The sequence below is a fragment of the Oryzias latipes genome, chromosome 21 (genome assembly GCF_002234675.1).
Source record: "Oryzias latipes chromosome 21, ASM223467v1".
Taxonomy (NCBI): domain Eukaryota; kingdom Metazoa; phylum Chordata; class Actinopteri; order Beloniformes; family Adrianichthyidae; genus Oryzias; species Oryzias latipes.
This window is the reverse complement of record NC_019879.2, coordinates 13,368,647-13,657,004: the sequence shown is the minus strand read 5'-3', so window position 1 is coordinate 13,657,004 and position 288,358 is coordinate 13,368,647. Positions and strand designations below refer to the sequence as shown.

The 288,358-nt window shown below is 40.7% G+C and overlaps 4 protein-coding genes across 9 annotated transcripts; 3 read left to right on the top strand and 1 right to left on the bottom strand.

Moving 5' to 3' along the window:
- The first annotated feature begins 69,903 nt into the window (after positions 1-69,903).
- Positions 69,904-83,033, top strand: esd (esterase D). 3 transcript variants are annotated; one of them, XR_910869.3, is made up of 10 exons: positions 69,904-70,028; positions 74,640-74,714; positions 74,801-74,889; positions 75,145-75,243; positions 75,330-75,574; positions 76,038-76,136; positions 76,209-76,376; positions 76,500-76,635; positions 76,754-76,805; positions 82,688-83,033. XR_910869.3 is itself a non-coding variant. In XM_023950905.1 (8 exons), exons 2-8 carry the CDS (start codon positions 74,647-74,649, stop codon positions 76,578-76,580), a joined length of 849 nt encoding a protein of 282 aa, XP_023806673.1. In that variant the 5' UTR covers positions 69,904-70,028; positions 74,640-74,646; the 3' UTR covers positions 76,581-76,669. The 3 variants fall into 3 exon arrangements, 1 of the variants encoding a protein (XP_023806673.1); XR_910868.3 differs by lacking the exon at positions 82,688-83,033 and having other exon boundaries at positions 76,754-78,443; XM_023950905.1 differs by lacking the exons at positions 76,754-76,805; positions 82,688-83,033 and having other exon boundaries at positions 76,500-76,669.
- Positions 81,295-200,507, bottom strand: lrch1 (leucine rich repeats and calponin homology domain containing 1). 4 transcript variants are annotated; one of them, XM_011489507.3, is made up of 19 exons: positions 199,914-200,500; positions 145,827-145,971; positions 140,876-141,002; positions 138,467-138,572; positions 134,600-134,736; positions 133,975-134,105; positions 124,173-124,260; positions 123,353-123,458; positions 121,466-121,581; positions 116,968-117,038; positions 114,537-114,623; positions 114,029-114,100; positions 110,205-110,241; positions 106,414-106,486; positions 104,638-104,760; positions 93,351-93,460; positions 91,364-91,501; positions 91,210-91,287; positions 81,295-82,421 (listed from the first exon to the last, which is right to left on the bottom strand). In XM_011489507.3, exons 1-19 carry the CDS (start codon positions 200,137-200,139, stop codon positions 82,308-82,310), a joined length of 2,085 nt encoding a protein of 694 aa, XP_011487809.1. In that variant the 5' UTR covers positions 200,140-200,500; the 3' UTR covers positions 81,295-82,307. The 4 variants fall into 4 exon arrangements, with proteins under 4 accessions (XP_011487809.1, XP_011487810.1, XP_011487807.1 ...); XM_011489505.3 differs by lacking the exon at positions 81,295-82,421 and adding an exon at positions 86,611-87,591 and having other exon boundaries at positions 199,914-200,507; XM_011489508.3 differs by lacking the exon at positions 104,638-104,760 and having other exon boundaries at positions 199,914-200,496.
- Positions 200,508-221,066: 20,559 nt separating this feature from the next.
- On the top strand, positions 221,067-243,901 carry rubcnl (RUN and cysteine rich domain containing beclin 1 interacting protein like). Its single transcript, XM_020713173.2, has 17 exons — positions 221,067-221,322; positions 224,310-224,415; positions 225,370-225,808; positions 230,315-230,625; positions 231,825-231,922; positions 233,142-233,505; positions 233,814-233,859; positions 233,957-234,065; positions 234,590-234,726; positions 234,816-234,880; positions 235,725-235,764; positions 235,888-235,965; positions 238,178-238,298; positions 239,053-239,114; positions 239,564-239,717; positions 242,387-242,477; positions 242,913-243,901. The coding sequence occupies exons 1-17, from the start codon at positions 221,320-221,322 to the stop codon at positions 243,008-243,010; spliced, it is 2,322 nt and encodes a 773-aa protein (XP_020568832.1). The 5' UTR covers positions 221,067-221,319; the 3' UTR covers positions 243,011-243,901.
- Positions 243,902-276,807: 32,906 nt separating this feature from the next.
- Positions 276,808-278,036, top strand: LOC101172616 (trace amine-associated receptor 13c-like). Its single transcript, XM_020713283.2, has 2 exons — positions 276,808-277,017; positions 277,126-278,036. The coding sequence occupies exons 1-2, from the start codon at positions 276,845-276,847 to the stop codon at positions 277,979-277,981; spliced, it is 1,029 nt and encodes a 342-aa protein (XP_020568942.1). The 5' UTR covers positions 276,808-276,844; the 3' UTR covers positions 277,982-278,036.
- The last annotated feature ends 10,322 nt before the right edge of the window (positions 278,037-288,358 follow it).

The following is a 288,358-nucleotide window of genomic DNA, read 5'->3' as shown; positions in this document are numbered from 1 at the left end:
CAAAATCCTTTACCAGCCACACAACTGCAGAAGAAAGCTTTCAGGTTGGCACTTTCTGCATCCAGTGATATCTAGACACAATAAATTATATAGGTTAAAATTAGGACATACTTATGTTGCTACATCAATGTTCAGAATGACATGAAACTATAACTGTCAGTAGGGTGACCAGATTTGAGTTTGTAAAAAAGAGGAGTGAAGTGAGTTTGTGAGATATTTCATCGAGAGTAATTGGTGTTCAGAGCTGCATACATGAAGCAAATATAATTACATTTCATCTATGTTCAATGTTATTTTATTATATAAGTATCAAAAGAGAGGACATGTCCAGGAAAAGAGGACTTCTGCTCACCATACTTTCAGAAAAATAATACTAGTAAGTGAAGAATGTGCCGCAACCGCAGCAAAATGAACACGCATACGGGCAACTTAACATTTCTTATTTACAGCTTCACCAAATTTTTGGGTGTTATGTTAATCTCATGCCTTTTCACTTAAACATAGACACAACATATTCACTGCGATGCCTTATATTACAAATTAATAACACCAGGATTTACAGTTGACGTAAACACACAGAGTTACCGGTGATGCGGCTATGGCTAAAGCTAGCTGAAGCTTACCTTGGTAATGGTGGATAAACTCTTCGTGGACGAATTTATATCCCATGTCCAATTTGTTTCCTTTAGTGGACGATTGCATCTTCACACTCTTCATCACATCGGTGCTGGTGAACTTCGGAACACAACTCAGGCTCTTCGAAAACACTCTAGGCTCTGCCATTCCTCCGCCAGCGAAGCACAAACCGGAACTAGGTTTACACGTTGATGACGTACTTCCGGTTTTTGCGAAAAAGGTCTATTGTCTTGTGTGGTGTGGTGCTACTTAAAGAGGCTCAGTGTGCTCTGCTGCCAACTAGCGGTCGGAGGGTGAAGTGGACAAGAGTCAGACGCTGAAGGACGCTCAGAAATAATTAAATAAATGTCATCCTGGCAGATACAAGTATCGCCAAATGAACTATCGCGATATTTTGCCGAATCGATTTTTTCTTACACCCCTAGTGGCGGTGTGTCACCGAGGCACCAAACTGTGCCATCCCTTTAGCATTGTTGAGAGTGCGGGCTTCAGGGAACTGCTGCAGCTCCTTGAGCCATCGTATGTTTTGCCAACCAGAAAGTTTGCCAAAATATATAAGTAAAACATCAAAGGAGAAACACTTATTGTGTTTGCTCCTTTCCATCAAACCACAGTGGAGTTAATTGGGCATGCATTTCTTTGAAAGTCATGTACTGGTTTGCAACTGACTATTCAAATGAAAGCTTTTGTTTCTTAGACAACCTGTGGCAGCAGCTGGACAAGGAAGTTGGCAGGCAGACGACCAACGCCACAGCAGATTCCATTATTGAGGTCCAGAGAGACCTTGCTGAGGGCAACTTGCCAAGGACCCAGGATCCCTTGCAGTATTGGGCCCATTTCCCAAATCTCTTTATTTAAATGTTTTGAAGCAAAAAAAAAAAAAAGTTTAAACTCTTGATACCTCCAGTGGGGCGCTACAATATGTTACTATTATAATTTTTGTAGATGAACTATAGTTTTTTTTCATGAATAAAACCTTGAAATATAAAGAGAAAGCATATTTTTCCATTAAAAAATATTTTTTTCCTAAGCAAACAAGTTCTTGAAATAAAAACCGTGTCAGACAGTATCATCTGCTGAAGCTGATTAACAATTTATTGTCAAGGATTGCATTTTTAACGGCTGGGAAGCTTAGTTGGTAAGGTGCAGGACACCAGGGTCACGCAGGAAACCATTCCCAGGGGCAAAATGAACAACTAATGGCTATGGGACAATTACCAATTGTTATGGCAATTACCATAACAATGGTGAGCAATTGACATCACCTAGTGAGGGTCCTTGGGCAAGACCCTTAACGCTACAGCCTACCTCACAACATCAGTGACAATGAACCACATGTCATACCGGCCGGCCAAACAGCCGTGCTTGGGGGACCAGAACACCCTGATGGAAAGTTCTACTGGAAGTGGTACAAGACGGAAATGGACTAGATGTGAGAGCAAGGTTCTGTTAGAATCCCTCCCAGAGGGATTGCATGCAGAGTATGTGGAATGGAATGGATGCCATGAATGAACACTAGGCAATCACGACACCAGCTTCAACGGTTAAGTGATGTACCGGCTGAAAGTCTCCTGGAAACTGTGAATGAAGCATTGAGGGCAATTCCTACCACAACAATCACAGAAATCAATGAAATGGTTTATATTTCAGCAGCAGTGATCTTTCAGATGCTTGGCTATAAGAGCCTCCATGGAAGCAACGGTTAGAGGCCAAAATCAAGGCAACCTGGAGGAATGCGAGTAAGTGTGAGTACTGGAAAAGTATATGGGAAGAAAGAGACAGCACATAACAGCAATGCCCAGTGGTTGGTCTCTCTAAGAAAAGAACATTGCAACCTCCCTGAACAGAATCCAGTAACCATCACAGTGGCCAGTAACCATCACAGTGGCAGGCATCCAAGAAAGAGTCTCAGGTATCAAAGACTGGACAGCACCGGGCCCTAACATGATATATGCCTACTGGCTAAAGAAGCTCACCTCACTCCACGAGCGCCTGGCAGCACAAATGAACCAGCTGCATAGAGATGGGACTTACCCCGAAGGGCGAACGATCCTGATCCAGAAGGATGCCTCAAAGGGTGCAGTCCCATCCAACTACCGGCCAATAACCTGTCTCTCCACAACATGGAAGCTCATGTCAGGCATCATTGCAACAAAGTAAAATAGGCACATGGATCAATACATGAGCAACACACAGAAGGGCATTGGTAGAGACTCCAAGGGGCCAAACACAAACTCCTGGTTGACAGAACACACAGAAGACTGCAAGTCATGACACACCAACCTGTGCACAACCTGGATTGAGGCAGAGGACTAGTCAGCGTGGAATGCACTATCCAGGATGCATGAGTACATCAAGCTCAAGGCCCCAACTGACAGTGTGCTCAGTGAATGTCTCAGACAATGGAGAGCAGAGGATGCAGTGCTGGAGGACAGATCCTCATGGGAGGACAAACCCCTGCATGGGATGTACCACCGGACCATAAGTGAAGTGGCTGATATCAAGAAGTCCTACCAATGGCTAGAAAAGGCTGGCCTACAGGACAGCACTGAACAACTCATCCTGGCAGCTCAGGAACAAGCTCTGAGTACCAGAGCGATAAAGGCTCAGATTAACCACATCAGAGAAGACCCAAGGTGTAGGTTGTGCAAAGAGGCGCCTGAAACGATCCAGCACATAACTGCAGGGTGTGAGATGTTGGCAGGTAAAGCATACATGGAACGCCACAATCAAGTGGCTGGAATAATATACAGGAACATGTGTGCAGAATATGAACTGGAAACCCCAAGGTCAAAATGGGAAACACCTCCAAAGGTGGTAGAGAATGAGAGGGCAAAGATCCTGTGGAACTTACAGATCCAGACCGATAGAATGGTAATGGCGAACCAACCAGACATTGTAGTGGTGGACAAAGAACAGAGGAAAGCCGTTGTGGTGGATGTGGCAGTGAGGTATAGAGAGGTATATATGACCTATTCTAATTTTATGCTTACTGGTTTCTTTTGAAAACATATAGCTGGCATGCCTGATGACAATGACTGGATGAAGAGGAAAACGAGGATGAAGCATCACAGGAAGATGTTCCACGCTTACCCCGTTGGAGAACACCCCACAATGCCAACATCACTAATTACCCAGAATGGCAGGCCAGCCTTCCAAAATCAGACGAAATCAACAAACACTTCAAGATGTTTTTTTTCTGAAGACAATCTGGAAGTAGTTGTAGAGCAGTCAAATTTATATGCCATTCAGTGTAACACCAAGAAGCCCCTTAACCTCACAACTAAATAGCTGGAGCAATTCATGGGACAGCAGTGTACATGTCATTGTTTGGATTACCAGGCACCCGGATGTTTTGGAATAAAGCCACCCGAGTTTCCCAGGTAGCTGACACCATGGCACTGAACAGATGGGAGTTCATCAAAAAATCTCTGCACTTCAACAACAATGAAGTCAGACAAGGAGAAAATGTTGATCCTTTCCACAAAATCAGACCACTGGTCACTTAATTCACCTCAAAGCTGCAGAGAATTCCAGTGGGTGAGAAGTTGGCTGTAGATGTGCAGATGGTCCCTTTCAAGGGAAGAAACAGACTCAAGCAATACCTGCCAGCAAAACCAAAAAAATGGGGCTACAAGATACTTGTCTTGGCTGGCTCTGATGGTGTCCCGCACAATTTTGAGATCTATACAGGGAGAGTTGTTCAACCCCCTGAGCTGCCAGATGTAGGAGCAAGTGGCAACGTTGTCCTCCGCCTGGCCAAGCCAATACCTAAACACCAGAAACATAAGCTTTTCTTTGACAACTGGTTCACGAGTGTTCCTCTCATTCTCACACTTTCTCAGCAGGGAATTCACTGTGCTGGCACTGTCTGTAGCAACAGACTACCAGGTGTGAGCATTATGTGTGATGCTGAGTTGAAGAGAACTGAACGTGGATCTTTTGACCAGAAGACGGCCATGGTTGGAGAAACCACCTTGCATGCTGTGAAGTGGTATGATAATTGTTCAGTCAGTCTTCTCAGTGATTATATTGGAGCACACCCGGTCACTGATGTTGATAGGTGGGAAGGCAAGCAAAAAAAAGTCATCAGAGTTCCCTGTTCTGCTGTGCTGAGAGAGTACAACAAGAATATGGGTGGAGTGGATCTGCTAGACTCTCTCATTGCACTGTACCGCACCAAAATCAGGTCAAAGAAGTGTTACCACCGACTGATGTTCCACTTTATTGACATGACCACCGTGACTGCCTGGATGCTCTACAAGAGAGACTGCAGCAGCACTGGGATAAGTAAAGAGGAACAGATCAGGCAAGTCAAATATTGGAGAAAGCTTATGCAAAAGTGGCAAGAATCTGGAGCATAAGAGAGGTCGTCCCAGTTCCACAATTGCTGGGGAGTACAAAGAAAAGAGGAGAAGAGGACCCGCTACACCTATTCCAGTCCCTGATGTGCGTCTGGATGCCACAGCCCACTGGATGGTCATGGATGAAAAGAAAGGCAAATGCAGAGTATCAGGATGCAAAGGTACACCAGAAGCCAAGTGCCAAAAATGTGACATCCACCAGCAACTGCTTCCTGAGGTTCCATATAGAATAATACAGACTGTATTTTGTCAAAAATCAGTACCCCACAGGAACACACGTTCATAAACATAAACACACACTGCAGCTAATCTCTAATGGACTTATTGATAAACCATTTGTGGCTGTTTGTTGAAAGAAAACTTTGAAATTGTTGTTGAAAGAAACTTTTTCAAATTGTTGTTACTGAAAGAAAACTTCTGAAATTGCTGTTGTTGAAAAAAAAACTTCTTGTAATGTATTTAATGCTTGTTTGTTCCTCATTCCACTTATTAAATAGTATAGAAAACCTTGGCGTTTTAGTACCTTCATGGCATCTTGTTGCTCTGAGGCAACAAACCAAAATCTGGTGGGGGGGCACATTTTTCTGATTGATATATTACATGACCCCCCCCCAAGGTCTCAAAACTGTGGTGAAATATTTTTTTCCTCATAAAATAAAAATTCATGCCATAGAAGGGAAGTAAGAGAGGTTGTTTGGCTTCTGAGCCGTGGATTTTAGATACAGATGATGACTTATTTGGATAGAATCTAGACCAGGGGTCTCAAACTCGCGGCCCATAGGCTATTTGCGGCCCCCGCCTTAATATGAAAGTTTAATATTAATCCTTCCTGCCAGTTTGTATGAATGACACTTTTTCAGTGTTGTGCGAGCTGTTGGAGCTGACAAACTAACCAATCACAGTGGGGTATATGACTCTTGGGGGCGTGACATTGAGCGGGGCTTGAAAGCAAGAGAACATTTAGGGAAACCTGACAGCCCCCTCCCCAGAACACATTTAGGAGTTCCTTACTTTCCTTTTCAGAAGGTATTTATTCGCATGTAATTTTCTAAATACATGTGGTCAGTGCTGAGCTTTTTTCTGTGCCGCACGGATCCAGAGGAGGGTTAAGGTTATGGTTACGGTTAGGCGCGCGGTGGTGAATCAACCCCGACCAAACGGTTCTCGTGCGAAGCTGTTACTGCATCTCACCGCTCCCACAGGAAATGGGCCAGCTGAGGAGAATAAATGTCCCACACCTACATGTGTGACAGCTAACGGGGCTTTAACATTAAATACGTGCGAGCAACAACATGTAGTCTTAGACGCACTAAAAATATGTGCGTAAAATGCAATGATTGACATGAACCAGCGCCTCGCCTGGATTGTTAGCAAGACCAGGCCGGGGGGGTGAGATGAAGTCGAAGCTGCAGCGAGACTGAAGGAGAACTGGAAGTTGGAGTTGTCCTTAACATTCAATTAAGTTGTAAAATGCCTCTCCCCCTTGGTATGATCTGTGTTATTATATCTTTTATATTTATTTTAATTTTTTGTGATGTATGTACCGGTAGCCTTTTTTTATCAATTGGTATTAGAAATGATTTTAATTGATCACTCAACTACAAAAACCGTCAGGATACATTTCTCACAATGCATTGTTTTGTAGTCATTTGTGGCTTGCGGTCAGTCAGCATGGTACTAAATTTCCAGCTGCGTTCGCTCAGATTGGGGCCTTACTCCCTCCCCTTTCTGGTGATATTTTTGTGATCATTGACAGGTAATGTTGGAGCAAAAACATATGTCACACACCAGGTGATCTGCGCAGCATTGCGTCCACCTGGGTCATCTCAAACACGCTTATTGTGCATCTTGGTTGCACCTATTTGGTGAGAAGCCGTGTTCAGAAGAACCCATTGTTTGAGGTTACAGAACTGTAGAGTTGGAGTCTTCTTTTGGGTTTAATAGTTATAATTCAACAGTGTTAACTGAACTGTGTTAATAAGGATGTTTAAAATAGAAAACAGTAGATATAGAAGACTAAATAAACAGAAATGTATTACTGATTTATGTATTTGTTGATTTTTTTATTTACATTTTTTATTTTATTTGAATGAAAGTTTTATAAGTACATTTTGTACAGAAAACAGTTAATGAAGTATAGTTAATAGTATAGTAGATGTTCCATACAAATTTATTGGCTCTCAGACACTCACAAGTTGCGTGTGCGTTGAAGTTGCAACCCTCTCTCAGCTAGACCCTGCCTTCAGTGGCCCCCAGGTAAATTGAGTTTGAGACCCCTGATCTAGACCAAGCAGCATGAACTGTCTTGTCTTTGGGTGTTAGGTGGCACAAACATTTCGCTAAACTGAAAATTGTTAACGCAAAATCAAAGATAGGGAGAAAGCGAGATGAGAGACCACGCATCTGTAAACATTTATGTCGCCAACGCAAAAATATAATTTGAAAGCACAGAAAAAGATTTCAAAAGCAAACACTTAATATTTTCATTTGCTACTTGGATAGTTTTGTTTTTATAAGTGAACATTTATTATCAAATCTGGAACAAATATCACTTCATATGTTTTTAGTAAAAAGCTTTTTCATGGTTGTGTCAAATCTACTTTTCAGTAAATGAACTGCGTTTATGAAACTCTCTTGATGGGATCCGTGGTCTAAATCTAGACACAACTAAGCTGCAAATTTGATATAGAAAAAGAACTAAGGTCTGTTCTGACCCCAGTTACCATCTGAAGCTCATCTGCTGCTGCAGGAAAAGATCTGGGTGTTGGTAAAGATTAAACCACTCATCTAAATACACTCTGATTATTTGCTTTAGTCTGCAGGGCGTAATATAATAGCACCACTGTGAGTGTGGAATCAAATCCAAGAGGGAGGAGAAGGAGCAGGGAAGTGTTAGGATGGGATGCAAAGGAGGAGAAAAATAGAGCAGGAACTGAGGAGAACATCACTTCAAAGTCCAGAAACATATGACTGATGGAACAGAAGAAGACAATAAGAAAGAGAAATGAGTAGATGTATCTGTGGGGGTTGATGGGAAGGAATAAAAATTGAAGGATCGTTAGTATGTGAGGGAATTCATGTCCTCTTGTTTTGCCTGCTCATAATCAGAATGTGTTTTGCATAACCTACTTTTTAAAAAGCGGGAACCCAGAGGTTTTGTTTTCTTGTTTATTTTACCAAAAAGCTTTGATAAGGTCTCAGATAATTAGTCAAAAGGTTGCTTGACATCAGAAAGCTCTATGCAGAAAATGTAAATAATGGAGGACGTGTGACATCAATTAATGAGGTTCTTGGTCGAACTTTACAAAATCTGTTATCCTTATTGTTATTTCTGCCTGATTTTCTGAAATAACTTTAGTTTACTTCATTTTTTTAACCTTCCCAAACTGATTGTTCTATATTAGCAAGTTAAAATAAAGGTGTATTTGATCTATTTTTTTGTTGTCATGTTTTAACATACCTATTGATATTTTGCATTGTCTTGGATCTTTTGGTGCTTTTCCTTCACGTTTAGTATAATTAAGCCAATTCCATCCACTTAAATATTAATTTCTCATATACGATACTATGCAAAAAATTAATTATTCATCACTTTTGCCTACAGGAATATTTATAAAAAAACCTTCACCCTTTTCAAATTATTAGCTACAATAACGTCCCTTACATTTTTTACAACAGACTGCTCAAAATTTAAAACATTGATGCAGAAGACTTAAGCACCTGGTTGAAATCTGCTATATTTTTTAAAACAACAATGTTTTCTGGTTTTGTGCATTTATCTTTTTCTTGAAAATTGAAATGTTGTAAAATAGAATGTTCTTCATGTAAAAGGGAATTACATCAATGTTTCAATTTAGACAAGAAGGAACCTTTTTTTAAACTCAATGTATTGTTTGAAACTATTTATTATCAGTTACCTAGTTTTTGTGTTTTTGGTTTGTTACTGCAGGTTGATTGGCAAATAAAGCTGAAAAAGGTCCAAGAAAGCAGCAGGAAGCTTCACTACTACAAACATGGGGATGCTAGCTAGCCTTTTGCTACTGGGAGGATCCGGAATCCATATCCAAAGTTAAATAGTTTTTGAGAGTTTTTTGTTTTTGATATTACCAAAAGCAGTAATAAAGTAGTCGCATTAGTGGTAATGTTTTTTTTCTCTGTTAAGTTCTGGGAATTTCAAATCTTGCTTTTAATGTCTTGCTAAGCTTAATTGCCTTTCAGAGCTACCAGAACTGATTTTCTTTTATTAAATGGCACTTAAAAACAAGGTTTTGTTATTTTAGCGCCATTTCTTTGTCCTTTTCTTTTTTTTTGTTTTTGTTTAGTTAACATAAGCAATTAAGGTCCTCTTGGCTTGGTCTCCTTTCAAGTATGCTTTCCATTCATTTGTGCCAGATTTGGTAGGGAATCAAAAAAGCACATTTTTTTCCTGTTGGAGCTCTGAAAAATATTGTTTTTGATGAATCCTATAAACACAGCTCTGAGGCAAACCAATCCCAACACAGCTGCTGGGGTTAGGAAACATTCTTTCATACTAAAGTATGGACTTACCAGAGTTTTTTAATAAACTCAAACCTGCTCTGTCCAAAGTTTCCCTGTTTTTACCACAGTGACCTGGAGCAAAGCAGTTTGTTTTATTTAAGCTTTCATGTCCAAAAAAAGTTCTTCCTTTCTGTGTGAGTTAATTCTTCAACATGTCTTCATCTGGAAACTCAAGGCCTGGTGTCATATAATTCTTCTTCCTTAGTAAAAGTGACATTTTGAATAGCCTCTCATCTTGTCACAGCCACTGACAGGTATTGGTTTCCTGTCTGCTAATTGGCTAGTCTATGTTTTCCCATTCCCATAAAAATATTCAGTAACAGTTTATATTAAGATTCCTTAACAAGCTCTGTTAACGCATTAACAAGCATTATAAAATAATTTTTAAGGTGTTAGTAAGACATTTGTTAGTACAATAAGTCTAATAAGGTTTATTAAACTTAGTTAACACATTTACAAGCATTATTATTAGGATGTTTTTAAGATGCTAATAATACATTTACTGGCATTATAGATGCCTAACAAATTTGTCAGTGTTAATAAGCTTAATAAGATTTATTAACAACCTTTGTTAACAAATTAAGAAGTATTAATATTGTTTGGGGTTTTAGTAAGACATTAATTAGTTCGGATCTTGTTTGTTTTTGTGGGCAAAACGCAGACACGCTGCTCTAGAGTTGTCATGGTTTAGGTTTCTTTGTTTGGGTTTTTGCTTTCTGTTTTGGTTTCTGTCATGTTTGAGTTCTGTTTCCTGTTTTATTTTGAAAGGTTTCCTGTTTTGTCATGCTTTTGAGTTTTACTTCCCTGGTCCCAATCTCTTCTGATCAAGTTCACCTGTGTCTTGTCATTTCTGTTTGTATTTAAGTCTCGTCTCTGCCTTCCTCTTGTGCTGGTCCATTAACGTCTTAACGTCTCTTCTCTGGTTGCCATGTCCATGTCTGTCTTCCCACAGTTAGTTTTGGTTTTGTTACCCTGCTTGGCAGTGCTTTTTGTTATAATATTAAACCCCTTGCCCTGGAAATGTGTGCCTCCCGTCTCTGCATTTTGGGTCCTTCATGTTCACCAACCCCCCCCACCTGAAAAGAATGACGTCATGAAATGGGCGACACCCACATCGAGCAAAAGCTGGAGCCTCAGAGATCAAGTCGCCCTACTTCCGGGTAGGATTTCACGAAAATAACTCATATTTCATTTAAAACATTGTTTAGTGTAGGTAATACATTATCATATATATGATTATATTTTACTTTGAAAAGCTTAAGAAAAGCATGATATAGGCCAGGGATCAGCAACCTGCGGCTCCGGAGCCGCATATTGCTCTTTCATGCCTGTGCTGCGGCTCTCTGTGGTCTAGTAAAATAACTATCATAACTACCAGGTGAAGCTCCATAACATTAGCTTTGTTGCTCTACAACTGGATGACGTTCTCTGTGTTTCCTTGTATCCTAGTCACAGTATCTATGTAAAGCTGGGTAGAGGGCTGCATTGGGATTGGGTCCCGCGTGACCCAAATCTCGCGGGATTGGGCGGTTTGAGTTGTGCTGCGGGCGGCAAAAAAAAACCCAGCGGGATCAGTGTTGCCATGAATATCTCATGAATATATAATAACGGACTACGTTAGGCTGTGCGGCTGTTGGATTCTTATGTACTGAAGCTCCGTGAAGGCACCAGGTAGAGACGCCCAATGGCCTCTGTCATCTAACCTGTTGTTGGGGGTGTGCAACGCCCCGCCCCGCCTCTTAGAAATTGTGTTCTTTAAAGCCTGACACCGCTGTCGCGTGTCGGCGGAGCTACCAGCTAAAGTTATTGTAACATCCGGTGTTGTTCCACGCACCGACGTAAGTTGATGACGTATGTGACGTGTGACGGAAGTAAAAAATAAAACGAAGAGAGTTGTCTGACAAAGAAGCCTCTTGTAGTCTCTGAATATCCTAAAATAATACGGAAGTATTACATGGTGTCAGAGCGTCAATCGACTTGACGATTGACGATGGAGAGCGTCGGCGTACCGATGCCGCGTATGGATTGGGATTCCACGAATTTACCTGACGCATAGAGAAAATTCCGCCAGCACGTGGAGCTCATGTTTTCAGGCCCGCTGCGTAATAAATCTCAGGAGGAGAAATGCAGCTATCTGTTGTTGTGGATTGGGGAGAAAGGCAGAGATGTGTACAGCACGTGGACCCTCACAGCTGATGAAAGAAAGGTACTGAGAACTTACTTTAATAGAGTTGAGGAATATGTCACGCCCAAAGCAAACCCAATCTTTGCACGCTATAAATTCCATGAGAAGATACAGGGAGAATGTGAAAGTTTTGATCAGTTTTTAACGTATTTAAGGCTCCTGGTCAAAGACTGTAATTACCAAAACAGCGACGAGATGATCAGAGACAGAATTGTGTTTGCAACCAACTCACCACGAGTTCGGGAAAAACTGCTGTGTCAAGGCCCCGACCTTACTCTAGAAAAAGCGATCGACATCGTTAAATCACATGAGCTGTCTCAGCAGCAACTTAAAGCAATGGCAGGTGCCACACCCCAACATTTCTTCTCAGTCTGCTCATGCAATCAGCCAAAAACCACATAAGCCAAGCTCGTGCCATCACAGGTTTAAAAGCCATAATAGCAACATCACGATTCCAAGCACAGAATGAGAGGCATGTGGAAGACAACACAGCCGCATGGAGGACTGTCCAGCAAAGGGACGCCAGTGCAACAATTGTAAGAAATTTAACCACTTCGCTAAGATGTGCAGAACGCAAGGACAGCCTAAAAACACTAAATACAAGCCCAGAAAGGTGCATACTGTCATGGATGATGAGCAGCAACCAGAACTGTTTGTCGATTCTGTTACTTCCTGTTACAAAGACCCAGACAAAGAACAAGCCTATGCTGAAATTGAGCTAGGAAAACAGAGACACAGATTGAGTTTTAAAGTGGACACTGGGGCTCAGGCTAACATCATACCAGCCAAAATATTTCACCAGATGTTCGGGAGTGTCGCTTTACGCCCAGCAGACAGCAACCTCACTGCATTTGGTGGGCATTCACTGAAAACAGAAGGAGTCTGCAGGCTGACATGCAGACAAAGAAAAGATAATTCCTCTGGATTTCACCATAATATGCGAAAAGGCTCCCCCTGTCCTAGGCATGTGTGCTTGTCTGGATCTCGACATAGTCAGACTAACACATGTCGTCTCTGCAGAACCCAAGAGAGGCACAAACATCCTGGAGGAGTTTCCTGATGTTTTTGAGGGCGTTGGTCTATTCCCTGGAGAATGTAAGTTTCAGCTAAAATCCTCAGCTGTTCCAGTGGTGTGCCCCCCTCGCCGGATCCTGCATGCCCTGCGAGACTAACTAAAAGCTGAGCTCGATGCCATGGAAAATACAGATATAATACAGAAGGTGACAGAGCCAACAGAATGGGTAAATGCCCTAGTAGTAGTGGAAAAGCCCAAAACCAAGAAACTCAGGGTGTGTCTAGACCCTCGCCCACTGAACAAAGCCATCCAAAGACCCCATTATCCCCTGCCTACGTTAAGAATCCATAAAAAATTTTAAAAAGTAAAGTGAGAATGGGATCTAAAAGGCAGGTTGCAGTGTTTGCTTGGGAAAAAAACTCTTCAGTGTTTCCTCATGTAAAGACAATGCCACTGACCTGCCAGGATTACTGTTATGTACCGGTTGAAGATTAAATCTAATAGCATTGACTTTACTCCTGAAGTGGTCAACAAAGTCCTCACATTCAATTTGAGAGTGAGGTATGATGGATAAATTAAAAATCTTTGTTTAATAAAAAAAAATCAATTGTCTAAATAAGAAACCGGGGGTTGTGATTATTGTCAGTGATGAGATTTGAAAAATAAAGTGCCCTTGACTGTTTGACAGCATGGTTGTAGATTTTCAGCTGATCCTTTAAAAAGTCATGGTCGACTGTTAAATTAGTTTTTCTAAATTTTCTCTTGGCTCTCCTGCAAATTCTCATCAGATTAAAAATAGCACCGTTTCTCCAAGACTTCTTCAGATTCTGTTTTAGTATTTTTGTTTTCATTGGAGCTCCTGAATCAATGGCAAACTTAAGTCTGTCATTAAAATCATCAGTCAGAGAATTGCAGGAAAAAGGTAAAATCTGAGCAGGAGTTTGTTTTAAAATTTCAATAAAATTTTCTGCCACTTCAGGAGTTACATATTGTTTCTTTCACAGTTCTCACCGAGGCCTCTTACTGGATAAAACCAGTGACCTTAAAAAACACACAATAATGATCTGAAACAGCCAAGTCAACAACAGAGCACACACTAGCACACAGGCCGTAGGTGATGAGCAAGTCCAGAGTGTGTCCTCTGTTGTGAGTAGGCTGTACCACATGCTGGGTAAAATCCATACTATTTAACCCTTGTGCTATCCTAGGCACTTTAACATTGGGAGTTGGGTCATCTAGACCCGCTAGACAGTGCGCTGAACCTTTTTTCTTCAATGATTTGTGATCTTCACTGGTGTCCATGGATTACATGAAATCTCTCCACCTTTATCCACCTTTGTCATGGTAGGGAGAACACGTCAATGTAAGGGTGGGGTCATCTAAGATAGCACAAGGGTTATAGGCTGCAGGATCTTGGTCAAACCAGTACCTTGGACCAGTCCACTGGTTGTCAACAACATGAAGGACTTTGAGAACATCTGAGCTAACAAATAAGATAGCACAAGGGTTAAAAGATTTAAAAACTCAGAGGCAAAAGGACTGTCCAGTTTGTCAACATGAAGATTAAAATCTCCAGGTATTAAAATCCTATTGGGCCTCAGAAGAATAACGGATAAAAACTTACAAGGATTACAGGGATAGAATTTACAATTTTACAGTACAATTTTCCTCGTAATTTTACCACTTTGTTGTCATGTATTTTGTTTCTTTTATGGTAGGCCTGATACTCCATTGCACAAAAGACAACCTATAATGAACATTTTGTTTCCTGAAATTATTGATAGATTTCTTCTGTGGTCTTTTGTTAATTCACTCTTGCAAGGTGTAAATAAACACTCAAATGTAGGCCTGCACAATATATCGCAGATTTATCGTTATCGCGACATCAAGCAGTGCAATACCCATATCACAAAAGACAGCAAAAATTGCAATAACTGGTTGCAATAAATGTGCCAAAACAATCTTATGGCAGTTTGAAGTATTTAACCAATCAAATAAATCCCTTAATACATTTGACCAATTGGATGGACCCCTTGACGTTGTTGACTAATTGGATGGAGCCCTTTTATGTTAGATGTTCTCCTCCAATGTAGAAGAGGGTCATTTGGAGTATAATTTTTAAACTGTTGCAATGAAATGGAAATTGTGTTTTTGGTTATTTTGCTATTTGTTCAAATACCGCAAGTTATCGTCATCGCAATATTGATCACTAATTTCGCAGTTTTCCTCATATTGTGCAGCCCTACTTAAATGGTTCGTACAAAAAGAGACACAGACTTTTATTTAACTTTTTAGTGCATGTCTCACATATTTGGAGTATTGTTTTACTATTCCCTGAGCTCCCCTTTGAGCTCTTATTGGTGAAAGGGATATTTATATGAAGCAGTGCTTACATTACTCAAATTTACGGAGCCAGTGTCCTGACATGGGTAAAAAAAAAAGGAATTCTTTCCCACAAAATAATGTTTTGTTCCCACGAAATAACTCATGTGATAAGTCATTCTTAAACACGGATGTCAACAATACCGTAATTTCATGACCATAAGGCGCACTTAAAAGTCTCAATTTTTCTCCAAAATATAGGGGGTGCCCTATGAGACGGTGCACCTAATGTATTGTTGTGGGACTTCGGTAGAGGACTTAGCAGAAGATGGCATGAGAACGAGGGAGGGAAGTGTGGGCGTGAAAGAAGAAGCTGAAGGTTGAAGCTGGGGTAACTATGGTGCACTGGGGTTCTGTCCTCTTTCCTTTTTTACTTCTACCCTTCCTCTCCTCTATTCTTGATCATAATTTATCATTTAGTTCTCCATGCCTCTGTTTGGTGCAGTGCGATTCATGTATTGTCCCTCTTTTCCTCTCCCCTCCTGGGGAGTGGGAGTGCTTCCAGACTCCAGTTGGCTCATCCGTGCTCCAGTTACTGACCGTTTACCTCGCCTTTGCTCCTGCTCCTACACCTGGCTGTGGATCCTGCCTCTGGCTCATCTCTGGCTCGTCTCTGCTCTGTACCTGACCGAGTACCTCGCCTCTGCTCCTGCTCCTACACCTGGCTGTGGTTCCTGTCTCCGGCTCGACTCGCGCCTTTGACTGTCCCCACAACCACGGCTGGAAGAAGCTTGTCTGCTGGACTTTTATATATGTAGTTGTAGATTTAGATAAGTTCATTCTTCTCTAAGATTTCTGGTAAATCGCCTGTCCGTCCTGGGGGAGGATCCCTCCTTCATGTGGGCACCCCTGAGGTTTCTTCGTTTTTTCCGGAATCCGGTTTTTTTGGGAGTTTTTCCTTACCGCGAAGGGGGGTCTAAGGGCAGGGATGCCAGTATAGCTTAGTCAGTTTGTTAGTTCATTTTAGTATTTTTCTATTGAACTCTTTGTATTCGTGATCCTTTTGATTTCATGTTTTACTTCGAAGCCCATCGAGACGACTGTTGTTGTGATTTTGGGCTATACAAATAAAATTGAATTGAATTGAATTGAATTGAATTGAATTGAAGAGACCAAATGGTTGTCTCCACCCATCACAGTCTCTGTTAATCTGCAACTCCATGCGCGCACATTTCACAGACGCTGTGAAAGAACAAGTGAAGCAAATGAACTTGGAGCTAGCTGTCATTCCAGGTGGCTTGACAAAGGAACTCCAACCGCTGGACATCGGTGTAAACAGGGCGTTCAAAGTAAGGTTGCGAACGGCGTGGGAGCGAAGGATGACGGACGGCGAGGTAGCGCTGGGCGAGTTACACCAGAATCTGGCTACGTTCACACTGCAGAGCTTAATGCTCAATTCGGATTTTTTGAAAAAATCCGAATTTTTTGCAAGACCGTTCACATTTCCAAGTAAATCCGAACTTTTGTGGTCTCCAGTGTGACCGTGAGACGACCCAAAACTGACCCGCATGCGCAGAAGAGTACTCAACGGGGAACGACATCACTCGTTGTTTGCAGAGCCAACGTTAACAATGGATGTCAACAACAGTGTTGTCAACAGCGGAGCTCTTTTTGCAATATTAAATTTATTTTCATGAAGGAGCAGCACAATTACAATCTTTTCATTTTAAGAGTCAGGATCGTCTGTACCCACTGTAGTAGAATAAGGATGTGTATGTTGTGTTTGGGCCGCGCGCGCCGTAGAGACAGCAGAAGAGCGCGTGCAGCGGTGGAGAGTGGGGGGGGGGGGGGCAGTGTGGGCGCACATTTATGTTGTGTGTTACGGAGGAAGGAGAACGGTAATAGAAGAAGGTTTCCCCCAGAATAAATGCTATTTATTCTTTATTAACCCGCTCTGGAGAATCCTGGAGAATCTAAGGGTCAGAACAGGGAGGAGGATCCGCCTTGGGTCCCCCACGCTTCTGATCACGGTCGGAAAGGGGAGAAAGAAAAAAAAGTCATCGCGGGAAAGGTTCAACACCACGCTCAGCCATTTAGCTGGAAATTTTTTCAAAAACCGCCAGGTTGCGATAAGAGCCCTGGAGTTTGGCCTGAATAGAGCTGTCACCCCAAATATTAATCCAATCGGGGACATCGCTTCCCTTCCACTGACTGGTCTCAGCAGCATCATCTGCCATGCTTGTTGTTTATGTTCTCGTTCCCGCCTACTTCAACGCATAATGATGACGTTTGTTGCATATCGATGACGTATGGTTTGGAATCAAGCCGCCTGGCCGGTCAGACGGCGGTCGCAATTGAAAAGATCGGATATGTTTCGTAATCAGGACGGCAAACCCAAGTGGCCTGGGTCGTAATTGAAAAGATCGGATCTGTGTCGTTCAGACTGTCATGAAAAGATCGGAATTGGGTTGCAGAGGGGCAAAAAAATCGGAATTGGGTCGTTTCAGCTTGCAGTGTGAGCGTAGCCTCTGTGAATGGATTGTAAATGGTTGGGCTAACGTGTCTGCTTGCACTGTTCTTTGAGCTTTTGTAAAAACCAGCATCATTCATGAGGAGCCGTACAGCAATGAGACAGACTCTGACAATGACGAAAGGGAACCTGGTGTGTTTGATAGAAATTTAGCCCAGCTGTTAATTTCAGATACAGAAGATGAGGACTTTTGGATTTTTGGGTTCTGATTGATGACAGAAAAAAATTAAAAATGAATCACAACTAACTCAGGTTTTTTGCTCCTACTGCGTTTTTTAAAACACACACTAGCACCCATGTTTTACCGGTATGTTAATGTGCCCACGCCTTAAAACCTGCTGCGGCATTTTGGTGTGTGTCAAATACCAAAAAATCACCCATAACTAAAACTGCACCCTATAATCCAGGGTACTTAGTTTTACAGCAGATACCTTCACATTTCTGTCCGTTTGTATCTCATGACAATGCATGGAAGACACAGAGGATGTTTATATATTTGATTTGTTTATATTTTTTTACTGATGTAGCCACAGCTGCCCTGGGGCAGACTGACAGAGGTGTGGGTGCCAGTTTGTGAGATTACAACAAACTACAAAGCTTTGATGGAAAAAACATGAATCTCACTGCAGATTCACTCAACAATGGATTAAAACAAAAACGTGTACGCAGGCAGACAAAAGCACACAAGCAGCAGAAACTTGTCAAGTGAAGATCCATGACAGACGTTGAAACTTAGTGGTTACTGGAACCGCAGGCTTCATCTGCACAGAGAGATAAGTGTGAGCCATTCTTCTGTCCCCCCAAGGAACCTTTCTCATTCTTCCAAAGCTTGAACCAGCTTCGAGGTCATCTTCCACACTTTCCGTAAGTTTTCTGAAGCACACATTTTTCGTTCATCGTTGCAGCTTTTGACCCAGTTTTTCTGACGTGCAAAACATGCACATTAACAACATGAAAAGATGTCAGGGAGAGGACCTGCTTATTGGCTCACACTTGTCTGTATGTTTTTTTTTTATTGCTGCTGGATCTCACAGCTGTTACAGTGTTACTTTCTTGAACACCTGTTTTGCTTCAGATTCAGCCCTGAAGGCATCACAGAGACAAACCATTGTCTCACTCTGAAGTAGTAATAAAGGGACCCCTTTGCTCGTGGATGTCACACGCATGCAGGTGAAACTTATACCATGTGGCCAAAGAGATGTCACCTTTTCTTGGGTCCCACGCAGGCGAAGCAAATGGGCACGGGAAAGTTGATTGTCTTCCCTCCCCTTCCAGGTCAGGAGGTATTGGGTGTCATTGAAAATACGGACTGTATTGTTTGATGGAGCCTTAAAAGTTTTACTATTTTGGATGGAAAAAGATGAAATCAAGCACAGGTGTCATCTCCATGTGGTCGCACTTTGCTAACCGGCTTTCACTGCATTTAAGGAACTCTCTCTGAGCCCTCAGCGTCGGCTCATTTTGTGTGACAGCAGTTCTTTGTGTTTATGTTCTACAGTTATGTCTTTGGGAATAAAACCTTGACACTTTGTAATGCCTTCGCTTATGGTTCTTCCTGCATTTGGATTCCAACCTGCTTACCTGACATGAAAGTTTACTGCACTTAAAAAATGAGAAGTTCTCTTCGTTTCCTAAAAGATTACATTCAGATTATATTAGATTATAATAGTCTAGTGCCATTTGTACATGTAGAGCAAGTACATTGGAATTTTTTATTCGGCAGCTCTCAAGTCAGGTTGAATCACAGAAGGACAACAAAACAACAAAAACTAACAACGATCAGAAATAAAGATTGGGAACAAAATCTTCTTCCCTTTTATGGTGGTGTTTCCAAACCAAGCTGTTATTCCGCCGGTGAGGATGCTTTCTACAAGCCCTCTGTTGGCTTGGGTGTGGGTCTGGCGCTTCAGTCGGGCCTTCTTCAGCAGCTTGACGAAGTACATGCATGTAAAGTCTGCTGTTTGGACTATAGTACAATGTTTTAGCTCTCACATCTGCATGATACCCTTTTCACAACTAGACACTGATGGTCTTTGTATATACTTTGAGTGTTTGTGAATGCAACTGTAGGCAAGAGGTGCAGTCTTTCTTTTTTAAATTATGACAATAAGTGTATTAACTAAGTAAACTACTGTTTCCTGACAGCATGGCCTGGCTAACCTGGACCCTGTAGGACATTCTTGGAGAGGGATGTCTCGTAAGTTGCCAAAGCAGCCTACGACACACAACGCCATGCCAGAAGGGTTGTTCCTAAATCAAATCTGGCTTTGAAGGGAGTTTTACCTTGTCTTTATAGAGAGCTTTGGCAGGAGAGGGGCATGCCCAACCAGGACCAGGTTTATGTAATTGGCATTTACAATTTTAAATGAGAAGAAAAACTACATTTGAAAGAGCACACACAACCCTTGGTAGGGTTTTTTAATTTGGCTTCCAAAATTTAGAAAATTGTTATCCAATTTTCAATAGAGGTATTAATGTAAAAAAAAAAAAACTAAGTATGAGTGGAGTGGTCTATGGAATTGCAGTTTGAATCATGTGTATCTGTGTTAAGTGATCCAACATGCAGTTGGTCAGAAGTCCTACATAACTTCATCAAATGTCAATTCACTTCAGACTAGTTACAGTAAAGTTGGTCAATTTTGCTCTATTTTTTAGTATATTGACTGAAATTCTGTCAAACTTTTAAAGGTGAGGAAAAACATTTTTTTGTTGGACGTCCTCAGTAAGCCTTGATTGGTTTGTCTACTTTTTTATGGCAACCGCTCTCTCCAATCAAGAGTGAGCACGTTAGAAGGCTACACCCCTACCACTGAAGGTGGGCTCTGGAGAATCTGTCAATCAAACACTTTGAACGTTCAACGCGAGGCCACCTACTTTTGAGGTATCTGATTGGTCATTTTCTAATTCCAGTGATTGGCACTACAGCAAAAATCTGAAAAAAAATTAGGATCATCAAGAACATGTTAAATAAAGGTGGTAGAACAAGAATGGTTATTCTGACCACTAGAATGATTGAGTAGCAGTACTTCCTGTTTGAACATGGTGGTGGTGGTGGGGGGGGGGGGGTATAACTCTACTCAGAGCTGATGTTGGTAATGAACTCCACAATCTTTCCACTTATATATTTTTGCTGTCACTATGTGCTGTACATTATTTCTTATTATGGATGTTAGCAAACAAATGAGAAAAAATAAGGATAAGACCATTTTAGGACTTTACCTTGCAATTGTTCCTGTTTAACATCAGTAAAAACTGAACTGTCAACAGGTAATCAGTGAATTTTTGTGGGAGTTTGCTTTTTAAGTCATGCATATTTTTTAAATGACATGATATGGAAATTAGAATGTGTGAGAATTTTTGTTTATAATTTGTCAAATAAAAATGAGAATGCTTGGTGCACATTACATGGCCTTCTTACAGTTCACTGTTGAACACTTCTGTAATCAGAACACATGAAGTGAGCTTCAGGTGTTTTATTGTTGTATATATTTTTGGTGCATATATATTTTTCTTAAACCCTTCTGTGTTTGCAGAGTACTCCTCTGTCAGCATGGCTTTGGATATGGACTTTTACAGGTTTGTGTGCTGACAGGTTTACACAGATCCTGTGGAGATTTCCACAGAACTCCACTGTGGTGAAAGTTATTCTTTCATGGACTGAAGGGAGTTCACAGCAATTAAACTGAAGCTCTGTGTAATCACAGATTGTTTTCCTTCTTTCTGTCTTGAAGCTGTCACTCAAACAAATGGAAGAGTGTTTGTTTGTTCTTCTGCCGTTAGCATGAGACAGAACAAATAAGACCATCTGACTGTCTGAGCAATAAACCAAACTTAAGGGTTTCTGATGCAGTCAACTGACCATGCCTATTCCTAATGCAACGTTTTGCTGCCATAGCAACAGATGCTGCTGTCTGTTCCTGACTGACACTGATTGGCTAAGATTAGATGTTCAAAGGGTGTCAGAGGAGCAGGAAGCAGCTGTAATTGGCTGTGACACCAAGGCTGAGGGAAGGCGGCTGCTCTCAGTGACCGACGCAAAGGTCAGCCTGCTCATCGTCTGATCTGCTATGTGTCCACCTGTGGGAGAAACAAACTGGCCTTTAGATTGATTGTGGGAGTGTATGATGAAGGTGGGATTGAAGGATGTTTTTATTTTTATTTTTTATAACTTAGAATCTGATGCTGGTACTGCTCTGCTGCCAGAGAGGAGCCTCTATTGCCTCACTGAGATACCAAACAATTCATTTTTTATGAAAAGCCAAAAAGCTTTAAAGGGCAATAAAACCAAAAATAAGAACTAACACGCTAGATAATACAAGAGAAATAATAATCTTATTTACATGCTTGATAAATTGCAATATGAATAAGATACTGCAGAATAAAAGTTATCTCTACAAGTAATATTTGGCATTATTCTAAATTTGCTTTTTCATATTTTAGAATTTATACATGCTACCTTTGTAATAACAACCGTCATCTGAACATGCACAGAGTACTCGTCATTTTATTGAGAGTTTTATGAGAATTGCAAATATGATGGATTCCGCTGATGGATTCATTCCTGATACATCTTGGTCTTTCCCAAAGAGAAGCTCAATATCTTTATCTCTGCCTCCTGTCTTTGCATCAGAGTCTGTAAACCACCGACATGGCTGCTCTCCCTGACACTCTTTGGTCACACATCACACCTGAAACCTTTCTCACCTATTCCCCACTACACTTTCTGTTGTTTTGGACCGCTGACCATAACCCTCTGTGTATTCCATGCATTGTAAATGAGATATACAGTCAATGCGTCCATGTGGCAATGACACTAAAACCTTTGGACAGTGGCTCCTCCCACATCCGGTTTATAAACACTTTTTTGGAGAACCTTCCATTGGCAAATTTACAATGCATGACAGACAAACAGACAGACAGAAAGATGATGTAGAGAGAACAGGTTTATTTAGTTTTGAAGAGTCTAACAAGGGCATCATGTCTCCATGTCTGTGTTCATGAAACCATTCAGAGCAGGGGTGTCAAACTCAAATTCACAGTGGACCAAAATTAAGCAGTGAAGTAAAGTCACGGGCCAACCTTCATATTTATTTAAAAAAAATTAACTTCAACTGATATGTGATGTTTAAGCTGTTAATAAGGAAACAAACTTTAGTTTTGCTTAAACCCAGAATCTGGAACAACCAAAGCTTGATATTAACCCTTGTGCTATCTTAGATGACCCCACCCTTACATTGACGTCTTCTCCCTACCATGACAAAGGTGGATAAAGGTGGAAAGATTTCATGTAATCCATGGACACCAGTGAAGATCACAAATCATTGAAGAAAAAAGGTTCTGTCTAGTGGGTCTAGATGACCCATCTCCCAAAGTTAAAGTGCCTAGGATTGCACAAGGGTTACACACATGAAAAATTAAATTTTAAATAGAAGACATATCAGTGGTATCCATTTCTTATTTAAATAAATAAATAAAGTATGTCCCTCTCCATGTCCTTTCAAGTTCCTTTTTAAAGTAAATCTTTTTCAAAGCCAACAACAAAAGAACCAAAGATTATTAATGTCATTCCATAAAAATCCAACATTGCAACTATTAACAGACCATGCCTTGTGGTAGAAAAATTGCATAAGAAACAGAAATATTTAAGCTCAGTTTGCTACACTTTGATTCACCCTGCACAATTTCTGAGGTCAGGCTCTGAGCTGAGGAAAACCTCAGGAAAGAGTGGAGGTGTTCATCAGTGAGTCGACTTCTGTGAGGTGTTTTGCTTACCTTTATCATAGAGAACAGTTGTTCACATAGATATGTGCTGCCGAACATTGAGAGCACCTGAGCAGCTTGGGAGCGGAATTGAGGCATTCTGTCGGGGAGGAAACATGGAAACCGGGCAGCACCAAGAGAGTCATGTTATGATTTGAGCATGTCATTACATTGGAGTTCAGTTAGCTCCATTTAGAGGCCGGTTAGTGCGCTTTTCACATCAATCGCAAACGGGTTACTGAGCAGTTCAAATCTTCCTTTCTGAGCCTGAAAGTCGGCAAATCGGCAGGAAAACTCGGCGCTGATTTTTTCAGCAAACTGTCCGCTAGGCAGCATGGCAGGAGAATTTGCTCTACTATGGTTTGGCAGCATGGAAAATAACCCAAGTTTGCTCGCAGCATCTGAGTCTTCCATATACGCAACTTAGTTCTAAAGGCCCTCTCGGGTCGCTCTCAAAATCAACCAGAAAAAGTCAAGCTTGAATACTATGTCACAGCCCCCCCATTAAGGTCAATGACCAGAATATACCATTCACCAAAAGCTTTACTTACTTGGGTAGCATCATCACGTCAGAAGTAAAGCGCTTTGGGCCTTCAAGTAAGGTAGAAAAGCACTGTATAAATTAACGCCATATACCATAGAAAATGAATAAGAAAATGAAACGTAGCCATCCCACAATTTAAAGCCTGTTTTTGTAGAACTGAACAGTTCTAAAAAAACTACACGTTTTGGGATGAGACTGGGTTGTCATATCAAAATGTCATATCATATCAAAATGATCCATAATAGGGGCTGCAGAGAACACACAGGTAGATGGTGACCACCTGTCCATTTATTAAAAAAAAAGGTGCATTGCTTTAGAAAGAATACTGTGCATTTAGAAAAATAATAATTTTGGAATTTAATAATTTCATATACATTTAGAAAGGAATTAAAGCTGTGAAAAAAAGTATTTTATACGTTTTACATATTTTTGCAAGGATGATTTAGCAAAATGCTTTGGTATCTGAACAATTCAAAAGGATTTAGTAATGATGTTTTGGTTGCTAGCTAAATGATGCCTTTCTGAAAACCCTGCCGAAGTATTATGGTACCATTTTCATAGTCTCAGTCAGTTAATTCTACCTTTATTTTATTTTTATTTTTTTAAAGAAATCTTTTTAATGATGCAGCAGAGGCCATTAATCAGTGCAACACCTGCCTTGACAAAAATGACCTGCAAACAGTCGATGTGTACTTTAATGGCTTAAAAACCAGTTGTTTGATGAAACCAGTCCCCCGGGGATGGGGTATCCACTACTCAGTTCCTCAAGGAAACAGCTTGTTTCCTTCAGACGGTGAATCAGAGGTAAGAAAACATAAGAGAAATTACAACAGGGAAAGAAAATGGACTGTTTAGATAGCAGCTGTTTCTCCTCTGACGCCCCTACATTTCCGAGAAGCTGGTCTCCTTCTGTGGTCGGCCATGTTTTCTCACCTATGCCTCATAAAATTACAAACCAATCCATCAAGACAAATGACATAAAGGAATGTTAACTGAAGAACTTCCAAGCAGACGCTTGGAACTAAATATGGAACTAAATGTGGACTGAAATTCATTAGTGAAACGGGAGGAAAGCATTCTTTTTAATGTTTGTCTTTTATGATTTTCTCTTCATCCTGACTCACAATAGCCCCCCCCCCCCCCCCCCGCAACAATAACACATTTTTTGCTTGAACTGAAAATGGTTCTGCCTCTGAATCAACCAGTAAAGTAATAACTATCCCACTCCTACCATTGTTTTTTTTTTTTAAGGATTTGATTGATTTGTTTTTATTATTTATGTCCTCTTTATTTGAGCCATGGTATTTATTTTTCTATCCATCCACCCATCCGTCTTCTGAATCTCTGTAGGGGTCACAAGGTTGCTGGAGCCAACCCTGCTACTGTTGGAGAAAGGAGGGGAACCCAGCAGGGATTTGAACCAGAAACTTTTCACTGTAAGGGGAGAGCTTTCCAGACACATGGAAAATGTTACCAGCGTCCAAACAATCATTTTTGACAAAGTTTAAAAAACATCTAGTTTGAGTGATACTTCATTTCTAACAAAGACACTACAAAAGATTTATACAAAAAAAAACATTTATTTGTTAAAATGTAACAAAGAAAAGAAAAACAAGTTTGCCTTCCTGTACCCAAAAATTAAGTCATTTTCCAAGTAAGGAGGCTCTGATTAAAAAAGAAAGCAAAATTTGAAAAATTACCATAAAAGTACATTAACTACTGTTCTTTAATGCAGTAAATGTGTTCTTTCAGGCATAAATTTATTAAACCATAGAAATTTAAATCCAAGAAGTACCCTTTCTTTCTGTAAAACTTCCCTTTTTGGTGATGTTTGGAAAAAAAAAGAGAATCTTTACAATCTTTGGCCTGTTTGTGTTTTCAAAGCCTAAATCATTTAGTGAGAACGCCTCCTTTGGCACGCAGCGGTACCCTGGATGCCTGGGACATCGAAAAGCCCTTACCTGTTTTTTTAACAATGAAAAGTTGAATAAATACAAAATGTAGCTCTTAACCCTTGTGCTATCTTAGATGACCCCACCCTTACATTGGCGTGTTATTCCTACCATGACAAAGGTGGATAAAGGTGGAAGATTTCATGTAATCCATGGACACCAGTGAGGTTCACAAATTATTGAAGAAAAAAGGTTCAGAGCACTGTCTAGTGGGTCTAGATGACCCAACTCCCAATGTTAAAGTGCCTAGGATAGCACAAGGGTTACAGCGCAAAATAGGCTGTCAAACACACCAAATCAGTCCAATTCTCACTAAATCTAATAACTGGTTCGGACACACCCAACAGACATATGCATAAATTTTGTTTCCTTCATCTTTTATTGTAACACTTGTTGTTTTTCTGGGCATTAAGCTTGCATGTGTTTCAGATCATTATCCTGCTGCTTTTCAGCTTGAGGTCACTGCAAATTATTGTTACATCAGCCTGAATTGACCATGTTTCAGTGTCCCTAATGGAATCAGTCAGGCACAGCATGTTGGTTGTTGCAGCAGAAACCTTCTGAGCACCGTGGCCGAGCCTGCATGTGAACAGGTCCACCAACTGCTTAGCTGGCAGCACAGAAACTACCAGAAGTTCAAGATAAAGGCTAGTAGCAACAACATAATTAGCTGAGATTTGGTCAATTTTGTCTGGGCTCCACAAACATACTCTGATCATCCCACAAGTGCAATTTCCCATAAATGTTGTACCATTAAAAAAGGAAATAACCAGTATTTCCTACTACATGGTTTATTACCATAAACAGCAAAGATAGGAAAAAATACAAACACAGATATAATTACTTTGTTAGATTCATATGGCTTTGCAGTTTCAAAGTTATAAATATTTAAACGTCAATATGCCTCCCATCAGTTACTTGCCAGTGTAATGTTTAGGCAGCCATATTCTGCCATATTGTGTGCATTTGTTCTTTTTGAGTACAAAACAGACTAACATGCCTACAGCAAAACAGCTGTACTTAGAGAGCAGCTTCATTACATCAAACATCAGGAGTCAGCTCTGAAAAACTGCTCACGCAAGAGATGGATTCACGATCCCTGTTAAGTTCAAAATATGACAGCTGTCAGCCTTACATCATTTTAAAAATGTCTTTCTGTAAAATACCTGTCTTTGAAAAACAACACAGGAGATCATGTCAGTTAGTCTGCGATAATTTGGGTTGTTTGACAACATCAAAGCATACCTGAACTCTGGGCAGATCAAACAAGCCAATCCTGGTCTGCTGAAAACAGAAAGTTTTGGTTCCTGGATCCGCTGCTTATTGAAAAGCGCGCTCGGCTCAACACCTGTTTTTTGTTTTGTTTTGCACAGTGTCAAGGCTGGAAAAAGAGGAGTGGAACCTCCTGAGTGGAATGGCTTTTGGCCGGACTACAAACCAGCTAACAAACAAAATATAGGTGTTACGTGATCAAAATAGAAACTTGGAGCATTAGACCCAGTCGACCCCATCCACAATCTACAAATAAGATTTTAGAGGTAAATTTCCGTGACAACACCTAGAGGTGTCAAATTATTGCATTAATCGCAATTAATTAATTACAGACAAACTAGAGCGCAATTTAATTTTTTATTTATAAGTGTTGTGGGGTTTTCAAATATAAAAAACAAAGGTCCAACTGTTTACTGGCATGAACGCTTTATTTTAACTCAGCTGCAAACTCCTCTTACATCACTGTCAGTGCACATCTGGGTGTGTGTGAACAGCTGTGTATGCAGCATGCAGAACATTGCTGCTGTGACGTCATCAGTGTGTGACTTTGTAGTTCTTCAGAGAACTAACGCAAACAAACCCACAATGCCACATCTAGTATCTATAGTGCGAGGGATAAGCCCAAAAAGATGTTTGTTATTATACATTAATAGGGAACATGGAGGGCTAATCATATGGGGCGATATACTGTGGAATAATGTATGTCAACCTGTGTTTGGGTATCAAGAAGATTGTGGTCAATATTTATTTGATTGCTCAGAAAAGTGTTTCTACTGTTCTGCGTGTTAAATTAGTGTCATGATCTCGCTACATGTTCTACACTAACTTGGCGACTACCCCAATCCAATAGAACACCTCTGGGATGTGGTGGAACTGGAGATTGGCATCATGGATGTGGAGCTGACAAATCTGCTGTAACTGTGTGATGCTATGATGTCAATATGGACCAAACTCTCTGAGGAATGTTTCCAGTACCTTGTTGATTCTATGGTAACAAGAATTAGGGCAGTTCTGAAGGCTCTGAAAGGGGGTCCAACCCAGTACTAGCAAGGTGGACCTAATAAAGTGTATGAGCGTATAAACAGTGTTGGGTAAATTACATCTAAAAAGTAATTGATTATTTACTTAGTCACTGGATCAAAACTGTAATTAAATAACTTTATTCATTACCTATTTGAAAAAGTAATTCACTGCTCGTTACTTTACTTTAGTCCCTCTCATATACAAATTCTCAAAGGAAAAGCAACATAAACTAGATTTCCACTTGTATTTCTTTTAACTTTGTTTTAAATAACAAGCTTGTTCAAAGTATGAACCTGCTTCAAGACATAACCTGATTTTATCAGAATTCAGACAATAGAGTTAAAAATGACAAAAAATAAGTTACAACACATGCGGTCTATACCACTCAAAGTAGGGTGAACTGTTACGCCTTTATTCATATCTATCAAATCTGAAATTAAGCCACTCTTTTGAAAACACAAATAACTATTTAATGCCTCATTGTTCATTTTCTCTTACTTTAGGTTTTCACTTCCAATTAGTTGTACCTGTGTCTCTCTCCCTATGTCTGTCGTTTGTGGAAAGTTCTGCTCTGCTGCGGATCTACCCCCTCTGGTCAGCGCAATGAGCACTACCTCATATTGACCAGAGACACAGACACGTGCAGCTCCAGGAAGAAGTCGCCTCTTGTCTTTCACTAAAGAGCCGGCTTTAGAGTTGTTTCATTCACATCCGACACATCAGTACTCGCCACTCACCTGCTGCTCCTCGGGAATGAGAAGACTCCTTGTAGCATCTCTTTTCTTCTCATCTTTGAGCTAGTTTGGAAAGCAATGTGACTGCAGTAATGAGGACATGTCTGTGCTGTGACGTCCCCAATTTTGCGTGTACATGTGTGCGTGTATGCGCCAGTAACTCAATTGTTTTCAAATTAACCTCTAATTCGTTTTATTTAATCGAGAGAAAATGTCAGAGGTTGCAAAACCTAAGTAACGAAGTAAGGAGGGTTTTATATAGTCAATAATTGTAATTGATGACTGAAATTTGACCTGTAATTTGTTACATTCCTCCACTACTGACAAAAGTAATTCAATTACAGTAATTTGTAACTTTACAATCCGTTAGCTCCAAAACTGTGTAGAAGGCACATTAAGTAAAGCTTAAGAGTCAGAGACACAGTAAGTCCATCAATCAAACTTTAACTGTGGTCACAGTCACTCAAGAACTTGTTTGTGACACACGTTACACGTTAGACACGTTAGTGTATTATCAACATCCAGTCCAAAATAGCTTACACATTAGCCGTGTCAGCGTACTTACAAAAACACCAAACCTTGTTTGCAGCTCGTAAAATCAGACTGACAATTTGACAGAGTGCTGTGTACCTCTTCAAATCACTTCAACATTAAGAAGCACAACCAGAATTAATCCACATATAAGGCGCCCTTTTTTTTAAAGCAATTTAAAGGGCCGTACACACCGGGACGAATATTGGCGCACGTTATTCGCCAGCGTTTTTCAACACGTTTTTTTGTGTTCACACCCAAGCGAACATGCAAATTCATTCCCTGACATTAGATGGCGCTTAATGTAAAACAGAAATACCCCTGTGCACAGGGTGGCGCTGCGCAACTTTACGCTTCTTAAACTCACTTTTCACTCAGAAGAAGAGAGCAAGTATTTATGCGCTTGTCAGAATCATACAAAGAAAACATGAATATTTCAAGCACCAGTAGCTCCAGCTCCAGTTCCAGCGATGAAGAAATTATTGTTCTGTTGAATGATGAAAGACGCCGAAAAAGACGTCGATTTAGGGTACATCCCATAGTTACGAGGAGAGAAGAAAATGGGGAGTTTAATCGACTGGTACAAGAGCTGAAAATGTATCATGAGCGTTTTGGGGGATATTTTAGAATGTCCGTCAGTGAGTTCGAAAATTTACTTCAACAACTGGCTCCAGACACACTACCGTAAACCAATCGACCCAGAACAGAGTTTGGCCGTGTGTTTACGGTGAGTTTGTTTACATTGTTATTCACTTCAATGAATGCTGTAAAAACATATGTGAAGCGTTGTTAAAAACTAGTATTTGTCTATTACTAATTCAGTTTTCTAAGCACTGTGGACTCGTACCGCACTATTGCGTCCAGCTTTCGACTTGGTGTGTCAACTGTGGCTTCGATAGTGAGTGAAACCTGTGATGCATTGTGGCACTGCCTCAGAGATGAACATTTGCCAGTGCCTACTGAAGAGATGTGGAGGAGTACAGCCAGGAGATTCCATGAAAGATGGAATTTCCCTAACTGCTTGGGAGCCATGGATGGGAAACACATATTCATCCAGGCCCCTGCAAACTCTGGTTCTCTCTACTTTAATTACAAAGGTACATTCTCCGTTGTATTGCTGGCCTTATTTAATGCAGATTACCGCCTTATGGTGGTTGATGTGGGGAGCTATGGCAGCAACAGTGATGGAGGAATCTTTTTCAATTCTGTACTGGGAAAGGCACTCAGAGATGGAACTCTGAATGTTCCCCCACCAAGTGAACTTCCAGGTGCTCCTGAGCTTGGAAAAGTTAACCATGTCATTGTGGCGGATGAAGCTTTTCCGCTGAAACAATATCTCCTCCGGCCATACCCTGGACGCCGCCTCCCCACAGACAAGAGAATTTTTAATTATCGTTTGTCTCGGGCACGGCGCATCTCTGAAAATGTATTTGGCATCCTCAGTCAACGCTTCCGGGTTTTCCAAAGAACTTTACAGGTTCAACCAAGTGTTGTTGACAAAGTTGTCAAAGCTGCTTGTGCATTGTGCAATTATTTGTGCCCGAACAGAAATGACTAGAATCGTGCCACAGAGGATGACCATGATTGTCAGCAACCACTGCAAGACTTTGAACATTGTAGAGGGCAGTGGGCATCTGTGGAGGCCCAAAATGTCCGAGAACTGTACAAAGAGTACTTTTACTCACCAGCAGGAGAAGTTGCTTGGCAGTATGACCATGTGAACCATGCTCTGGGGAACAGATAATATCAACCTATACATTTGAGCCATTTTTTCCATTGTGCTATCCTAGGCACTTTAACATTGGGAGTTGGGTCATCAAGACCCCACTAGACAGTGCTCTGAACCTTTTTTCTTCAATGATTTGTGATCTTCACTGGTGTCCATGGATTACATGAAATCTTTCCACCTTTATCCACCTTTGTCATGGTAGGAAGAACATGTCAAAGTAAGGGTGGGGTCATCTAAGATAGCACAAGGGTTAATTACATTTTCCATTGTGAAAACCGCTAGTGTATGTGTATATATACAATTTCTGTGAACTTGAATACACTATCAAATCTATTGCATCTGATTCTTCATTAATTAATATGGCAGCACTCACCACAGCAAATTAAATATTTTTGATATAACATGTTCTATCAAAGTTAAAGCATAGTTATTTTGCAAAATGTAAAGTAATTGGTCACATCAACATACACATTTTCAAGGTCCAACAAGTCTGGTGTCTCTGGCCGTTTTCTTTTGTTTAAAGTAGACCTTGTCACAGTTGGGCTGGAGAAGGTTGATCCTAGAGACGTGCTTGCTGATGCTTCTTCTCTGTCGCTGACTTCTTTTTGAACGACCACTTGCTCAACCCCTTCATCCATATTTTCAGGAGAAATATTGCTGCGAACACTGTAAAGACAAATTCAGTTTACATCAGAAACAATCACTCACACTGTGGGCCATGCCACACGTCATACCCATTTTGACAAAATACTCCAGAGCTTAAAGTTTAATTACTAATTTAGTTTAGATTCATACTAATTTTAATGTGCCATATGTCAGGCAACAAAATTTCAGCAGAGGTTACCTATACACAGAACATAAACTAATATATTGAACTACAGGTGTGATCACATGGTGAACAGGGAACATGCAATGATATCATGTTGATCAATGTTTAATGTCAATGCATTCCAGCAGAGCTCACACAGCTATGTATTGTAATGTTCTAATGATAATACCTTCGAAATTCAGTTGATGTTGCGAGGAACTCTATCGAATTACATAAATGCCAAAAATTGAAAGGGCGTAAAGGCAACTGAGCGGGCGTATTTAGAAACTGAGTGAGTGAACCTTAAAACTGTGATGGCGCAATTCTAACCAAGCGACCCCGTATTTTACAACTGAACGGCTGAAATCCTAACTGAGCAGTGATCCTGCTCGGTCAGTTCTCTTTTGCGCCCTCACCTGGATTTACGCTCAGTGTTAAGGGGGCGTTTTTGTCACCTAGGGGCAGGAACCTTTCTGGTTGATCTGATTGGCTGAAATTTGCATGCCAAGCAGCGGGGCGGGACTTTAATTTTGGGGCTTTAATAGAAATCGAACAGCGGCTGTAACGTGGATTAAAAGCATTAAAACGGTAACAAATGCAGTGAATTTCACATGAGAAAAACATACAGCACAAAAACCCGTTGCACTTTCTTACCTTAGTTTTGGGTCGTTGGTTAATGTTTTAATCCACGTTACATCCGCGTTTTTTTTCTATGATTGCCTCTAACGGGGGGGGGACAAACAAGTTTGACACAAAGAGTCGACATTTCTAACTGTGATAGTCAAAGAGCCACACCACACACTGACCTGCCAGACACAGACACACAATTAAAGCCATATTATTTCCCATAACCCCCTCCTCTCCTTACAACAGCACTGGATTAAACGGCGCCGTTTCAGTTTAGTGTTTTTTCTGTATTTAACGTTAACAGATATACCAGTGAAACGTGCACGCTGGTGTGTGTTTAAAAAAGGCAGCGAGCGCAAAACTGAGTTGGTTGTGATTTCTTTTTTCAGTCATCAATCAGCATTTCTAATCCATCAAAGTCCTCATCTTCTGCATCTGAAACAGCTGGACTACATTTCTATCAAACACACCGGCTTCCCTTTCCTCATCATCAGAGTCCGTCTCTTTGCTATGCGGCTCCAAAGAACAGTGAAAGCAGACACCTCAGGCCAAGTTTAAGTCCTGCAGTCCCAAAGTAACTTGCCGGTGCTGCGTCCCGGTAAGGCGGGGGGAGGATGGACAGCTTTTCACGGTCATCTGCTGGAAGTAGCAGCGCTGAGCCTCGAGTCGATCTTCCAACACAGACCTTTCCTTTTCCGCGGAAACTCAGCAGCTGCTGCGTCTTCTTGTCTTGTCGGAGTTGGTTTTCCAGCGTTCTCACTTGTGAACCATGGATTCATCATTTTAAATTCTCTGGCAGCTGTTCGATAAGTTAGAAAGATCTCCACAGATTCAGACTTCCTGCTTCAATAACTCTTCTGATCAACGTTCAAATGTGTCAAGCAAGTATCTCAATCCTTTTGTATTAACACAGAGAGTGAACCACAAATACATTTCTGAAGAAAAAAGATCGTTTTTTGCCTTTTAATCAGAATTGTTCGCTTCAAACGGTGAATGCAGACATGCAGCAGCCGGCTGCCAAGGGAGCGTCAACAAAGTGCAACCTCTGTGAACTGTGAAACACCACTGTGTAAAAATGAGTAACCTCACAAAAAAAATCATAAAATTATTATAAAGCATATTATTGTTACAATACATATTTTGTAGGAAAGTCCATCTTTATTTTATCTTGTTTCATATACTTTTTCAAATTTTTATAAATATGAATCATGACTAAAGTTATCAGTAACTTGACATGACCTTATTGTCATACTAAAATAAAGAATGTCAATAGTTCACATTTTTTATTTATAGGAATTTTTTTCATATTTACAAATGGATCAGATTTGGTCAAAAATCCTCAATAGGTCTGAAGATGCCAGAATTTTTTTTTTTTGCATAATCTTTATTTTAGTAGGAAAATATAATATGATAAAATAAGGTCATGATTAGTCAGTACAGGAAGTTTTGTGTCAGTAACTACAGCATCTTCAAAGCCATTGAGCATTTTTGACCAAATCTGATCAATATTTTAATATGAAAAATTCCTAACAATAAACAACGTGAATTATGACATAATCTTTGTTGCAGTAGGACAATAAGGTCATGATTAGTCAGTACAGGAGGTTTGGTGACAGAAGCTTTAGTATCTTCAGAGCTATAGTGCATTTATGTTATGATTCAGAATCAGAATCAGAATCAGAAATACTTTATTGATCCCACACGTGGGAAATTTGTTTGTTACCATAACAACTGACAGGAAAAAAGAGTAAGAATAATATAAATAAAAATAAAAAAGATGTGATTAAAATGTCATATCTCTATTACATTTTAAAAACTATATGCAATAAAATGGAGGTTGACTTTCTAACAAAATTTAGTATAATAAATAATAATGTAGCATGACTATGCTGATGAGTCTTCATTACCAGTTCATATAAATATAGACATTTATTCACTTTTTAAAAGTTCACTGATTTTTACAGAATGGTGTTTCACAGAGGTTGTACTTTTTTGACGCTCCCTTGGCAGCCGGCTCGCTGCTCTGTTTGCATTCACAGCTTGAAACGAACATTTCTGATTAAAAGGCAATAAAAACGAACTTTTTTCTTTAAAAATGCTTTTGTAGTTCACTCTCTGTGTTAATACAAAATGAGTGAGATACTTGCTGACATATTTGAACGTTTATCAGAAGAGTCATTGAAGCAGGAATTCCGAATCTGTGAAGATCTAATTTAACCGAGCGGCAGCTGCTCTATTCCCGTGTTCCTCCGCGTAGCTGATAGCTGCAGTTTAAACCATGCCTCATAATCGTGTCTCTTTGCATTTCCAGGGTTTCCAAACGAAGTTGGTCTGCATTATTCACATATCTGCTCCTTTGTACTATGGGGGGGGTCTTCTTTCACGGCCTTATGGTTGTGAAAGTACTGAATATATAAAATATGATAAAAAAGGCAGAGAGCCGCACGCAGCTCAAGAGCCGCCTGTTAACCCCCCCCCCCCCCCCCCGCACTGAAAAATGAAGGTCCCGCCCCTCTGCCTCGCCGATAGGCCATGCAAATTTCAGCCAATCAGATCAACCAGAAAGGTTCCTGCCCCAAAAGTGACAAAAACGCCCCCTTAACACTGAGCGTAAATCCACATGAGCGCGTAAAAAGGAATTGACCGCGCAAGATCACTTCAGGGTTAGAATTGCGCCTGCGCGGTTTTAAGGTTCACTCACTCAGTTCCTAAATACGCCTGCTTAGTTGTCTTTACGCCCTTTCAGTTTATGGCAGATTTGTAATTCCATAGAACTCCATGAAAATACGGTATATGTATCTCGCAGGCTTTTCCATTTGTGTTTTACCTCCTCCACTACAGCACACAAACGATGGCGATTGTCAAACGTTTGTAGGAACGCACATGAAAGACAATTAAATGAAATGAAACTCACCATCAAGGCCCATTTGCTGTGCAATACCACTCAATAACAGTTCTCTTTTATCAAGATTTTTGTAATCGCTGTCGCGTTTATCATATAGTTCTTTGTGTTCCGACACCGACGAGACCAGCAACTCTACATTCATCTTGCCTTGCATCTTCGTTGTCTTATTTCTTCGCCGCAGTGTAGACACTACTTGGCGTATATCTTCTTCGCCGTTACGTATGTGTGCTCAGCAAGACAGTTTTGTGTTTGAGCGCCCCCAAGTTGTTTTTTACTGTAACTTCAGAAGTTCCAGACACGTGTGCAAAAGCGCCATTCTCATTGGTCGCATAGTTTTTGAAAAAAACGAACCCGAGGCGTTTTTAAAAAAATGACGCTTTTACGCGTGGCGTTTTTCGCGTTGGTGTGCACACTCACATTGGTCCCCTTTGTTAATTCGTCCCGGTGTGAACAGGCCTTAAGGCCTTTAAGTGAGCCTCATAGAAAAGACTAGGAGCAGCCTGGAGTCAACAGTAGCTCCTCTATGATAATCGAGTCATGTCTGAGGTGTTTGAATATCAATGCTGCTTAAAAAATATAAAGTTACCATAGTTAAGACTTATAATAAGTTTTTTTTTTTTTTCTAGCTGTATGTGAAGGACCACAGCGAGCCACAGATGACCTTCAGAAGGAGAGCTTGCTCCCTGTCAGCCAACACAAAGGTCATCACAGCAGCTGCAGGGAGGGTTTGACACTTGCCGCTTTGATCACAGCAATGCGTTTGCTCAGGTTTTATTATTAAGCTAAGCAGTAACAGCCTGTGCTGCATTCATCTCAATATTCTTTTAGTTTTGAGAATGTTCTAATTCAAACTGGTCAGAAACAACAAAACTGAGGAAAGCATTCCATTCAAAGGTTCTGGTTCTGGTTCTGGGGTCAAACTATGAAAACTGAAAAGAGGGTTTTATGTTGTCGGGAACCAGTGGTTTACTATAAAAAGCATCCGTGCAGGCTGGGAAATTCCAGTAAGATCTTTAAATATAGATATTGTCAGCGTGTCATTGAGTTCACTTCCATCAGCCAGTTGATGTTCAAATAAAAAAATGCAATTAAATTGATGTGGAAATGTGTTTTATTCACAGTCTTCCTTTTAGTATAAACTTATGTTCTGGTCTAAGGGGAAAGCAGCACTAAGGTTTGAAACTGACAGTTTTTATAAGTCTACAGCAAAGGGCAGCTTAAATGAACATATCTGGAGGAGAAATTCCACTTTAAAACCTGAAACAGAAAAGGATGTGATGCCTAACAACCAAATAATGTGTAGCTCACCTTGCTGAGAGAGAAAGACGTTATTCAGAGAAAACCTTTCTTTCAGGCAGAAAGATGCATTGTATGACCACTTCTGACATTCACAATGAAGACATAATCCTAGGGCTCCTGACAAACTTTACCCTCTTAAAGATCCACTCCAATAAAATTGAATTTTTAAAGTTTGTTCCTGATTCTTTTTTTTATGACAGAGGACGAGGACATCCCTGCAAATAAAGTCAGATTGACCCTTGTGCTATCTTAGATGACCCCACCCTTACATTGACGTGTTCTCCCTACCATGACAAAGGTGGATAAAGGTGGAAAGATTTCATGTAATCCATGGACACCAGTGAGGTTCACAAATCATTGAAGAAAAAAGGTTAAGCGAACTGTCTAGTGGGTCTAAATGACCCAACTCCCAATGTTAAATTGCCTAGGATAGCACAAGGGTTAAAAGTGTGTTTCTGAGTATTTCTTAATTGAAGTCATGGTGAATCAAGAGCAAATGAAAAAAAATGCTGTTTGAAAAAGCTTGTAGTTGTAAGACTATCGCCGGGCTGCAAGCTCCTTGCTCTGCTGCATTCTGATGCATATACTTGCAGACAGATAGATCCATGAAAAAAATTGTACGGCTGGATAACTCCAATATTGCTCGCCATTTTTGTTGCACCGTTAATGATAAGTTGAGGTTGTGAGGGGATGTAAGCTAGCAGGTAAGAGTGTAAACAAAGGGATGATGAGAAATCAGCAGTTTATTCCCTACCAACAGTCCCGCTCACAACTCAGCGGAAAATTTCAAAAGAACTCCTGCCGCTTTGCAGAAAATTTGTCTAAGAACAACACAGGTTTTTGGATTCTGGCTAAGAACTGCTTAATCTTGATTTAAAGATCACTAGGAACAATTTTATAACAGCTCAATATATTGAGAGCAACTTTAAGACCTGAGCTTTTGTTAGATATGCCTTTTTTTTATTTCCTAGTCACAGGGCCCCAGTTTAGTCGAATTAACTACCGTAGTAATATAATCTCAATGTAGACGCAAGGACTTAACAGGCTAATAAAAAAAATAATTTATAAGAGTCATGATTCATAAGGATTTTCAAATAATAAAAGAAGAAATTAGTAGACATGATCTAAAGAGGTTTGCAGCCCTCCAAGGCTAATAATAAAAATTTTACTATTAGCCTTCGGTGGGAAAGGACAGGGTGTAGTTTTCCTAAAGGTGCCAGTGGAGGTACGGTGGAGGTATACTACGACCGAGTTTTAGGGCCACCAAGACAAAAAAAAAAAAAAAATTATCAGATTTAAAGTTGTAAATTTACAAAGAAAAAAATTAAAATCAAAGTGATCATACAGTTTAGAAAGTGAACGCCACGTAGCAGCAGAGCAGACCGACTAAACTTAGTTGAAAAGGTGAGCTGAATGTTTATTGATAATGTTACTAATGTTTGGAAGCTCATTTGTTTGATTTACGATTTAATGAATGTTTTATATATTGATAGGTGGCTTGAAGGATCTCTGCAGCCTGTTAAAAAAGCCATCAAGATCTTTAAGTCTGTGTGTCGCTTCCATCTGAGGAGGTACACGTTTTGGCATTTTTAACGTTCTTATGCTAAAATAAGAGACTGTTTTCATCTTTGTTGTTTTATGTTGAAACGGGACGTTTCATCTGGAGGAGGCGGCGTATGTAACACTGTTTACCTTCCACATTAGTGTTCTGTGGATGACAGGTTAATGACGCAAGGAGACAAATTGACTTCTTGGTATGTGAATGAAATAGAAAATAAATTGCGGTCCTCTACATCCAAACATGTCTCTGAGCTCCTTATTTTACATATGAAACCTTTTTCTGGCTCAGGGTTATGACTGCCTTCTTTCTTAGTAGAAACTACAGAATCACCCACCCACAGCCTGTCTTCTAGCGGGGGGCTCTAAAGTTTAAACGCAACGGACATTGATTTACTTGGTGACCTTGGTTGCCACAATAAAAGAATGAACCCTCCTCCCTGCGTCTTTGACGCTCTTCTGCGGATAACTTAGAGTGTCCAATCTGCATGGGTTCCTCTGGGATTTTGCTAGGTGTTTCGGGAAAAACTGGAGGACGTGTACTAGAGGCGATAGAGTGCTGAGTATTACTTGAAGGTAGCTTATGGGTTTGATGATTACGTTCGCCTTGGCGTTCCCGGAGGCGAGTGTCGGAGCAAAGGGCTGTGGAGACAAGACCTTAAAAAATGTGGGCTTCAGGTTGTGTGCAAAGGTGGTCGTTAATATTATGGTTTAGAGATTGGTAGAACATGCCTCTTAGAGCTGGGTCGGACCAACCTGCTTCCACTACATGGTCGCGTTGCTTGAGTCTCAGCAGTCGAAGGGTGGCTTCTTCCTGCTTTCGCGGTTGGTCGAAGACCAGTCGAAATTCTCAGATGAACCGATCAAAGGGTAGATGTGACATGGGTTTGGCCACTAGGAACGCTTGAGCCCATTGCAGAGCCCTGTTTCTCAGAGAGTTGACAATTAGCGTGATTACTGTGATCGGAGTGATAATGCATGGGAGCTTGTTGGAATAATAGTTGACATTGTAGAAGAAAACCTCCACATGCTTCGACGTCTCCAAAAACGGGTTCGGGTTGGAGGCGGAAGTTTTCTTGTGCAGTGACAGAAGTGGAAGTAGGTGTGTTGCCGGAAGGTGGAGGCGAAGCTGCTACAGTGGGACTAGTAAACTGTCCAGTTAATTCATTAACCCTCGTGCTATCCTAGGCACTTTAACGTTGGGAGTTGGGTCATCTAGACCCACTAGACAGTGCTTTGAACCTTTCTTCTTCAATGATTTGTGATCTTCACTGGTGTCCAAGGATTACATGAAATCTTTCCACCTTTATCCACCTTTGTCATGGTAGGGAGAACACGTCAATGTAAGGGTGGGGTCAGATAGCACAAGGGTTAAGAGTCTGTGTAATACCGTCAAGGCGTCGAAACAGATCTTGTTGGGTGGAGGCCATTTGTTTTAATGCGTTGGCTTGATGTCCCAGGATGATACCTTGTTGGTTGACTGTGAGGTGGAGACCTTGGGTCAGGAGTTTGGCCAGTTCGTTCTGTCATGACTAGTAGGTGAGACAGACCCAGACGCTGGTACCGGGAAGGAAAGAAATAGGTAAATAAAATGGTAAGTAAATAGATTTATTTTCTGGTGTGGCTTGGAGTCGTGGCGTGATAGATGGTCCTGGCATGATTCAGGTTTGTGGCGTAAACGGAGGTCTTGGCGTGGACAGGATTCTTGGCTTGACTGGATGACTTGGCGTTATCAGGTTACGTGGCGTGGCTGGAGGTCTTGACGCGGTCTTGTGTTCTCAGGATTACCTGGAACACTGAAACTGCTTCTGGCGACATCTGACATAGCGCCAGCATTGCTAGCAGTTCTTCTGAAACGGGGAGCGATGGAGAGTCTCTGAAGCACCAAGTGGAATCATTTCTCACGTCTAAAGGGATTTCCCTAGATCTAAATACCATCAAGATTTGCCACCCGCTCCCCAGGAGAAAGGAGACGGAAAAACCAGCGATCTTCATCAGGTTTGTGAATCAGAAACACAAGCTAGCTCTGATGCACCAAAGGAAAATTCTGAAAGGATCTGCTGTTTATCTAAACGACCATCTGACCAGAAGGAATGCTGAAATTGCCAAACAGGCCAGGCTCCTCAAGAAGCGTAACCAGATTGAGAACACTTGGGTTAACCCTTGTGCTATCCTAGGCACTTTAACGTTGGGAGTTGGGTTATCTAGACCCACTAGACCAGGGGTCAGGAACCTATGGCTCTTTTGATGGTCACATGTGGCTTGCAGACAAATCTTTAATTATACTTTTTTTTTTTTCATTAGACCAGTCCTTCTCGGGTTTGATGCGATGCCGGGAGGGGGGGGCAGTAGTAGCGGTGCTTGGAGAAAAAAAATCTGCACCACTATCAATTTACTATTATCTATTATTTCACAGAGTTTGTACCAGCCTGAAACCTGCGAACTGCCGTCCCTGCAACTGCACACTCCCGTCATTGAGAAAGAGCGCGCAGTTGCAGGGACGGGATGTGTGAGGAAGAAAGCAGGGGGTGGGGGGTTGTGGGCACAGGCAGCAAGGTGAATCGCACATGGATTGTCAAAACTTAAAACACGCTGCCCGTCACATTCTGCAGCGTGTGAGTATATGTTTGGCTCCGCGTCTGCATGTGAGCAGTCTTTCTCACATCTAAAGAACATTCAGACCAACTTACGATCACGTTTAAAGTCGCAACGCCTGCATGAAGCTTAAACTCACCACGTATCAACCAGACTAGACCATCAGCAAAACCACGCAGCACCAGAAGTCGTAATAATGGTAAGAAAAACTCATCATTTATTAGCAACAGCATAACAATGTTGTTCAAAAGAATCAACAGACTTATTGTCCTTTAAAAGTGTTGAAATTACATAAAATGCACACATTCACTTGTATCTTTAGTTCTAAACATATTGTTAAGGACTGACTTGGACTGGGTGGCTGTTGTTGGATCGCGTTCTAAATTCTGGAGTTCATTGAACGCATCAAGCAGAGATGCTGTTTGGCTCTCAGTTCTGTCACTCAGCCTGATGTTAGGTCGTTTGGACCAATGGAGTTCAGCCGTGGGCCGAATAAGGGAAATAGGAGGGCTGTTGCGGCAGTGAGGGAATAAAAAGTTGCGTGAAGTGCTCTCAGCGGGAGAGATTGAGCAGTTGCTGAATAAATTGTACGGGGTTGGTTACGGGCTGCAGTAACCAGAATAAAGAACCTTAAAAGAGGTCAAGTCTCAGTGCCTCAGTGTGGGAAAAGGACGCTTCAATATTGTATGGCTCTTTCGAAATTAAATTTAAAAATATGTGGCGTTTATGGCCCTCTCGGCCAAAAAGGTTCCCGACCCCTGCACTAGACAGTGCGCTGAACCTTTTTTCTTCAATGATTTGTGAACCTCACTGGTGTCCATGGATTACATGAAATCTTTCCACCTCTATCCACCTTTGTCATGGTAGGGAGAACACGTCAATGTAAGGGTGGGGTCATCTAAGATAGCACAAGGGTTATAGGCTGCAGGATCTCGGTCAAACCAGTACCTTGGACCAGTCCACTGGTTGTCAACAACATGAAGGACTTTGAGAACATCTGAGCTAACAAATGCAGTAATAAAGAGTCAAATATAATTTAAAGAAATATGGCGTCTTGGATCTGCGCTATCTCTAAAAGTGATAGCGCACTCCCTTTCCAGCAATCTTTAACTTAATGTCTAATTATATGTTGATACGTCTTTGTATGAAAGTATAAATGCTTATAGTATTGTTTTGTGCATCATTCTTGCTTTGATTGCTTGAAATAAACCATTTCAAATTAAAAATCAAATAAAAAAACTCTGCTTTACCGACACTAGCCAAGACTCTGCTTTACTTCCCTCGAGCAACATTTTGACTTTTTTCTCGAAATTTTATTTCGACTTTATTCCTGACATTTTGACTTTTTTTCCTGTAAGTGAGAAGCAAAAAGAATTTTCCTCCAGAATTTTTTCTCACTGTGGCCTAAAACTGCACGTATACATCAGAGGAAGAGGTAATAATAAGAAGTAGGAAGTCTATAAGACTTCAACCATTCCTGTTTGGACCACAATTCAACCTGCTGGAACTCCAACTTCAACAGAAGGGCCTAGATGGTGGACATAATGGGCAGAAAGCCTGGGAACTCACAATGACTTGATGACATGGACTTGGTGGAGTGACAGGAACATTCATAGGAGCTTGGTAGAGGACAGATTCAAGGTCAGAAATAGGAAGATAACCTAGTTGGAGATGGGAAAGGAAGGTAAAGCCAGAGACATTGTCGAGGTTGTAGCTGCGTCAGAACCAGTGGCAGTTTTGCGTGTTTAAGGCTCATTTCCACTGTCTGCGGTCAGTTTGCGGTGCGTCTCCATTCCGTTGACACAAAAAAATGGACTGTTCATTAATTAATCGCAGTGTTTACATCACCTCTGTCACACAACATAAGCAGATCTAAAATATGGCAAAAATATGGCAAATGGCAAAAAACTGAAACAGGTCAGGATTTCAAAATAAACACGTCCTTTGTACTTTCTAAATGAAACTTAATTTAATATTTAAGGTGAAGGGCTGCCCATAAGATAATGCACATTAACACCACAGATGACACCAGCGTCCATTTTACCCATTGACAACGACAGTTTACTTTTGGAAGTACAAAAACATAATATTAATGACATAAAACATTTATTTTACAAGGACTCAGAGAGAGGAAGGATAATGCCTGATTGCTTAAGTTTTGGATCAGCAAGGAGAACGAGACAAACACGCTCCAGGACCTATCGCACTGAACTGATAAAGAACTGATAAAGCATGGGCTCCTGGTTTTTAGGCAGAGTGACAGAGAGACACTGTGCATTATAAAGAAGGCTACGGTACAGTCTATTGATCTGAATAATAAAAAAATCTATGTGTGTTGAACAATATTCCAATGCTCTTTAATAATTTTTTTACAATCAGAAATGTTTCAGAAGGGTTTTTGATTAGTAAGGATCTGTGATCGACATTCTTCAGACGTGGAGGTGGAATGTGGTTCTCCGTATTTGCAGATTCTGAATATTTGTGGGTGCCTCTTGTCCCTGACCCCCCCAAATACGAGGTAAATACTGAATGAAAAAGTGAACAAAGCAGGAAGTGAAAACGTGAATGCTGATGCTTGCAGCTGACTCCCTCTTCCTGGCACTTCATGTCAGACTTGCTCCTCACCAGAGTTTGAGTTTGCTGGAAAAAGATGTTTCAGTGACAGTAAAACAGATCAAAGTTTGGACTGTAACAGACACCATATTATGACAGATGAAACAATGGGTGAAATGACGAAACATGAAAAGGTCAAACCGTTGAAAGGATTTGGAGAGAGAGAGAGAGACCCCCCCCACACACAGACACACACACAGACACACACATTCTAAACTACACGTATTAGGTGGCTCCAAGAAGCCAAAATCCCACAGACTTCTATATAGGAATAAATAACTATTACTCAACCGTTCTACTGGTCAGAATAAACATTCTTGATCTGATACCTTTTTTTAACATGTTCTTGGTAATTCTGTTTTTTTCATGATATATATTTTTTTTGGTCTCACGTTAAACGTTCTAAATATTTGACAGATTTTGTGTTTCCTGCTTTCGACTGGTATGGGTGTGGACTTCCAATGAGCTAACTGCTGATTGCTGTGAACGGTTGCCATAGAAACAATGACTTTGACCGATTGGAACCAGTCACTGCCTACTGATGGTGTCTGGCTCCAACAAGGCAGTACCTGTATCGCAAAAAAATTGATGAATTAACTTTATTTTGTTCGAGACAGAAGTAAGCAGTTTTCTGTGGGTGACGTCTTGTGCGTTTAGGATGTTTTTTTTCTTCTGGGGGTCCAAAGTGATCGTCCAACCCCCTGTTATGTATAAAGGAGCAGCTCAATGTCAATCTAGAAATGGAAAGGATACCTAGAGGAAAGTGAAAACTTGATGACAAAAGCTTGACAATCAACAGATGCCATCACCTGGATCCCTTCACCGGTCAGATCATTACAGTCCAGAATCGGTCTTTACAGGTATTTTTATAAGTCACATATTTATATTGCTGGTTGATTTAGATTGAAAGTGGCTGGAGTACTAGCCACTATACTATACTTGTTATGATCACATCATAACAAGTATTACAGCTTCAGCCTACAGAAAAAATTCTCAAGATGAGTTTTGCTTCATGAGTTGCCAGACACCATTTAAACAGACAGTGGACTTTTTCACTAAGTGTTTTTAATAACTGTTATCTCTATCAGCATGTAAAACATCCTCCCAGATCATTAAATCAAAATTACAGTAATACAAAGTCTGCTTATCGCTTCATTCTCAGACCCGCTTGTGGCAATGGTGATCACTCCAGAATTCTTCTATTCAGAAGGGTAGACAGATAAACCTCATAACATGTACTGCTCATTGCTGGACTAAAGATAGTGAAACCCAAATACATGGTTGTTTTAATGCCATGGATTGGTAGAAGATTTTGATTAATACTGAGATGCTGTGACTGGTCTCACAGAAGGTCAACAAAACATTCCGGTCAAAAACCTTGAAATAACTCTGAAAAGAAAATGAAATTAAAGTACACGATGTGACTTGGCTGCATGGTGGCACAGTGGTTAGCGCTGTTGCCTCACAGCAAGAAGGCCCCCAGTTCAAGGGCGGCAGTGGCTCAGGCGGTTGAGCAGGTTGTCCAATGGTCGGCGGTTTGATCCCCGCTCCACCCAGTCAATTGTCTTTTGGTCCTTGGGCAAGACACTTCACTCTCCCTGCCTCCAGTGTAGCTCCACTGGTGTGTGAATGCGTATGAAAGTCCTGGTGATGGTCAGAGGGACCGTAGGCGCGAACTGGCAGCCACGCCTCTGTCATCACCGAGTATGAATAAGGAGTGAATGAATAATGAACACATTGTAAGCGCTTTGAGCATCTGGAAAAGTGCAGATAAATATAATCCATTATTATTATTATTAAGTGTCGGCTGGGGAACCTGTAACAGAACACCTTTCTGTGTGGAATTTGCATGTTCTCCCCTTGCATGCGTGGGTTTTCTCTGGGGACTCCCACCATCCAGAAACATGTTTCATAGGTTAATTGGTTGCTCTAAATTGTCCCTAGGTGTGTGAGAGTGTGTGGCTCTGAAACAGACTGGTGATCTGTTCAGGGTGATGGTCTTGGTGAGGATGTAGGGATTTTTTCCAGATGCCAAGAGCACCCCAGCAAACAGATGGGGGTTTACTATTTGCTCCAAGATTAAAATTTTACATTTTTTAAATAATAATAATAAATAAAAATAATTTCATTTCAATTTTAAATTTTAACGGCACAACCTGAAAACACCACAGAAGGATTGGATCTAGTTTGTAAGCTCCAGATAGACTGAACAGCTGAACTGTTCCTGAATCAAGTAATTCAGGCTAAATCAATTCAAATTTGTTCACTCTTTAAACCCTCGTGCTATCCTAGGCACTTTAACATTGGGAGTTGGGTCATCTAGACCAGTGTTTTTCAACCTTTTTTGAGCCACGGCACACTTTAACCTTGACAAAAATCCCGCGGCACACCAGCATCCAAAAAAATAGATAATCAAAAAAAAAAGAAAAAGCTCAGTCTGTATTGATCTACAGCCGCTCTGCAATCTCACATGCATTTTTGTGATAATTGTTGCAGAAAACACTGGAAGCTGCAGCTGTTTTTTCTAAAAGATGTATTAAAAATTCAGTCAAAAGATTCAAAAACTGTTTGATGTGTGTTCGTTGTTTTAAGACGTTGAGAGGAGAGACTCATTGTGCGCTAAGACAGTCACTTTACTGCATCATGGGAGATGTAGTGCCCGTGATCCGCCGACCGCAGAAAGACCAGCGTCTTTGAGCTTCATGGTTTTGTTCACTTGTTCCACTCTGATACCAGATTCTGTGGAAAGCTACACCGCTAAAGACGAGCTTTAGCTGGTATTTTTGTAAGAACAGAGAGACTTTTTTGCCCTAAATCAAAACAAGGAAGTGAATACTTTAACCACTTCTGATTGGTCAGACTGATGACATGTGATTAAGCCTTCAAGAATGATTGGTGGAGACAGTTAAAGGGGCGGGACTTTTCCTTACACAGTTATAGCTGCAGCTAAATCGCGGTATCCCGTTATTCTTATCAAAATGTCTTTAATAGAATCATATAAACACAAAGAAAAAATAATTTTATGATATTTCATATTCTTAACTTCTCAGTGTTTTATCAGGGCCTGTTTGGATGAACAAAGAGCTGTTTTCCTGGAGATGGTAATTGCTTTTTGATCAGTTAATGAGGGCAATTTCTCACGGCACACTTGACCATCTCCCACGGCACACTAGTGTGCCGCGGCACACTGGTTGAAAAACACTGATCTAGACCCACTAGACAGTGCGCTGAACCTTTTTTCTTCAATGATTTGTGATCTTCACTGGTTTCCATGGATTACATGAAATCTTTCCACCTTTATCCACCTTTGTCATGGTAGGGAGAACATGTCAATGTAAGGGTGGGGTCATCTAAGATAGCACAAGGGTTAAATGGGTAAAGCAATTAAAAAGGCCTTAAATCACAGGGTGTGAAGAAAAAGATTATTTTTACTTTACTACTTTTTGATGATTTTTACAAGAAAACCCCATTAAAAAACACAAAAGGATGAATCTTACTAGGACTTGCTAATCTTCTCTTTAAAAAGGAGAGTTAGCATCGTTATTTCAGTTGGTAATGAAAGCTGTCAAACCACAAAAAATGTATTACACTAAATGAAAATATTTCTAGGTTTAAGAATTTGATAATTGAAAAAGCAATAATCTTAAATTATTGCTACCAAAACTTGTTCTTTATGCAAAAAAAAAGTTTTTGCCCCTAAATTTTGACAAACCGTAATTTCCAGACTAAAGAGCGCACCAGATTATAAACCGCACCCATTACATTTTTAAAGGATAAAACATTTTGTACATACATAAGCCGCGCCTGTCTACAAGCGGCATGTGCCCAGATTGAAACATGTGTTGTAGATTAGGATGTGTATGTGCTGCATGTGCCACGCACCACGTATATAAGAAGGAGGGGAGAGCTCATGCAGCGCAAGATGGAGCGCTCTAACTCACTCTTGTTCTGCTGCGCTACTTCCTCTTACACACGCAGCACGCTGACACACATACTCATTCTACAACACCTATATAGTTAGTTCATTAGTTTGATAGTTAGTAGTTAGTTGTTACTGTTATTTGTTAATAAAGAATAGTGCTTTGTAATTATCACTTGTACCGGTATTCATTTGCAACGCGGCTGCCGGTGGATTTTATTCTTTTTTGGGGGGGTAAACCGCGACTCCGCAACTTCTGCTGCTTCATCACCGCGGTGATCAAAAATCCCACACCGTCACAGCTCTATTCCAAACAGTGCCTGTGACGCGGCAGTAACACGGCAGCAATATGGTAGTCACAGCACTAACAGGGCTGGTTAACCCTTGTGCTATCCTAGGCACTTTAACATTGGGAGTTGGGTCATCTAGACCCACTAGACAGGGCGCTGCACCTTTTTTCTTCAATGACACTCTCTCTCAGTGTATCCTTCGTTGTCGCTGTAAGTGTCATTCTCATCCTGAGGCAAATTCACTCCTGAGCTTGAGCTGTCCTCTCCGTCACGCAGCAGACCAGCTTTTCCAAACCCGTTGGTGATGGTGGATTCTTTCAAACAGCTTTTAACGATTGCTTTTAACTTGAAAGCTGCGTCATATGCATTTCTTCTTGCATTTTCCATGATGAGGGTCTATACATGCTATTCATTCACAGAGCAGGAATTTATATTAAACCTGCGTCTTCCTTGACACATATACGTAATCCCCCTGTCTCACTCTTTCCTTTCTGCTCGAGTGGCCATTAGAAAAAATGCATTACATTTTTTTTTTAAAAGGGCATAAATTAGCAGCATCATTGATTAAGCGTGTGACACAAGTAGCATCTTATAATCTGCAAATTACGGTACCTTTTAATCTGTAATACAGCCTGAGTTCATCTGGCCCTTTAAAGAACATAGATTTGAAAGAAAATACTAATAAGAACAAATGAAGACATTCAGTGTGTCCGGTTAAGCTAAACTTCATGGTATGTTTCTGAAAATAAACAGGAAAGAAAACATTCCAGCATCATTGTGAATTAGCAAAAACAACAAAAACAAAAAAAACTACCATATTCTTTGGGAGTATAAATTGCGTTTTCTTTTTAATAGTTTGGCCAGGGGTGGAACTTCTATTCAGGAGCGATATATATGTTTTTTTAAATATAAATAGTCCCATGTATTTGTTATTTTCCCACTAACAACTGGATGTCAGTATTTGCTGCTAACAGCAACGCAGAAGAATGAGCGTCATCCCAAATCAAACAAAACATGGAGGGAGATGGAGCAGCATCTCACCCATGTAGCATAAAACAAATCTTCATTTTACTGCTTAATTTTTAATTACTGGTTTTAATTTTTGCTTTATTTGTTTTTGTATGTTTATACTAGGGGTGTAACAAAACAAAAATCTCAATTCGGTTTGGTTCAGAATTTCACTGGGCTCGGTTTCTATCTGTCTGTCTGTCTGTCAATCTATCACTTACAAAATGCATTTATTGGTTTTACATGACAATATATAAAATTGACCAATGTAGATGATCTGCTTGATCTTCTTTCTCTTTTGGCTTTGCCCATCAGGGGTTGCCACAGCGAACAAGTTGCATGGTAAACTTGGCAATGTTTACGCCGGATGCCCTTCCTGATGCAACCTTCTCAAAGCAACCGGGCTTGGAACTGGCACAGCAGTAGAGAAGGGAACAGGGAGCAGCCCGGAGTTGAACCCTGGTTTCACAGACGGAAGCCGCCGCAAACCAGCACGAGCTAAACCGGCTCCCCAGTTGATCTGCTTAATAAAATAAGAAAAATTATTAGCTGCCGGAACCAAAAACTAACACTGGTCTGAAAAAAAACATTTGAACTTGCACATTTTTTTTCTTGTAGACCAGATTGTTACAGTCGGGCGATGCTGTTTTACGTTTGTTTAACAGATTAGATATGTTACTGTGGCATACGCTATCTTTGTGTAACAATGTCTACACAAAGCATTCAACTTATCCAATTGTCTTTTCCCTTCGTGGATGCTGACAACAAAGCCAAAGTGTTCCCACACAGGAGAGCGTAAGGAGATGGGGGGGGGGGGGGGGGGGGGGGGGTCCTCATCTCGTCTGCATTAGTCCATATTGTCATGGTGCCTCTGCCAGTTACTCTCCCCCTCCCCCGTCTGTTCTGCCTTGGACGCGACCAGCTGTTACTTCATCTTCGCCGGCACTTACCTAAGGAGATCCTGGACCAGCATTCAACGCCAGTTCGTTGTTCCTCCCACGGTGCTTAGTCTGGCCTGCTCATGCTCCTGTGTGTTGTCAAGTTTCTTCTTACTAATTTTGCCTCTCGCTCCGCTCACAGGAAAAACCACCACGGATACTCACCTGGTCGCCGTCCCTCTGTTTCACGAGTCTCGCTCCTCGATTTCTAGTGCCTTCATCCTCCAGCGAGCCGCCACACCGCCTTCTGGAAAAAAAAAACATTCATTTACTGACAGTGAATTAAATCATTCTAACTTACAACCGCTAACCTCCCGTCTCCTAGTCCCCTTCCGGGTTCCAGTATTTGGGTCACTCCTAACTCTTGCGATACCATGTCACATATATTGACATGCCAACTGTCCGTCACCTAATAGGGTCCCGGAGGAAACTCACGGCTAACATTACTTCCGCCTCGGCGCCAAGTTAATACAGTGGCGACCTGGGGGTTAGCCCCGCCTATAGCCAGTAAGACTACTTTGAGTGGCGTAGTAGCTCTTTCTGGGGAATTTTTTTAAAATAGTTAGTCTTAGTCATCCATTTTCCAAATTAATACTCCTCACAAAATTGTTTTTTTTCAAACAATTCCAACTTTCTAATGGAAAAACTATGAGCATCTGTTTCAACCAGTGCATTAACTTGGGCCTACAAGTTTTTTCCCAAAATATTGCAATGTATCTTTTTGCTTGTAAAAAACACATGTTAACCATAATCTGTTCGCTTTTAGTAAATTTGTCATTTGAAGGATGTATACCTAAAAAAAGCTTTGTTTGTATGCCGTATTTTCTGGAACCTTCACCACGATTAACCTGTGTGTGCTGAACAAAGCACGACAGCTGGCAGAGAAGAATATAACAATAGTCGTCTCTTTTTTTTTACCTTTTCCTGTCCAACAGCTGAGCAAACAGATAAGAACTTAAGGCCTATGTCAGACATATTTTACTTTTACAAAAAATCTTCGCACACACCAGATGTATATTTGAATAAACCCCAGAAGGGTGGGGGGAACAGAAGGGTGATTATAGAAGGGGGGGTAAAAAGCGGGGGGTTGTCATGATTCTCAGAGCGTGGCGAACCCAGTTGCTGGAACCCAGAAATACAACAGGTAAGTGGCAGGTAAGAAATGATTTATTTCTTTCCAGGAAGATTTGGTTTTTGTGTTGACGGAGGTCTGAGCAGGACAGAGGCTTGCGGCGTGGCTTGAGCGCTTGGCTGTGGCGTGGCTGGAGCGCTTGGCTGTGGCGTGGCTGGAGCGCTTGGCTGCGGCGTGGCTGGAGGTGTTTAACGCGGTCAGCGTGAGCCAAGAGATCTTCTTGTTCTCCAAGAGCGTGATGGATGATCCAACTGGCGTCACTCGTGGGGTGATTCTCCTGAGGTTGGACAGCAGAATTAATACAAGGCAAAACTTGACTTAGCAAGACCATGAACAAGACTAGACCAGGCGTAGTCACCATAAGGGGCAACGAACTGGCGTCGAATGATTGAGTTGAGTCTCCTTAAGAGCAGAGGAGGTTGATGAGCTGAGAGATGAAAGCTGGTGGAGATCAGGAACAGAGTGGAGAGGAGCTGGAGGGGGAGGAGTCTGACAGAGGCCCCATGAGAGGGCTCAAATCATAAAGCAAAAAGGTGCTGGATGTTTATATCATTACGGTCAGGTTTATATGTATAACATATCTAAAAGAACCCGGGCCTGTCAACACACACACTCAAATGTTACGAACATACCTTTTGGCTCAAATAATAATAATAAGATAATAAGATCATTTTTTTCTGTCTGACTGCTATTGTTTATTGCTAGTTTTACTTTGAAATATCTTGCATGCATAGTTAAAGGTAAACTAAACAGTAAATTTTAGTTTACCTTTAATTTATGTTGGTACTTGGCAATTTTTTTTTAATTTCAATTTAAAATAAACTTGTTTTCCTGACATTTTTCTCTAAAACCGTGTGTTTGTTGCCCCTGGTGGTTCAAACGAGAAATTAAAGTTGAATTTCGTGATTGGTCAACTGTTGTATTTTTTTTTTTTCAACTTTATTGAACAAAGCATAAACATGCAAAATCCAGCATCAATGAATCAGAAAGAACATCAGCAGTGATAGTCAATGTCGTCAATCCAAACTTATTGAATCATCTCAAGTAAAAAAAAAACAATCAGAAAAATATCCAAAATAGAATATGCTGATAGAAAAATAAAGTATCTTAAAATATATAAAAGGGGATTACAAAATAATGATTATAATAATATTTATAATACAAAGTTTTCTTAGAGGAGGGGATTACCTATCAAACAAAAAAGCACAAATTATTTCAGTGTTACTTGCTTTGGGTGTGTTAATTTTTTTAATATATTCATAAAACTGGAGCATCTCGATCTTAATTATGGTGAAGTTGGGAGTTGTTTTTTTTATTCTGCACTTATAATGTAAAATTTGGAATGGAGAAGTAACAAATTAATACTTTTTTCTACTTTTTTATCATCCGAATTAAAATATGCGACTATTTGTTTCAAATTTGAAGCAATTTTACAATTAAATTTGCTCTTTACAAAGCGTTGTAATTGGTTCCAAAATTCACGGGAAAGTTTACAAAAGTAGAAAAGATGAAGAACTGATTCAGGGAAATCAATACAAAAACTACAATTATTTTCTATATTTGAGAATTTGGATATAAACATATTTGTGGGGTAAATATTATGTAGAATTTTTTTGTGTATTTCTTTAACTTTATCTTATACAAAATGTATCTGGCAATAACCAAGCTTTTTTCCAAAATATATCATTTAAAAGGTTGTTCCATAATATTTCTCCTTTTGGTGTGATATTTCTTTTTTCACTTAAGGTATTCCGAATATATTTAATGTCGCATTCTTTATTGAGAATATCCATTTTATAGGCGTCTTGATATTTAAGGTGAGAGGTCATCAGCTGAATTAATCCTGAGGGGAGAGCTTTCATTACACTATTAAATTCTTTGCTGGTTACTGGAAAACACATTTTATTTAGAAATCTGCCATAATACAAAATCGTACGATTCTCGTCAAAAAGATTCGAAACATAAATTATTTTTTTGTCAATCCAGTTTTGTTTAAACAAAGATTTATTTTGTATTGTTATGTCTTCATTGTTCCAAATTATACTTTTGTGTGGTGAGAAATTGTGATTGTAACATAACTTCCAAGCCAGAAGAGCCTGGTGATAAAAATTTGAGAGATTGACGGGAATCTTTTTGATATTATAGTTACATTTTAATAGAAATTGAAGGCCACCAATTTTATTAAAAATATTGAAGGGGATGAAGTACCAAATTGAATTCGAGTGTTGAAGGCATTTTTTAATCCAGTTAATTTTAAATGTATAATTCAAATCAGAAAAATTTATGAGTTCAAACCCTCCTTTACATGAGGGGGCATAAAGTTGTTCTTTCTGGAGATAGTGACGTCTATTTTTCCATGCAAAGTTAACTAAGAGGTTATTTATTTCTTTGGAAGTTGAATCAGGAACAAATAAAGATAAGGCAGGATAAACTACTCTTGAGATCCCTTCTGCTTTAGTCGAGAGGATCCTGCCAAAAATAGATAGATCTTGTTGAAGCCACATATTCATAACATCCTGCATTTTTTTTATTCTCAAGGAGAAGTTTTGCTTTTGTCTAGATTTAATGTCTTTAGTTATACTAATACCTAAATATGTAACTACATCTTTAATCGGGATACTATGAATTTTTTCATATTTTACGTTTTTAATACTTAATATTTCACATTTTCCTAAGTTAAGGTTAATCCGGAAGCATTTGAAAAGGAGTTAATTGTGCTTATAGCAAGGTCAACTTGGTTTTTTGTCTTTTAAGAATAATGCAGTATCATCTGCTAGTTGTGTTATGTTGATTTCTTTCTGAAATAAAGATAAACCTAATAAGTTTGGACAATATTTAATTCTTATTGAAAGTAGTTCTGTAGTTCATCTTTAGTTAAAGGGATTATCACAGATAGATTTGAATGTGTCTGAAATAGAAGGGATGTGTTCTTTTAGGTTACCTAAACATTTTTGACTGTATTTTTCATTAAATTTGGAAATATACAATTCTTCATAGAATCTTTTTACATGGTTTGCGATTTCTGTGGGGTCAGTACAAATATTATTATCAATTTTCAACTTTGTAATTGTATTTCTTTTATAATTTCGTTTTTCTAAAGCAAAAAAGTAGCTGGTATTTTTTTCTCCATTTTCTAGCCATTTTGCTCTAGATCGAATGAAGGCGCCTTTTGCAGCTTCAATGTATAATTTATCTATTTCATTTTGAAGTTGGGTTAAATTTGTCTTTTCATCCTCAGAAAGACACGTTTTGTGTAATAAAGACTATACAGCTTCCATTATCGTATTTTCTTTGGCCTGTTTGTTTATGTTTGGAGTTTTACTACGTTCAATTGCTATTGATCTAGGGCAGTGTTTTTCAACCTTTTTTGAGCCACGGCACACTTTAACCTTGACAAAAATCCCGCGGCACACCAGCATCCAAAAAAATAGATAATCAAAAAAAAAAGAAAAAGCTCAGTCTGTATTGATCTATAGCCGCTCTGCAATCTCACATGCATTTTTGTGATAATTGTTGCAGAAAACACTGGAAGCTGCAGCTGTTTTTTCTAAAAGATGTATTAAAAATTCAGTCAAAAGATTCAAAAACTGTTTGATGTGTGTTCGTTGTTTTAAGACGTTAAGAGGAGAGACTCATTGTGCGCTAGACGGTCACTTTACTGCATCATGGGAGATGTAGTGCCCGTAATCCGCCGACCGCAGAAAGACCAGCGTCTTTGAGCTTCATGGTTTTGTTCACTTGTTCCACTCTGATACCAGATTCTGTGGAAAGCTACACCGCTAAAGACGAGCTTTAGCTGGTATTTTTGTAAGAACAGAGAGACTTTTTTGCCCTAAATCAAAACAAGGAAGTGAATACTTTAACCACTTCTGATTGGTCAGACTGATGACATGTGATTAACCCTTGTGCTATCTTAGATGACCCCACCCTTACATTGACGTGTTCTCCCTACCATGACAAAGGGGGATAAAGGTGGAAAGATTTCATGTAATCATTGGACACCAGTGAAGATCACAAATCATTGAAGAAAAAAGGTTCTTAACTTCTCAGTGTTTTATCAGGGCCTGTTTGGATGAACAAAGAGCTGATTTCCTGGAGATGGTAATTGCTTTTAGATCAGTTAATGAGGGCAATTTCTCACGCACACTTGACCATCTCTCACGGCACACTAGTGTGCCGCGGCACACTGGTTGAAAAACACTGATCTAGGGAGCCGGTTTAGCTCGTGCTGGTTTGCGGCACCTTCCATCCGTGAAACCAGGGTTCGACTTCGGGCTGCTCCCTGTTCCCTTCTCTGCTTCTGTGCCGGTCCCAAGCCCGGTTGCTTTGAGAAGGTTGCGTCTGGAAGGGCATCCGGTGTAAAACATTGCCAAGTTTACCATGTGACTTGTTTGCTGTGGCGACCCCTGATGGGAAGAGACAGAAGAATTGCTATTGATCTAACTTTAAATTTAAAGAACTCCCATTTCTGCTTAGCATTCATGTTTTTATTTCCAAATATATGTTTTGCTTCTTGTCTAATGGAATTTTCAAGATGTTCATCTTCAAGTAATTTGTTATTAAATTTCCAATATCCTCTTAATTTATTGTCAGTTTTGTGTTTTGAACCATTTAGTTGGATAGTTATCATTTTGTGATCAGAAAAGGGGGCATAACAATGTGAAGTATTAGTTATATATTGTAGACAATTACAGGATGTTAACCATAAATCTATTCTTGATTGCAGAGTTTTACAAGAGTTACTCCAGGTAAACTCTTTGCTACTTGGATTGAAAAAACGACATGCATCAATGAGGGAAAGTTTATCAATTAAGAAATCAGTCAATTTAAATTGAGAGTTTAGAGCTCTTACTGGAAATCTATCCACACAATCATTTGGGGCATCATTAAAGTCTCCCCCAATAATCAGAATTGCATCTTTATATTTCTTTATAAAAGTCTGTATAATATTGTAAACATCTGTAGCTAATTGTTTTGCTTGTGCTATTATATTGTGACCATACATATTAAGGATTATGGAAATGGAATTATCCATCTTTAACGCCATTACTATCCATCTGCCATCTTCAGAACTCTTTTTTTTCTGAAATATCCCCAGTAAATTTGTTAAAGAGTATTGAAACACCTGCAGAATGATGAGAAGCATGAGAGAAAAAATACTGATCACCCCACTGAGATTTCCAAAATTTTTCATCCAACTCTCAATAGTGAGTTTCTTGCAACAGAAAAATATTTCCGCCAGTTCTTCTAAGAAAAAGAAATAATGCTTTTCTCTTGGTTGTATCACGTAGTCCCCTAACATTTAAAGAAATTATTTTTAAAGAGTTAAACTTAAAATCAGTCATAGCTTATAAAACACAGAACTTGAAAATAAGAACTAAGAACAAATAACAATTCAATACCAACTCACCTAGCTTTAGGGATAAGTTGGAAACAAAAACTTATCTAAAGTTTGACATGCCTTCATAAGGTAAATTCTAAGTCAACAAATGACTGTTGCAAAGGGAATATTTCTTAATTACTGACCTTTACAGTTACATCAATCAGTCTTTTAGATTTTCAGCTGAAACTCTCTTTCCATCGATGATGGCATCCTGTCCTCTCCAGGTGGCTTTCTTCCCTTCTTTCCGAGCTTTTTCCACCAACGGCCAGATCTTTCCCCTGTTCTGCCTTTCACGAAAGGTCAAATCTTCGGCGATGCGAAGCTTCCTTTTTTTTTTGATTTGATTTGAAATGGTTTATTTCAAGCAATCAAATAGAAATAATACACAAAAACAATATAATCATCAGTTATACATTCATACAGTAACTAATCAAACTTAGGATAATTAGACATAATTCATAAATATTACTTGAAAGGGAGTGGAAGGAAGCGAACTTATATAATCCCACTCCGTTATACTATAACCATTTTATTACATGATTTATCAATATCCGGTTCCTAGGTTTTATCAGACAGAATTAATAATCATAAGGTATCAATAAAGCACATGCCAAAGATGAATTACTTAAGTACTACGTCAAAAATAACTATTTTAGAAATCAACATGGCAAATGCAGCATCTGAAATATATGCAAATTATGTTACTTTTAAAAGTCATGCTTTAAAACATAATACTATATCAGTAAAATAGACACAACACTGTTTCAGGAATTTTCATAGCAAAAATTTCATCAAGTATCAAAAGTTAAAAACATGTGCAAAGTTATGCTACATTAGGAAAGATTTTTAAATCAATTTATCAATTTTAGGAGCTAGTGAAGTACTATCATCAAAAGTCAATCAATTTAACAATTTTCAAAGGTGATTAATCATTTGTTTTACTCTTTTTGTATTTTTTATTTGTATTTTTCTTTTTTTCTTTTTTCTTCTTTTTTTATATAATAAAGTAATGCTGTGGGGGAAAAATAAAAAGGGTCCATAAACTGTCGAATTGTCCAAGGTTGGCATTTCTTCTTTTACTGATAACAGCCGATTCTCTTGGTTTAAACAGTTAATAGTTTTCTTCCATGTTATGTCTGCAGACATTAGATTCAGGTCCATATCCTTCTTCAGCTGATATCAGCTGCGGTGAAAGTTGAGGTCAAGTTGTCTGCAGGTCAGAACTCTGCTGTTATTCAGGTTACGTCAGACATACAGAGAAAGTGATGATTCCAGGTGTCATATTTCTTGAAATTATTTGGCTCTTTGATTTATTACTCCACGTTGTTTCAGACAACCGTAATCAAGCACTTCTCAAAGTCCTTCATGGTGTTCACGACCAGAACCTTGGACCGGTCCTCTGGACCGAGCGGTTTGACGTAAATCCTGCAGCCTTTAACCCAAGTGTTCTCAATCTGCTTACGCTTCCAAGCCGTGCATGTTTTGAGATTTCAGCATTCCTTCTGGTCAGATGGTCGTTCAGATAAACAGCCGAACCTTTCAGTTGTTTCCTTTGGTTCATCAAAGCTAGCTTGTGTTTGTGATTCACAAACCTGATGAGGATCGCTGGTTTATCCGTCTCCTTTCTCCTGGGGAGCAGGTGGCAGGTCTCGATGGTATTGAGATCCAGGGAAATCCCTTTAGATGTGAGAAATGAAAGTATTTGCTGTTCCAGCGACGCTGCACCGAACTCCGTATTAGAACTGCTAGCTACGCTAGCGCTAGCATTAGCAGTGCTAGCTCCTGCTGCATTCAGCTTCGCTCGAGGCTTGATTGGTACTCCAGTGAGAATGACATTATTCATCCTTACTTGCTGTTCCACATCGTCCAGTCTTTTCTCCAGAATCTCGACCCAGTTTTCTCGCTGCTCGTTTTGAGCCCGAAATCTTCGGAACTCTTCCATCATCTCCCAGAGCGGTGTTAGCTTAGCCGACACTTGATCCATAAAACTTTTCAGCGTTTCTTGAATAATGTCAAGAGACTTTTTGAGCTCTTCATATTCCTGGGGTTTCTTCGGGGGCATGGTCAGCTCTCTTTTTTGGAGAAAAATCAACTTTTTAAGTAATTTGAAGATAGTTGTATTCGCAGAGAGGCACGCCACGCGTCCTGCTGTATAACCCGGAACCCTTTCCTTCATGACTGCAGCATCCTTTGACGCCCTCCAGATTTTCTGCCTGAAGACTCGCATTGTGAATTGAATGATGACTGGTCGAGGCCTGCTTTCATCTATACGCTGTCCCACGCGATGCACTGTGTCAATGAGAAAGCCAAATTTCTGCCTTTCTTCTAGAGCTATCTGGACAAAAACCTCAAAAACTTTTCCTCTTGTTTCCTCCGTTGTTTCATTTGTGGATTCAGGAAGGTTGAACATCTTCAGATTCCACCTGCGACTGTACCATTCCATCTCATCGGTCTTCATCTCCAGATCTGAAAATCTGTGATTCACCTCTTGCATCCTTTTCTCGCTTTTTTTAACCTGGTGATCCAAGCCTTCCACCACGTCTTTGATGGTTACAATATCTGTAGTGTTTCTGCAGATCTTTTCTTCAAGGGAAGCAAATCTGCCCGTTAATTTGCGAATTGCATGTAAAATATCAGCATTTGACACATGTTCTTCTTTTTTTCCTGAACACTCTTTCTTTGACAGAGGACTTGAAGCAGGAGATTCAAGCAGCAGTGCACAAGCAGAACCTGCGCCCTCTTCATCTGTGTCCATTAACATGTTCCCTTTGATTTTATCTCGTTTCTGCATGGCGTTAGCAATAGCTAGCTAGCAGTCGCTAATAGTGGTGGATTGAAAGATCTTCCCCAGAGCGAGTAAGTAATGTTGAGTTCGTTTTTGTTTTTTTCCTTTTCTTTTTTTTAAGCAAGTTCTCTTACCGGTAGTCAGACAGTAGCCGCGTTTACATGGGCAAAAGTAATCGGAATGAACGCCTGATCGGAAAGAAAATGCGTCATGTAAACGCGCCGTTCGGAATACTCTGCCCCGGTCAGACTCATTCGGATCAGAATTTCTTTCCGATCGAGATAGGTGGGTTATACCGATCGTTTATCCGATCGTGGAGCATGTAAACGGTCATTCCGATCGTGTGTCACTGCTGCTCTGGTTTACGTCACGCATAGACGGTGTTTCGCTGAGAGAAAGCTTTGGAGCGCATACGGGACCGACCAGCTCTGCGGACGCCCCGTGAAAAGCGCCGCTCCGCTCTCGCCCCGCTGGCTCTCCCCTCTCTTACACCCCTCACGGGGGAGATTCGGAGGAGGAGCGCTCACTCGGTCCACTGGCACCCGAGTGAGCAGAGCAGCTGGATTAATAATGTTGTGTCCGGGGGGGGGGTTACGTGTGCGTTTTGTTGTTTTGTTATGTGTGGGAGAATTCAGACTGCGAGCCGTCCCGCCGCTCTGGGTTAGCGGCTGCAGGACTCAGGAGGAACCGTGTTTGAACAGAGCTCGGGCCGCTAGCTCACAGAGTGGCTTGGGGCGGTCTGTCTGTGTGAACTTTCAGAGCAGAAATAAATGTCGCTCAGTCCTTAGAAAGCTGCAGATTGCTGCGTTTCTCGCACGGTCCTGGATTTTGTGTCCATCCATCAGGCTAATGATGTTAGCCCGTGTTAGTCTGTCCTAAGCTTTCGTCCAGCTTAATTCTTCCACAAAAAAAGCACTGACCACACAGATTAAATATAACGATGAGCGAACAGGCAATTCATAATATTCATGACATTAATAAAAGCACGTTTGGAAGATCGTCTCGTATGTTACCGAGCTGCTGCATAAATGTCTGTGGAAGCGGTTTGTTTACAACGGGACCTATATCCGCATCCGGGTGATTTTTACACTACTGCGCATGCCCAAATGATTCATTCCGAACGAGAGTATGAGCCATGGGAACGTTTGTTCTAATCGGAAAAAGGTTTTCTGTGCCCATGTGCACTGGTGAATTTTAACCCGACCATTGATCCGATCAAGATATTCTGCCCATGTAACCGCGGCTATTGTATTCATTTGTTGTCTTGTTACTAATAGACAGGGTTTGGCACGCAAACTTCTGCAGAGTTTAGAACACTGTCTGCTCGCGGTCCGCCATCTTGCCGAACCTCATCAACTCCAGTGTCATTTCAGAAGTTTCACGTCATGCCCTGCTGCACCAGTACAAAAGCCCTGCCCTTTTCGGGTTTGCACAGACTGGTCACATTTTTCTTATTTTCATCGAGACAATAATTTAAAAAAATCCTCTTTTCACCTCAAGCTAACCTCACTGTTAATCACAGATCTAGACCACACACACCCTGTTCAGTCCGCCTCCCCTAGCTCCGCCCCCTTTTCCTTTTTCAAATCTGGGCTGAGAGTGGAGTCAGTCTCCAACTGTCCTGTTGTTGTACCCTTTAAGGTTTCAAGAACAATGAACAATAAAAGAAAAATACATTTTTTTAAATAATTTGAAATAAAAATGACTTGTCCAGTGAAAAACACTTGTACTTCCTTGAATGGAAGGGGATCTATGGATTATTATTCGCAAAATGGTAATATATATTGATACAAACATACAGGTACTTCAAGAAATACCGACATATTTTATGAAACTTGAATTACTTATTTTTAGTTTATTCAGGCTGCTAAAAGACAGATTGGTTAGTGTTTGCCTGCAGGGGCTCCATCAAATATTACTTTCACCCCTGAGTTTCACAGGCTTCCTGCAGTTCCTCCTCCTCCTCAGAATGGGTATGTTTTGTGATAAAGTATGAAGAACAAATGAAAACTTCCCACCTGAACTGAACCACAAATCTTTCCAGTAAAGTATGACATTGCAGGAAAGAATGTCATTTCCAAGGATAGTTCTCATTTCACGGCATATTAATTCAGCAATCTCCTGTGGCAGGTGATCAGAAGCTGTTGGAACTGAAATGTAAGCAGGTTTCAATGAAGGAGATGAGCCACTTCACTGTCTGATCAAAGAGGTTGTACATTTGAATAGATCCTCTCTTGAAGGCAGTTAGGAGATTCAGTAACCTGTAAGTGACGCTCTGAGCCCAGCGTCTCCCCTGCTGGTAAAACAATAGAGCATCATTTGATTAACCAGGTGGAACATGTCATTAACTGGCCGAGCTGAGCGCTCAGACTGGACCCTCAATGCATTTGCCATTTGCTCTAATCTGATTAACTATGCACGCTGCATCAAAGGCTTCATGGCTTTGATCATGTATTGACAGAACACATCCGGTCCCAGTTCACCTTCTCAGCCTTCCTGTCTGGCCAATCCAAAGCACTGCTCATAAGTTTATCTGCCTTCTGCCTGCCAGTCTGTGATCCCGGCTGCTGGCTCAGACCTGAAGGCTTCAACCCGGTCAGCCACCAAATCCAGACCCTGGATAATTTTGGGAGGCTGACAGATTGGAGTCGACAGTCTTTTGATGTGATGTGTGGACCCATTTTACATCTTCACTCATCATCATTTCATTTAGTTTTTCTGTTTGTCTTATAATTATTTTCCTTATAAAGTGTTTCTGTCCATCCTGTTAAAGTAGTTATGCTTTTTATGCATCATCCTCACTGTTACCTTGCATCTCTTTGTAATTAGTTTTACCTTTTAGTTAGTTGGACTTTGATGTTATTTTTCCTTCTCTACCTCATATTTCATGCAGTTTATGCAGCTGGAAAAACTATTTTATACAATAGTCTAAAGTCAAATTACACATTTACTGATTTAACAGGTAAAAAATTAAAGTGAAATAACATTTGAAATAAAATCATTTTAACCCCTAAGAACCCATCATGACACCAGTGTGACAGAAAGACATCAGAAATGGATTCTGTGGTCAACTTGGTTTGTGGTAAAATAAACATAGGTTGTGTCCGAATTCCCACCCTTCTTCCTAACTACTAAAAAACGACAGTGCGGGACTATCTAGTGCCCTGGGTTTTAAAAGCAATTCAGACACCATGCTCACTACTTTTTTTTTTCTTCAAACTACGAATATGACATCATTGATTTCACGAAGTGAAAATCTAATTGCTATGAGCGTTTCGCAAAGACAATTTATGAATCCACTAAAAAATAAATTTAATTACAATTGTTTTTGCAAAAACTGTTCAAATGCAATGCATTGTGGTTTATATTCGCCAATCTAGTGAGGATCGATGCACACTGTTCGCAGAGACTCCTGGGAAATTTCTAGGGCACTCAATTTTGAAATTGAAGATTTGGACAGCACTACAAAATGGTGAACACACTATATAGTGCACAGAGTGTAGTGAAGGAATTTGGACATAGCCAGAATTGTATTTTTAAGAGAAATGAGTTCTTATGGGTTAATAAGCAGATGATTTTTATTATCTACAGTTATAAATATTTCTATAAAAAGATGAATGTGGGGTTAAGACTACATTCTCTTTGAGGTCACTTTGTCCTTTTAGAGCTGCAGGATTTGGATTTTCCAGTGAAATGTTCCAAAGCTTGGTTTCAAAGCAAAAGTATAAGAAAAGGTTCAACAAAAAGCTCAAGATTTAATAGAATAGATAAAAATGCCATCCATCCACCCATCCATCCATTTACCCATCCATCCATTCACCCATCAATCCATTCACCTAGCCATCCATTCACCCATCAATCCATTCACCCATTAATCCATCAAGTCCCTCGGTCCAGATCGAGTCTGCTTAAATAGGTCCAGATTGAGCCCTGTACCTCGCAGTTGGTCTGTAATTCAGACTGTTGTCTAGAGATTTTTTTTTCAAACTAAAGCCTGTGGCGGCAGTGGCTAAGGTGGTTGAGCAGGTCAGCCAACGATTGAAGGGTCAGCAGCTCGATCCCCAGTCAACTGTTACTGTGTCCTTGTGCGAGACACTTCACTGGCATTTGAATGGCGGTAGGCGCGTACTGGCAGCCACCCCTCTGTCAGTCTGCCCCAGCCGTGGCTACATCAGTAGCTTACCATTACCAAGTAAGAAGGAATAATCGCTACACATTGTATTTGCTTTAAACGTCAAGAAAAGTGCAGAAAAATTCAATCCATTATTAGTATGAACAAAACCAAATGACCAAAGATCTCTTCAGACTGCACTTTGCAGTCCTTGTCAGGATTGTTCACTAATTCAAACTTTATATTTTGCTGACCAATTTTGAATGTCTGAATCAACGTCAGCTACTGCACTTTTTACTGCTACTGAGGCATGCTGCAGGGCGGTTACTGAGGAGATGTCTGCTATGAAGATACACCGATACATGTTTATTCATTCATTCATTTTCTATTCCGTTTTGTCCCTTTCTGGGTCACAGGGTTGCCGGAGCCTATCCCAGCCCCTTATGGGCGAAGGCAGGGGACACCCTGGACTGTTCGCCAGTCTGTCGCAGGGCCACAATCACACACACATTCACTCTCACACTCACACCTAGGGACAATTTAGAGTTTCCAACATGAAGCATGTTTTTGGACGGTGGGAAGAAGCCGGATACCCCGGAGATAACCCACGCATGCATGGGAGGAACATGCAAACTCCAAATAGTGTTTATGACAAATAGATTTTTCCACTCTGAGAACAGATTGTATTCAGACTGACCTCCAAAGATGGGTCTGAGAGTGGTTCACTGTTCATGGACCAGGGTCCACTTAGGTCTTTTCAGACTGAAAGTCTGTTCCAGATTATCGGGGGAAATAAACTGGTTTACTTAAAGCAGACCAAATGTGTCCAGTCGGAATTCAGCCTAAACTTATTTCAACTTTTTAAAGCTAGAAATGAATTGTTTTACTGTCATGATCCTTAGAGATTTATCAACTATTGACTGTATGAGGTTAACCACATCATGTTAACAGTTTGAATGAGGGCAGCAAGGACTGTCAGAGACTGTTAGTTTGATAGATGAGGCTGACTGATCATTCTGACTGTCAGTTCAAGAAACAATGACTCCAAACAGTCTGCAGTGAGCTGCTTCAGTGTCTCAGACACAAACTCAAACCCTCGCTTTTGTCTCTTTGGATTAAGACCTTTTTTATTTTTTTATCATTTTATCAATAATTCATACTTTCTTTTTTTTTTTAGCATTGATTAATTTTTGTTAAGTCAGGTTTGTGAATTTATGGCTGAGGATCTCCTGAAACTGTAATGTTTATCTGCTGACATTAAATCAACAGGTCTCTGTGTGATCTGTGAATCCTGCAGAGCAAATTATTGGTAAAAAGTTTGATTTTCTTTAAGATCTGTTCGTTAAAACAAAACAATAAAAGATTTAAAGCACATATTATTTTATGCTGCACAAGTTTTTGGGATTACATGAACAGCAATAATAAGCAAAATAATGATGGCTCACCACAGTAGAATCAATTTTTTTAGCAGAAGAAGGCTTTTTGACTTGTTAATTTTCACAGTGAAAACTCGTGAGCGTTTGTCCAAAGTAAAAAAAAATACCCATGAAAAAGTGCTATTTTCTCTTAATATTTCAACATTTATTGATTAAAATAAAACAATAGTTCAGATATAAATTATAAATTGTTACTTCCTGCTGGACGGAGTCGGAGCTCGGACATTTTTTTTTCCTGCTGCAGACATTTTAAACACGTTGGTAACTACGCTGACATAAATAAAAACAAAACTTGGTTTTATTTTAGCTGCTTTGCTGCTCCTTCTGGGTTTTACTCTGAGAGAAGCGGGCCAGAAGGGTTGAAAACGGCAGAACCCCGTTCAAACAGAACTGACACAAAGTCCATGTCTGCCTCCAAGCACCGTCAATATGAGACAGAGATGCCTGATTGGTTAGAATCTGGACCAATCAGCAGCTGTTTGATAGGCAGCTTTGTCACGCTAAACAGAAACTTAACTCAGCAAAATCAAAGATAGGAAAAAAGTGAGATGACACACAACAAATGCGAAAACTTTTTTGGCGTGGCAGTTATATAACGATAAGTCGCGATAAGAGTAGTCAGCAAAATCAAAGATGAGAAAAAAACCAAATTAGACACTACGCATGCAAAAACATGTGTTTTGCGCAAATAAAGTTTTGGAATGCAATAAAAATGTGAAAGCAATATAAAAAATAATTTAAAAGCAAATATTTAATATTTTTGTTAGTAACTTAGAAGGTTTTGTGTGCAACGTAGTGGCAGAAAAATCACTCCATACTTTAGATCAGTGTTTTTCAACCAGTGTGCCGCGGCACACTAGTGTGCCGTGAGAGATGGTCAAGTGTGCCGTGGGAAATTGCCCTCATTAACTGATCTAAAAATATTTTCCATCTCCATGATTTCAGCTCTCTGTTCATCCAAACAGGCCCTGATAAAACACTGAGGACTTAGGAATATAAAAGATCATAAAATACTTTTTCTTTGCATTTATTTTATTTTATTAAAGACATTTTGATAAGGTACCGCGATTCAGCTGCACCTTCAGCTGTATTTTGGAAACGTCCCGTCCCTTTAACTGTCTCCACCAATCATTCTTGAAGGCTTAATCACATGTCATCAGTCTGACCAATCAGAAGTGGTTAAAGTCTTCACTTCCTTGTCCCGATTTAGCTCGTAAAGTCGCTCAGTTCTAAAAAAAATAGCAGCTAAAGCTCGTCTTTAGCGGTGTAGCTTTCCACAGAATCCGGTATCAGACCGTGGAACAAGTGAACAAAACAATGAAGCTCCGAAAAGCAATCTCCGGCCGTTTTATGCACTACATCTCCCATGATGCATTGGGTTGTGAGAGTGACAGCGAATACGGAGATCTGTTGTTAAACGTCTTGAAACTGACGAACACACATCAAACTGTTTTTAAATCTTCTAACTTATCTTTTATTGCATCTTTTAGAAAAAAAAACAGCTGCAGTTTCCAGCTTTTTCTGCAACAATTATCTCAAAAATGCATGTGAGATTGCGGAGGGGCTGTAGATCAATACAGACTATGAGTTTCTCCTTTTTTTTTTTTAATTTTTGGATGCTGGTGTGCCGCGGGATTTTTTTTAAGGTTAAACTGTGCCGTGGCTCAGAAAAGGTTGAAAAACACTGCTTTAGTGGGTTAAATAAGCTGAATAAAATCCCCAAAGAGATTCAACCCCGTGTTAAGATACATTCCAATATCTTCTTACAGGTAAACCTTGAGCGGTTTACCTGTAACATACAGCGAGATTAATTTAAACATATCCAAGGGCGGAGCTACAGGGGCGCAAAAAGCTTTTGCCCCACACTTGCCCCCCTGATTTTTGAGTCAATAATAGCATAATTTTTGACAAAGTGTAAGAGATCATCAATCCAAGCTTCTTTACGCGTATAGAAAAATAACAAAAGCAAAGTTTTTAAATAAAATAAAAACATTAATAATAAAAAAACAGTAAATATGTATGGAAATTTGTATTTTTAATCCTTTCATTGTAATGACCTGGCACCCTTCCAAAGTCTTCTGCCCCCTCCTGCCCCCCATTTAAAATTTTCTAGCTCCGCCCTTGAACATCTTCCGAACCTGCTGAATGCCTTTTGGGGTAATTAGGTTGCTGGAGAACATCCTAGCTACTGTTGGGTGAAGGTGGGGTACATCCTAGACAAGTTGCAAGTCTGTTGCAATGTAACAAACTCACACACATGCACACCCAGGGGTAATTTAGAGATTCTAATTAACGTATGTGGGAAGGAGTGCCAAGAGAAAACTCACGCACGCACATGAAGAACATGCAAACTCCACACGGAAAGGACCCAGCTGGGACTCAAACCAGGAACACCTTGCTGGGACACGGGAGCGCTAACCTCCTCAAGCAGTTCCTTTGTGTGGATCTATTGTCATTTATTTGTTGTGTAGCCTGAGAATCTCCTGCAGCAGATAGAATAGATAGATGGATTCACGGAGACCTGGCACTAAGCAAAGACAGAAACGTTCTGCAGCACTGTGGCATTGCACCAATTTTAAACTCGCTGCATTGGCTCCCAGTGTGTTTCAGAATTGATTTTAAACTTCTTTTATTGGTTTATAAATGTTTTTATGGTCTTGGCCCTTCAAATTTATCTGATGTGATTTTAAAGTATGAGCCCTCGCAGACCCTGAGGTCCTCTGATACAGGCCTTTTGGTTATCCCAAAAGTAAGAACTAAAACCTACGGTGAGGCTTCATTCCGTTATTTTGGACCTCGCCTGTGGAACATCCTCCTAGAGAGGCTCAGGGCCACAGAGACTGCTCATGGTTTTAAAGGAAGGCTTATGACCCACCTTTTTAACCCAGCTTTTAGTTGAAATTAAGGAATATTTTTTATTATTTCTCTTTTTATAATTTGATATATTTTGTATTCACATTTACTGTAAAATATCGTTCTATTAAGGTTTATTTTTTAATTTTCTGGTTATTTATCTGTTTCAATTTTTATTTTTTTATTCCTTATACATTTTATTTGCAACTTCAGTGGGATCCTCCACATCAGTGACTGACTCTTCTCAGGGTCGCTGCAATGGGATCTCCCAGGTCTGGCTCTCATACTGGTAGATAGATCTGGAGGGTCCTAGGGTAGTGTAACCCTTGTGCTATCCTAGGCACTTTAACATTGGGAGTTGGGTCATCTAGACCAACTAGACAGTGCACTGAACCTTTTTTCTTCAATGATTTGTGATCTTCACTGGTGGACATGGATTACATGAAATCTTTCCACCTTTATCCACCTTTGTCATGGTAGGGAGAACACGTCAAAGTAAGGGTGGGGTCATCTAAGATAGCACAAGGGTTAAAGCAAATACAATGTGTAGCGATTATTCTTTCTTACTTGTTAATGGTAAGCTACTGATGTAGCCACGGCTGGGGCAGACTGACAGAGGGGTGGCTGCCAGTACGCGCCTACCGCCATTCAAATGCCAGTGAAGTGTCTCGCACAAGGACACAGTAACAGTTGACTGGGGATCGAGCTGCTGACCCTTCAATCGTTGGCTGACCTGCTCAACCACCTTAGCCACTGCCGCCACAGGCTTTAGTTTGAAAAAAAAATCTCTAGACAACAGTCTGAATTACAGACCAACTGCTACATTGCATCATTTTTCTTACCATAGTGTGTGTGTGTGTGTGTGTGTGGGTGGGGGGGGCACTGTATGGGTTTTAGACAAAATCTTTGTTTAATTTTTTGCCTTTTTGTTTTTCAAATTTGAATATGTTTTTATGTAAAGCACTTTGAGTAGCACGAGTTGGAAAAGCTATAGAACTGAACTCTGATTTGATTTGATTTGATTGGGGAGGGCTGACACTCTGGAGGTGTCAATTATTAGGATTATTCAGGATTTTTACCATCAGGCGAGACACCAGGAGACATTTTTGCAAATCCTCAAATGACTTCTTAGTTTGAAAAAAGAAATCTCAAACATTAAATTGAAATAACAGGTGGATCTAAAACAGCTCCCAGTTACATAATAGAGAGATATTTTTGAGCAAAATTCTCTAAATAAAAACCAGTGCCGAAATCCCAGTGGGAAGAATTCTGATGTGACAAATTCAGCTTGAAATGGAGTCCTCCAGCTCACATGGCTGCAGGCGTAATCATAATCATGTTTAGAACATTGCTTATGATGCTGAGTGAATTTAATCTGTTTTATGAGGGGGGTGGGTGGATGTTGGGGCGGCGGACAATTCGAAACGGTCTAATTTAGGAAGCAGCTGCAGATACAGGCAAGGACTCAAGTATTGGAGAGCAGTGTGCATACTGATAAAGAATTTACCATCCAAACTCTTCTCTGAGGAAAGAAGTGGTGAGGAGACGGAGACTGTCAGGAATAGGCAGGTGCCTTTCAGACAACACAGACTGAACAGGACTCAACGTGAAAACATCTCATTTGATCTGTCCTTTCTTTGGCAAAATAGGCTTTTAGTTTTCAAACAGCGTTTACAGTCGTCACAGTTAAAGATCTTACAGACTAATGCTGGTGGCCTGAATCAACAAGAGCAGCTGTACAGACTGTTGAAAATACATGTGAGTGGAGAAATTTTACTTCTCAAATCAAATTTCCCTTAATTGACCATCTGGTAATTATTTTAGATGGAACAATAATAATCAATAATAGTCATCCCTTGTGTCCACATTTTGGACTGGCAGTATAGGTTTAAAATTTATAAACTTTAAATTCAACATGATTTACCTTCCCAGTGATGCTCGAAGAGTTAAGAGGAGATAGATTGGTGAGTTTTGGAGCATGGGGTGAACAATCCAAAACATTTTGACCTATAATGATATGCATTCATAAAAAAAGAGTTCCGGTCTTTTTCTAAGTCAGCATATTTATTTTAATTATAGTGTCATATTTTTACAAATTCAAATTGTATGTCTATACATTTTTTTCTCCTTTTTTGGAAAATTAGGTTTTTCTTCTAAAATGACTCTTTTTTTTCTAAACAAACATTTTACACAGATCTTAAATATTTGTGAACAAAGTTGCAAAATTATTTAAACTTTAAAATCAAAGAAGACAGTTAAACAAAAAGAAGAAATTACACAAATAGGTTTTTAGCTATTTTGTCAGAAGGCAATGGTTGGCCTTAATCCAATTTTTTTTAAATTTTGTGGCATAAAATGTGCATTTACTGTATTTATTTCTGCACTTGCATCTTCACGTAATAAAATGAATATAGTATTTAAAAACAAAGCACATAATAATCCGCTGCGTGCAGATGCAGGGACGAAACTTTTCCTGTAGAGCACTGACATCTCCTGTTTCAAGGTTAGCATTGCGTCGTGCGTCTCTAATGACGTCATCACGTCGACCCAGACGTCGTTGGACTTTGCAGACGGCTGCAACGGACCGGCGGGGAAGTTTACCACGATTCTCCACGTCACTGTGATTCCCTGAGGTGAGTCCCGTATATTGTTCCTGCAGGTCATTCTATCTGATCGACAAACGTCACCAAATATGGAAAAGTTAAGCAAAGTAAAGCGCAGGGTCGAAATGAACGGATACCAGGACCGTGCTATGCTGCGCTTGCTAACCCCAGCACGCCCCCCATCACGCTTTTGGTACAGTCCAAAGTCCGTCCAGTTCTGAACTTGATTAATTGTTTGTAGTTTTTAACTCTTTATTTAACGCAGATAGAGCGATTAGACATATTTATGCATGTTTTAAAATAATTCGGCACATAAACTTTGCGTCTTTTAAGGCCCCTATTTGGATTATTCTTTATTTAGTTACATAATGTAACGATGGTGGAAAAAAGCCAGACTTTTGTGATCCAAGAAGTTTTTTTTAAATTCATAATTCAATGTATTATGCAATCGTCAATTGACAATTCAATTTGCAATTTGATCATACAATTTGAAAATGCATTTTTCAATTGACAATTATATATACAATTCAGGCCTGGAATATGAAACTACAATTTGTAATTTAGGATTCAACATTAAAATGTACAATTCAGCATGACAATTTAAAAAAGAAAATATTAAATAAAAACAAAAATCATTTGTCTTTTAAATTGTCATGGATTTTTGATGTCATAATTTAAATGACCATGCGTTTTGCAATTTACAATTCAAAATACAAAAATGACATTTCAGTTCATGGTTTCCTTTAAATTCATTTTAAAGTAACTTAAAATGTATTGCTTTTTAGAATTTCATGCTGTTAGTGTGTAGAATGAATTAGAAAAAAAAACGTCTTCCTGAATATCAAAATGCCTTTCATTTTAATAAAATTGAAATTTATTTTATTCATTGATCACAGTGTTAAGCACTGCAACTGTATTTCATATGCAAGTTGCTTTTACCCAAGCAAATTTATAGTGCTTTTATTTTGGGAAATTAAGAAATATTTGTTATCAAGGAACAGTCAATACTGTATGATTTTTACAACAAATACTTTTCAGGAAAAGAAAAAATAAATAGAATGAATTTGCCTTAACCAATAAGGTCCTTAAAGTATGATTAAAAAAAGAATAAATGGAGGAAATGCTGTTTATTTTTAATGTAGCTTCTCTGGTACTTTTTAAATGGTTCAGGAGCCTGATCGGTGTTTGAACAGGTGCTTCAAAAATGAAGGGGGAAAAAACCCACTAATTCTTTCTAGAAACAATAAATTGTGATCAGGCAGCATAACAGGATAAAGGAGAGTGCTTTAATGTGGCTAAGATGCTTTATGTACAGTACAGACCAAAAGTTTGGACACACCTTCTCATTCAAAGAGTTTTCTTTATTTTCATGACTATGAAAATTGTAGATTCACACTGAAGGCATCATAACTATGAATTAACACAAATGGAATTGGAATTACATACATAACAAAAAAGTGTGAAACAACTGAAAACCACCGATCCCACCTGGGGCTGGGATCGGCCCTTCCCTGGCTCTGGGGCGGGACGGGACAACCCTCTTGGGGCCCCCGGTCGCTCTGGGTGTCACCCGCTTCGGCTGCGGGGTCTGGGGGGGGTGGGGTGGGGGGTCTTGTCGGCCCTGTCCTGTGAGGGGGCATTCTGGGGGAGGGGGGGGCACTATTGGTACGGGGCAGGGGGGGTTGACGGGTCGGGGTCTCCGCTGAGGCCATCGGCGGTTTCCCCGGCCGGTTGGCTGCCTCGGTCCCGTCAAGGCCTGACCAGAGCTCTTCTAGGGCCGGCGTTTGGGGGTGGGGGCCTGGGCTTGCTCCGGGGGGGGGCAGCGCTTTCTGGCTCCTCTCTCTCTGTGTGGGGGGGTGGTGCTGGGCCTGGGGTGTCGGCGCCTCCGGGGGTGGGGCCCCTGGGCTGGGTGGGCCTGGCCCCCTTGCTGCGGGGGGGGGGGGCGGGCGGGGGACAGCTGTTTGACCACCGGGGGACAGTCTATCAGCTGTCCCCAACTTACCCCCTTCCTCATATAACCTCATAATAGGGTGAGGGGGTGGGGGGCTTAGCCTGCGATGAGCCTTGGGGGGGGGTTTACTAGGCAGTGGCCCCCCTCCTATGGTTGCCGTATGGAGTGGGCCCCCCCTCTTTCGGTTTTGTTTGCACCTTAGACATGTAGGGCCCTTGGTAGGGGGGGTGCTTGGACATCACTGCCAGCAAGCAGCGGATGTCCTCCTAGCACCCTACCCGCCAATTTTAACCGCACCTTAGACATTTAGGGCCCCTTGGTGGGGAGGGTGAGGGGACGTCACTGTGAGTAATCAGGAGATGTCCCCTTAGTGCCCTACCCGCCAATTTTAACTGCACCCCCCTTAGTACACACACCCCTCCCCCCCTCAATATATACATCCCAACATAAACACACATACACGCACACACATTTTGCAAGGAAGGTGGGACCTGGGTCCATCTGTCCCCTACCTCTTCCCTGGTGGGGGGTACGGGCCCCTTTGCAACGGCGGCTGTGTCCCCGGGGTGCCGGCTTCCTGGGCCCGGCGGTGCTCTCTCCGCGCGGTGGGGGGGTTCACATTACATCTGAGCCGGGGGTGTCTGGTCCCTGGGGGGTGGGTTCTGGTCCTTGCTCCTGAGTGCTGGGCCCCGCCAAATTTCCAACTGTGGCCGAGCCTGGTCGGGCCATATTTACAACACCCCTTGTGGGCCCTCTTTTTTTCCCCGGGGTTCCCCCCTCCTGGGCGGGGGCGGCGGGCCCCCTGCCTCGCTCCTCCCTGGACCAACCGTGGGTCGTGCGGATGGCTGCCTGGAGTGCGGAGCGGGTCTCCCTTGGGGGGTCCTGGCTCGTACCTTGGGTTGGGGCGGGGGGATGCCCGGAACTCCTGGGTGGTGGTGGGGTGCTCGTTTGGGGCTGTGGGCGTCCTTCTCCGGTGGGGCCCTGCGTTGGGTTCTCCCGGCGCGGCGGGGGGGCTGCTCTCCTGGTTGGTTCGGGGCGGCGCTCTCTTTCCCTCCGTGCCTCCCTGGCCTCTGGCTCTGGGGGCCTTGCGGCGGCCCTGCTGGCCCTGGCCTGGGTGGCGGGCTTGGTCGCCCGGGCGGCGGTTGTTCCCTGCCGGTTCCCGTGTGGCGTTGGGGGGATTCCGGCTGCTGCTGCGGTGGGGGTCTTGGGGTGGGGATGGCTGGGCACTCTCCCTCCTTCTTTTCACGTTCCACCATCCATTTTAGAAGAACATAAACACTCACCTGAGCACTGGTGTTAGCTCACCTTTGCACTAACAGTTTGCATGACTGAATGACTGAAATATTTCACACTAGTTGGTTTTAAGGCATAAGTATGCGTGTGTGAACACTATCTGTTTTGTGTACATGTCGACAGGTGGACATTTTTGCAGCTAGCAGGTGTGTTTATAACATTTGAGTGTGTGTGTGGACGGGCCCCGCCCTTTTTGTACTGCATTTGAACCTTACCATAATGATTAACAACTAGTAAACTTATTGCTGTATGCTGCTTCATGGTCTTATCCCCCTTCCCCTCCTATTATCACCCCCCTACCCCCCCTCTCTCTAGCGTCCCTCTCTCTTCTTCCCCTCTTTCCTTCTCCGTCCGGTCCAACACCAAAGATTTTCAGACATGATTGAAATTAATAAAGTTTGGCCTCAATTACAAAAGGGGTTTATTCAGACATACCTTTGGTTTGTCTGAAGATTAATAACCCTTATTGTTAAAGCAAAATATGTCCAACACAAGAGGCCCTCAGCTCTCATCTGTCTGCCCAGCTGTTGGACAGGACAAGTTAAAAAAAAAAAAAAAAAAGAAAACATGTGATATTCTAGGTTCTTCATTGTAGCCACCTTTTGCTTTGATCACTGCTTTGCACACTCTCGGCATTCTCTTGATGAGCTTCTGGAGATAGTCACCTGAAATGGTCTTCCAACAGTCTTCAAGGAGTTCCCAGAGATGCTTAAAACTTGTTGGCCTGCAATGGAACTGCAATGGAAACCTTTTGCCTTTACTCTGCAGTCCAGCACACCCCAAACCATCTCGATTGGGTTCAGGTCCGGTGACTGTGCAGGCCAGGTCATCTGGCGCAGCACCCCATCACTCTCCTTCTTGGTCAGATAGCCCTTACACAGCCTGGAGGTGTGTTTGGGGTCATTGACCTGTTGAAAAAGAAATGATGGTCCAACTAAACACAAACCGGATGGAATAGCATGGTGCTGCAAGATGCTGTGGTAGCCATGCTGGTTCAGTATGCCTTCAATTTTAAATAAATGCCCAACAGTGTCACCAGCAAAGCACCACCACATCATCACACCTCCTCCTCCATGCTTCACGGTGGGAACCAGGCATGTAGAGTCCATCCGTTCAACACAAAGACACGGTGGTTGGAACCAAGAATCTCAAATTTGGACACCTCAGACCAAAGCACAATTTCCACTGGTCTAATGTCCATTCCTTGTGTTATTTAGCCCAAACATGTCTCATCTGCTTGTTGCCTTTCTTTAGCAGTGGTTTCCTAGCAGATATTCTACCATGAAGATTAGCTCTGCTTGGATAAAGTCTAAGCATTTCAGAGGAGTGAATTAAAAAAGAACATTTCCATCTACTGTCAGACTTTATGTCTTTGTTGTTCCTGCTTCTGTGTGCAGATCAAGGATGGCTCTCACCCAGGTTTCCTCCAACAAGTGTGCCGGCGGCTTGCAGAAGGTTTTCGAGCACGAAAGGTTTAGCACGGCGCCGCCGTCCACTCATTTACATGAGAACTGGAGGCAGAAGGACGGCTACACTCACGCTTGTGTTTCTTCTGCAGTGTCGAGCTGAAGTGTAAGATGAAGTTTGCCGTCTACCTGCCTCCCAAAGCTGAAACGGACAAATGTCCCGTCCTGTACTGGCTCTCCGGTGAGTGTCCATCTTAGCAGTCTGCTTTGAGTGATTCCTTCTGAATATTACAGTGAACGATATACCTGGTAGTGATCATTCGTTTTTGAAAGCTGAAAAACCCTCCATTAAAATCCTGGAGAGAAATAGTTGAATGTCGAGTTGTAGACCTGTTTCTGTGTTTGATGCTTTTGTCTTGTCATCTTGTGACATCACGTGTTGGTTGCCCCTGTGGCTGCAGCCTCTGATTGGTGGTCTCTGCCCGTTTCCCTGCAGGCCTGACATGCACAGAGCAGAACTTTATCACCAAGGCCGGCAGTCAGCTGGCTGCTGCCGAGCACGGCCTCATCATCGTGGCTCCGGACACCAGCCCACGTACGAATGCGCTCACACACGCAGTGTGTGCCTGCAGGGATCTCCAGGGTTTGGGATGGTGGTAACGGCAGTCGCTCTTCCCTCAGGCGGCTGCGGCATCGAGGGCGAAGATGAGAGCTGGGATTTCGGCACAGGAGCAGGCTTTTACGTTGACGCCACTCAAGACCCGTGGAAGACCAACTACCGCATGTACTCCTACGTCACTGAAGAGCTGCCTAAACTGATCAACGCCAACTTCCCCACCCATCCTGACAGGATATCCATCTCAGGTCACTCCATGGGCGGACACGGAGCGCTCATCTGCGCACTAAAGAACCCCGGAAAATACAAGGTGCCCTCGCCCCCCCATCAAACCATTTTATCTTTTGGTTGCCTCTGGGTGATGAACAGCTCTGTGACATTTTTTGAAGAATCAGCAAAAGCAAACTTTAGATTTTTGTTAACCATGCCCACATTCCTAATAAAGTCATAACGTTTCGTTCAGCTTGATCCAAGGATTCATGGTTCTAAAATTTCTGGTGAAATCAGAATCGCTTTTGTGAACTCGCCACCTAAACGCTGTTTAAAATCTACAAACTTTCAAACCAACATTTAGATTCTCAGTGATGCTGGAGGAGTTAGGATGAGACAGATCTGTGAGTTTTTTTCTCAAAGGCTCAGTAAGAAAAAGAACTGGGAAAGCAGACTGGTCCTTGCGGTCCAGGGCGACTGCCGGACAGAATGACAAACACAACTGAGGCAGAAACAGGGAGGCAGAAAAATGCGTGAGCTGACTGATGGTTTAACTCCTGCAGGCTGTGTCGGCGTTTGCCCCCATCTGTAACCCCATGCAGTGTCCGTGGGGGCAGAAGGCCTTCGCGGGATACCTGGGTTCTGACAGATCCACTTGGGAGGTGAGATCGCAGCGGAGTAAGGGTTCATCTCCTGCTGACAGATAGATGCACTGTGGCGTTTTGTCTTTACAGGCTTTCGATGCCACTGTGTTGGCGGCGTCGTACTCAGGCCCCCAGCTTGACATCCTGATCGATCAGGGACGGGATGATCAGTTCCTGTCTGCCAGCCAGCTTCTACCCGACAACCTGATCGCTGTCTGCTCCGAGAAGAAGATTCCCGTCGTCTTCAGGCTGCAGCCGGTCAGTTCCTGTGTTTTCTCTGCATTATCACAGAGGATTCTTTTCTGTAATGAATCCTTCGTATGTGGAGCCTAATGCCTGTTGATTACCAGCAGCAGAAGCTAAAGGTTCTTCTTCCTGCAGGGCTACGATCACAGCTACTTCTTCATCTACTCCTTCATAAGCGACCACATCAAGCATCACGCCAAATACCTGAACGCCTGATCTGCTGGGGGTCCCGCCGCTCTGCCTTCTACAGCTCTGAGTCTTGTGATCAAAGGTTTTCAATAAACAGTTGATGCTTTCAGAATAAATTCCTTCAACTGCCACTTTTTTAAGTAGTATAAACCGAAGTATAAACCGGCCATAAGGATGACAGACTGTCAATTTCTTTTCAGGGGGACAAACCTACTAAATCTGCAAGGGGTCGAATACTTATTTGCTGTATACGTATGTATTCTGTATATCTACTTTGCTTTAAGGCCCAAAGCGCTTTACTGTCACAGTCCCATTCACACACACTGGTGTGATGTGATGTGATGTGTGAGGAGCAATCTCAGGTTCAGGGTCTCGCTCAAAGACCCTTAGACACATGGGCAGGAACCAAACCTGTGATTCTCCTATCAGAGGTCGACCACTCTACCTCTGCACCATAGCTGCCCCAAAAGAAACCTCAGTCGGGTCAGAATCTGACATGTGATGTTTTTACTGATAAGTGATGAGGAGTACAGCACAGTATTTACAGTATTCACAGCAGTTAAGGCGGCGTTACACGGACACTTTATGCATGCTGTACAACAATAACACAAAAAGACACAGAGTTACAAAATAATATGATACATGACCAACAGTAGAAAAGTAGCAAAAATGATTCTCCCAGAAAAGTAAAAACGTGATGGGTTCCGATTTTTATTAGAGGTCAAAACAAAGAAACTAGTTTAAAGTGCAGAATCTGTCTGGATGTTTGGAGAGCATGAACCGGACTGTGGAGTTCAATCAGGGATCAGAGCCCTCACGGCTTCTGTTCTTTGTTATGTGAACAGGGAGGATTTTCACTGCCTTAATACTAGGTTTTATTTTCAGACAAAGCTAATTCAGTCTCTTAAACCACATAAGCAGTGATTTAAACTGAGCAAAGGTTTATCTTTCATTGATAACATGAGGAATTCTAACATTAAAACACTGTTTCTTAGGCTGAAACAAAAACCAACAAATGTCTTTCAGGGGAAAACTGACTTGAGCTTTCGTAAAAATACTCAATCAACAGGAGGAGGTTTCAAATCTCCTAAAAACTATGTTTAACACTAGCTCTGTTACCATTGACTATGAAATTCCGATAATAAATTTGCCTGTTGGAAACACAATTTCAAAAAAACTCCAATTTGTCATAAAAATCTTTATGCACTTGAAAGGAGTTGGTTTTTGACGCGTATCAAAACTGATATATTTAACAAAACTGCAATGGAAACACTGTATTCTAATGAAATGAGTCACATGACCAACAACCGGATGGCAATGCGCTTCTTGGTAGGAACTGGCTGCTTTGGGCACTGCACAGCGGGTGACACAAAGAGGTCCCACAGTATCACACAGCTCATCAAAAATTGAGTGTGTCATGCTGTTGGATCCACAGATCCTCAGTAAAATCACCAACGATTTCCCTAAATGGCTTCATCTGTAGCCCCTCCCCATTAAGGAGCTCGCCGCTCAATGGCCTGAATAAGACGCCGACGTCTCCTTTTATAGATGATGAGCGCTAGTGCCATTGCAGAAATTTGAATGGATCAAAGTATTGTTTACATCTGTCGCTGTTTCTGAATAACTTATTGCGTAAGATGTTTGTGTTTATTCACATAGGAACAGTAGAATTGTGTTTTTTTTTTACATTCCTAGAATGTTGATAGTTTTGCGTATTTGTGTCATGGAAACAGCTACTAAGAGTCCTGATTTTTCTCTTTTCTTTAGGCCGAGAGGAAAATAATTTCTCTTTTTCCTCATAAAGCTGCCTGTAGTGTTGAAATACATAAAAAATGGGATTTCAGAGGATTTGCAGAGCATACGCTAAAAAAAAAACTAGGTTGAAAACTACAGAAGAAAGTTTTAACCCAACAATCAGAACTCCCACTGATAAACAATCTGTACAGAGCAACAGGCCATTTAAATAAGCACATGTATCTGATAAGAGGACACCTCTTGATAGAAATCTGTCCAATGGAAGCACTACTTTCCATTATTACTGTTATATTTCTCCTCTCTCTAATTAACTGCTGAATCTTTAATGAGCTCAAGCTGTGGATACCAAACTGTACACAAAAACAAACAAACAAACAAATAAAAAACAAAGGGTCTCAGTCACACTGGCCTGATTTTTTTTAAAATTTCTCCTGCATCTTTGAATCAGGAAAATCTCAATACAACGTTTGATGGGTTTTAAAGAGGCACTTTTGCTTTGACGACCTTTTCTGCTCATACTAGTGTTCAGGGACAGAAACCATTGGTTTGGATGAAGTTAGATGACGCATCTCCAGAGCAGACGGGGATCGGATCAGATCCAGCTAATCGGGTGGACTCGGGTGAGATGGACCTAGTCTGTCACCAGATGACCTGCTGGTTTAACGCCAGCTTGTCAGCTCCATGGCTGACAGGATAGAACATCAGTGAACCCCTTCCTTTCTGGAACGTGTCTAACATTTGAGAGTGTTCCCGTGCTTACACGGAATAACAATTAAGCAGGCATTTTTTAATAAATCCAACCCTGAGACTCCCACTACAACTGCATTGATATTAACTCTACATGGAGATAGATTTAAGATCAACAGGTAGAGAAAACTTTGGTGTGTGTATGATTGTGTTACATTGAAAGGACTGAGAACAGGGCTCATTTTGTAGAAAGTCCATTTGTGGTATAACAGTAAAGAACATTGGTTTCACTTATTCCAAGTGCTAAATGGAACCATTTCCAAGTACTTCTTAGAATACCTCTACTTATTGGTCTCAACGTAAGTGAAAGCCCTAAACCACCTAAACATCATGCAGCATTTGCTGCTCTCTGGTTTATGTTCTCATCTGTTAGAGCAATGAAGGAGACGATGAACTAACTTCACTAATTTACCTACTTTCTGTTTTCCTGCTGGAAAACTATTTGATTTTCAATCTTTAAAAAAAACAAAAGATTTTCCTAATTTATTTCAAAATTCTTTGTCACATGACACTTAGGATATAAGTCAACTCGTCTAAGAAGTAGATTATAGTTGGTTTGTTAGTCATTCTATTGGTCAGAGTAACCATTCTTGCTTTGCAACCTTTTTTAACATTTTCTTGATAAATACAGTTTTTTTTTATGTGGTGAAAGTTATTCAAGTTACAAATTGGCTAATCAGATACCTCAATGAAAGTAGGTGGTGCTCGCTGGCCGAACGCTGGAAACGTTTGATTGACAGATTCTCTTGAGCCCACTTTCAAGTAGTGTGGCCATCCAAAAAGGTCACTCATGATTAGCCAGAGTGGTCACTACAGAAACGTTGACTTAGAACAATCACTGCTTACTGATGTCATCTGGCTCCAACACTGCAACAGCTGTGTGGTGGAAAAAATGCCGACTGATTCGACCCTACATGGTTGGAGATGGAAGTAAACCATTTTTAAAGGACAACAGTTCTTATATACAGTCAACGGTTGGCACCCAATGCCCCTTTAAAACCCTGACATACCAAAAATTCTAACAAGACCAAACACACAACCACACACGCAAACACACAAACAACATTGACACTGCCTGCTTTAGACTGAGGCATCAACCACGTGGTAAACGAACCCCCCTGAGTCACCAGGTCGGTATCTCCCTCCACCTGTTGGAGGTGCTTTAGCAGGAGATCCTGCCCCCTTCCGACAGTGGAGGTTCAACCCTCAGTGGAAAAAGTGAGACGCTGTCAGAGGATCAAGACCCCCCGCTGTGGACGAGCCCATCTCAGCAAAATAAAGTCAATTCACGAAAGGTGTCGTGTTTTTGTCCTCTGATACTGCTCAGTGATCCTCCCCCTTCCCCAAACCTCACAAGCCCTGCTGTCAGAATGTCCCCTTAGAACATAGACAGTAGTGTTTAGCTGTTTTTTTCCGTTTAGTCAAAATAAACTGCGCATCACAGAAACTGAAAAGCTCCAGGTTACCACTCACAGGTGAGGGTCCCCGCAGTGTCAGGTGGGGGGCACAAAGAGCACCACACCGTTTGAGGACAACTTTAGAAAGCATTTATGTAAAATATATTAGAGAAAAATAGTTCTGGGCTATATCTTTCTGAATATACAACTCAAACTTTTTTTTTTTTTTTACTTCTATTTTTATCATAAATATATGTTCAAGTTTAAATATAAATTGAAGGTAAAAGTCGTCTCCCTGTGCAACCTGCAGGTTATGTTAGAGTGCATTGGCATTTAAAACAAAATCTAATCGTTTTTGGTTAAATACAGAAACTAGTTTTTTTTCAATGAAGGTTTGATGGATTTTTTCAAACACTTTCGATGTTTGTAATGACCAAATGCAGGAACAGCAGAGCATGGATAAAACTACCCATTTTAGCGAAAAACTAACTAAACAAAAAGCTTTTCGTCTTCACACATTCATATTTCCATGAAGGGTGACTTTTATGAATTCATAAATGTTCTCTGATAAATCAGTTGCATCGACTGGCTACACGGTGGCGCTCTTGCCTCACAGCAAGAAGGCCCCCGGTTCAAGTCTCAGCTGGGGGACCAGAAGCAGAACAGCAATGGGGGACTTTTCTGTGTGAAGTTTGCATGTTCCTCCCGTGCATGCGTGGGTTCTTTCTGGGGACTCCGGCTTCCTCCCACCATCCAAAAACATGCTTCAAAGGCTGATTGGTTATGAATGTGAGTGTGTATGGGTGTGTGATTTGTGGCCCTGTGACAAACTAGTGCCCTGTCCAGGATGTCCCCAGCTTTCGCCCACGAGTGGCCAGGATAGGCTCCAGCAGCCCGTGAACCCGAAAGGGACAAAACGGGTTTAGAAGATGAATGATGAATGAGTTACATCAACAGTCTAGAGTTGCTGCACTTCAGATTGTAGTTTTGTCCCAAACTCAAAACCTCTTCTCACTGAATAACCGGCAAATTGCATATTAAGATGTATTTTGGTTTCATTCTTAAAAAAAAAAAAAAACAGAGAGCAAAACACTTTTCCTAAATACTTCACAGAAAATATTCAGTAGAAACAAATGTGTCATCTGTACACAGTTTAGAAACTTATTTAGAAGCTTTTGACATATGTGCATAGATAGCGTGTTCTGGAGATGCCTGAAAGGTTTAAACTGATGTGACGCGGCGGCTCAGCTCCAAAAGAAACATATAATTAAACTAAACATTTGTTTAAAAAGGCTGACCTGACTGAGGAAAGCTTTTGGGAGAAAAATGGGAATTTTCAGGAAAAATATGTCAAATTCATTAAGTAACTGAAGAGAGAATTGAGATATACTTATTGCTTAAAAAAATGCTTTGTGATAAAACAAAGGAATATTTTTTGTTGTGAAATAATGATATTTTCTCTCCCATTTAGAGAAGGGGAATAAAAATTGCCAGTGTTAAATTCACTAAACCGAGTCAAAAAAAAAAAAAGGTGAAGCTGTATTTAGACCTTTCAATTCCTCCGAATAAACAAGAGGAAACATGGTTGGCCGTCACTCACCTCCCACTCCAACTCTATAACAGAGAAACATCAGAGATTGGTTTGACGTTTTCTCCAGGTAAAAAGTTTCCTCCGGTTCATTTGATCTGTGCTCGGCGTGATCTTAAGACTTCCCCTCGTGAATTGTCATATCACTTCTGCTGGTTCCTTCTCTGCATGAATAAATACACAGCCAACGATGCAGAAAGGCCACAGAAGTGAGCTGCAAACTCCAGAAGATCCTTTCAGGGTGTTGGCGCCGTCGGCCCCCCGTGCTCACGTCAGCAGGGGCTGTTTGGAGGGGACCTGCTCCACCAGAGCCTGCACTGTCATGCACAACTTCACGAGACCCTTCTCCTCCAAGATGTGATGGGGGAGACACAGTTTGTCCTGGGAGAGCACAGTCGAGATGGGGGGAGTAAACAGGAGGGGAGGAAAGATGGAAGTGTGGGAGGGAAAAAAAAGTTGGTTTAGACTCTCAAAAATGAACCAGAACTGTGAATGTTTTTAGATTTTTTTTCTACTTTAAATTTATCTTCTACTTTAAAAATCCCACTCCCATCATCTTTTGATCTATTCTAAAAGTGTTCTCAGTAGTTTTTAAATGCTGATTATGCCGTTTTAACAACAATCCCAAAACCTGTGTTGTTTTCTAGGACATAGTTTCTGCAGAGCAGCAGGAGTTCAATAGAAATTCATTTCTGAGATGTGAGCGTGACTGTTGGCACAAAGCAACCCCATCAAACCCCAAGAAAATGCCGAGCAACATCAGCGTTATCCAGACGTACAGTTTGGATCCAGATTCCAGCTCAGAAGAGGAAAACAAAGACGTACATGGATCTATTTGTTTGTAAGTGGATAAATCAGAATGGAGCGGAGAAGGGAGCTTGTAACTCTCCCAGCGCATTTTCTACCTCACAAATAAGCTCTTTTTTTCAAATGACATTTTTCGTCTGTTTCAGATTTACGATAACTTGAATAAATAAATACTCAGAAATGCAATTTTGAGCTGAATTTTCTTTAATAAATGCCCTCCATCATCAGTTAAAAAAAATGCCACAAGAACATGTTAAAAACACCAAATACATGATTTTCATTAGAGTGAATCTTTAATCTTGTTTATAAGTTTAATTTCTGCCAAATTTGTGCAGCCTCCAGGAAATAGTCAGAGCCATGCACATCAACTTTAAACTAGATTTAGATTTAGAAGAAATCATAATTAGCTGAGATTTTATGCAAAGAAAACTTATTATACATTTAGATTTGTTGAATTGAAGAAATAAGACTGAGTACATTTGTAACAAATAATGAAGCAACCACAAAAATATCAGTATTTTTAAGTCTGTATTAAAATAATTGAAGTTGCCCAATCTATTCCGCACAATGACACAGATCAGTAATAGGCATTAATTACAGAAAAAAAAACGTGTTTACAATTGCAATTCAAGGTCAGTTTTTAATTTCAATAGGCTCACTGAGTTTTCTTTTTTCATTTCAGTTGAGTGAAGTTTATCCAAAACGCCACACAGAATCTGGAACAAACACCAGCTGTGTTCAGATGTGCAGAATGACTTTACTCGAATTAGAAATGATGCCGTAAAACAGACAAAACAAAGAAGCTTGTGTCTGTTCTCTGACCTTCCTGAAACTTCTCCAGACCTCTGTGCTTGTGTACCTTTTATCGTGCGAGTTGCAGCGTCTCAGTCCCAGTATTCTCAGTATTCACTGGAATAATAATAATAATATCAAATGGGATTTATTGGAGAAAAGAATGAGGCTTCACAGAGCAGACAGTTTATGAGACAAAAAAAGGAGTCAATTTAGCATAAAGGTTCCCTCATTTCAACATGAGTTGGCATCAGAACCACACAAATCACAGAAATGGATCTTTTTCTAAAGTTGAGAACTGGTTAATTTCAATATTAGCTTGTTTTTTTGTGTGAAATACTCTTAAAAACAACAAAAAACCTCATGGGAGGAAAAGGTGGCATCAACAACCAACAGTACAGCTTAAATGGTTTCACTAAATTATTGAAAACACAACATCAGCTGTTAAGAACCTATTTCAGAAGTTGAGACGAAGTGATAATCACAGAAAATAAAACAAGACTTTTGTTTTTGTAAAAACAAAACTTAAAGTACCCCTTAAAAAACCTGCATGTCAACATTTACTTTGCATTAGACCACGCAACATTTCACAGCAAACTACTCCCCAAATATAATAATGACATAACCTTTTAGTTAACCAGCCCTTCAGATCTTCTCCATGTTTCATGTCAAAAGGCAAACCATGGATGTCTCATCATAGAAAAAAATATTTTTACCATAGTTTTAAACATTTAAGTAGCAAGTCTAAATATTTGTGCAAATACTAAAATACACCCAGTTTGACTATTGGTGATCTTATAAAATATGGCTTTGAATTACACGTAAGGGGAGATCAAAGCTTTAAAGCCATACAGGAAACGGGCGTCTGTAGGCTTGTGCTTCCTCAGACAGTTAGCTATAATGCAACATTTCATGAAATTACAAAGCCCCGCCCATCAGCCAGGCTGGAGCGCCTCAGTGCTGGATGTCCTTGAAATGTCCTCATGTAAATAAAAACACAAATGTCTGTACAGGTTTGAAATGTGCCGTCTGTGCAGAAATACGTGGGAAAGTGCTGTTGGGTGCAGTGTCATTGTCTGCCACTGGGGGCTGGCTTCAAAATGGTTTCGGCCTAATCAGGCTCAACACTTAGTAAATCTCCCTGCTGATCAACAAATACTACCATTAAATAACATTCTGTTTATAAATAAAAGAAAAAAGATGTTAGTTCTCAAAGTACAAAAAAAGGTTTTGGGTATTTAACAGAAAACTAAGGAACTGTGCTTCTCCTCTTCTATTTTGTGTTCTTAAATAAAGAAGAGGTCTACAGAAAGATGTCATGTAGGTCATGGAAATCACAGGTTTTTGCCTGTTGTGGTTTCTGTTCATGGATAGAAACAAATCCACAATTTTAGTTTCTGTCCTCGTGCTCCACAAATCAGAGTTTATTTGCTTTATCACAAACCTATGAATAAACTGTCAGACTTGAAAAACAGAAAAGCAGTTCCCCTGATGTACATGTATGGCTGTTCATTTACCATTGAGATGACCTAATCCAGTTTCAACCAGACTTTGGAGGAATTCAAAACCCTATTACAGTCAGAAAAAATAGGGTGACGTTAAAGGCGGACTTTTGTTTCCAGCCAACAGTTTTCTAGAACATCATGTGGGACTACAACTGACTTTATCGACTAATCTACAGATTAATTTTTTAATTAGTTATGACTGTTGCAGCATTTATTTAGGCTCCTACTTCTCCCATAGTATTGAGACTACAAAGATCTGGTCTATCCAGTATTCCCCCCATGAATCCGGAGAATCCGCATATACGGAGAACCATCCCCCACCCCTACAGCAGAAGAAAGTCAATCACTGATCCTTACTAATCAGAAACCTTTCTGAAACTTTTCTGATGCTTTGTAAAACAGTTATTAAAGAACATTTGAATACTGATTAACATTGTTTACGGTTTTTTTCCCTTCAGACTATACCATAGTGTACTTCATAACACACATGTGCCTTAAAACCAGGAGCCCATGCTTCCTCCTTCATCAGTTAAGTGTGGGAAGTCATCTTCCTCCAGAAGAGGCCGGTTTCATCCACGATTCATTCATTTGGATGATAATTATTCCCCACGATTATCTTCTTCAGCGTATCAGGATATTTTCTTCAGAGTCAGCTGACACCATTTCTCTGTGCGGGGCCACAAACTTCGGTCAAAGCAATTCAGGAACAGGTGGAACTAGCTGTTAAATATTCTTTAGCAGCTGGCAAGGAAGGACGGCGGGCTTTTCATCTCCGCTCCTCTCCTCCCTCGCAGCACCTCCTTCGGACGCAAAAGTCTCATACAAGCGTCTGGAGCTAAGTTTTTGTGATGAACCGGAGGGGACAGAAAAAAAATGCCCGAATACGCGAAACAGCAAATATTGAAACGCGAATAAGTGGGGGAACACTGTACTTTTATTTCAGATGCTATTAAAAAGATTTAGATAAGAAACTGAACCAAATTTGCTGTTTTTTTAAATTTGGTCTTTGATATATAAACACCTTTATTTTTTCCCCATTTGAGAAAACTAATTAGTTCCCTTTAGGGTTTAGTTTCTACAATTCTGCTTTATAAATGTGTAACTTATCGGAAACATGTAAATATAATGTAAATAAAAATATTATCAAACAAAGTGTTAGTAGATTGTAATGGGGACAATTTAGCCCCTTTAACACCTGAGATGTCCAGTATTAATGTTCTTAGACTTACCATAACTTTCCAACCATTAACACAATCATTCCAGCAGATTCTGAAGCAGAGAAAAGCGGCTTTCTCTGGTTGGAAAGTTTTGGTACAATTACGGAGTGCGTGTTCTTTCTGGTGACATCTCAGGAGTTTAAAGGGTTAAGAATATTCCTAACTGACATGGGACTGTTTGTGCTCAAAGAAAAACTCTGGATTATTTGCAAATATTCATTTTGTCTGGGCTTGACTTAAGACTTTGCGATTCCCATGTGTTTTTTTTTTGCAGAATTAAATAAATATGTGCTCACAAAAGCAGTTTCTACAAGTCCTTAGAGTTTTGTTGAGTGTCATTATTTGGCTTTTCTGTTTTTCCTTTTATCCATTCTATCATTTTGCTACCATTTCCTCTAAAAAACTAAAAGTAGGTGGTTTTATAATCCCAGCAATAGCTGGATCGCTGTGGCAAGAAAAACTACTGTTGTTGGAATGAATCTGTTTTTTTCAGCGTACTGACAGCAAAATGAAATTTTGCCATATGTTTATTTTCTGTGCAAGTAATGAAATCAGAGTCGTGAAATGAGCCAGTCTAGCCCTAGTATTATGTTAGCGACACATGACTGCCAAATAAATAAATGCATCCGGCCACATCAACAATCGGCGCTTCTGCAAAAAAGGAATAAAAGAAAGGAAGGAAAAGCTCTCCATGTTCCTCAGATGGCATCACTACTGTGCTGTTGTTTCTCATGTCAGTTCATTGCAAAGTCAAGCAGGAACGGAAGGCGGGGGCGGAGTTATTTGCTCATGCTGACCTTTGCATCTCGGGAAAGGTATAAAGGGTCAAGAGCCAGTGAACACGGAGGAAGAGATGGCGGCTCTGCTGCCCCGTGTGACATTTAAAATAAAGAGGAGGAGCAAGGCAGCAGGAAGGCTGGGCTGTTGTCATGGTAATGTCAGTTCCATCCAACTATAGGCCATGAAGAGCAGAACAAGGCAAAGAATGTGAACCAGACTGGAGCCAATCACATCCCAGATCTGCCAAGCAGGGGCCGGAGTCTGAGTAGTAACTGAAACCATTGAAGGAGGAGTGTCTGACGCTTGGGAGGGGGCGGGGTTTGAAGTCAAGACTTTTTTGTCTTGTTTCAAGTCCAAACAAGTAGTTTCCAAGGCAACCAGCGCCCCAACTGTTGCACAGACAGGCTGCAGACGGCACTGGATGATGTCATAAGGCGAACAGAGGGATGACTGGCGCCCCCAACAGAAAGAAGGAGGGAAGAAATCAATGATTTGTCAGGTAAAAGAATAATCATGGAATGAATAGAAAAAAGAGAAAGAAAGAGGAAATAGAATGTTTGAAGACAGAAAAAGATGAAGAACTTGACAGAATGAGTTCATATGAGGGGAGAAAGCAAAAATAAATACAAATCCAGGTAGGACGGGATGAGGTGATACAACAGGGATGATGGAGCAGAAAAAGTATGATACAGATCAAATGAATCAAAGATTTGCAATTGTTTAAGGAGAAAAAATTAAGAGTGTGAGGCAAAACATGAAAGAAATGCAACACAGAGAAAAAAAGATCAACAGAGGATCAGAAAAAACGAGAAATATGATGATCGTAAAAGATGGAGAAATGTAATGATAAGTAAATGAGGAAATTAGGTTTTGGAAACAAAGAAAGGAAACATATATATAAAAAAAGATCAAAAACCAAAACTTAGAAAAAAAGAAAAGAAAAACACCAAAAAAGAACAAAAATCAAAAAACAGGATGACAGGGAAAGGTAAAAGATATTTTGCAATCCAGCCGCAAAGTAAAAGAAGAGAAGAAAGAGGCAAGAGATTAACCAATGGAAGCAAAGGTTAAGGGTCACTAGTCTACGGTTAGAAGAAGGAGGGACAAGCAAGGGTTACCACGGCAACAAGCAGGGATGCTTACTGAGAGGATGATGCACAGCTCTGCAAAGCCTTTTCTCTCCCAGTAAGCAACCCAGAAAACGAGGGGTGAGGCTGATGGGAAACCAGCGCCACAGTCCAGCATGTGAGCAGAGGTGCTGTTCGCCTGTCAGCTCAGAGGAAGCTTCGCAGGGGGGCTGGCAGAAGAGCAGGCAGCTGCAGCTGGTTAGCAAAGTTCACACAGAGGCGAGATGCAGTCGGCAAGCAGCGATGGAAGCTCAGATCAAGAGCGGAACAACACAAGAAAAACGCAGTCGCTAAAAAAAGACCAAATCCTGTCGGTCTTACAGAGAAAAACAACATGACAACAACTGAGAGAGCAGAGGAAAGGAAGTCAAAAAAACCATGAAGGACAACAAACATAATCTGACCTGGACCGTTTTAAAATGACAAAACAACAACCCTGCAGTGTTGCCTTCAAAAGTTTATTGCTTTTGATTAATTAAAGGGTTTTGGATGAAAATATTTTAATGTTTTAATATGGCAAACAATGAAAGACTTCAGTCTGTCCAAAACCAGCTGAGGGAGTTCACGCCATTGACTGTATATTAGAGCTGGGGTATGTGACCCCTCCCCCCTCACGTTCAACACAGGAAGTACCCGCTGGTTCCAAGAAGCTAAAATCCCATAGATTTTTCTATAGAAATAAATGTTACTCAGTCAGTCTATTGGTCAGAATAACCATTCTTGCTCTGATACCTTTTTTTTTTTAACATGTTCTTGATAATTCTACATTTTATATTTTTTCTGTAGTTCATTGATAAACTGATCAATCAGATGTCCCAAAAACAGTATGTGGTCTCACTTAAAATGTTCAAACTGGTAGGGGGTGTGGACGTCCAGCAAGCTCATTCCTGATTGGTAAGAGTGGTTGCCATGGAATTGATGACTGAGACCAATCACTTCGTACTTATGTCTGGCTCCAACTTTTGTTTGAATCCAGCCTTTGTGTCACGAAAAAATGGCAACTGAATTGACATCAGTTGGTTGGTCATTTTCTATGGGTGACATCCCACTCACTTGATCCTGTTCTCATATACAGTCAATTGTTCCACCTAGTTCATTTTTTCTCTTTTATGAAGTTGCTTCGTTCACACAGCCCTCGACAAAGTGAGTTTATGCAGTCACTTCCAATGACAAGTCTATGTAAACGAGCATAAATGCGTGTTTCGGGCTGCCGCCTTTAAAACTCTAGCTAAACGCATAGGTACGTAGGTTTCTACCACCATTTTTGGGCCCTGTTTACTGAATGTGTGGCCTATAAACTTACATGGCAAGTTAAAGAGCTCAAACATTGACCAATCAGGGACTCAGGTTTGGTAGTCACGGTGCCAAACCGTTTGAAAATTGTTCATGGAGGAGAAATTAATGGACACCAAGTCCTTCAGAAATCAGAATAAAGCTATGAAAGAAAAAGCCTGGGGCAAGATTCGCGGGATTTGCACCGCTTGACATTTCGCACCAAGCCTCTTCCAACTGTAGGGGGCTGACATGCGCTAGAAACCAGTTGAAAAAGAAGAAGCCCCTCCCTGCTCACACTGTGTTAACCAAGAGCTAAATGCGTGTTCAAGAACCAATGTTTGGCGCGTTCTTGCCACGTGTCACATGCCCGGTGTGTACGTAGTTCTGCTGTGAGATGATCTGCCCTGCCTCCTGACTTTAGCTGCTGAAGCACCTCCTTCTCTTTAAGACAGACATGGCAATAAAACCATTTTTTTTTTAAAAGTCACACACTTCTTAAAGAGATTAATTTAAACAAAACCATGATCTGCTTATTAAAACTGGGTCATTTGTTGTATTTTTCATCATTTATGTCTTTATTTTTAGCCCAAAAAGATTTACAATTAGTGATCAGAATAGATTATCAGAGATTCAGAACAAAGACTGAATTAGTCTTTGAAAAACGTGCTCTGTTCCTTTGATCATTGTCATTAACACATGCATCATCATCATCATCTTAACTAATCCTCAACTCAGAGGTCCTAAACTTCAGAAATGTCTCATAGAAAATGAAAAACACACACAGACAGGGGTGCACATTTGAACCCGGCAGCCGTGGTTCAGACCAGCGTTGGTGTTTGGACCAAAGCCTGTCATGATGGGAAGCTGCAGGCGGCCATGACAGCAGTGATGACAGCAGCATTACATGTTGGCGTTAACAAACCCATTTGAAGCAATGAGGAGACGGGAGGAGGGAGGCAAAAGAAAGCAGGCCGGGAAGAAGGCTGAGCTCGTCTCCAGCATCAAGCTTTAAGTGGAAAGACAAAGTTTCCTGAACTTTTATATTTGCCACAGATAACCGGAAACGAGCAGGGATTAAACAACAGCCTTCCTCCCAGTTCTGCTTCCCGGTTCTGTGTCCTGCAGGAGACCTGAGAGTCAGTTTTCATCTCTGGAGACAACGTGCTGACACTGCTTTGTCTGAACCCTTTAACACACATTCTTCGCCTACCAAAACTATTCAACTAAGTTTGAAGAGTTAAGCAATAAACAGAATTCGGAGGAAAGCAGCTAACTTCATGTTAGTAAAGTGTTGCATATTGGTGCAAAGCCAATATGAATAGCCACTTTTCTCTGAATCAGCTGATTTACAGAGATCATGTAAACGGTGGAAACATATCAAAGAGCGTGTGATTTCAATCTCACCGGTGACATTGCTGGTGTTAAAGGGTTAAAAACAAAGTGTACTGCTATTTTTGTTTTTTTGATTTGTATCAGCAGGGACGGAGATCACTGTAGACCTGAGGGGGTTCTCCCAATCAAGAGGTGTATTCAGGTTGGAGGTTTGAATCCCACTTTTTGAGTTCAATAACTAAACTAGGCAGGAGGGAGCAGTATTTAGGAGGAAGAAGTTACCCCCCCCAGATGACAGTGATGGTGTCTGAGTCCTGAGAGGAGCTTAACTCACCGCTGGTACACCGATTTTTCTGCAAGCGTCCAGGAAGTTTTCCACATTTCTTCGACACTTGGCCATGCTGAGTTTGGGCTGAAGACACAGAATGACTTTAGACGCATTATGAAAACCAGTTGAAAAGTGTGTGGGCCGGACGTGTGCAACATACCACCGCCGGGGAGGGAACGTGGATGCTGGCGACCGAGCGCGGCCGAATGTGGTTGGCCAGATGGCAGAGAACGACGCCGTCCATTAGAGACGACCCGAGGTCTTCGGGGAGGACCACTTTCAGCCTGCTCTCAATGTTCTGAGGGAGGAAGAAGAGTAAACAGTAACGTGAATGTGTCTTCATGGTGGGACACAGAGTGTGACCCTATATAGCAGGGGTGAGCCGAAAAATCAATTTCGTGATATTTTATTTGGTGATATTTGTATCGATTTCAAATGCTGTCAGACGATATTTATTTATCTATTAATGAGCACCCTTCAGCGTCTGACTCTTGTTTTCCACATAAACCTTATCTGCTAGTTAACATCACGGCCCACTGAGCCACATTGAGCAGCTCTACACTGCGACCAAAACAACTACAAGATGTTGCGATAACCAGCTTGTGTTAAATGTTTTACTTGGGATGGGTACCGAACCGAAACTCTGTGCCATGTTCCTGCCACTATTATTTAAAAACGCGGATTGTGGTGCTTCGTAGTGGGCTCAGATGAGAACGTGTGAAGCTATACAGCTGCGCACATAATACATGTAGCATCAGCCAAAATGCTATCAGCAAAACGGGCCAAAGTTCAGCGGAACCTCACAGCATTAGATTTTAGTTTAGCGATCTGATGGATCAGAGCGATGTGTATAATGCTGTGAAAAAAGGCCAACGTCATGGCGATGACCGTCGATATACATGTTTACTTCCGTGTGCAGACTGTCATGTACATAAAGCATCTTAGCCACATTAAAACGCTCCCTTTTATCCTGTCATGCTGCCTGATCACATTTTATTGTTTCTAGGAAGAATTGTTTTTTTTCCCCCCATTTATTTTTGAAGCACCTGTTCAAACTCCGTTCAGGCTGCAAAACCATTTAAAAGTACCGCAGAAGCTACATTAAGCAATGTTGAAAATAAACAGCACTTTATTTCCTCAATCAGACTTTTAGAACCTTTTTTATTCTTATACTGATAAAATATTTTGTTGTGGAAATCAGACAATATTGACTGAACCCTTTAAGAACAAATATATTTTAAGTTAACAAAATGAAAGCACTATGAGTTTTCTTGGGTAAAAGCAACTTGTATACATTGGCAGTAAATAAGAACTGGAAACATCATCCCCTTTCCCCTCACGTTCAAACAGGAAGTACTAGCTGGTCTCAAAAAGCCAAAATTCCATAGACTTTCATAGACAAATAAACATGTATTACTCAGTTATTCTATTGGTCATAATAACCACTCTGGCTCTGATACCGTTTATTAACATCTTCTTGATGATCCTAAAAAGTTTTTCATAAAATGTTTACTTCAAATGCAACTGCTTGTTCAAAGTGTTTGATTGACAGATTCTCCCAAGGCTGCTTTCAGTGGAAGGGGTGTGGCCTTCTAACATGCTCACTCCTGACTAGAGAGAGTGGTTGCCATTGAAATGTAGACGGACCAATCATGGCTTACTGAGGACGTCTGGTTTCAACAAAATAACGGACAAATTGCGGAGAATTGACTTTATTTGGTTTGAACCGGAAGCAAGGCATTTTCTATGGCTGACGTCACATATGAGATAAAAATGCAGTGCTTCACGCTGTGATCAGAAATTAAAAAGATGTTTACCATTTTATTACAATGAAAGGCAGATTAATATTCAGTAAGAGTTTTTTTTAATAGGTACAATCCTATCAATGTTTTAAGGCATCTTATGTTTTTATGCTCTGAAAACTGAGCAAACACATGAGTGAAAAAAGCAAAGTGATGGTCCCGTATTAATAATGGCTGTGCAGAAATGTGACACAAGATAATAAATCAACTTTTAACGTTATATTATAATGATTTATTCTTTTTTAGCGAAATAGTTCTTTATTTAGTCCCCTAAAAGTTAATAAGAATAGAAGTTGTTCGAGTCGGAGCAAAGAGAACTTCAGTGTGGTCTGCAAAGGGTCTCACGTCTCTCAGCTGCTCCAGGAGCTCCAGTTCCTCTCTCAGCTGCTCCATCTTTCGTCTCATGGTGAACTGAGGATCCACAGACTCCAGACTCTTGTGACTTCGCAGGAACACTGCAAGAGCAACAAAAAACATCAGACAGAAGATGACAAACCCACCGCAATATATGAGGGAAAGCAGCACTGTTATAAATGTGTTCTGAGTTCTGAGAAGAAAGGATGATGGTTAAGAACATCAAAAGCTGCTGGGGTGTCAGCTAGACTTATGAATCAAAACTCAGACCAGTATGTCCTCAATGCAGCATGGCAGTGGCAGCATTATGGTACAGGACTGCTTTGTTGATGGGAGATGTGTCCTTCACAAAAAAAAGATGACCGCTGGGGAAAGCCTCCACTTGGACTTGATGGGACATCTGAAGACATCATCTTAAAGGACAGATGAGGAGCCCAAGCACGCCTCCACATGAGTCCCAGAGAGGATGGAGGAAAGCAAAGTCCTGCAGTCTTAGTCAGATTTTCAAGAGCAATGAGGTCTGAACAAACTGAATCAATTAGAGTGAGAGGAAGACGAAATGTTTCTGCATCAAGGGAAAACACTCAAAGTCAACTTAACTAACCAGGCTAACCTGGCTTTTAATAATTTGTCTTTAAATTCATTGCTTTTTTTTAATTAGAAAAGTTATACAATACAGTGGTGTAGTGGTTAGCGCTCTCGCCTGACAATGAGAAGGCCCTGGTTCAAATCCCAGCTGGTTCTTTTCTGTTTGGAGTGTGCATGTTCTCCCTGTGCATGTGTGGCTTTTCTCCAAGCACTCTGGTTTACACATGGTTAACTGGTTACTCTGAAGTGTCCCTTGGTGTGTGTGAGTGACTGTGTGGCCCTGTGATGGACTGGCGACCGGTTTAGGGTGTTCCCCCGCCTTTGCCCAACAGTAGCTGGTTTGGATTCAGCGGTTTATGAAGATGGATGATGGATGGATACAATTTGAAGAATATCCTTAACTTTGCTGGCATGTATGAAAAACACAGATGTGCATCAATTTGAAAAAAGGTCAATTTCTTGATTTTCTTCTTTGTTTAAGGTTTTACATCAGTATGAGCTGACTAAATCTTATTATTTTTGAGAGGCAAGCAATTTATTTTGACAAGCTTAAGATTTCTGCCTTAAATAAAATCCTTCCTCCGGTTATATCTGGGATTTTTGTCTCAATACATAAAATCAAAGATTTTCCTGCCTCCCTTCAGAGGACCACAGAAAAAAATTGGGTTAAACAATTGAGAACTTCTTTTTTAATTGTGTACATACAGTCCAGGTCTTTAAATGATTTAAAGTTAGGATGAGCTTTTATCATGTGGTGAAAATTCCTGGCTTTAGATGGAGGACGTTTGAAACAAACCACATCATGGCAACCAGGTAAGACAAAAGAGGAGGAGGAGCTTCTGCACTACTTTTAAGAAAAGAACACAGGTAGAATCAGATGTTTCCAGCTTCCTTTATGTGCTGCTCGTGAGTTAAGAAGCAGAGACAGGAGCCGAGCGGATCTGGAAGTGGATGAAAGCGTTCTCAGAGAGAAGCAGCTTTTTCTGACAGTGTGTGGGAGGGCAGAGTGTGAAACATGCTTGTCCTCAACCTAAATGCAGAACCAAAACACACACCCACACAGCTTCAGAGTGAATCATTAAAATGACTGCCCTAGTTTCTGCAATCCAGTTGGCCCGGTGAGCGCAGGGAGCTGCAGTTCCACATGTGAGCAGCAGAGGTCAGTAGCGCTGCAGGTAGGAGCAGCTCTGTCCCTTCATTCACACAACAAAGCATTGAAACCCACAAAATATACACACGATTTCTTTCCAGATTAAGAAGGGGGAGAGTGGTTTTCAGATTCTGTAAGCCACCAAGGGAACCAAATATACTATTTTCTCAAAAGGATCAGAGGGATTTAAAAAATATCTGAATTTTTTGTCCTTTAGGCTGCTGGATTAGACTCACAGGATCCACAAACCAATCCCCTCCATGCAAGCTTCTACCAAGTGTGTTAACATCTGCTGCTGAAGTGACAGAAATGAAGAAGAATATTGAGTGATTTTGAGTTTGTCAATTCCCCTGTATTCTTGTTGTTGCAGTTACTAACATATCTTTTGTCTGGTAACAGATTTAATATCTGGCGACACAAATTCAGTGACTATAAGCTCATCTGTTTTTTGTTCTTTAACTGCTGTGATGACATTTGTTTAGTCCTTTAACAGCTGTTCAAGTGATTTGGTTTTTTTTCATCTGCTTCCTCACATCTCATTGCTGCAGTTACTGAGACCTTAGTCACATGGACCTGTCCGGAGGTTGACATGTACAGGTGATGCAACTTTTTGGCTGTCCGGGCCTGCAGCGGCTGCATCTTAAAGGGATCCCAGGTGTGTCTCACAGTTCCCGTGAGACTCGTGCAGTCACCTTAGGGCACGTCACGCACTTATGATGTACAGGTGGTGCTATCGTATGGTGCCCTTACGCCACATTCTAGGCCTTAGTAAGGTACAAGAAGGGGCTCCTTACTGACCGCGTGCGAATGCTGTGCAGGTGATTCGAAAGTGCCCACAGGACGCCTGTATGATACCCACACAAACTAAACACTGATCGTCTAATTTCTTCCTTTCTAACAGCACATTTACCACTTGAACAGCACTAAAGGGCCCCTTAAGCAGTCCAAAGGGATAGAAAAAATGAAAACTCATATTACACGCCTGAATCTCATAGGAAAAAAAAAAGAAATCACATTAATTGTTGCTACGGCCTCAGCGAGGGATCTATGACCTTGATGTTTTGTGCAGGCCGCGACAGTTTTCTCATATTTTGCCCCCAGACACCCATAAGGGCAGGTTTGACTAAAGTATCGGTTCAATTTACCCCTTTTTTGGGTGTGTTTGTCCTCTCGGACCTGAGCCACTCATGACAGACGCTCATCTTTCTCAAATCTAATTCTGCTGGAGGTTTCTTTCTTACCTTCAGTTTTCCTCTCTACCCTCACCCTTTGCTTCAGAAATCCTTCTGTTTGTCACTTGTAGATGAATAGTATACAATATTAGGATTATCCAATTCAGTTAGAAATATCTGAGCTGATCTGGATCCTGGGAGATGATCCCTTCTTCATGTGGACATCCCTGAGGTTTCTTCTTTTTTACCCTGGAATCTGTTTTTTTTAGGAGTTTTTCTCTAACAAGAAGGAATAAAAAAGAAGAAAAAAAGGGGTTTGAAGTCTGTCAGTTCAGCTCAGTGTGTTCAGATTAGCCATTACCGATTGACTGATTTCATGTTCTTATACAATTGCTGGTATGAAGCCCATTGAGACAACTGTTTTTGTCAAATTGGGCTATATAAATACCATTGAATTGAATTGAATGATCACAATCATGTTCTACTGTTTTATTTTCTTCAGGTGTAGCACTTTGAGACAACCGTGTTTGTTAAGTGGTGCTTCATAAATAAAGTCATGGAGCGGACTTTGTGCTGAGATCTGTAATGAGCCTGCAGTTATTAGTGAATCCAGACAGGCAGGATGCTAAAATGCTTATTCACATGTCCTCTCCATCAAAGCTAGCGGTGCAGCCACCTCTTTCTGAAAGAACACTTCACAAATGAGCTCATGTCTTCCATTTCGTCCTGCTGTAAGAGCTAACGCTACATATTTGACCACACTTCCAACTCTTAATGACCTCATTGCCATCTGAAGTTTAAACTGTTTCTTTATCACCAATGTGCAGCCCAGTCCCCCCTTCCCCAACCTCTCCCTCCACAGTACAGTTCACAGATAAGATCAGATGGAAAATGAAGCGAATGTGTTTTTTTTCTGTCCTGAGATCTGACAGACGAGTGTTTCTGCTCAGACCTGCAGTCAGACTGCCGCTGCAGGATCTCTGCATGCATCTGCTCATGCAGTTTAATTATTAATATAAGGTTGAGATGTTGACCTGGCGATTATCAACACTCTATAAATTAAAGCTAAACTAGAATGAGCTTCAACAGGACTGGTAAGTAAACCAGGAAAGCTAAACCAACACACGCACGAAGAGAACGAACAAACAAACACACATAATCCTATTCATAAGATCATAGTCACGGCTCAATCCCAAAGAAACACAAGAGCCTCAGAGCGTTTCTGGAAAAGATGATAGGAAGTGAATGATGCCCTCAGGCAGCACATACACTAATGACTCATGTCTTTATGTGAGCTGAACCCTTGGTGAAAACCGTGTGAACCGATCAGTACTCTGTGAATCTTGTTAGCAGGAACCTCCATCTGTGCTTCATGAGATCCTGAACAGACACAGCCGGTGATCGTTCGGTGCAGTGGTCACGTCCACCTTTACCAAACTCCCGGAAACTCCATGAGCTCAGCTGGGATGCTGTGTTTGGATGTCATCATTGCAATAAACACTGACATCTAAGCAGTACAAAGGGAAACAGGGCTTCAAGCGATTAAACCCATTAAAGGCAGAAGTTGCAAACGCAGATGATTCTGTGGCGGAATTATTAACAACATCACTAAACGCAAACTGAAGAGATGGCAACATGGAATGGGAAAGAGTCCTGTCACTAGACTGAGGAGCTGAGGACCATGTTGATGCTTGGAGAACGTTACCTGACTGACTGCACTGAGCCAACAGCTGAGCATGGTGAAGGACGGATGATGGTATGGGCTATGTTCTGTGTTTAGGCTTAGTGCCTGTGAGACCCACTCTGATGAAAATTGTGTTTTTAGTGTCATTAACATGTTCTTGTGGCCCTTTTCTCATGATGGAGGACCTATATAAAGAAAATTCCGTTTAAAAATGAATTTTTGAGTATTTCTTTATTCAAATTACTGTGACTATGGAGCAGACAAAAAAAAGCCATTTGAAAAAGCTTATTAGTGTGACATACAAGTTACTATGGCATTCCATAAGCTCCCTGCCCTGCTCCATTCTGATTCATCCAACTGCAGACAAATAGATCCATGTACATCTTTATTTTCCTCGTCTGAGATGGAATCTGGATCCAAACTGTACGGCTAGATAGCTCCAATATTTCTCCCTGTTATTGTTGCACCACCAATGTTAGGTTGGGGCTGTGAAGGGCTGTAAGCTAGCAGGAGAGACTGTAAACAGACTGCGCCAACAGTTCCACCCACAACTTGGAGGTGAATTTCTAATGAAATCCTGGTGCTCTGCAGAAACTATGTCCTAGAAATAAAGGCAGATTAATTTTATTTTGGCTAAAAAAAAATACCCCAGCATAATCCTAACTAAACGACCACTATAAACACTTTGAAAATAGATTTTATAAATGATTGGACTTCAAGTCAAGGTTAATCTTAATGTTTCATCTTAATGTTTCATCACACCAAGAGCTTTTTGACAATGGTGTGTTTACAGCGTGGGCTTTTTAAGATAAGGCTTTAATATTTCCTGTATCTCTTAAATTGATTTGTGTATAAAATGTATACTTAGAAAATAAATGGACATCCTCCCTAAAGTATTCTGCAGGGAGCATTCACAAAAAAGTGGAAGAATTTAATAAAAAAGGATAAACAAATGCTTAGTAAAAGTTAGTTAGTTATTCCTTACAGACTCTGTTGTTGCAGAGGTCAGGCATTCCAACTCTTCTGAGAATGCTATTCATTTCCAGCACATGTGGAATTAAGAAATATAAAAATTAACAGGTTTATTAAAAAAAATCAAGATCTACATTTAAAGAAGAAACTGAGAAAAACTCAAATGAAGGCTTGGAAGTGTTCAAAATCTTGAAGTGGATTCAAATGGAAAAGTTTGAACTGAAACTGAAATGTTGCTGAAGGCTGTAAGAGGCTGTTAAACTGAGTGTGTGAAGCATCAAGGAGGTCAAAGGAGCTCAACATACTGAAATCACACACAAATCCTTTGGGAGAAGGTGCAAAAGAAGACATTTGTTTTTGTTTTTCTTGGTTATCAAGAACTGCAAGACTAATCCTGCCCTCTACTGGACAAACCCTGAAACACTAAGACAAGTTAAAACAGATAAGAAGAACGAATATTTTTGTTTCCCAATCAAAAAACAAAAGGTTAGTAACATGCTTTAGTAAATAAACAACAATTAACTTTTAGGTCCACTGAGTACTGGATCTAATGGGGGAAAAAAACTGCAGTTTCAGTCATGAACGTCTTCTCTAAAAACATATCAACCATACTGCGACATCATGTCTAATACGACCCATAAATGCCTGAGGTGCACATTGTGTCATGTATTTGTACATGCATGCATACACATTTTTTCTACATTCATTCCTTTGTACATGCATGCACAGCGCGGCTAGCATCCATTTACAAACGGTGGCTTCATTCTGGTCAAACTAGGGTATTCCTTCAGGGACTTAATCCATCGCTTAAAATACAACTACTAAAAATAGAATGCTACAAAATGTGAAGAGACTCATTCAGTGGCAATCTTACTCAGAAACACAGAGGTGAATGATGTCTGAAAAAAATCCACTCCAAATGAAAATGTGTGTTTTTAAAATGTTCATGTGTCATTTTTCTCTTGATGGAGGACATATATAAAGAAAAGCTTAAAATTGCATTTCTGGTTATTTCTTTATTCAAATTGATGAAAATCAGATTAAAAAAAAATGCCATTTGTCATAGGTGTTACACTCAGCGGGCCACAAGCTCTTTGCTCCGCTCCATTCTGGTGCATCCATTTGTAGACAAATAGATCCATGTACGTCTTTGTTTTCCTCGTCTGAGCTGGAATTTGGCTCAAAACTGCATGGCTGCATAGCTCTGATATTGATCACCATTTTGTGGCACTGGTAATGTTAGCTTGGGGTTGTGAAGGGCTGTAAGCTAGCGGGAGAGATTGTAAACAGATAGATGGCCAACTAACTGTAAAGGGGAGCAGCTTGATAGAAAAAGCACTTTTTTCCTGATTCTGCCTCAGGGTGATTCATTTTTACTCTAATACATAACAAAAACAGCCTAAAAACATGATCATGTTTTGGATTCTTGTCAATGACGGTAAAGATGCTGCGCTCTCACGGGGGGGGGGGGGGGTGGGTGTTTGCTCTGTAATGTTAAAAGGTACTTCTAATAAAGTTTCACACAAAGTGCCTCTTATTATATTTTATGAAATACATTTTTTATAAATGGTTTATGAATTAATTTTGTTGTATTTATCCGCCACGTCTTAAAGTCCGCTCCGTGAAAACATAGTCTGACTTTAAACCAGTCCGTGATAACATGTAGGCGACACACGGAACAGCTCGTTAGCATAGCATTTAGCATTGTAGCATCAGTATGTAATGACACTGCTGTCTACAAATCAACGCGTTTTCTTAAACTTTTTGTTGCTGCTGTAAGTCCAAAAGGTTTATTCTGTAGTTCTTTCTGGATCCTGTTCAAATTCCTCACATATTCCCATAAGATAGAAATACTTGTACACTTCTTAGAACAAAGTAGTCAGGACATGATGGATGGATGGATGGATGGATCAATAGATGGGGAGCCACATCATTTATTTTGCAGGTTCTGGGAGCAAACTCACCAACAGGAAGTCTTCTCAATGTTCCAATTGGTTAAACATGGATAAGAATCAACTTTTAAAACTTCACTAACATACATGCAAAAAAACCTTTTCATGGCTTTGCAGGCTGTGAGCTGCATGAGAACAGCTGCAGATAAAGACAGATGTGAAAGAACTTCCTCAGATGCACTGACACATTTGATCAAAACGTTGAGAAGAGCCATGAAAATGTTTATATGGACTACTTATTCTAAAATAAAACTAACCTGTTTTCAAAGGCAAAGTCTGGCAAACATTTAGCCTGAGTCTGCACAGGAGAGGGAAGCGCTGACTTAAAGCTAAGGGCAGCGGTATTTTCCAGGAACGATAAGTGGGAAGCGGACACCAGAACACAGTTCCTGGCAGCTGAAAATGAGTCACTCAACTCGCTTTAGTTAGCACAAGCTCTAATTTTGGTCCATTTAAAGAAAGAATGGAAAACATTAAGTGTTTTGATCTGCTTGACAAATGCACAGACTAAGAGACTATAACGAGGCATCAAATTCCAGGCCTCGAGGTCCAACACGGTTTCCAACTACCTGCTATTGAAGCTACTTATTGGCTAAACAAACCTGATCCAGTTAATCAACAACAAGATTTCTGGAAAACCAACAGGGGGCTGGGAGTTTGACACCCCCGGACTAAACTCAGTTCTGTTCATCAGCATTGATCCAAATGCAGCATCAGGTGTTAATCTTAAAGAAGGAGGAAACTCAAAGAATGACTTTTTGTTTTTACATTCACTTGAAACTATTACATGTTTTACCATGTCAGTACTTTTTTGCAATTAAAACATTTTTCCCTACAGGTTTAAATATTGTCGTTGCTCACCTTTCAGAAAATGTATAAAGAAAACAAAAGAAATGCTGGTTTAAATATGCCTTTTGCAGTTATAAATACCTTTCGCGGTATCAGACTGATTTCATCTAAAAGTTCTTTCCACACAATAATGCAAAGATGTACTGCGTCCTACCACACACTGCGCACAGCATTGCTTTTAGAAGGAGCTGTGGCTCTAAAAACGAAACGCGCAGCTGGAAGTAAGAATGTTTCTTCCTCCATTAATTTCCTCCCTCTATGCTTACTCCAAGCTTTTTTGAGGGACTGACTGTAAAAAGGGATGCTGGGAAGGGAATCATTTCCGGGTCATGGGAGAATGTAATGAGGCATAAGTTAGCATTATAAAAATACTCCAAGGCACATTGTTTCCCTTGCTCAGATGGAAGTGCTGATCACGTTTTATTTAAAATCTTTTGCTGCTTAAGCAACACTTCCAGGAAGCCCACATTCCTGGAGGTCTAGATGCTTTCAAGTCCATAGCATGTACGCATGCTGTTTCATGCAACAGTAGATTTGATATCTTTTGGTTTTTACTTTGTGATTTAGCAGGTTTAGACATCTGCAGACATGACTGCACCTTTCAGTTAAGGCTAAGGAGGGTTTTTGCATCATATACTAAATGAACAGGAGAGACTGCTGGATCTGTAAGTCTGGAGTGCTCTGGGTTCTCAAATACATTCAGGCTGAAGACAGAAATTTGACAAATGTAATTAATATTGTTTTTTTAATGGTATTGTGCCGCTTTCTTCAATTCAAACTGTTTTAAATGATAATAAAATGGAAAAGGTATCAAATGTTTTATTTATAAAACAAAGAAAAAGAAAATGTTGTATAATAGAAAAAAATTACATTTGATCATTTCATTTTCCAGATACATATTTATATGCTTATAGTCTCATATTGAGACATGTTTATGAAGCTTTCTTATAGACAAAAAAAAACATAGAACTTTCTGCAAAGGTTTGTAAATCATCCAACAGTTCTAACCTGAAATCTTATTCCTAATAAGGACAAAATTGACACTTATTCAGGGCACACCTATGCACATTTATGTGATTAGTTTAAAAATCATGCTTGATCCATTTTTTTAGAACAGCCCCTTCCAACCCATTCCATTTTTTGTGCTAACCTTTACAAACATTCGTTAGAAAAACGTTATTTTCTTGCTGTTCTTGTATAATCAAACATAAAATGTTTTTTTTTGTATCTCTCAAACTATAAATGAGCAAAAGTCTGGAGTTGGTTGAATTGTCATTTTTATTTTTAATAACAAATGTCTGTGTAGATTCTCATTCATCCTGGTTGATTTTTAGGTATTTTTTAGATATTTAGGCCCTGCAGTGATGTTTTATCGACTTTAGTGGACAGCAGTAAACCTCCACCTGATGCACACAAACCAATTGTCTTTCTTCTCAAATCAGAGACTGGATGGTTTGAGCAACGAGTACAAGAAGCAAATTAGTTAGAAAAAGACAAACCTTCAGTAGAAATGGTGGACCCGGGTAGAATCTTTCCACTGTTACCTGGCGTTTGAAACCCAACAAACTGGTATGACCCAAAGCAGCAGCCAAGGCTTTGGAGAGCCAATGACTTTCCATCTGAGGACAGTATGATGTTTGACCAAAGCCACTTAGCTTTTTGTTAGCCTACTAGTCTACTAATCGTGTCTTAAACATATTCCTCCTAGAAGCATATGAACCAGGGATGCCCAATAGATCATACAGGAAGTATAGATAGATCATGGGCCATCAAAGACAAATAAACCACCAATAAAAATATATATTTCTTTAAAAACTGCCATCAGTCAATCATCATCCCGCTGCGAAGTACGTCACTTTATTGACATGCAGAACGGCCAATTGAACATCCTGTGATCCATACGTCACTGCACGTGTGTGTTTTCTACTAAACAACGCTGCAATGCTCCACTAGCAGATATGAAGCTTTTCTTCCTCCTAAACCTTTGACAAGTGTGAGAATGTAGCATTCAAAAGGAACTTCAAACAGAAGGCACACAGAACATTTCTGTTGTTGGCACACCGCGCGCTTTGCCGCCGTTGATACATGCCAACTATGAACACGCATGTCCAATTCACCAAGCTGTTAAAGAAAAAAATGACTGGAATTTTTTTTATCATGTTGGAATCGTATATTCATGTAAATGTATTTTCTCTCTCTCTCTCTATATATATATATATATATATCTGTGTGTGTATATGTATGTTTTTCTTGGAGTTGGTTGTTTGCGTGCCGAAATGTGTGGGCACCCCTGAACCATCTGGTACCTTTAAAAAAAACCTCTGAGATGAGGTGCATCAACAGATCAACCAAGGCCACTTGACTGTTTTTTTTTTTAACCTGCAACCCAGTCATAAAAACAGATGTCAGACAACTGCAGGTTGTAAAATCAGGGGGCTAAATGAAGCACACAGGCACCATGTGTTTTTAGTTTCAGTGGAGAAGGCCAAGCAGCATCTGATGCCCAGCATCCATCCACTGGTCAGCATCAATGTCCCAAAGATAGGACTTAGGTTCTGTTTGGGTCTCTTTTTTTCACTTTGCATAGAAAAATGGCCCTTCTAGTCATCCAAAGTTAACCCTCTATTGTATTTTTACCTTTACCCTGGAACTTTCAAGGTTTCCCTTGCAGATAGTTTCTCCCAAAGGATGGTCAGTACTTAAACCAGCCAGAGGTAAAACACATAAACAAACAAACAAAAAACCTTCAAGGAAAAGAAGAGAAAGTTCAAGATGATGAGATAAAACAGAGCCTATTTTCTTCACTTTCCTGAAACATTATTCTGAAGAGGACGCCCCAGCACTTCCTCTCAGTGAGGACGGAAAATAAACCCCCTGATTGACACACGTTGGCAGAAAAAGGGTGGCTCACCGCGATTGTGAATGTCCCCGTCGTCATGGCTACGATGTGTGTCTCTATGAAGGGGCGAGGCCTGTGGGAGAAGGGAGGGGTCTAGACAGGAAGGGGGAGGTGAGCACGGAAGTGACGGCGGAGCTACAACGGGGAAGTGATCAGGAATAAGTGAGAATGGGGCCGTGTGAGTGGGAGGAAGGTGGCGGAGGGGGCGGTACCAAGTGGGCAAGTACAGCAAGTTCATTCCACAGAAACACACCGCGAAAAACACCAAGACCACCAGGAAGAAGTTCGGGGAAAAGATCGGAATCAATCATGCAGATATTGATTCAGAGGTCAGTGGTTTTGAGAATCCGATATGACAGTCGTGCAGGAAAAAATAAATAAAGTGCCAAAAAATGAAAACATAAGCAAGCAAATCAGGTAAGGAAAGTGTGACAAGAATGAATAAAGTGACATAACAACAAATAACACAAAAAAATATAGATTAGTGGCATCTCTCATTTAGGATCAACAGTCATGCTCAGCATGTTAGTTTCATTAGCAATTAGCAAAAAACTGGCAACAAACAAACTAGAAAAAAGCATGACATTAAAGTTTACTATGATGTAGCCTTCAACAGCCACTAAAAGGAGTTTATGAATGACACAAAACCTAAGTTAGTTTGACCCCACACAGTCACCGCAGGTGGTCGCCCTCATTGAGTCTGCATCTGCTGGAGTTCATGTTCATCCGTTCAAACTCAGGTTTCCTCGCCACAGTTTCCCAACTTCTTCCTCAGTACAGTAGGATACACCCAAAAAACCTGCTATTTAATATTTGGTTCCTCAAAAGAACCACAACTCTTTTTGTGTCCTAATGAAAGAAAATTCATCAAAATGGACACAATTGTCTATTTTTGGGGGGGGGGACTGGATCCTAATGAAGGTAGTTGTTGTACTGGTTTCATATTTAGCTTGCACTAAGTGCAGAACCTCCAGAAGATCTTGGCTACAAATCAGGAGAGTGTTCACTCACTATATTGCTGTTTTGGTCTTGCCATTTGGCTGATTTTTTTTCAGTGCGATTGTCTTTTGTTTATGTTTTTTTAACAATCCTGATAGACTGTAGATCATTGTCAATCAATCTCCATGTTATTTTTCCTGTGCAGAATGCATTCAGCTATGTAAATTTGTGATCTTTGTTTCCATTCTATAATATTGGACTCATTTTTCTACAAAGGTTTGAACTTAAAGGGCCTATACCATGCTATTCTCAAGCCTTTTATAGTAATCAATTTCCATCCTACTTTGTGGATTTCCTGTATGGAAGATTATTTTTAGAACGTAACTCCTGCAATAAAAGGAGGGAACACTGTATTTCATAAGTACAATAAATTGAACTGAAACATAAGCATCCTTAGCTTTGTATTCATACAGCTGTTGAGTGGGAGTAATGCACTCCTGCAAATATCCACTAAACCAAAAGATTTCTGGGGGGAAAAAAGCACCACAGAGCTCACTGGCAAAGAGGTCAACAAAAGAAGAGCTCTGCAGTACATTTCCAGCTCAAAGTCAGACAAACATGAGTTCAGATCTTCCACCCTTCTCTGTCTCAGAGTGTGGAGTGGGGGAGATAGTTATGCAACTGACCACTCATTCCAGATAACTCAAGTACAATCAGTAATGAAACTTTAAACAATGTTACTTTAAAAAAAAAAAACTTTTAAATGTTAGCCCCCGGAATCGAAGAATACACTAACACCTCTTCAGGAACGCATCTCATTAACAATCGTATCATGTCTTTGTAACTCACCTGAGCGGGGCTTCAGTCCAAACGGGGGGCTGGAGAAGGATGAAGGTCCGCTGACCGGAGACCCTTCATCTCGCTGAGGTAAAGGAACACACAACAGCTGTAAGCATCAAAGTGTTATCTGACATTCTGAACACACAGTGGACTGTATCCAGTACTAGTCTTAAATATGAGCAGCCTGTAAACACACAAACATGTGAATGAGTGCACAAAGCCTGCACAGATGAGAATCATGAGAGTTATTCCACTAAAACTAACTATTAAATTCTTTATAAAGAAAGATCTATTCTGCTTTTTTTTGTGCATTACATGCATGCACAGAGATGGAGCTGACCGATTCTACACAACTGTTAAAATGCTTCAGAGGAACACAAATGTGCAAAATACCTGAAGAAAAACAACAAAAAGTTGCATAACTTCTACTCATATTTTCCATGCAGTCATTAAGGGTTCACCCTATCAAGGAATAGGTCATTTAGACAAAAACACACGAGGAGGCAGTGAGTAATACAGAGTCTAGACTTGGTTTATTGTAGGAAAACAAGTCAGGCAGAAGAAATTCATCCGTTTAATTAGCAAAAGGAAAGTTAACCCGTTCATTTGTCCAGACAGGTTTAAAGTCCTAATTCGATTATCTTTAGATCTATTGTAAATTGTTCTTATTGGTCTTTTAAATATGATTATGCTCTTTTAACCAAAAATCCAAAAACCTCTCGTAGTGGCACTTCATAAAAAATTCACCTGAGTTGTCGAGGAGACTGTTAGTGTGGAGTAAACCCACCCCCCTTCCCATCACCTATAACGGAGAGCTCTCTGTGTTTACAAAATAGTACATTTTGATCCAGATTCCACCTCAGACGAGGACAAACAAAGACGTTCATTTGTCTGCAGAAGGATGCATCAGAATGGAGCAGAGCAGGGAGCTTGTGACACGCTCTGCCTGTTTTCTTTGTATCAAGATATTTTTCTAAGAGCATTGTTTTTATCTGCTCCTGATAACTCTTTAGGACTTCTGTAACTGTTTCTGAATCTTGGTCAATGTTTTTAACATTGAATTGGTATTCTTCATTTTTGGGGGGGATCTGTAGAATCAGAAGTGGTGAACTGTCATCTTCTATGGCTGCTGATTTTTACTGATGGCTGAAGCAAACCGAGAATTTTAAAACTAAAAAATACAAATGAGACACTTTTTACAGATTAACTGCAACTGCCACTCACATGGTGAGACGACAGTCTGTCATTTTCTAAACTAACATATTTCATTGTCCACCAATAGAAGATTTATTTATATAAACGTCCTTTTGCTTAAAAAGAATAAAAATACTTAGGTGACAGATGAGGAGCGACAGGATCACATCTGACAGAAGGTGTCGGGTGGAAGATAGACACAAAAAGCTGGGCCAAACATAGCAGGAAATAGACACACTTGTCTTTTCACTAGGAAGGATGACTGAAGACAGCTCACTCCAGAGACCAAGCCTGAGCGCCTGCTCACAGTTTGGACTCTACTGGCTGAGATGGGACACTCATACTAACCCAAAGCCTGGCTTTCTCTAGAATCATCTGCCTCTTCCTCTGGAACTCATAGCCACCTTTCTCCATGTGCTGCTACAGATCGCGTCAAACGTTCAGAGGAAGAAGGTTTTACTGCTCACAGACTGGAAGGGGGAACATTACTCTGACACAGTGTGTTTCAACCTTTTTTGAGCCAAAGCACACTTTATCTTTGATAAAAATCCCGCGGCACACCAGCATCCAAAAATTAAAAAAGGAGAAACTCGTAGTCTGTGTTGATGTACAGTCCCTCTGCAGTCTCACATGCATTTTTGTGATAATTGTGGAACAAAAAAGCTGGAAGTTGCAGCTTTTTTTTCTAAAAGATGTAAAAAAAGTTAGTTTTCAGAAATCATTTTCGACTACATTACTTGAAATTTTACCCAGGTAGTTTTTTCCCTCCATTTTATTAACATGCAATTTTATGTCATTTTTGAACAATTACATAATCACAATATGTTTAAAAATGTTACACACAAAAAAAACTAACATTATATTTCTGTTTTCTGTAGTTTCACAAAAAGTGAACACAATGAAGTTTTATTAGCTTTTCTCTTGTCTTAATCAAAGATGAAGTCTTGAAATCTTTAACAAAAATGTGTTATTTCTTTTTAGATAATTAAATGGTTTGAATTTAGTTTAATTGTTTCTGTTTGCCACTTCACCTTAATCCTGTTTCTTTAATGTTGTTATTACTTCTTCTTAAATTTAACATATAAAATATTCCAGATATTATTAGAAACGTGTTTCACTTAGAAAGATGACTTGGACCAAACTCTGGAATGTTTGGCTGTTAATAAACACAAACCTTGATGGAGAACTAAACTGTTGACCTCTGATTTCATCAAAAAGATTTAAAAACTATTTGATGTGTGTTCGTTGTAGATTTAAGATGTTTTACACTGAGATGCTGTCACCTTAACCCTATGCATCATGGGAGATGTAGTGTGAAAAAGGACGCCGATACAAGACAGACTTGCTTCTCTGAGCCTCATTGTTTTGTTCACTTGTTCCACAGTCTGATACCGGATTCTGTGGAAAGCTACACCGCTAAAAACGAGCTTTAGCTGGTATTTTTGTTAGAACTGAGAGACTATATGAGCAGAATCAGAACAAGGAAGTGAAGACTTTAACCACTTCTGATTGGTCAGACTGATGACGTGTGGTTAAGCCTCCAAGAATGATTGGCAGAGACAGTTAAAGGGGCGGGACTGTCCCGAAAACAGAGCTGAAGATGCGGCTAAATCGCGGTACCGCCATTCTTATCAAAGTGTCTTTAATAGAATCAAATAAACACGAAGAAAAAAGTATTTTATGATCTTTCATATTCCAAACTACTCAGTGATTTAACAGGGCCTGTTTGGATGAACAAACAGCTGATATCCTGGAGATGGGAAATGTTTTGTTTTGTCACACCGGTTGAAAACACTTCTCTAACACAAGGCTTCAAACTGACATTTGAAGATTGAGAAAGTATTTATGTTAAGTAAAGATGCCTTTCAGTAAGAGATCTATTATGTAGAATGTTTTGGATCGGCATTAGCACATTAGGAAGCAGAGTTTCAAAATAAAACATCATCATTAGTGAAGTTATGTACAAAATCTTACATTACATAAGCTACAGTGAAAAGCTTAGTTTTTAAAACGACTTAAAACCTGAATAATTATCAACTGAAAACATCAAAAATACCTTTTTCCTTGTAAAAATTAAATACAACTGAAATAATGGGAAGAACATTTCATATTTTTGTTTTTTAAACATGAAAGCATTCATTATTTTGCTCTGCTCTGCTGCTTCAGTCCTTCAACAACTAAAGCTTTATCATTGTTGAATCACATCTAAAATTAGCTAATTCCTTTAAACCTGTCAATCAAAAAGGGTGCTGATTGAAGTAAGTAGTTTGGAAAGTCAATAGGTTTAGCACTTAACAGAGAAAAGATTCCCAGAGACAAAAACCAAAACAAATGACAAAGAAAGACTATGCACTCCTAAAATATAATCATATGGTTTAAAAAAATGTATCATTAGCTGATATTTACCTATTAATTTATTCATTCATATTTTCATTTGTACGTTTTGAAAAACTGTGAGAGAAAACGTGATTCTAAAGTGAAAAACCTCTGGTCTAACATCATAACTAAAGTCCTTCTCTTCAGTGTCAGAAGAAAAACTGCAACTACAACACATGCTGAGGAATCATGCTCATCATCTTGCAGTTTAACTGTTTCTCAGACCGTACCTTTGGCCTGAAGTCGCCATCATCGCTGTCCTGCCCACTGAAGAGATAGAAAAGAAAAAGAAAAAACATCAACTTTTCCCATCAAGAAAAATCTACAGATCACTTTTTATCTAAATCTAAATGGAGCCTTGCAAGCTGAATTATTTAAAAATCTCACTTCATTTTGACAAATCTAATAAATAAATGGTGTCCGCTGTAACACATCTGTAGCTAACTTTCCAGAGGAAGGAGAGGGTTTCTTTTCCAGACACGGAAGGCTTTGTTTGCATCTTTTCACAGAGAAAGTTGAATTTGCCACACAGTTGTAGCTGACACCAAGGAGTGTTCAGACACAAACTTTCAGAGCTTATAGGGCAACCAGTAGGCCTGATGTGTGTGTTTGTGTTTGTGTGCAGTGTTAGCAGAGATCAGTGCACAGACACTTGTTTATGTCTTTATTTACCACATCTTTATCCCTAAATATAATAAGTAGGAGTGCAAAGATTCATTCTGACAACGATTTGATTCGAAGTAATATTTGTGGCTAATTCGAATCAATATTTGGGTTGATTTTGAACGATTCAATTCACTGACCTAAAATGGATCCAGGAAATCTTTAACCAAAACTTCAACCGGTGTGACTCAGAGAGAAATACCTGGATTTCAGTATCAGTATTAATCTCCATTGCAGGTGAAGTTTTCTACATTCTTTGCTTTTCTTGCAAGATAATCAAGTGTATATGAAATATGTGTTCAAACAAACAAGTAAACAAGAATGAATGTCAAATCCATTCGCAATTTGCAGAAGTTCAGCCCACTGTTGTTTTTCCACATCCAAAGAATCCAAAGGGAACATCTTGGAACATTCTAGCACACAGTATGGTCTCTTGTCTTTGCCAAAGACACATTGGACTGGAATGATGGACTGATCAGTTTTTGCTGGCATAACATGTGTTGTCTGCTGTGATGCACTTGGTCGTTTTTAGTAAAACAAACCTACCATTAGAGCTATGACGGTGTGGGATTTTTGATCACCGCGGTGATGAAGCAGCAGGATTGCGGTTAACTGCACCCCCTGAACATAAATATCCCCCGGCAGCCACGTCGCAAATGAATACAATTCATAATTACAACACACTCTACTTAATTAACAAATACCAGTAACAACTAACTACTACTAATATAGCTAATGGACTAACTACACTGACCAAAAATATAGACGCAACACTTTTGTTGTTGCTCCCATTTTTTATGGTAAGAACTCAAACATGTGAAACATTGTCCACATACACAAAATAACCAGTTCTCTGAAATATTCTTCACAAATCTGTCTAAATCTGTGATAGTGAGCACTTCTCCTTTGCCAAGACAATCCATCCCACCTCGTAGGTGTGCCATATCAAGATGCTGATTACACAGCATGATTATTGCACAGGTGTGCCTTAAACTGGCCACAAGAAAAGGCCACTCTGAAATCTTCAGTTGTATCACACAGCACAATGCCACAGATGTCGCAAGTTTTGAGGGAGCGTGCAATTGGCATGTTGATTGCAGGAATGTCCACCAGAGCTGTTGCTAGGGAATTGAATGTCCATTTCACCACCATAAGCCGTCTCCAAAGGCATTTCCGAGAATTTGGCAGCACATCCAACCGGCCTCACAACCGCAGACCACGTGTAACCACACCAGCCCAAGACCTCCACATCCAGCATGTCCACCTCCAAGATCGTCTGAGACCAGCCACTCGGACAGCTGCTGAAACAATTGGTTTGCATAACCACAGAATTTCTGCACAAACTGTCAGAAACCGTCTCAGGGAAGCTCATCTGCATGCTCGTCGTCCTCATCGAGGTCTCGACCTCACTCCAGTTCGTCGTCGTAACCGTCTTGAGTGGGCAAATGCGCACATGCGATGGCGTCTGGCACGTTGGAGAGGTGTTCTCTTCATGGATGAATCCCGGTTTACACTGTTCAGGGCAGATGGCAGACAGCGTGTATGGCGTCGTGTGGGTGAGCGGTTTTCTGATGTCAATGTTGTGGATTGAGTAGCCCATGGTGGTGGTGGGGTTATGGTATGGGCAGGCATATGTTATGGGCGAAGAACACAGGTGCATTTCATTGATGGCATTTTGAATGCACAGAGGTACCGTGACGAGATCCTTGGACCCATTGTTGTGCCCTACTTCCAACAACATCACCTCATGTTGCAGCATGATAATGCACGGCCCCGTGTTGCAAGGATCTGTACACAAATCTTGGAAGCTGAAAACATCCCAGTTCTTGCATGGCCAGCATACTCACCGGACATGTCACTCATTGAGCATGTTTGGGATGCTCTGGATCGGCGTATACGACAGCGTGTTCCAGTTGCTGCCAATATCCAGCAACTTCGAACAGCCATTGAAGAAGAGTGGAAGAACATTCCACAGGCCACAATAGACAACCTGATCAACTCTATGCGAAGGAGATGTGTCGCACTTCATGAGGCAAATGGTGGTCACACCAGATACTGACTGGTTGTCTGGGTCCCCTGACCCCCTCAATAAAACAAAACTGAAGATTTCAGAGTGGCCTTTTCTTGTGGCCAGTCTAAGGCACACCTATGCAATAATCATGCTGTCTAATCAGCATCTTGATATGGCACACCTGTGAGGTGGGATTGATTGTCTTGGCAAAGGAGAAGTGCTCACTATCTCAGATTTAGACAGATTTGTGAAGAATATTTTAGAGAACTGGTTATTTTGTGTATGTGGAAAATGTTTCACATCTTTGAGTTCATACCATAAAAAATGGGAGCAATAACAAAATTGTTGCGTTTATATTTTTGGTCTTTGTATATAGGTGTTGTAGAATGACTGTGTGTGTGTGTCAGTGCGCTGCATGTGTAGGAGGAAAGAGCGCGAGTGAGTGAGAGCGCACAAGTGTGTTGGGGGTGCATTAATGTTTGGTGTTCCGGAGTGAAGAACAGTAATAAAAGGTTTTCCCCAGAAGAACGGTGATTGATTCTTTTTATTTTACGTTATTACCTTTTTATTATTATTAAACCGCTCTGGAGTAGAGATGTGACGGTGTGGGATTTTTGATCATGAAGCAGCAAGAGTCGCGGTGTCGGAACTCTTGCAACCCCCCTCCCCCCAACACAAAATCCTCTTTCGGGCGGCCACCTCGCACACTCAAGAACGCACGCTGCTTGTAATGGAAATTAATACAATGGAAATTCACCCAGAAGCCCTTGAAGTTTGAACACAGGACTAGCAGGAAAAGTAAATTATTTGCAAGGATGAATGTGTTTATCATAGTTCAAATCACGCATGACCATCTCATCACCACGCTGATGCTGTGATGCAGTTATCGTCACACCCCTACCCCCTACCATGTCTCAATCCAAATCGCATTTTCCAATTTCAATTCGATTATCGATTTATCTCATTTTGAAACGATTTTTTGATGTTATTGGTTGATTCGATTTGATTCTGCCTCAGACAGATCGATTTAGTTCGATCCTAGGAATAGAAGTCAATTTGTCGATTCATCGGTTAATCGTTACACCCCCAATCATAACCATTTAAAAGAAAGCTAGAGTAATTTTTGGCTCTGGCTTATGATTGGACATGATGCGAATATAACCACATGGAAATACTTAGCACCAAAAGGGGAAGGGCCTTTTGGACATGGTGTTTGCATGGCAGAAGGGCTTTCCTAACAGATGTGATCAGTTTTACATGTAACCTTTAGAAAAACTAATGATGCGGTAACAAACATGAGAATAAGATCAGGCAGCCCTAAAAAAAAGCCTGATGAGTCATTTCCGAGCCAGTTTAAAACAGAGATGATAGAAAACCTACTTTATGGACTCTTCCACTGTGACCATCTCCACCGGGTAGAGCTGCACTCCTGACACATCATCGGTGTTTACCCTGAATTCAAATGCAGACAAAACAAACAGGAAACTTCAGCGCTGTGCATTTGTTTTTAAAGAAGTTTGTGATTGACAAATCATCAAAGATCCCTAAAAATAACAAAGTTGAAGATTTTAGTTGGAAAAGAAAATTAAAACAGGTGTATTTCATATCAAACTGTAAGTCAATTTCTTGCAATTGGTTCCTGTAGTGTTGGTGTTGGACATGCCAATGCCTAAAAACCATCATCTGGATGCAAAATGACAAAAGAGGAGCTTGCTGATGCAGGATCTTAACATCTGAAGCAAGTATAATTAGTAAAGAACATGTATTTTTTTATGAAACTTACACTTCCACACATTCAAGACTTCAGGAAACCATGACAGGAAATGTACTTTAAAAATGATTCTTCCACTTGTAAACATGTTGTAACAACCAGGATTGGATGTCTTACCTGCTGGGGTCCTGCAGGAGCTGCACAGCCTCCTTCAGCTGGTTGATCATGTTGATGTGGAGCCCTGACGTCTCTGGATGCTTTGAGCTGGAATTATTATAAACAATTCTATAAATAAATCTGCACTACATCCAGTATTGAATCTTTTAAGGCAAAATCTAGCAGAAATAAATGCTATAAATCCCATAAATGATTTGTGGAATTAAGCAGAAATGGAAAATAATGTAATTTTTAAGTGATTCCTTTGTAAATGATAAGGCTAAAATTTTACAACTAATAGAAACACATCCCTTTTTAAACAAACATAATGGCGTTTTTAACATTTCAATGTTATTTTCTAACAGCTTTGCAAAAGTGATACATTGTTTTGATATTAAATGTAATAAAGCTTTAGTTTCCCAGCTTTTCTCTGGGATCCTGATTATTCAGCTTAATGCATTTGGTAAATGGCGTACACTTGTATAGCGCTCTTCTACCTTCCTTGAAGGTCAAAGGAGCTTTACAGTCACAGTTCCATTCACACACACATTCACACACTGATGCCGAACACTAGCGCCAACCTTCCACCAGAGGCAAGGTGGGATTCAGTGTCTTGCCCAAAGACACTTCGACTCATGGGCAGTCAAGGCTGGAATTGAACCTGCAACTTTTCAATGAGGGGTCGACAGCCCTATCACTGCACCACGGCTGCCCCATTTCTCTGTATCTTGACAATGTTATTTGATTTGTGAGTGCTCTGGACTTGTATTTGCTTCAGAAACATCTTTATAAAGTGCTAAAACTAAATACAGGATTTTCATGACTATAAGGCGCACTTAAAAGTCTTAAATTTTCAGCAAACTGCAGGGGGCGCCTTATGAGGTGCTGTGCTTAATGTGTAATCGTGAGGCATGGAAGAAACGCAAGCCAATGCGTGTGTGCTCTCAGCTCCGGAGTCCCACGCTCCCGTGTGAAGAACAAGGAGGGGGGAGGTCAGGCGCTGAGCGCAAGTGAGTCTGGTGATCAGTTAGTTTGTGTTACACAGTTAGGGAGAACAGTAAAAAAAAAAAAAAAAGGTTTCCTCTAAAAAAACAGAGACTGGTTCTTTTATTAACCCACTCTGGAGGGTCTGAGGGTCCGAATGGGGCGTCAACGTGCCCGCGCCTTAACACCCGATGCGACTTTTGTATGTGTCAAATACTGAGAAATCCCCCATAACTGAGACCGCGCCCTATAACCCGGTGCGCCATATGGTCGTGAAAATACGGTACTTGTCACTATCCAATCTGTACCACGACCCGATCGGTACCCTGCCTTTATTGAATCTTACGTCACTTCCTATTGTCACCAACATTGCAACAGTTAAGCCATTTGAATTAGATCAGCTCCCGGTAACATTTCCTGAAAATTCTGCCTTACGACTGTCTGATCTGTTTAAACGATCACACAAATTTATGCTTTCCTCAAAAACCGAGAGCTTGAATTACAGCTCTGTAAAATAAGACAAATGGCGCCTGAATGCAACACAGTATAATCTCATGCTGTTGTCATTACAGACAATAAAATTGTTATTGAATTGAAGTCACAGGGCTTGCAGCCAATATTTTCTCAGATCGATGTTATTATTTATGCGTTGGAGAACTGAACACATTTTCTTCTGAGTAGATGCTCCTGGGGTCACTGCAGCTACTTTTGCAGCCAAATTAACAGTTGATAACATGGCTGTGTTAACTAAGTTAATAAAGAGTGGCAGTATTGTTGTACACTGGGGAATAAACTGCCGTACAGAAGAAGAAGAAAACATTTGCAGATGCATGGTACAGCTGTGCAGCCCGACTTTGCACATGTGAAATAAGCAAGCCTGATCCGTAACTTTTTTCTTTTATTGTCAACATCAAAATAAACCTTTCAATTATTGTAAACATTTTAAGAAGTACCAATTTTTTTTAATCTCAAATTTCACATGAAATAGTGCTGATTTTCATTGATTCTGCTGACATTAGATAAACAGAGAAAATGCAGATTGCATTGTTCCCACAATATTTACACATAAAGACAACTCTGAGAGGTTTATTTGTCACATGCCCCTACAGTTGCTGCGGTTATCTTTTGATTTTGAGACATTCGTATTTTCCCCTATTCCTCCTTATTTGTTATATTTAACATTATGTTCTCTTATCTGCCACAAGTAAAATTTTCATACAGTTTTGAATGCTTATGTTAATAGATAAATCTGCCAGATCAGTTTCTCATCATACTATGAATGCTATATATACACTGGATAAGTTGTAGAAAAAAATCATACAAGTATTTTTGTTTTTCTAAAGACAATGAAATGTATCGGTTTAAATTTCTCTTTAGAGCCTGGGTTTTTCCCCCCATAAAGTGAAATAATCACAAATAAAAACAAACACAAAAAAGAATCCCAGGAAGAAGGATCAGATGAACTCACGTTGGGTCCGTTTGCCAGTGTGAGTCTTCTTCTATCTGGAGGGGCTCGTCCAAGTCTGCCACTGCCCGGCCCTGAAACACACAGAAACATGAGCAACGGTCACATGACCCGCAGCCTCTTAAGCCGTTGGCCCAAAAATGGAGACATTACGCTGGTCTCCTCGACACAATGAAAACACTGTGCCGGTATCTCTCCCTTGTTTGTTCCTTCCATCCTTGCCTTTATTTAAGATGATAAAACTTCTAAGAAATGAAGAATGGAGCATAAATGTGGGCCTCCACTCTCAGCCAGAGATCTCAACCTGCTTCTCAGAAACTTCTGGATCATTTCCAAACTACATCAGAGCCTTCAGGTTGTTCTTTTCTCCTCACTATCCCTTAAATGGTCCGACTTTAATGGTTTCACTGATGCTGAGCCAGAATCTATACCTAAAACAGCTCCATAGAGAGAGTCCAGTTTCATCAGTTTCCAACATTCTCTTTGCTTTTGTTTCTGAAAACTTTGTAGCAACTACAACTGTTTTAAGCTTAAGGTTAACCATAGATGAGCATCAAAACAGAAAACTCCAACACTTTCAATTTGTTTTTCAACAAAAACAAGCAGCTGTGGAGTGTGAAAAATCTGTTGGATTATTGGTTTCATTTTTCAGAACAAGATGACACAATTAAATCTGGGTTGGATTCATTCACATAAACCTTTCAGGCTCTCCATATTTGACAGATTTTTCATATGTTGAAGGCATTTTCAAACATATTAAACATTAAACACTTAGGAAACCCAAAAAACAAGTTGAAGACAAAAATGGCAAGCAATATTGGAGCTATCCAGCCGTACAGTTTGGATACAAATTCCAGCTCAGAAGAGGAAAAAAAGACATTCATGGATCTATTTTTTTGAAAGTGGATGAATCAGAATGGAGCGGAGCAGGAAGCTCTGTGTATTTTTTGTCACAAATACGATCTTTTTTCTGCTGCTTTTTTTGTCTGCTCCTGACTCATATTTATTAGAATATAGAAATACTCATTAATGCAAATTTGAGCTTAATTTTCACAAGAACATGTTAAAAACATCTAAAACATCTTTTCATTGGAGTGGGTCTTTAAAACTTTGGAATTGTTACATGTGAACATTTAGAAAACATACTGCCTACTAATGGGAATTATTAACAAATGTCAAGTCAGTTCCAGGCTCAGAGATTTAGCTCACACGGCTGTTCTGATTCCCACTCTAAGAGCAAAGAGGAAGAGGATGGAGCCACAGAAAACACTTGCCATCCTTAGCCTCAAAACACCACGCATCAGCAGTCCACACTTACAGGAACAGACCTTTTTCGCAAAAACCGGAAGTACGTCATCAACGTGTAAACCTAGTTCCGGTTTGTGCTTCGCTGGCGGAGGAATGGCAGAGCCTAGAGTGTTTTCGAAGAGCCTGAGCTGTGTTCCGAAGTTCACCAGCACCGATGTGATGAAGAGTGTGAAGATGCAATCGTCCACTAAAGGAAACAAATTGGACATGGGATATAAATTCGTCCACGAAGAGTTTATCCACCATTACCAAGGTAAGCTTCAGCTAGCTTTAGCCATAGCCGCATCACCGGTAACTCTGTGTGTTTACGTCAACTGTAAATCCTGGTGTTATTAATTTGTAATATAAGGCATCGCAGTGAATATGTTGTGTGTATGTTTAAGTGAAAAGGCATGAGATTAACATAACACCCAAAAATTTGGTGAAGCTGTAAATAAGAAATGTTAAGTTGCCCGTATGCGTGTTCATTTTGCTGCGGTTGCGGCACTTTCTTCACTTACTAGTATTATTTTTCTGAAAGTATGGTGAGCAGAAGTCCTCTTTTCCTGGACATGTCCTCTCTTTTGATACTTATATAATAAAATAACATTGAACATAGATGAAATGTAATTATATTTGCTTCATGTATGCAGCTCTGAACACCAATTACTCTCGATGAAATATCTCACAAACTCACTTCACTCCTCTTTTTTACAAACTCAAATCTGGTCACCCTATTGACAGTTATAGTTTCATGTCATTCTGAACATTGATGTAGCAACATAAGTATGTCCTAATTTTAACCTATATAATTTATTGTGTCTAGATATCACTGGACGCAGAAAGTGCCAACCTGAAAGCTTTCGTCTGCAGTTGTGTGGCTGCTAAAGGATTTTGCAATCACATAGTTGCCATCCTGTTCCAGACCGCACATTATTCACAGCTGGGTCTGCAGGCTGCTCCACCCCCCTGGCCTGCACGAGTGGCTTGCAAAGATGGCACAGGTGGGTTTGTGATCATATTGTCATTATTTTTTAAGAACGTATGTGTATCCATAACAACTCTAAATTATTATAAAAACACCCCAAGTAGTTACTACAGACTTTAATTGCTTTCTGCCTTTTACTTATAAGGGAATCCATCCTGAACCGGTTAGTGAGCTGATGGTGCAAAAACCCAAAACGGTTGGCAGGGACGGTCAGAGGTCCACACTGTACAAGGCATATACAGGTAATTAACTTTTTGTTGCTTTGTGAGCAAGTTAAGTTTTTTTTTTTTTTTTTAATCTTATGACTAACCAAATTATGGTTACAGCAGATATAATGAATTAAATTGAAATGTAGTTATGCACTTATGTCTAACTTTTGTGTGTTGTGTTTCTCTTGTGTAGGACCACAGCCAGATCCATATGATGGCATCTGGAAGCAGATTATGCCAGGTGCAGCCCCAACCTCTCATGGTTGTGTTGGATGGGTTTCTGAGATGGAATGAAAGAGAACTTGGATATATATTGTGGCAAATGCATGAATGCATACCTTAAATTACACTTATCTTGTCTTTAACAATCAGTTCAGCCTTCTGTCTTACTGTTGATCTGTAATGTTATTTTTTATTGTAAATGTTTGATGTTATTTGCATACCAAAAAATTAAACGAGGCACAATTTTGACCAAAATTGTTTTATTTGTTCATCTAATTTTTTTGTGTAGTCAGTCACATTTCAACAGAAAAACATTACGAATATAACAATTATATTTAATTAGATTTTAAGAATATGTGGAAACACTAAATTTTTCCATACTATTTGCACATTATACATTATTTACATACCAAACATTAATTCACTCTTCAAAACAAAAAAGTCCATGATAATTTGCCAAAACACGGCGGTTAAGCCACATCTGATTCACACTGCCCATCAGTGTGAGCGGCACAGAGAGTTCCTGATGTGAAAGGACTTTATCCTACTGATCACTCTTTCCACCATAATTCTGAGGCGGGTGATGGCTGCGGTTTGTTCTGTTTCCTCCTTGCTGAATTGAGTTGAAAGCTTAAAAGGTGGAATGATGATCTTAGATCCAATGTCAGTTAGGAGGTCTTGAACGAGGAACTTTTGTCCGCCATGACATCGTCTCCTGGCTCCAGCAAAGGAACTTGGCTTCTAAGTCATGGATGTAATCCAAAGCCTCATCCAGAGCACCTGTGAAGATAAAGAAATTAAAAATCAGTCTTAATATATTAATGCTACCTTTCAACACAACACAGTAATCATGTTTTGAAAAGTATGTTAAGTATTTAATTACAAATACATTTCATTTATTTTTGTTAAGGAAATTACAAAATGACAAAATGCTCAAAAGTGATTAAATACATGTAATTAAAATAGGTGAGAGCATGAACATCTTTTATTATAAATATTAATTTGTTCAGGTAGAAATGCATGTATCCAATAACGGTACACATAGTTGACTAACGTTAACCAAACACATTATGAACAACCTTACCTGCAGGTGGGTGTGTCACGTAGTCGTGATCCATCTTTACTGTCTTAGCTTAGCCACCATGTCGCTAGTATCTTCACAGCTTAGCTGCATAGCCTGACGTTTGAAGTTCTGTCATATTCTGACTCCCTTCTCAAAGGATCAGTAAAGTTGTTCCAAGGGAAAATACTCGGGGCAACACCACTCTTCAGGCGACGAACGACGCAGCCGCACCACAATCCCGGAGCGAAGTTAGTAAGTGCCGGCAGCAGAGGGTGCTACCTGTGTTTACATTAAAACTATGCCCTTCATCTCTTCGGATCGCCTATATCCATTTGGGTTTCAGGTTTGGATCCACAGGAAAATAATGAAATGAAAGGTAAGGCTGTTTTTGGTTGGAAGACGAACAGCCTGGAACGCAACAGAGACTGCAACTCTTCGACTCTGCCATTCTTCATATCTGCTGCTACGCTAACAGGAAGTTGTTTTACACGTCATTGACGTATTTCCGGTCGAAAAATGCGGAAGTGTGAAAAAGGTCTACTCTAACGTGAAGAGACAGTTTAGGCTCCACAGATGAAAAAACATGGACTCCACGCAGTCCAGTGAACATGACAGTTAGTCTAATGTGAGTGTGGCATAATTCATACAGTAAAGCGTCGACTGCTTCCAACTCTGAACCACAGAGCCAAACACCATGAGGAGGAGGTGGGGAGATGTACTCTGAGCCCTTGCCTTAATGTAGCTGATGAAGCGCTCGCTGAGAGCAGAGTCTCTGTAGCTGAACTGATCCTTCAAGGCTTCTGTAGGGCTCTCCTCGATCAGACGCACCGAGTCAGAGTTTGGATCAGCTGAAACGGCGAGGAAAAACATGTACATGAAATAGTTCTGGTTTTCATTGATTCTGCCAACAATTAATAAACAGAGGACATAAAGAGAGCATGGTTCCCATTCAATAATAACTAGAAAAGAAACTGCTGTGATTAAACGTTATATTGTGGTTATCGTGTGATAAAAAGTTTAGGTTAGAAAAATTGGTAACTCAATGTCAATTTTAAATAACAGAAACAAAAGAAAACAAACACTTTCAAAATCTGTTTGAATTGTAATCGATTTGGACGAGTCATCCCAAAAGCTGCAGCTTCTCTATTGGTTTCCTCTCACATTGAGCTAAGAGAGTGAACCAAACTGCCAGGACAGCATCATGAAGCCGACAACTGCCTGTATAACTGACACTGACTGCTGATTGGGCTTTGTGTTTCTATACTTTGAAAGAACCATTAATAGATGTCTCTGCATCACATTGTTGGTTCACTGATTCTGTGTTCACAATGTAGTGAACTACACCAGGGTTCACTTGCAGGTGAAATGAAATCCATTGTGTTTTAAGGCTGCGTTTCATGTTATATATTAAATCTCAAACAGTGGATAACATGGGTGGTTTTTCTAACCCATGATCAGGTCCTCTACCAGAAGCCTGGGAGCTTGAGGATCTGCCCAGTATCTTAGCTGTTCCTAGCACTGCACTTTTCTGGACTGAGAGGTCCGAGGTCTTTCCAGGGATCTGTTGTAGACAATGCATTGCATTGTTGTAGACCTTTTCTAGCTTTTTAAGGCTGAATAGGATCTTAAACATGTTTACATTTAAACCACACACTGAGTTCAAGTTCTTATCAAATGTGTCAGGCTAGTTATTAAGGGTTATAACAAATCAGTCACTGGAATCGTCGCACAACACAACTCAATCCAGAACACAACATTTGAATTTGTGCTAAAGTACAGCCGTCAGGCAGTCAGTGAACACGTTTCTTAACATTGTTCATAGTCTGCTACAGAGATGGATAGACGTTCCTCGGCTCATTTCAGCAGCTGTAACCTAAATCGAGCTGATTGAAGTCTATTTAAACTGGGTCTCTAAGGACCTGCGGCTGCTCTCTATTCAAGCTCTGCTTCCAGAAGCATTCAGGTCCGACGCTAAGCTGCAGATGGTGACGGAGGTCACGACAGTCCATGTGTCACACCAGACAGAACCAGGGCTCCTCATCAGACTCTACACATCTGGTTTGGTGAACAACAAAAGTATGACGCTAAGTCTTTAATTACTCAGCGTAAGCAGAAAAACATGGACACATTTGTTTCTGTTTTATTTAAACAGGTTGATTTCTACAGAAAATGTGAAGTGAATCATTTGATTTTAGATAAAATAAGTACAAATGAATTTCATTTTTATGTGAGGTGTTATTAACCTTTGATAAAATATTTTAGGTTGAAAAAAAAAGAGGTAAAAAAATACATTAAAAAATCAGATGTGCGAAAGTTATCAGAACAATAAAGAAGCAAAGCAAAGCCCAACATAACTCCTAAAGGAACATAAAAGGCTGACATTGCTGGTTTTTTGTTCAATTTGTTACAATTAACACAATAAATACTTTTCTACCTCCTTATTTGGAAATGAAGTGTTTATTTATGCCTAACTACCTTAAACCAACACAACGTTTTGTTATACTTTGACATCAAGGTTGAATTTTTTTCATGCAAGATGTGACAAAAGGAGAGACCTAATGTGAAAAAACACTGTGTCATAATTTTGCTGTTGTTTTTGTGTGTTTGGTTTGTGTTTACCTGACAGAGAGCTGATGTGTTCGCTGGAGTCGTCTTTGCTGAATCCATCCTCCTCTGTGATGTTGCTCATGGGCACGTTGAGACCCAGACTGTCTTCATCTGAGGGCTTCAGCAACAGTCAGCTTCAAACTCTACTATTTTAATTAAATTACAGTCACTTTCCTCTTACCCTTCAGGAAAAATAATTTTGCTTTTTATTATCTCTGCGCAAAATTCTGTCAGTGATGATTGCAACAACAGATAGAAATAGAAACCAGAAATCTAGACGTCCCAAAGTCTATTAATTTTCTTTTTTTAAAATATTTTTTTGCATCAAAAATCACTTGAAAACCAAACCGTCTTGATTGTTTTGATTAGAAAAAGGCAGAGCTCCACATTAGGCTTCTTCCACACATATAGAGGGATTTTAACAAAACATTATTTTACTTAAATCAACATTCATATAGAGTTTTTAAACTCCACCATGTGAACAGTAGCCTGTAGTTTGTCATGTCAGATTGTAACACTTATTTAAGTAGTTTTACAGCCTTTTCTTCTTTGTTGACATGAAAACGGGGGACAAAAAACAATATGGAGACATTGTGCCACTGTCCTACATATTGTAGAGAGGCACTGCTAAGCTTTTACACTGAGCGTGTGCAGAAATGGCGTGCTTCATGCTTTATGGAACAGAGATGAGAAAACAAGAAGAAGACACGTTTGTCTGAATGGTGACTTCATATCAAGTTTTTTTTTTTCCAAACCAAAGACGAACATTAAACATGTGACACAGACACACATTGTGTTATCCAGACCACACACACAGACTCACACTCAGTACCTCAGTAGCAGACAGCCTCTTGTCTCCGTTGTCACTCCCGACGCCCGAGTCACAGTCCTGCTTCTTCTGCTGCTCCATGTCCTCCACACTGCCAACACATTTCACAGGTTACACATCTAATACACTCACAGCAAAAGGAGGTGTGTGGGTGTGTGTGTGAGATTGAGGAAGAGTCTGGCTCCGCCCCTTTGGCTTTCTCTACAAACTTTCAGGTTGCACTCACACATCCCGCTGGAAACAGCTGTCTGCTCAGATCAGAAGCTGAAGCCCACAGATGTCTTCACCAGAACTACTGGAGCTCTGACTTGTTTTACTTTGCCACTTTCACATAGATCTGACAGAAGATGAAGAAAATACTGGATCACACTGGCCTCAAATTTACCTCTGAAGATAATTGTGCCGGTAGTAATAATAATATGAATGGATTGGATTTTTCTGCACTTTTCTAGATGCTCAAAGCAAACACAATGTGCATCTATTATTCCTTCATACTTGGTGATGGTAAGCTACAGATGTAGCCACAGCTGCCCTGGGGCAGACTGACAGACGCTGGGCTGCCTACGGCCCCTCTAACCATCACATTTATACGAATTCACACACCAGTGGAGTCACACTTGAGGCAGGGAGGGTGAAGAGTCTTTCCCAAGGACAAAACAACAGTTGGCTAGGGGGGAGCCGGGATCAAACCGCCGACCCTTCTGACCGACCTGTTCAACAACCTGAGCCACTGCTGCCCCCAACGTCAGCCACACCCACCACGCCATTCCTCCATTCAGAACGCTCAAGCGCATCTGTGGACTAGCTGTACATGTGGGTCTTAATTCAGATGTAAAGGCCCTTTATTGAGCATTGTTCACCCAACCTTTCTCCCTTACGTGGAGGTTTGTTTTTTGGTCAAAGGCTGGAAGATGCTTTCAGCTCTGAGACTGGTCAATTAAGCCACAACAGACAAGGGTATAATGAAATCTGACGAGTGGATGAAAAACCTGCAGGGTCGGGTCATCAACTGTAGAACCCCAAATATTTAAAATATTTTATGATATTTGTATATATTCTCCATATCAGGGTGAAGATTACAAATTGTTCATTAGAAGTAACAGGGCCATTTGCCCCAGCTATACTGTAAATCATTCAGGTTTTGAAGTCTTAATATTTTTTTTCCACATGGAGGTGGTAGTGTGATAATCTGAGGTAGTTAAATGTATTGCTTTACTAAAAAGGAATTACAGGCTTTCCCTCATTAGGGTTTCCTACATTTCAAGTCTTCTAAATCTTCAAAACTGTAGGAAGGATGTCAGAGGGGAGATGGTTCGGTCATTAATAGGTCTGTTGTAAAAGTGTTTCAAGTTTTTAGACAAAATTAACAAACCTGTGTTGTTTTCCAAGACATAGTTCCTGCAGAACAGCAGGAGTTCATTAGAAAATTTCCATTGATTGTGGGTGGGACTGTAGGCACAGAGCAACCCAGTTCCCCTTTCCCGTTAAAGAGAGCTCTCTGTTTACACGCTCTTCAGCTAGCTTACAGCCCCTTGAAACCCCAACCTATCGTTACTGGTGCAACGAAAATGGCAAGTAATATTGGACCTATTCAGCCATACAGTTTAAAGTCAGATTCCAGCTCAGACTGGGAAAACAAAGACATACATGGATCTATTTGTCTGCAAGTAGATACATCAGAATAGAGAGGAGCAGGTAGGACTCAGGTGTGACCCGCCGACTGTAACATCTACGTCACTGCTACACGCTTTCCCGCTTTTTCCGTCAACTCCTGATTCACAACAATTTGAAGAAATACTAAGAAATGCAATTTAAAGCTTAATTCATTTTCTTTATATATGTCCTCCGTCATAAAAAAAAAGTGGCAAAAGAACATGTTTAAAAACACCCAAAACACCATTTTCATTGGAGTGGGTCTGTTTTTAAACCAGGGGTGCCCATATGTGGGCTTTCAGGGTCGGCCTCCAACTAGTATTCTAGAAACCCTGCCTTATCTCCTGTTGATTACCTGGACCAGGTGTGTTAAGCCAATAGGGAGTTTCAATGGCAGGCTGGTTGGAAAACTTGTTGGACACCAGCCCTCGAAGCCTGAAATTTGAGCACCACTGATTTAAACTCTTTGTGTTTTTCTGCTGTTTTTAGCCATGTCTCTGTGTGCCATAATCACAGCTATGATCCACTCCAACTCTAATCAGACCAGATTTTTGAGTCCCAAAACTGACCCCCTCTTCACGCTGTACACATCTCCAACCAGAATATATTACTTGACGGTTAATGCACTGACATCAGAGCACTGCCTGTGTTTGTTTTATTTTGGCAGGACGTCTTCTTTGATGCAGCTTGACAGAGAACTGAGCCCCGTGCTCATCTGGTTCACTTTACAAGTTAATGGAGTTTTAAAAATAGCATAAACTGGTTTCTGCCTCATGGAGGGAGCAGCAGTCTGCTCTTTAAAGACTTGCTTACTGAGACGGCTGCTTTGCATACACACTGTATCACAGGTTCCTTAACTGCTCTGCAAAGCAGGACCCTAGAGGCACGTTTACCTCAAACTAAAGGAACACAGGCGTGTGTGGAAAAAAACAAAATAACACGCTGTCTGACGCTCTCATGGAGGTCCACGGATACCCCAATGCTTCTGGCCCCATCTCCACGTCCTCTGTTTTTTGTTTTTGTTTTTGGAGGAACACTGTAAGAGTAACCTGATTGATTGTGTCCAAAATCCTTTTGGATGCTTAATGTTTTTTGGCTCCAGGCTGAATCCCCTACAGTACACCAGTGTTGGTGAAGGTTCTCATTCATTTAGATGGCATTGTCTTGAAGCTGAGTCATAGCAACTGGAATTAAAATCTTCTTCCTTTGAACGTTTCGCCAGAAAGGAGAAGATTTTTAAGTCCAGTTACTGACTTAACTTCAAGACCCACATTACAGTGTTCATAAACAGAAAAAAGTGAGCTGAAAGCAAACCAATCAGTGTGTAATGATTCATGAAAACCATACTCTGCTGCCTTTCAAAATAAACTCACAGATTCACCGCAGTGCCAGCTGCAAAAACCACTGCGGCCACATCAGTCCCAAACTCCTTCAACATTTCTCCTTGCTACATTACAATGACAATTGTTATGACAAAAATGAAGATCAGAAGTTTCTCTAGAGCTACGTACACACCAGGCATCTATTCAAGAACGCACTGAACGTGGGTCTTTGAACGCGCTTTTAGCATACGGTGTTCACACTAGACTGTCACTACCAGATATTTATGTCACTACTAGATATTTATGTCACTACCAGATGTTCATACGTCTGCAGTTGGAAGAGGCTTGGTGAGAAATGTCAAAGCGATGCAAATCTGGTGAATCTTCCTCCAGGCTTTTGCTTTCACAGCTCTATCCTGATACAGTACAGACCAAAAGTTTGGCCACACCTTCTCATTCAAAGAGTTTTCTTTATTTTCATGACTATGAAAATTGTAGATTCAAACTGAAGGCATCATAACTATGAATTAACACAAATGGAATTGGAATTATATACATAACAAAAAAGTGTGAAACAACTGAAAACATGTCATATTCTAGGTTCTTCAAAGTAGCCACCTTTTGCTTTGATCACTGCTTTGCACACTATCGGCATTCTCTTGATGAGCTTCAAGAGGTAGTCACCTGAAATGGTCTTCCAACAGTCTTCAAGGAGTTCCCAGAGATGCTTAAAACTTGGCCCTTTTGCCTTCACTCTGCGGTCCAGCACACCCCAAACCATCTCGATTGGGTTCAGGTCCGGTGACTGTGCAGGCCAGGTCATCTTGCCCAGCACCCCATCACTCTCCTTCTTGGTCAATTCTAACAGTCTATTCAGAAGGGCTATCAGCTGTGTATCCACCTAACGTCTGCACAACACAACTGATGGTCCCAACCCCATTTATAATGCAAGAAATCACACTTATTAAACCTGACAGGGCACACCTGTGGAGTGAAAAACATTTCAGGTGACTACCTCTTGAAGCTCATCAAGAGAATGCCAAGAGTGTGCAAAGCAGTAATCAAAGCAAAAGGTGGCTACTATGAAGAACCTATATGACATATTTTCAGTTGTTTCACACTTTTTTGTTATGTATATAATTCCAAATGTGCTAATTCATGCACATTTTCTAATTTATCTGTTGTGCATGTAGTATAAGACAAAAAAGAAGTGAAGAAAGGAAACTTGGTAAAAATGAAAGAAAGTATAGACGAATTTTAAAAAGCTGTTTACACGATTTCTATTTTATAACAGATAGCGGATAAATCAAAAAGATGATTTCATGGATTACTTTTATTTCTTTTCCAAGCAGTGCAACAATGCCGGACTTCTCTGCAATGTACATATGAGATCAGCGCCGCTTTATTTGTTCCTCATTTTCGCTGACAGTCCTGACAGTGAATACCGAGCTTTGATGGCTTTTTCTAGCCTGGATTAAGAAAGACAAAGAAAAGCAGGATAATGGAAGGACAGCTTTTAAAGGATGTGTTGGTGGAGCAGAGCTTAAGTGCTTTTTCTCTCCAGGAATAGCAGCACTTTTGTCAGCCACGAGCTGTCGAAGAGTTCAGGAGTTTCTGAAACAAGACTCAGTTTCAGATGAGCAGGAGGAGTAAGCAGGGCTTCAGAGTCTTCTTTCTCTTTCGGCTTTTCCCATCAGGGGTCGCCACAGCGAATCATCCTTTTCCACCTCACTCTATCATGGACATCTTCTACCCTAACATTAGCCAACTTCATGTCCTCTGTTAAGACATCCATATATCTCCTCTTTGGCCGTCCTCTTGCCCTCCTGCCAGGCAGCTCCATCTCCAACATCCTTCTACCAATATATCCACTATCCCTCCTCTGAACATGTCCAAACCATCTCAGTCTGGCTTCTCTGACTTTGTCGCCAACACAGGCAACATGAGCCGTCCCTCTGATGTACTCGTTCCTTATCCTGTCTAACCTGGTCACTCCTAAGGAGAACCTCAACATCTTCATCTCCGCTACCTCCATCTCAGCCTCTTGTCTCTGTCTCACTGCTACCGTCTCTAACCCATAGAGCAGAGCTGGTCTCACCACTGTCTTGTACACCTTTCCTTTGAGTCTTGCTGGCACTCTTCTGTCACACAACACTCCTGACACTTTCCTCCACCCGCTCCAACCTGCCTGCACTCGCCTCTTCACCTCTTTTCCACACTCCCCATCACACTGAACTGTTGACCCCAAGCAGTGGCGGTTCTACCCTGAATTACTCCCCGGGCGAGACCCTCCCCAGGCGCCCCCCCCCCCCCCCCCCCATAGTCACAACAGAACTTTGTTTGTCTTTGTCAACTGACATGTTTTATTCTCATTGAAATTAAGAAGTGGATACAAAAGATGTCAGAATTCTGAACAGCATTATAATAGTTATCAGAACACAAAAAATAAAAGACCATAAGCAATGCAAAAATACAGTTAGCTAAGAAATATTAAATCAATATTAAATAAATAACATAAAATAAATATTTTAAAAACATTTATGAATTGGAAATTTAAATTTTCATGTTCTATATCGATCTCTACTTCAGAGAAGAAAAATTAGCTCATGTTTTCCGTCTTCAATCCTTTGATTGGAACATTTTTAGTTATGACCTGTTGAATTATGTTTTGTCCCCATAGATTTGCAGTAAATGGTAAATATTCATTTTTAAAACTACCTACAGATTAATGGAAATTCTATTGGCTAAAAATATAACCCCACATTTGTAAAACAAATAAAAAATAAACTTCATATGCAGGCTCAAAATTAACCTCTAAATCCCCAGTTAAATGTCAAAAAAACATTGTGAAAACGTTTAGGCTGTCACAAACGATTATTAAATTTAAGACCAATCTCAAATTATTTGCCCCATTAGCATCTTATGGCAGCAGCAGCATGCTGTGTAACCATCACAGCTTTTTTAACATTATGAGCTAGTATACAACAGCAAAACCCAACAAAACCTTTGTGTCACAGCAGAGCAGACAGACACATGAATCATAACTAATGTTACAAGTTAAGGCAGAGCAAATTTTTAAGAATAAAATCTAAAAAATAAATAAAAAATGACGCTATTTGCAACATTTGAGCCTACTTCAGTGTTGGTCATCGACCAAAATAAAGTTTTCATCGGCAACGTTGTTGTAGGGCAGGTAGCATTAGAATTTAGAAAAGACATGCATCAAGCTGTGAGGACTTACCGTTTTCTTTATCTCTTTTCTCCTCTTCTTCTTTTCTTTCTAAATTGGGCACCAGATGGCTTTGACCTTTTTTTCTCCATATTTTAGATGTTTTTGGCGTTTGTTTGGCATAAATGTCCTCACGTCACGAAGAAGACATCAAGTCTGTCGACTGAACCAACTGTCACCTTAGTGACAGCATTGTTTTGTGTTGCCATTTTTTCATTTGGGCATTTAACACAAAATTAACCCAAAAAAGAAGAATGTAGGTTATAGAATGTCACCTTATGACTGACTTATAAAGAGGTTTTATGAAGTAGATTCAAACCCCCGCCCTTGTCCCCACCTAGCCACTTAATTTGGAAGCGTCCCACAATTGAACTGATTCCCCGCACCCCCCCCCCCCTTTCTTCATACATTTCCAGCAGGAGCGCGTGCAGCTACAGCCAGGGGCGCTGATTCGCTACATGACGGCGCAGTCGCAGTTTTTACTTTTATTTTTTTCATCAAGCCCGCGACCGTCGCCTCCCCTGAAAGATGAGCCCGCCAGGTTTTGCGCATGCGCAAACGCGGTGGCGCTCCGTGCTCCCCCCTCGCCCCCTCCCTTCTTCTTCACACACATTTGTGTCTACTTCTCAAAGACAGGAGAGCGCACAGCTGCGGGGCGAGGGCGGCGGCGCGGCCAGGTTCAGGCTGTTACAAACTCACAAACTGTGACAAAAGTAAACCAATAGTGGTGCATATAATATTTTACAAGGGCTGAGCCGCCGGTGCCGCCCCCCTTCAGTTTTCCGCCCCAGGCCACCGCCCGGACGGCCCGTGCCTAGAACCGCTACTGACCCCAAGTACTTAAACTCCTGCACCTTCTTCACCTCAGCCCCCTGTAACCTAACGCTTCTACCTTGATCCCTCTCGTTCAGACACATGTATTCTGTCTTACTACGACTGACCTTCATGCCTCTTCTTTCCAGAGCAAACCTCCACCTCTCTAGCTGTAAGCAGGGCTTCAGAGTCTCCATCACTATTCTCTATGTATTTAATCTTTTCTGATTTCTGCCTTACACATTTAAAAAAAGTATCCTTCTTTGTTTCACTTATTAGTACTTTCTTATTCCACCACTTCTTTTGGTGGACTGCTGTAGTTGTTTAAAATTCTTTCACATATGTAACCAGATGTCATGTACTGCTGACACAATCAGACATGTAGCTCTTTTCATTGTCTTTTCTTTGTCCAACGAACAAATAATTATACAGAAAAAACATTTTTTCAGTATTTCTTACTGTTCTTTCTCCTCTCTCATTTGCTGGCTGTTGTGGTTCCTGTAAGGTTAAGTACCACTCTGGTTTTCACTTCTAATTTTTAGAAAGTGCTCCTCTTCTCCACATTCTGTACATCTTTACTCGTCACCCTTCACTCATGTGAAAGCTGAAGAGTTGTTTCCTCGTTTATTTGTTTGTCATCAGAAACAGTATTGAATCATCTCTCTGCGCCAGGCTGTGTGCCAGCAGACAAGTCACATATGGGGGGGGGGGGTACTTTCAGCTGACTAATGGGCAATTTAGCTTCAAGCCAAGTTAGACCACTGTTCACTATTCCCAGCCGCTCCGCTCTCCCAGAATACAATACTGAGAAAACCTAATAAAGGTCAAGTTCTAAACTGTTGCAGTGTGATTCTGGTAGATGGGTTGGAATTTACATGAATAGAAATGGGTGTTCTTTTCTTTTTCAATATTCAAAAATTTTCCCCAGAAATCTTCCAAATGATCATTAGTTTCTTATGTATTCATGTGTGTAAAAAAAAAAAAAAAACAACTTTTTTTTTCAGTTCAAAAGGTTAGAAATCTGAAATCTATATTGACAATAGAGCTGCGACGGCGTGGTATTTTTGATCATTGCGGTGATGAACCAGCAGGAGGCGCGGTGTCGCGGTTAACCGCAGCCCGCCCACCAAACAAAAAATCCACCAGCTGCCTTGTCACAAATGAATACAATTACAACGCTGTATTATTTATTAACAAATAACAGTAACAACTAACTACTACCTATCTTACTAATGAACTAACTATATAGGTGTTGTAGAATGTCTGTGTATGTGTGTCAGTGCGCTGCGTGTGTAGGAGGAAGGAGCGCACACAAGTGTGTTGGGGGTGCATGTTGATTCTTCTGCACCGGACCGCTCTCTAGCTGCGCGCGAGCCTTCACCTGTGCTCTCTGGTACAGACATCTTCTCAGAATATTATATATTGCCGAGTAATAAACGAGACTGCAGACACTTTTGTCACCTTTCCAGTAGCCATGAAGCCTGACACCCATGAAGAACAAGGGGCAGGAGGCTCCTTTTTTTTTATACGGACATGTAACGTTGCGCTGCACAAAATAGTTCCCAAACAAAACATATATTATATTATATCATATTCATCGAAATCTAACAGTGCACGTTCATGTTTGGTGTTACAGAGTGAAGGAGAAAAATTGTTAACCCCTCCCGAACACAAAATCCTCCAGCGGGCGGCCGTGTCGCGCACTCAAGAACGCACGCAGCTTGTAATGGAAATTAATACAATGAAAATTAATCATTAGAACGCAGTAAATTTGTCGTATTTCCTCGCGAGATGGAAACTTCTATTGTAGAATGAGGATGTGTATGTGCTGCTGAAACCGCATGCGTGTGTGTAGGTAGAGGGAGCGTGTGCAGCGTAGAGGGTGTGAGAGGTGCGGCGGAGGGATTGAAGGAGAACAGTAATGAAAGGATTCCCCCAGAAACCTCTGATGTCTGAAGACAGGACTAGCAGAAAAGGTAAATTATCAGCAAAGATGAATGTGTTAAATGTGTTGATTATAGTTCCAATCACGCACCATATGCAGAACTTTCAAAAAATAAAAAACTTTCAACAGCAAAAAAACGTGCGGTGATGCGGTGATCGTCACACCCCTAATTGACAGTTTTATTTCTCACAGGATATGTGTGCAACTTTAAATGGTTCCAACCAATAACTTTTGGAATGAACCTTTATATCCTTTCAATAGTCGAATTGATGAAAGGAAGTAGAAGAGAATTCACTTAACCTGGACCAAGTCAAAGACTTTGTGTCCGAATTCCCTCACTACTCCTTAACTACTAGAAAACTATACAGTGCTGGACTGGACTATCCAGTACCCTAGATTTTAAAAGTAATCCATGCTCAAAACCTTTTTTTGAACACCAAGTATGACATCATCATCAATAAAAACCTAATTAATATGAACATTTTACAAAGACTAAATTATGAATCCACTATTTTCTGATGATAAAATCTTGAATGGTATTAAATGGTGAGAAATTCAGATTTATTTGTTTGACATTAAAAGTCGTTCAAACGCAATGTATTGTGGTCTATATTCACCAATCAGGTGAGCATTGATGCACACTGCTTTTTGTAGAGACTTCTGAGGAATTTTTAGGGCACTGGATTTTGGAATTGTACATTCAGACAACCTGATAAAATGTCGAATGTACTGTAAAGTGCACTAAGTATTGAGAAGTGAAGGAATTCGGACACAACCTTTAGCAAAAACACAGAACATATTTCAACGAAGCAATGCAGTGCTGAGGTTGCCATGGTGACCAACCTGCCAGTAGTGGGTCGTGATAGGGTGAGTCGCTCCATGACGGGCAGGTATAGAGAATCAGGCATCTTCTCGCTGCGACACGCTTCGATGCTCAGATATTTGAATATGTGAACTTTGCCTTTTATGCAGATCTGGGGGAAAAAGAGTTGGAGGAGACATCAAGTTGTTTTTGTTTGTCATGCTTGGACTCTATTTCTTCCTTAATTGACTCTTCTAACCCTTTAACACTTTTGTTTTTTTAACACAGGTGTTGTGATATTATATTAATGTGGATCAAGGGAGAAATGAAACACAAATGCCCAATCGAGGCTTGAACCTGATCTCCATCTGTCCCTTTAGCTCCTGCCATTCACTCAAATAACTTTTCATTGAGCTTTCTGGATCATTGATCACCATACTTTGGGTTTCAAAAAGCAGAATAAGCTGTTTTTTCAAGAGTAATATCACAGAAATTGATGTTGAAACAAAGGAAAACAATTGGAAAAGTATTTGAATAAAACAAGAAATTAAAAAATGTAAGTTTTTGTTAAAAAAACTGACAAACATTCAAACTTCATTGAGAGACTTGCAGTACAACTGAAGCCTCAGCTTTGTAGATCACCGTGGTGCAGATCGGCGGGCGTACCTGTGCAGGTGGGCTCTGCAGTGGGTTGTTCTCTAACTGGAGTGACTGGAGCTGCTTCATGTTTCTGTAGCACACCGGGATGGTAGACACTTTATTGCAGGAGACATCAAACTTCACTAGAGGAAGGTCGGCCAGGTCTGCAGGTAAACACAAAGTGGTTACATTGGAAAAAAAAATCAAGATTGGACCAACAGAGGACGTGTAAAAAAATCAGGAAGGTGAACGGTTCGCTTTTTCCCCAGACCTTTGAGATGATAGAATCTCATGACTGAAGCTAAAACTGTATTTGCTCAATCTGGTCCTTCTGGCAGAAAGTACTGTTCTTCACATTTTTGAAGAAAAACTGATGAGATCGGATTTTTAAAGATCTCTTAATGTCATAAAAAATAATTTCATAGTTAGAACCTTTTGACGGGAAGCTCATGAGAAAGACTGCAGCACAATAAAAGCTGCATTTATTGAAATGTTTTACTTGGATGCAGCTTTAATAGCAAAACACACACAGTACTAAAACTAGATGCTATTAATAGTGGTTTTAGAGCTTGGATTTTGTGACATTGAAACAAAACTTTTCTCTTTTTATTTTAAAATCTTTTTCCTTAGAAGAGTAAAAACAAAATAAGCCATAAACCCTACAGGTTTTTTTAATTTAGTTAACAAGAGTCTCGCTCAGCTAAAAACCACCACCATGTTTCCCACCAATCAGAACAAAGAAGCAATTGTTCGTAGTCGTTTGAGGCCAAATGCCTCCAATACCCCAAATCCAATAAACCTGGTTGGCTGAGGGCCTTCGAACTGTGAGTGTCTGATCTTTAGCTTTAAAGAGAGGTATTGACAGTTGACCGTTTTTAAATGAAGTTGGGTTCTTAAGATGAAAGCTGAAGTTTCAGGAAGTGACACCTGCAATGGCTTCTTCTAGATGGGTATTGTTGAATTTCTGCACCATCTGTTAACCTAAAACCTCCCAGAGAGAGGAAGTAGAAATGATTTGTCATCTTGTTGGATAAAAATAGTAAAACTGCATCGTAGAAATGTCAGTGAGGGCATCGCTGTTCTAAAGGTCAGAAAAACACACAGTGATATACTCCTCACTGTTATGCAACTCCAACTCTTAGGATTTTCTAAATGGGACTCCCACTTCACAGGACTGCTCGCCAACCAAACTGTTTCAGAAGAAAACGGCAAAAGGCTAAAAGTGAAGTCTATCAGAGCGACCACCATTCTGTTCTGCCCCAAAGCTTTTGGCTCCTGAAGATTTTAAGCAATTCTACACTCAAAAACATTTAAATTCTACTCAATATATCTTCTGAATTTCCCTTAATATTAAATGATCAGACTTGATATAAGGCACTGAGATGTAACTGACAGCGTTTCACTCAGACACGATGACGTGTTCAAAGACAACATGTTTCAGTGATGCAAGATTTTTTTTTTATGGGCAAATTTCTTTGGTAATTACAGGAAAATCGTAGTCAAATGCTGTGTTTTATATGAAGCGCAATAAGATCATTTGATCAGAAATTTAGAATATATGACATTTTTAGGTTTTGTCTTTGCAGTGAAACACATCAAAACAAAGTTAAGCCATTTGAATTGTCATATATCTTATTCTCTGGAACAAAAATCAAGATAATGTCTTTGTATGAATTCATCAAAAACACTTTGATGCGTTTTATCATCTGCTTCAACGGCTAACAGCATTCCTTTAAAAATAAGTGCTACTTTGAACAAATGACAACAGAATCTGATCAGAACCAACCTCACCTTGTCACTCATAAGTGTCTGAAGACAAAGGGCTGAGAGCTGGATTTTTGTAGATATGTCATGGAGAAATTAGATTTAGTGGAAAACTAAAAGTATTTACATGTTTTTTCTCTAAATAAATAATACGCTAATGAAAAACAATCGATGATATTTGGAAATGAGGTTTTTCCTCTTTTGTGTTTTAAATGAACAGTAAACAATTGAAACATTTTTAACCCAAGATAATGTGAAATAAACAAAAACACGTTTCAAATAACAAATCATAATTCTGCAGAAAAAGATCGTCATGTGTTATTTTGACTGCATTCACCAGCCATATTATATCATATTAAAAAAATCTGACTTTTAATAAAGGAACATTTTTGTACTAAACTAAAACACAAAGCCAAATCCTCAAAAGTAGGGGTGTGAAAATGAATCAATTAATCGATTTATATTCCTATGATTCAACTAGATCAAACTGAATCCACCCAAATCATCGAACAAATAATTTCACATTGAAATAAATTTATTACAATCCATATTGGAAAATGCAATTTGGATTAAGACTTGGTTTGTTTTACTAAAATGACCAAGTGCATCACAGCGGACAACACACACGTGATGAAGAAAAAACGGATTCGTTCATTATTCCGGTCAAACATGTGGAAACACTTGGAATTTGGCAAATAAACTCTACCATACCATGTGCTAGAATGTTCTAAGAATGTTCCCTTAGGATTATGTTTATGTGGAAAAACAACAGTGGGTTGAACTTTAGGAAACTAAAACGTGAATGGATTTGACATTCATTCTTGTTTACCTGTTTGTACATATATTTCATTTGCACTTAATTATCTTGCAAGAAAAACAAGGAATCTGGAAAACTTCACCTGCACTCTTCAGTATTCATGTATTTCTCTCTGAGTCACACTAGTTGAAGTTTTGGCTAAAGATGTCCTGGATCCATTCCAAAGTGAACCCAAATATTGATTCGAATTAACAACCACACATTATGACATGAATCGAATCGTTAAAATGAAATGTCACATCCCTACTCAATGGTCTAAATGGTCCAGTCTGATGATTTGTAATCTTTTTAATATTACTGTTTTCTAAGCAATCTTTTGACGAGGCAGAAAGAAAGCATCTTCTTTTAAAGTTATTTCTTCTCCAACTTAAATTGAGTTAAAATCTCTATGAAGTGAATGTCCATCACTAAAAACATTCTGGAATCATGACTCAAAGTTAAGTTGTTGGCCTTTCGAACGCAAGGCTGTAATATAGAGGAAAGACCAATCATAGTTTGTGTTTGTAAAATCCTGTCATTCTTCTCATGTGGGAGCTCTGCTGTCCAGTTTAGCTACTAAAAAAACACCTTCTACTGAGGACAAAACAACATTTCTCCTCAATGATTTATGGGACCTTTTACATTAAGTGGGGGACAATGCAGGAGTAAATTAAAAAATGGACGATAAGAGATTGCAATCACAATATCTACTCTGTGGTTTCAACTTTTGGAATGATCAGTCCCTGCAGGCTCAGTACTACTCAGTCTTATCCCAGCAGACATCAAGCATGACTCTCCACTTCCCAGATCGTGTCTAAATTTAGTCTTGTGGAAAAATGCAGACGTTAAAGCTTAAAAAGGGGGAGTGAGGTCGTGGTTCCACTTCTTCACAGTCTGAGGGGAAAATGGCCGAATTGTCTTCTGTTGGTGTGATGCTGGCTGCATAAAACACGCAACATATTTTAATATACAAACATTGATTTTTCACAACATTGAGACAGTATGTGTTAAACTGCTCACCCTTGTCCTACAAACTCTGTGTTGCAGCAAATCTGTCGAAGCCTCAGACTGAAAATACTCATCTTTATCTTCACTTCTTTTGGATCTAAGAGCCTCAAAGAATTTCATTCCATTTTTAAAACATTACCTGATGATCTCATTTAGACCCTCAGCACACTTTATGGGGACACCAGAACCTTAAGGTTTTAATGTTGCCGACAAAGACCTAAACCAATGCTTTCAATCAAATTCCACAGAATTCTACTATTTGTTGTGATGAGTTTGAGCTGTTCAGAAATGTAGACAAAGGTTGACCCGCCCCCAGTGGAACTCACCTTCTGGCAGAACACAGAGAAGATTCCTGCGGACATTCAGCTCTCGCAAAGCTTTGAGTCTGCCGATGTGGCGAGGAAGAGCTGTGATCTCATTGCAACTGATGTCCTGCACAGAGGACAACAGCAGCTGGTAACTTCACATTTCATCAGCATCACTTTGGACTGACAGCTTTCACATTACCAGAGGATGACCAATAGCAGTCCTTTAGCCTTTTTGTTCAATCCAGTTTTTGTTAATCATTTCTTTCTTGACCAAAACATTCCATTCCCTTTTCTTTTGTTATTCTGGATTAAATTTAGCAATAAAAAACAATGTTTTACACGTTCAAGTTCAAGTTGTCATAAGACTTTAAGTTGTATTTGAAAAATGGTCAAATCAGACAGAATACTTAGCCTCTCTTTAATATAAAATGGTATTATGTTAAACAGGGGTCTGCAACCTGAGGCTCCAGAGCCACATGTGGCTCTTTAACCCCTCCTTTGTGGCCCTCCGGTTAAAGAAAAATAAAATGTTTTTAAGTTTATAAAGTAACAGATGTTTTTAGACTACACGTCACATCAACCAAGATAAAACAGTCAAACAAGTAGGGCTGCACGATATGAGGAAAACTTGCGATATGCGATATTAGTGATCAATATTGCGATAACGATAAATTTGCGGTAAATAAACAAATAGAAAAATAAACAAAAACATCATTCCCATTTCATTGGAACAGTTTAAAAATTATACTCCAAATGACCCTCATCAACATGGGGGACAAACGTCAGGGTGGCTAACCCTGGTCCTCAAGAGCCTCAACCCTGTCTGTTTTCCAATTCTCCCTAGACTGCTCGATAATGATAACCAAAATCAGGTGTGTTCAGTCAATCAGGATGTGAAATCACTTGAGTCAGCCAATCAACAGCAAGCTGGTTAAGGAGAGCTGGAAAACAGGCAGGGTTGAGGCTCTTCAGGACCAGGGTTCACATAATAGGCCTCCATCTGATTGGTCAACAATGGGAAGGCGTCCATCTGATTGGTCAAAGCATAAAGGGATTTATTTGATTCGTTAAATGCTTCAAGCTGCTAGAAGATTGTTTTAACACATTTTGGGTTTGCGATTTATTGCGATATTCGCCGTCTTTTGCAATATGCATATTGCAGAGCTGGATATTGCGATAACGATAAATTTGCGGTATATTGTGCAGGCCTACAAACAAGTGAAACTTTATTCAACCCATTCATACACAGTTGAAGCAGAGTACATATCACTCCACCAGACTCCTGACTACATTACCCATAATACTCCAATAATCCATCAAGCAGTTGGGTTCACCAAAGCTAAAACATTCTGACAGATATTTTAGTGCTGCTTACCACAGAAAGTCAACTGGAGGTAAAACTCAAGGATTTTAAGATCACCACATGGTCCAAAAGATATGCTAAGGTTCACTTAATCAGCTCTGATTTAAAGGGTCTATTTCATGGAAAAATCTACTTTTTAGAAGTTGGAGTGTATCATAATGTTCATTCCTCACAAAAAACAACCCCAAAGCGGTATTTTGATCCATTCATGCATTTCTGAGTATTCCTCTAAAAACCTGCTCTCATAGCACCAGCCCCTCCCAACCCACGAAAACAAGCGGGTTCTCACATTGTGATGAAGACGAGTGAGAACAGCCCCTTCCAGGAAGAGTCTGTGCTACTAGCTCCGCCCCAAGGCTAAGACAAACACCCACTTCCCTCTGTGGAGCTAGCGGTGTTCGGCTAAATACTTTTGTAAGGCTCCACAATGTGCACATCCATCTTTGCAAAAGTTTGGATGCTTTTCGTGGGCAAAACACAGAGACGCGGCTGAGGCGGCTCTAGGAGGACGTCATGAAATGGGCAGCACCCACAAAAAGCGTAAGGCGGAGCCTCAAAGACTATTATATAGATGGATGTAGTTCACTCTGAAAGGCTTAAGAAAAGCATGATATAGGTCCTTTACTTTTAGTTTGTTAGATTGACACATTTCTGGCTGAGATGTACTAACAAAATGTAATATAAACTGCTAACACTTAACTAAACTACAACTAAATGTGCTGCTTTGAAATGATCTTATGTGCTCTTTTATTTTGAAAGGAAGTCTTGTGAACCCCACTCAAGTTATAAAATATTTAATATTTTGAACAAAAATATTCTCTTTATGCGTATATTAAAAAATATTTACCCCAAGAGTAACAGTAACATAATTACAAATCAGTTTTTAAGGGTGAAGTGAGACTTTGTGGCTTCTACTGATTTTGTGGTCAGTAAAAAAATCAACCCGAATGGCTCTTTATGTGTTGAAGGTTGCGGACCCCTGGTTTAACATAAATTAGCTCCTCAAAGGCAGAATAATGGGTGCAACATGACAGAGCGAGTCTGCTCTGTGGAAACGGCCTCACCAGCTCCATGAGGCTCTGCAGCTGCCCGATGGTCTCCGGCAGGCTGACCAGCTTGTTGTTGCTGGCATTGAGGACTCTCAAGGGTAACCCACACAGACAGGCCGGCAGGGAGCTCAGCTGATTCCGGCTGCAACACAAACACAATGGATTACTCAGTGTTACTGTCAGAAAAGATTTACTCTTACAGGAGTAAAATAAGAGCAACAACTCAGGACTGGAAACACAACATAAATACAAACGTCATTTCAAAGGACATTTCCTGAAAAGACAGGATTATGCCACGAAAGTACAGAAAAAGTGAAAAACAACCTAACGTTTAGCAAAACAAGCCTAAAAAGGCAGAAAACGAATGAATATTTCACCACACAAGCCTCCAGTGGAGCATAAATATTCAATCAGCTGAAGAGTGTTTACATGTCAGGACTGGATGATGAGCTTTCACACTCAGAGCTGGTCACTGTGCATCATTCAGGAGACACAGAGCCCCACAGGAAGAAACAGGCCACACACAGCACCACCCATCACCTACGCCTGTTATTTTGTGTAGAACCCTTATTTGTGCGTTTACTTTCATGTTTTGCTGGAAACCACACTTTGAAGGGACACAGATGGATGAGGGACTGACTGAACTGCATTCAGTTTTCACTCCAGACCTGCAGGCCTGTTTAACTAATTAGAACTATAAATGCATTTCCCATCCATCCCATTTTATATAAATTTGTAAAGAGGCTGTAGCCACAAGGTGGCAGTAATGAGACCATAGTTCTGTTAAAAAGTGAGAGGCTGTGAGGTGAGTTTCTGACAATGAGAGAAGAAAGATGAAAACTGAAAGATGTTTTTTTTCTCCTAAAACACTGCAGTTCCTCTGAGATATCTGAACATTTGCTTAACTGTTATTCTTTAGTTGGATCACAAACCTATTTGAAGGATTTGCATGAAAACCTTAGTCTGGTTGAGTTCATGTCATAAGATCTACAAGGCTTCCCATAGCCCCTCTATTCATCCAGAGTTTACAGCTCTAAATATTCAACCCTTTTCAGTATCTAGTTGACATTTAGTCATTTCTGATTTTTATAAATCCTTCAAACTGAAGTAACAAGCTCTGGTGCTGCTTTTTGTAAATGTCCTCTTGCTGGGGCGAAGGTTACACCACAATACTTGTAAACTATATCCATGAATATGATAATATATTACCTTTGGCATACTAGTTGTCTTAACATCCGAACTTTTGCAAAGATTGATGTGTATATTGTGTATTTAAAAGGAAAGTGTTTTTGCTGAACACCGCTAGCCCCGCAGAGAAAGTAGGTGTATATGTTAGCCTGGGGGCGGTGCTGACAGCGCAGACTCTTCTTGGAAGTGGCTGTTCTCCACTTTGTGACATCACAATGGGAGGACCCACTCATTTGCATGGATTGGGAGGGGCTGGTGCTCAGAGAGCAGTTTCCTTCAGAAATCCTCAGAGATGCATGAATGGATCAAAATACCGCTTTAATTGTTTGTTTGTTTTTACTAGGGAAAAAAAAACTTACATTAGATCAAATTTTGGCAACAATACCTAGACACAATTTAATGGAAAAAAAACATCTCCCAACAAGAAGGAAAAAAAATGAGACAGATCACCTACATTTGGTCAATTTTTTTTGTTATGTAAAACCTATAAATGCATTTTGTAAGTAATTTTTTTCTGCCTCGGTTTTTGTTCCGAAAAACTACTGAAAATAAACAGAGATATAGAGACATAGATAGAGAAATATATATATAGAGAGAAATATATATATAGAGAGAAATATATATATATATATATAGAGAGAGAGAGAGAGAGAGAGAGAGAGAGAGAGAGAGAGAGATAAGAGAGAGATAGATAGATAAAACATTTTATTAATTTCCCAAGGGAGAAATTCAGGTTTCAAAAACATACAATAAATAAAAATAAATTAATAGTTCATGAAATAGCAGCTCATATCAGGCAGATTAGTTAAACAGCAGTACCAAACCGAGCCCTATGAAATTCTGAACCGAACCCAATTGAGATTTCAGCGTATCGTTACACTCCTAGTACACAGTCAATGTTATCATTGTTGTTAAACCGACTAGTATTTAACTTGTTCTGCTCCTGTATAATTTCCCAAAAAAGACTTTACATTTTTTATTTTGACTTTGATTATATTTTAGGTTTTTTAAGGAGTACTGTCCCCTTTAAACTTCACCACAGTGAGTTCAAGTCACCGTCAAGTGTGTGTGTGTGTGTGTGTGAGAGAGAGAGAGAGAGCGTGCGTGTGTGCGTATGAGAGCATGGTTTCATGGTTTCAGATTTAAAAGTTCACTGAGTGTAATGACATTTAGCAAGTTTAAGATTTCACCCTTCAGCATAGCTGGAGTATTTCAGCACCCAACCCCCTGGAGACAGTTAACCTCTTCAATCTCCTCTGGGGCGAAGAGTGGCGGTCTTAAAAATAATTAACAAAAAAAGGGGAAAAAAAGGACCAGCAGTCACCCAGGCAACATTTCCCTATTAAAAGAAAATTACATCTTTTAATTTATTGTCATTATAACCGCTACAACAGCTACAGATGCAGCTCTGACAGGACGTTTGAGTGGAAATAGTTCCTTTTATTCTAGATAAGTTAATGCTGACCTTAAAAGTTCATTGAGGCTTCTTTGCGCTTCTATTTAACCAGAAGTCTTGAAAAGGCAGAACCTTTTCTTTGATTGGAATAAAATGAAAACCATTTCAATGTGACTTCATCCAGAGAACACTGTCCTTATGATGGCTCCAGTTTCTTTCTTAGGTTAATGTCTTCAGACGCTAAAACTTAACTGTGTTTACTGACAGAAGTTTCTGGAGGCTTTCTTGGGTTTATTATCAATACCACTGACACAAATACTGTTGATGAGGGTCGAAAGACCACTGGTATCTAATTAAGAACTTCAACATTGTCCCTTACGCACAGAGGTTTATTTATTTATTTATTTTACCCAATGATTTTTAAATTTTTAATCATTTTTTTTTAATCTATTAATCTTTTTAATCTATTGCTATTTTTTTTTACAATTTTTATTGTTTGTAATGTGTGTGTATGTGTTTTATGAGTGTGAGCAGATGGCCATTTTTAAATTTCCTTAGGGATTATTAAGACCTATTCTATTCTATTTTATTCTAATTTATTCAAATGTTTGATGATGTTCTGGAATGTGGTTGATGACATTTCTGAAGAACTGACAGTTCGACGTCGAGGAACATAACATTTTTAAAGTGATTCATTTTCTTTTTATACACTCAACCAATTTTAATGCACTCTTTATATCAAAGAGCCTCCGCACAAATTTTATTTTTACTTTTTATTCTACCTCTTTTTTGTCCTGTCCAGCATCAACGCAAACATCAAACATGAGAACACAAATACACTTCTGGAGAAAACCAGTAGTTTATTTGCATAAACCCCTTTTGTGTTTGAAACCAAACTTTATTGTTGTAAAATTGTTTTCATTAGTTTTTTATGATGGGCTCTGGGCCTGATGGAAAGGAGAAGGTTCAAACAGGGGTCGGAATAAAGGGAGAAGGTACAGAGAAAATGAAACTTTGGACATAAAGGAAGAAAAAAAACAAAATAGGTAATGAAAGTTTTTTGTGGTTCAATGCCACCAATATCATAAAAAACAGTTAACAGAATGACTTATTTTTTTGTTGCTCCTGGGTCAAAAGTTTAAGAATTGATGCATATTTCCAATTTACAATGAGCTTTTAAAAGAAACAAAGTATTGCGTTTCACTTTAAAGACCCACTCGGATCACTTTTTGATCTATTGTCAAAGCGTTCTCAGTGGTCTTTTAATTATGATAACGCCATTTTCCAAATTCAAAAATAACCTGTGTCATTTTCTGGGACATTGTTTCAGCCGTGTGGCAGGAATTTAGCAGAATTCGCCTCTAAACTGTGGGCAGGATTGTTGCCGCAGAATAAGTCTGTGCTCATTACCATCAACCCTTTGTTTACCTGATCCCCCACTGGCTCGGACAAAGAAAACAAAGACATATATGGACCTTTTATCTGCAATAGGATGCATCGGAATGCAGCCTGTGGTCCACCAAGTGTAGCACCTGCGTCACCTTTTCCGAATGCATTTTTACGTCTGCTCCTAGTTCACAATGTTTTAAATAAAGAAATATTCAGAAAAATAGTTTTAACCTCAATTTTGAAATAAAAAATGCCACCAGACCATGTTAAAAACACAAAGAAGACTATTTTCATTGGAGTGGGTCTTTTGGCAGTTAAATAGAATCATAACTTGTGTGGAAAAACCTATTACCGTAGTTTTACTTCTACTACTACTACTATTCAAAGAAAACATTTTAATCTTTCGGAATTTTAGGTTGTACTTGGTATATTTTCAATATCATCAGAATGACCCAACATTTATGTCTTGTTCATTTCACCAACACGGTAATTTGTGGCTGATAAATATTTTCCATGCTTTCAATGTGTCAATTTCATAAGGAAGTTGCATTATCATGTGAGTTTTTCTCAAACGGAACCATTGCAGATTCATTGGATAAATGTAATGCAGATTATCTGTCCTTTAAAACGACCTGATGTTTTCCATCAAACCTTATTTCCAGAAAACTGAAAATAACATAAAAAAGTACCATACACAAAGACAAAGGTTCAATAAAAAAACAATTAAGATGTTCTACCTATTTAAAAACATACCAAGGTGTTTACGTGAATGATTAAAGACTAGAAGAGCTGACTGGATGTCCAGAATCTGCTTTAAGCTGGAAAAGTTTCCTAAAATCCAAAGGCAGAAGCAGCAATACTTGTGTATTTCAGCACACTCAGACTGCAGCGTCATCAACCCTTCAAACTCACACAACAGAAAAGCAATCAAAGTGAAGAACAAAGAGTTCCCTTCAGGCTCACGCTGTGCAGAACCAGTAGAAGAGCCTTTACCTGAGGTTTAACGACGTGAGGGACTGCAGGCTGATGATGCTGTCTGGGATGGTCCGAATGCAGTTGTGATATAAGTTTAGTGTCTCTAAGGCAACCAGGTGGCAAACCTCTGAGGGAACGTCCGCCAGTCGGTTCTTTGAAAGGTCTGTGAATAGAACAAAGGAGGATTCAGAATGTACAATTTAAGATCTGATTAGATTCTTATTCACCTTAAAGAATGTGGAGAGAGGACACAAGGCATAGACTGCTGCTGGACTTTAAGAGCCTTCAGAGCATTAAGGCATTAAGGCAAAAAGGCATTCTTTGGGACAAACCATTCGTGGTTTACCTCAACAACAAAAAGAAGTAGCACAGTTATTCAAAATCTCTGTCCATCTCTTTCTGCGGCTGCAGAACCTGATCTTTTAGCCAGGTTGGAGTCTTCTGTTTGGTGTAATTTAACAACATGCTCTGCTAGACTAAAGCTACGGTCACATATGCCAAAATGCCACCACACGGCGACCTAAATGCCTTTTTTTTTTTTAGCAAATTCGGCAGGTGGGCCTGCAGTGGCTGCATGGTGGCACTTGCAATGGGCAGCAGCGGTCGCATTTTCAAACACCGCACAGCGGCCGCCAAGGTTTTAAGAAAAAGTTAAAATTCAACACCACGGGCGATTTTTTCACATCAGTCAGCCACCGCCCTGTTACATTTGGAGGTAGCACAGCGGCAGTCTGATAGTAGGAATGTTCCCTCTAATTTGCGGGTGTCTTTGCATACCTACAAGCTCCCTGAGAGCAATGAGGACCTCTGTAAGGAGTTGAGTATGTACGAGCAGGTCCCGATCTCGCAGTAAACATTACCCCTGGCTACTGGGCGGCCAGCGGCCAGTGGAACTTGATATGGATGACCATTGTCTGGAGACATTTACACATCTTCCAGTCAGAGCTGCTGTGCGATTGTGCAATGACGTCATCCCCTCCTGACTGACTGCCACCGGACTGCCGTCTGCATTCATGGCCACGCCAACAATTTTCTGAAAAATCGGGAGGCGGCAGTTAATAAATATAATTCTGCTGATGCTTCCCGATCGTGCGGGGGTATAGGGACAGACACCAATTTCTAGCCAACATCCCTTCCCAAATGATCTGAGCCTTATGGTGGGTATTTTCTAAAGGGTTGCTAAGCGCTGCCGTTGAATTTTTCAACTGTAGAGCTTAGCTCCAATGAAATAGTCAATTCGGTTGTAATTTTTTTTTTGTGATACAGGTGTCGAAGTCAGACGTCACCACTAACTCATAGATTGCTCTGAATCAGACTGTGTCGACATTTCTACGGCAACCACCAATCAGGAGTGAGCTTGTTGGAAAGCCACCCCCCTAGTACTAAAAAGCAGGCTCGGGATAATCTATCAATCAAACACTTAGAATGTTAGATGTGAGAACACATACTTTTAATGTGGTAAAAAAGGTATCAGATCAAGAAAAGTTATTCTGACCAAATATACTGAGTAACAGTTGTTTGTTAGTCTACAGATTTCTTTGATATTTTGACCTTATGGAGACAGTGGATACTTCCTGTTTGGAATGCGAGGGTGGAGGGGTCACTCAGTCCAGTTCTCATTTACAGTCAATGAGCACTAAAGATAAAATGACGTGATTTAGAATACTTAAGCCCCATTGTTGCAAGATTTAACAGAATCTTTTCAACTAACATAATATATTCTATCTTATAGATTTATCAGTTTAGAAGTCCACTTTGAAATGACAAACTCTTCAGAGGATACTTTACACCTGCCTTTAATTGATGCTCATTCTATGGAAACCTTTTGGACAGACTAAAAGTCAGTATGAGTTGTTGTCAGCTACTGAAATATAGATGATTTGCTTCTTCAGCAGACAGGTGGAGAAAGTTGGTTTTGGTTGTGAATAAAGGCCTCTATGTGGTGCTGAGACGCCACACAGACAGGTTTAAAAAGCTACAGTCAGATTTAGGGAGGAATCTATGAGAACATGTCAGCTGCTGAAGGCCAGGCTTGATGACATCACATCCTGCATCGCTAAATAAGGCCAAGAAATGTAGGGCTCATTATTGCACATTGTTCGGAGGAGGCAGAACCCATGAAAACAAACTTTATTTTCTTTAAGGAGAGAGGGGGGAAGGAGTGTGTTTCCTTTAGAGGCAGTATTAATGGAGAAGGTTTGTTGCACTTCTGCATCAGCGGCTACAGAGCCAGAGTTCAGAAGAAATCTCTGTCATCTTGTTCATTGTTTTATGGGCCATCAGTCATCTGGATGAACGAGCCACAGCAGTGCAGCAGGGCCGTTCTCAGTGGAAATCACAGCTGCAGCTAAGCATCAATGGCAATGGCAGCACTGCATCATGGGTCACAGCGGTGGGAGGAAGTGCTATTTAAAAACAGCCATTCTGTGAGCAAACAGCAGCATGACTGTTATTATTAGTGTGTGTGTGGGTTTGTGTGTGTGACATAAAACATTCTTTGCTTTCAAAGGAAACTTTGAGATGTTGTAACAGTACAGCGACACTAATGAGCCTTTAGGACCAAATTAGGGCCCCATCCATCTAACACTCCCTGAACTTTCTGCTTCCAGCTAAACATTTGGCCAAAATGCCTTTTGAGGTGACAACCGATGACAACGGCTTCAGGTCTTTTACTCTTTAAGACAAAAAAAAAAAGAAACCCCGTTTAACTGAGAGAACAATGGTTAGGATAATGAATCCCTCTGGCTCTGCTAATGAAGAAAACCAAACTGGTGGAATCAGCAGCTGGTGTGCCATAAAACAACAAGTGAAGCTAAATGTGATAAATGGCAAACAGCTCTACAAAGGCAAAACTCAAATTATGACATAGATGTTAAGAGGATGATCATCAAACAGAAAAAATATAACTGATTTTTAACAACCAACTATTTGAAAAAAAAAAGAATGTTACAGACCCACTCTGATGAGAATTGGTGTCTTTAACATGTTCTTGTGGCATTTTGTTTTCCTCGTCTGAGCTGGAATCTGGATCAGAGCTCAACGGCTGGATACCTCCAATATTGCTCGCCATTTTTGTTGCACCACTAATGTTAGCTTGAGGGCTGTAAGGTAGCGGGAGAGCATGTAAACTAATGGATGATGGTAAGCGGAGTCAGGCTTGCTCCACACCATTGGTCCTGCCAACAACTCGGAGGTGAGAGAACAACACATACTTTTGAATTTTGGCTATATAAACCACTGGCAACACTTAGAAAATAGATCAAAAGGAGACACATTTCATTTATCTCAAATGTTCAAACCAAATATTAAGCTGTTTATATTACTACTTCACACTTATGATGTAGTTTAGTACAGAGTCAAATGTATTAATTAGACATATACTAAGTAATTTAAAACAGCTCTTGAGTTTGGTTTGCCAATATTTAAAAAAGAAATGTATTTTTTAGATGATGTCATTCTGCAAATACATAAAAGTCAAGCTATTATTCTAAACTGCAAAAGAAAAAATATGATCCAATTATGGATAAAGATTCTGTCCCAACTAACTGTGTTCTTTTGGACAAACCGCTCACCCATTTTTAAAAAAAAATCCTAAGTTTGAAACAGTACCAAACCCCTAGTTTACTTAAACGTCACAGAGAGAAGAATAATAAATGTCATATGTGCTTCATCTGTTAGTCTGCGGTTTTCCTTGTTAACTTGCTGCATAGCAAAGCTGTTGCAGCAAAAAGCAGTCTTGTGATGGAAATTAGTCTGAGTTGTTCTAAACCCAGCCTGCTTTACCTGTAACCACATACAACTCAGGTGTCAGGCTTTGCTTGTAACACATTAAAGCAGAATATCTGATGTATAAACAAGGATCAAAATGCATCCTGATACCCTTTCACACAGTTCCTGAGGATTACTTCATCTCAGGATTTTGAACCTCTGGCACGTTTCAGACGTGTAACAGGAGGAGGCCACATTCCCTTCAGCTCACTTGTTTCAACCTGCAGCAGCCGATCGTTGCAGGGATAAATAGCAGAGTGGTGAGTGGAGGCCTTCCTGATGCTGTCATTTCACTGCATGATGAAGGAGTTTATGAAACTGCTGCAGTTAATAGAGCATCAACCCTCCTGTGCTCCTCCTACTGCTCATCTAAACAGAAAAACTGATTGCAAATGAAAAAGAACAACAGATTTCAATTTTACGTGCAAAAAGTACTAATCTAAGTAAAAACAATGCATAGAAGATCTGTTTTTATAATCAGGACATCCAGAATTTTAAGACACTTTAGACCCCCTCACCGATGCGTGAGAAGAAGCCGTTTTAAAAGCGGAACCAACGCACTTCGTCAAACATTAGGTATCATAGTAATAGGTTTAGGGGCTGTCATCTGGACTTATTTTTTAAAGATAGAAGACGTTTCACCTCTTATCCAAGAGGTTTTGTCAATTCTGATGGAATCAACCTAGATGAATGAGAGTCTTCATAGACACAACCACTAGGTAGTTTGTGTTAAAATAGCTGCGTTTCCATTACATATATGTGCAAAACTATTGAAATTCTAAAAATGTCGGAAAAAAACACAATTTTACAATTACACTGTTTCCATTAAATCAGGGGTCGGGAACCTATGGCTCGCGAGCCATATATGGCTCTTTTGATGGTCACATGTGGCTCGCAGACAAATCTTTAATTATACTTCTTTTTTCATTAGTCCTTCTCGGGTGCGATGCGATGCCAGAGGCGCGCAGTAGTAGCGGTGCTTGGAGAGAAAACTATCAGTTTTCTGATTATCTGATTATTTTCTAATTATTTCACAGAGTTTGTACCAACTGGAAACCTGTGAATTGCCGTGCCTAAAACTGCGCGTTCCCATCTCTGAGAACGAGCGCGCAGATGCGGGGACGGGATGTGTGAGGAAGAAAGCAGAGAGGGGGTGGGGGGGTTGTGGGCACGGCCAGCAGGTGAATCGCGCAGGGATTGTAAAAACGTAAAACCCGCTGCCCGTCACTCACTGCAGCGTGTGAGTGTGTGTTTGGCTCCACGTATGTCTCACATCTAAAGAACATTCAGACCTACGATCACGTTTAAAGTCTCAACGCCTGCATGAAGCAGAAACTCACCACGTATCAACCAACCAGACTACACCATCAGCAAAACCACCACGAGAAATATTCATCAGCAACAGCATAACAATGTTATTAAATAGAATCCACATGCTTATTGTCATTTAAAAATGTTGAAATTTCATCAAATGCCCACATTTATTTGTATAATTAGTTTTAAACATATTGTCGCGGACAGAGTTTAACTGGTAGGCTGTTGGGCCGCGTTGTAAATTCTGGAGTTCACTAAACCCATCAAGCAGAGATCTGATTGGCTCTCAGTTCTGTCACTCAGCCTGTTGTTCGGTAGTTTGGACCAATGGGGTTCAGCTATGGGCCAAATAAGGGAAATGGGAGGGCTGGAGCGGGAGCAGGGGAATATAAAGTTGGGAGAAGCGCTTTTATCTCGCTGGAGAGATTCAGGAGCTGCTGAATTAATTGTACGGCGTTTGTTGTGGTCTGCAGTAACCAGAATAAAGAACCTTAAAAGAGGTTAAGTCTCAGTGCCTCAGTGTGGGAAAGGGACACTACATTATTGTATGGCTCTTTCAAAATTACATTTAAAAATATGTGGCGTTTATGGCTCTCTCGGCCAAAAAGGTTCCCGACCCCTGCATTAAATCATAGTTATGAGAATAAACTCAAACCAACCCACGCAATAAGACATTCAAAAACACTGCAACGGATGTGGACAATGATTTACAGCAGATACATTGACATTTCTGCCACAGCACTAGCGCTCATCTGTGAGTGGAGACGTCAGCGCCTTCTTCAAGTACGTGTACGGCGAGCTCTGTACACGTGGGAGCAGTTACAGGTGAAGCAATTGTGGGGAATGGTGGTTGGAGATTTTACAGAGGAACTGTGGATCCAACAATTCTTTATGACTCGCTCAACTTTTGTTGAGCTGTATGTTGCTGTGGAACGTCTTTTGGCAAAGACAGCCAGTATACCAAGAAGAGCATTTTCATTAGGTTGTTCTTCACGAAACTCATTTCATTATGAAAAATTGTTTCCATTGAAATATGAATTTCAATATGCAGGGCTCGACATAGCCATTTGCTCACTGGCCCGGTCCTGTTTCTCGAGCAGTACGGACCACAAGACTTTATTTTTCACTTGTCCGCTAGGGCCACTAAAATATCTAACGGTTATTATATTTTTCACCTTTCTCAATAAAGTATATTTTGCGAAAACGTGTAGAATTACCTTGTCTTCATCGCTTTGATAGTTTGACGTCCGCCATGATTGTTTAGGTCACGTGGTGCGCAGGCTCCGCAACTACGAACAGTGTAAAGGCCTGTTCACACCGGGACGAATTTCGCCCGCGATATTCGCCGACGTTTAACGCCTTGTGACTAAACAAAGGGCACCAATGTGAGTGTGCACACCGACGCGAAAAAACGCCACGCGTCAAGGCGTCACTTTTTAAAAAATGCCTCGGGTTCGTTTTTTTGGTTCGACACGCCGCGTCGAAAACTATACGCGCAATGAGAACAGCGCTTTTGCACACGTGTTTGGAGCTTCTGAAGTTACAGTAAAACACAACTTGGGGGCGCTCAAACATCAAACTGCCTTTCTGTCACATCAAATGAACTGATATCTCAGATAACCAGATTATGATAGCATGTTTGGTGTGCATGTAAGAGGGTTCAATACTGAAATCTCGGTAGACATGTTTCTATATCTTTCCACAAATGTGATGTTTTCTGACAGGAGGGAGTTTAATGTGGATGGAAAACTGATAAATATACACACAAGGGATAAATATACAATGGACCCCATGTGACCATGGGGTTTGTCCATCTTTGGAAAACAGTTTCCTGAATATTTATGTGACAACAGATGTGGACACCACATCAACAGATCCAACTTACAAAGAAGATTTATGTCTCTAGAGTTCTTCCTTTTTTTTCAATAGAAACATTAGAAAAGCTGTACCCCCCTACAATGAAGACGTAGGGCTTTCTGTGTTAATAACAACACTTTACTTGAGAAAAGGAAGTGATGTCATTACAGTAAAAAAAAGCCAAGGCTTTGCTTAACGCTTCACTGCAAAATTTAAGCTTTAAAAAAAACTGACAAAGAATAGACAGCTTCGTGATCTAAACAATCTAGGATGCAAAATGAGACGTTTGAGTAGCTGCAACTCCAAAAGTCTGACTTACAACCGCACAAACCTTTAATATCCCTGCAAAGGAACAACATTGTAAAAACACACTTGTATCTACAGTTAGCTCCTTGTGGTCCAGGTTGTACCAGTCCGAACTCGCCTGTTACCAACATATCAGGTATGTCAGTGAGCACGCTTCTCCACAGCACACATCCAGTCACACAAAACTTTCTGATCCAGTTTCTTGCATCGGTGCCTGAAGCCTACAGCCTAAGGGAGTCTTGTAGTCTTTTTTATTTCTGTGGGGCTTTTAATCTTTTAATAGACAAGGAAACATTTTTTTCAAAACAGGAAGTAAAGTAGGAACTGCTAAAGATACATGGAACACGACCATAAAATCCATTCAACTCAGAAGAAAGACTGAACCATTGTGAAGCAGGTCAGTAGATCCTGTGTGCTTCAAACAAAAGCCTCTCTGGAAAAAAGCACAGCTTGACTAACTCTACAGAGACATTTGGGTGAAGTTAATGTATGTTGGGGCTAAAACTCCTATAGAACCAGATTAAGAGTTTAAAGAACTAGAAAAAAACTGTGACAATCTTTAACAAGCAGTTCTGATATGACTTTTAAAAAAATGATGAAGGGATTCTGATATTTTTAGCTCCAGTCCTATTACGCAGTCTGGTCATTTACTGTCAATGTGTGACCCCTCCCCCTTGGCGTTCCAAGCAGGAAGTAGCCGCTGGCTCCAAAAAGCCAAAATCCCATAGACTTCTATTGAAAAAGAACAGCTATCACTGACAGAAAAAACATTTTTGCTTTGCTACCTTTAACACGTCCTTGATAATCCTAGTGTGTGTATGTTTATGTATATATATAGGTACCTCAGTTGGTAAGGTGCAGGACTGTCATGTAGGAAACCATTCCCAGGGGCGGAATGAACAATTACTGGCAAATGGAAATGGGGCAATTACCATAACAATGGTGAGCAATTAACATCACCCAGTGAGGGTCCTTGGGCAAGACCCTTAACGCTACTACCTACCTCACAAAATGAGAGACAATAAACCACATGTCATGCAGACCTGATGGAAAGTGGGCTACTGGAACAAGACGGAAATGTACTACATGTGAGAACAAGGTTCTGTTACAATCCCACCCAGAGGGGTTACATGCAGAGAATGGATGCTTCAAAAACCACTATCAAGGGGTAACTGCCAAACAACTGGTAGCCCAATGCTCGAACATCCACAAACGGCAACCCCTATCACAACTTGGGATTGAAGCTGTACAACACAATTGCAATCCTACGGGAGAGCCAGAACAGCAGGTCAAAGAGGAGGCTATACCACACTCCCACCCTGAGCTTGGGTACACAGCCCCAACAACCACAGATATGCTGAGCGAGGCAGCAACTGACCTGAAAGACAAGATCATGTCTAGAATGAACCCTAGGCAACCCCGACACCAGCTACAACGGTTGAGTGATGTACCGCCTGAAAGTCTCCTGGAAACTGTGAATTAAGCATAGAGGGCAATTACTATCATAACAATCACAGAAACCAAAGAACTGGTTTACACTTCAGCAGCAGTGATCCTTGAGATGCTTGGCTATAAGAGCAACCATGGGAGAAGAAGAACTCCAGAAGAGCCAAGCTCAGGAACAAGCCCTGAGCACCAGAGCAATAGGCTAGAATAATATATAGGAAAATGTGTGCAGAATATGGAAACCCCAAGGTCAAAATGGGAAACACCCCCGAAGGTGGTAGAGAACGAAAAGGCAAAGATCCTGTGGGACTTTCAGATCCAGATCGATAGAATGGTAAAATAAAGCATGCTTACTTTTTGGTTGGTTGTGTGATGTCATCACTTTACGATCAGCGTTGAACATTAGAGACTTGCTCTGAAGGTTTTTTTTCCCTCTTCAACCCACCTGACAAACCACCGTAATTCACGACCAGGTCTCTACAGAGCTGATGAGCTGAATCCTGGGTGTTGGAGCGGAAAATAGGTAAAGCATGCGGGGAAGGGGATGTGTGCGGGTCTAGGCTGAGACAGGCTGTTCTGAGCAGTCAAATGTCTTTGTACGTGGGCTTTAAAAACCTTTGCACTTACAGAGGAATTTGCTTTCGCTTGTGTTTTAAATCATTTAAGCGTGGCCAACTCAAGCAATGAGATAGCAGAAAATGTGTTTATGGTGGTTCAAAGAGGCTTGCTGACCTGCATGTGACCGGGGATGTGGACTGCTAAGATATCAGATCGTTGCACAACGAACGCTGTAACGTGGAAATACTTGAGACAATGTACAAAGGCTCTGCTGCCTACTCAAACACAGAGCTCAGTCATCTGACAACTCCAACTCACGCTGCTGGGAGGAAAAAATGAGGCATCAAACCAACGTTGAAATATTAAAAGCCTTTCTCCACAGAACATTTTCTATATTTGAAACAAAAACATGAACGGCTGATAATTGAATCCAGCTTTGTCAACCTTCAGAGAGCCTTTTTAGCGCAGAGTTATGACAATATGTACAACAGACTTAATACATGGAGGAAAAGTCTCAGAGTTAGCCTAGAAGCCAGTAAACAAGGACAGTAGACATGACATAGAAAGAGAGTATCTAGTCTTCATTTTTAAATGGTTGAAGACATTTATTTTTGTTTGATGTCACAAAAAAAGAATGGAGTAAAACCACTTCTACAATATTGCAGTTTAAAAAATAGACTCACCGGATTTGTGTATGCATAATTCTTGATATGTAACTCATACAGTACCGTATGTGCCAAGGTGCTGTCATGAGCAGATCTGCAGTGAGGGAGTGATTAGTTCTGGAAAAAGTTTTTTTAAAAAGGTGAGTTTTCATCAAAACGCCTTTTTAGACTTTTTAAAATCTTAATTATCGGGGCAAATCTGCATAAGAAAGAAAAAAAATGTCACATTTCTACCAGATATAATTAACAATAACGTTCAAAGCGGCTGATAAGAAAACTGATGACCCAGAACTTTACCGGCATTTAAGCGAATCAACTACAGACAAATCTGGAGATGTGAACAGCGTCTCAAATCTGGTATGTGCTAGGCCTGCACAATATACCGCAAATTTATCGTTATCGCAAGATCAAGCTGTGCAATATGCATATCGCAAAACACAGCAAAAATTGCAATAAATGGTTACCTTAAATGCGCTAAAACAATCTTATGGCAGCTTAAATTATTTAACAAATCAAATAAATCCCTTTATGCATTTGACCAATCGGATAGACTCTTTAGCGTTGTTGACCAATCAGATGGAGCCCTTTTATGTTAGATGTTCCATCCTATGTAAACAAGGGTCATTTGGAGTACAATTCTTAAACTGTTGCAATAAAATGGGAATTATGTTTTTGGTTGTTTCGCTATTTGTTTATATACCGCAAATTATATCGTTATCGCAATATTAATCCCTCATATCGCATATCGCAAGTTATCTTTATATCGTGCAGCCCTAGTATGTGCATATATTCTATTTTGTATGTTTTTGATATTTGAGTGTACATGTGAATACATGATTGCGAGTACCGACAGTTACAGACAAAGGGTATTGTATGAGTTATAAATCAAGAATAACACACACACAAATTAGGTGAGACCATTGTCTCTCCATATTTGACGAGCTAACAATCTAAACTGACTTTAACTTTGTTACCACAGAAACAGGAACATCCAACTCCAGCCCTAATAATTCATTGTAGCTTAAAGTCAACCATAATGACTTTAAGGCAAAGAGACGGTTGACTAAAGTGAATGTCGGGCTCTTTTTGGAGCTGTGGTTGTCTTCCACCTTAGTGCAGGACAGTCGGACAGCGTGGACCTGAGGATGAGCAGGGCCTGTGCTGCAGCTGCATCCTCTGGCTGTGCAGGAAAAGGCGAGACTCCTCCTAGCAGTGCAATAATGACAGGTTGTACACCACGCAATGCAGGATAAAAATAGCTCAGAGTGGCTTTTCCAACCCTACTCAGCAGTCTCATAACAAACACCACAGCATTTCAAGCTTTAACTGAACATCTGGGAATGATGAAGAAAACCAAGAATCAGTTTTTACTCATTTTTCCTTCTCCACGTGACATGTCACAGATTGGAGTAATAATAAACTCATGAATAAGCCAAAGCAAAAACAATATTTATACTTAACAACATTCTAGAAGACACAACAGGCTTCATCACTTCAGAGTTAAGCTGAACTTATCAAATTTTGCTCTAGTTGTGGACAAATGTAGTGCTTTGTATTGGCAAGAGTCTGATGACAATATACATGCCATGATACGATATTTATTACCATATATCCCAAGACTGTACCAGAGACAATATATTAAAATTTTGTAAAAAAAAATATATGACTTTGAAAAAACTTTGAATACTACTTCCACATGGACAAAATTGAAGGAAGTAAATTTTATCTAATGATCAGAACAATAATCACAGCAACTTAGTCTAACATACAATTGGTCAGTTTATAACTTCAATAACTTGCATTACAGCAAAAATGTAATGAAAAAAAAACTTAGGATCATCAAGAATATGTTATCAAAAGGTATTGGAGCAAGAATGTTTATTCTGACCAAAAGAATAACTGAGTAATAGCTGTTTATTTCCTTTATAAAAGTCTATAGGATTTTAGCTTCTTGGGCGCAGCAGGCGCTTCCTGTTTGAACGCGAGGGGGGAGGGGTTGCTCAGTCTAGTTTTCTTTTACTGTCAATGAGCGTATCCAAAAAGGTTCTATGATTAAGTACATAAAGTGCACGGTAGTTGGCTACTGAATTAAACAACGGAAGAAAACAAAGAACAATCTCCAACATGTTGATCTGCCTATTTCAATTAGAGCTGAGTGTCATTGAGCTGTGTAAGAACAACCGCAAAGCTAATGAGTAAACATCTACCACAAGGTGGATCTCACAAGATCTGGTTGTTTTGATGTGGAGCTACTGAAAGAGGCTCGATGTGGTGCACCGCCAACTAGTGGATGGAGCTTCAATCAAAATAGAAAAGTAAGATGCTGAAGTAAATGTTTGCTTATAAGCAAACAAACCAAAAATTAAAACCTATCTTGGCAGTATTTGAAATTGATATCAGTATTCCTTTCAGCGCACTGTGTTCTGCATCCTTCCGTTCCGTGTCTTCTGTACAGAGACACGGCATGTGCAGTTTAATAGAGTTACAGAATCTTCAATCACCAGCGGTTTCTTGTTTTCATCCTATAATACTGGACTTCTTTTTTACGACTTTTTTTTAAAACTTTTTTTAACTTTGAGAGTTTGAGAGTTTAAAGACACACTCCAAAGAACATAAAGTTGTTGGTGTTTTTAACATGTTGTGATAGCATTTTTGTTATGACATAGGACACTTAGAAAGACAATTAAGATCAAAATTGCATTTTAGAATATTTCTTTATTTAAATCCTTGTGAATCAGGAGCAGACAGAAAAATACCATTTGAAAAAGCTCTCAGCTGGGACGTAGAAACTGCAAAGTACGGCCAAAGTATCACTGCTCCGCTCCATCTACTTGCAGACAAATCCATGTGGGAATCTGGCTCAAAACCGTACAGATAGATAACTCAAATATTGCTCTCCATTTTTGTTACATTAATAATGTTAGCTTGGGTTTGTGAGGAGCTGTAAGCTAGCAAGAGAGAGTGTAAACAAATGGATGATGGGCAATAAAAAGAGGCTTACTTCTGCACCTACAGTCCTGCCCACAACTCAGAGATGAATTTCTGATGAACTCCTGCTGCTCTGCAGAAACTATTTCGCAGAAAAAGACACAGGGTTTGTTTGTTTTTTTGGCCTAAAAACGGCATCATCATAATTAAAGGACCACTGGGAACGCTTTTAAAATAGATCAAAAGGTGATCAGAGTGGGACTTTAACCAAGAGAGAAAAGTGTGAAAATGTTCACGTCTGTCTGAGAAAAGTCTGTAAAGTCTGTAGTGAGGAGTTTTACTGCCTTAAAACATCTGAAATCCTATTTTGCCGGTTTCACCTATCACGGGTTATTTATGGAACGGATCCTCCGCGATAAACGAGGGAACACTCCAATTGAGAGACTCAGTATTTGAAAATGCTTTAAAATGGTCTCAGGTATGTAATAATTTTCAGTGTGTTTGCAGTTAAGAAGTCGATCAGGATTTTAATGGTCCTCAGCATTACAGTTTTTCTCAGTCGCCTTAGTACAATTTTCAGATCAGAATTGAAGTTTGCAAATACGTGTGTGCATTTCTCAAAACAATTTGTACAAACAGCAAAACACTACGGATTTCTTGCAAAAGCCTGTAACTTGCTCAAAATCTTTAGTTCATCTCTCAAAACTAAGTCTTTATGTCATTGAACATGTCAGTGCCATCAGAATGTCAAGTCATTGTGTCATTGTTTACGAACAAGACAGTCAAATAACTTAGTCATGTTGTCAACATAAGTGTGTACTTTAGAGCGAGGTTCTGATGGAAACTATGGCTAAAGTTTGGATGAAAATTATTGTAAAATGTGAGTTACACCCTTTTTGTTTGATTGCAAGAGAATGGACAAGATTCACATTTACACTTTTATTGTTCATATTGTAATTTGTTGACAGACCATGTCATACCAACATAGAAAAACCCACTGCAAACAGTAACACAAAGGGAAAAAAAGATAGGACAATATTTTGTCCAACAGTACAGGCAGTGCAGTAGGAATTGGTGCGGTCTTCCTACACCTCTTGTCGTTCCTGTATGTTAGGCCACAAAGTCTCATCCACATCACAGCGAATATCCTCTCTTGCAATGCAGCGAAATATGTTTGTCACATTATGACAACTTGGTCAACCATTTTGCCGTTAATGACTTATACGATGAACTAATGACTAGGTGTTTTGAGGAGTAAGACTATTGCACAGTGAACTGAATAATACATTTTGATCAACATGACATAAACAATTGATAATGTAGCAAAGAGCAGAGAATTGTACATAATCATTTGCATGGATGTACCAAAGCAATTGCAACTTGTTCAAAGAAGTGAGAAACTGCTTATATGATGTGCACAATTGACATCATGATGTGAAGATTGAACAAATAGTTTTGGGAATTTCATTCTGATCTGAGAATTGTACTAAAGCGACTAAGAAAAACTGTAACATCTTTTTAGCTAATCAGCTTCAAATGATGGGGACATTTCTGTGATTTGAGTTCTATATAGCCTTGATCCTCTAAAAGCAGAAAAGGGCCGTTTTTTCATTCTGACAGCTTCAAGCAGCAGAACCTTTCTCAAAAATCGGTCTGATTCAAAAACCAAATTAAAATGCTATTTTAATGACCTTGACAGAAACCCACCGGAGGAAACATGAGAGCTGAATTGAAACCTCTGACAGGCATAATGTATAATGTTGCGCATGTTGTCTCAATACAACGTTCTTCTGGGAAAACCTTCATGCCAGCGTTCTCATGGATGTTATCTTGCCACCACTCGGTTTTTCTGTGGATTCAGCTCAGCATGAGTGCAGACGACCCTGCTAAAACAGCTGTGGAAGGACTTAAACTACTAAGACCCGACACAACGGTGAAAAAGTGCAGCTAATTTTATTAGCTATTCTACAAAAACATCGTCATAAGTTGGGGCCAGACAAAGACAGAAGCATGACCGCTGAGTAGATTGTCTTTCATTTTGTATTCATATTAATGCATGAATGTAATGATAAACAACCCTAACTGCTTCTGAATGTGGTTGGAGCTATCAGATCTCACTGCGCCCTCGAGGTTTCCTGTGTTACAACTGTAATTACAGCCCCCACTTGTAAGCAGATCTTCCAAAAGGTTTGTTTATACCGGATGGAAGGGGGAACAGTTAGCCCTAGGAAAGGCAACGAGTGGGAAAAAGCTGCTGCCTCAGATGGATGATGATGACTATGATAACGATGAGTTTTGACACTTTTGTTGACAGCTTTCCTTGCTGATAACAGCAAACTCTAACAGCGCAGTGACCTACACCGTAAAAACCAACTAAACCCTTGAAGCCAGCTACTGTCCCATCCAAAAGAAAAAGCGCACAACAGCTTTCCAAAGTACAAACTTAATATTGTTGTACAACAAGCATTTTTCAACAACAAGAAAAAACCATTCAACTGTGACATTTGACGGGAAAAACATATAAAAACCACAAAGATCTAAATAATATCAGAAAAAAGATCCAAAGAAGATCCACATTTGCAGAAAGAAGAAATCCTCAAATACAGGCAGGCAAGAACTTAAATTGTCCATGCAACCACGCAAAGACTTCTGGATGCATGCCGAGTGTGCTGCATGCATCAGCAGCTGCATACAAATATCCTGTTTACACATGCATTCTTTTTTTTCCTGGGCAGTTGAAAGCTTGGAATTCTTTTTTTTTTTTACATTTCTTTCTGTTTTTAAACCTACATTTTGGGATTGTGAGTGAGAGAGTATGTTTGTGGTGAGACTGGTCCCTCTACAAGAATCTCTTAGGACATATTCTCCAATCTGTCCATTTGTCCATCTAGCGAAATCAAACTTCAGAAAAAGGTATAAAATCTCAATACGGTTGTCGTGAAAAACAAATTGAACTAAAGCAAAATGACGTTTTCAGAAATAGCACATCTTCTTTTCTGGGTAGTATGAAGGGATTTAGCCATGTTTATTTCCTCATGGTTTTCATTCTTAGAACCAGACTTTTCAAAGGTTTTTCCTCAGTTGTTCCAGCGACAGCAGATCGCTCAGCCTGCTTCTAAAAACAACAAAGATTGATTCATTTGTCTGTCCTAAAAACAGGAATTGTTTTAATTATTAAAAAATCAGAAACACTTGCATAAACTGTTTAGTTGTTTTATTTATTAGGTTTACAACAATGTGAAAGGAAAAGTTTCATTTCTTTATTGTCCATCTGTGCATTAGGGCTGAATTCACCCATACACAAACATTCACACACTGATGCTGGCTAGGCTACCAAACACTGGCACCAACTAACCAGCAACAGTTCGACTGTTCTGCCTCTAACCCACTGTCAAAGGTAGAATCCTTCATTTTGTTTATGCCAAAACTGATTGCCTTAACTGAACTATTTTGATTTTACATGAAAATCAAATCATGTTGAGATGTGAATTCAATAGGTTTGGACAATTCTGAATAGTAGGGCTGCATTATATGAGGATAACTCGCGATTTGTGATATTAGCAATCAATATTGCGAAAATGATATAACTTGCGGTACGTGAACAAATGGCTATAAACCAAAAACATCAATTCCATTTCACTGCAACAGTTTAATTTAAATAATAGTCAACATAACTTAAACAGGGCTCGACATAGCCATTTGTCCGCTGGCCCGGTCCTGTTTTTCGAGCAGTGCGGACCACAAGACTTTATTTTTCACTTGTCCGCTCGGGCCACTAAAATATCTAACGGATAATATATTTTTCACCTTTTTCAATAAAGTATATTTTGCGAAAACGTGTAGATTTACCTCGTCTTCATAATTTACTTTTTCTGCTAGTCCTGTGTTCAGACTTCAAGGGTTTCTATGGGAAACCTTTGATCACTTCTCCTTCTCTCCCGCCTGCGCGCGGCTTTCACTGCCGAGCACCACGCGGCACGCGCTCACAACTTTTTTTTTTCAAACTTTATTGAATGTAACAATTCAATACAAAACAATGTTAAACAGCAACAACGAAGGAACAAGCCAGTGGGTTATTATTACATTTGATTATAAATCCGACACCGTCACTGAAGAGAGACTGAAGCATGTCAGAGATGTGGAAGACATGGCAGGAATAGATAGGAATATGTTAGATGGAGTAATGGGTGGAATTAGTACTATGGACAGCAAGATATTTAATGAATGCATTGAAGATGAAACTGTATGCACTAAGCTTTAAGCTGAAAAACAAAGAATCAAAGGCAACTCCAAATACCTGAATCTCAGACTCAAATGCAGTATAATGTCAAACTACTTAATTTTGTTTTTCTTTACAACACTGTAAGCAGTATTTCTAGTTAGCTGAATGATCTCAGTTAGACCTGCACGATATGAGGAATAACTCGCGATATGAGATATCAGAGATTAAAATTGCGATAACGATATAATTTACGGTACATAAACAAATAGCAAAATAACCAAATAACCATTCCCATTTCATTGCAACAGTTTAAAAATTATACTCCAAATGACCCACGTTGACATAGGTGACAAACATTTAACATAATAGGGCTCCATCTGATTGGTCAACAATCTGAAGGCGTCCATCCGATTGGTCAAATGCATTAAGGGATTTATTTGATTCGTTAAATGGTTCAAGCTGCCATTAGATTGTTTTAAACCAGTTAAGGTTTATGATTAATTGCGATATTTGCCGTCTTTTGCGATATGCATATTGCAGAGCTGGATTTTGCGATAACGATAAATTTGCGGTATATTGTGCAGGCCTAATCTCGGTCATTTATTTTTATTTCGTTTTTCAATTATTTAATTTAATTAAGTAACTAAAGTAACTAAAAAGTAAATGTAACTTTGCAACAGTAACAAAAAGCAGAACCTTAAAGGCCCGTACACACCGGGACGAATATTCGCAAGGCGTTATTCGCCAGCGTTTTTCGCCACGTTTTTTGTGTTCACACCCAGGCGATTTTCGCTGACGATGAGTGGAGTGAACATGCAATTTCATTCCCTGACATTAGATGGCGCTTAATGTAAAACAGAAATACTCCTGTACACAAGGTGGCGCTGCGCAACTTTACGCTTCTGAAAGTCGCTTTTCACTCAGAAGAAGAGAGCAAGTATTTACACGCTTGTCAGAATCAAACAAAGAAAACATGAATATTTCAATCACCAGTAGCTCCAACTGGTGCTTGGTCCGGGGATATTTTAGAATGTCCGTCATTATTGCTTCGCGGCTGTGTGTAGACGCTACTTGGCGTCTATCTTCTTCGCTGGTATGTGTGCTCAGCAAGGCAGTTTTGTGTTTGAACGCCCCCAAGTTGTGTTTTACTGTAACTTCAGAAGCTCCAGACACGTGAGCAAAAGCGCCATTCTCATTGGTCGAGTAGATTTCGACGCGACGCGTCGAAAAAAAAAAACGAACCCGAGGCGTTTTTTTTTTTGACGCTTTAACGCCTGGCGTTTTTTCGCGTCGGTGTGCACACTCTCGTTGGTGCCCTTTGTTTAGTCACGAGGCGTTAAACGTCGGCGAAAATCGCCGGCGAAATTCGTCCCGGTGTGAACAGGCCTTCAGGCAGTCAGAGCAGAAAAGTAAATAAAACTTCTTAACTATTGATTACGAATAAATGTGAAATAGCAGTGATTAGAAGCAGCATGAAAACTTCTGAACTAGTGTTACTTACTACACTGCAGCGCTCTCTTCAAAACATCTGAAACAGACTAGAGCAGATTTAAGTTTGATATGCTCTATTTTCAGTCATTGAAAAGTGTAAAATTAGTGCTAGATGTCACCAGAATGCACCAAGTTGCACCATATTAAAATTTTCCGGGGGGGCATGCCCCCGGACCCCCCTAAAGTTGCAAGCACCTGCGGAGCGGCGGGTCCCGCTGTGCGCAGTGTCGGGCCAGTAACTTTCAGGCAGGGCCAGTAACTTTCAAAAACTACTGGCCCTGTGGGCCAGTGCAAATTTCTGGGCTATGTCAACCCCTACTTAAATTATTCTCCAAATGATCCTAGGCTACATAGGAGGTTAGCTTTTAACATAAAAGGGCTCCATCCGATTGTCCAACAACGTGAAAACATCCATCCAATTGGTCAAATGCATAAAGGGATTTCTTTGATTTGTTAAATAATTCCAGCTCCCAAGAATGTTTTAGCACATTTGATGTAACCATTTATTGCAATTATCACCGTCTTTTGTATTATGCGTGTTGCACAGCTTGATATCGCAATAATAACAATACATTTGTGTTTTATTGTGCAGGCCAAGTGAACAGATATCAGTACTATTCAGTTTATGTAAGACGTGTCCAGCACTATTCCTAAACCTAATCTCTGGCAAATCTCGTGGGAATTAAAGTAGCATTTCTACTGCAGTATGTGGAAATGCATCATTAGCCCAAACCAAAGATTTCATTTGTCAACTTTTGTGCACTAGTATAAAGACAATGTATTTTATTATTAAGGGATTTAATTGTGGCATGGTTGTACTTCAGGCTTTATTTCTGCCCATCAGAAACCCATAGGTGACATCAGAGATTTTCTGTCCAGTCTATGGGTTTGAGCAGCAGAAATGAAGGCTATAGTGAGATCGGGTACATAGACTACAGAATAATTTGCCCACCACTACAATGATCAGCAAATGGCAATTGGGCTGACCCAAGAAGAAGGAAGAAAAGGTTTGACGCTCTTTAGGCCATCCATACATCAATCAAAGCGACACGCCCTGAGAAATGCACAGATTTGAGCTTGAACAAAATCAAATGGTAGAATTGTTTATAGCTTTTTGCTGTTTGTTAAAATCCTGGTCTAATACACGTAACAGCATTGGATGCATAAAAACCTGAAACAATGTGTGCATCTTTCTGTTACTCCCAGAATCCATTGCTGTGACCTCCATGAATGCTTTTGCTTATAGTACTTAATCACATTAAAATCTTGATTTTCATGTAAGAAATATTTTTTTTAAAGTAAGTTATAAACCTCAACTTGAGTTTTGGTCCCTTTTTTCTCCTACCTTCCACAGAGAACATCATAAAAAACAAGCAAACAATAAAGCTATTTACATTAAATACAACAAGCCTAAACAGGGAATTTATGTATTTTTTGTACATGTGCATCTGACACAAAAGCATTCACATGTTTGCAGGAATCCATCATGCACCCCTATGTCGCTCTGAGCTGATTTCCATATAAAACTGAGAGCCTAATAAAAGGCTTCAGGGGGGTCTCTCCTTCTCTGACCCAGTGACCAGCAGACACTGATGGATTAGCAGAGACTGGATTTAGAAAGAGGAGGTGATTATTATGTTGTGGAGGCAGTCAGATGAACAAACATGTCAGGAAGTTGAGGACAGACATTTCAAGCAAAAAGCAGCAAGAATTATTGGTAAATGTTTTAAATGTGTTAAAGACAGATGATCCCTAGAGGCTGATATTGCAAACATTATTCATTGTTGCATGATTGAGATCGTTGATCAAGGATTTGTTACACTCTGTTTTCCTAGACTAAGTAGATAAGTGAAAACCATATCAACTACATACATATAAATGTATGGTAAAAGAATACATGATTATATGTAAATATATTAGGCACTAATAATTAGGGATGTCAAATAACTGCGTTAATCGCAATTAAATAATTACAGACAAATGAGCGTGTTATTTTTTGATTACGTTAAACTCATTTTTAGTTTATAACTAGTGTCGTGTTTTCAAATATAAACAACAAAAGTCCAGCAACAAAAGTTTACTTGCATGAACGCTTTATTTTAACTCAGCTGCAAACTCCTCTTACATCACTCCCAGTGCACGTCTGGGTGTGTGTGAACAGATGTGTATGCAGTAGGCCTGAACAATATACCGCAGATTTATCGTTATCGCGAAATCAAGCTGTGCAATATGCATACCGCAAAAGATGGCAAAAATCGCAATAAATGATTACCTTAAATGTGCTAAAACAAACTCATGGCAGCTTGAAATATTGAACAAATGAAATAAATCCCTTTATGCATTTAACCAATCAGAAGGACCCGTTTACGTTGTTGATCAATCAGATGAGCCCTTTTATGTTTGATGTTTGCCTCCTACGTCGACAAGGTTCATTTGGAGTATAATTTTTAAACTGTTGCAGTGAAATGGAAATTATGTTTTTGTTTTTTTTTGCTATTGGTTTATATACCGCAATTTATATCGTTATCGCAATATTAATTACCAATATCGCATATCGCGAGTTTTCCTCATATCGTGCAGCCCTAGTATGCAGCATGCAGAACATTGCTGCTGTGACGTCATCAGTGTGTGACTTTGTAGTTCTTCAGAGAACTAACGCAAACAAACCCACAATGCGACATCTATTATCTTTAATGTGAGGGATAAGCCCCAAAAAGATGTTTGTTATTATAAATTAATGAGGAACATGGAGGGCTAATCATCTGGGACGGTAAACTGTGGAATACAGTATGTCAACCTGTGTTTGGGTATCAAGAAGATTGTGGTCAATATTTTTTTTTGACTGCTCAGAGAAGTTGTTATTTTTATTTATTTTTTTATTGTTTTTATGAGTTAGATTTGAGCACTCTGGACCTGATATTTTCTTCTTATGTTTTTTTCTTTGTTTTTTTTTTTCTTTTTTCTATTTCTCTATTATTTGAGATTGAAAAAAATCCCTGTTGGTGTAAAAGTTAAGGTTGGAAGTCTGTTATATCAGGATAACTTCATTATGACACTTTTTACTGCCACAATGTCATGAATTCAAACAAAAATTCCTCAAAATGAGGCTTTTCACTGGAATTATTAGGTTAAAAATAATTGTGATTAAAAATAGATTAATTCTAAGCCCAAAGCTCAAGTAACTTTGAAAGAATTCAGTCTCTCTGGTCTCCTGTGGTTGACTCCATGAATTAGGGGGTGGAGGGCTTGGTCGTCGCTGCTCCTTGCCCTTCTGCCGTGGTTTGGGGTGGGGGTCGGGGCTTCAGGTGCCTGGCGGGGGCGGTGGGGGGCTCCGTTGGTCGGGGGGTCGGGTCCGGTGCCTGGGTGGGGCGGGCTGGGGCGCTGCGTGGTCCTCTGGGCTTGGGTGTGGGGGTGCGTGGTGGGGGGGTGGGGTGGTGGTCTGGCTTGGCTTGGGGGGGTGGTCCCTTTGCCTGTGCTGGGGGGGGTTGGCGGGGGGCCCTGCTCGGGTGGGGGGGGCCCAGCGGCGCCGGATGGGCTGCCCATCTGCACCTGGGGCTGGGATCGGCCCTTCCCTGGCTCTGGGACGGGACGGGACAACCCTCTCGGGGCCCCCGGTCGCTCTGGGTGTCACCCGCTTCGGCTGCGGGGTCTGGGGTGGGGTGGGGTGGGGGGCTTGTCGGCCCTGTCCTGTGGGGGGGCGTTCTGGGGGGGAGGGGGGGCTCATTATTAGTACGGGTCGGGGGGGCTAGCGGGTCGGGGTCTCCGCTGAGGCAATCAGTGGTTGCCTCGGCCGGTTGGCCTCCTCGGTCCCGTCGAGGCCTGACCAGAGCTCTTCTAGGGCCGGCGTCTGGGGGTGGGGGCCTGGGCTTGCTCCGGGGGGGGGCGACGCTTTCTGGCTCCTCTCTCTCTGTGAGGGGTGGGTGGTGCCGGGCCTGGGGTGTCGGCGCCTCCGGGGGTGGGCCCCTGGGCTGGGTGGCCCTGGCCCCTTTGCTGGGGGTGGGCTGGGGGACGGCTGTTTGACCACCGGGGGACAGTCTACCAGCTGTCCCCAACTTACCCCCTTCCTTATATAACCTCATATTAGGGTGAGGGGGTGGGGGGTCTAGCCTGCGATGCGCCTTGGGGGGGGGCTACTTGGGAGTGGCCCCCCTCCTATGGTTGCCGTATGGAGTGGGCCCCCCCTCTTTCGGTTTTATTTGCACCTTAGACATGTAGGGTCCTTGGTAGGGGGGGTGCTTGGACATCACTGCAAGCAAGCAGCAGATGTCCTCCTGGCACCCTACCCGCCATTTTTAACCGCACCTTAGACATTTAGGGCCCCTTGGTGTGGAGGGTGAGGGGACATCACTGTGAGTAATCAGGAGATGTCCCCTTAGTGCCCTACTCGCCAATTTTAACTGCACCCCCCTTAGTACACACACCCCTCCCCCTTCAATATATACATTCAAACATAAACACACACACATGCACACAAACACCCTCTCAAACACCCATACACGCACACACATTTTACAAGGAAGGTGGGACCTGGGTCCATCTGTCCCCTACCCCTTCCCTGGTGGGGGGTGCGGGCCTCTTGGCGATGGCGGCCGTGTCCCTTGGGTGCCGGCTCCCTGGGCCCGGCGGTGCTCTCTCCGCACGTTGGGGGGGTTCATATTACACCTGAGCCGGGGGTGTTCGTGTCCCTGGGGGGTGGGTCCTGGTCCTTGCCCCTGGGCGCTGGGCCCCGCCAAACTTCCAACATGGCCGAGCCTGGTCGGGCCATATTTATAACATCCCTTGTGGGCCGCCCTTTTTTCCCCGGGGTTCCCCCCTCCTGGGCGGGGGCGGCGGGCCCCTGCCTTGCTCCTACCTGGACCAACCGTGGGCCGGGTGGGTGGCTGCCTGGAGTGCGGAGCGGGTCTCCCTTGGGGGGTCCTGGCTCGTACCTGGGGTCGGGGCGGGGGGATGCCCGGAACTCCTGGGTGGTGGTGGGGTGCTCGTCTGGGGCTGTGGGCGTCCCTCTCCGGTGGGGCCCTGCGTTGGGCTCTTCCGGCGCGGCGGGGGGCTGCTTTCCTGGCTGGGCTGGGGCGGCGCTCTCTTTCCCTCTGCGCCTCCCTGCTCTCTGGCTCTGGGGGCCTCGCTGCGGTCCTGCTGGCCCTGGCCTGGGTGGCGGTCTTGGTCGCCCGGGGGGCGGTTGTTCCCTGCCTGTTCCCGTGTGGCGTTGGGGGAATTCCGGCTGCCGCTGCTGCTGCGGCGGGGGTATGGGTGTGGGGGTGGCTGGGCGCTCCTCGTCCTTCTTTTCACATTCCACCATCCATTTTAGAAGAACATAAACACTCACCTGAGCACAGGTGTTAGCTCACCTTTGCACTAATAGTTTGCATGATTGAATGAATGAAAGATTTCACACTAGTTGGTTTAAAGGCATAGGTATGCGTTCGTGAACACTATCTGGTTTGTGTGCATGTTGACATGTGGACATTTTTGCGGCTAGCAGGTGTGTTGATAATATTTGAGTGTGTGTGAACAGGCCCCGCCCTTTTTGTACTACATTTGAACCGTACCGTAACGATAAACAACCAGTAAACCTGTCTGCTCTATGCTGCTTCATGGTCTTACCCCCCTTCCCCTCCTATTATCACCCTCCTACCCCCCCCTCTCTCTAACGTCCCTCTCTCTTCTTCCCCTCTTTCCTTTTCCGTCCGGTCCAACACCAAAGATTTTCAAACATGATTGAAATTAATAAAGTTTGGCCTCAATTACAAAAGGGGTTTATTCAGACATACCTTTGGTTTGTCTGAAGATGAATAACCCCTCTTGTTAAAATAAAATATGTCCAACACAAGAGGCCTCAGCTCTCATCTGTTTGCCTAGCTGTTGGACAGGACAAGTTGAAAAAAAAAAAAAAAAAAAAAAAAAAAAAAAAGTAGATTAATTAATTACAGGTAATGATTAATTAATCAGACACAAAAATTAATTGCATGATATGGTAAACTGATAGGACAGACGTTACCTAATTTAATCTATCAACACTTACAAACCAATTCTAGAAAAGAATCCTAATATTTAAATTTAAATTATTTTCAATTTAGTCTACACAGGAACATTAGAGCTGTGTTACAAAATTAAATTACTTACCGGTAAATAATGGCAAAATACACAAATAATGTTCTATCCACATTGCAAAAAAATTCTGTGATTCCAAGAAGAAAATGTATTTAAAAAAATACTTTTACATATTCAACTGCAAAATTTATAAAATAATTCATTTTATAATAACTCACATATTCGAAAATTTTCTGCAATTGAAAAGATTTATTTACTGTTATGTATTTATTTTTCTCCGTTTATAAATGTATTTTTCTTTTGTTTTGTTTTAACTCCAGGGTTTTCCTGATGTGGATGCTCTACATCGGTGATTAAACCCTTACATTGAATGGGGTTGTTGTACTTCACATCCTATTAGTGAATCATTTTATGCTTTGTTATGCTTTGTGTGTATGGGGAGACAAAGAAGAAAAAAAAAACATTGTTAATCATGAAAAGCCCAAACTACAATTTACCCAAATACAAAGAAACAAGCCACAAAACTTCCAGGAGAATGTCCTTCCCATAAAACTGGAACATTTTGGCAATAACTCTACATTTGCAGATGTAGAAGAAAAAGAAAAAAGAAAAAGAAAAAGAAGAAAAAAGAAGCATACCAAGAAAAGAAAGTGTCTTGGTATAGGTCTGAACTGTCAAAGGATGTCATGAATTTGAGCTGTTTATAATAAGCCTAGTGTTTGATGGAGCTGAAACAGGCCACCCAATGAAGATACCAATCAAACCTGCTGGTGGAGTTGAAAAAACCTGCAGACAAGTGTAGAAGCCTCACTGGACGTGCTTCCATTACCTATAAAGTTACTCTAATTGGATTTGAGATGATAAATGGAACTTAATGTAAACACCATCACTTTAAAAAAAAAAACTTGAATTTATTGAAAAAAACATTTCTACACTTGGAGGAGGGGAATTTTGTGGAGCATGGAAATGGACATATTTTCTAAAACTGAAATGGAAACGTTTTTCAAATAAGTCTGAGTCTGGCTCATTGACATATATACACTGTCTTTGGTCTAGCTGCCAGGCTCGCACGCAGCACTGCTGTGAGGTCATCCAAATATTCCCTTTTTGGGAATCAATTTAAAACAATACTTCTTCTCATCCTTCGCCATGGTTTTCAATGACGTATCGCGAGAGTTGTTTCTTTTTTTCCGTATAATTAGGATTTACAGTGTTCCCCCGTTTAATCGTGTTTTACTATTCACGGTTTTACATATTCGCAGATTTTCTTTCGGTCAGGTGCGTCCTCCCGGTCACCGCAAAAGCTCAGACAACTCAAGAAACTTGTATGTGACTCTTGCATCCCAGGAAGGTGCTGCGCGAATTTCTGAGGAAGGGAGTGGGGATGAAGAACACGCCGCCCCGTTGGACTTTCTTGCCGGCTGCTAAAAATTATTCCACAGTGAGCAACAGCCGGTTCCACCGGTTCTTAAATCGCTAAAAGCAAAATGTTTTATTTATTTATTTATTTTTAAATTTACTTTATTTATCCCACAATGGGGACATTTTTTCTCCGCATTTTGACCCATCCCCTGGGTGAAGCGGTGAGCTGCAGGCTAGCCGCGCTCCGGGGGCGACAGCTGGCTGGGGAGAACAAGGATCGCTCCGCCTACCATTCGGTTGTTGGATGACCTGCTCTACCGCCTGACCTATACTGCCGCCCAACTAGCTATACTTAGCTTTACCTGAGCTATACTTTGTACCCTTGCATGAAGAAATGGCATCAGCTGACTCAGAAGCGGTTGGAAAATATCCTGAAAGGCTGAAGAAAATCATCACAGAGAATAATTATCATCCGGATGAATGAATGATGTATGAGAGAAACCGGCCTCTTATGGAAGAAGACTGACGTGCCGTGCCCGACGCTCAAATCGCAATGCACAACCTCTTGCACATAACTGATGAAGGAAACACGGGCTCCTGGTTTTAAAGCATAGAGTGACACATCTTACAGGGCTCCAGACTGCGACCAATTGCTCGCATTTTGCGACCAAAATTTGAGAGTGTGCGACTGAATTTTACATCCAGTCGCACATGTGCTACCAGTAAATTTGCCTCCCCCACCCTCCGTATTTTTTATACATTAAACGTGGAAGGGGCACGTCAATGATCAATGAAATAATCTGAGACGCGAGCGCACACACACGCAGGCAGACACACACTCGCGCACATACTCATGAAACGCGAGCACACACTCTCGCGTGATACCTGTCTGTGAGCCGGCCACTGCGTGTGAGAAGAGTAAGTCACTGTAAGTGGCTAAAATATGTGGAGGGGCGGGGCCTAGAGATATTCGCGCGCGCGTAAACATCTGTGGGAAGGAAACGGAGACAAATATAGTCACAACCTGATATGTGCGTCTGAGCTATGAGCAAGCGAACCATTGATTCATTCTTCCGACCTGCGGCTAATGTAAAGCAGGGGTCTCAAATTCGTGGCCCGCGGGCTATTTGCGGCCCCCAAGATGATATTTTGCGGCCCCCGACTTAATATGAAAATTTAATGTAACTGCAGCCCGCCAGTTTTAATGAATGACACTTTTTCATTGTCGTGCACGGAGATGACCAACCAATCACAGTGGTGTAAATTACTCTTGGGGGCGGGACAATGACAGGGCTTGAAAGCAGGACACCTGACAGCCCCCTCCCCGGACCACACTAAGGAGTTCCTTACTTTCCTTTCTAGAACGTATCTATTCGCTCGTAATTTTCTGAATACATGCAGTCCGTGCTGAACTTTTCTCTGGGTCTCACAGACCCGGAGGAAGGTTTAGTGTTTTGGTTACGGTTACGGCGGCGCATCAAACAGTTATGCACGGCCGTTACGGCAGCACACCGCTCCCGCGGGAGTCGGGTCAGCTGAGGAGAATAAATGTCCCACACCTACATGCGTGACAGCTAACGGGGATTGAACTTTAAACACGTGCGGGCAAAAACAACATTAGTTTTAGACACACTGAAAATACGTGGGGAAAATGCAACGATAGACGTGTTTGAGATGAACCGGCACCTCGCCTGGATGGTTGGGGAGACCAACGATGATTGACAGTTGATGTTGGAGCAAAAACAAAAATATATGTCTCACACCAGGTGATCTGTGCAGCGTTGAGTTCACCTGGGTGATCTCAAACACGCTTATTGTGCATCTTGGCTGCACCTATTTGGTGTCACAAAGATAAATTTCCATCAGTTTTCTTTACTCATTTGTACTGTCGTGACAGCGATGCTGCTGTCAGTTTACCTTGTTGTTGCATTTTCAAAAGTGGATATTAAAATGTGACACTGAATTAGAAACAGCACATTGTAATTTCTGCATCTATTATTAAAGTATTTATTAGTAATACAGTGGAAATTAGTAGATTTGGTTAGAATGTTGATTTACGGTATGCGCCCCTAAATTTTCTGGTTGTGCCCCTAAAATTTTCAGTTAGGGGCCACTGTGCTCCTAGTGAAAAAAGTTAGTCTGGAGCCCTGAATGAACTATAAAAACCCATCAGGACACATGTCCCATAATGCATTGTTTTGTAGTCAATAGGGCAGCTTTCAGTCAGTTCAGTGCTAAATTTCCAGCTGTGTTCGCATAGGTTGGTGCCTTGCTCCCGCCCCTTTCTGGTGATATTTTTGTTTTGATTGACAGGTGATGGAGCAAAAACAAAAATATATGTCTCACACCAGGTGATCTGTGCAGCGTTGCGTCCATCTGGGTGATCTCAAACACGCTTATTGTGCATCTTGGCTGCACCTATTTGGTGTTGCCAACATGAATTTCCATCTCCTAATGTTTACATACATTTAAGTATTGTTTGAAACTGTGAAATGACCGAAAGGTTACTACGGTAATCACTTTGTTACTAAAACTTTTTTTTATTCTAAATGTATGGTATTTTGTTTACTGTTTGAACTGTCATGACAGTGATGGTGCTGTCAGTTTACCTTCTTGTTGCATCTTCAAAAGTGCAGAATAAAATGTGACACTAAATTTGAAACAGCACATTGTAATTTCTGCATCTATTATTAAAGTATTTATTAGTAATACAGTGGAAATTAGTAGATTTGGTTAGCATGTTGATTTACGGTATGCGCCCCTAAATTTTCTGGTTGTGCCCCTAGAATTTTCAGTTGGGGGCCACAGTGCTCCTAGTGAAAAAAGTTAGTCTGGAGCCCTGAATGAACTATAAAAACCCATCAGGACACATGTCCCATAATGCATTGTTTTGTAGTCAATAGGGCAGCTTTCAGTCAGTTCAGTGCTAAATTTCCAGCTGTGTTCGCATAGGTTGGTGCCTTGCTCCCGCCCCTTTCTGGTGATATTTTTGTTTTGATTGACAGGTGATGGAGCAAAAACAAAAATATATGTCTCACACCAGGTGATCTGTGCAGCGTTGCGTCCATCTGGGTGATCTCAAACACGCTTATTGTGCATCTTGGCTGCACCTATTTGGTGTTGCCAACATGAATTTCCATCTCCTAATGTTTACATACATTTAAGTATTGTTTGAAACTGTGAAATGACCGAAAGGTTACTACGGTAATCACTTTGTTACTAAAACTTTTTTTTATTCTAAATGTATGGTATTTTGTTTACTGTTTGAACTGTCATGACAGTGATGGTGCTGTCAGTTTACCTTCTTGTTGCATCTTCAAAAGTGCAGAATAAAATGTGACACTAAATTTGAAACAGCACATTGTAATTTCTGCATCTATTATTAAAGTATTTATTAGTAATACAGTGGAAATTAGTAGATTTGGTTAGCATGTTGATTTACGGTATGCGCCCCTAAATTTTCTGGTTGTGCCCCTAGAATTTTCAGTTGGGGGCCACAGTGCTCCTAGTGAAAAAAGTTAGTCTGGAGCCCTGTCTTATGGGTGTCACTCTGGGGGGTGGGGGGGTGGGGGGGGGTAGTTCTCCATTTTCGCGGATTTCTCTGGTCCTTAACCTCTGCGAATAAAGGGGGAATACGGTTATGGAAACAGTGTCATTGCAAATTGTATTTTGACTTTTCTAGAATTTCTATAAAGTTTTGCACATATGTGTGTAAAGGAAACATGGCTACTGACAGATACACAAATAACTACACTGCAGTGAAAACAATATTAGAATGGCATTATTTTAGTCTGGATCTGCTGCAGTAGTTCAGTTGAACATACATTTTAAAGACATATACATCTAATTTTAAGATTTTTGTACTCAGTTTCAAGTTATTTTTGGGAATATTTTGATTGACATAAGTGTACAAGCCACATAATGCTCATGTGCATGTAAATAAAAAATGTCTATTTACATTTAAATTATATCTATTTATAATGATTTCACAGCACTGATTTTCATTAAGAAATCAACTTTTTAAACCACAAAAAAAGAAAAATGATTTAACAGAAAAGAAGGAAAGAATGAGGAAGAGAAATATTTCAAGATATAGAGAACAAATAAACAGAGAATGAAGGGAAATGAACAGACAGGCATATTAACAGGATTAAAAAGGGGGAGTTTCCTCAAACTGGAAACCTACCAGCTATACTGTCAACACACACACACACACTCAAAATAATCATCAAATGCGACAACAACCCCCTACCACCACAACTGACCCACATATTTCATTACTGTCAGCATATCACTGACATGGTGTGTGGGGCTTCTGCCAATGCAGGAGAGGCTGTGGCAGCGAGACAACCAAATCCCATTTAACACACACACATTCTCACCAAACTGACACACAAACACAGCACCAGAAAACAGTGGTTTTTGCACTTCATGATAATGCTTCTGTTGGCCAAACCCAGGCCCCAGTTCTTCCTCAACAACAAGAAGCACAGGAGCATTAGCTGGGGATATGCACCAGCAAGTTCTTCTCGTACTCATATACATTTGCAGAATCTACATTGCATTTCACTTAAAACTAGGACAGACAGACAGACAGATTTTTTTGTTATTTATTTTTTTATCCAAGTACTTTGCTTTTATGATAGCAAACTGAAGCTTCTGATCAATCTGCATGAGGATTTGTTCTGTCGTGTGTGGGCATATGTTTACACTTATTTATGTATGCTGGCATGTGTGTCACAGTGAATTAGGATAAGCCTGCAGCAGAGGGGTATGGAAAGTGTGCGTCTGGTTGTTGTCGTCGTGAACCAGTTCAGACGTTTGTGTGTTTGGCTGTAAGAAACCAAAGGGATAAAGTGTGAGACAGAGGTGTGTGTCTGTGCATATCTAGGGGGAGTGTGGGCAAGTGTGTGTTTGGGGGGTGAATTTGGCCTACATATAGCAGGAGTGCCCCCGTTTATTAATTTAAAGGGATTCTGCATCTGTGCAGATAGACACATTAAATGTCAGATTAAAAAGACGTGCGTTTTGTTTTATAAGCATTTTATACCAGCAGATTCTGTTTTTATGAAAAAAAACATTCGGTAAAGAGTATTTTTGCAATGACTTAATACCTTCTACCTATATGGCTGTGTAAAAATGTGATTTGACCTTTTTTTGTTCATACTGTGATCTTTGCTCTGATTGTCATCAATAATGCTGTAACATGGCAATTTCCCAAGAAAGAAAAATGAAGAAATTCTCTTATTCTACATTATAAAACTATGGTAAATGGCAAACTTTAACTGTTTAAGATGCTAAAGGAGTCGAGGTGTCATGCAAAGCAAAAGCAAAAACATAAAATGAGCTGAGGGATGAAGATGTGATGATGAAGACAAAGGAAATCACTACCATCAGAAAACACACAAAAAAAGCAGACATGTATGTGTGATGTGTATGACAAACAGAAGTGCACACTCTGGGATTGTATTTTAATGGATTTGACTTCAAGAACTGTAATCCATTTTTAAGTGTTGATTGGAAACTGAGAATGTCTTTTTTTATTCCTTCTAATAACTGTAAATGTAAGCATGGACTAAGTTTAACCACCCGGTTTCAAACTGTGGGGTTAAAGGATTGTTGAAATAAAGTCCAACCCGGAAAATAGGTTTTATTTTGACAAATGTACCTGAGGCACTTTACACTTGCATGATTTCTGGTTGCCTTGGATAGCACAAAGGAACCAAAGCTTGTTTCCCCCGATAATCCGGAACAAATATTCAGTGTGAATACACCCAAGTGGACCCTGGTCCATGACCAGGAACTACCCTCATCTATGGAGGTGGTCTTGGTTAGTTTCCAATCGGACTGGATGAAAACAAAGTCGGAAAATGTGAACAACGATGAGACAGCAACTCACTGAAATGTGGTCAGATGAGCTCATTAAAGGAGTTTTTGTACGTTATTTACATCACTTCTCACCGTTTTCCCAACAGTCTATATTTCATAAACATTCATCAGCATATCTTTACAGCCAACGCCTCCTCAGTAACCGTCCTGCAGCAAGTAGCAAAAGTAAGAAGCGTTAAGACTGACGTTAAGACTGACGGTTGTGGGGCCACAACGAGGACTGAGATCAGTCCTGGTTGTGGCCCCACCGCCACAGCCCTCCCCCAGGCAGACGGCTCTTACTGAAGATACACTAGAGACAGCAAATTAAGTAAAATACCAATATAAAAGAATAACTGAATTAAATGAAGATATTACTAACAGTACCAATTTCTAAATAAATATTATACAGAAAAACGTATTTCCAAAAACAATTTTAAAAAATGAATTAAAAATAAGTCAAAATAAAATAAATGACGTTTTTGCGCAATTTCAATAAGAAAAATCGACTTCACTTATGAGTATGATGGGTCGTCACTGTACACGCCATCACCATTAAGCTTTCACTTCCAACCAATGCCTAAATGCCCCACCTTCTTCTCAGCCAATCACAATCATATTTTTTGCTTATAAATTCAAGAATGGTTGTCTGTCTCTGCATGCTAGATGGTTCACTGTCCCTCCTCCACCCTGTTTTCCACCTGGAGTGATGCTTTGTTAAAAGACTGGCCTCCAACCACCATCAGCGTCTAGGTTCTGGGGTTTACACATCTTTGGTCCAACTTCATCCCAAGCATACAAGACGTCATTAGTCCAGAACCAAACTACCAAATATTATGGATTTATATGCTACACATTTTTCTGTAACACATATCAATCCTAACTCCCATTTTTAATGTCTCCGTATTAAAGTAATGTGAAAGTTAATTGACTTTAGAGTTATCGGTAGTTAATAGCTAAATTAAAAAATTGGTTTTTAAGGCTACTTTGAGAAGTAACTAAATTCCCCAAAGGCTTCACGATCTCAGGCAGACTGTTCCAGAGACATGGGGCTTAATATTGGAGACAAGCCTCTCCGTGGGTTTTTGATAGAACTCTGGGAACAAATAAGCCAAAGCCAAAAGACCTGTAGGTCTACAAGGGTTTGGCAGTTAAAAGATAATCTGATTATAAAAAGAAGTAACATTGACCAAAAAACATTAAGAAACCATGAACTTTTTTTGTTACAGCAGGAGAGTAAATAGTATGATCCATAATACAATTTGGACAGGGTTGTTTTTAAAACCATCTTCATTAGGGCTGCACGATATGAGGAAAACCCGCGATATGCGATGTTAGTGATCAATATTTCAATGACGACATAACTTGCGATGGATGAACAACTAGCAAAAACAACAAAAACATCCCCATTTCAGGTTTAATTGAAATAACGAATTCTTCAAACAACCCTCAGCTAATTAGGAGGGTAACATCTAACATAAGAGCTCCATCTGATTGGTCAAATGCATAAAGGGATTTATTCAATTCATTAAATAGTTCAAGTTGCCATAAGATTGTTTTAGCACATTTAAGGTTTACCATTTATTGCGATTTTCGCTGACTTTTGCGATATGGATTTTGCACAACTTGAAATCAAGATAACGATAAATTTGCGATTAATCGTGTTGGCCCAATCTTCCAGGTGTCACACAAATGACTTGCTTGTAATCCATCTTGTCCTTTTTCAATTGCAGGGGTTGTTTAGACAAAAAAAAAAACATTGTGATGATTTTCCAGTAAATTTTGAAACCAAACTCAATGTAAACGCTGAAGTGAAAATAGTAGGCTACTTCTTGTTTGCCAGGATGATGTACACTGACACTTCTGGGCCACAGTGTGCAGTGGAAATAGAGCAAAACTGATCGTACATAGAGTGGTCGGCTGTTTCTGGCCTGCTCTGCGGTGCGTCTAGAGGAACTGCTATGCCAATGGCGTTTAAATCAAGAACCGCCAATTTGACTTTGAATTTTAAACAGGTTCAGCAGGACTGAGCCTTTATGCATCAATAACCAGAACTGTAGAATCATAGTGGTACCATACACTGAGCTGTCTCTCTGATATGTGCTTTTCTGTGATGCTTGCGATGGTTTCTATTAGTTTAAATTGTAATATATATATATACATATATATATTGTTAAGGTTGTCCATCAGCAGCTAAATTATAGAAAAATGTATCTTTAAAAAAAAGAAATAAAAATGTTTTTTTTTTATCTTTCATTAAAATTCCAATGGAAATGGTGTTTTATTATATTTGATCAAATAATGCAGATTTAGAAAGTGAGGAATATTTCTTCTTGAGCAGATTCTTTTGTATAAAAACATAAAAAGGCCACAAAGGAAGCCTAAAAATGACTAACTTGAACAAAAGAAATGAGTTGAATATTGTGGTAAACAGTATAGGTCCAAAGTCTAACAGAGTTGAAAATGAGCAGCATTAACAGCATTATTGAGGATTTTAAAATGTGTGAAGCGACCCGCTGTCCTGAAGTCACCATCTGACTCACTGGTATCAGGTATAACACCAAACACCACTTCCTCTGGCTCGTCAAGTATCTCTCTGCAGTTAGCAGCAATTCTAATGTGCACAGGTTTAAAAAAATTGTCTTCCTGTCGCATCATCGAAAACAAGCTGGAAAGACTTAAATTTATTAAAAATGACAACAAAACTGTGATCACTGAATTCTTTCTGGAAGAAGACAAGGTGCAAAAGTATTTTCGTAGTATCTGTTTTGTTATTTATTTATTTATTATTATCATCAGATTATTTTATGACAATAAAAAAAAAAAGATGAAGAGAAACGTCCCAATACAGGTCTTTTCTCCCTCTATCTCAATATGTACAATACCTTTATGGATAAAAGCCCGATAGTATTTCATCTCTGGCTGTACTTTACTGTACAGGGAGGTGCAGCCGTTTGGTGTCCCTAACAGGAAAAGATCGGAGCTTGTTAGTCCGTGAAAACAATGAGGTGGGGAGTGGTCGCTTCCTGTCTCTGTAGCGAGCAGAGGAGCAGCATCTAAGCCTTTCAAACCCACCTTAAGTTGTACGAAAAAATATCAAATCTGAGGAGCTTCTCCCATTCTACTGAGAAACAAGTAATCATGTGAGACTGGAGTATTTTCTGTTCATCTTAAAATCATGTCCTAAATACATTTTTGTCATAAACTTTAACCATTTGACATTTCATTAGAAAAGTTAGAAAGGAAGTCAAAGCAGTCAAGGGGTACTCGAAAAATAACAATGTTCCCCACAAACGAATAGAATGGTGATCAAGAGAATAGAGCTGCTGTTTATCTGCCAAGTTATTTGCAAAGTTTGCATGATATGCTTCATGACAGAGAAAAACAGTCACATGGATCAAACTGGGTTGTAGAAACAACGCTTCAAATGCTAAACAAAAGACCGAATACATTTAAAAGCCAATGCAGGAGTTACAGTTATCACTACAACGATCTCCTGTAAAATGTGCTGCTCTTCATCTCTTCTTAAAATGTCGAGTCTGGAGTATGAAAAGGGATTCATTCTTCTGAGAGAAACCCATTAAACACTCCATTGAACACTTGACTGTTTCATTTAATATTCATAGGGGCTGGACCCTCTTGTTACCTCTCTGTGGACAAATCATTGGACTTGGTTTTGAGGCGAAAGCTAAGGTGAAGGGTAATGTTACACTGTAGAGCTCAAAAGAACAAGGCTTGAAACGATCCAACTCCTCTAACCCCACACTGAGTATGAGTGCAAGGGATCTGAAGGGGGATTGTTCTCCTAAAAGACCCACGCCGATGAAAATTTTGTTTTCAACATGTTCTTGTGTCATTTTTCTTATGATGGAGGACATCACTCCATCCAGGTTCTTAACCTGCTGTATTCCTTTCAGGGTCATGGTGCTTCAGGAGCCTAACGTAGTTACTGTTTGAGGAAGACAGGGATCCCCCTGGACAGGTCACAAACATGTCACAGGGCCACACAATCACACACCCAAACACACAGCCTGAAGCATGTTTTTGAACTGTGGGAGAAATACGACATGTCCTGAAAAAAATCACACATGATTGAGGACAACATTTAAATTCCACAAAGAAAGGTCCAATCTGGGATAAGAACTGAGGCCTTCTCGCTGTGAGGCGAAAGTGCTAACCACTGCACCACGCTGCAGTCCAATGGAGGACTTCCATGAAGATTACTAAGCTTAAAATGGCATTTCTGAGTATTTCTGTATTCAAACCATTGTGAATCAGGAGCAGATAAAAAAGAGCGGTAGGTAAAAAATTGTGGGTGTGATGTATAAGCTACTATGGTGAGCCACAAGCTCCCTGCTCCGCTCCATTCTGATGCATCCACTGTCAGACAAATAGATCCATGAACGTCTTTGTTTTCCTCGCCTGAGCTGGAATCTGGATTTAAACTGTACAGCTGGATAGCTCCCATATTGCTTACCATTTTTGTTGCACTGCTTACGTTAGGTTGGGGTTGTGAGAGGCTGTAAGCTAGAGGGAGAGCATGTAAACAGATGGATGATGGGAAGTAGGAGCAAGCTTGCTTCACACAAACAATCTTGCCCACAACTCAGAGGCTAATTCCTGATGAACTCCTGATGCTCTGCAGAAATGATGTCCTAGAAAACAACACAGGATTTTGATTTTGGCTAAAAATGGCATAATCATTAAAAAAAAAAAACATTGGGAACACTTTGACAATAGATCAAAAGATGACCGGGGTGGGACTTTAACATCTTAGAAGATTCTGTTTGTTAACTGATGGTTGTGTTGTTTTGCTCTGAACCATCTTTACAAAAGTAATTTAATTGTTACAGCTATAAAAACTAAATCAAATGCAATTATTTTAAGTGTGTGTCCATGTGTGGTGCCTTTATACACAGGTGTGGTGGGAACACTGAACGGATAAACCCTCTTTTAACCCGGCAACCTAACACATTCCTGGAAATCCACAACTTCCTTTCCACAGACATATTAGTGTATGTGTATTTTAATGTGTGTGTGGGTGCGTGCGTGAATGCTGCCATGACAACCCCCCATTTTGGCAGAAGAACCGGAGAGCAGGGTGTTTAACCTGCGGGAGTTTCATGTCAACTGTCCATCCTCCATGTAAAACAACACTACATTTCCATCAATCAGTGTTCTCAAGCTTCCATCTCAAACAAATCTAAAAGGAACTGCTATCCCAGTCACAATCAGGCCAAACTCCCTCTTGATCCATCACCCAACCAGGATGTTACATAATTATTTGCGTCCATAGGGGTCCATCTATATATGGATCATACATTTCTGTTGCCATCTGTTGTCACTCTGCTCACTCCTCTTAGGGTTCAATACATGTATTACCTGCATAACTACTAAAAGAATATGTAATAAAAAACCATTTTACCCATTAAATACCATTGATAAATACAAAAATAACATTTCAACGTGTTTATTTGAATATATCCACTTAAGATTGAAAAGAATGGGGTAGCCAAAACATACTGCTGCTTAGTTTACTTCTTTTCCACAAAAATATCACAAAAATGTCAGGCCATAGGAGTCTAAATTTACTTCTATATACCAAGTAACTGTTTGGTCGTCTTAATTTTGTTAAGTTACAACAAAAAAATTAAAACATGCAAACACTGGTGAGATTCAAACACGTCATCCTTCTTAAACCACTTTCAATTTCTGGGTTGGAGAGGGGTTTGTTTTTAAAACCTTTGCTGTTTGTCCTGTGACTCATCAGTTCTCACAGAGTTACTGGGGTATAAAGTTATCAGTGGGTGGAGCCCACTCCTGTATCATACAATCAACCTGAGAACCAATGTGAATATAAAACATTCTTCCTCATAGACAGAACCCTGTAGTTTCTATGTGGATTCATATATTTTGAAAGCACTGTCCCTTAACTTCCACACTTACCAACAAGCAAACAGCTCCCAATTAAAAAAATCAAACAATGCATCATTAAAGCATTGAGTGGGGTTTGTTTAAACCAGGCCAGAAAGAAAAGTAGCCAATGGTGTCAAACTCCAGAATATAAGGGACGGTGCTCTGCTTCGTTTCAGACACCAATCCCCCCATGTGCTTTGTTACCTGGACCAGGTATGCTCCACCAAAGGCAAACTGCAAGGATGGGGAATGTTGGGAAAAGACACCATACCTTGAGGTCTAGACTTTGACACCTTGTTACACCCTGATTAGAAAGAGGCAAGGAAAGAAAATAATTAAATAAATAAAATAAAAACCTCGACCTCTTGGTTGGCACTTTAAATTCACAATTTAAATTCAAGGCTCTGGTTCAAATCCCAGCTGGGTTCTTTTTGTGTGGAGTTTGCATGTTCTCCTCGTGCATTTGTGGATTTTCTCAGTGCACTCTGGCTTCCTCCCACAGTTCAGAAACCTGCTTCATAAACTGATGATTTTAAAAAAGTTTGTCCCTTAGGTGTGAATGTAAGCGTGTGGCTGTATGTCTTTGTGTTTGTCCTGCAATTGACTGCTGAACTGTTGAGGGGGCGTAGCCCACCTTTAGCAAACAAGTAGCTGTGTAAGCCCCAACATCCCCATTACCCTAACCAGGAATAAATGGGTATGAACATGGATGGATCGATGTCCCATCAATGACATTTACATGTAGGTACATCGTGATGAGTCGGCAGTCAGAATGATAAGAGGTAAAGAAAGGGTCAGTAAACCGAGTCAATGGCACCAACATGTCGAAAGTCCTAAGTATCAAAACTGTGAGGCAGTGTTACAGAGTGATCGGTCATGCCTCATTTAAACATGTAATTCAATTTGCATTCATGGAAAGCACTTCAAACATTGGAATCTGATAAAATGAATCTAATAGAGAATCTATTAATGCAAACAAACAGTGCAGTGCATGAGTGTGCAACCCACAGAAAACTGCAAATCACTGCAGAACCTTCTTTATTGTCATTGTGGATTGTAGTGGGAAGCTGGCCACTGGCTGTGCTGAGGGGATCACACAGGAACGCAGTAACAGCCCATCAGATACGCAGCATTTTCAGCAGTGTGGGTGACAGCAGAATACAGTAGAAGAGATACATGCCAGGACACATCTGTTTTTGGGGGGAACCTACATGTGTTAATTCCATATCTTATTATCAGATAACTGCAGTCATTGGATAAAAGACAGGAGATTCTCCTGTCCACAAGTCACTTGAAACTTAAGACATCAGTTAGCATATAAATGGGCTCAAAACCTACTGATTAGTTAGAATCAGCAGTGCTCCTGTTTGCTTCTTGCTGATTACAAGTGTTAAAACAATGGAGACAACGTCAATATCTAATGATAAAACAAGTACAGATGCAAACGAAAAGAACTGAAGTTGCTAGAACAAAAAACTGTCTGTCTTTCTTGTAAGACCTGTGCCCGTTGCTAGTTAAATTGCCACACCTCACAAACATATACCGGTACTCATATGCACTTGTGTCAGTGAGCTGATGCCATCCTCAGTGTGAGCAGATTGGCCGGTGGAGACCTGACCTGAAAAGGAGACACGTTGCCTTCTATATGGTACCAGAATATAATCCAAAATACAACTGACACACAGAATCATTGTGTCAGTACAGTTACGGCCAAAGCAGCTGGTAAACCCTTTAATACCAGAGATTTACCTCAAGGGTTTCCATTCTTTGAGCTACCGAAACTCTTCAACCGTCTGCGCAATTCATGTTTCTGAAGCGGAGAAAAACAGCTTTGCACCGATAAACAACACCGAGATGTTAAAAGTCCCATTAGCTGTCGCGCACCACATTTGATCCATCCCCTGGGGAAGCGGTGAGCGCAGACAAAGCCATTTGGTGGTTTAACCCCCCAATCCAACACCTTAATGCTAAATGTCTAGCCGGGAGGAATTAGATCCCATTTCTAGAATCTTTGGCATGACTCTGCTATGGATTGGAACTCGCAACCTTCCAGTCTCAGGGTGGAAACCCTACCACAAGGCCACTGAACAAGAACCAGCTGACTCTGATGTTAGTAAAATATTGCATATCAATGCAAAGCTCCTTTTGTAAGCATCAAAATTTGTTGGAATTATGTTGATTGCAGAAACGGTTGAAGAGTTTCAGTAGTTGAAAGAGTTATGCTGTAGCCAGTGACAGCTCCAGTGGTAAAGGGCTAAATAGCCTTTAAATACATTAAAACTGGACATTTACATTTCACGCCCGACAGATCACATGTTATTGTGACTGCCATTCTATGAATGTAAATATAAATGTCTGAAATGCTGTTAGACAAACAGAAAATGGAAAAACAGTACAATGTTCCCTCTGCACATTGAGGATTTACTTTTCGCAGTCTCACCGGTTTCTTTTTCGGTGCAGTTTTGCATGCCTTTTTTTCCCCGTCTATCTCTCTCTCTCTCTCTCTCTACTGCGCACTTTAATATGCGACCTGATTGGCTGTTGACATAGTCTATCAATCTCTTCTGTGCCATGTCCCCTAAACCAAATGAGTTCAGTTTGCCAGAGTTACATAAATCCGAAATCGCAATCAGATCTCGATTTTCATTCTATGGTACTGGACTTATTTTTCTAAGAATGTTTAAACTTTGAGAGTTTAAACAAGAGAGAAAAGTGTGAAAAACTGCTTTTAAAGTCTGTCTAAAAAAAGTGGATAAACTGTGTAGTGAGGAGTTCTACAGCCTTAAATCCTACTTTCTCTCATCACGGGTAATTTACGGAACAATTCCTTTGTGATAAATGAGGGAACACTGTAAAAATAAATGATTTTGGTTGCTAATCATTAACATATCATAAACTCCATTCAGCTACTTTTTGAATTATGAAGTTTATGCATAGTTTAAGTAGTTTATACACAACTGTTACATAAATCTTAGGCAATTGTGTGTGATTTTTGCCAGATGCATACGCAAATTTGTGGCTTTTGACGCATGTACCACAAATGTATAACTTTTATATTATGTATACAACGCACAAATCACATTTAAATTACGCAATTGATGCACAAATCACTAATGAATTGCACATAAACAGTACAATAATGACGTACGGTTCATGCTCTATGTTGAATAATGTGTTCTTTGCGTGGTTGTACTTCTGTAGTTTTAACGTGGTTCATTTGTGACACATCCGTGAAAATTGCACGTTTCCCAATTTTCCCAAGCATATTCACATGTGACCAATTTTCATCCGTGCAATATGCACAAAAAGTTCATAGTGGCTGTGTGACACTGCCTTCAGTACTATAAATAACATCAAAAAAACGAAATAAATAAAATAACTGATTTTTCTTGTAATGAAACAACCACACAGCACTGTTTGGAGTACACTGCGGTCCTCTGCTACCTGACTTTAACGTTAAAGTGCTTGTTAGTGCAATGAACGCTGGAGGACAAAGGAATCCCACTGAGGTGGCTGCAGCTCTCTGGTTGACTCGCCTGTTTGTCATTTGGTTAGTAAGGGATACAAATCCTAGACCAGACAGTCATTGTGTCATTGAGCAAAGACCTAACCCCACTTTGACCCCAAATGTAAAAGAATAATCTGCCAGTCTAAACAATAAGTGGTGAATCCTCTATAGCGCAATGAACTTGTGGAGGGATGGTAAAAAGGGGGAAACATCATGACTGTAGATGACATTTCTACTTTCACTCAACCTTTTTTCTTGTGTTGGTTTGTAAAAACGTTCGTTTCAGTCCCTCTCATTTATCCAGTGCATATGATTTTTATGTGACACTAAACAGTGGACTTCCTCCCTTTTTTTTCGCCCACTTGCCGACTCCTGATTTCCTCTGGGTTCTTTGTTTGACACGTTATAGTCCATTTCAAATCCAATCATCCTTACATTGAAAAGAGTTACACGTGGTGGGGGGAACATGACACAAGTCTATTTAAGCCATCACAGATCATAGATACACCCTGAACGAGTCACCAGTCCACCTCATGCAAACAAAGACTCACGCAGAAACTCTAAAGCAGTGGTCCCCAACCTTTCAAACGCCACGGACCGGTATGACGTCACAGAAAGTTTTCACGGACCGGTCTTAAAGATGTAGGTGGATGATTATTGTAGCAACGCTACAATAAAGCAGGAACAGAGACGTGACAAGACAAACCCTAAGCTTTTATTTTGATACGCTGGACATTGTACATCGCACAGGTGTCATAATCCTCTCCCCTTCCCACACTCATGGTGCAAAAAAGAAGTAATATCTATTAAATGTAGCTCTCTTTTTTTGGAAGTCGAAGGCTCCTCTTCTGTCTCCTGGCTGGGAGACAGAAGAGGCAGAAGAGGAGCAAAGAAACGTTCCAAAGACGTTTGTTTTTTACTCATTTTGCTGGCTATTGGGTTTTATTTTAGCGGTAACCTATCACGTGACTGAGAAGAGCGCCTTGGCCTGCGTCAAGAGTGACATAGACGGATGTAACAGAGAATCGGGCAATTTTTCAAAATAAAAACATCTTTCAGATTCCGAAATAAATTAAACAGAAGTCATGTAAGTTATTTATTCTTTCTGTGCTGCCCGTTACCAAATGACCCACGGACCGGTACCGGTCCGCAGCCCAGGGGTTGGGGACCGCTGCTCTAAAGGGCAGTTTAGAGACTAACCTAAGCATGCATGAGAACATGCAAACTCTTTTCAGAAAAACCCAGCAGGAATTTAAAAACCTCATGAAAAATAAAAAATAAACAAACACGCAATGATAACTAAGTTATCAGTGTTGTATAGAAGCACAACTGAACATTGAACATTTAGCCACAAACATTTTCAAAGGAAACCAGATGCATTCATGAATAATAAACGGCGTGCTGCAAAAAAAAAAAAAGAGTTAATCATTTAATGGTTGAAGACATAAAAAAAATCTAATTGTGATTCTTTTTACTATTTTACTGGAGCTCTTTGTCAGACTGCAAGTATCATGCAGTATTTTAATGTAAAAATGTAGAAATTCTTATGTTAAAAAGTTACAGCATTCTGATTAATGGGGTCTAGTGGGGCTAGTGAGAAAAAGTACAATCTGATAAACGGCTAAATCCTACACACCCACTGCATCAAAAATGGGACATGTAAATCATTACACAATATCAGTCATTATTTCCCTTCAACTGAACACAGCATAAGGACTTAAGGGGGAAAATGCATGTTCAATAACATACAAATAATACTACTTCTTATGATTAAACAAATTTTTAACTCATCTGAAGACAGTACACAGGGTAAAGAAATCATGTGCACACAATTAATGACATATGTCTTAGTTTCTGCTCTCTGAACTATACCAGCTAATACTCCTTGAAAATTTAGAGCACGGACTGAGCAGAAATTGTCCAAAATAGCACTTTTTCATTGGTATGATGCTCTCTTCTCATTGCAAAAAATCTTTTAAGATCTTCAAAAAAATAATGAGACAGATAGAAATAGTATGAAACAAGCTCTACTTTGTGTTTGACTGCAGGTTGAGACTTGTGTGGCTCTTCACAACAAACTCCTCCTGTGCTATTTAGGTTTGGGCATGAGTGTGGCATGTCTGCCCCTGCTGAAGAAATCCAGCTGTACTTCAGATGTGCTTATCCGTCACAGTGGCTGGCTTTGTTTGGTCTCTTCTAGCTTTGATTCATGGGAGGATGTTGGTCCTTTTGACCTAGTGTCTTTTGTGCCACTTCAATGGTTTTCAAACTACCGTAGGACAGTTTCATGGGCTCTTTTCATGTGAGTGTTGACTGTTACCAAATTTCACAACTTTGTCTAGTTTGGTTTGTTTTCCCACATGACACTCTTAAAATTGAGCCAAAGAGAGAAGAGGACTAAACTGCCTGGAAAATTCCCGCCAAGAATGTTCACATAGAGGCAGTATTACCTGACTAAGACATGGTCCTAAAGCACAAAGAAAACCGCCCACTTCCTTTGGTCTCCTGGTTATCATGCAGAAGTAAATGTCTGCATCTCCTTTCAACACTAAATTTACATCAATAGATATTTCCCAACTTGTCAATTCCACTTCTGCAGTTTCCAAGGCCATTTCTTTTTCCAATAAAAATAATTAATTGTATCAGGGCTCCAGACTAACTTTTTTCACTAGGAGCACTGTGGCCCCCAACTGAAAATTCTAGGGGCACAACCAGAAAATTTAGGGGCGCATACCGTAAATCAACATGCTAACCAAATCTACTAATTTCCACTGTATTACTAATAAATAATTTAATAATAGATGCAGAAATTACAATGTGCTGTTTCAAATTTAGTGTCACATTTTATTCTGCACTTTTGAAGATGCAACAAGAAGGTAAACTGACAGCACCATCACTGTCATGACAGTTCAAACAGTAAACAAAATACCATACATTTAGAATAAAAAAATGTTTTAGTAACAAAGTGATTACCGTAGTAACCTTTCGGTCATTTCACAGTTTCAAACAATACTTAAATGTATGTAAACATTAGGAGATGGAAATTCATGTTGGCAACACCAAATAGGTGCAGCCAAGATGCACAATAAGCGTGTTTGAGATCACCCAGATGGACGCAACGCTGCACAGATCACCTGGTGTGAGACGTATATTTTTGATTTGCTCCAACATCACCTGTCAATCAAAACAAAAATATCACCAGAAAGGGGCGGGAGCAAGGCACCAACCTATGCGAACACAGCTGGAAATTTAGCACTGAACTGACTGAAAGCTGCCTTATTGACTACAAAACAATGCATTATGGGACATGTGTCCTGATGGGTTTTTATAGTTCATTGATAAATTAAAATAATTTAAAATACCAACCGATTAAAAAAAAGGCTACATACATTAAAAAAAATTAAAATCATTATAAAAGATATAACTTCCTGTTCTCCTTCAGTCTCGCTGCAGCCCCCTTCCGGGCCTGGTCTCCCCAACGATCCAGGCGCGGCGCTGGTTCAGCTTAAACACGTCTATCGTTGCATTTTCCCCACGTGTTTTAAATGTGTCTAAGACTAAATCGTGTTGTCGCTCACACGTGTTTAATGTTAGAGCCCCGTCAGCTGTCACGCATGTACGTGTGGGACATTTATTCTCCTCAGCTGGCCCAACTCCCGCAGGACCAGGAGCGATGTGCTGCAGTGACAGCGGCGCATGAGAACCGTGGTTTGGTTCGCGAGTTTGGGACCCCTGCTGTAGAGTCTGGCACTGGTACACAAGCCGCAGGTCGGAAGAACGAATCAATAGTTCACTTGCTCATAGCTCAGACGCACGCACATATCAGGTTGTGATGATATTTGTCTCCGTTTTCCTTCCCACAGATGTTTACGCACGCTCGATTATCTCTGAGGTGAGCTTTCAAACTTGACAAAAAAAGTATCAGAGGAAACAATCCCTGGTGCAAATCAAACCTGACGGTGTAAATGCCCTCTCAAACCCACACACACTTCAGTGTTTTGGTGTCAGACATATTTTAACCATTACGTAGCTGTTTAATTTATATTATTTTAAGTACCACATGGATCATCATTTGATTTTCTTATAAAAGTGGTCCCAGTGGTCTTTAATCATGACTATACAGTTTTAGTCAAATTCCAAAAACCTCAGTCATTTTCTAGGACATAGTTTCTGCAGAGCAGAAGTTCATTAGAAATTCACCTCTGAGTTCTGGGCAGAACTATTGTCACAGAAGTAAGCCTGCGCTGGTTTCCCATGATTCCTTTGTTTACACGCTCTGCTGTTAGCTTACAGCCCCTCACAACCTCGACCAAACATTACTGGTGCAACAAATATGGCGAGCAATGTTGTAGCTTTCCAGCCGTACAATTTTGATCCAGATTCCAGCTCAGACGAGGAAAACCAAAATGAACAATGATCTATCTGCCTGCAAATGGATCCATCAGAATGGGGAGGAGCAGGGAGCTTGTGTGGTAGTTTGTACGCAACTACAAGCTTTTTCAAACGGAATTTTTTTGTCTGCTCCTGATTCACAACAATTTGAATAAAGAAATACTCAGCAAGACATTTTGATTTAAAATTATTTTACACATGTCCGCTATCATCAGAAAAATGCCACAAGAACATGTTAAAAACACCAAAAGCGCCATTTTTATTGGACTGGGTCTTAAGTTAAACCATGATACAAAAATCATTGAAATTGCAGTCTTAATATTTATGAAAACTGACATTTTTCTGAAGAAAAAAAAACCAATACATCCACTATAAAGAATAATTAAGCTCATACTATCAGTGGACGGAAGTCTTTACAACAGGAAGTAGAAGTAAGATGTTTGCTGATGTTAGCCACAAGAGGCCCAATGACTGCTTAAAGAGCATGGAGGAGGATGTTGCCACACAAATCAAGCACTAATATGACAGAAGCCTGCACTCTGAGGAATACTGGCACTTGATCAAACCTATTTAAAAATAAACAAGTAAGTACCATAAAGAAGAGGAGAGGTTCTGTGCCTCAATGTGGGCACTGACGGACAGAGAAGCTCCAGGAAACAAACAATACAGCCTTTGGTGTTTATAAATCATAAACTGACTGTAACTAATGATGATGATGTCATCGCTTTCTGTCAGTTTTATTAGACTTGCAAGTGTGTTAGACTCTGCCCTGCAGCCTCAACAGAACTCAGAGTGAGAGGTAACTCAAATGGGACGTTAACACAACAAGACACGTTACTCCTTCTGGGTTTGTCTTTGACAAACTTAGAAAACTCTAAAATGTGTTTTTTCTGAGACTGTTTCTGTGAATAAGCAAATGCACAACCAAAATCACCTGCCCCACGAAAATAATGCCGTCATAAGCCACAGTTTGTCATATTTTCATATGCAGAATGTAGCTGCAGAAGGAGACAAGTTCAGCAATCAGAGGTGTTAAATAGAAGCCCTCATGCTGTCAGTGCAAATGAAGAGTGTGGTGGGCGGCTCACTGAGCATACTACACTGTACAAAGGTCAGGACTGTAGAGGGAAGCAACGAGTTGAACTGATCAGCATCAGGAAAACATCTGCCTATGGGTTGGTGCTCAGAGGTTTTTAGAGGAATACTCAGAAATGCCTGAATGGATCAAAATACCGTTTTGGGGTTGTTTTTTGTGAGAAATGAACAATACAATACACTTAAAAGCTTAAAACGTTGATTTTGCATGATATAAACCCTTTAAACTTGCTTTAGGTAAACCTTGATTTCTGCCAGTTCTTAAAATACTCTGCACTGGCTGATGTCTAAGCAAACAGAGTTATTTCATAAGACGGCACATTTCTGGGAAGCCCAGAGTCGTTGTTGTGGAAACAGACAATAAAGGAAAAATGAAATGCTCTGCTGCGTGAAAACTCCACCAGGTTTACACTGGTGAAGGATAAACTTTAATAAAAAACCTTAAAAAGAAAATACTGCTGTTTGAGTCAATAGAGGCATGTGATATAAAGATATAGATCTGCTCTGGTGATGGTTGTCTAATGGCTCCTTACAGTTAGAAAGCCTGACGAAAGTTCTGGAAGCACAGAAGAAAAGGTTCACAGTTAAAGCAGTCCAACTGCTGCATCAAGGACAACAACGTTAGTGATTTAAAAGCAGATTTTGTCACCACTATTTATTTAAAAGTCTAGATCACAATTGTTTCTAGACCAAAACCTAGATTTCAATGTGTCTAATAATATCATAGCACCGTTTTTGAGAGTAAGCAGGTTGTTTCAATTTGCTGCAAATATAAAAACAAACAGTCAACATAAAATGCAAAAATAATATTTACAGTTCATCCAGAATAAAACAGTGAACATTTATCTCCAGGCTATGATGAACATCAGAGGAAACACCATTAACAGTATATGAAAACTCGACTGAATAAGTGTAATTTAGCGTGACGTATTGTGGTACGTTGTCACGTTATTGGTACGTTGTCACGCATTCAGGTGTGCTCTCCGCATTCGACCCATCCGTTGGAGGCGCGGTGAGCTGCAAACATAGTTGCCCTTGGGAACTATTTAGTGGTTTGCCCCCCCAAATCAAACCCTTTCAAGGTGAGTATCAAGCAGGAGGCATTGGGTCCCCTTTTTAGAGTCTTTGGTACCCCTCTGCCAGGATTTGAACTTATAACCTTCCAGTCACGTGCTGGACACTGTACCACAAGGTCATTGAGTTGGTAAATAAAGTAAATTCAGTGTCATTTATTTCATGATGGAAACAGAAATTGTCAGAAAGCACTGATTGGTCTGAGTAAACATTTCTATGGCAACCGGTCTCACCAATCACGAGTGAGCTTGTTGGAAGTCCCCACCCCTACTGCTTAAAACAGGCTCAGGTCAATTGTTAATCAAATATTTTGAATGTTAAACATGAGACCACCACTTTTATTGAGGCATCTGATTGGTCAGTTTAAAAACTTGAATAACTTGCACCACAGCAAAAATATCATGCAAAGAATTAGAATAATCAAGAACATGTTAAAAAATGTATCAGAGCAAGAATGGTTATTCTGACCACAAGAATGACTGAGTAACAGCTGTTTATTTCTCTATAGAAGTCTTTGGGATGTTTGCCTTGTTGCAACCAGCAGGTACTTCCTGTTAGGAATGCCAGGGGGAGGGGTCACATAGTCCAGTAGTCCTATGCAGTCAACGAGAGGCACAAAGGTTTTACCTAAATCTTAAGCTATGAGATCAACCTCAGACCTATTACTGTTTTCTAAACGAATGATTCACATGCTAAAGTTAGGAGATTAAAACACTCATGCTACCAGAATGATATAAAATCAGGGTAAAAGGTTTTCTTCCTCTTCACAGACCAGATTATTGTGCATCGTTAAATCAATGTTTTCTGGAAAGAAAATTCTATAGAGTAAAATGGGCAAACATACAGGTGGTGCATCTCATTTCAGATATTATTAGAGTCAAATAAAGGCAGATTTACCCCCCAATTCAGGGCAGCATCACCTCAGATAAACTGTTTCCTGTTTAACTCAGTCTGACCATTAACACCAGACACATCAGTCCTGCGTCTGACGAACAAAGCAGGCTAACGATTAAGTTTGGTTGGAGTTCTATCTTCCCAGCGTTTTTGCGTCTGCCTGCAAGGCTGTAAAGAAAACTTTCAAGATGATCGTTTTCTAAAAACCATCATAGTGCATTGCACGTTATTCTACCATTGACAAGGAGAAAAAAAGTAAGAAGGAGGAGAAATGTAAGAAATGTAATATACTTAATATATACGGGGCGGCCGTGGTGCAGCGGTAGGGCGGTCGTCCCATGATCGTAAGGTTGCAGGTTCGATTCCCGCCTTGCACGCCCATGAGTCGAAGTGTCCTTGGGCAAGACACTGAACCCCACCTTGCCTCTGGTGGTAGGCGGGCGCCTGTGTTTGGCAGCGGAGCGACCACCAGTGTGTGACTGTGTGTGTGAATGTGTGTGTGACTGGGTGAATGGGTCTGTGACTGTAAAGCGCTTTGTCCTTGTAGGAAGAAAGGCGCTATATAAGTATACGCCATTTACTTTATGACACCAAACAGCCATTTTATCAGGACAATGTGAAGGAGGAGTCCCGGCGCTCAATAACCACAACTGTCAGCGAAACACAGAGAAAATCCACAAATACACTGAACCACACCGAGCTCTGGCAGCCTTACTGTGAGTTGATGCGTTTAAATAGAGCCACGTGTAACAACAGTTGCTGCTGCAACGCCCCGTTGCATGTTGTGTGTAAACTCTGTGTTACACTGGTGTGTTTTATCTAGTGTTTTCTTTGACAGCAGCTTTGTTTGGCTGGTGTGAATCCTTTGAATTCTGGTGCTGATCAAACTGGAACACTTCAAGCTTGCTTGCAAGTGAATTCTGGTATGGTACACTACAAAGCACAGAGGCCATCCAGACCCACAGAACAAATCTGAAAACCTAAAATAAAAAGTTCTTCCTAATATAAAACTGCAGAAAAAAAACAATGTAAAAAATATAAAAAGCAGTCAAAAAAAATCAAGGTTTATCTCATTAGGGCAGCTGATTAAAGGTGGAATATCCTTAATATGTCTTATATAAATGAACATGAACATAACAAAACAAAAAAAAGAAAACATTTAGCAACTTAAAGCTAAAATCATAAAGCAAACTTGCCAGTCTCTGCTCTCCTGAGGATTTGTGAGATTGCATTTGAAAAAAAAAAAAAACGATGACAAACAGATATCAAGCATTCATCTTAAAGATTTATCAGGAACGTAAAAATAACTAATGAGTGGAGTTCAAACATGTGCTACATTATCAGTTTATCTTCTTTCTCTTCTGCAGTCATTCCTCATGCGTTCCCACTGCAGACTTGTGTTAGTTTAAGTTCCCCACTGCAGTTATGTAAGCCGCATTTCTGTTAAAGCAGGCATAAACAAAGTGACAGGGCAGCGCAGCAAAGCCTTTCAGTCTGAGAGAATGTCCATGATGTTCTTGGGAATGCTGCTTTTCGGAAAAAAGCTCTTCAACTTTTGTTTTCTTTTGTTTTTGTCTCCCAAAGCAAAGATGAGTTTGTGTGCATTGTCCCTAAAGCCCAGATGTTCTTCTAATTGACTGTAAATAAATGGACTGAGTAAGAGTGACGTCACCCAAAGAAAATGACAACGGATTTTCCGCACAATAGGGCTACCCAGATAAGGCGACCATCAATGAATGGTTTATTTCCAACAGGGGTCAGCAACCTGCGGCTCTTTTTATCCATGTGCTGCAGCTCTCTGTGGTTTTGAAAATAACTATTATGTTCGGAGATTGCTGTGGTGCCTGTAACCCTTGTGCTATCCTAGGCATTTTAACATTGGGAGTTGGGTCGTCTAGACCCACTAAACAGTGCGCTGAACCTTTTTTCTTCAATGATTTGTGATCTTCACTGGTGTCCATGGATTACATGAAATCTTTCCACCTTTTTCCACCTTTGTCATGGTAGGGAGAACACGTCAATGTAAGGGTGGGGTCATCTAAGATAGCACAAGGGTTAACACCGTCGGGATGTGCGAGCAAACAGGTGGGAGAAAGCAGCGTGAACGCGCGTGTCTGTAAACGCAGACCTGAGTCTGTTATGGGTAGAAGCCTCTGGCTGCAGTCTGCAGACAAAGGCTTGCCTCGACGTGGTTAAACACATTGAGCTCCGCCCACTCTGATTTTTCATCACAGTGAAGGTTGACATTCAAAAATACTAAGTGTCTTAGCTTTATAAAACTGATCGTGTTTCTTCAGTCAGTAGTGATCGATCATGCTTAGGAGAAGATTATCTCAGTTCTCAGGTTCCGGTTGGTTGTGGATCCGGTTCTAGATGGAATTGTATTCTTACAGGCTCTAAATTCTCTTTTTACTTTATAAATTAAAGTAAGGTGCTTCTGGATTTTGCTTCTTTTTCCAGTGACACATTTAGTTCATACTGATGTTGCTTGGATTTGCCTGGGACTGCGATCATCTGCAGAGTTTATTTATAACATGAACGACATCCTGAACATTGACTTGCTGCGTCTGCGAACGCGCTGAGGAAGAGGAGGGTGGTGTGTTTGTCCACTGAGCAGAAGCAGGGAACACAAAGGCAAAAAAAGAAGCGATATGCATTATTTAGTCTAGTGCAAAAACTAATATATATTTATATGAGATAAGAGCCGTTTCGTTCGCAGGGACATTTAACCCCGCCCACATTGAGCCATGCCTTGGTCTGCACATTGCAGCCAGGGGTAGTTGGCTATGGGATGGAAAGTTCTTTAAAAAATACAGTACACGTTGAATAGGAAGTGAATAAAAGCCTCGTCATGCAAAACCTCTCCGGGTCACCTGTCAACCAGACAACAAAGTCTGAAATGTAGCAAAATAAACAAGCAGCTTTTGCCCCAAAAACATCCTGATCAAAAAGTAGAAAAAAGTAATTTGTTGACTAAAATCTATTGGAGAAACGGATTAACTGCTAGTTAATTACAACATATTTGCTACTTTTGCGGCCTTTCGGGAAATAGTTCTCATTAAAACCCATTAAATGACAGAGGATCAAGGAGGATCATGAACATCTCTTCACAAACTTTAACGAGTGAAATGATGCCGTTCACTGGAAACACCGGCATCATTAACGAAAAGTGGACTATTTGTTATGTGGTGCGGCGCGTTGTCATGGTAACGTGACATGGTGCCGAACCACTGCTGCAGTCAAGATTCGGCAATATACATATGCTGATCACCTCTTACTGGCTGTTTTTGTCCAGATGATGAAGCTAAAAGTTGTTTTAAAGAAGCCGGCGCAGTGATACAGAAGATTTAGGCTAGGTGACCGGAACTTCCTTTTTGGGGCGTGCGATTATCACTTTATAACGCACACCCAGCAGCCAATCAGAATAGAGTTTTCACCTGGACTATGGTATAAACTTGTTTGTAACACCCCACACCTTTGCTGCGTTAGCATATTCACACCTGTAACTCCCAACATTCTTTACAACACTAAAAAAAACAACTGATACCTCTTAAACATGTAACTACGCTAACTACCAACCTTATTAGTATCACATTAAAAAAAAACAGTCAGACGCCACGGCACGTTAGCCGCATTAGCATATTCACAAAAACACCCAACCTTGTTTGCAACTCCTTAAAAAAACAGACTGACATTTGATGGAGCGATGTGTACCTCTCCAAACCACTTCAACATGAATAAATCAATAAAAACAGACAGAATGACTTGATATGTTAGATCATTTTTGGGAAGAAATGACAGCTTCTAAGGTAGTGTTGTAGTGTGGAAAATACGGTCCTACTGGCTCCAGTGAAATGAAATCACCTTTTTAGTGTGTGAACTGGATGCCACAATATTGCATAAAAAAGTGATACATCTGAAGGAGCCAGATGTTTTCAGTAAGCAGTGATTGGTTTAAGTCAAAGTTTCTGTGGACACTACACCAGCCAATCAGGAGTGAGTTTGTTGGAAGTCCACACCCCTTCCACATACTTTGGGACATCTGATTGGTCAGTTTACGATATTAATAACTTGGAATAAAGAAAAAATATGAAAGAAAAAAATGGAATTATCAAGAACGTCTTAAATGAAGCTGTTAGATCAAGAATGGTTATTCTGACCAATAGAATGACTGAGTAATAGCTGTTTATTTCTCTATAGAAGTCTATGGGATTTTTGCCTTCTTGGAACCAGCAGGTACTTCCTGTTAGGAATGCCAAGGGGAGGGGGGTCACTCAGTCCCAGTCTCATATTCAGTTAATGATCTTCCTATTTATCAGCACAACTACAATAAAGTTTAAAAAAGAAAGCCCAACTGACTCAATTAGAGAGTCCAAAATCCCATTGACTTCTATAGAGAAATAAACTGCCATTCTATTGGTCAGAAAAAAACATTCTTGATACCTTTTATTAAAACATTTTCTTGATAATCTAATTTTTTTTCATGATTATTTTTTCTGTTGTTCTTATTTATTCAATGGGAAAAACTGGTGAAGTGTCACTACAATCAGAGCATGCTTGATTCCAGGATCTTTGTTGTCATTTTACCACAGGGTGAAAAAAGAAAACCATCAATGTGTGTTTCCTCACTGACATCATCACTAATATGAATTTGCTCCAAGTTATGCTGTGTGTCTGGTGTGTTTTCATTTGCTATAATAATGTAAACGATAGCAGGGCACCAAAGGGAAATATTAGGTATGAGAAACAAATGACTTCCAGTTTTTAAAGTTAAGTCAGTGTTTTCTTACAGAGGAATAAAGACACATTTCTGAAAAAAGAGAGATAAAACACAAACAAAAACAAAGCAGAATGTTGGGTAAAATGTGGCTTTTACAAAGAGAAAAACTATTCTGAAATCGCACGTGTTTTTACACTGAACCCTTGAGCAAAAACTGACCAGCAGGTATGCAGCTCACAGGAAGGAATGCGGAAGCTGCTTGATCTCCTCGGTCACACAGGTGAGACACCCGAAGCTGAGGTCAGCAGATCTACCCGCTCTCCTTCCATCTGCATCTTCTGCCACTATAGACACCTTCCTCTCCATTTCTGTCAACACAGCGGAGTGTCTGTTTGGCTCCACATGCGCGTGGACAAGAGGAAGTGGTGGGGATTTCCACTGAGGGCCCACTCAGATCCCTGATACCGCCTCCCTGCCCACTTTCCCTCTGCCTGTGTGGGCTTTTCACCACCTGCAGATCAGCGTTCCGTGCGGTCGGATGCTTCTCTGCGCATCCCAACACTCAGCTGATCACACCTCCGCACAAAAGCAGCACGCGCGCTTTTCACGTAAATAACGGTCACGCCACCCCCCGTCCAGTTGTGCCACAAGCACAGCGTCGCGCTATCCTCACCTGCCTCCACGGTATCGCTCAGGTCGTGGTTCGCAGCAGTGCGGGGAAATTCTTTCATTTTCCGGCAGCTGAGGTTGAGAACCCCGCTGGCCGCCGCCTCCTCCAGAGCCCGCTCCAAGCCGCGGTTGTGAGGCAGGTTGGCGCCGCAGATGTGATTCTGAATCGACGAAGGAGCAGCGAGCTGGGCAAGAGGAAGGCGAGCCGACTCCGGTCCCAACGTCGCCATGATTCTCCTCCTCTCTGTCTGCACCTAGATCCAAGAGGAAGAGCGAGGCTGAGCGCGCGTGCGGGCGAACAGCGGGGCAACGACTTCCAGCCTCGTCACGCCGCCCTGCTGCGCAGCCAGGATCCGACACGATTGTCGCCGCCGCGTTTTTCCTCCGTCTGCGCCTGCGTCAAGCGTCACACAAGGGCAAGAGCCACGACACGACGTCTGACTTTCAAAATAAAACACCAGCTCACAAAACAAAGGTGTTTTTAAATGTAAACATAAAATAATAATTATTATTGTTATTCTTTTAAAAAAGTCACTCACATAAATACTTTCATATTGTATGTGCAATGTCTTAATTCATATACAAATGCGTAAGAAATATCATAAGGAAAAAAAACTATTCATGATGTAAAATTTGTTAGATTTTATGCCACTTTTGATGGTCTTTGAGTAAAATAAAATTTGTTTGTTTTTACACAAAAAATGTGTTTCCTGTATTACTTCTTCACACGATTTTGACTTTACAACAACTTTCAATTTAGTGCGGCTGTTCAATGGATCCAAAATTGTTCTGAACTCGGTAAAGAACGCCCCCTGCTGGAAAAAGAAGGAAGTCCGTGTTTAGATTTAAATCAATGAAACGTGCGGAATATTAATAAATGTTAAAAAATGTAGATTCCGTTTTTTTAAGTTTATATCATGTCTAGTTTATTTGGGTTTGTGATAGTATTTTTCTCTTTTTTTTTTTATTTAAACTTTAATTGATGCGTTCTATACTGCCCCTGTGTTATTTTTTCTACTCACTTAAGTTAACTAGAGAGACTGAAAAATAAAAAGAATAGAATTGATACGTTACCATAGAAGTATGCATCGCAAAGCATTTGTTATAGGTAGCACCTTTGTGGAAGAGACGGTAAAAAAAACTGATATTCGGATTTGAATGGTCTGTTTTTCCCTTAAAATCTTTAAGACAGTGTTGAATAAGTTTTAGGATCCAGGGGTGTTCTCTGAGAGCTTAGTCATGTCACATGTCACTTCTTTTTGTAGAATTGGAACATTTTGTTCCTCATCCTGGAAAATTAAAAAAACATGGATATTTTTAATATTATATTTCTTTTCACTTTTTAAATCAAAGGTCAATTCCACCTGCTGCTAAGTTAGAATAGAATAGAATGCCTTTATTGTCACTACACACATGTACAATTTGCATCAGACGCGCATACAGTGAAATGATAGCCGATCGCTGTTCAGTGCAGACATGCATAAGAAAAGGAATTTCACAAAAAATGTACAATTTACAAAGTACAAAAAATGTACAATAAAAAAAAATTTAGCTAAAAAGTTTTACTTTCCACAGTGAGGTAGGTATTGTACTAGCTATGCCCATGATAGCAAATATATATTGCACATAATGAGATTATATTGCACATAATGAGATGATATTGCACATAATGAGATGCACATAATGACTGAGAGGAGAGAGAGAGACATGGGTGTGTGTGTGGGTGCACACAGTGTCAGTGCATGTGTGAGTTCAGAATGGTTATGGCTTTGGGGAAAAAACTGTTCTTAAGGCGATTTGTTCTTGTTCTGATGCCCCTGTAGCATATTCCCAAGGGCAACTGGTCAAACAGTCTAGAGCCAGGGTGGGAACTGTCTTTTGTGATCTTTCCAGCTCTGCTAAGACAGCGGGAGGAGTAGATGTCCGACAGGGAGGGGAGAGGGAAGCCCATGATCCTCTGAGCTGCTTTGACTACCCTCTGCAGTCTCTCCCTGTCCGCCATGGTGCAGCTGCCATACCACGTTGTAATGCAATACGTCAGAAGGCTTTCAATGGATGCACCGTAGAAGGTTGTCAGCAGGCTGGTGTCCAGATTGTGCTTTCTTAGGACCCGCAGAAAGTGGAGTCTCTGCTGGGCCTCCTTGATGACCTCTGTAATGTTGTCTGTCCAAGAGATGCAGTTGGAAAACACAACTCCCAGAAACCAGAAGAAGGTGTGGACCCTCTCCATACAATCTCCATTGATGTAGAGTTGAGCTGGGTCTGTGTTGTGCCTCCTGAAGTCCACGATGATTTCCTTGGTTTTCTTGGTGTTCAGAACAAAGTTGTTGTCTGAGCACCAAGCGACCAGCTTCAGGACCTCCTCACTGTAGGACTCCTCGTCTCCCATTGAAATAAGTCCAACGACTGTGGTGTCATCAGCAAACTTCATGATGAGGTAGATGTGCCAACTTATGTTCAAATAATCTCTGACTGTTGACTAAAATGCTGAAGCTCAGCGTGAACATTAAAGGATGAAAGTATTCAAAATTTAGAGCTTTGAGCAAGAAAACAGCATTGGACGTTTGTTAAAAGACCATAGACATGGAAAACTGGGGTCTTTTGTGAGAAGAACAACTTCTATAAGTCAATCTTGATATGACTTGGTATCTTGATATCAATAAACACAAATACTAAAGGAAATACTTGGAGGAAAGCTAAAATTGTCAAATTTACTTTACAGCATTTTTAACCAACCAGGCCTTTTAAAACTTTTAATGTGCTATTAAGACCACACTTTAACACATTCTTACAGGTGTGTGAATGCTCCAAATTACAGAATCCCATTACAAATACTGACGTTATGTAATCAATAATTACATTACTGATTAAAAAGATGGTTGAGATTTTTATGAGTTATTCATGTGCATTTTATGAATAAAGTGCTAGAACAGGGGTCTGCAACCTCTAATGCTTAAAGACCCATTTCGATCAGTTTCTTATGAGCCAAAACTCAGTGAGAGCCACAAAATCCCACTAAAGATTAGAAAAAAAGACTTTATTTATATTTTTCTGGTCATTCATTTAAAAAATAAAGGCTTTTAAATATTTACTTTAATAGAATCATAACAATGTCGTATGTTTCTATTTTAATTTTTAACTTCTTTTCCTTTGACAGCAGCACAAGGAAGTATTTTTTCAAAATAAAATATACTCTGTGTCAAATCAGATCCTTATGGAAGAGGATTAGCGTAGATCCTCCTGCTGCAGCAGATTTACTTGAATTGAAAATGCAAGAAAGTCGAGTCAAACAAGACATTTTCTATCATTATGACTTTAGCACACCTTCATTCTTTTTCTGCTTTTGCCTTTGAATAAAACATGACAACAATAGTATAGAATCCAATTGTTTTACATGTAAATGCAACTCAAATGAACTTTGCCACTGAACAGTGACTAGACGCTGCTGTGCAGCAAAAGAAAAGATGTGTTTCAAGATTATTTTAAAAAGAAACCACTCTGATATCAGATTTAAACTTTTACCATCATTTTGCTCAGTTAGTTAGTGGCATTTTAAATATCTAAACATAAATACCAACACTTAATTAACTTTAGAAAACAATAGCCACTTTAATTTGAACTGACTCTCATAGGAACTGATTTGGACAAAATGCACCTTCGGTCAAGGGGAAGAAAAGTCTGTAACACTACCACCTTGAATAAATCAAACTGCTTAAAGAGAGGTTATAGGTAAACTACTCTTATAATCTTATTTGTTTTATGTGTTGCAACTTTCTGGTTTTGAACACGTTTTACAATTCATGTCTTACCTTGTTAACTTAGGATGGTCTCAAACACGCTAGATTCAGATGCTGAAACATGGGAGTCAGCAGTTTTTTCCTTAAAATCTCTGCTTTCATATCGCCTCTATAGTTTACCCCACGATATTCTCCTACTTACAGGGCAACAAAAAGTTTTGCTTCAACCCTCCAAATATTCTTCTTGGAGGATTGTAGGAGGTGCAGATCAGGTCATAAAGGCAACTCTTTCTTCCTCTTTGGCCACTCTGGTTGAAAAGAAAAAAATCCTGCAAATTTGAGACTAAGGGAATACTCCACTCAAACCCTGTGGATTATACAGCCCCTTTCCAGAGAATTAGGATGTCATGGAAAAGTGTGTTCATTTCCATTATTCTATTAAAAACATTTCTGTATAATAGATTCAGGGTCCACTGTTTTTGATTTCAAGTATTTGTTTATTTTTACATAAATTGGGCTTCCAGCTCAAAGAACCCATTAAAACAAGATTTAAAAAACTAGTAAACTGTGGAGAAATCACATTTACTTCTAAATTTTTGTAAAAAGATAAAGACGGACATTATGATCACATCAAATAAATCAAAATAAATGATATATCCATCTTCAATAGTACAGGCAGAGAGCAGGTCCTGCTGAAAAATCTGCATCTCCATCCAGATCCTCAGCAGGAGGAATCCTGAAGTCCTCCAGAACATTCTGCTAGACTGTTGCAGTGATTTTGGATTGAAGAAAGCATAGTTTGACAACACCAGTGCTGGACATTGGACCTCGAATCATGACTGACTGTGGAGATTTCACTCTGGACCTTCAGCAGCTTGGGTTCTGCTCCTCATCAGTCTTTCTCCAAAACCCTTGACCTTGATTCCCAAATGAAAGGAACACTTTCCACACTTTCATCAGAAAACTGGACCTTGGATGACTGTCCAACAGTCCAGTCCTTCTTTTCCTTGACCCAGTTCGGATGTTTCCCAGGCTCAGAAATGGTTTGACCTGAGGAAACCAACAATTGTAGCTCATCTCCTGAATGCTTCTGAATGTGGTGGTTTTTTGAAGCTGTTCCTCCACCTCATTCTCTTTCTGGAGCTCTTTCTGGTTCTTGTTGAGTGTGGTACACACCATGACACCAAACAGTGACTTCCTGCAGCGCTTTATATTGGCCCGCTGACTGACAACAGGATTGTAGACTCCTGTGATGCTCAAAAGTGGACATGTGTTAGATTAGCAAGTGCCTTTGCTCACATTACTGTTTTTTTTTTCAAGGAGTACCATCATTATTGTCCAGGCCTGTTTCATGATTATATTTTTGTAAAGAATTTTGTCAAAGCGTGGTTGATGAGCAATTTCTGACTTTCACTGGTTAAATTTCAAAGAATTTTGATTTATTAAAACTTTTGTCAGATTCATGTTATATTTTTGACTATTGTAGGTAAGTTTTCACCAAGTGAAGGGTTTTGTTTTTGTGTGCATGGGCTATTTGCTGAGCCCTGCCATGGACTGATGAACCCTCCAGGGTGACCCACGCTGGGATGGGTTCCAGTAACCCAAAAGAGATTAAGCAGGTTTAGAATGTAGATTAATGGATATATTTTTGTTTTAACTCTCTATAAAAAATCCATTCAAGATACACAAAACATTTCTGCAATAATAAGGGATGCATAAGAAATGAGCTGGGGTGTACGGTGGGCAGTGGTTCCAACTCTCAAGAAGACTTTGTTCAAATCCCAGATGGGTTCTTTTTGTGTAGAGTTTGCTTGTTCTCCTCATGCATGTGTGGGTTTTCTCTGGACACTCAGGCTTCCCTCCACAGTCCAAAAAAAATCCATCGCAGGTTAATTGGTATTTCTAATTTGCGACAAAATGGTGAGCTGTCCACTTTAGATCCATCCTCTGTGTTGACCAGTTCAAAGGAGTTGTCAGAGGTGTTTTTCACCAATACATAGCGAGCCTCTCTGAATGTTGGATCGAGTTTTCCATTTTCCATACTTGCAATGTAAACAATATCACCTGCTTTTAAATTGTGCTCCTTTGCTCTGCTGTTCTGGTCAGCATAGTGTTTCATTTTGGTTTGGTATTCCTCGTGATGCTTTCTTACATCTGTTGCTTTCTCCTTTTCTGTTATAGGTAGATTTTTTTCAAGATTTGGAGATTTAGTTCGGATGTCTCTTCCAAACATTAACATGGCTGGTGTCATGGACATCACCAGATGCTGGGTTTTCTCCTTCTTAATGCTCTGCCTGGCCTTTACTGCAGCGGCTTTCAGTTGCTGTTTGTTTGTGGACCTTTCTGTCTGAAGTTTAGTCTTCAACAAGTGAAAGGCATGCTCACTTGGGTTAAGATCAGGTGACTGACTTGGCAATTCAAGACTATTCCACTTCTTTGCTTCAATAAACTCCTGAGTTGCTTTGGCTGTATGTTTTGGGTCGTTGTCTATCTGTATTATGAAACGCCACCCATCAGTTTGGTTGCATTCACCTGGATCTGCGCAGACAGTATGTCTCTGAACACCTCAGAATTAATTCAGCTGCTTCTGTCCTGTGTCACGTCATCAATAAACACTAGTGTCCCAGTGCCACTGGTAGCCATGCACGCTCAGACCATCACACTGCCTCCACAGTGTTTTACTGCTGATGTAGTGTGCTTTGGATCATGAGCTTCTCCACGCCTTCTCCATACTTTTCTTTTGCCATCATTCTGGTAGAGGTTGATTTTGGTTTCATCTGTCTAAAGAATGTTTTTCCAGAACTGTGCTGGCTTTTTTAGATGCTTTTTAGCAAAGTCCAATCTAGCCTTCCTATTCTTGAGGCTTATGAGTGGCTTGCATCTTGCAGTGTACCCTCTGTATCTACTTTCATGCAGTCGTCTTTTTATGGTAGACTTGGATATTTATACGCCTACCTCCTGGAGAGTGTTGTTCACTTGGTTGGCTGTTGTGAACGGGTTCCTCTTCACTATGGAAATGATTCTGCGATCATCCACCACTGTTGTCTTGCATGGACGTCCTGGTCTTTTTGCGTTGCTAAGATCACCAGTGCTTTCTTCCTTTCTCAGGATGTACCACACTGTTGATTCTGCCACTCCTAATACTGTAGCAATTTCTGGCATGGTTTTTTTCTGTTTTCTCAGCTTCATGATGGCTCATTTCACCTGCATGGAGAGCTCCTTTGACCGCATTTTGTCTGTTCACAATAAAATCTTCCAAATGCAAGCACGAGTCCTCTAATCAACTCCAGGCCTTTTATCTGCTTCACTCATAATGACATAACAAGGGAATTGCCCACACCTGCCCATGCAATAGCATGGAAGTCAATTGTCCAATTACTTACGAGCCCATGAAATGAAAGGATTGTGTTTTTTTTTTTTTTTTTTTTTTTTTTTTTAACTTGTCCTGTCCAACAGCTAGGCAAACAGATGAGAGCTGAGGGCCTCTTGTGTTGGACATATTTTATTCTAACAAGAGGGGTTATTCATCTTCAGACAAACCAAAGGTATGTCTGAATAAACCCCTTTTGTAATTGAGGCCAAACTTTATTAATTTCAATCATGTTTGAAAATCTTTGGTGTTGGACCGGACGGAAAAGGAAAGAGGGGAACAAGAGAGAGGGACGTTAGAGAGAGGGGGGGTAGGAGGGTGATAATAGGAGGGGAAGGGGGGTAAGACCATGAAGCAGCATAGAGCAGGCAGGTTTACTGGTTGTTTATCATTATGGTACGGTTCAAATGTAGTACAAAAAGGGCGGGGCCTGTTCACACACACTCAAATATTATCAACACACCTGCTAGCCGCAGAAATGTCCACATGTCAACATGCACACAAAACAGATAGTGTTCACGAACGCATACTTATGCCTTTAAACCAACTAGTGTGAAATCTTTCATTCATTCAATCATGCAAACTATTAGTGCAAAGGTGAGCTAACACCTGTGCTCAGGTGAGTGTTTATGTTCTTCTAAAATGGATGGTGGAATGTGAAAAGAAGGAGGAGGAGCGCCCAGCCACCCCCACACCCATACCCCCGCCGCAGCAGCAGCGGCAGCCGGAATTCCCCCAGCGCCACACGGGAACAGGCAGGGAACAACCGCCCCCCGGGGCGACCAAGACCGCCATCCAGGCCAGGGCCAGCAGGACCGCCGCGAGGCCCCCAGAGCCAGAGAGCAGGGAGGCGCAGAGGGAAAGAGAGCGCCGCCCCAGCCCAGCCAGGAAAGCAGCCCCCCGCCGCGCCGGAAGAGCCCAACGCAGGGCCCCACCGGAGAGGGACGCCCACAGCCCCAGACGAGCACCCCACCACCACCCAGGAGTTCCGGGCATCCCCCCGCCCCGACCCCAGGTACGAGCCAGGACCCCCCAAGGGAGACCCGCTCCGCACTCCAGGCAGCCACCCACCCGGCCCACGGTTGGTCCAGGTAGGAGCAAGGCAGGGGCCCGCCGCCCCCGCCCAGGAGGGGGGAACCCCGGGGAAAAAAGGGCGGCCCATAAGGGATGTTTAAATATGGCCCGACCAGGCTCGGCCATGTTGGAAGTTTGGCGGGGCCCAGCGCCCAGGGGCAAGGACCAGGACCCACCCCCCAGGGACACGAACACCCCCGGCTCAGGTGTAATATGAACCCCCCCACCGTGCGGAGAGAGCACCGCCGGGCCCAGGGAGCCGGCACCCAAGGGACACGGCCGCCATCGCCAAGGGGCCCACACCCCCCACCAGGGACGGGGTAGGGGACAGATGGACCCAGGTCCCACCTTCCTTGTAAAATGTGTGTGCGTGTATGGGTGTTTGAGAGGGTGTTTGTGTGCATGTGTGTGTGTTTATGTTTGAATGTATATATTGAAGGGGGAGGGGTGTGTGTACTAAGGGGGGTGCAGTTAAAATTGGCGAGTAGGGCACTAAGGGGACATCTCCTGATTACTCACAGTGATGTCCCCTCACCCTCCACACCAAGGGGCCCTAAATGTCTAAGGTGCGGTTAAAATTGGCGGGTAGGGTGCCAGGAGGACATCTGCTGCTTGCTGGCAGTGATGTCCAAGCACCCCCCCTACCAAGGACCCTACGTGTCTAAGGTGCAAATAAAACCGAAAGAGGGGGGGCCCACTCCATACGGCAACCATAGGAGGGGGGCCACTCCCAAGTAGCCCCCCCCAAGGCGCATCGCAGGCTAAACCCCCCACCCCCTCACCCTAATATGAGGTTATATAAGGAAGGGGGTAAAAGTTGGGGACAGCTGGTAGACTGTCCCCCGGTGGTCAAACAGCCGTCCCCCAGCCCACCCCCAGCAAAAGGGGCCAGGGCCACCCAGCCCAGGGGCCCACCCCCGGAGGCGCCGACACCCCAGGCCCGGCACCACCCACCCCACACAGAGAGAGAGGAGCCAGAAAGCGTCGCCCCCCCCGGAGCAAGCCCAGGCCCCCACCCCCAGACGCCGGCCCTAGAAGAGCTCTGGTCAGGCCTCGACGGGACCGAGGAGGCCAACCGGCCGAGGCAACCACTGATTGCCTCAGCGGAGACCCCGACCCGCTAGCCCCCCCGACCCGTACTAATAATGGGCCCCCCCTCCCCCCCAGAACGCCCCCCCACAGGACAGGGCCGACAAGCCCCCCACCCCACCCCACCCCAGACCCCGCAGCCGAAGCGGGTGACACCCAGAGCGACCGGGGGCCCCGAGAGGGTTGTCCCGTCCCGTCCCAGAGCCAGGGAAGGGCCGATCCCAGCCCCAGGTGCAGATGGGCAGCCCATCCGGCGCCGCTGGGCCCCCCCCACCCGAGCAGGGCCCCCCGCCAACCCCCCCCAGCACAGGCAAAGGGACCACCCCCCCAAGCCAAGCCAGACCACCACCCCACCCCCCCACCACGCACCCCCACACCCAAGCCCAGAGGACCACGCAGCGCCCCAGCCCGCCCCACCCAGGCACCGGACCCGACCCCCCGACCAACGGAGCCCCCCACCGCCCCCGCCAGGCACCGGAAGCCCCGACCCCCACCCCAAACCACGGCAGAAGGGCAAGGAGCAGCGACGACCAGGCCCTCCACCCCCTAAGTCATGGAGTCAACCACAGGAGACCAGAGAGACTGAATTCTTTCAAAGTTACTTGAGCTTTGGGCTGACATTTTTTCCAAGCTGATATGATCAAACAGCAGATTTCTGTGTTGACTTATGTTTATATTTTTCTTGTTTTTCCAATTTATTAAAATAGTTTTTTTGGCAATACAAAGAGTTATGAAAATGATAGATGCTAATCCTTCTTCTATATCGATGGCACTCATGTCACCAAGCACACAAAGTGACGGTGAGGCAGTGATTGAAACCTTAAGCCAGACTGATAAATCGGCACATACCTGCTGCCAGAGAGCCCTGACAGGAGTGCAGAACCACAGTGCGTGCATGTAGCTGTCGGGTAGATTATTATCACAGTGCTCGCAAATGTCTGAGTTACTGAGACCCATCTTGAACATCCTCTGTCCAGTGTAGTAAATTCTGTGAAGAGTTTTGAGATGGATTAGCTGCAGATTTGGACTTTTTGTCAGTTTAAAGGTGTTTAGACAAAGTTCTGACCAGAAGCCTTCATCTGTGCTGATGCTCAAATCTGCATCCCATTTTTTTGTTGGAAGGGCAATATTGTTATCTAAATTACATAAAAGTTTGTATATTTTGGAGAGAGTTCTATTCATTGAAAAATTAATCAGAGTGGTAACTACATCTGGTAGCTTTAAATCGTCGTCTTTAATTTTATACTTTTTAGTAATACTTGATTTAAGTTGCTGATATTCCAAGAAGTTATTTATTCCATGTTTGTCTTGAAGTTCCTGGGGGGTTATGAATCTTCTATCAATAATTACGTGCTCTAGTTGTTTTATGCCCCCTGCTTGCCAAGCTGGGAAGTGAATCATTTTTTTGTTAATAAGGATGTCCGGGTTGTTCCAGATGGGTGTCATTTTGCACGGTTGAATTGATGATTTTGATATTTTGAGAAATTCCCACCAGGCTGTTAAGGTGGCATTTATATTAATGCTTTTGAAACAATCCTGTTTTTTAACTGTTTGGCTAATAAATGGTAGCTGTGACAGGTTGATCTTTCCACATAACACCTGTTCCAAGTCTAACCATGAGTTGGTTTCTGGATTATTTTTTAACCATTTTAAGATATATTGTAATCTATTTGCAAGAAAGTATTTGTGGAAATTAGGTAGTTCTAATCCTCCACAGCTTTTTGCAGATTTTAAAGTTTTTAGACTAATTCTTGCAGGTTTGTTGTTCCATAGAAAGCTTGATATGGATGAGTCTAATGTTTTGAACCATTTTAATGGCGGTTGTGTGGGAATCATTGAGAAGAGATAATTAACCTTGGGTAAGATTTTCATTTTAACCGTGGCTACCTTGCCCATAAGGGACAGAGGCAGGTTGGTCCAGCGTGTTAGATCGTCCTGTATGCTTTTCAGTAATGGGGTGTGGTTTAGCTGCACCAGTTCTGATAGTTTGGGGGAAAAGTAGATACCCAGATATTTGATATTTCCTGTTTTAACTGGAATTGTGAGTCTTTGTTCCATATTCCTGTTGAGTGGTAATAAAACAGACTTATTCCAATTAATGGAATAGTCTGATATGGAGGAGAATTCATTTATGATCATTGCTGTTTCATTTACAGAATGTAAATTCCTTAAAAACAGTAATATGTCATCCGCATAAAGACTAATTTTATGATGGCTGTGTTTGGTTTTTATTCCTATAATGCTCTCATTCTGTCTTATTGCTGCAGCTAAAGGCTCAATGAATATAGCAAAAAGAGAAGGAGAGAGTGGGCAGCCCTGTCTGGTTCCTCTTCCAAGAAAAAACCTGTTTGAAGTCTGTTTATTAGTTCTAACTGATGCATTGGGGTTGTGATATAATATTTTGATCCAATTGATGAATGCTTCTCCAAAACCAAACTTATGGAGGGCAGCAATAAGGAACTTCCAATTAACTCTGTCAAAGGCTTTTTCAGCATCCAGCGATAGTACCGTCATTTCCTGTTTTTTAATGGTGGCAAAGTCTATTATATTAACTAGTCTACGGACATTATCATCCGAGTGTCTGCCTTTGATGAATCCAGTCTGGTCGAAGTGAATTATGTGAGGAGTGATTTTTTCTATTCTCTGTGCTAGTGCTTTGCAGATAATTTTTACATCTGCATTGATTAAAGAAATGGGGCGATAGCTTGAAGGACTAGTGGGATCTTTGTCTGGTTTTAGAAGAAGAATTATGTTGGCTGAGTTCATGTTAGGTGGCATTGATTGGCTCTCATTAATAGATGTGACAGTTTTATAAAATGTTGGTGCCAGTTGTTCCCAGAATTCTTTATAAAACTCAGCAGGAAAGCCATCAGGCCCTGGTGCTTTACCATTGGGCATAAGTAACAGAGCTTCATGAAGTTCAGACGGCAAGAGCGGAGAATCTAAGTTTGTGATTTGATCCTCATTTAGCCTGGGTAGGTTTACATTATTAAGAAATGAGTCAATACTTTGCTCTGACGGATTGATCTGCGGTGTGTACAGGTTTTTATAAAAGTTTTCAAATTCGTTATTAATTTTGACCGGGTCATGGGTGACATTTCCTGTTTGGTCCATAATAGAGGTGATTGATGATTTTTCTCTGTTAATTTTAAGCTGATTAGCCAGAAATTTGCCAGATTTATTAGAGTTTTCAAATCTTTCAAGTCGTAGCCTTTGTATTTGAAATTGTGTTTGTTTATTAATGATGTCATTTAACTGCAGCTTTAAATTTTTCAGATCTCCCAGAATGTGTTCCTGTGCAGAAGCAGCATAAGCAGTCTCCAGGGTTTTGATTTTATTTTCTAATTCTAATAAATCTGCTTTCTCTTTGCGTTTTTTGTGCGTTGAATAAGAAATGATTTTCCCTCTCATGACTGCCTTTGCTGCTTCCCAAAGAACGCACGGTGGGATGTCTGGAGTATTGTTGAAGTCTAAGAAGGTTGCCCACTCTTTTTTAAAGAATTCAAGAAATTCCTGGTCCTTTAACAGAGACGTATTAAACCTCCAGGTTGTACCAGAGGGTGTGGATTTTTCCCTAGAAATGTTTACAGAGACTGGTGCATGATCACTGATAATAATTGGATGGATATTGGAGCTTTGAATATTTTTTAAAAGAGAGTTACTGATTAATAAATAGTCTAAACGGGAGTGTGAATAGTGAACTGGAGAAAAAAAGGTGAACCCTTTAGTGCTTGGGTGACATGAGCGCCACGCGTCGCAGAGACCCAGATCATTCATGTACTGCTTTAGAATACTTGCAGACCGCCATGTACGCTGGTTTGCTGCTGTGCTGAGTCTGTCAAGTTCAGGGTCCAAAACAAGGTTGAAGTCTCCTCCTATAATGATTGTGGAGTCAGAGTGAACTGAGAGTGAGGTGAAGAATCTGTGAAAGAAGGAAGAGTCGTCAACATTAGGACCATAAATACTCACTATACAATAGTCCTTATTCTGAATGGATATATTAATGATTACAAATCTGCCTTCTGGGTCAGTAACTGTATCCTTATGAGTAAAATTAAGATTTTTATTAATTAAAACAGCAACTCCTCTTTGTTTGGAGTTGTAACTGGCAGAGTATATAACTGGAAATTGTAAGCAGCACATAAGGTGATTCAAAGAATCTGATAAATGGGTCTCCTGCAGTAGAGCTATATCTGCTTTTAGACCATCCAGGTGATTTAACACTTTCAGTCTCTTTGGCTCAGAGCCAAGTCCACGCACATTCCAGCTAACGATGTTAAGACTGTTCATAACTGCTCTGACTGAAAAGGTGTAAAGCTAAGTAGTGCTTGTGTGCCAGTCCGTGTGCGCGTGCCCGCATTTGAGAAGCGCTGTGCGCGTGAACGTTTTCTGGTTATGTGAGCTGCGTGTCGCGTGCGTCCTATGAGAGCCTGTGTGAGGTGATTGCAGTATGTCAGCGTGTGTGTGCGGGATCGCATGTGCACGCCCCTGTGTGCGCTTGTGTGAGCGCGCGCCCGTTCCGTGCATAAATAAATACTTACCGAGGATGAGTTGCTTCCAGGTGATTTACATATAATGAGGGGGGAGAGGGGGGGGGGAGAGTAAAGGAAAGAAAAAAAGAGATAGAAGGGAAAACGAAAACAACAACAAAACAACAATAGAAACATCAGTGGGACTGAAGTGACGAAGAAAAAAAAAAAGACTGTTTTCCTGCGATCGAGGTGTGGATTATTGATGATCCGGTTTTCCATTCATTGAAGTAAGTTTAGCGGGTTTCTTCTGGGCAGCGCAGATGTTCTCAGCGCGGATCTGAAAGCCTTCAGCACAGCCAGGGGGTGATCTCCGGGTCCCGGAACAGCCGTCCGTCCACGTACAGTTTGTCAACGGCCACAATCGCTCTCGAACCAGCAGCAAGATGCTTCCTCCTCAGCGGGAACAGGATCTTCCTTCTACGGAGGATTTCTGCCGGGAACTGGTCATTAACGCTGTAATGCGTGCCTCTCAGTTCCCGTCCGCGGCCCTTCACCAACTCCTTCTGTTTGAAATGTTCGAATTTAGCCACAATAGGACGCGGGCGCTGGTGGTCGGACCTTCTTCCTCCGAGGCGGTGAACCCTGTGGAAGGAGATCTTCTGCACCTCCTCCTTGGGGAGCTTCAGGTGGACCTGTAAAAAGGATCTCACGGTGGCTTCGGGGTCTTCTCCTACCTCCTCTGGAACCCCCGCGACCACTAGATTGTCCCTCATGCTCCTCGACTGAAGATCCAGGAGGGTTTCCTTGATGGATCGGTTCTCCTCGGAGAGACGGGCGGTGTCACTGCTCAGGGTCTTCACGGTCTCTCTGAGGGCCTGGTTCTCCGCTGCGAGCTCCCGCACCTGCTGCTGGCTGAATTCCAGAGACTCCCGCAGACCTTGAAATTCTCTATGGAGGATCTCCAGCAGATTGAGGCGGCCATCAAAGCTGGAGAGCTTTTTGTCAATCGAATCCAGGATATCGCTTATTCCGCTGCCTGGAGAGGACACAGCCCCGGGAGAGTCCTCAGGCCGTTCACGCTTGGCGGAGGGGGTGGTGGTGGCGGTTCTGGGCTTCACCATGTTGCAGGTATTAAAACACTCGTCAATGAAATTCTCCAGGTCCTCCAGGCTGACAGAAGCTTAATACTCTTAACAGGTTATGTTAGTTAGCAGGAAATGTTTTAATATGGCGGAAAAATGAAACAAGATCGAAAATGTTTGTTCAAATGCTTACGCGCCGCCAAGTCGACTCACCACACTCGTCTCGCTGGGTCTCGCGATACTACAGCATCACCTGGGCCCAGTTGCTGTTTGTTTGTGGACCTTTCTGTCTGAAGTTTAGTCTTCAACAAGTGAAAGGCATGCTCACTTGGGTTAAGATCAGGTGACTGACTTGGCAATTCAAGACTATTCCACTTCTTTGCTTCAATAAACTCCTGAGTTGCTTTGGCTGTATGTTTTGGGTCGTTGTCTATCTGTATTATGAAACGCCACCCATCAGTTTGGTTGCATTCACCTGGATCTGCGCAGACAGTATGTCTCTGAACACCTCAGAATTAATTCAGCTGCTTCTGTCCTGTGTCACGTCATCAATAAACACTAGTGTCCCAGTGCCACTGGTAGCCATGCACGCTCAGACCATCACACTGCCTCCACAGTGTTTTACTGCTGATGTAGTGTGCTTTGGATCATGAGCTTCTCCACGCCTTCTCCATACTTTTCTTTTGCCATCATTCTGGTAGAGGTTGATTTTGGTTTCATCTGTCTAAAGAATGTTTTTCCAGAACTGTGCTGGCTTTTTTAGATGCTTTTTAGCAAAGTCCAATCTAGCCTTCCTATTCTTGAGGCTTATGAGTGGCTTGCATCTTGCAGTGTACCCTCTGTATCTACTTTCATGCAGTCGTCTTTTTATGGTAGACTTGGATATTTATACGCCTACCTCCTGGAGAGTGTTGTTCACTTGGTTGGCTGTTGTGAACGGGTTCCTCTTCACTATGGAAATGATTCTGCGATCATCCACCACTGTTGTCTTGCATGGACGTCCTGGTCTTTTTGCGTTGCTAAGATCACCAGTGCTTTCTTTCTTTCTCAGGATGTACCACACTGTTGATTCTGCCACTCCTAATACTGTAGCAATTTCTGGCATGGTTTTTTTCTGTTTTCTCAGCTTCATGATGGCTCATTTCACCTGCATGGAGAGCTCCTTTGACCGCATTTTGTCTGTTCACAATAAAATCTTCCAAATGCAAGCACGAGTCCTCTAATCAACTCCAGGCCTTTTATCTGCTTCACTCATAATGACATAACAAGGGAATTGCCCACACCTGCCCATGCAATAGCATGGAAGTCAATTGTCCAATTACTTACGAGCCCATGAAATGAAAGGATTGTGTTTAAAAAATGCTTTAGTTTTTCACATTTTTATGCAATCTTTTTGTTCAACCCATGGAACAAAAGCTGAAAGTCTGCACTTCAATGGCATCTGAGTTTTTTTATTTCAAATTCACTGTGGTAATGTACAGAAACAAAATTAGAAAGAATGTGTCTCTGTCCAAATAGTTATGGTCCTGACTGTAAATCCATGTTGGGCCAGTAGAATTTACTCCTTAGATATTGTTTGGTGCGAAGAACCCCTTGGTGAGTCTCGTGTCCAATCTGCAGTGCTTGTCTTACCATTTCTCTGGGTAGCACTATCTTGAGTCCTCTCAGTAGAAGTCCGTCATATGTACATAACTCTTTTGCACATCTGTTAAATTGCTGCAGTCCCTCCAGAACTGGATTTGGCTATATTCCTGTCTCAATGATTTTATTTAGTTGTTTCAGTGTTTCATCATCAGCTGTTTTCTGCTTTATGTCTTGAAGGCCCATAGCTTGTACTCCATGCACTCCATGCATTGTCAATGACAAGACTTTGTCTTTGACAATGCAATTTTTGACTTTGCAATGTTTCCACATACTCGTGTTGTTTCCACATACTCGTTATACTCAGTCTGAGGTAAAGGAAGTCTTGAGAGTAAATCAGCAACATCGGACTTTTTGACTATGTGTTCGATCTTGTAGTCGTGTGGTTGTAGTCTCAAGCCAAGTGTCTGTATTCGTGGGGGTGTTAGCGTCATTTTGTCTGGGTTGAACATGTAAATTAGAGGTTTGTGGTCCGTTTGCAAAGTAAACTTGCCTCCCCAAAGTAAGTTCTGAAATGTTCACTGACCATACACAACCTAAAGCCTCACGTTCTATTTAGGAGTAGCGACATTCAGTTGGAGTCAACGAACCACTTGCATATGCCACTGGCTTGTTCTGTCCATCTTGCTGAGTCTGTAGCAAAACTGCACCTAGAGTTGCCTCAGTCTCTGTTCTAGTTGCTTTTCACTCTCTGCAAAGACCACTACGTCATCCATGTAGCAAACTGTGCCAGGGATTCCACATAACATGATGTCCATTGCCTTTTGGTAAGCTTCTGGTGCACTCGATAATCCAAAGGGAACTTTTCTAAAGTGAAACGTGAAAAGTTTAGATTCTGCCTGCGCTGCTTCAAAAGCTTGTGCAATTGACAGCTGCTTTGTCTATGTCAGAAGGTTTACCTTTGTCCTAACTGTAATGCATGATTTCTTTTCTTTTCTGTGTGCTGTGATTTTGTTGCTGTGCTTGTATAATTTTATTGTAAATATTGAGGACTATACAGAAGGAAAAAAAGGACTAATTGGAAACCCCCTCCCTAATGTCATGCGATTGGCTGTTTGGCGTCATGCCGTCTTTTAAAAGCCAGAGGGCAGGCAAGAGCAGGGAGGACAACTCCCCGACAAGGGAGAATTCGAGCCGGAGAAGAGGGAAGCGCACTGGGAGCCAGCTGGTCTGCGCAGAGGCGAGTTTCACCACTGGGACCGGGAGAGGACGTGACGCGGTCGGGACAAGCGCACAGTGTGGGAGGAACTGTTTCAACGCCATAACGCAGCTAAGTCAAGGAACGTGAACACGGTCGAACTTGGAGAGAGAGTGGCCAACACTGTTGTGGTGCTGGGAATAAGGACCTCTGTTTACTCCTGCAGCGGCGTAGGAGCAAAGGCTTCAGAGAGAAGACGCGCTGCAGCTCCCTGAACTGGTCACTCCTCTCATCAGATCCCTTCATTGGGCAGGATGTTTGTTATGAACTTGACCAGTCGGTCCACTTGTGTTTTTTAACTTTTTATACTGATTTTATTAATCTTTTATTTTTATTTTGAATTGTCGATTCAACTGTATTTTTAACTATTTTACTCTGGTTGACTTTTAACTACTTTTTAACATTTTTTTAGATGTGGATTGTTGACGTGATTGTATTTATTCATTTGGGTCTGCATAAAGTCTTGCTAAATCTTGTTTTTTTTCTGGCATCGTAATTTCTGAACACTTGGTATCACTGTGAACCTGACATCTAAATTCGGGGCTGGCTAAGCATAGCCAGCCCCGAATTTAGATAGAAACACATAAAAAATGCACTAACCAGGTGTCAATATACTCAATGGGCCATAAAAAAGGGACAAACACAGGTGGAGCAGAGGAAATGCAAGGAAGTAGAAAAGGAAAAACTGAGGAAAAAAACAGAAAACAAAGGAATGGTTACATTGCCATACATCAGGGGAATCACAGAACGCATCCAAAGAGCCATGAAAAAGCATCACATCAGCACCCCAGTGAAACCGTATAAAAAACTCAGGCAACTACTGGTTCACCCAAAAGATAAGATTGAACAAAATAAAAAATGCAATGTCATTTATGAAATCCCATGTCACACCTGCAATAAAACATACATCGGAGAAACAGGACGCTCCTTCATCACAAGAAAAACAGAACATCAAAAAGAATGCGAAAAGGAAACAAACAAAATACTAACAAGAGCCAGACGACAACAGGCAGTTCAAGAAAACATGAAATCAGCCATAACGGATCACTGCAAACAAGAAAACCATATCATGGACTGGGAAAAGGCCAAAGTCCTCCGCACCGAAGACAACAGACACCGCAGATGGATCATGGAGGCGGTGGAGACCAGAAAACGAGCCCACACTTCCATGAACCGGGATGAGGGGGCTTTTCTGCTCTCTCACACCTGGAGCAACATCCTCCAGAGAAAGACGGACATCAAGGGGCGGAGTCACTTGTCAAAGTTTGACAGGTGACTCCGCCTCAGTCACAAATCAGCTGTTTTTAAAGACGTCACACGCCACCATCTGATGACGACCCTGACGAAGGCGGAAGGCATTCCGCCGAAACATGTCGGTAGGTTTTACACAAAACAAACCCAGTGTCTGACAAAAAATAATTTAACTGCTTAATAGAACTTATAGACACAATGTACTTCATTGAATCACCAGTAATCATACCTGTTCACCTTCCAGCTAGTTGCTAAAACAAATTATAGATTTAAAAGATTATCCGTCTGTTATAGGTCCGTTTCTTTTGTCGTTGTTGCGTCAGCCGTTAACCGTTTTTTTTCTGTCTCTGCTGAATTGGCGCATGCGTAGGGATTTCAAGGAAAAACCGGAAGTAGGTGGGGCCTTCAAAATAAAAGTCTTCAAAACAAAAATACACATTACAAACATTAACAGTGTTTTTTTGAATGTTCTTTTACATCTTAAACATTACCTCTTGTAAAAATTAAAAGCATCTTCAATCAAAGGAATTGTTAAAGAATAGTAAGAAAAAAAGTAAACTGGGTCATTTACAGAGATATTTAGTCACATGGTTTTGTTTACTAGCTTTAATTCTAAATTGGAAAGTCAGCTTGACAGCAGTCTGAATCCAGACCCAATGCAAGGTTTGGGACTTGATCCAAACCAAATGATTTTTTCAGTCTGAACACACCCTCAGACTTAGGAATTTCAGAGCGAACTGGCGCTCAGTCTGATTGGAAACCAAGCGAGACCACCTCCAAAGACGGGTCCAAGACCGGTTCCTTCTTAGACCATGTCCGCTTGGGTGCATTAAGACGGAAGATTTGTTCTGGATTATTGGAGGAAACAAAAGTATCCAGTCTGAATAAACCCTCAAAACCTGCATTATCTTTGAAGAAAGTGAAAAAAAATGAAAAAAAAGCAGTAAACAGAAATATCTTGGCTTTCACAAACTTCATGTAAATACCATCCATCCATCCATCTTTCTCCACTTATCCGGGACCGAGTCGCAGGGGCAGCAGTCTAAGCAGAGATGCCCAGACTTCCCTCGCCCCATCCACTTCCTCCAGCTCCTCTGGGGGGACCCCGTGGCGTTCGCAGGCCAGCCGAGAGACGTAGTCTCTCCAGCGTGTCCTGGGTCTTCCCCGGGGCCTCCGCCCAGTGGGACATGCCCGGAACACCCCTCCAGGGAGGCGTCCAGGAGACATCCGTACAAGATTCCCGAGCCACCTCAACTGGCTCCTTTCGATGTGGAGGAGAAGCGGTTCTACTCTGAGCTCTCCGTGGGTGACCGAGCTTCTCACCTTATCTCTAAGGGAGCGCCCAGCCACCCTGTGGAGGAAGTTCATTTCAGCCGCTTGTATTCGGGACCTCGTTCTTTCGGTCTTGACCCATAGCTCATGACCATAGGTGAGTGTTGGATCGAAGATCGACCGGTAAATTAAGAGCTTCGCTTTTTGGCTCAGCTCTCTCTTCACCGCAACAGACCGATACAGCGACTGTACAACTGTGGACGCTGCTCTGATCCACCTGTCAATCTCACGCTCCGGGCTCCCTCACTCGTGAACAAGACCCCAAGGTATTTAAACTCCTCCACCTGGGGCAGGGACACTCCACCCAGCAAGTGAACCCGTGAACCGCCACCTTAACGTGGTGGGGGAGTTTGAGAGCTTGAGTGATCCCAGGAGCTAAGCTCTCTGGGGCTTAGCTCCATCTTACAAACCCCGGTCATGGAACTTGGCTTTGGCCATTTTTAAATATATCGTCATCTTCTGTAACAGTCACAAACTTGTTTTGAGTATCTAAAAGCAACTGTTTCTCTCAGAAGCAGAACACACTCCTGACCCCAACATCTAAATAAGAGCTGCTTCCACATTTTATGAGGCCAATCAAACCCATGGATTCTTGCCTTTGAGGTAAATTCCTTTTTTCACTGGAAGCCGCCGTAAGACTTTGAGACAAACATGATTTCTTGACAATGACTTTGCCGTCACATCTGGACTGCAGCAGCAGTGAGGAAGACACTAAACATGACATGGAATCCCTTCTGAGGACACAAGAATGCTCCTGTGAGATTAAAGAACTGCATTTGGGTAAAATATCTGGTTTGTTTCCTCATTTGAAAAAATCTTAACTTTCGTCACGAAGAGAAATGATTCAGCAGGAGTGCTTTTGAAATGATCCCCAGAATAAAAGTGTGAATCAGCTTCCTGTTACCAAAAAATCCTCCAAGGTGAAATGAGTGAAAACTGTTGTGTTGGAGGGCATTAGAGTGTAATGGTGGAGAGGCAGTTGTCTGTAGCAGATGGTTGTGTAGAAAACTGCTCTGTTCAACCACAGACAGCCAAATTCAGGAAGTGCTGATAATCAGCCACTTCTCTTTCTTTCTGCTGCTGCCCCAGCTTTTGGTGGATAAGGGCACGTTTGGGTCGGACTCCAGCCGGGTTCTCTGCGGGTTGGCCTCAGTGGATCACAGCATGGTGAGTACTATGAAAAACTTTGTGAGGTGGTCATCTAAAAAGCAAAGCTTTATGGCTTTGTGTTGTTTAAATGGAAACTGTCAGCAGATGTTATCATCTACACAAACAGGAAGCTGTGCTTCAAGCTTGAAGAGTGTCGACATATTTATTGGGTTAATAATAAATCTGTTTTGTTCAGAAGGTCCTCTAACATGTTGGTTTAGAAAAGATCATTTGATGAAGGTGAAGTCGAAAAATGTTTTGAATTTACAGATTAGGTTCTGGATGTCTAGTTCTTTAATGACATTTGGCCTTTTCAAATCACTACTGACCTCTGCCTGGGCTCTTCCCAGGCAGGGTGAGATATGATTGTCATGCTTTAAAAAAAAATATGAGTTTTTTATGTAGCAGGCAGTCAAACAAAGTTTAGGTGGTTTATGTGGGGAAATCCTTTAGACACCATTGTAAAATAATTTCTGAGCTTAGATGGAGTAGAGAACTAAAAATACCTTTTGCACAAATTGTGGTAAATTATGTTAAGTCAAATCTTTTTAACCTTGTTGCCACTTTAAATTGATGCTAAAGTCCAAAAATGCTTTTAAATTATTAGATCTGTACCTTGGAATGTACATCCTTCATACTGTTCATGGTGAAACACACAACTTTAAAGACAATTTAACTCACTTTCAAAATAAAATCCATCTAACATTTTGGGTTTGGGTTTTCATCAACGTAAAAGTTTTGCTCTGTTTCTATGGTATGTACAGCAAAAACACATGAATGTTTTCATCAGTAAGAAGATTTCTTTAGTGGTCTACTGACAGAAATTTCCAAAGTACGTTATCATTACGCCAAATAAACTCATACAAAGAAATCGGGACGTGTAAGAATAAAAGTTGAGTCAATAGAAAACCTTATACAAAAGCAGAAAATATGATCAAAGTGGGACTAACACTTTTTGGAAAAGCTTTTGTTGGTGATTACAGCTTCTAGACGCTTTTGTATGGCGAGACCAGCTGTCGGCATCACTAAGAGTGATTCTAGCCTCTATCTTCCACACTAACAGTCCTGAAGGGCCTCTTTCTTGAGGACTTTAAAAAACTTTCCATTCATTCAAATGAATGAGTTCACTATTGAACACTGTTGGCTCAAGTGTAGCTAATCTCGTCAGTGTTACACCATTTTGCTCTGGTTGAGGCATTTCAGCAACATCAAGAGGGCCGTTCGGCACACTTCTGTGAGACAGGTGTTCTACAGCAGGTGATATGAGATTTAGGCTAACCTGTTCAACTCCAATGGACTGGGCATCACTTAGCTGTCACAGGCTTACAATCCCGCTCTTGCTGCCTCCACTTCTTTTGCTGCTTGCAGACACTCAAGCCCTGATCCTTGAACTTCAGGTTGTTTAAGAGTTTGCATTTTATCAGCGTTTCTACTCTTCTTGTACAATCTTGCGTTCAGCTTCCTTTGCTGCAAGATTGTCAGCCACCTCAGGACGTTTGGATGCAATGTAAGAGGATGACGAACTGTGGCTGACATTTGACCGGGCAGCAGTAGAACCACAGACTGATGGGGTGTAGTCATAATGCAAGAGCCCACAATGTTCTGCATCATGATCATTTATAAGGCCTGTCAATATTTAATTTATGATTTTGATCATGTTATTTGTTACAGCTTCATATGCATCAATATTTTCACTTAAATCAGCTGTGAGTGCCTTGTGCTTTATGTTTGGGCACAACAACTTGCATCTTTATTTAAATCTTTATTTGTTTTTAATAGTATAGCGCGTTATTTATCACAATAGGACTCTCTTTCAAAAGAAAATACATCCAGCCTTTTAACAATTTTAAAATAAAAACTTTTTTGTCTTTACATATTGTAAAACATCAATTTTTTCCAGACTAAGCTTATAATATACCGACAAACCCTTACACTTAAGTTAAGTGTCTCCATCAAATTGGTATGTTGGCTTCCAACAGTCTCATTTCATGATTTTACAAATACAACAGAAAACTATTTTCAATCTTCCGAGCTTCAGATTTTTATGGCGGGACCTTTCAGTGGACTAAAAATGCAACTTTTTAGCTAAGCCTTGATCAAACCTGGCAGCTGCTTCATCAGCTGCTTGGTGGCTTTTTTTTGCAGGTCCGAATAAACTCTCAAGAAATTGGAACAATAGGAAAACTCTGAGCATCACTTACAGTTGTGTACATTTATTATTAAAAATAAAATATTGTTTACAAATAGAACAACAGGTCATAAAAAGGATTTTTAGTAAAACTTGAAATAAAAAGGAAGAGTTTACTCAATATTTAAACAACATCAATAATATTTCTAGAGTATGTTTCTTGGACATGACATTAAAACAATTGAAAAAAAGTATTGTTACCTCTAACTTTGTGGCCACAATTAAATATTTTGTGGATACAAATTAGTATTTCATAACTTGTATTAGCAACTTGTATTGTAACTTGTATTAGCAAGTTAGAGCCCACAAAATGATTGGTGCCCAAAAAATGCTAGTTATTGTTCACAAAATGCTATTGCCCATAAAATACTAGTTATACCCTAGAAAATGGTAATTAGAGTCTTCAAAAGGCTAATTTGTGCCAACAAAACACGAATTTCTGCCCACAAAATGCTATTTTTTGTGCCCTCAAAATGCTAACTAGTTCCCAATAAATGCTTATTTTTGTTTCCACAATGTGCTCTTTATTGCCCGCAAGCAAAATAATCTGCCAAGGGGTAAGAAAATGATTGTATGAAAAATTCTTATTTTAAGCAACAATCTAGACACGTTTTCTTGAACTAAGATAATTTTGCTAAATACAATAGTTTTTCCTGCAAGACAAAGAATAGGAACCTATTTTTCTTGCAACAAGAGTCTTTTAACTTTCTTCTTCAGTTTTTGCAGTGCAGTTGCATTACAGTAACTGAAGGCAGCCTGACCAGAATCCTTGATGTCAGGTGCACGTCTTGTGAAATCTCATGTTTTTGCTTTGCAGATGGGAAGCTCCAGCGGCGTGTCCTCCTCTTCCTTCACAGGCCAGTATGTCAGCTGGTTCGTGGATTCTGCAGAATCCCCTGTTCCTGCATCTCTGACACATGCATGTGAGCACCACTGCACTGAAGCAAACAGGCTTTTGAGCTTTGTTGCAGCTTCACAGACAGCTTCACTCACACAAGCAGCACCTGACAGCTGTGCCTATTAAATTAAAATTCAAAGTAATTATTTCTAAAGCACCTTTCATGAAAAAAGAACAGTCAAGGTGCTGTACGTAAAAATAAACAAGAACGCAACAACACCTATCCACACACATGCAATAAAATAATACAATAAGCCCCTCATAATAAAATTCATAAACAGAGAAATGATAATAAGAAAGCTAAGGACGAAAGAACCTCAAAGGCGATGTCCGCCCTGTCCTCCTTCTGGCCAGGGTGTCAGCATCTAAGCAGCACAAGCATAATTCACTTTTACTTTGAGAAATCGGTGACATGATATTCGGCATTCAAAGAAAGTAGTGAGCACGGTGTCTGAATTTCATTAAAATCCAGGGATCTAGATAGACCTGCACAATATTGTTTATTAGTAGTCAGGGAGGAGGGACGGATTTCGCACATAAACTTACTCACAACTGCCCTTATTTAGTAGATTTGGGTGAAAAACTGGCCAAACCTGTACAGGGCACACAGGTAGCCCACACAACATATTAAGGTCATAGACAACTCAACCCGTGGAGTGAAAGTTTCTACAGCCGTGCTGTGAGTGACGGGTCGCAGTGAACACTCAAATAATATGCTTTAATTATAGTTTTATCAATTCTTCTAGTGTGTAAAAATGCATTTGGATCTTCAAAGTTTTTTTTTTCACTTAGCAGCCCCCCAATTGTTTATCATCTGAATATTGTTACTGACATGTCACCTTTACCAAAATTCTGACTTCTTGTTTTTGTAACGTGCCTAGTCTTTTTCTTAAAGTCTGGGATTTTTGTATTTTCAGCTGGTTGTGGCTCTAAAACATAAAAAGTTAATTTCAGCTTTTCCCTCTTCTCTTCTAATCAGCAACACTACACGGCGTTCCTGAGAAGAACCAGAGTGCAGCTGGTTCCAGCAAGGCGCCACTTCTCCTTCTGTCATCACCTGAAACCTGCGGAGGAGACGCCAGCACATTTCCCAAAAAGCTCCCACAAGGGACTTTCTCGAGAAGGAAAGCCCTCCGACGAACCCGGCCCGGCCTGCTGCAGACAGACTCCCACAGTCCTGCAAAAAACACCGAAAAAGGAAGAAAAAATGACAAAGCTGAGAAACATCAAAACATTTTCTCCAGCTCTGAAGAGGAGCCAAAACCTCATGAGAGGAACATCCTGAACAAGGAGAAACCACTTCCTCTTTCTCCTAGAGGTGGAAACTTCCTCCTGCCAAGGAGCAGTCCAGTCCTTTCCAGGAGACCCAGACCCCTCTCCTGGCATGGGAGGAGAACTCCACCTGCAGATCCTTCAAGGTACACAAATCTGTTCACTTCCACCAGCCGTTCCAGACAAAATCTCTTCACATCAAACATATTTAACATAAACACCAGTGTTGGAGTTGGAAAAAGCCCTCACCCTGTGAGTTCAAAACTATATGGGTCTATGTGTCCAAAGTGTGAAGGTCTTTGTAGAGCTTCAAGGGTCGCTAAAGAAAAAAAAACATAAAACTAATCACAATTGAAAACACCCTTAGCAATGGTTAAAAATATGTTTACTTCAAATAGATGTGAAAGTTAAATCTTCATCTGCATCACTATTTAAAAAAAATAAAGTCCATTGGCCTTGATAACAAATATTAGTTGATCGTCATTGATATCTAGTGATACAGGGGTCTACTCTGATCTTTGGTTATCCACAAAGAACTTTAGGGATGTACAGTGACCTATAGTGATCTTCATTAATCTGTTATGATCTATAGTGATCCTTATTGATCTCTTGTGGTCTACAGTTATCTTTGATTATCTACAAAGACATTCAGTAGTCTACAATAATCTCCTTTGATCTATGGTGACCTTTATTGCTCTAAAGCAGGGGTCGGGAACCTTTTTGGCCAAGAGAGCCATAAACGCCACATATTTTTAAATGTAATTTCGAAAGAGCCATACAATAATGTAGTGTCTCTTTCCCACACTGAGGCATGGAGACTTAACCTCATTTAAGGTTCTTTATTCTGGTTACTGCAGACCGCAACAAACGCCGTACAATTAATTCAGCAACTCCTGAATCTCTCCCGCTGAGACGAGAGCGCTTCTCCCAACTTTATATTCGCTCCTGCCGCGTCAGCCCTCCCATTTCCCTTATTTGGCCCATGGCTGAACCCCATTGGTCCAAATTACCTAACAACAGGCTGAGCGACAGAACTGAGAGCCAATCAGATCTCTGCTTGATGCGTTCATGAACTCCAGAACTTTTAACGCGGCCCAACAGCCACCCAGTCCAAGTCAGTCCGCGACAATATGTTTAAAACTAAATATACAAGTGAATGTGTGCATTTGATGTAATTTCATCATTTTTAAAGTACAATAAGTCTGTGGATTCTTTTTAATAACATTGTTATGCTGTTGCTAATAAATGATGAGTATTTCTCGTGGTAGTTTTGCTGATGGTCTAGTCTGGTTGATACGTGGTGAGATTCTGCTTCATGCAGGCGTTGAGACTTCAAACGTGATCGTAGGTCTGAATGTTCTGTAGATGTGAGACAGACTGATCACATGCAGACCTGGAGCCAAACATACACTCACATGCTGCAGTGAGTGACGGGCAGCGGGTTTTACGTTATTACAATCCCTGCGCGTTTCACCTGCTGCTGGACCCCTCACCCCCACCCTCTGCTTTCTTCCTCTAACATCCCGTCCCCGCAACTGCGCGCTCTTTCTCAGAGACGGGAGCGTGCAGTTTTGGGCACGGCAATTCACAGGTTTCCGGCTGGTACAAACTCTGTGAATTAATAGATAATAGTAAAGTGACAATGCTGGCGCAGATTTTTCTCTCTAAGCACCGCTACTACTGCGCGCCTCTGGCATCGCATCGCGCCCGAGAAGGACTGGTCTAATGAAAAAAAAAGTATAATTAAAGATTTGTCTGCGAGCCACATGTGACCATCAAAAGAGCCATATATGGCTCGCGAGCCACAGAGATTGTTGGTTATCTACAAAAACCTTCAGTGATCTACAGTTATCTATACTAATCTTCATTGATCTTCATTGATGAAAAAAAAAAAAGTCATTTTCCATGCGGGAACCTCCCAAATGGATAAATAAAGTTGTCTGTCTGTCTATCTATCTATCTATCTATCTATCTATCTATCTATCTATCTATCTATCTATCTATCTATCTATCTATCTATCTATCTATCTATCTATCTATCTATCTATCTATCTATCTATCTATCTATCTATCTATCTATCTATCTATCTATCTATCTATCTATCTATCTATCTATCTATCTATCTATCTATCTATCTATCTATCTATCTATCTATCTTTAATGATCTGTAATGATCCACAGTGATCTTTCATTATTTACAAATACCTTCAATGATCTACAGTGATCTACATTGCTCTATTGTTATCTACAGTGAGCTACAGTGATCTTTGGTTATTTGCAAAGATCTTTAGTGACCTACAGTGATCTAATTTCATTTGTGAATAATTTAACAGAAAGCTAATACTTGAACAAATGACATACTTTGGAGAGCTGTTGTGGTACAGTTCTTCTGTGTTTTATAAAAAATCTCTTGTACTTTATTTTTTATTTCAATGCTTTTTTGTTGTAAAGCTAGTAGTATTTTTCAAAGTTCCCCTCTTATTATAATGTTTCAGTGTTTCAGTAGCACCGTTCAATCAAAGCTGAGTTGCTTTAGGTTTATTAGTCTTTACTTGTCTGAAAAAAAAATGAAAAAAAAAAGATATCAAACCAATCTTTTTTTGAGATACATCTTCCACTGTGCTGCTTCCAAACAACCACCAGGTGGTGCCATGTCATAGCTAGCTGAAATTGTCCTCTTGAAGTGATCTAAAGAAGGAAAGTGCCTGATGAGCAGCAACCTTCTGACTTAAGAAGGCAGTTCCCTTCTGCATCGCAGAGGCAGTTCAGTTCATGAACGCTTTCTGGCCTTCCACTGTCTGAGAGGAACCAGAAACTGACTTAGTAGTGCAGATTTGTAAATAGGAATCTATTCTTTAAAAAACAAAAACAAAATTAAAAAGAACGACATGTTCTATAGAAATCCGCCAGGCAGATTCTCAGTAGATTTGCAGTACGTTGTGCAAAAATCTTTTCCATGAAAGAGGTGATGTGAAGAACAAGGACAGATTCCTCACATTTAGCAGAATCTTTACAATCAGAAGAAGCCCAGAGCATCTGTAAGAAAAATGTTTGATAAAAAATCATAACTAATACATGTGTTTTTGCCCTATCCTGCCTCTATGTTATGGCTGTTTGCCGTACGCACTTAGACATATTTAATTTAATAAAGCAGGCATTTCAGTGAAGCCTATTTCTGTTGGTGTGGCCTCATCACGAAAAGAGAAATAACAAAAAAATAATATAAAAAATGAATCAAAACGTGTTGCTTTTCTGTATTACATACAAAGTCCTATCTGATTATCCTTTGATCTATTTTAATTCCCAGTGGTCTTAATTATAGTTGCTCCATTTGTAGGTAAAGTCAAAAAACCTGTGTCACTTTTTAGGGCATAGTTTCTGCAGAGCAGCGGGAGCTCATTAGAAATTCACCTCTAAGTTATGAGCAGGTAGTTAGTGTGCGGTAAGCCCGCCGCTACTTCCCCTCATGCTTTTGTTAAATGCTCTACCAGCTTACAGTGCCTCACACCCCCAACCTAACAGCTATCCATCCATACAGTTTTGATCCAGATTCCAGCTCAGAGGAGGAAAACAAAGATGTTCATGAATCTATTTGTCTGCAAGTGGATGCATCAGAATGAAGCGGAGCAGGAAGCTTGTGGCTTGCTGTAGTAACTTATAAGCTTTTTCCAACAGCATTTATTTATATGCTATTGATTCACAATGATTTAAATAAAGAAAAAATCAGAAATGTGTTTTTTTCAGAAAAATGCAACAAGAACATGTTAAACACACCAAAAACACCAGTTTCATTGGAGTGGATCTTGAAAGAAAACATTTGATTGAATGAAAAAAAAAAGAATTCGAAAAAGAAAACCTGAAAATTAGAAGCTATTTTGTTTGTTTTCTCCAGTATTTCATGTCATTTTTTTAAAATCAAGTTTTAGGGTTTTGGGGAACAAAAATGTAATATTTACACCTGTAAAAACTGGCTTTTTTCATGTACAGAAACATCAACAAACCCAGAAATCTCCATCTTTTTACTAAGCCACTAAATTCTCCACATATATGATTAACTCATTAGAATTAATTAAACAGACTAAAACTTTCTCATTCTTTATTTGCATACTTTTGAAACCTAAAAGACACACTTTCAGTTGATTCAGTGAAAAATTTTAAAGGATTTGTGGAGTTGATTTCCTTTGTCCGGTTACAGGTGCTGGTTGTATCTGTCTGTCCACTGGAAAACAACAGGGTCATTTATGTCTGTAGTTTGATTATTATTAAGATCACATAAAAGTTTTTGTTAAACTTTGATATCTTAATGAAAGCAATCTAGTTTCACAGCTAGAAGAATAAAATGTGTCTTGGTTTTTATGGCTAAAACTTTAACAGCAGCTGTTGTGTTGATCTGCCTGAGGAGCTCAGGTTAAATCTAAAGGGGTTTTATTGGAGCTGTTACAATAGTCTAGATTCTAATAATAGAATGAAAGCAGCGTAGTGTTATACTCTTCACATTCCTAAATCTGCTGCACATGCTGTTCCTGAACTTTGAAAAGCTGGTTGTTTTCTGTGCTTCTAAAATAAAGTCAGGTCTTTACAAATCCATCCCCATGGGACAAATAAGAAATATGTTAATCAAAACTGATTGATCATTTTTTTGTTGTTCCAGCTTGGAACTTTCCTCCTCTTCTTCTGGTTCTGCACCCTTGAAAGCCAGCAGTGTAGAGAATCTGGGATTCAAAGCGAGGTCCAGCAGATGCACGTTCACAGTCCAGGTGGATGAAGCCTGGAACAGCGTCGGCCTCTCATCCGATCGGAACAGCGTCGGCCTCTCATCCGATCGGAACAGCGTCGGCCTCTCATCCGATCGGAACAGCGTCGGCCTCTCATCCGATCGGAACAGCATCCTCAGCAGCCACAGTCAGGCAGAATCAGTGGATGGGGACAGCTGGCAGATCTTTCAAAGATGCGGGAATGAAGGTTTTAGCTTTCTTTATTTAAATTAGTGCAAATTCACACTTTACCATAACAAACAATTATGGTATTTGATAACAGCTTCTCAAAATATTTTTTCCATACCTTTTAGCGTGGTCCAAAATAGATTCTGTGATGCTGTGAGTTTAGATATGGCTTTCTGTATATACACTTTCTGTAGAAACCATAATTCTCTAAACATAGCCAAAAATGCATATTGCCTTCACAGAAAACAGCCATCTAAATCACATAAGGACTAGGAATGCTATCTACTTACACAGTCCAGACCTCAGCATCCCAACCAAAACTTTAGCTAAATATCAGTCATTCTAAATCACGGGGGGTGATTCTTGGGAATGAGTTTGGCTGTGGGATGTGTGCAGGACTGACCTGTGTGCAGGTCAGATTAACCCGTGCATCAATGATTCTTGGTCAGAGAAGTGTAGCGTTCCTCCATCTGATATAATCTCAGGTCGTCTTATTTGCTAAGAAAGGGCTTCACCATTAAAATGGAAATTTTTTTAATTTTTGACTATTTAATAATATCCAAACTGCTGAATTGGATCCAGAAATGTCTTAGAGAAATGCTGATTACCTTGGTAATGAGATTATGATTTTTTTTGAGCTGGTCTAAAACTCAGCAGAGGAAACAGATGTTTCAGCTTAAGAAACTGATTTATTTTGAATCAGTTTTTATTTATTCATTTCTAATATCACATTAAAACCAAATCAAACTTTATTCATAAAAAGTGTTTCTTAGTTGTCGCGCAGCCGAAGCGCTTTCCAATTAAAAGCAAAAATAGACACAGAAAATCATCATTCATCTAGGTTAGTTATACTAAATTTGTGAGAAGTTACTAAAGTTCACCAAACAAGTATAACTCGGTAAGGCAGGTGACAGAAGCTGCGCAGCCAATCAGAAAATAAGATTGAGAGATCATTGTTTGCTGGTGAATTCTTCCTGATTTCCCCTATTTTATGTCAGAGTTTAAAATATAAACTTTAAGAGCAGGATTCACAAGTACAGACTAAGAAAAAAGATAACAACGAATATCAAACAATGATAAAAACTGTTTTTGGAATGAGAGAAACTCTTATGTTAAATACTTTTCTGCTGAAAAGCTTAATATTTCTGATGAATCAAATGTGTGTGTGGGTGTGTGTGTGTGTGTGTGCGTGTGTGTGTGTGTATGTGTTCTCACTAGACTGCTACAGGTCCTCTTCATGTGACAAAGAAAGGGTCTGCAGTGGTGTCTCAGATTTCTCTGCAGACATCTTTAAGGCCTGCTGTGAGCTGGAAAAGGTGAGTTACCTGAAAGGATGTTTACATTTCATTCAGTACAGCTGTTTAAACGTAATATCCCCCCAAAAAACACTGAACTGTTCACACAACCTGGATTTCAGAAACATAGTGTCACAGTGAATGGCGTATTCTTGTGTAGCGCTTTCCAACCTTCTTCGAAGGCCCAAAGCTTTACAGTCACAGTCCCCTTCACCCTTTCACACACTGATGACGGCTCTGACGTCGAATGCTGGTGCCAGTCTGTGGCTACTGGGGATAGGGTGGGAATCAAGCCTGTGATCTTCCGATTGGGAGTCGAAGACCTTAACTACCTGTGCACCATGCTTCTTCTTTAGTAAAACAAATAGATCTTTTTTAAGTTGACAAAAAATTAGACATGCAGTCTGAGCTCTGATCTCCAACCTGCAATTTATAGCTTTTATGCATTTTTGGTGAAATGCAAAGAATAAGCAGCAAAATTTTATTTTAAATTAAGGTTGTTTGGTAATAATTTTGGGCGTCAGAGTGGTGCAGTGGTTACCACCTTTACCTCACAGCGAGAAAGCTCCTAGGTCCTTTCTGTATGAAGTTTGCCTGTGTGGGTTTTCTCCTGGCACTTCAGCCTCCTCCAACAGTCCAGACAGATTTTCTAAATTTTCCCAATCTAAAGTGTGTTTGGGTCTGTGATTGTGTGGCCCTGTGACAGACTTGCACCCTGTCCAGGGTTTATCCCAGCTTCACCCAACAGCAGCCGAGTATAGGCTCCGGCAGCCCCGTTACCCTCAAAGGAATACAGAAGGTTTAGAAAATGGATTGATAGTTGGAGATAATTATGGAGGAGATGAGAACGAAGTAAATAATCACTAATAAAGCAGTTTTCCCACAGGACAACATCAAAGAGACTTAAAGTATTTAATCCTTGTTTTATTTATAATAAATTATCTGAAAGAACATGACTGTGCATAAAGTCCACATGTCATATGTGAGAGGTTTGGACAGGAAAACAAATACAGCAGTTGAACAGAAAACTGATGCAGAGCTTCAAACACTACTGCTGATGATCAATTTGTACTTTTAAGTAAAAGAATTTCAGTTTCCACTAGTTTGATGAAAGACGATTCTTATTAACACCTAAAAAAAACCTGTCATAATAGCAAAAAAACCAAACTTTTTCAATAAATGCATTTGACATGATCATTAAAGTTTTGCGCTTCATCAGGCTTTCCTCCATTGTGTGCAGGAAAATGCTCACTTCATTGTGGTGGATATGGTGCTGGAGGTTCTGGAAGGAGCAAAATGGACTCTGAGCTTTGATGAAACGATAGCCTTGCTGGAGAAGCACCAAAACATGCATGCAGGCTCTGCACAGCACTCTCCACCGCACAAACAGAACTGTAAAGCACACAGACACACACAGGACCACAGCAAACACGGCGGAGAACCAGAGAGGAACAAGCACATGCCTTCAGAGGATGACATAAGGATATCACATACACGATCTGATGAACCCACAGAGGGACAAAATGACAAGGAGTCGAGAGATAACAAACCAGAGCAGCAGCCTAAAATGAACTCAGTCCTCTCCACTGACAGCGGATTTGAAGGTAAAGGGATGGTTTTCAGACAGTTTAAACTTGGAAAAAGGTTCCACACAATTCCTGTGAATTAACTTTTTCAATGAAAAGTTTAGAAAGAAGGTTACTAGTAATGCAGTAAAATCTCACTAAATATTTGCTTACATGTACATCATTATAACTGCCAGCAGGGGGCAGCAAATATCAATGTCAAATACAGTACTGCTCTTGAAAGTGAAAAAGCATTGTATATGAAAGTTAACAGCAACATTTGTCGCAAAAACGGCTCTACACAAAGCCTTGAACTCTAAACACTGTTACATGTGTTTGAATTTCAGATTATGTACTCGACACAACTCTTCTGTCAACAGATTCTGACACAAAGTAAGGCAAATATCTACCCTCTATAAAAGTGTCATACCAGATTTACACACTGTTTATGTGTTGAGGTGCAAGTGTGTGTTTGTGACGTCCCACACAGCAGTGCAGAGTATCTGGCCCAGCGGCTGGTGTCCCAGTTCAAGAGGAAATGGCTGCCGCCGCACAAACTCTGTAGAGGCCGACAAAGTCTCCGCAGCTCCCTCCAGGAGGTGAGTAAACCTGGAACAGCCCAAATGTGTTTGACTTCTCTCTGGATGAATGAGAACTGCTTTTTCCCACCAAGAATGTGTTTGTCACTGGGTAGTGGAAAAATAAAAAAATAAAATGTTTTCTATATAGGAGGAGACATGGATCGGCACCGTAGCCCTAGTACCAGCGAAGCCTTTAAGTGATTTCATATAAAATATGAAATGAAAATGTGAATGCACTGCCTCTGTCGCTATATGCAATTTAGCTTGCATACCTGCATACCTGCATTATGTAACAACTTCTTGCACCATTGTTTACTGACCTTTTCAATATGGTGTTACTCTTCATGCACATGGATCAATGGTAACAGGCTAGCATAGCCTCTCTAGCCTATATAACTAACTGAATGTTAACTATGTAACTAATTCTGAATGTGTACTTTCATTTTTGAAATATTTTGGAGTTTAAATAGAAATGTTGACTGTGTCAGTTAGAATGAAACATAAAAATGAACTTAGTGTTGCCTTCTGTCTGTGGTCTTTAGCTGCCAGGCACTGAAGGAGTGGTGAGCAGCAGAGGCAGCCTGACAGAGGAAATACAAATTAGGACCAGAATGAGAGGATCTCTGACATGGGCGCCACCCTGCTTCCAGATCATCTTCACTCTTCATCCATCACACAGGTGTGCATCCTGTCTGAGCAGACCGGAAACCAGCAAAAGTCCAGGATCACTGTGGAAGGAGGTTTCATTCTTGTCTTTTTCTCGTCCAGACGCAGTGAAATGGTGGCTTTGCAGAACTTTTTGTGCGCTGGCTGTGGGACAGAAGTAGAGCCCAGTAAGTACTGTACAGCAAAGATGACACTCACATCTGGACTCAAAGCACAGCTTTCATAGATGTGAATGTGAGGTGATGAGAAGGTGTGGTCAACTTTGAATATTTACACAGAGGCTTTTACAGTCGAAGCATTCTGCATTAGTGTGGTTTAGTTTGTAGCTCCTGGTCAGAGCTTGTTTTTTTTTACAGTACTGCCTCCCCCAGGCAGCTGTTGTAAGTGCATGTGAGCATGCAGAAGGATGATGGTGTGATGTCAGAGAAGGTTCTCATTCATCCAGGAGGTGTTGCCTTAAAGCTGAGTCAACTGGACTTTTTCTGGTGAGCTCAGACATGGCGACCTGCTTGCCGGCGCCTCTGTAGAGCTCTCCAAAACATATAAACCCAAGCTACTGGCTCGACATCATTCCTGTTTTCCTTGATGTGGCAATGCTTGAAGTCCAGAAAAACGTTGGCTGCCCTTGATAACGTTAAGGCATCAAGGGCAGCTGTTGGTTGGTAAGTTTGACGCACAACAAAAGAAAGGCAGCAGACGCCAGTGTAAATGCAGCATTACACCTCCATTTCCCTCCCCCCACGTGGATGCTCAATCTGTTGCATGACGACCTAAATATTATTAATATTATGCACATTTATTTATGTATGTATTTACTTATTTGTTTGGTTGATCTACTGAGCTGTAATTGTAATCATTTTCTGTCATGATGAGATTAATAAAGTTCAACTCAATAAATGAAAAAGCTAATCCTGGACTTACCGTATAGCTCTTCAAGCTTCCTCATATGTCCTGAGAAAGTCCCATTTACTGAGAATTAAATTAACTGAAAAGACTTGTTTTTGCCCCCAGGATACATCAAAAAACTCAGATACTGTGAATACCTTGGCAGGTATGCAAGCTAAAAGTTCATCAACCAAGTAACAAACTCAGCCTGAAGTGTTTGTGCTCTCGGCTTCACATCTTGTTATCCAACTTGAGATACTAAGCCTGATTATTCTTCATGCTCTTGCAGGTATTTCTGTGACTGCTGTCACAGTGGCTCTGAGTCTGTGATTCCTGCTCGGATTCTGTCCTGCTGGGACTTCAGCAGGTACAACCTTAAACATCCAGGATGAACTGCTGAGCTTTGTTTGGAACCGGCAAGGTTTTGTCTTGAAAATCTAGTCATAATTTTCTTCTCAAATGCATTGTTTCTTTAAAAACTCAGATGAAATTTTTGTTTTTAACATGTTCTTGTAGCCTTTTTTTGATGATGGAGGCCATAGCCTATACAAAGAATCATTGTAAATTAGGAGCAGATTAAAAAAAATATCTTGTTTGACAAAGAGTGCATTTGTGATGCAGAAAATATGCCAAGTGGGCCACAATCTCCCTGCTCTGCTGCATTCTGATGCATCCACTTGCAGATAGATAGATCCATGTATGTCTTTCTTTTCCTCATCTGAGCTGGAATCTGGATCAAAACTTTATGGCTAGATAGCTACAATAATATTAGGTTGGGTATGTGAGGGCTGTAAGCTAGCGGAAGAGCTTGTAAACATAGAGGTCTCAGTAACTAATAGGGGAAGGGGGGCGGGTTGTATGGAGTTAATTCAGTCTCAATAATCAGAAATGAACACGCTCTGATTCACAACTGTATTTTTACGCAAACGTGCAATATAAATTTGGAAATGGACACCCTTTGTTTCACAAACACACACGTTGTGTTTCACACATGCACATTAAGTGTTTCTCACAAATGTGCACGCTGTGTTTCACAAAAAACACAATACATTTTTCAGGAATTCACAATAGATTTTTTATAAATGCGCAATAGATGCTTCACAAACATCATTTTTAGGGACACTTGTAAGAAGATCTCACAGATCGTGCAAATTTTAGAATGTGCATTCACAAACCCGCTCTCATTTGTGAATCTCCCCACATTTGTGAGAGATTTCTCTGCGGTGAATATTGAGACTCCCTTCACGCTGCAGGTCAACTAATGTCACCATTGGCTAATGGATCTGTCAGTCAAACTCATCAGCAAAGCAGGCGTGCTCACTTTCAGCCAATCGAATGCCCCCTTAGACTTTCTCCAGTTTCCACACTGATGTCAGATCTGAAGGTGCACGGCACACAAGCATGGCAGAAAGGTTTTAAAGTCCAGGAGATGTAAAGCTCCCTCAAATCATACATCATGATTAAAGTCAGTATTGTAACTCTGTTCTAACTTTAGGGGTAACGCAACAGGACAGTTGGAGGCTGAATCCACTCTCAGCCCTGATTTGAAGAATGGAGAGGGAAAAAAAAACGGGGGGGGGGGGGGGGGTATCGATCTGTGATTGACAGGGAGGTTGGCTTGAGGTAATGTGGTCACGCTGCATTTTTTAATATGGAGAGTGGTACAAAGTGATGCCAGTTTCTCCACAGAACTTTCTGTGGAAGTTGAATATTTTTCTCCTCCACCTCCTCATGATCCAGTCCGAAGGGAACCGGTGTCTGAGTGTTAAAATGACGCTAGCATCATAGCTAATAAGAAGAAAGTATTAGCAAACTATCCTGAGTGAAAAATGTATTGCAAATCCAATCACCAGGAGACAGCTGCCAGCTGCATTCAACCACTGTTGCCTTGCTTCCAAGTCCACTGGAAAGTTGCACAAGCCACTAATTTTTGACGACCAAAGGCAATAAACCTACGAGCCATGAATGCACATTCTAAAATTTGCACGATCTGTGAGTTCATATCACAAGTGTACCTAAAAATGATGTTTGTTACACACACAGCGAGCACATTTGGGAGAAACACTTATTGTGCATGTGTGAAACAGTTGGTGTGTTTGTAAAACACAGGGTGTGCAATTGTGAAACACAACGTGTGTGTTTGTGAAACACATCGTGTGCATTTTCCAAATTTATATTGCACGTTTGCGTAAAATTACAGTTGTGAATCAGAGCGTGTGTGTTTGTGAAACAGGTTGTGTGCATTTCTTATTATTGAGACTGATTTAACTCCATAGGGTTGCTCGGACCCAACAGTCCCTCCCACAGCTTAGAGGTAAATTTCTGAGGAACTCCTGCTGCTCTGCAGAAACTATGTCCTAGAAGCAATACAATTGATTTTGTCTAAAAATGGCCTAATCATAATGAAAGACTACTGGGAATTTTTGTTTGAATTTGAGCCTCATATTTTGCACTTTATGAAATAAAGCTGATCAGAATTGGACAAATTCAGCATCAGTTTCAAATTTTGGTCATAAGTAGCTGGACAACACATGAATGAGCTGTGGATTCCCTTTGACCTTTGGGTTTGGAACCGACAGATACTCTGTGAGTGATTTCTCCAAACACTTGTTGGATTCCGTGTGGCATGAGCCTCTCTTTGACCTGGCCTGTGTGGGGACAACGCTCTGTAGCCGAGTGAAAGAGCTCAGCAAGTTCAGGGTGAGTTCAATACTGAAATACATTTCAAAGCAACTTACAAAAACAATTCGCTTTTAGTTGATTTTAACTGCTAATTTATTCTATTAGTTCTAGTATAGGCTATTTTATGTATTGAATTTCATTTTATGCATCTTATTCTCAATTTTATGTTTTTATATACATGATATGTCTTTAATTTTAGAGTCTTATCATGATTGCAGCCCCAGTGTTTCTTATGGGGATCTTTTCTTCCGGGGCTTGCCGGCTTGGTCGGTGGTTGTTGCCGTGGTCGTCGCCCTTGCTGGGGCAGCTAGAGTCTAACTTTGCAGCTTCAAGGCTGTGAAGTGGACCCTTGTTGTCCCAGCCTGGGTGGGCGCTGTGGCGATGCTCCCATGGCCAGGCTGCTCCTGGTATAAGAGATTCCCATATGCTGTTTCCTCACAGCAGAGCCAAGGCTTACTTGTTTGTTTGTTTGTTTGTTTGTTTATTTATTTGTTTACAGTTACATAGTCATTATTCATTGTACGTGGGGGTCATGGGTCATATGTTTTAACGGAGGGGAGTGGGAAGGGTGGGTTGGGTTTTTACTGTAATATTGTGTGTTTTCTGTTTTTAATGTTAAAGCACTTGGAGATGCGCAACTGAGTGAGAAGTGCTATTTTATAAATAAAGTTTGATTGATTGATTGATAGAAAAAAACAAAAGCGTAGTTGAACTCTGCAAAAAGGGAAAAATGAAGCAGTTCTTTTTGTCTCCTTTTTTTTTTTTTTAAAAGGATCTGCAAGAACAGCTGATGGGCATCAAGAAGCTGCTGAAAGCCTGCAGATTCTCCGGAAGGTGGAATATTTATTATTCTTGTGTTCATAAAGAAAATATCAAAGCAGTAAAGCTGAAATGGTTCTCTAGCAACTATACCATCAACACTGTGTCGGTGGTATCCTTACTCAAAACTACATCCTACAACACAAAGCAGAAATGCATAAAAATACTTTTAGAGAAGATTACTGTTAAAGATTTGTGAGATAAAGACAAATAGACTCAAACCAAAATGTTTGCCTCTTTTTCAATTTGCTACAAATCAGCAGCTCCACCCTCCCCTTCTCTTCCAGACTACTGACTGCTTTAGATGATACTAAAAAGTAGTAGCATAGTTACATTGTTTCCTTTGAAATATGTTGACACAGAAACCATAAACAGATATGAAATAAATATGAAAGATAAATATCAGTTTTCAGGTTGTGAGTCCCAGTTGGAGTTTCACTAACTAACTGATGAGTTTGTGTCAGGGTGTTGGCCGAGTTTGACCAGCTTCCAACTCACCTGACGGAGGTGCCGCTCTTCTTCTCCATCAACGACCTTCTGAGGGCGAAGAAAGGACAGCTGGCAGCGCCAGCCAGAGCACTGCTGCTCTCTGCCACCAGTCACGTAGAAAGCTGTGAGGTCAGTCTGAGACCGTGACACTTTAGCTGCATGTACATGTGATTAAAGATCTGGGGCCTCATTTATAAACGTTGCGTACACACAAAAGAAGGCGTACGCCACTCTCTACGCAATAGTTGATATTTATAAAAAGCAAACTTGACTGGAAAATGTGCGGTCCTTCACGCAAGCTCTGACCCAGGGGTACGCACAATAACGGGTGAAATGAGAAACGGCGACACCGTCGGCAGATGGAAGAAACACGTGAAAGTGAAAATGACAATACTGCCTCTCATAAATAACATGAAGACTTCACAAAGCAAGTCTAACAATTAACAGCCTACACGAACACCCGTTTGATCGATCAGCAGTGAAATAAACAAAAAAATCAAACGAAAATTACAACAGAAATTCAAATGAACACATATTTGCAGAAAGAAAAGTGAAATATGTTCTGCAATATTGGCATGTTGTGCAATTTATCCTCATAAATAATATATTTAACAGAACGAAATAATGTACAAAACTGATATTCTCGTCAGTGTGTCCGTCTGGCGGAGCAGATATAGGTGCAGACAGACAGACAGACAGACACACAGACGGACATATTAATTGTCCACTGGGGAAAGTTGTTTTCATAGTAAAACATTTCTTCATAAGCTACAGAATTATGGTATTCATGCATATGCCTTTAGTTTGTTTTATTTTTGATAAAACAATGTATGGCGTATGTCTCAACCATTCAGAAAGCAACAAGAAATTACATTTGCGCTGATCAATTTCCCATTTCCACGCCGATTATTACCGACATCTGTAGCTTGTCAGATGTAATTAAATGGAGGGAAATAAAATGCCCCATCACAATGCGTAATGACGCACAATGGTTGATCTTGCGTTCTTAGAAGATGTGGCAAATGGAAGAATTCGGAGTGAACGCATCTTTAGACAGCAAGAAAACTTGCTGGCAAACGAGGACGAGTGGCTTATGAGCCGGTTCCGACTTCCTCGAGCGTCCTGTTGGACTTCTGTGGGCTTTTGGGGGGGTGTCACCCGGTGCATCTGGCGAGTCGGTGTTCCCCCTGCGCCTCAGTCACCACTCCACTTAAAAGGGATTCCCCAATTATTGCCGCCAGTCTCCCCCCACGCCCCCCCACCCGTGGCAGACACACTCTGGCGATGCAGCGGCAGACATTTTTTTGCCTCGACTTTCATGTCCGACCATTTATTTTTTATTTCGGCCACGGTCCGAGGTTGTGCGGCTGCAGCATTTACGGCGTCTGCAAACATTTGCCACTCACGTGCCTTTTTGGCATTAGTAATGCCCACACTGTGCCCTCCAAACAACATTATTCTCCTCTTTTCCACCTCGCCAACGATAACTTCTACTTCACATTGAGTGAAGTTACGTTTTTTTGATATCCTCTCTGTGTTTGCCATGATTTCGCAATCAATGAATATTAATTTGTGGGCATTTCACGGACTATTTATGGGCAACTATGGGCGTGTCATGAGGCCGCAAAAGCTGCGCTGCATTTAGAATTGGTTGTGATTTATTAAGGGAAAGATGCGTAGGATGTGCGTGCGCACAGTTTTATTAATCCGAATATTTCTGTGCGTACGCACATCCTATGTTTCATCCGTACACCACTTCTGACGCAAATCCTACACAAAGTTTTATAAATGAGGCCCCAGATCAGAATTGAATAGTGTACAGTGTGGCCCTGAGTATAACAAACGTTTACATCCGCCTCACGTTAGATCAGAATAAATCATTTTGACATGTGCAGAACTATCTAAACGGCCGTAGAAGAGGAAGTAGCAGAGTTCTGTTGTAAACAAACATGGCTGCTGTTAGCACGTAGCAAGATGATATTCAGAACGTGCTTTTATTATTGTTGTTAATAAGTAATACATTGTTTTATTTATTTAAAGTGACTACTTGCACATCATTTTCTAAATACACGTGGCCTGTGCTGAACTCTTTTCTTGGCCGTATGGACCCGCAACAAGGCTTAGCCTTAGATGGACTTCAAATATGTGTGGGCAATGCATCATTGTGCATCTTGGCTGCAAGTGCAAATAACATCAGCCTTTTAAAATTTTATTTTTCTGGTCATAATTGGTAACACGAATTCACACGATTGTTTGCACACTCCCGCATTCCGTCTCCAGAGCTCACACACCGTCCAGCAGCTGCTTGGAGACACAGTTCTCCTGAGTCCAGCAGCTCACCCGCGCAGAGCAGCCGATCAGATTGGGGTCCAAAACCTCCTAAAGAGCGCACACTGTATCAAAGCACCCTCCCCTGCTTGCAGATACAAAGCTACGGAGTTTGGCTGCTCTCTTCAGAGACACGCTGTGTATGCAGGAAGTAAAAACCAACGCAGTAATGACCCACAATCGGAATAAACTGTTTACATGCACCAAGATTGGATCAATAATGGGCATAACCCACCTATCTCAATCAGAAGGAAATTCTGATCCTAATGAGTCTGATCAGGTCAGAGTATTCCAAATGGTGTGTTTACATGACACATTTTTATTCTGATCAGGCTTTAATCAGGATTAATTGTGTCCATGTAAACACAGCTAATGTCCTCCTAATCCACAGCTTTAGATGTACAGAACATAGATCATTTATTAATGAGTGGAATCAAGTCTCTCTGACGTTTTGTTCTACTTCTCCACAGCTTTGCTTGTCCAGAGGATTTATCTGTGAATTTTGTCGGCAAAAAGACGTCATCTTTCCATTTCAGAGGAACATATGCAAACGCTGCAAAGGTGAGGAAACTTAAAGAGGATCCATGATATTTGAGAGGATAGATCCATCTTAGAAAAGTTAAGGCTTAAATCCAAAGGAAAAAAAAGAACATTTTGGAATTACAATATAAAAGTCTACGGGATTTCAACCTTTTTGAGATAAAAGGTGCTTCCTGTTTAGAACGACAGAGGGGAGGGGGCACTCAGTCCAGGTCTCGTTTACAGTCTATGACTGAGACACAATATGTGGATCCGACAATAACTAGAAGGAGGCTGCAGCTCACAGCATCAAGTGTTTTGATGCTGTGAGACTTTGCCCCAACAAAACTCTCTGGTTCAGATATACTGTAGTTCACCATCACGCTGCTTTGTTTGTGTTGTAGGGGACAAATATGGAAACTGTCCTATTTACTGCTTATACTATGTGCTAGTCAAGGATTTTTTTTCATCTTTCAGTGTGCAGAGCCTGCTTTCACAAGCGCTGCTTCATGGAAAGAAATTGCCCAAAATGTGCACGGATCCAGTCCCGAACTGAGGTCCAGATGCGTCCTTGAAGTGGTCCCTGTGGTCCCACTGAGCTGACCTGCATTCAACCTCAACACTCGTTACAAAAAAGCTACATTCCTGTTACTACTAACTGTTTTTATATCAATGCTGTGAAGATTTCAGGATTTTACACTCATGTCTCTGGGACAACTTATTTTTAACTTTTAATGATCAGAATAGAAATGGAATTCTACAAAAAATGAAAAATTCTTGAATGTGTAATGAAAATTTTTTGAAATTTTAGAGACAAAATGCTTTGAACGATTTTTTTTAAATTGATGCTTTGTAGCATGAGCTGAAGTGTAACTAGTCAGAGAGGAGAGAACGGAGAGAATAAACATCAACAAATAATTGATTTTTTAAGTCCAAAAAATGAAAACGGTTTTCTCATTTATTTGCAAATACTTTTTTAATAACACTATTTAATCATTAATTTGTTTAACTTTTGTAAGGCTATATTAATTCTGTAATAACCTCAAAGGTATTTATGTAAAAATAGTTAAATGGATGGGTAGACAGAAAATTGAGTTTTTTATTTTATTTTATTTTTTAAAGCATAATTTATGGAACACTTTTGGAACACTTAGTGTTTTCCATGTCCTTTTTTATTTTACGAGATTGTCTTACATAATTTTAAAATATTTATTATGAAATGTTTTACCTTTTTTTTTGGACAACTTTCCCAGAAATCCTGATGTAGAACCTATTTGTAATTCCAGTGGAAATTACAAAATGTAAGCTGAAAAAATACCTTTACATTAAACATGTAAGAAGAGCATGCTCAGTCAGTACATTTTTATAAAATAAGCATATAGAGCAAATTCTTTTTTAAATGCTTTTAGGGTGGCAATTTGTCCGTAGATGATCCTATTAAAGAAATAAGTCACCGCTTCTCCTTATGTTGTTCATGTTTATGTTGTTTATGTTGCGTTGGCTTTTCCCTTCAAGGGTCACCTCAACCATTCAGCTTTTACTGATTCGCACAGCTGCTGTGGCCGGATGCCCTTCCTGACACAACCCTATGTTTTCATAGGGTGTCCGAGGATCAAAACCGGGCTTCCTGCACAGCATTCCTACACCCAATTATTTTCATGAGTTTGAAGCACATGAGAAATAAAAACATAAACTTTTCACTTTTGATCCTGTACAGCGTCCTTGGGTGTTTCTAAAGGTGCTTTAAAATAATATGTATTATTATTAATATTATTACTCACGTATACTGGCTAAAAACATGTGTGAAGTGTCTTTACACATGGGGGGCTGACGTTGGGTTGCCCAGCTGGCGGATACCTTGATTTACTCCAGAAAGCTCTATGTGAGATAAGAGCAACGAATGCCGTTATGTCTACGGTGGCCTTGAAGGCCAAATCACACCAACAAATCCCTCAATGCAATAACACATTATAGATCACATCACCAACTATAATGACAAAACAATTAATGAAAAAAAATACATTACATTTTAAAAATCAAAACAAAATTCCCAAAAAATAAAACTAAATACAAATGAAACGTTTCAAAAAAGGCTTAGGGTTAGGGTAACGTTGTTTTAAGTAATTTCCATAAATCCAAATGAAATATGAAACAAAGCAAAATACCAATAAGAAATTGGAAAAGGTAGGTATTATTGGAAATCACTGATTGGATGATGACATTAACTTTTTGACACTGAGTTTTTTCAAATGCATCTTCAATGTCTGCATACTAACAAAAGTTTCATGATTACGGAGCATATTCAGAATAAATTTTAGTGAAATGATAGACAAACATCTAACGAGGGATTCGGGATGTGTTATTACATTTAAAACGTGAAAACATAAGGAACTCAGAGATTTTGAACGTAAATTTTTTTATTTGTACACTGGAAAAATGTCTTTCTCAAACCAAGTTAAAACATACAGAATATGAGATGTGTTTCCCTTGTTATATGTGAAAGAATTTGCCAGTTGAACTGGTAGAATTTGACTCTAAGATTTCTTAAAATAAGTTGTGATGCCCTTTTGAGACAAAAAAAGATCTGGAAATGAGCTACAAACAATCATATTTAGGTATATTTCTTTGGTGACTGAAAACTTTGAAGTGGGTTTTACACTTATCTCTCCTAAATTTGTCATATTTGTAGGTGCTACCACAGTCCAACTACCCATTCTGCCTTCTTTAGACCTGAGCTCCTCTTATGCCGTTTTTATATCTCTTCAACAAGGCACCAGTCACTGGGTAGAAACTGTGGAAGTGTAACCCAAAATGTGATATCCACACATGGATGGACGCCAGGTCTTAAAAGGGTCAAAGTAAGACCGGAACTACACATTTGAAAACAATTGTCTCTTAAAAATTATGTTTTCTTGTCCTGCTGTTGTTAAATGACTTTTATACTATAGGAGTAAAACAAAAAAACTCTCCAATTTCCCTAAGTCAAGCACATATGTGTCTTGAAACTATTCACAAATCAAATGTCTCCTTAAAAAAGGCAAACTTTAAAAAAAAACAAAAAACACTGGTTTCATTAGATATTGCTTAAATAGTGTGTTTTAAAGAATAAGTGACTCAACAAGATTTATTTACTGTGTTACTTAAAATATGAGGTTTCTGTTATGGCGGGTGGTTGGGGGAGTACCCAGGCGCAGAGAGGATGAGGCATCAGTTCAAGGTGGATAGGGGCTTTAATATTAACAAAAGACTACAAACCAAAAACCACTGCATAAGCAGGCTAGAAAACTCGAAACATTAAAAACACTCGAAACAGGGGAAGAGCCGAAATATAATCTATGGACCAGCACAGGAGGAAGGGAATGACAGGACTTAAATACAAGCAAGACAACGAGACACAGGTGGAAACGATCAGGACAGAGGAGAACCAAAGTTAAGACTCACAACCAAGGTCTAACACAGGACAGGGGGGTATTCCAGGAAGCATGTTTAAACTAGCCTGACTTTGAGCCTGAACTCTGGCTGAAATCCGCCTGAACTTGCTTACTCGGGGTATGTCAGTTCCAAAAGACCGGATATGAGTTGGCGTAATTACGCTCGACTTGGTAACCCTGGGTTAACGCACGGTACATAAAGACATTCTCAATAGATCGCCGATTTCTGGAGTCACCATGGAAACGCGTGGAGAAAAAAAAAGAAAGCGCGACACTTGAGACGGAAGTGAGACGGCGTCTGAGATTTTAATGACGGCGGTTAAAAATTATAAGTCCATCAAAAAAGTAACACGGCTGAAAAATAATTTAAATAATTTAGTTAAATTTATTCAAACTCAATAATTGTTTATACAACTCAAATTTACGTATTTATCTAACTAAATGTCACATTAATCCATTAATCTTTTTTCCATCTTAATTACTTATATTTCTTGAACTTTCATATGTCTAAGTTTGAGCCGGCAGATATGCTCATTTTTACAACAATAAAAAGAACGGAAAAAAATGCACCGAGTGCAAAAACTCACTAAAGAATTTTCCGTCACTCTCATAACAGCGCTAAGCGGTAGGGGTGCTTTATAAACTCATCATCCTATCCTTTACTCTCACTCATGGTGCAGAGACGTAAGCATAGTAGGACAAAATAGCTCGGCCAAACACGGTGAAACACAGGAAAACAGCTATACAACTAAACACATTTTGTAAAAAACCCACACTTAAACCCAAATCCGTCCAGACAGGCAAAGGGAATGATATCCCAGAATCCCTTGCGGTGCCGATCTAACAGCAGCATCAAAGTTACACCTACTTAATTGAATTAATTTGAACGAAAGGAAAATAACTGTCTGAAAACTACGTGTAATTTAAAAAAAAAAAAATTTCTAACAAAAAAAATGATTTATCTTAACTGAAGCAAATAATTACGTTAGATCAAAGTAAAAAAGTTTATCTTTCCAACATCCATATGTGGTCTTATCACCCTCTCATGGTGGAAAAAGTATTATCTGAGCTTTTTCATCCACTAAATCATCTTCAAATGGACACGCCATGCTGCTTCACCTCTCTGTAAACAAACTAACCTTCAACTAAACCTGCTCCCGACCAGGTTATGTTCAGAGCATGAGTTGCTATGGCAACTTGACGTACCCTGAAACATACCTCCATTTCTGGAACCGAAAGCTGAGGTTATCAACTTTCTTAGCCTCAAACTTATCGTGGGAGCTAGCATAACCTGCTTTCTGGAATACCCCCCAGGAAGTGACAGAAACAGAAATAAAACAGAAACCGTAACAGTTTCAAAAACACAAAAAAGTTACAGTATCTTAGTTTTGTCCTATATTAAATTGAATACTTGGAAACTAGACAAAAACACTCGGATTTTGTGTTCTTGCAGTATATTTGGTTGTTTTCTTGTTTTTTCAGGCTGGTATTTATGTCATGGCTCTATTTTCTTGTAGTTCGTTCAATATTCTGACTGAATGTCTCATTTGAAATATCTTCACCAAAATGTAAATAGTTTATTAATATGCCACAATGATAAGTTGGGGAATTCTTGATTTTTTGTTTGTTTTGCTCTGTATAATTGTGCTACCCATGCGATAGCAATAACTACAAAGGCATCAACATGTGTGAGGAGCCTTAACTGCAAATTTAAAGTCAGCCGGTTGATGTACAGAAAAACATTTAAAATTACCCTGGAATAAATCAGAATGAGTAAATTTTTTAAAGTTAATGTTTGAGAGTTCAACATCTCAGTGGGGCTCATTAAAATCCCATCCCTCCAGAAGTTGATGTTTGTTGAAGAAAGTTTCACCGCATGTAACGATGGTTTGTTTCTGCTATTAGCAACAACAAACACAACAACGTCCCATGAGCCTAAGTGTGGGTTTAAGTGTGGTTCTGTGGCAGCAGCACCTGCCGCCCATTACCTGCTCCAAACAGCAGTGTGACACAACAGTTCACACCTGCACTGATGAGTGTCAAACTAGCCTCTGAGGTGTTGCTGCAATCAAAGGTGTGAAGAAAAACATCAATTCAACGTGATGCAATATGTCATGAATGTTGTTTTCATGTCCACATGAGGAAAAGTACTGCCTGCTTTTTTGAGTTTTAGTGTTTCATAGTAACATACAGGTGTGTTTTGTTTTCATCTAGCAGGAGTTCCCATGCAACCGTCACAGCGGCAGACCCAGAGCTTTAACCTCCAACTCTGTGGCTGTTCCATCCAGACTCACTGCAATGTTTTGTGACTTCACTTTTTTGTTTTTCTAAAAGCAGCCCTAATTAGCAGCTGTTTTGGTTTGCACAGTTTAGTTTGCAGCATCCATTTATTTGGGGGAACTTCTGAAACTTCAGCTCAACACAGAAAAGGTTTTCAGGCCAAATGAGTTGTAAATTAGTCAAATAAAACAGCATCTATTAAGTGACAAAAAAAGGAGAAATGTGTTTGAATTTATCAGAGGAAAATTCTCAACCCAGTGCCATATTCACTCTATTTATTCCTTCTGCTCTCCATGGGCATTCGTTTGTTTTTATAGGCGTTTAATTTTCAAAATTGTGATTAAAACTTTGGATTGCACGGTGGGGCAGTGGTTAGCACCATTGCCTCACAGCAAGAAGCCCCCAGTTCAAGTCCCAGCTGAGGGACCTGAAATAGAACAACAATGGGGGACCCCTCTTCACCCACATGTGGCCAGGATAGCCGCCGGCAGCCCCGCAACTCGAAAGGGACAAAACGGGTTTAGAAGATTAATGAATGATTAAAAATGGGATTTGTGCAATAAGTCTTGCAATGTATGGATTTCAGCTCTTTCAGTGCTTTACCTTATCATTCATTGTGGGGTTTTAGCTGAAGAATTCAGTCAGAATTTTTATTTCTTACCAATTTCCAGAGAAGAGCTGTGGTAATGAAAACAATCCCAGCTCAGCTGTGAAATGAAGTTTGTTGCAGCTTCGCAAGTGTGGACACAACTATGGGATGGTTGGACTTTGCAGAAGCGACCCAATTTTTCTTCCCTATTGTTTTCTTCTTCTTCTTCTTTTAATTTAAAGGGCCTTTATTTTTTTAAGGTTCATTTAAATAACCAATTTTTTTTTAATAAAAGCAAAAACAAAACAAAAGAACGACACCAATTTGATCCAATATATTTCATAGTTCACTTGGTTGGATTAAGTATGTTGTCCATAGTCGGAAGCATAAAACACTAAGGCAAAGCTTTGAAGTGACACTGAAAACCCTTTTGAAATCGATTTTAAAGCTCTGGCTGTGATCAGTATTGATGATGTGAACAACAGTACAATACAACATTCATTAAACTATTTTTCTAAGAAAAAGTTATGAATAGTGTGACTGAAGAGCTCAAAATTTAGACTACGGTGACACATGCCAAAATGCAACCTCAATGCAAGTTTTTTTTCAGTAAAATAGGCTGGTGGCTGCGCAGCAGCATTTGTAACCGGGCGGCGGGAGCCGCATGTTTACACGCCCCCCAGTGGGAGCTGAGGTTTTAAGAAAAACTTAAAATTGAGCAGCAACGTGACAATTTTTGGACATCTGGCAGTGGCCGCCTGGGCACATCTGGGCCAAATCTGAATTCCTCCCCTACCCCTACATTTAACCCTCAAAGCGGAGAGTTATGAAAACTAGTGTCTTGGAATTCAGATGGCACTAATCCTCTGTGATGTCATCAATATTCGCCAGTCATCTAAGTTGGCGAGTAGCTGCCAGCGCTCGGAAAATACATATCATCGGTTTTATAATTTTCAAAAGTTATGCAAAAACATAAAGTCATTACTTACATTTAATTATTTGTGGAAAAAAAAATTGAAAGCACAGGAAGTGGAAACGAGAGGTCAAAGTTGCTGCTGTGAGTTGAGAGACCTTTAAGTTTAAATGAATTTGAAGAATTCAAATTTTTAAAAGGGATGTTTTAGCTAATTCCATCCAGTCTGTGGAAAAATTGAGTTTATATGGTTCTTTTTAGGCATGAATAAATGATGGATGTTGAATAAATGATTACCAGAGCAGCCTCTCCAGAAGCAACCTGGTGGTTGTACTGGTTATTCAGAATGGACAGAATTAGGAACAGAGACTGTTGGCCCCAATGAGACCTATGGTGGAGTTCCCTAAACGTTTTTGGAATAGTCTGTTAACAGATGTCATACTCAGATCCCAGATGCAGAACATGGTTCAGACTAAAGAAACAAAAGAGAATATGCCATAAAGTCTCAATGGTTTATTTTTAATATACGTCTTGTACAGATTGGGGATGTTCTGCTCGAGGCCCTCTGCTTGACTTCAAACTGGTGGTGTAGGACCCAACATGCAGCAAAACAGGCATAGTTGACAGAAACCTAAAACATTCAATAATCTGAGACATGACAAAACCTTGGCAACAGCAAATGTGACAGAGCAGAGCAGATGACCTGACACTGGAGAACTGAAAACCATTAATTGACAAAAATGACAACAGCTGTAGATGATCAACATGAACCTGGAGTGACCGATACAGGTAAAACTTCAAACATAACCAAAATCAAGAGCACAACTGAAAATAAAAATCTATGAATCAACTAACCAGACAAGCACATTCTCATTATTCGCATTGATACAAATTGAAGTAAATAATAAAGTATAGGTGACTCACTGTTGCAGAAGGATCCTTATTTTCCTTATCGTTTTTTTGTTTTAGATAAAGTCCTCATTAAAGGGCCTTTATTATTTTTTTTTTTATTTTAATTTCATTTCATAACCAACTTTAAGCTCCCTTTTTAGGAAGAAAAAAACACACCACCATTTTGATTTCATTAGATTATTAATCTAATTTAACATTAATCTAATTTCATTAGATTTTGCATAATTTGCCAAATAAAGACAGATGGCATGACCATTGAGGACAATGTCACTCATCTCACACCCAAAGTGATGGTTCTGTTTGACCAGAAGCCTCGAAACAATTTATCGATACAGTACAGTGTCAAATTGATATCCCAGTACAGTTACCATGGCTCAGCGGAGTAGCCAGGATGCTGAATGAGCCGACACTGAAGATCCTGGCAGAGTTCTTTAAAACACTGTGACTAATTATTAAAGTGCAGACAGCTGTGATTGCTTAACAGGGTCCACAAGAGAATGGGTAGGGTCACAACCACTATTCAACCAAGGAGCAGAAAAACACTGAACAACCAGGGTATGACAGAATTAAAAAAAACTTAAAGTTTGGATTGACAATTTCCAAATTTTTACTGCAGAAAATGTCCTTCTAACAAGGTCCTAATAAACCATGCAGGAGCACAGGAGGAGCTCAAGACTCTAATCGACTGGTTCTGATGGTGACTTCAATGCTCATGACGTGGTAAAAACACTCAATATCCCCATAGAACGTTTGTCTCCTGTTTAGCATATTCATGCAATAAAAGGGTTTATCATTCATAAAGTGTCTGCACGTACGGTTGACATTCATATACCGTATTTTTCGGACTATAAGTCGCACCGGAGTATAAGTCGCACCAGCCCAAAAATGCATTATAAAGTAGAAAAAAACACAGATAAGTCGCACTGGACTATAAGTCGCACTTTGACTATTTTGAATAATTAAAACATTGGGAACAGAGAATGACTCGCTGTCAAACTAGCCCTTGAGGAGTGGCGTCACTGGCTGAAGGGTGCTGAGAAACCATTTCTTGTGTGGACGGACCACAAAAACTTGGAATATATCAGGACTGCCAAACGCCTAAGCCCTCACCAGGCATGGTGGAGGCTGTTTTTTGATCACTTTGCCTTCACCCTCTCTTATCGTCCTGGCAGGAAAAACACCAAACAGGATGCTCTGTCTTGTCTACATCAGAGAGAGAGAGGAAGGTGGGGACTCCACTACATCCAGCCCCATTGCACCGTCTCACTTAGTTCTGGGTGCTACGTGGTGGTCCTTGGAGCACAGGGTCAAGGCTTCGGTTGCTGATCCTGCATGTATACCACCGGGTTGTCCTGCAGACTGTCTGTTTGTTACCGCCAGTCTCCGTCAGTCAGTCCTAAAGTGGGGACATTCGTCCCGTTTAGCCTGCCACCCTAGAGTTTTGAGAACCGCCTTTCTAGTGGCCCAAAGATTCTGGTGGCCCACCATGTCTTCAGACTTAAGGGCGTTTGTTGCCTCCTGTCCCATGTGTGCCAGTGTAAAAACTCCCAGAACTCCCCCTGCAGGTATTCTCAAACCTCTGCATGTACCCTCCCGGCCGTGGTCCCACATTGCCATGGACTTCATCACCGGTTTGCCCAGTTCTAGAGGAAAGACAGTCAAAATGACAGTAGTGGACAGATTTTCCTGGTTCATGCAATACCGTTGCAGGGATTACCATCGGCCAAGGAGATGGCAGTGCTAGTTAGGAAACACGTGTTTCGTCTGCACGGTCTCCCACAGGATATAGTTTGTGATCGTGGGCCTCGGTTCATAGCTTCATTCTGGAGGGAGTTCTGTAATCTCTTGGGAGTCTAAGCTCCGGTTTCCACCCTCACGGCCAGGTTGAGAGATTCAACCAGGATCTGGGAACCACCCCACGAGCTATGTGCTCCAAGAACACCAACACCTGGGGCCTCATTTATAAACGTTGCGTACGCACAAAAGAAGGCGTACGCCACTCTCTACGCAATAGTTGAGATTTATAAAAAGCAAACTTGATGGGAAAATGTGCGGTCCTTCACGCAAGCTCTGACCCAGGCGTACGCACAAAAACGGGTGAAATGAGAAACGGCGACGCCGTCGGCAGATGGAAGAAACACGTGAAAGTGAAAATGACAATACTGCCTCTCAGAAATAACATGAAGACTTCACAAAGCAAGTCTTACAATTAACAGCCTACACGAACACCCGTTGGACCGATCAGCAGTGAAACAAACAAAAAAAAAATCAAACGAAAATTACAACAGAAATTCAAATGAACACATATTTGCAAAAAGAAAAGTGAAATATTTTCTGCAATATTGGCATGTTGTGCAATTCATCCTCATAAATAATATATTTAACAGAACGAAATAATGTACAAAACTGACATTCCCGTCAATGTGTCCGTCTGGCGGAGCAGATATAGGTGCAGACAGACAGACAGACAGACAGACGGACATATTAATTGTCCACTGGGGAAAGTTGTTTTCATAGTAAAACATTTCTTCATAAGCTACAGAATTATGGTATTCATGCATATGCCTTTAGTTTGTTTTATTTTTGATGAAACAATGTATGGCGTATGTCTCGACCATTCAGAAAGCAACAAGAAATTAAATTTGCGCTGATCAATTTCCCATTTCCACGCCGATTATTACCGACATCTGCAGCTTGTCAGATGTAATTAAATGGAGGGAAATAAAATGCCCCATCACAATGCGTAATGACGCACAATGGCTGATCTTGCGCTCTTAGAAGATGTGGCAAATGGAAGAATTCGGAGTGAACGCATCTTTAGACAGCAAGGAGACTTGTTGGCAAACGAGGACGAGTGGCTTATGAGCCGGTTCCGACTTCCTCTGCGGGCTTTTGGGGGGGTGTCACCCGGTGCATCTGGCGCGTCGGTGTCCCCCTGCGCCACAGTCACCACTCCACTTAAAAGGGATTCCCCAATTATTGCCGCCAGTCTCTCATCAGGAGGGGTCAGCTCCGGTGTCCCCCCCCCCACACACACCCGTGGCAGACACGGGTGTGTGTGTGTGTGTGTGTGTGTGGGGGGGGGTGTCAGCGCTAGACGTTTTTTTGCCTTGACTTTGATGTCCGACCTTTTCTTTTTTATTTCGGCCACGGTCCGAGGTTGTGAGGCTGCAGCATTTACAGCGTCTGCCGCCGTCTGCCACTTACGTGCCTTTTTGGCATTAGTAATGCCCACACTGTGCCCTCCAAACAACATTATTCTCCTCTTTTCCACCTCGCCAACGATAACTTCTACTTCACATTGAGCGAAGTTACGTTTTTTTAAATTTTCTCTCCGTGTTTGGCATGGTTTCGCAATCAATGAATATTCATTTGTGGGCGTTTCACGGACTATTTATGGGCAACTATAGGCGTGTCATGAGGCCGCAAAAGCTGCGCAGCATTTAGAATTGGTTGTGATTTATTAAGAGAAAGATGCGTAGGATGTGCGTGCGCACGGTTTTATAACTCCGAATATTTCTGTGTTTCATCCGTACGCCACTTCTGACGCAAATCCTACGCAAAGTTTTATAAATGAGGCCCCTGGTCATCTCATCTCCCCTATGCTGAATATTCACACAACTCTCTCATGAACACCACCAGTTTTTCACCTTTTCAGGCAGCCTATGGCTACCAACCTTCTTTCTTCCCACACCAGGAGCAGGCGGCCTCGTTTTCGGGTCCTGCAGCATTTGTGAGGCGCTGTTGTTGTTTTGCGGAGAGCTTCCGACACCGGTTGCTGAGGCACCAAGAGAGGTTCACCGCTGTTGCCAACTGCCGGAGGACTGCCGCTCCTGAATACAAGGTGGGAGTTTGGCTATCTTCCGCAGACATTTCACTTAAAAGGGGGCACTAGGAAGCTGATGCGTCGTTATATTGGCCCGTACCCTGTCATTGGAATCACAACCCAGTGGCAGTCAGGCTTGGTCTTCCCCGTACTCTTAGAGTTCACCCGGTGTTAGCAAACTTAAACCTGTGAAAGACTCTCCTCTTCCCTCTTCAGCCTGATCCGGTGCCCCCTCCTGCACCTTATATTGTGGTCCTGTCTGCACTATTCGGGAGCTCCTCCTCTCCAGGAGGGTTGGTCGGGGCGTCTAGTATCTGCTGGACTGGGAGGGTTATGGCCCTGTTGATCGTCAGTGGGTGCCGGAGCGCCACGTCCTCGACCCGAATCTGATCTCCCGTTTTCACCGTGACCACCCTGATCAACCTCGTCGGGGTCCGTCTGGGAGCCGGACTTTGTGAGGGGGGTTATGTCATGATTACAGCTGGCAGCTGCACCCCCCCTCCTCCTCTTCTGTGTATTCACCTGGTTTCATAGATGTTTTCAGTTCTGATTTTGTGTTAGGTATTTAACTTCCGGTTTTTGTGTTTTTCAGTGTAGCAGAGTCCTGTTCGTTCGGTACAACTGGATGTTTGATTTCCTGTGTGATTTCAAGTAAATCTGTGGCATTCGACTTTTGGTTTCGAGTCATTCCTGCGTTTGGGTTCCTTCGGTCTCGAGTCGTTACACTGCAATTTATTGTAATAAAAATCACTTGCCAGCCATAAAATACAGTTTTTTTGTTTAATAATGTTTGAACACTGATAAAAACCGTCTTCTGATTGCATTTCTGCGATTCTTGATTCTTCCAAACTTGTTACAAAGCACCAACTGTTGTCTTCTCTAGGTAGATGTTCCTTTTGCTGGAACTCGTTGCCAATATGTTTTTCTGTTCTGATTTTCTTTTTCACAGTTACATCTCCTCACTTTCCCTTATGCTGTTATCCTGCAGAAACTACTTGAGATGTAGAGATCTGTTTGCTTCTGGATACAATTGAGTGATAATCCTCCTCGCCCCCCCCCCCAGTCTTTTATTAACCTCTTGAATATTACCGTTAAATAATGGTATTTCTAAGTGCACTGAGGGCATAGAAAACCCACGTCAGAAAAGGAAAAGAACTACACTACTACCTAAGAGGCCATTGGATAACATTGGTGGCAATGGTGTTATTAGCAAAACTAAATTTAAATGGGAGGATTGTGTCAGGGGGGTTCTAAAGAGTAAGATAGGGGGTGTGATTACAAAAACCCTACATAAGCAATACAGAAAGACATTTACATCAGAGAGCTGCTGAGGCAACACCTCATTGGTCATGGAGGTCAGGGACGGAGCTGAGTTCTGCTTTCCACAGATGGTTAACATTTCCTGCAGGAAGCCAACACTTTATTGGACCAAAGCCATGTTTGTTAACATTTTGCTCCCTGTCATCTCTGTTATCACTGTAGTTCTGAATCTGCTTGTCATCATCTCAATCTCCCACTTCAGGTATATGTAATTATAAATATAGGCAGTTTTATGATAGAAAACTGTTGATTTTTCTGTATTTATATTACTATTTGTCTTCAATGTTGTGTATGTGTTTGTTTCCAGGCAGCTCCACTCTCCCACTAACATCCTCCTCCTCTCTCTGGCTGTCTCAGATTTTCTCGTGGGGCTTCTGTTGTTACCGATAGAAATTTACAGAAACACATCGTGCTGGTTTCTTGGGGAAATCATGTGTGCTATTTGTTACTATCTTACCTGCTATATTCCATTTATTTCAATTGGTAACATCGTTTTCATTTCAATTGACCGCTATGTGGCTATTTGTTACCCTCTCCATTACCCCACCAGAATCACTGCCGCAAAAGTCAAAATGGGGGTTTCTCTGTGTTGGCTCTGGTATGCTTTTTACAGCACATTTTATATCAAGGATCATATTATTCACCTTATTGCTAGGAATGTTTCATGTCTTGGACAATGCTCTGTTGCTCTTGACTATGCTACAGGATTTGTTGATCTCATTTTGACATTTATTTTTCCAGTAACAGTGATTGTTTTTCTTTACACGAGAGTGTTTGTGGTAGCTGTGATTCAAGCCCGTTCCATGCGTTCTCAAGTTTCATTTGTCTCTGCTCAACATCCAGGTAAAGTTAAAGCAAAGAGATCAGAGCTGAAAGCAGCCAGGACTCTTGGTGTTCTTGTCTTTACATATTTGTCATGTTTCTGCCCGTTTTATATGTACTCCCTTATTGAGAATAATTTGACCAGCACCTCATATGCATACTTATTGTTTGTTGTGGCTTATTTTAACTCTTGTATAAATCCTGTGATTTATACTTTTTCCTCCTTGTGGTTCAGAAAAGCTGTTAAAGCCATCGTTACTCTCCAGATACTGAAGCCTGGTTCTTGTGAGACAAACATTCTGTAGAGAGACTGTCAGTCAATTGAGATTAAATGAATCCCTTTAAAAGTTGCTTTGTTTAAGTTGCATGTCTGCTTAAATGGTTGCAATGACCACAGATAACCTTAGACAGATTAAAAAACATATAAATTCACCAAACTGACATGCCTTTTCATCTATGTGGTAAAAAGGTTTCTTTTGAAAAATGCCTTTTTAATCTGTCATAATATTGTCATTATAATATTTAGATTATACAGAAATGCATTTCTTATTGATAAGACATAATAATTTTTTTTTAACAACCTAATAACTTGCACAAACAAGATCATAACTAATGCACAGAAGACATTATCTTGCTTGTTCAAAATAATATCTGTTTACAACCTGATCTGTTTATTCATATTCTATACCTGCTAAGTCTGGCAAAGAGTCACAGTGACCTAGATGTGTGGACCCGAGTCACATGACTTCGACTTGAGTCAGACTCGGGTCATGAATTTGACAACTTTAGACTTGACTCCGACTTTAACAGCAGTAACTGGTGGCTAAACTTAAACTGTAGCCTTCTGACATGAAAATACCTCTTTTTCCCAACGCCCAAAGATTATAAAGTATGTTGACAGAGGTCGCACCATGATCTCTCTGTCTCTGTGGACAGTATGTGTGTCTCTTTGTGCTCTCAGACCACTGAATGGCAGATCCTCTGATCCCTATGTCATACAATCTTTGGAGTAATGTACTTTGGTCAATGGTGTCAAAGGCTGCACTGAGGTCTGACAGGACCAGAATAAAGATTAGTCCCTCTTCTGAGGCCAATAATAAGTCATTAGAGACCCTAACTAGTGCAGTTTCAGTGCTGTTGTGTGGTCTGACGGCGGTCTGAAAGTCTTTTACGTTTACTGTGAAACCAGTATTATCTAGTAAAGCTACAAATGCATTTACTAGACAGTTACTAGGGTCAAACAAAACAAATAAAAAATGCAAAAGGTTGTGTGTAAAGAAAGTTAAGAAGTGCAAGACTGTACGAAGGAATTGTCGACTTCAGCATCCGATCTGAAACCTCAGAATGTGAGGTATCAGGTTGAAATTCCCCTATATAGAATTTGCATTGCAGTTCTTTTAATTAAAACTTTTAATGTTATGAACATGTTGCCTCTTCTGTATAGATATTGGATAGGATCATTAATATTTTTCTTAATTTTTACGACATTTGTTACAAAGTACCTAAAAAACATTAAACTGAGCAATGTGTATTACACTATATCTTCATTACATTCATTATATATATTACAAAAATGAGCAGTCTGAATCATCCACCAAGTAGGATCCTGCGAGGATACTGTCACTCCATCCTCACTTTCTTAGAAGGTAATGTATTCGGCATGAACATATACTAATTCATATATTCTTTTTCCATAAATAACTTTCTCTATGTTTTACCAGCTTTCTTTTTTTGTTCAAGGCTGACCTCTACAGCAGTGGACCCCAACCCCAAGGGCCGCGGACCGGTACCGGTCCGTGGGTCATTTGGACGGGGCCGCACAGAAAAAATGAATTCCGTTTTATTTATTTCGGAATCGGAAAGATGTTTTATTTTGGAAAATTTCCCGATTCTCTGTTACATCCGTCTATGTCACTCTTGACGCAGGCCAATTCGCTCGTCTTGGTCAGGTGATAGGATACCACTAATATTAAACCCAGGAACTAGCAAAATGAATAAAAAACAAACGTCTTTGGAAAGTTTCTTTGCCAAATGGAAAAGGCCCAGCCAGGAGACAGAAGAGGAGCCTTCCACTTCCAAGAAAAGAAAGCTACATTTAATAGACAGTATCAGGAGTCCTACTTAAATTACGGATTTATCCCAACGGGAGATTCCCTCGAACCATTCAGCATTGTGGTGAGTTGGATTTTCCATGCACTTATTTTGAAGGCATGTTTAAATGTTATGATGATAGCGACCAGGGAGTGTTGCAGGCAGAGATGATGTTGCTCATGTCATAATTCGTGTTTATTGTTATGTTTAGGAAATACCACAGTTTTCATGCAAGTCATATTATTTTGTTGTACTGTAGTGTCGGTCACGTGCACGTTTGGTCTGCTGTCGGAATTCCGTAGGCTGCACTGCAGGGGTTACTGTCGGAGCTGGCATCACAGGGAATTAAATCAATCCCCTTTGCCTGCTTTGGTCAAAATAGGGTTGAGCACGGGTGTTTCTTTTTGCCATCTGGCAAGTTATGTTGTTTCACCCTTTGTTATTTCTTCCTGTTGTGTTTACTTCTTTTTAGCACCATGAGTGTGGGAAGGGGAGAGGATGATGACACCTGAGTGATGTACAATGTTTAGCGTGTCAAAATAAAAGTGCAGAATATGTCTTATCACGTGTCTCTGCCTTTATTGTAGTGTTGCTGCAGAGTGTGTCCGGTACATATAACATGCCGGTCCGTGAGAATTTTGCCAGACATCAAACCGGTCCGTGGTTCAATAAGGGTTAAGGACTGCTGCTCTACAGTATGTTCACTTTGGTGAACATGAGAGGATGGACCAGAGGAGGATCAGCTGACGCTTATTGACTGCTTACCTTCCAGTGGACTAAACCATCAGCTGAGAAGACAAAGAGAAGCAGAAGAGTAAACAGACTTCCTGTTTTTCTAGTTGTTGTATGTGGTTTTGTTTTTTGTTAAGACCATGGTCCTTTTATATTATGTTGAGATGTATGTTTATTTATTTTCTGATCTCTTTAGCAAATTTGTTTACCTACGAAAAGTGCTGAATTGCCTCCTAATAAGAGGAGTTGGTAGATCCCAGGAAATAAAAAGACTGGGGATTGTACGTTGAGGTATAGAGAGGGGCGAGAAATTCATGCTGTGTGCTGGTATGTCTGAGTCTCAATAAATGTGAGTCCTTGAGAGGGCCAAAGATGGCTGCCCCCTGGTAATTAAGTCATTCCACTTATTGAGTAATTTCCTCTGAGTATTTGTTGACAACCTTCTGGGTTCCTAATTCTGGTTGGAGGGTTCAGCACAGATCCTTAGATCATTCTGTCAAAATGATTAAAACTGCAGGAGCTTGTAAAATATCAGACAGTAGTAATTGCATATAAAGCATTACTACCAAATAACATCCAGAAATTATTTATAGTAGAAAAGAATCCCCATAATCTGAGACAAACAGCAAAATTATAAGTGCGAACAAACCGTGGGGGATTTTGTATCTCAGTGTGTGAAACTAAAAACTGCTGCCAAACACTGGCGCCAACTTGTACCCACCAGAATAAATTTGGGGTTCAATGTCTTGCCCAATGGCACTTTCACACATGGGCGTGCAGGGTGGGAACCAAACCTGCGATCCACCAATGAGAAGTCTCCCACTCCACCTCTATAAATTAAAAGATTCACAATCAATAATAAGAAGTTGCACATCAAAACTGAAAAGGGTTTTTGGCTCAACATTTGAAGTTCTGTCTAACCTAGTGGCCAACCCACCACTAAGAACTGAAGCTACCGGGCACGAAAAAAGGTGGAACAGGGATCATAACCAATGGATCACAAATATACCATCTCTTCGGGATCTTCAATAAATATCCCCACAATGTTATCGAAGAATATGGAAGTCATAACATTAAAAAAATCAGACCTTTTCTCACGATTTTTACCACCCAACTTGGTCCATACCCCTGCACACTTACTCTGTTTTGGTGGTTCCTACACAACATGCTTTGGCAGTTGCTGTAAAGGCAATGTTTATAAATATCATGGGACTTTTTTTTTCTCATTCCACCACCTCTGTGAACCATCACCTTAGCGTGGTGGAGGGGTTGGAGAGCTTGAGTGATCCCAGGAGCTAAGGTGTCTGTGGCTTTTCTCCCATGGCAGACAGTTCCAGGGTGACACGCTAGACCAGGGGTCAGCAACCTGCGGCCCCTGTGCTGCGGCTCTTTTTGGTTTGTAAAAAAACTATTATTTTCTAAGATTGCTGTGGTGCCTTTAACATGTGTGAGCGGGCAGGAGGACGAGAGTGCACTGCACGGAGGGGGTGTGTCTGCAGCTGTGAACTTGGACCAGAGTTTTTTTTAAGGGATGGAAAGTTCTTCTAAAAAGATAGTACATGTTGAATGTGGTTGAATTAGGAGTGTATAAAAACCTCATCATGCAGAACCATCACCGGTCAACCAGCTCATGTATTTTTGTGAGCAGGTCTGAACTAGGACCGGGTCGGAACCAGGCGAGCTGCTCGTCCCTGGAGCGGTTCCTCCGTGCTGACGACTACGGTCGGCAAGCAATAAACAGGAAATTTTGATAAAAATAATTTAAAAAAACAAAACATAAATGTAACGAGCTGAGTATTAGGTTAAAAAAAAAGAACAAATGTAGAGATTTTCTTAGTAAAGTTCTATATGACTATCAAGCTGCGTTACCGCCACGACTCCCACCGGCGTGTAATCCCAATAACTTTCCGACCCAGGCAGGACAAAAAATCTGGATAACAAATCTTTCTTATTAAGTTAACTTATAGACTCCTTGGAACTTGGATCTCATGTTTCTGACTGAAACGTGGCAGCGGGACTCCGACCACTCGTCTCTCATTGAACTCTGTCCGGTTGGTTACTCCTTCATGAGACGGCCTCAGCCATCGGGTCCAGGAGGAGGAGTCACTGCGGTCTTCCGAAGTCGTCACCTGGACCGCTCGGTGAGTGGCGTTCACTTTTCTTCGTTCGAGCTTTAGGTGATCAAAGTCGGGGACAAGAACCCTCTGTACCGAGCTGTTGTATACCGTCCACCTGGAACAAAAAGCCTCTTATTAAATGAGTTCAGCGACTTTTTATCTTCCACTATGAAGCTGTCTAACCTGATCATAGTCTGTGATTTTAACATGCACATTAATGATGACTCAGACCACTTTGCCAGAGGTTTTAGCAGTCTCGTGGACTCTTTTAATTTCATTCAGCATGTGTCTGGGTCCACACAGTTAAAGGTGGTACATTCAACCTTGTTTTTACCTTAGGTGTGCATATTGACTCTATTTTTTCAGAGGACATTTTATTTCTGAACTTCATTTTTTTTAAATTAAATTTTCTTTTTCTGTGTCACTCTTGCCTGCACGCAGAGAAATTAGCTCTCGCTTGCTTAAATCCTCCTTGGCTGAGACCTTTTCTAATGCTTTTAATCTGGTCCTCTCTCCAGGCACCAATTTTAATTATTTATTATCTATTTTTAAAAGTTACTGTCTTTCCATCTTAGATGAGGTCTGTCCCATTAAAACTAGACTGGCTCCTATCACAAAGGTTTCCCCTTGGAAAAGCATTCGTCGTCTGAAACAATCTTGCAGGAAAATTGAAACGTTTATGGAAAAGAACTCACCTACATGTTCATCTACTTCATCTTAAGGATCTTTTAGTTTCTTTTAACAGTGCGGTTAGAGATGTGAGGGCTGCTTGCTTCACTAATCTCATTTCCAAAAGCAGAAGTAATCTTAAGGTGCTATTCAACACCATTAGTGATATTGTGATGCACCTGCCGTCCCCATCCATTCGAATGATGATTGTGAAAAGTTTTTATCATTTTTTTATTGAAAAAGTCAGATCGGTGAGAAGCTCTCTGTGCCACACAGCTGGTCCTAGTTCTGGTCCTGGTTCTGGTCCTGTTCGCAGTCCACCTCGGCCTGTGATTTTAGACACCTTCTCACCTGTTTCTCTCCCTTAACTAGTCAGATTAGTTGGCACAATGAAGTCATCCTCTTGCTCTCTTGACATGCTGCCACCATCTCTGCTCAAAGCTGTCTTCCAGTCCATCGGTCCCTGTGTCCTGTCAATAGTTAACTTGTCCTTGCTGTCTGGTCAAGTCCCTGAGCACTTCAAGAAAGCTGCTGTCCTTCCTCTCCTTAAAAAACCTGGGCTTGACTCCTCCCTCTTGAGGAGTTTTAGACCTATTTCCAATCTTCCATTCATGTCCAAAATTTTGGAAAAAGTTGTTGCTAAACAACTTGGGAGAAAGATCCTGAGTGTTGATCTGGATTTTACTGTCGGTCAATTTGTAACCATATAAGAGAGAAATCTCCAAGTGAAATAACATCTTTGTATCCAAAAGTATCCAAAAAGGGACAGCAGGTTTCACTAGTTCCACAACCTACCATCAGAGAGCCAGACCTCTTAATGGTCCCTGTTTTTATCAGAGGGATGCAAGTGGAAGCAGTGGTTGACACGGGTAGTACATTTACCCTAATGAGAGAAAGATTGTGAAACCAGTTGGCATGTGCAGAAGAAAAACATTTCAACATATAGAAAGACAAAGGTTTGTCATGGCTGAAGACTATATGCCTTGAGTGGCACCAGGACTAATGGACAATAAGTGTGCACGTGATTGAAGACCACCACTGGGCTTTCTCTCTGGTGCTTGGACTGGATTTTCTATCAAAGTCGGAGGCAATACTTGATATGTCCCAAAACAGTTATGGAGTGAAAACAGATTATGGCTATAAATGTTATGCATTTCTCCCTCCAACAGGAGTTTTCAGGGAGTGAAAAAATCAACCATCTCCTCTTGCCTTTCCCCTGTTAATCTCTACTACGCACTCCACCCAGGGGAGTTGCCTCCTTGTTGGTCTGTTGCGAGTGCCACGGACATGGTTCAAATCTGTGATACTGATAACCCTGACATTCCAGACTTCTACATAAATTGGTGGAGGACTGGTCTACCGTTACTTCTGGCATTTTGGGGAAAACCGCTGTGGAAATACACACAATCTTCTTAAATGACGAAAGCCCAGTGAGATCAAGAGCATATCAGGGTTCTACTTTAAAGAAAAAAATTAACCCTTGTGCTATCCTCTGACCCCACCCTTACATTAACCCTACCATGACAAAGGTGGATAAAGGTGAAGAGGATTTCATGTAATCCATGGACACCAGTGAAGATCACAAATCATTGAATAAAAAAGGTTCAGCGCACTGTCTAGTGGGGTCTAGATGACCCAACTCCTAATGTTAAACTGCCTAGGATGGCACAAGGGATAATCGAAGAACATGTGGCTAAAATGCTGAAAGATGGCATCATCGAACCATTACAATCAACCTGGTCATCTCCTGTAGTCCTTGTAGACAAGCCTGATGGATCCTATAGGTTTTGTGTCGACTACAGAAGAGTAAATGCCAAGACCTTACCTGATGCTTATCCAATGCCTCTCAGACATGACATCTTGGAATCCATGGATGGTGCCCCCCGGTTTAGGTCTTTAGATTTGCAATCAGGATATTGGCAGGTGGCCATGGAAGAACAGAGCAAGCAACAAACAGCTTTCATTACTTCTATTGCACTTTTCCAGTTCAAGTGCATGCCATTTGGATTACGTAATGCTGCATTCACTTTCCAAAGGCTTATAGAAAAAGTGTTAGGAGAACTAAAAGAAAAGTTGTGTTTTGTATATATTGATTGTTTACATCATTGTTTATTCTAAAACACAAGACCACCTGAAAGACTTGGCAGAAGTGTTTCACAGACTACATAGTGCCAACCTCAGTCTCAACATGGAGAAATGTCATTTCTTCAAAAAACTGTTGGAATTTCTTGGTCATGTTGTCTCAGGACAAGGAGTAGAAGCTGATCCAGCTAAAACACAAGCAATTGCAAAGTTTCCATTACCAACTGATATAAAATCTCTTCAACATTTTCTGGGGCTTGCAGGCTGATATCATAAATGTATTGCTAATTTTTCTGATATTGCGGCTCCACTTAATCACTTGAAGAAGAAGGGGGTAGAGTAGCTCTGGACTAACAAATGTCAAGCTAGTTTGGTGCTTTAAAAAAAGCGCTTCAGGGGATGGGACCCCTGGGCTGAGGGGACCTGGGCCCTATGCTTGGGGGGGGCTGTTTGACCACCAGGGGACAGTCTTTCTATATTAGGGTGAGGGGGTTGGGGGTTTAGCCTGTAAATGTCATGTCTCGTCAAGTTCCTGTCAGTCTCTGGTGTTGTCTCGTGTTTAACTTCCTGTTTTATTTTGAAGGTTTAACTCACCTCTCGTTTCAGTCCTTCCTCTCCCTGCCCTTGTCTGTTTCCACACAGCTGAGCCTGCCTCATCATCCCTGATCGTTTCCACCTGTGCTTCCCCTCCTCATGTATTTATAGCCATAGTTTCCCTGTGTCCTGTGCCTGATTGTCTTGTTTCCTCCTTGACAAAGCCAAGCCAAGATTATCAAGTCTGAGTAATTAAAACAATATAAAACTCTGCATCTGAGTCCAGTCCTGTGCTCTGCCCTGTCAGTCAATTTAATTGGCTGGTTATTTCCTTTTTTTGAGTGCAGGTATGTTTGTAACATTTAAGTGTGTGTGGGGAGGCCCCGCCCCTTCCAGATTTGTATTACATCTGAACCTCACCGTAATGATAAACATCCAGAAACTTGTTGTCTTATGCTACTCCATGGTTTTACACCCCCCCCCCCCCCCCCAATAATCACCTTCCTACCCCCCTTTCTTTAATATCCCTCGTTCCTTCTCCCTCCTTTCCTTTTCCGGTCCAACACAAAGGATTTCAAATACAAATATAATGAATACAGTTTGGCCTCAATTACAAAAGGGTTTTATTCAGACATACCTCTGGTTTGTCAGAAAATTCATAACCCCTGTTGTTAAAGTAAAATATGTCCAACACAAGAGGCCTTCAGCTCTCATCTGTTTACTCAGCTGTTGGATAGGACAAGTTTAATAAATAAATAAATAAATAAAAATTAAAAAAAAAAGCTCTAACCTTACCACCCATTCTAGGACAGAATTCCCTTCCAGGCTCATACAGATGCCAGTGAGGTGGGCCTTGGGGCTATTCTCTCTCAGGAGACAAAAGATTGACAACGTGCCATTGCGTATGCCTCCAGAGGGCTTCGAGGAACGGAGAGAAATTATTTTACCTAGGTAAATTAATGTTTGGCTGTCATCTAGGTGGTAGAGAAATAGCGAGACTATCTGGAAGGAAAGGAGTTTTCTGTCTACACAGACCATGCTGCATGGGCGATCAATAGGCTCCGTGCACGTAACTAAGGAGTTCTACTTCCGCTGCCTTGAGTGTGAGGCCGACCATTTCCGGTTTGCGACTTCTATAGCAGCGACACGGCAGATTTTGATTGCAAAAGATGGCATATTTCACCCGTTGTCTACAAGGTCTCCCAAAAATCGATGTGAACGACATCTACAGGATTGTCGACCAGTGCGTGGTTACATGGGCAAAATATCGTGTCAAAAAAATAGTGTCGAAAAAACTGGAAGGGAATGTGTCCCATTGTAAACAAACCTTTGCTGTCACATATATTTATGCAGCAGCTCGGTAATATACGAGGCAATCTTCCAAACGTGCTTTTATTAATGTTATGAATATTATGAAGTGCCTGTCCGCTCATCATTTTATATTTAATCCTTGTGGTCAGTGCTTTTTTTGTGGAAGAAGTACGGAGCTGGAAGAAGAACCCAGTGTTAGGAGAGGCTAACAACACGGGCTACCAACATTAGCCTTTTGATGGACACAAAATCCAGGACTAACCATGCGGGAAACGCTGCAATCTGCATCCTGGCTGCACGTAAATGTCTAGGAATAACATCAGCCTTTATTTTGTCGGGGCACAACTAGAAACACAATTCCATGTGATTTTTTTGAACAGTTTCTAAGGACTGAGCAGCATTTCTGCTCTGAAAAGCTCACACACATTGTGTGCTCTGCTCTGTCCTCGTGAGTCCGGCAGCCGCTAACCCAGAGCGGCGGGTCGGCTCGCAGTCCGAATTCTCACACATAACAAAACAACAAAACGCACACGTAACAAAGCACCCTCCCCTCAAACACATTAATAAATCCAGCTGCTCTGCTCAGAGAGGTTCACTCGGTCCACTGGCACCAGAGCCCAAACGCAGAGCTCGGTTGATGCCGGGTCCAGACGTCAGTGGACACGCATCCCTCTGCATCTCCCTCATAAGGGGTGAAAGAGAGGGGAGAGCCAGCGGGGCGAGAGCGGAGCGGCGCTTTACGCGGGGCGTCCGCAGAGCAGCTGATCGGTCCCGTATGAGCTCCAATGCTTTCTCTCAGCGAAACACCGTCTATGCATGACGTAACCCAGAGCAGTAGTGACATACGATCGGAATGACCGTTTACATGCTCCACAATCGGATAAACGATCGGTATAACCCACCTATCTCGATCGGAAAGAAATTTGATCCGAACGACTCGAGTCTGACCGGGGCAAAGTATTCCGAACGGCGTGTTTATGACGCATTTTTCTTTCCGATTGCTGCAAATACGAAACACGACTCGTCTTGCTTGGGGTGAAGTCCTCCCGCCGTGTTCACCATCCATTCGGCTCTCACCGACACATTATACTGGAAAGCTATGAAAGCTTTTAGTACTGTTGTACTTTGACAAATTCGCACATGGGTACACAACAATGTCGTGATGTCTTTGTCACGCATTGAAATACCAAACGCCTGTCTTTTACCCGAAATCCGCACCTATTTACTCAAAACTAGCAACTCAACAAAACTCCCCATAACAATAACACGATCGACAGCAAGTTGTCGGCCTTACACTCGAAACACGGAAGTTAACCGGAAGTTCTATCGTGCACGTAGGCTATTGTCCTAAGACAACATCTCACTGGATTTTGCGGCTGCAGCAGTTCCACTTCAGGGTTCTCTATAGAAAAGGCTGCCTCAATGTTCAAAAATGTGCATTCTTGGTCATGCATTTATCCCATGGTGTTCACACTGGACAAACTGGGAGGGGCTTCTGGTTCTTTTCCATTGTTTACTAGCGCATGTTGCTACCAACAGTTGGACGAGGCTTGGTGTGAATTGTCAAGTGGTGTAAATCTGGTGAATCTTGTGCCAAGCTTTTTCTTTCCCAGCTCTATTCCAATACGTGAAAGACTTGGTGTCATAGATCTCCAGTCAGACACAAACCGCGGTTATGACTTTCTCCTCCATGATAAATGTTCAAATGGTTGGCACTTCAGTGAATGAAAATCCATACCTCACTAAATCAGAGTCCCTGATTAGTCAAAGTTCGGCCTAGTTTAACTTGCAACGCCCATTTACTGACTAAATGTTCTGTACATAGAGCCTGAAAATTGTAGAAACGTGTGTTGACGCCTGAGAGTCCTCAATGCAGAAGCGCGATTGGCATTTTCACATGTATATATAGAGTTTGTGTTGAAAGTGGACGCTTGAACTCGTGTTGACGAGGGCAATGTGAAGATAGCTTCACACCAACACTTCAACACAGAATGAAAAACTAAACAAAAATATTTGGTTTAAAGGGCTGCAGGAGTCTGTAGAGATCAGCACTCTCGCCTCACAAATCTCTGCATGCATGTTGTTGCACAGTTGGGGTTTCTCTGGGCACTCTGAAGTCCTACCACAGGACAAAAAAATAAAATAAAACATGAATTGAATATTAGTGTGAGTGTGTAGTTTCTTGTCGCTGGGCTGGTGAACATGCCAGGAAGCTCCCCATGTTTGCATGATTGGGTAGGCTCCAGCATAGCATACCCATCACACCTTACTACGGAGCCCGTGTCCTGACATTAAGATATAAAAATATATCTTGTTCCCACAGATTAATATCTTGTTCCCACAGATTATTATCTCGTTCGCAGGAAATACTATTACGTTCCCACAAGATACTATTGCGTTCCCTCAAAATACTATTCCGTTCCCTCGAAATGATTAACTTGTGCGAACGCAATAATTATGTCGTTCGAACGCAATAATTAATCCGTTCGAACGCAATAATTATTCACGTCATAAGTCATTCACGCGGATATGCTCTATGTACGCCAGCAAAAGCCGCTTTCAGCGTTAACTTCCGTGTCTTTGTGACCCATATTCGTTCAAAAAAGGAACATGAAAAACAAAAATGATCACTTTATTACCGTCTCAATGAATATAAGAAAAATATCAAAAGATTTATGATAACTAGGCTGCTTTGTCATACATCAAAGAGCTCTGCTAGGCTACTACTAGCGCCGCCGCAGAGCTCTTTGATGTATCCCGGCATTTGGGCAACTGGCTGGTCGGTTGACAGACAGCTGATATTGTAGTTTAGGGTCGAATAGGAATAATAATATTCAGGACTTGTCTTTTATTAACTTTAGCAGTCAGTTGCGTTACATTCGAAGGCTATTATTAGGCTACATGCTAACTGACTAGCTGATCATTTCCTGTTATTAATTTACATCATAGATTTACAGCAGATACCGTCACATTTTTGTCTGTGTGTGTCTCATTACTTTGCATTGAATACACGGAGGATGTTTAGAGAACAGATTTATTTATTTCAAAAAGCACAAAAGCATCCATCGTATTCACGTTCATTCACATGATGATGATCTGGTACGCCCTCAGTCATCTTGCTGCAAAAGCCGCTTCCTGCCAATACTTCTGTGTCTCTGTGAGCATTCAATAGCATTCAATAAAAGCAAGAATGGTCGATCTGTTATTTTCTCGGGGAAAATCTGAAAAATATCATATAAAGCTGGCTGCTTCGCCTAATGCACTTACCTTTAGTTCGTAGCATAACAACAATAGCACTACGTCATGTTTCCCAGCATGCTTAAGCCAATCATTGGCCAATCACCGTGTCCCTGTGACCAAGGTGTAACAACAAGACCAATGATTGGCAGCGTTCGAACGGATTAATTATTGCGTTCGAATGACATAATTATTGCGTTCGCACGAGTTAATCATTTCGAGGGAACGGAATAGTATTTTGTGCGAACGAGATAATAATCTGTGGGAACAAGATATATTTTTATATCTTAATGTCAGGACAGGGGCTCCGTACCTTACAGGAGCAAGCAGGTAAAGAAAATAGAAACTGAATTTGGTTGATTACCTGACATGTAAAAAAAACATTTTATGAAGGAAACTAGTGACAAGATCATCATTGTTCAGTTTTACCCCTTTGATTAGATGCTTGGGTGTTCCATCTCCAATTTACATCTTACCCTTTTTTAAAAATTTCATTAAAAGGTAAAACTGTAATACATTGTAAGGGGATGAGCATTTCATAATGTACTGAGGGTGAAAAAAAGACACCTGAAAGGCGGAAAAGGATTGAGGTTGAGGATAACATTGTTATCACTGGAATTATTAGCAAAACTAAATGTAAATGGGAGGATTGTGTCAGGAATGTTCTAAAGAGAAAGAGAGGGAGGGGGTGTGATTATAAAATCTTACATAAGCAATACAGAAAGACATTTACATCAGAGAGCTGCTGGGGCAACACCTTATTGGTCATGGAGGTCAGGGACGGAGCTGAGTTCTGCTTTCCACAGATGGTTAACATTTCCTGCAGGAAGCCAACACTTTACTGGACCAAATTCATGTTTCTTAACATTTTGCTCTCCATCATCTCTGTTATCACTGTAGTTCTGAATCTGCTTGTCATCATCTCAATCTCCCACTTCAGGTATATGTAATTATAAATATAGGCAGTTTTATGATAGAAAACTGTTGATTTTTCTGTATTTATATTACTATTTGTCTTCAATGTTGTGTATGTGTTTGCTTCCAGGCAGCTCCACTCTCCCACTAACATCATCCTCCTCTCTCTGGCTGTCTCAGATTTTCTTGTGGGGCTTCTGTTGTTACCGATAGAAATTTACAGAAACACATCGTGCTGGTTTCTTGGGGAAATCATGTGTGCTATTTATTATTATCTTGCCTGTTATATTCCATTTGTTTCAATTGGTAACATCATTTTCATTTCGTTTGACCGCTTTGTGGCTATTTGTCACCCTCTCCATTACCCCACCAGAATCACTGCCGCAAAAGTCAAAATGTGGGTTTTTCTGTGTTGGCTCTGGTATGCTTTTTACAGCATATTTTATATCAAGGATAAACTCATCCAACTTTTTGATCCTGGTTATAATTATTCCTGTCTTGGGGAATGTTCTATTACTATTGACTTTGTTACAGGATTGGTTGATCTCATTTTGACTTTTATTCTTCCAGTAACAGCCATTGTAGTTCTGTGCACAAGAGTCTTTGTGGTAGCTGTGATTCAGGCCCGTTTCATGCGTTCTTGTGTTACATTTGTCTCTGTTCAACATCCAGGTAAAGTAAAAGCAAAGAAATCAGAGCTGAAAGCAGCCAGGACTCTTGGTGTTCTTGTCTTTACATATTTGTTATGTTTCTGCCCGTTTTATATTTACTCCCTTATTGAGAATAATTTGACAAGTAACTCATTTGCATACTTTTTGTTTGTTGTGTATTATTTTAACTCTTGTATAAATCCTGTGATTTATACTTTTTCCTCCTTGTGGTTCAGAAAAGCTGTTAAAACCATCATTACTCTGCAGATACTGAAACCTGGTTCTTGTGAGGCAAACATTATTTAGAGAGACTGTCAGTCAATTGAGATCAAACAGTCTCCATGACGTGTTACTGTATTTAAAGTCAAATTTCTCCCTAAGCAGTTGTTGCAGCCACAGATAAAAAATAGAAAATTTATAACTCATAGACATCAATCAATTGATATGTTTTATTGTGTTTAAGATAACAAGAGACTGGTGATGAGAAAAGCTGTGACATTTTTGAATTATTAGCTAAGAAAAAGTCTAAATGCCAATTTTTTAGGAGCCTTAAAATTGACCTCAACCATAGCGATATGAATGAAGCCTCCAAAGTCCCAGAAAGTCAATTTAAAAAAATCCTTTTGTTTGTCTTATCAAGAAAACATTTGATTATATCAAGATGCTTTTTTTTGCATGGAGTCTTTTAACTTTTACACACAAGATCATTGTGCCAATAACCTATTATCCTGTGTAAAGAGGGTTAAAACTTATTCACACTCTGTACTGCCTTATTTGTACAAGATGCAAAACCTTTGCAAAAAGATTAAATTAAACATGGACCATACCACTGGAATCTCACTAAACTGAACAACCTCTTGGCTTTAATGATGATCAGAATTTTTTAAACATTTGCAGACAAAAGCACATTTTTTGTGCTGATTCACCTATCCACACATCTTCTATCAACAATTTGTCCTTCATAGGGTCAAAGGGGTTGCTGGAGAGTTTTATCCCAGGAACTTTTTGGGTTTGGGTTCACCCCCAACAGTCTGTCAGTCTATACCGGTGTTACACACTGACATACAGACTCATATTGATAACTTAGAAACACCAATTAAAAAATGAAGAATGCTTTTGGACTCTGAGAAGAAGCTGGAGTTTTTGGAGAAAACCTATGCATGCACAGGGAGAACATGCAAACTTCAAAGGCCTTCTTGCTGTGAGGCAACTGTGCTTGAAAAGTACACCACAGATCTTACAAAACTGATCTTAAGTGCACAAAAATAATGAAACCCTCTTTTCAGGACAAGAGTGTCTCCGTCATTATACAAAACTAAAGCAAAGGGTCCACAGTCAGTACACTCAGTGTTTCCCAGCCCTGGTCCTTAGGGCACACTGTCTTGCATTTTTTCAATCCAGCCGTCTCAAACACATCAGCCTACGATGACTGTCATTGTCAGGCTTCTGCAGAGTCTGATGATGAGTTGAACAAGGTGGACATAAACAGGGCGCACACTGGCTACACCCACCTATTTTTATATTCATTTCAGTGACATATTTTAAATACGGTTATGCCCTGTAAATTACCCCAAACTGTTTGTAGTCACCTCTGTCCTTAAAATAAAAACTATTAAAAAAGATGGGTGCTTAAACAAAACAAAGAAATTCCGATTTCTTATCAGGAAACTGATCTGTACACTTAGCTATCTTTAAATACTACACTAATGTGAGATTTCTGCGTGAAATTCCCATATTTGAAATTTGATTAGCAAAAAAATGTATTTTCTTTTTATAGATTTTTGATGTTGAAAGATGTGATCTACATAGATAAAACAGGAGTTTTTCTTCTATGCATATAAATTATACAGTAGTGAAGCATTCATACTTTCCTACATGGGATGTTCATTAAACCGAGCATGTATCGGTACATTAGATTTTGCAATGACGTTAATCTAGATTGTCTCCCTTCAACAATAACAGCATAAGAGGCCAATGTCTTCTATCAGTGGTTTTTCAATGAATAAATGAATAAATATATTTTTTTGGGTCAAATATACTTACACACACACACACAGGCACACACACACACACACACACATATATACATGCTGTACAGACCAAAGGTTTGGCCACACCTTCTCATTCAAAGAGTTTTCTTTATTTTCATGAATATGAAAATTGTAGAGTCACACTGAAGGCATCAAAACTATGAATTAACACATGTGGAATTATATACACAACAAAAAAGTATGAAACAACTGAAATTCTAGCTTCTATTCTAGGTTCTTCAAAGTAGCCACCTTTTGTTTTGATTACTGCTTTACACATTCTTGGCATTCTCTTGCTGAGCTTCAAGAGGTAGTCACCTGAAATGTTTTTCATATTCACAGATGTGCCCTGTCAGGTTTGATAAGTGTGATTTCTTGCCTTATGAATGGGGTTGGGACCATTAGTTGTGTTGTGCAGAAGTCAGGTGGATACACAGCTGATGGCCCTACTGAATAGACTTAGAGTTTGTATTATGGCAAGAAAAAAAATCAGCTAAGTACAGAAAAACGAGTGGCCATCATTACTTTAAGAAATGAAGGTCAGTCAGTCTGAAAAATTGGAAAAACTTTGAAAGTGTCCCCAAGTGCAGTCACCAAAACCATCAAGCGCTACAAAGAAACTGACTCATATGCCGCCCCAGGAAAGGGAGACCAAGAGTCACCTCTGCTGCAAAGGATAAGTTCACTGAGTGACCAGCCTTAGAAATCGCAAGTTAACAGCAGCTCAGATTAGAGCCTAGGTCAATGTCACACAGAGTTCTAGCAGCAGACACATCTCTACAACAACTGTTAAAAGGAGACTGTGTGAATCAGGCCTTCATGGTAGAATATCCAGTGAAAATCTGTGCTTTGGTCTGATGAGTCCAAATTTGAGATTTTTGGTTCCAACTACTGTGTCTTTGTGCGACGCAGAAAGGGTGAACGGATGCACTCTACATGCCTGGTTCCCACCGTGAAGCATGGAGGAGGAGGTGTGATGGTGTGGGGGTGCTTTGCTGGTGACACTGTTGGGGATTTATTCAAAATTGAAGGCATTCTGAACCAGCACCACTACCACAGCATCTTGCAGCGCCATGCTATTTCATCCAGTTTGCGTTTAGTTGGACCATCATTTATTTTTCAACAGGACAATGACCCCAAACACACCTCCAGGCTGTGTAAGGGCTATTTGACCAAGAAGCAGAGTGATGGGGTGGTGCGCCAAATGATCTGGCCTCCACAGTCACCAGACCTGAACCCAATCGAGATGGATTGGGGTGAGCTGGACAAGTGCTAACCATCTCGGGGAACTCCTTCAAGACTGTTGGAAGACCAATTCTATGACCAACAATGATAAGACCAACAATGACATCTGTGCAACACGAGGCCTCTTGTGTTGGACAGATGACATATTTCCTAATTCCGTATTTTTATTTCAAACAAAAATTAACAAAATGCAGAAAATTTTATACTGTGTTTTAACCCAACACTGTCAAATAATGTAGGTCATAGAGTGTCCTAGCATGACGGATTTTTTAAATATTTTATAAAGTAGATTTCGCCCCCCTATCTTCCTTCACCATCCGTCCATTTCCTTTGGGAGAGACATCCAGTTAACCCTTGTCCTATCTTAGATGACCCCACCCTTACTTTGACATGCTATTCCTACCATGGCAAAGGTGGATAAAGGTGGAAAGATTTCATGTAATCCATGGACACCAGTAAAGATCACAAATCATTGAAGAAAAAAGGTTCAGAGCACTGTCTAGTGGGTCTAGATGACCCGACTCCCAACGTTAAAGTGCCTAAGATGGCACAAGGGTTATACTGATTCCCTCCACCCGTCCCCTTTTCCGGTGCCTTCTCAGCTGATAGAACGCATCATGTGTAGCTGCAGGGGGTGTCGATTCGCTGGTGTCAGGCTGTTCCAAACACCATGATATCAGAGATAATAGAAAACCGCAGGGGCACAGTTTCCTTTTTCTCTAAGCGCTGAGCCAGCGGTTACCACCCATACTGCCTATATCTAAAACTGCTGCCTTCCCCCCGGAAATGCAAACTGGAATCATGCAACACTTTTCGCACGGTAGATGTAAAAAAACAAAAATGCAATCCCATTTTCCAGTTTCGTTTTAACTATGTCACAGAATGAGCGGTGTTTAAAGCTCATTTTGGAGGTTTGATTTTTAATTTGAATTTTTAATCAATTCAAGCAGGTTGATTGTGGAAATGAAAAGGAATCTCTGTTAATTTTTTTTAATTGTCAAATTTGACATTTCTAATTGAATTTTGCGACACATTTATTAGAAAACTTTTTCTTCCTCTTAATCTTTTTAATTAAGTCATCAAAAAATCATTGGGGTGCCGCTTCCAAGCCTCGGGGGGGGGGGGGCCTGGTAAAACATCACAGCTTGACGAGAGCAAAACAGATCACCAGGAACCCCACTACCCCGTATCATGGGCTCCTCCCTCCTTTCTTCAGGCAGGAGGTACCGCAGCCTGCCTTGCAGAGTTAGGCTGCATGATGGCTTCTAATCAACGACCATCAGACTTCTGAACTCCAGTGAAAACCTCAGGTTTCAAAATGACCTGTTCATTCATCATGTCTACTTCTGTCTTAGCCTTGCAAATGCTATTTTACACAAAATCTCCTTGCTCCACTGTATTTATTATATTTCTTGCATGTAACGTCACAGTACCTGCATGAACGCCCTCTCCGCCATTCTGAAAGTAAAATCGTGGGAATCAAACAGAGAGCATCGTTGCTGCTGACCTTTGTCATGTTGATTTTTTTGCTGTGTCCACTTGACTGTCTGCCTGTGATCCGTTCCCTTCATGTTGTCAGTCAAAAGAGACGTCTGGTGGCCCTCCTTACAGAACCCCCTGCACCAACACACAAACAAAATGCAAAGCAGCAGGGCCGTGACAAAGAGTTGACGGTGTTCACGTTGAAAGATTAGTTTACATAATATTAAGATGTACTCTTCTACTGACAAAATATAAAAGCATTCATATTGCAACAATGCAATGAGCATCAATCGCATTAATATTGCAATAATTATTGATCACCCACATGGTATGGGTGAGGATAGCAGAGACTGATAGAGAAACAAACAGTTCAGCTACATTTAGGCTCTGCAGGAAGCTGTGATGCTGCTTCCTGACAGTTGCATGTTTTTGGTAAAAGAAGCAGTTCCAGCAGCACCCTTTCGTAAGTAATGGAACGGCACCGGCACCAGATAAAACTTTAAAGACCAATAAGATGCTTAACCATACGTAAGCCGACCTGAAACAAAATGTTCACTTCAGAGTCTGTTGGCGTCTCTAAGCTGCCACCCTTCCCGTTTAACAAAGGTGAATCATCGTCGTTTTCTCTCTTCTTCCCACGGAAATCAGTAAAATAAGTCACTTGAATTTTTAGTTTTTCTGTTGCTAAAGCCATTAGCAGCGCATGCGTGCCATGATAATGTTTTGGGAAGCTCTTTCTCTTGCACCAAAGGCGCTTATATTACCCGTCAGATGTATCAAAACAATGTTTGCTTGACTCCCAAAATGGCGAGCCATGGCGCATGCGCATCATCACTGCAGGGGATCTATTCTTGTTATTTATAGTGCATTTGCCTCACCCACCTGTTTGACTGGCCTTTGTCTTTCTTTTGCTTTTAATGTATAAATGCTGTTACTGTGAACACAGTGCTCGGTGATGCATCTTCAATGTAATGCAAAAATGAAAATAATAAAGAAATTTGGATCTGAGTTCACCAACGCTTGAGTGTGAAGTGGGAGGCCTAAAAGCAGCAGAAAAAATAGAAGGAGGGTATATAAATAAAGAGAGAGGTTTCGAATTTTCTTTGAAGAGATTTTAGGAAGAGAGGGGAGGATCAGTAGGAAATGACAAATTAATCATACATTAGGCTTATAGAGCACTGTTGAAATAAGAAGAGCTGCTAAAGCAACACCTCATTGATCATGGAGATCCAGTACGCAGCTGAGCTATGCTTTCAACAGCTGCCTAATATTTCCTGCAGGAAGCCAAGACTTCACTGGACTAAAGCTGCATTTTTTAACATTTTGCTTTCCATCATCTCTATTATTACTGTAATTCTGAACCTGCTTGTCATCATTGCAGTCTCCCACTTCAGGTATATCTATTTCTTAAAACAGTTTTAAAAATATAAATGTCTGTCGTTACTTTTTTTCAGAATTGTGCCTTTTGATTATAATTAATGTCAATCTGTGTTTCCTTTCAGGCAGCTCCACACTCCAACTAACATCCTCCTCCTCTCTCTGGCTGTCTCAGATTTTCTTGTGGGGCTTCTGTTGTTGCCATTGGATATTTACAGAAGCACATCTTGCTGGTTTCTTGGTGAAATAATGTGTGCTTTTAATTTTTTTCTTGCCTGCCAAATTCCATTTGTTTCAGTGGGTAATATGATCTTGATATCAGTTGACCGCTATGTGGCCATTTGTCACCCTCTGCATTACCCCACTAGAATCACTGCAGTGAGAGCTAAAATATTTGTTTTTCTGTGTTGGTTCTGGTATGGTCTCTACAGCTTATTTTATATCCGGGATCAGATAACTGACCTCACTCAGCCTTTCAGGAAAGATTCCTGTCTAGGGGAATGTGCTTATATAATTAGCTATGCTACAGGAGTGGTTGATCTCATTTTTACACTTATTTTTCCAGTAACAGTGATTGTTTTTCTTTACATGAGAGTGTTTATGGTAGCTGTGATTCAGGCTCGTTCCATGCGTTCTCATGTTACATTTGTCTCTGTTCAACATTCAGGTAAAGTAAGAGCAAAGAGATCAGAGCTGAAAGCAGCCAGGACTCTTGGTGTTATTGTCTTTGTTTATCTGTTGGCTTTCTGTCCATATTATTGTTATTCTCTTGTAGACATTAATTTGACAGAGAGTGTATTTGCATACTTCATGATTGGTTTTGTTTATTTTAACTCATGCCTGAACCCAATGATCTACACTTTGTTTTATCCCTGGTTCAGAAAAGCTATAAAGCTCATCATCACTCTGCAGATACTGAAGCCTAATTCCTGTGAGACAAACATGCTAAAAAGAGACTGTGGACTTACTGAAGCAACATGACATTGATGGAACATTACTGCCTGTGAATTATTAAACGCAGTTAAAAAGGTAAAAATAAATGTATTTTGTCTTTTGTGTTTTTGGATGGAACCTCATAGACGTAATAATAATGATTTAATTTTACAAAAAGACAAAACACAGAAGTCAATATCTCAGGATCAGAACATAAATCTTTATCTCAATAAAAGTGGAAAAAGATATCATCAGACTGTTTTCGTCTTCCGTTGAATGAGTATTAAAATCAATATTTCTTGTCGCAAAATTTTAATTAACTTCAGCAACTTCTGAAAGCAGTTAATGATCAGAGTCTGAGTTTTCTAAAGGCATAATGATGTCATTTGCAGAGGATGTTTCTTTTCTTGTTGCACTGGAACATTGGGGTCAGTTCTCTTACAATAACCAATGCTTTTGTCAAAATCTCCAATTAAACTGGTTAGCCCTCATTTAACAGTTTAATCAAGGTGGAAAGAACAGAATGTGATGCAAAGGACTGGCACAACATACTTTTACACCTTGCTGTCACTTTGTGAACTCCATTAAACCAGCTGTAGCTCATCTTTTACCCATGTGGGAGGTCACTTTATGACAATATGTACATTTTTAAAAGTTCTGTTCATCGGTTGAGAAAACATAAGAGAGGTGCCTTCTTTTTTGAAAAAAAAAATCAATGTCAAAACAAAGGTAAGGCATATCCCGTATGGACATTCAAAAAAACGTTTGTAGTTTAATTGAGTGTTTTGTCATTTATCTGTTTTAAAACTGGACAAGAGTGGTTTGGAGAAAATATACTCTGAGTCAAAAATGGAAAGAAGAAAAAGGTGATTAAGAGAAATTATAGATGGTTGGAAAAAAGAGACATTAACCCAATAGACAACAGAAGTTCAATCAGGAAATGCCTAGAAAAGAAAAGAAAACGTTTTAACACAGATTTGTCGTCACAAAAAATGTTATGGACATATTTTTTCAGTTAGCAAATAGGATTAAATAAACAAGTCAAAAACAGAGATTATTCTTGTACAGTCTTTGTCTAAAGCTAATGAAAAAAACATGGCTGGTGTTGAAAAGTATAAAACAAAGTAAGGTTACTGGTACATGAAACACATCCCTACGGAAAAGGATCTTTATTAGGAGTGAGAGACAATGGTTTACGAAAAGCAGTATCTGGCACATGTAAACAGAAATTAAATGTATAAACCCTGGGCCTGCAGAGAGGACATGTTTATGCACTTTTTTTCTGTGGACATGCTGTGAGCGACAGGTTATAATGAACACTTTTACAACACATGTTCACCCTTCGGCTTATCCCGTTAGGGGTCGCAACAACAAATCCGCCTTTGCTGATACTCACAGGTGGATTGATAGAGAGTTTTCATGCCAGATGCCCTTCTGCGTGCATTGCTACACGTATGGGGTGTGCATGTGACACCTAAGTGCCCGTAGGATGTCCACACAAAATACACTGTCTAATTTCCTCATTTCTAAGAGCTAGGCTGCATGCAAGGGACATGCGAGTACATTTCATGTGAACAGTACTAAAGGGCTTCTTGTGTAGTGCGCAGGTTCGGGGGGGAGGGGAGAGGGTCGAAATGAAAATGAAATTGACTCTTATTTGCCCTTACATGTGTTTTATTTATTTTTATTTAACCTTTATTTTACCAGGAGGATCAGTTGAAATCAGATTTTCATTTACAAAGATGACCATGCAAAAGTGCCCAGTAGAAGTAAAACCAAGAGGAAAAATAGACAAAAAGAACAACACACATGAAACACACAGAATCAAACAAAAGTAACATTAAAACAGCTTATAAAGACAACAAGCCAGGAAAGAGGGATCAACAACCACAGCAGTCAACTATGGACTGTTGCAGTTTCTGTTCTGTAAAAAAATAGTGCAATGGGAGAATGATAAGTTTAAGGGAGTTTGGAAAGATTTCTTTGGTTTTCCTACGACTAACCTGATTGGGTGGACGAGAAGATTCCGAAAAGGGGTAGAGAAGGTTCTGGAGGTGGAAGCGTGCCGGGGAGTGAAGGAGAAGACGGGGAAAAGGAAAAGGAAACTTTCTGCTGAGAAAGTCAGGAGACAAACTTGAGAGTGGTTTCCCTTGACAGTAAAGTTGATTGAAAGTTCCAGTTTTGGAGTTTCTGGCTTTAGTGTGACTCGGAGTCTACGGAGCAGAGCAGCAGCGCTGGAGCGCGTTGGACTTTCCCCGCGACGGATAACTTTTCCCCGCGACAGATAACTTGGCGGCTCTGCAACTGGAGGCTAAGGAAGTTGTTACATTTTTTTCAGGCCTGCAACAAGTTTTTCCCCCAGGGGTAACTAACTGTGTGAATGAGTGAGTATAGCCACAGTTTGTTATTTTTCATGACATGGGGAATATTGCAATATCTGTGTATAAGAACTTTTGAAACCAGTTTATGAATGTTTAGTTATGTTTTGAAATTACATTTGTCTCAAGTGCTTATTTTTTTTTCATTTAAGAGGAAGTGTACAGAACCAAGATATATTGACCTATGTTTTATTTGTTAAACAACTGCAGCATCCCCTTGCAGTCAAGAACTTTACCACTGCACTGGAGACACGGGTGGTGATTCTCCTTTTCAAGAAGGGGGACAGGAGGGTGTGTCCCAACTACCGGTAACTCACACTCCTCATCCTCGCTTGCAAAGTCTATGTCAGGGTACTGGAGAAAGAGTCCATCTGATAATCAAACCTCAGATCCAGGAACAACAGTGCGGTTTTCGTCCTGGCGGTGGAACAGTGGACCAGCTCTACACCTTCTGTAGGGTACTGAAGGGTTCATGGGAGTTTGCTCATCCAGTCCATAGTGTTTTGTGGATTTGGAGAAGGCGTTTGACTGTGTCCCCTGTGGTGTCCGTGGGGGGTGCTCTGGGAGTATTGGGATCCGGGGAACCTTACTGAGGGCTGTCTGGTCTCTGTATGACCGGAGCAGGAGCTTGGTTCGCATGGTCGGCAGTAATTTGGACCTGTTCCCCCTTCATGTTGGACTCCGGCAGGGCTGCCCTTTAGCACTGGTTCGGTTCATAGTTTTAGGGACAGAATTTCAAGGCTCAGCCAGGGTCTCAGAACTCAGAACTCTGTCTCCTATTCTAGTCACATTCTAACCACACTACATCTCCCAGCAACCCCGGCACACACTTCCTGGACTGCGATCCGACCCGCCACTCTGGGTTAGAGGCTGCCGGACTCAGGAGAACCGTGTCTCCGAGCTTGGACTTCTAGCTCACACAGCGGCTTTGGGGCGGTTTGTGAGCTTTTCAAAGCAGAAATGCCGCTCAGTCCTTAGAAACCGTTCAAACAATCAACGTGGATATGTGTTTCCAGTCGTGTCCCAAAAAAAAAAAAGGCTGATGTTATTCCCACATATTTACGTGCAGCCATATGCAGATTGTGGCATTTCCCGCATGGATTTTATGTTCATCCAAGGCTAATGTTGTTAGCACGTCTTAGCTGTCTTTTAACCCTGGCTTCTGACCACACAGATTAAAAATAAAATGATGAGGGAACAGGCGCTTCATAATATTCATAACATTAATAAAAGCACGTTTAGAAGATCATCTCGTATATTAACGAGATGCTTCATAAACGTGGCAACTCTGTTTGTTTACAAGGGGACTCATTTCCTCTTCCTGTATTTTCAACACTACTGCGCATGCCCAAATGATTCAGTCCGACTGAAAGTGTGACCATGTGAACGTTTGTTCTAATCGGAAAAAGTTTTCCTGAGCCCATGTACACGGTTGAATTTTGATCCGACCATCGATCCGATCAAGATATTTTGCGCATGTAACCGCGGCCAGTGATGTGGTTCGGGTTACACCATCTGTCGTTCACGAACACCATCAGTCCACAGCCTTTCTTCTTTCTGCTCTGCGATGTTAACTGAGACCACAGAGTTTGTTGTGTCCTGGGACGGCCACACCTCGGTAAAACACAGCAGGTTGCCTTCCCTGTACACCCGCTGCAGACGCATGTGGACAGATCTCCTTGTGGAGAAGATTTAAAAAGGCGCTCACGCCAGCGAGCAAACGCCAGTTTAGAAGAAGATAAAAAAACTAAGACTCTAACTAAACCAAAGTCGGGTTTTCTCCTGGTGCTCAGGTTCACCTTTAAATAAATTCCTTTGAGGATAAAACGGATGATATTAAATTGATCTGACAGTGGGAAGATACAAAAAAGTAATGAAAGGGGGTGGAATAAATGCATAAATGAATGGATGAATGAAAGAAAGAAGGAATGAGAGAAATTCGTTTTGTTTTTTCTTGTGGGGTTTTCTCCTGGTGCTCAAGTTCGCCCTTAAAAAAATATTTTGAAGATAAAACAGATGATATGAGATTGGTCCGAGAGTGGGCAGTAAGTGTTATTTTTAAGTTGAATGAACTTAAAAAAATGATTTATTTTCACCAAACTAAACAATTAAGTTAGAACAATGTAAAAACGTTTTTCTTTTTCTTCTACAGTCCAAATACTTTTTTTAGAGTGTACATGTTGCAATATTACACCACACACCACACATTTGATTTTGGCAAGAGTACGACTTAGAAAAAAACTCTACCTGAATATTAATACGCCTTTCATTGTAATAAAAATTATCATTTATTTTAATGATCACAATGTTAAGCACTGCAACTGTATCTCTTATAAAAGTAGCTTTTACCCAGGCAAATTCATAGTGCTTTTATTTTGTTAATACATTTGTTCTTAAAGGGAACGGTCAACATTGTCTAATTTCTACTACAAAATACTTACTGTCTAAGAAAAGAAAAGTAGAATGAATGTGCCTTAACCAATAATGTTATATGATTAAGAAAATCATACTTTTAAATCATACCATTTATTTTATACATTGCTTAATGTTGTAATCGGGGTGTTGGACTCAGGCGCCCAATAACAGAGGTTAGTTAAAGAGTTTATTGAACAGACTTTGCAGAACTGAGAGATGGGCTGGGCCAAGTCCGAGAACTGGAACCAGAGAGCTGGAGTGGATTTTGGTTTGTGGGCTGGAGCTGAGCCAATGCTGGACTGAGGCAGAGCTGAGCCAGAAGGCTAGTGCAGAACAGTAGCAGAGCTTGGTCTGTGGTCAGGAGCAAAACTGATGCAGGGCTGAGGCATAACTTGACGTGAAGGCTGGAGCAGAGCTGAAGCAGGGCGTGAACTGAGAATCGATGCAGAGCTGAAGCTGAAACTGGAACAGAGCAGAATAATATCATCTGGCAGAGGCACATTAAGACCCTGTCAAGTTTAGCATTCATTTAAAACTTTTTATGTTTGTTTTTAAGACTTGTTTTAATAGTCTGCAATCATTCTATAATTTTAAGGTCTGCCAATCAGTATATTGTTGATGTGCATACGTCACGTCTAAAATACTGACTGCGGGCACCCAGTTATGAAACAATTTACTTCTAGAATTGCACATAACATCAGGCCTAAACAGTTTTTAATGTGAACTAAAGACTTACATTTTTAAAATGGGTTTTAAAGGGCCAATATCATTATATACAGCTTTATATATGATAATATATTGCCTTTGGCACACTAAAGAATGATCTTTTTCTGAAATATGAGCTATTATCACAATTAGTTTTCTTACCTGGAAGAAAGACGACTCGATCTCTGAGGCACCGCCGTTTTACTCCTTGTGGGTCCCGCCCATTTCATAACATCAACCTAGAGCCTACCTTGGCAGTGTGTTTGCGTTTCTCCCACGAAGCAAACAACATCCGAACTTTTGCAAAGATGGATGTGCATATTACGGAGCCTTATAAAAGAATTTAGACGATCACCACTAGCCCCGCCAAGAAAATGGGTATGTGTGTTAGCCTGAGGCCGGTGCTGGCAGCGCAAACTCTTCTTGGAAGGGGCTGTTCTCAGTGGTCTACGTCACAATGTGAAAACCTGGTTGTTTTCGTGATTAACGAGGGACTGTTGGTAGGAGAGAAGGTTTTTAGAGGAATTTTTAGAAATGCACAAAAGGCTCAAAACACCTCTTTGGGGTTTGTTTGTTTTTGTAAGGAATGAACATTATAATACACTTGAAAGCTCAAGAATTTGATTTTGCATAGTATAGGCCTTTTAAAACTCAACAGTTTACTGAAGGGTTGTATATCAATGCAAAGCAGCTTTTCTCCACTTCAGAATTTTTTGGGAATACGTTAATTGCATTGTGCTGTCTTTACAACATGTGATTTGATGCTGCTAGACAGCCAGCGAGCATAAACAAGTACAGTGATCCCTTGCTATAACGCGGTTTGCTTTTCACGGTTTCGCTACTTCACGGATTTGCATTGTGCATTGTGTTCTGCATTCTGATTGTCTAAAAAGTCACTCCGCTTCTTCTCTACCTGTGTGTCAATAACGTTGCAGTTTAATATGTGCACGTACTGTAGGAAATAATCTGTCGCTTTGAGATTACTTTCCTTGTTGCATGTTCAAAAAAGTCGAGAAGGAGAAACCACGGAACTCGGCCGGATTAAAGATTAACAAATTTATTTCCCTAACAATATTTCTAAAAACAGGGTAAAACAAAATATAACAGATATCCGGATTCCCAAAGTTTCGGAGCTTAAACAGCGCCAAATTACAAACGTCTTAACGTGTCAGCCTGTTGGGAACAACGAAAGCTTCTCCGTCCAGCCGTTTTAACATGTCGGTTTAAGCCTCCTCCTTCGTAACACAGCATGGCGTCCAGACTCCTCCTCTGGATGCTCGGATTGGCTGGCAGGGAGCCTGCCTACTTCTGTCAGTCCATGTTAGGAATCAGCATCCGTTTCCCGCGTCTGAAGTCACCTCCCAGACTGACATGGTCCCGCAACCAAATGGCTCCCTAGGTGGTCCCCCACATGTGGCCGGATCTTTCTAGCATCCTGTAGACAATACACCTTTGTTCCCCACACGTGAGCAGATGCCTGTGGCGGTTCCCAGGGATTGAATCAGTCTCAGAGATGATTGATCCAAGTCAGACCTACAACCAAATGGCCTCAGAAGATCAAAGACCGTTTTCTCCTGAAGGGGATGAGTTCGAAGCTGCAGTATCACAACCTCTTTACATATGGAATGTTCAGGAAGCCCCTTTGAAATTCAAAGTATGGGAACCTCACACAGTAAACCTGTAAGAAAACCTTCAATGAAATAAAGATTAGATAAAAGCCTAGGAGAAATGAGGACCACAAAGATATAAAATTCCTTCAGTTTCCCTCTCTTGACCTCACGAAGTGAGGTCACACAAAAATAAAAACACACACATAATCACATCATGCAATCAAAACAGCTGTGGTCTCAAGCCCTCACAATCTATAACAGAACCAATGTGCCTTAATGTGAATTTCAAAGGTGTTGATGATCCATTAATGAGTTTAGCAGCGAAAAACCTGTGGAGCTTGTATTAATGATCTTTAAGAAACATTCAGTTGGACAGGAAAAATGCTTGCTAAGGCCCCGAGCCCCTTTCTCTGACCGTCCCTAAGGATACGCATGCTTCACTGGATCTTTGGCACATTGGCGTTTACAAAGAACAAGACATAAAATAGTAAATAAAGAAAACGCACAAATACAAATTCAAATTATTCTAAAAAGTAAAAGATACAAAGACAATAAAATAGCACTTCCTGTAAGGAAAAGGAACACCTGGAATTAAGGGGGGGAATTGAGAAATGTTAAAGCAGAACAAAATCACACAGACGATGAAAAGAAAAAGAAAATTGTCAAACATATCAGCAAGCAATTTTGTAAAATGCAACAAAGTCCAAAAAGGTCATTCCGGGCCTCGAACACTCGCGTCCTCCTTTTGCATGTCCCACAAGCTCTGGCAAGCTTGTACCTGGCCTCCTATGGACTTCTCAATAAGCCTGTTATTAGAGATGTGACACATCTGATACAACAGAACGGCTGCAAAAGAACTTGGGGTGTCCACTGCTGTGGTACTGTTCTGCCAAGATGATTCTGCTGTGGGTCTAAGCTTTTGTTAGTGTTAGGGTCAGGAAATTAAAAAATAAAAAACAATAAAACACAAAAGATATGAGACAAGAATCAATTTACGCATGCGCTGGTAAGAGCAAATATGATGGAAAAGGTCCACCACATTTCTCTTCTCAAAGGTCTGCTTCCCCTCGTGCTGTTTTATGAAGAACACAAGTGGGGAAAATACAAATTCAAGAAAAAGAAAAAGTGTATTAGGGGCTGTCGTCTAATGACCCAGTCGTAGAACCTACTCATGCTTGCTGTGGATGAGAGAAAATCAGATGAACAGACACACAAAGCTTTAAACATTAAAAAAATGGTCAATCTGCGTTACCATTTAAATATTCTTTCTAGACAGTAGACAATACATTTAAACGCTGATAATAATGAAATAATAAAATAATGTCCTTCTTTTAATCATTAAGACCTGTTTTGTCTACCTCCCTCTCTTGGCCTGGGGCTAAGCTCCAGGACAAACACATAAAACGAATTTAATGTAAAGCAAGAACATAAAACAATAAACTGTTTGGTGCATCGATAAGGTGAACAGGCGTCCTGTCCACGCTCCTGTAAAAGGCAAGGTCACAAGAAGAAATAATACAGCTGCAACAGAAGATCTTTCATTAATTACAGGCAGATGTCATCAACCTACATTAGCAAAACACAAACCTCTTATAGCATAATGTTCTGTCATAGAGACTTTAAACAGTGACTAAAAAATGGCAAAAGGATTTTATGAACCCCTCTGTACTATAATGCAAACAATTGTCTGCTATTTTTATTTAATGGAATGCAAAAGAAAACGTGTGCTAAAGCAATAGCAACAAACAACACATCTTGTGGGGTTAAAGGTGACAGCATGCAATATGGATCAGGGACGGATAGGTTTTATAATAATGCAACTCAAATTAACATTATCTTAAATCATATGCCACGCGATCCATCAGTTTTTAAAACCGGTTTCAAAGAATTAAACCATAAAGAATACCAATATTCAATGACACCATAGTTCTACAGCCCAGACTGAGTTTCCTTCATCTGCATCAGTCACTCAGCTGCACTGAGATCTAACAACCTGTGCGCCTGTAGTTACCTGAATCACCACCGGGGGGACGGAGCATGAACCAACATCAACTGAACCTGTGGACCATGAAGCATCAGAGAGCGTTTTAAACATCACCTCTGCATCTTCATGAGCCGTCTCCTCTCTGCTGTGTCGTTGAAGGCAAAATTAACCTGTACATTTTATTGAGGGAGGAAAGTGAACACCTGAAAAAAACACAATTTTGCCAGTCTGTGTTAACGTTAAAGTCATCATGTTATTTGCTTTCCTTTAATTTGTAACACCTTTATTATCCAGAAATAATGTTTTCATAGTTTCATAGAAATAGATTTTTCAGTTGATCAACTTCTCCCACTGCCCTGTAATGTGCTCTGCAGTGATGAATCAGATGCATGTTAAAATCGACTCTTATCACCTGCCAGACGATCCACTGCATTCTTCATGTGTAAATTCATGCCTTCAATTGACTAGGAGTGCTGACCTGAGGGTCAGTCAGTCCTGACACGGCCCCCTCCTGTGAAGGTAGTGAGCTGCGGAGGATGGTGAACTTCTGCGCCTTTTGTCACTCACCCACGAAGCAGGGGGGGTTTGAAGCAGCGGGATTTTTTCTGTGTAAAGATTTATGAGGTCTGCTCTTCTGCTTGGAAAGAGATTTAGAAATGTATTAGTCATGTTCAGTCTTCACCGTCTCCAACACCGTCAGTTGATCAGTAGTGAAAGCCAGCAAAGGGAAAAATCCCTAAAATTTTCTTTGTCCGAAATGACGGACCTGAAGCAAAATCTTTGAAAAATATATTGTATTACATGCATTCTGGCAGCTTTTCATTCACTCTTAATCAAGAAACAAAGACAAATTGTTTTTACTTACCATTAAGGACTTGCTGCCCTACAAAAAGAATTTGGAGAAGTGCTAAAAGCCCACAAAATCCCACAATTTAAGCTTTTCCTTATTTAACCAAAAACACAATTCACACTCTAAAACACAGACAATCAATACAAAGACAAGAACTTTTAACCGTTTTTGCAAAAGACATAACACAACAAATTAGGTACCTTACACAAACAAAAATAAACCCTTTCACTGAAATGAATCGTTCATAACTAGCGTTTTAACATTCATGTTCCCTCTTGTCCTGTTCTACCAGACCCTGCACCTTCATACCACACCTTTCCATGTCCACAGACCCTCCATTTCACTTTTATGCCTTTCATATCTCCTGCTTTTCACCTTACATTTCTTGTCTCTACATTGCAACATCCTTCCAAATCCTCAAAAACCATGTCTCCCTTTTCTTTACCTCGTCCTTTTCCCCATTCTGAAAACAATTTTCAAATA

Excerpts from the sequence above, each read along its gene's own strand:
- esd (XM_023950905.1), top strand. The coding sequence starts at position 74,647 with ATGGCTCTCACCCAGGTTTCCTCCAACAAGTGTGCCGGCGGCTTGCAG. Across the intron at positions 74,715-74,800 it reads AAGGTTTTCGAGCACGAAAG|TGTCGAGCTGAAGTGTAAGA; the intron begins GTTTAGCACGGC and ends TTTCTTCTGCAG. Across the intron at positions 74,890-75,144 it reads CGTCCTGTACTGGCTCTCCG|GCCTGACATGCACAGAGCAG; the intron begins GTGAGTGTCCAT and ends GTTTCCCTGCAG.
- lrch1 (XM_011489505.3), bottom strand. The coding sequence starts at position 200,139 with ATGGCGACGTTGGGACCGGAGTCGGCTCGCCTTCCTCTTGCCCAGCTC. Across the intron at positions 124,261-133,974 it reads TCACGACCCACTACTGGCAG|TGTGGAGGACATGGAGCAGC; the intron begins GTTGGTCACCAT and ends ATGTGTTGGCAG. Across the intron at positions 110,242-114,028 it reads ACAGTGGAAGAGTCCATAAA|TGGGCAGGACAGCGATGATG; the intron begins GTAGGTTTTCTA and ends CTATCTCTTCAG.
- rubcnl (XM_020713173.2), top strand. Across the intron at positions 225,809-230,314 it reads CCACCTGCAGATCCTTCAAG|CTTGGAACTTTCCTCCTCTT; the intron begins GTACACAAATCT and ends TTGTTGTTCCAG. Across the intron at positions 239,718-242,386 it reads GTCACGTAGAAAGCTGTGAG|CTTTGCTTGTCCAGAGGATT; the intron begins GTCAGTCTGAGA and ends ACTTCTCCACAG.
- LOC101172616 (XM_020713283.2), top strand. The coding sequence starts at position 276,845 with ATGGAGATCCAGTACGCAGCTGAGCTATGCTTTCAACAGCTGCCTAAT. Across the intron at positions 277,018-277,125 it reads ATTGCAGTCTCCCACTTCAG|GCAGCTCCACACTCCAACTA; the intron begins GTATATCTATTT and ends GTTTCCTTTCAG.